Raw genomic sequence first — 223,881 nt, forward strand, 5'->3', positions numbered from 1 at the left:
ACTGTCTTAATGATTGTACCTTCGCGGTGAGTCCTTCAGCTTTGTTGTTCTTCAAGATTGTCTTAGCTACTCCCAGCTCTCTGTGTTTCTATACAAATTTCAGAATCAGCTTGTTGATCTCCCATCCCCCGTAAAACAGATTTTAAATTTGCTGGGATTTTGACTGGGATTGCAGTGAATCTATAGATCAATTTGGGAAGAACTGACAACCTAACAATGTTGCATTTCTCTCAGATTTTCTATGTTCACAGTTGCATCATTTATGAATGATGATGCTGTTACTTTTTTTATTTGTTTTTGAGATGGAGTTTTGCTCTTGTTTCCCAGGCTGGAGTGCAGTGGCGCAATCTCGGCTCACCGCAACCCCCGCCTCCCGAGTTCAAGCGACTCTCCTGCCTCAGTCTCCCCAGTAGCTGTGATTACATGCATACACCACCACACTCAACTAATTTTTTGTATTTTTCATAGAGATGGGTTTTCTCCATGTTGGTGAGGCTGGTCTCGAACTCCCGACCTCAGGTGATCTGTCTGCCTCGGCCTCCCAAAGTGCTGGGATTACAGGCATAGCCACCGCCCCGGCCGCTGTTAATTTTTTTCCTTCCTAATGGTTATGCCATTTGTTCTTTGTACTGGTTGACTTCACTGGCCAAGTCCTCCAGTATCTTGTTGATTGAAAGAATGAGAGTCATCATTCTGGTCTCGTTTGCAGCCTTGGAGGGAATGCTTGCAGTTAGTCACCACTAATTTTGCTTCTGTGTGTTCGCTGTACATTTTATCCGATAAAGAGGTTTGCTTTTGTTTCTAGTTTGCCAAGAGTTTTGTCATGAATAGGTAGGTTACCTGCCTGTCATTAATTTTGGGTTTTTTTTTTTTTTTTTTTTTTGAGGCAGAAGCTTGCTCTGTCACCCAGTCTGTAGTGCAATGGGCAACATGGTGAAACCCAATCTCTAAAGTACTAAAACTTTAGCTGGGCATGGTGGCACGTGCTTGTAGCCCCAATTACTTGGGAGGCTAAAGTGGGAGGATTGCTTGACCCTGGGAAGCCAAGGATGCAGTAAGCCAAGACCGTGCCACTGTACTCCAGTTTTGGAGACAGAACAAGTACTAGTCTAAAAAAAAAAAACAACAACACTGGGCGCGGTGGCTCACGCCTGTAATCCTGGCACTTTGGGGGGTTGAGGTGGGCAGATGACGAGATCGAGAGATCAAAACCATCCTGGGCAACATGGTGAAACCCCGTCTTTATTAAAAAATACAAAAATTAGCTGGGCGTGGTAGCACATGCTTGTAGTCCCAGCTACTCGGGAGGCTGAGGTAGGAGAATTGCTTGAACCCAGGAGTCGGAGGTTGTAGTCAGCCAACATCACACCACTGGACTCCAACCTGGTGCCTGGTGCCTGGCGACAGAGCAAGACTCAGTCTCAAACAAAACAAAACAAAACAAAACAAAACTTGGAAGTCACTACTCTCATTATTACAATTTTTAAAAAATGGACAAACTAAAAATTGATGACTTTTCTTGCAGTTGAAACTTTTCTTGAAGTTCTCTGAGGTTTCTTGGACCCATCAGACAACTGAGTTTGCAAGACAAAGCTCCACCCGAAGTCGGGAGAGACAGGAGAGCCTGGAGAATCCCAGTGACATCTGCAGACCCGGAGCAGAAGTCACCGGAGCCCTAACTGGAAACACAGATGGGAACTTGGAGGATTCGCCAGAGCCGAGTGTGGGCTGGCACCAGAGGGTCTGACCCTAGGGTCTTCAGTCTAGGGGGTGCCCCACACTTTCATGGGTTTCCCTCCAGGAATCCCACTTGATTCTAAGAAAGATCCCGAGGGCTCTGGCTGGGGTGGGGTGGGGGTAGAGAATCCTTGTGAAACACTCAAAGCCTTCTAGCCAAGGCCCCATTCCTGGGGGGATAGCTTTGCCACAGCCTATCCCAGGTGCGGGAAGGGAATTCTCCTTCTAGCCCGCTCCCTTCCCAGACAACAAGCACAGTGCTTAGAAGCCAAGCTGCAGGGAATTAGGTCGGGAAGGAACCTGAGCCATAGAAGGGAGTAAGTGGCAGGGGGAAAGTGACATCCTTGCAGGGATACTTGTGAATGTCACATCCCCAAGATGCAGGCCAGGCGACAGGGCTGGCGACAGAATGTTCCCCGTCTCCCACACCTCACCACACCCACAGCCTGCAGTACAATCATGGGAGTCACAGGCAACAGAGCTCAAGGCTCAGACCTTCCAAAGTCAGGAGGGAGACAACAATGAGGACACCGGGAGGCGTGGAGCTTCTGGCACCTGCAGCCGCAGCAAACACCAAACACTGTCCAGCTCCTAGAAAGAGTGAAGTACAGCCTTGGTCAGGGGTGGTGGCTCAAGCCTGTTATCCCTGCACTTTGGGGTCCAAGGTGGGTGGTCACTTGAGCCCAGGAGTTCGAGGCCAGCCTGGACAACATGGCAAAACCCCATTTCTACAAAAACTACAAAAATAATTAGTTGAGCTTGGTGGTACGTGCCTGTAGTACCCGCTACTCGGGAGGTTGAGGTAGGAGGATCACCTGAGTGTGGGAGTTAGAGGCTGCAGTGAGCCTTGATCTTGCCACTGTACCCCAGGCTGGGCAACACAGCAAGACCCTAACTGAAAAAAATTAAATAAATAAATGATGAAATATACCCAGTCGGGCATAGTGGCTAACACCTGTAATCTCAGCACTTTGGGAGGCTGAGGCGGGTGGATCACGAAGTCAAGATATCAAGACCATCCTGGCCAACATGGTGATACCCCGTCTCCATTAAAAATAGAAAAAATTAGCTGGGCGTGGTGGTGTGTGCCTGTAGTCCCAGCTACTCAGGAGGCTGAGGAAGGAGGATTGCTTGAACCCAGGAAACGTAAGTTGCAATGAGCTGAGATCACACCACTGCACTCCAGCCTGGGCGACAAGAGTGAAACTTCGTCTCAAAAACAAACAAACAAACAAAAAAAAACATGGTTTGAAACCCTTCCTCCCCCATAAAAATCTTCAGCTGTGAAAGTGCAGTTCCCTTCTGCATGGTGAGGGGCACAGAGCTGGGTGTGGTGAGCTGGTGTCTCTAAGCAGTCCCTCTAAGAGAGCTCTGGGGAACAAAAGGACATTCTATCCAGCTAGAGAACAAGAATGAGAGGGTTTTTCCCTTGAAATTCCATAGAAAGCAGCAGTTCGAGGCTGCAGTGGGCTATGATGGCATCACTGCACACCAGCCTTTGTGACAGAGTGAGACCCTGTCTCAAAAACAAAATGAAACAAAGCAAAACCTTGCCAGGCATGGTGGCTCATGCCTGTAATCCCAGTACTTTGGGAAGGTAAAGCAGAAAGATCACTTAAGACAAGGAGTTTGAGACCAGCCTGTGTAAAACAGGGAGTCCCCAACACTACAGAAATAACTTTAAAAATGAGCCAGGTGTGGTGGCATGTAGCTGTGGTTACAGCTCTTCGGGAGGCTGAGATTTGAGGAAGGCTTGTGCCTGGGAGGTCAAGGCTGCACTGAGCTGTGATTACACCCACTGCACTCTAGCCTGGGCGACAGGGCAAGACCTTGTCTTAAAAAAAAAGAAAAGAGGGCAGGCACGCTGGCTCTCACCTGTAATCCCAGCACTTTGGGAGGCTGAGGCAGGTGGTTCACCTGAGGTCAGGTTTTTGAGACCAGCCTGGCCAACATGGTGAAACTTCATCTCTACTAAAAATAGAAAAAATTAGCCAGGTGTGGCCATGCCTGTAATCCCAGCTACTCAGGAGGCTGAGGCAGGTGAATTGCTTGAACCCAGGAGGCAGAGGTTGCAGCTAGCAGAGATTGTCCCATTGCACTCCAGACTGGGCGACAGAGTGAGACTCCATCTCAAAAAAAAGAAAAAGAAAGGACAACATAGTGCCCGTAGTTGATAATACCATATTTTACACTAAAACATTTGAGAGAGCGGATCTCAAGTGTTCTTACCCATGATTCCCCCCCACCAGCCCTGGCACACACATGGGAGCAGGAGGAAGCTTTTGGAGGTGATGAATATGTTTATTACTGTGATTGTTGTGAGGGTTTCAGGATGTAAGCTTATATATTCATTACACCTCAATAAAGCTATTTTAGAAATAAAAATTAGAGCCAGACGTGGTGGCTCACACCTGTAATTCCAGCACTTTGGGAGGCCAAGGTGTGTGGATCACCTGAGGTCAGGAGTTCAAGACCAGCCTGGCCAACATGGCCTCTGCTGGAGGCAAAAGCTGGGGAAAGCTGAGGCCTTGGCTGCTAGGAAGGGTAGGGAATGGAGGGTCTTCAGCTGACCCAACCCACTGCAGCAGGTCCCTCTGGCTCCAATCTGGGGTCAGAAAACGTGCCGGCTGTTCTTGTCTACTCAGGGGGAGCATTTATGACTGGGCTTCAGCGTCTCTTCCCACATCCTCACTGGGCCCCCAGGTTCTGAGGATCTGGGCTGCCCTGGCCTGTTGGCACTTTCCAGAGTTGCCATCCACTTTGCTGGGATGCAGAAGCTCCTTTCTGCCACCCAGGAGATGCAGGCAAGGCCAGAGGCCTCACTGTCCTTCCCCAACCTGTCCACACCATGGTAGCTTCATCTTCCCTGTCATTCATTCATGGGCTGAACATTTGCTGTAAAGCCATTTGGGCAGGAGCCCTCAGAGACAGCTGTCCAGAGAGGCCTCAGAGCTGCCAGGGTGACGGAAGAGAAGCTCTGGCCCACCAGGGTACGCCGCCTAGAAGGTGGTCTGAGAAGGCAAGAACTGTGTCTGCCCTGGTCACCTGGTGCCCCCAGAGCCTTGTATGGGACCTAGTACGCAGTAGGTGCTCAATAAATATTTGTTGAACAAAGCTATGATTTCCCCCGAGGCAGGAGATGGTATGAATGGCAGCAGGTGGCCTAGGGAAGCAGCAACCAGGGCACAGCACCCTGACCCCGACCCCCATCTGCTCTGGGGGCAATGCAGGGAGGATGTCCCGGTGGAACTGACTGCAAAGTTCTGGAAGGCAGGAGGCCAAGGGAGGTCGTGGAGGAAGGGCTCAGTGGGAAGGAGCTCCTGCAGAAGAGGAGAAGGTTGTGAATGGGTCGGGGAGGGCTCCTTCTAGCTGCCCCTAGACTTACAGGAGGGGCAGGCAGCAGAGAAGGGTGAGCTGGAGGCCGGAGGGGCCAAGGAAGACCGACAGGGGCAGCGCGCTGCCTCTGGGACCCCAGCGGGCCTGCCCTCTTCATCCTCCCCCTACCCCTGCTTTCCCCAGGACTCCTTTTGCCCCCACACTCCAGTCTCTCTGTCTGAAGTACCCTGTTCCTCCCTCTTGGTGGTTCAGCTCTTGAAAGCCTCTCCAGGCCTCGGGTTCCCTCGGAAGCCCTGCCTCTCCCGCTCGCTTCCTTCATCTCCGCGTCTCCGCCTCAGCCTTTCATCTGCTCCCTCCACCTCGGCCTCGCTTTGCCTCAGTCTCCACCCCCGCCCCGTCTCGCCCCCTCTGCCTCCAGAAGCCTGCGCCTCTGTCTCTACCACCGCCCCAACTCCTAGGGTCCCCGGCGTCTTTTCCGTCGTTCCCGCTGCCTTGATGGGCCAGAGCTGTGGCGCTGGCATCGCGGGCCTGGGGACCAGGATGCGGGCGACGGAGGGGGGTTCCGGCAGGTGCAGGGAAGGGGCTTCCCCACCCGGGGCGCCCGGGGAGACTCTCGTGCCAGTCGCCTGCCGGTCTGGGCGCCGGCTTCGCGCCTACGCGCTGGACTTGGGAGCCCCGGGGCTCTCCTTTGTCTCTCCCGAGCCTCGAAAGCTAATTAATTAGATTGGGCGGGAGAGGGGTGGGGTGGGAGAGGGGGCCGACGTCCCCATTCACTGCACCGCGGCCGCCACTCAGCCGGCAGCCCCGCGCAGGCCCGGCCGGCCCCGAGTCACGTCTGTTGAAACCGTTTCTTCGGCCTCGCTCCCACACGCCTCGGCAGCCCGCCTCGCCTTCGTACACGCCGGCGGGGGCGCCGTGGAGCCTTGAACCGTCCTACGGGATGGGGTGGAGGGCGGGGAGCGAAGCGGGCCCCACGCAGGGAAGGAATTTCCTGGGCCACTGCGATAAGGGGGACGAGAAAGATTGAGGCTCAGAAAGCCAGAGAGAGACGTGCGAGGAAGAGGAGAGGGGCCGGAGCCGCAGGGAAAGGGGAGCGCGGGGCAAGGAGGAAGAGCAGGAGAAAGGGAGAAGAGAGAAGGGAATGGGGGCGCACGAAGGCAGCGGGCGGAGGAGGGGAGCGGACGGGAACGTGCGCGCGAGGAAAGCCAAGCCGGACCACCGCGCGGGCAGGGGACGGTCGCTGAGGGGCTGTGCCGAGAAGTCGGGGGGAGGCTGGACCGCGGGCCGCGGGACTCCTGGACAGCGCGAGGCGGCGCGGGGACTCCACTCCCTCTGAGGGGCTGGGGCGAGGGGGCTGGGGGGAGCGGTTGGGGGTCTGGGCGCGGCGCGGCAGCATTCTTCGCCTTTTCTTCCTCCGGCTCATTCCGGCCGATCGATACCTGCGCGGGACCTGCCCCCGCCGCTAATATCTTTTTAATGAGTTCGCCAGGCTTAAAGCGAGCGCGATCTGCCCTCCAGGGTGGATTTTCCCCCGGCAGATGTTTCGGGAGGAGGAGGCGCTCCGAGCTCCTGGGAGGGGGGACAAATCTCTCCCACCGAGGGGCGAGAGCAGGAGACTTTCTTCTAAAGTTCAAAAGAAAGACGGGCTTTCACTCGGCCCCCAAAAAATGTATTTCTCGGCGGACAATGGGCTTCTTTCTGCGTCTCTGAGGGCCGGCCGGGCGGGAGAGGCGGGGACCAGTGCGCTTTGGCTCTGCCTGACCTACTCGCACCCCCCACACACACCCAGGCCGGGGCCCCCGAGCAAGGACGCAGGAGCCGCGAACTCAGACGCCCCTCCGAGCATCCCCATTAAGCGCGCTGTCTGGACCTGGCCGTCCCGGAGCTGAGCCCCGGCGCACCGGCGAGAACCAAAGTGTCCTGCGGGCTGGGGCGCGGGGCCGGGGAGCCCTGGGCTGTCCCACGCGCCCCTGGTCTCGCAGGTGCCTCAGCCGGGCCGAAGGGGCGCGCTCTGGTGCCTCGAGGGGAGGCCGGAGGAATCTCCGGGCTTGGGCCAAGGCATCCTTCCCCTCGGCGCTCTGCCCTGCGCTGGGCAACAAGTAGAAATTAGCCGGCCCCGAGCGGTTGCCCGGCTCTGAGCCTGTCTTGCCCGCTCGGGCCTGGCCACCCCTCCGGGTCGCCCCCTGCCCGTCTCCTCCACTCCCCCTTAAGTGTCCCTCTATGGGGCTGTCGGCGTGCCGCGGCAGCCTGCTCGCCACTCTCGTGGGCTCCGGGGAAGGGGGCACCCGGGCGGCGAGGTGACCTCCGAAGAGCCGCGGCAGATTGATTCGTTCCGCCCGGAGCCGGGGCCGCGTGAATAGGGGCCCGGGCGGCGGCGGCAGCGGCGGCGACGGGGATAAAGATGTTCTCCCTGAAAGGGGGAGGGGGCGCGGAGCGGGAAGCGGGGCCATTCACTCCTGGCCCGGCCTCTGGGGAAGCCGCGCCGAAGAAAGGGGGCCGGGGCCTATTCAAGTCCTACGAGCCGCCCACAATGGCCCGATATACTGGGGGCCTCTCTATTAACGCCCATGAATATTAAAGAGATCGCCAAGAGGCGGCCAGCGGGCGAGGGGGGCGGCAGTGTCCGCGAGCTCCGGGCCGGCCGAGGGGAGGGAGCTTTGGCGCGAGCACATTCCGCGCCTGGGCCCCGTGGAAAATGACAAAACGACACGGGTCATCCGCTGGGAAAGCTCGGAATGTTTCTTCTCGAAATCTCCTCGGGGGAAGATGCCAGCACAGGGTCTTGTTCCCCGTTTCAACGCACCTTGATTCCGGGCGCTACCTACAGGCTCCCTTTTCGCGGGGCGGGGATCCGGGTGGGTTTGCGGCTAGACCAGAAGCACAAAAAGTGAGCACAGTAGAGACCTGGACGCACCAGCTGGGAGGCTGTTCTGGGCCCCGCTTCTGCCCCGCTCCCAGCAGGGCTCCCCGGGTTTGCGGGTCCGGAGGAGAGGAATGGGATTCCCTGGCAGCAGTCCGAGCCCTTGGTCACTGCGCCAGCGGAATCCAAACTTCTCACTCTAAGCCGGGGTCCAGGACTCAAATGCTGCACCCTAGCACAGAGGAAGCACAGACCTAAGGGCTTCCCGCAGTGGGACGTGGCCCTGGAGAGGGCCAAATCCTCGGGACTGTCGCGGGAAAGTGATCTGACCCAAAGTGAGACCAAGCAAGAAACAGTTCACAAAGTCTAACCCAAACCATTGCACAGATAGGGACACTGAGGCCCAGAAAGGAAAGGGGCAGTCCACACGTCACTCAGCAGTCCTCATCCCTCTTTGATCTCCTGGATAAAATGAGGGAGCTTTCGGGGCTTAGGATCTGCTGCAGCGCATGGCTCCTGGCAGCGCTCCCCGACGACATCTCCTCGGCTCTCAGCACTTTCTCCTCTCCACCTAGGTCTTGCTAGAAGCCAAGGAGTAGGCGCCGGTGAGGCTCCCCTGCAGGAGCCATCGGACTCCATACGCCCCCTCAGACTCCAGCCCTAGCCAGGGAGCCGAAGTAAACCTCGGGCTGCGTCGGAAAAGGTGTGGAGGTTTCGGGGACCCTAGCCCATCTCCCTCCTCAGCAGCGCTGCCCTCTGCTGGCGCCCTGCCCAACGGTCCTGCCTTCTGCAGGGTGCGCCCTGCCCTGGGCGCCAGCCTCAGGCGGACCCGGGCGCCGGGGCTGAAGGCCAGCTACCACCGTCTTCCTCCTCCCTTTGCGTCCCAGTGGGGACGGGGGATGCCGGAGACTACTGGCAGGAGCTGGGGACCAGGGGTCTGGAGTCTGACCGTCCGGGGTGAGGTCCTCTTAGTCAGGGAACGCCCGGGTGGTGGAGGGGCCTCTTTGTCTAGAGGCGTTCGGACAGGGTTTCGCTTACGGAAGGTCAGCTCGCTGCCCTTCCACCCAAGTCCCCCGCGCTGCGGGAAAGGTCTGAGGAATCCACACCGTACAGCGGAGACTACCCCGCGAGCCTGACCCACGCCGCGAGGGTCCAAGCACCTCCCTTAGCGGCATCTGAAATTGCAGCCTCGCGGGGTGGGGGGGAGCCAGAAGTGCGGCAGGTAGGGAGGTGTCCCGAGCTCTCTCACCAGATGTGTAAGGTTTGGGGTCTGAGGCTTGAGGCTGACCTGGGGGGCGGCGAAGCCTGCAGGAAGCGGGGGCCTTCCGCCAGAGAGAAGGAACCGCTGGGCTCCGAGGTGCCTCGAAACCGCCGCAAAGCAAGTCTACTCTTGGCGTGATGTGCAAGAGGAAAGGAGAGACTAGAGAGGCAGAAGAGAAAGAACCGGGAGGCAAGAAGGAATGGGCGCTGCAACGCCGAGGGCTTCCCCAGGCTGCTGCTCGGCCAGGAGCCCCGAGGCCGAGCCCGCACCACGGCCTGTCCCGGAGCCGCCCGCAGTTTCGGAGGGACTTCGCTCTCAGGCACGCCTGCTCCCACCTAGAAAGGGGTCTGGGGACCCCTTTCAATCCCCCTATGTCCCGTAGGAAATTCTTTTCCCAGCGACAGGCTGCCGGTGCGATTCCGGTCCTCCCATCTCGAACTCCGACCTGGCCCCGCAAGGGCCCGGAGCCTGGCCGCCCACGAAGCTGTTTCAGGCTTGGACCAGCCTCAGCCCCGACGGCGGCTGTGGCCCCGCCTCGGCAGACCCCTGAGCCCGCGGAGGAGCTTCGTAACCGGCTGCGCACAGCCAGCGAGTTGGCGCGGCCCCTTTGAAGCGAAGCGCCGGCTTCGGCAGAGCGGTCTGCGCAGGGGATCCGCGTGGCCACCGGGGCTGCGCGCGAGCTTGGGGCTACTGTGGCGGCCGGGGAAGTGCAGAGCCGCGGAGGGAAGAGGACGTGGGCCCGGGCCAGGGAGGGAGGGCCTTGCAGGGCTGGACCAGCCGGCAGGAGCAGTAGAGGAAAGGTGCACCCCGGGGCTGGGCCAGGCCGGTGAGAGTGCTTCAGGCCTAAAGGGAGCGCGGGGCCCGAAGCTAGGCGTCCCCTCTAGTCCACCCCGCTCCCTGGAGTCCTGGCGAGCCTCGCTGCCCCTCTCCCCTGCTCGGTCCCCTCCTCTCCTCACAGCCCACAGAGTCTCCCTCCCTGCCCCGCGCTTCCCACGGGGAGAGAAGAAAAAACAGGAGGGGGAAGGAAGGACCAGGGAGGGGAGGGAGGAGTGGAGGGGGACTGTTCGGAGCGGTCCGCGCGCCCCCGCCCCTCGCGCTCTTGCGACGAAGCTCCTCGAGCCCGGCCGGGTACAAGTCTGTCCTCCGACGTCAGGGGGTCATTAATAACCAATTAGGAGGGTCACTGCGGCTCCTATAAAGGCGCTGAGATTTTGCCAAGGGGAAGACGGCCCCGGCCGGGTGTGAGAGAGGCTAGTGCGCGTCTGAGAGCCCCTCGCTACCGCTTTCCGGCAACCACCCGCCTCTCTCCCACCCCGCACCCCCCGCACCCGCCTCCACCTCCACCCGCGTCTCTCCACCCTCTGCGCCGCCTCTGCCATCTCTGCAGATTTCCCCATCTCTCTTCCTCTCTGCCTGTCTCCTCCTTGTTCACTTTCCACCAGCCGCCCCCTCACCTCCCGCTCCCTCCTGTGTCCTCCTCCTCCTCTCCGTCCTCCCCCTGCTCCTGTTCCTTCTTCGCAGCCCTCTCCTCTCGCTCCTTGGGCTCCCCTCTCGCCCGCCCACCTTCCCCGTCAGCCGGGCCGTCCTCCGGCGCCGGGGAGCCCCGGGCCGCCCATGATGGGCTCCGTGCTCCCGGCTGAGGCCCTGGTACTCAAGACGGGGCTGAAGGCGCCGGGGCTGGCGCTGGCCGAGGTCATCACCTCCGACATCCTGCACAGCTTCCTGTACGGCCGCTGGCGCAACGTGCTCGGGGAGCAGCTCTTCGAGGACAAGAGCCACCACGCCAGCCCCAAGACGGCCTTCACCGCCGAGGTGCTCGCGCAGTCCTTCTCGGGCGGTGAGTCCAGCCGTCGGGGCCTGGCGCCACCCCTCCTCCCGGCAACCCTTATTCCGGTCCTGGCGGTGCACGCGAGACGCGGTTGGGATACACGGCCCCACTGCTCCTCGCTCCAACTTGGGCGCTCCCGGCGCTCCGTGCACCTCAGTTTCCCTGTGGGTGAAGCCTAGGCGCGAGCCGCCAAGCAGAGGTGGGTCGCAGAGCAGCTCCGCAGCCCACAAGGCTCAAGGACAGATCCCGGCGACCCCGTCGCCCCCGCCGGCCCCTCCCTTCCGCTCCCGCGCTGGAGCTGGCGGGTTCCCGGCATTTAAAGCCTTACTAGGCGTGTAATAGCAGTTGACTCAAAAAGAAGGGGTTTTAAATTCATTTAGTTAACTTGGGCTTGACCCGCGAAAGTTCCCACTTAAACCAAGAACTTTAAAAGGCAGCCGGGGCTGGGGAGGGGGCGGAGGGCGGGCAGGCCAGGAGAAAAAGCCGCGGGGAGAGCGAGGGAGAGAAAGAGAGAGCGAGAAAAGTTTCTTTTCTTTAAGATGTCTCAAGTTCTTATTCCTCATTCATCAACCCGCAAACAATATCTTTTCCCGGCTCTGGCTTATCTGCGCGTCGCCCTCTTTTCCCCCTTTACGATTTCTGTTCCTCTCTTAATTTACCGTGAAGACTAATTCCACTTCCATTCACGCTATGTCAACCATCTAATCCCCCCTTTTTGTAAGGGGAATTCCTCGGCCCCTTTTAAACAAGTCCCCTCCGCATTGAGCTACAATTTACTGCTACAGCATTCTTCCAGGGCTAATGAATTTAGAATTAGCAATTTCTTTCGAATGGAGCCGAGTGAATGCGATCACTTTAACAGCGTGACAAATTGCCCGCCGCGCCGCAATGGACACCGTTTAACCCCCCCTTTCAGCCGACCCGCTCGCCGGGTATTTTCCCAGGTAGCTTAGAGGGGAACCTTGTAAGACATGGAGGCCGCCCCTGTGCGCTTCGCAGCTCCCAGCCTGGCCGCAGAGGCCCGAGAGGGGAACCCTCGGGGGGCTGAGTGCCTCCGAGGCTCCTCCCAGTCCAGAGAGGACATCGGGGTTTGTCTGAGCCCGGGCGCTGCCCTCCCTGGCACCCCAGGGCCTGGGAGAAGAGAGGGACTCGGAGCGCCCGGGGTCACACAGCGAGCGCGGAGCCTGGCCAGCTGCTGCCAACTGCTGTTTCTTTGGCACCTCCAATGCCGTCCAGCCCGAGGTCTGTCCCCAGCGCTGACCACGTCCGGGTTCCTCTGCCAGTACCCAGAGCTCGGACGCACAGTGGGCTTCCGGAACCCGGCTAGGCGAAAGAGCCTCGGGTTGGCCTTCACCTCCTTTCGGGACTTGGCCTCAGTTTCCTCGTGCCTAAAACCGCTCACTGCCGTTGGCTCACTAATTCTTAAAAACTTTTCCGGGGCAGAGGACGGAAGAAGTTGTGAATGTTTTGAAGATTCGTGGAGAGACTAAAACCCGCTTTTAAAAATGATCCCCAACGCACCACTGGCTTTCCAGGGCACTGAGGGTCCCCGGGTTGCAAACAGAGGAGAGGTCGTTGAGCCTCCGCGCATCCGACTGCCCCCAACACCCGGGTGACCTCTCTGGATTTGGGGCCGACTTGGGGTTGGCCGGTCTGGGCAGGACCGAAGCCTGGGTCCCTGCGGGGAAGGAAGAGCCAGGCCTGGCTGCCTCCGGCTCTGACTGGTTTTCCTGCCTCCGCCGCCGCAGAGGTGCAGAAGCTGTCCAGCCTGGTGCTCCCAGCGGAGGTGATCATTGCGCAGAGCTCCATCCCTGGCGAGGGTCTCGGCATCTTCTCCAAGACGTGGATCAAGGCGGGCACCGAGATGGGCCCCTTCACCGGCCGGGTGATCGCCCCAGAGCATGTGGACATCTGCAAGAACAACAACCTCATGTGGGAGGTAGGCGCGGGCTGGAGCCGAGGGGCGGGGCGGGGGGCGCTGGCTCAGGGTGGGACCCGGGCTTCCGGTCGTCGCCACTTCCACCCGAGATGGGAGCAGCAGGCACTCCTGGCCTGGACAACCCCCTGAGCCGGGACTCTAAGCCGCCCGAACCTGGAGCTCACGCCGAACCTGGAGCTCACCCCGACTCTAGGCTCCCCCCAACACCTTGCCGCCTCAGAAGGCAGGGGAATATCCGACCCTCCTTCCTCCAGGACACCCGGGCAGAGCAGGAATGTTGTTGGCTCCACTTCGCAGATGAGGGTACTGAGACCCAGAGCAGCTAGGTCACTTATCCAGGGTCCCCACCGCCCTCCCTCCAGGTGACCTCCCAGCCCCTTACATTCTTTCCCTGGCCGGGGAAGCAGCGCCAGGAAAGCAGCTCAAGGCCAGTCCTGGCCTGGGGGTGAGGTAGGGCTGGAAAGGATGCCTAGTGAAGGCAGAATGACATGCACAATGACTGCGGCTGAGCTGCCATTGAGTCAGCTTCTGTGTCCCCAGCTTGAGTCACGGATGACTTCAGCAGCCCATGCCTTATTATTCCCATTTTATAGAGGGAAACCTCAGCTCCAAGAGGCTTCCATCTTATGCCTTCCCACCCCTCACTGTGACAGGTGCCAGGGAGGGCCTCACTGTACTTCCTCCTACCTTGCAGGGTGGGAAACCCACTGAGGCCAGACTGGTGCAACCCCTTCCTAGTCCCATTCCCTCACCCGCTTCTCCCAACCAGCCCCCTCCTGGCAGACCCTGAAGAAGCCCAACTGGATAGAACTGGGGAATGACCCAGAGGCCTCTCCTGACCTCATTTCTCCCTCCTCTGGAGGCCTGGGCCACTAAAAAACTACCTTTTCCAGTTGCTGGGTCAGGAAGTTGGGGTCCAGTTTGACTTCTGAGTGGCCTTGGCAGCTCCCATGAAGGGGTTTAGACCAAGCTAGAGTGCCACAGCGAGCCAGTCCTCCCTCCTGGGGCTCTGGTGCCCTCCCTCTCTGAGGCCCTGGCTGATGTTCTCAGTGCCATGGGGAGCACCTCTGCATCTCCTAAAATTGCTCAGGGCCACTTTGGGCAGTGACACCTTGGAGACTCTTTTCTTCTGAGGGCAGGGAGGACATGGCAACAGGAGCATGGATCTTGGTCAGCCCACCGTGCCCTGGAGACTGACCCCCTGTGGGCCACTTCCAGATGGCTAGCCTCAGGCAAGTCCCTGCGCCTCTCCGGCCTTCCTTTCCATGACTGGAAAACGAAGCTTTATCCACTTCCCGGGGCTGCTGTGAGGATGGAGAGTGTGTGTGTGCGTGTGCGTGTGTGTGTGCGTGCCTGGAAGATCGTACATGTGGCATAGCCCTGCCTTACCTGATCCTTGATCCATTTGTGCCCAGGTGTTCAATGAGGATGGAACGGTGCGCTACTTCATCGATGCCAGCCAGGAGGACCACCGGAGCTGGATGACCTATATCAAGTGTGCACGTAACGAGCAGGAGCAGAACCTGGAGGTGGTCCAGATCGGCACCAGCATCTTCTACAAGGCCATCGAGGTGTGTGTGTGCACCGTTGTGCAGGGACCAACCAGCAAACCTGGCGGGGGGAGGTGTGCAGGGCAGTGGCATCCAAGAACCACAGCAGACAGTGGGGACCTGACACTGGCCTAGCCAGCCTTACTCAGGCCATGCGGCTGCGGCAGACAGCTGGTCTCCAGACACCCTGCTCTCCAGTGTGTGACCTCCATTCGAAGTTTTCTGCTGCAGATCAGAAAGGATGGAACTCTCAACTTGATGCCATTGGGAACGTCACAAGCATCTCAATAGTGAGATCCCTGGAGGTTGGCTGGGGGGGGGGTCCCAAGGTTCAGGGGTCAGAGAGACACAGAGAAGCAAGATGGGGAGAGGCAGCCCAGGGAATGCATTGGTGGGGAGGCAGGGCGTGTGTCTGCCACCGTTTAGCTGTCTGAGGTCCCTCATTCTGCATGTACGAGCACCAGTGGCTTATGGCTCATGAGTCAAGTCTCAGCGATGGCTCCCTGTGTGTCGGGCTTTCAGATAATAGATAAGCAGTATGGCCTTTAATCCCCACGGACCCCCAGAGGAGGATTTTGTGATTATTTACAGTTTATAGGCCAGAAAAGCAGGTCTCCTTCAGTGACAGCAGACCTGGGAATTTTGCAGGACATCTGGGGAGATTGTTAGCACTAATAGCTGTGCTTTCTGAGCCTTCTCGTAGGAGACAGGGCCAGATAACAGGCTGGACGCACTGGCTCACGCTTGTAATCTCAGCACTTTGGGAGGCCGAGGTGGGTGAACTCCTGAGGTTAGGAGTTCAAGACCAGTCTGGCCAACACAGTGAGACTTTGTTTCTACTAAAAATACAGAAATAAGCTGGGCGTGGTGACAGGACCTATAATCTCAGCTACTCTGGAGGCCCAGGCCCAGGACAGAGGTGGCTTCAACACAGGAGGCAGAGGTTGCAGTGAGCTGAGATTGTGCCACTGTACTCCAGCCTGGGTGACACAGTGAGACTCTATCACAAAAAAAAAAGGATAACAGACAGATAAATATCACTTCCCATGGTGTGGCAGGGGTGAGGCTGAGCCAAGAAGGTTCAGAGGAGAATAGGAAGAGGAGGGCTTCCTGGCAGGGCAGTGCTTGGGCAGAGGCAGGAAAGCTCCAGGTGTCTGCGCAGCGGCTGAGGGTGCAAACCAAGCAGAGAGCTGGTCGCCAGGCAGCTGGTCCCACATGGGGACCCGCCCTGGATAGTGTCCCTTGGCAGGAAATCTGGCCCAGGAGTAGAGGGAAGCCACCCACCAGCTGGTGGGAACAGGCTGGTGGCAAATGCTGTGTGGAGGTGGTCAGGCTCTTCCTATCACACTTCTCTGCTCTCCGCGGGGTGGGGCTGGGGCTTGGTGGAGTTCTTCAGATGTTCCGTAGGAGCAGAGAACGACTGACCTTTAGTCCATGTTCCATTTTCTCCCCGGGACTCAGATCCTGAAGCTCTTTCTAAGACCCCGGGGGGCGCCAAGGCCTAGTAGCTTCTGGGACGGGTTCCTTTGGTTGTCCCTGAATAATAAGGCCCCAGGGACTGTCCCAGAGGTGACAGCAGGGGTCCTAGCCTGGGTCCCAGCTGAGGGGGGTGCTTGGATGAGCAGGAGGTGGAGGATAGAAACAGGTGAGTGGTTCCTGGATTGGGCTTCAAGTGAGGTAGGATGGCCATGGGGCAGGGTGCAGAGAGGACTGAAGGTGGCCCAGGCCCACGACAGAGATGGCTCCTGTGACCATCCGGCTGTGCCACCACATTCTAGAATTGACTTCCAGTGTAGTTGAGCCCCACACCTAACAGAATGCACCCTCCCAGATCCTCACCTCACCACCCTCTGTCACACACATCTTCACCCGCATACCCTCCTTCCAACCATCCTTATACAGATGCAATGGAGGACTCCCACTCCCCTCACCCCCCTACACACACTCGTGGGAACACAAGAGACAGACCAACATCATTTTGGCAAGAGGGCTCCAGGCTGGGGCAGACGTGGGGGCCTGAGTCTCATCTGTCTGTGCAGGTCACACCAGTTAGAAGCCAAACAAACTCAGGAAATATGAATAGATATTTAGAAATTCAGTCCAAGGGCAAGGAGCTGAAGAATATCTTCAGGGAAGCATCTGAGTTTATAGGATAAGGAAAAATGGTCATCTACATTCTATCAGGAATTTACGTTGAAAAAAGAGGATCAGGCAGGGACGGTGGCTCACTCCTGTAATCCCAACAGTTTGGGAGGCTGAGGGGGACAAATCGCCTGAGGTCAAGAGTTGGAGACCAGCCTGGCCAACATGGTAAAATCCTGTCTCTACTAAAAATACAAAAATTAACCAAGCATGGTGGCAGGTGCCTGTAATCCCAGCTACTTGGGAGGCTGAGGCAGGAGAATTGCTTGAACCTGGGAGTTGGAGGTTGTAGTGAGCTGAGATCAGCACCATTGTACTCCGGTCTGAGTGACAAAGTGAGACTCCATCTCAACAACAATAATAATAAAAAAAAGAGGATCAGGACGCACTCACACACAATATCATATATGTGATACAGATAGGTCCACTGATTTAGCTATCAGTGCTTTCCCTTCTAAGAAGGGACTGTTTGCATGAAGGACGAGAAAGCAAAATGCCACACATTTTACTTTTAAAGTAAATTTGGATACATTTTTTTTGGCAACCATTTCGTCAAAATGTCAGATTTCACTTACGGGATAAATTCCACCCTCGAGATGAGGCTGAAGCCCAGTGCTCATGCAGCCCTTCTGGACTAGACCAGAAGACACTGCTGCTCCCCAGGCCACTCCCAGGATGCCTCAGGAATCAGTCGGCTGTTTGTTCTGTGCGTGTGGGTGAGTTAACCAAGGACAGTGACCTCTACGGTGATGTTTTCTTGAACTTACTGCCACTCAGAACCGCTATTCATATTTCATAACAATAACCCATTACTTGCCAAAAATAGGAAGGAACTTTTTTTTTTTTTTTTTTTTGAGACGGGGTTTCGCTCTTGTTACCCAGGCTGGAGTGCAATGGCGTGATCTCAGCTCACCGCAACCTCCGCCTCCTAGGTTCAGGCAATTCTCCTGCCTCAGCCTCCTGAGTAGCTGGGATTACAGGCACGTGCCACCGTGCCCAGCTAATTTTTTGTATTTTAGGTAGAGACGGGGTTTCATCATGTTGACCAGGATGGTCTCGATCTCTTGACCTCGTGATCCACCCGCCTCGGCCTCCCAAAGTGCTGGGATTACAGGCGTGAGCCACCACACCCGGCCCAGGAAGGAACATCTTTATTCAACAAGCAGAATATACTACTGCTGTTCTAAAACTTTTCATAAATACAGAATAACAGCCCTCTCAACAGAGACGAAGGCAACGGGGCTTTAGAGCCCAGGCAGTGAGTGGAGGGTCCTCAGCAGGGTGTGCATCTGGCCAGATCCACTGAAGTGATCCCTGGGGAACCTCCTGGCTTACTCCAGTCACAGAATGTACTATAACCTCAGGTGCCCAAAATGACAGTTCTAGAAAGTGTCTAGCACATGGCGAGTGGCCACTAAATGAAGGAATAAAGGGGCTTAGCAACATTTTTTTTCCTTTGAGACAGAGTCTTACTCTGTTGTCCAGGCTGGGGTGCAGTGGTGCAATCTTGGCTCACCACAACCTCTGCCTCCCGGGTTCAAGCAATTCTCTTGCCTCCCAAGCAGCTGGGATTACAGGCTCCACACCAGGCTAATTTTTGTATTTTTAGTAGATTTCCCCATGTTGACCAGGCCGGTCTCGAACTCCTGACCTCAAATGATCCACCCACCTCGGCCTCCCAAAGTGCTGGGATTACAGGTGTGAGCCGCTGCACCTGGGCAGCAACTTTTAAAAAATAGAATCTGCTCAGCCCTTGGTGTGCTGCTATTACTATCCCCATTTTTACAATGGTAAAATTAAAATGTTCAGGGAGATTACGGGAGGTTGTTGAGCTGTGATTGAAACCCAGGCTCGTCTGACCCCAGAGCCGGAGTGCTGAATCACATGCCATGTGGCCTCCCTGGCCAATATCTGTTTGCTGGAACTCTATTAATTGGTGTGTCGGGACATCTGTGGTACAATGGAAATTGATGTTTGTCCAGATGACATTGAGATCCTTTTACACTGGGGCTGCGGCTCCCTGGAGAAGGGGAGGGTATTTGCAGTCTCCAGGGAGCGTGTTCAGTGGGAGGACATAAATTTACAGCAGGAAAACAAGCCAAAAATTCTGTCATTTCCAATTTATAATAAAAATTCAGAAAGTGGGGCGGGACAGGCCTTCTGGGCTCATACGGATGGTTGAGAAGCACGTTGAGAGGGTATGTCTGTTTGTCAACAAAAGACTCAGGCACTGGTATTCCAGAGTTTTGCCGATGTAGATTTTGTGGTACAGGACTCAGTTCCTTTGGGAATTGCTTTGTTTGTTTTGTGTTCTAAGCCTATTCCTGCTCCCCAGAAAAGTGACAGACCAGCTGATCTTGCTTCTCCGAGCCCCAGCAGAGAGCCTGGCCAGCCAGGCCAGGCCCGAGTCTCAGCAGTAAAGAGTCAGTGCTGCTGAGGGGGCCTACAGACCACAGTGGCTGTTCTTTGCATCTGGGCCGTCGGCTGGTGGGACCCTGGCAGCCTCTGCACGGTCAGCCCAGGGTTCCAGGGGAAAAGCTGTGGGTTCCAGGGAAGAAGCTGCAGGTTCCAGGTTTTCCTGGGCTTGATAGTAGAAGTTTGTTGATGGAGGGTACCTGTGAGCAGGCAGACACCAGAGGCCTGGGCAGGGGACACTGAAGGGCAGAGAGACACTCCCAGTTCCCCTGCCTCTGGGCAGGTGAGGCTGTCTCCCTACTGCTGCTGGCTTCTAGCTGGCTGGAAATATACATCATTCTCAATTCCAGTAGGCTTTTGTTTTTTTCTTTTGGAGACAATTTTGTTCTGTCTCCCAGGCTGCAGTATTCAGCTCACCACAACCTCCACCTCCTGAGTTCAAGCAATTAAGCGATTCTCGTGCCTCAGTCACATGAATAGATGTGAGTACAGGCATGCGCCACCACTCCCAGCTAATTTTTTTTTCTTTCTTTCTTTTTTCTTTAATTAGTAAAATGAATTTTAGTACATTAAAAGCATTCTAGGCCGGGTGGCTCACACTTGTAATCCCAGCACCATGGGAGGCTGAGGTGGGTGGATCATGTGGTCAGGAGTTCGAGACCAGCCTGGCTAAGATGGTGAAACCCGTCTTTACAAAAAATAAAAATAAATTTTAAAAAATACAAAAAAACCCCACATTCTTAGTAAATAACTCACCCTTATACTATAATAGTCCCCATCAGAGCTCTTATTTTATTTTATTTATTTATTGAGATGGAGTTTAGCTCTGTTGCCCAGGCTGGAGTGCAGTGGCACAATCTCGGCTTACTGCAACCTACTCCTTCTGGGTACAAGTGATTCTCCTGCCTCAGCTTCCTGAGTAGCCAGGATTACAGGTGTGCACCACTATGCCTGGCTCATTTTCTATTTTTAGTAGAGACAGGGTTTCACATGTTGGCCAGGCTAGTCTTGAACTCCTGACCTCAAGTGATCCACCTGTCTCAGCCTTCCAAAGTGCTGGGATTATAGACACGAGCCACGGCACCTAGCAAAACTCCTTTTTTTTCTCTTTTCCCAAGATGGAGTCTTGCTCTGTCACCCAGGCTGGAGTGCAGTGGCTCAATCTCAGCTCACTGCAACCTCCGCCTTCCAGGTTCAGGCAGTTCTCTTGCCTCAGCTTCCTGAGCAGGTGGAATTACAGGCACATGCCACCACGCCTGGCTAATTTTTGTATTTCTAGTAGAGATGCGGTTTCACCATGTTGGCCAAGCTGGTCTCAGACTTCCGACCTAAAGTGATCTGCCCGCCTTGTCCTCCCAAAATGCTGGGATTACAGGCATGAGCCACCGAGCCCTGCCTACTGTTATATATTTATTTGATATTTAATAATAGTTATTTTTAATTAAAATTAAAAGGCTAGTGTTGGCTTAGTATTTAATGACCCCTCAGACCTGCAGCCTGGAGGTAGAGTTCAGCTGGGGCTCCCTCCCATCTTTGCTGGAGGAGTTGGCTTCTCTTCTGGGGAGATGGGGCTGGGAACTGGGAGTACCTTCATGGGGCTGGTGTCATTGGAGTATTCGGGCCTAGCCTGTGCTCTTGCTGGACACTGAAGGCAGAACCCCAGGTCACGCTGGGCTTCCACGGTTCCAGTGGCCTCTGCCACGCTGCTTGATCAGTGAGTATTCGTGCAGGGACTTGGATGTGCCAGAAACCGCCGCCAGCTTCTCTGAGACACAGGCGAGCTCCAGGAAAATAATCGCTGGCGCTTCCATGTCTGGACTGTGCAAAGAGCTTTATGCATATGGCTCTGCTGCACCCCAAAAACCACTTAGTGAGGCCATGGCAGTGTGAGAAAACAGGCCCTGCGATGTGAGGGAACTTGCCCAAGGTCACTCGCTCAGCAGATGGGGAGCCCTGGCGGACCCCCACATGTCTGACTCCAGACTGGGCGGGAACCCTCTGCAGGGCATGTTCAATAGTCTGGGGGAGGATGCTGATTGCTTTGAAGGAACCATGACATGAGCATGTCTGGTTTCAGCCAAGACTTGAAGCCAAGGATTGGCACAATGTTGGAGGTGACTTACAACCAAGAGTCTTAGAGTTGGGGGCACCTCAGGGACCATATTCCTTGACCCCGTCATTTGAGGAGCACAGAAAAGCAAAGTGAGTTGCCTAAGGTCACACAGGGACCTGGTGAGAGAGGGCTCATCTGAACCATCTGATAGACTTACTTCCTTCACAGTTAATTTATGTGAAATATTTCAGTTCCATCGTCTGCATTTCTGGGAGGTCCACAAAACCTCTTCCTTCCATCCCAGTGAGGTCTGGCAAAAAAGTAAAATTTTTAAAACTGTAAAAAACAAACAAACAAACAAAAACCACCCGAATCAGAACCTCTTTCTTCTCTGCCCCTTTCCAGCTGAGGCCTCCACCTCTGACCTGCTGGCCTCCTGGACAGCGGCTATGACTGTGAATGAGGAGAGAGGGCACCAGGACTCTCGCTGTGGTGCCAGATTCTAATCTGTTCATTTTCTTGGAGGCACCATCTAACTTTCTGTGGCTTCTGGGACTGCACTTGGTGTCTCCATGCTGGCTTCTTGTCACTTACTTACCCTGAGGCTCACCATGATGCCCTGTGAACCATGGGAGGATGTGGAAATGCATGTGGTGATTCTAGGTGGAATCTCAGGAGGATGACCGTCACCTAGGCCCCCTCCCACCTGCTGTCCTCATCCCTTTTCTTTCTACCTCCCTCCCCTCTTCCCTTTTTTTTTTTTTTTTTTCTTGAGACAAGGTCTTGCTCTGTCACCCAGGCTGGAGTGTAATGGTGCAATCTCAGCTCACTGCAACCTCTGCCTCCTGGGATCAAGCAATTCTGCCTCAGCCTCCCAAGTAGCTGGGACTATAGGCATATGCCATCACGCCTGGCTATTTTTTCTTTTTTTGTAGAGACGGGGTTTTGCTATGTTGCCCAGGCTAGTCTCAAACTCCTGGCCTCAAGGAATTGCCCACCTTGGCCTCCCAAAGTGCTGGGATTACAGGCATGAGCCACTGCGCCCGACATCCACTTCCCCCTTTTCAGGGGTGAGCAGAGCTTGCTGCTATGCTCTGAGGGTCTTCCAGGCTCTGACAGAGGAAGGAAGATGCGGTGAACCAGAGTTCTGAGTGCTGGCTCTGCAGGCTGAACCAGACAGAAGCAGAGGGGCCCTTCTCTCCAACCACAGAAGCCAGTGTGGGGTTCTGCTTTGGCATGGTTTCAGACAACTCTATATTTGCTTTTTTTTTTTTTTTTTGAGACAGAGTCTCACTCTGTTGCCCAGGCTGGAGTGCAATGGCACAATCTTGGCTCACAGCAACAACCTCCACATCCCAGATTCAAGCAAATATCCTGCCTTAGTCTCCCAAGTAGCTGGGATTACAGGCATGCGCCACCATGCCCGGCAAGTTTTTTGTATTGTTAGTAGGGACAGGGTTTCATCATGCTGGCCAGGCTGGTCTCCAGCCATCTAACCTCAGGTGATCCACCCACCTCAGGCTCCCAAAGTGCTGGGATTATAGGCATGAGTCACCACACCTGCCTGGGTTTCAGACACCTCTAGATGGAATTCCATGTGATCTTTTGTGCTTCAATTAAAAAAGGAACCACCAGGGAAACAAACCAGCTGTTGCCTGGGAGTGTCTGGGTTTTTCCGGGCACATCAGATAGTGGCCCCCCGGGTCAGGTGCCAAGGCCAGCACTTCTGGGATCCAGGCCTCGGGAGAGTGACAGGTGTCCCCTCTCTCATATGCCCTGCCTGGCTAGGGCCTGGAGCTTCCCCACTTGGGAAGGGTAAGTGGCTTCCATGAGAGGCCTGGCAGGCCCCTTGGGATGTCCTGGAGTGTGTGGTGTTTATGATCAGTGCCACCCCAGGAGCAGGACCCTTATGGCTCCCTGGATCGCCACCGCAAAACCCTCTGACTAACATCCTTTGCCATGATTCTGAGGCAGGTCCTCCCCCAGAGCAGCAGAGCCCCAACACCATTTGTGAGGTTCTCTGTCATCGACCTAGGACGTGGTGAACAGGACTCTGTGTGAAACAGTGCACGCCATCATTTCCTGGGGTAGAGGTGTTCATCTATCCAAATGCTGCTTTTTAGCATCTGCCACATGCATGGAGACACTCAGAGCCCTGTGCTTGGTCAGGAAGTACCTGTGATGTGGGCTGCCGATGGGAGCTATGGATAAGAGATGTTTCCCGAACATTATCCCCGCAGCGGGTAGCCAAGTACCCTAGGGTGTCCCACAGCCCACGCTCCTTGAAAACATCTGGCTCAGCCCTGCAGCCCCGGGGGCTGGCTGACTCTAGTTCCCCTGCGTAAGAATTGAAAAGTCTTCTAGTTTTCCATCTTCCATTACTTCTGCTTGCTGCAAGGCGTCCATTCTGGTGTTGTCAGCTTGGAAGCCCTCCTGTGGCTGCAGCTTGGACAGAGATGGCAAGAGGGCCTGGGCAGGGAGAGGAGAGTAGAGCAGCTTGACATCCCCAGGGCCTTTCGTTTTTGTGCAGCTTGCCGGGACGGCTCAGTGGAAATGGGCCTGTGTGGCTTTCTGGGGGCTGAGACTGGGTCCAGATATCATGGCTGTGAAGGGTTGCTCAGAGATCCCCGACTCTCACTTCCCGGCTGCCGCCTCCCTGACCTCCTCTTGCCCCCTTCCCTGCAGATGATCCCACCGGACCAGGAGCTGCTGGTGTGGTATGGAAACTCACACAACACCTTCCTGGGGATCCCTGGTGTGCCCGGGCTAGAGGAGGACCAGAAAAAGAACAAGCATGGTAGGTTTTCCCCATGGGGCCACTGAAACACAAACCCATGGAGAGGGGAGCCCAGGGAGGCCAGAGAGAGAGAAGGAGAGAGGCAGGGAAGCTCCCGGCCTCCAGGGACCTTGGTTTAATGTCTGGCAGCGTTGAGCGGCTAAGACATACAGGTCCAAGGAGGCTGATGCCACTGGAGCTGCCGCATGGGCCAGGCAAGGGTGGAAGATGGTCCTCCTGCTTCTTGGCCAGAAGAGACTGGGGAGTACATGGGGGAGACCAGAGAGGCAATGAGGTGTGGCAGGAGAAGAAAGGAGTTGGGCAGCAGGAGCCTGGACTGAGTCCTAGTTCTGCTCTGCAGTCTTGGAAATGCTCTGTGCTTTAGTTTCCTCATCTGTAAAGGGAAGGTGCTGGGCAAGATCATCTCTAGTTCCCTTCCGGCTCTGTATATTTCCTTGCCTTGTCACTGATGTCCAGTGCAGGGCCTGGCACAGAGTAGATGCTCAGTGTAAGCCTTTAGAAGGAAGGCAGGACAGAATGTGCCTGTGTGTGTGCTGGGGGACACTGCCCATCACAGCAGAGACCATTTGCTCAATACCTATTTCTTGCCAAGAATTGGGCTAAGCCGGGTGTTGTGGCTCACACCTGTAATCCTAGCACTTTGGGAGGCTGAGGCGGGTGGATCACGAGGTCAAGAGATCAAGACCATTGTGGCCAACATGGTGAAACCCTGTTTCTACTAAAAATACAAAAATTAGCTGGGCGTGGTGGTACACACCTGTAATCCCAGCTACTCGGGAGGCTGAGGCAGAACTGCTTTAACTTGGGAGGGAGAGGTTGCAGGGAGCTGAGATTGCACCATTGCACTCCAGCCTGGAGCCTGGCAACAGAGCAAGATTCTGTCTTAAAAAAAAAAAAAGAAGAAGAAGAATTGGGCTAAATCTTTGGCAGATATCATCCCACTAGGTCTTCCTAAAACCTCTGTAAAAAAAATTTTTTTTTTGAGATGAAGTTTCACTCTGCCACTCAGGCTGGAGTGCAGTGGTGCAGTCTTGGCTTGCTGCAACCTCTGCCTCCCAAGCTAAAGCGGTTCTCCTGCCTCAGCCTCCAGAGTAGCTCAGATTACAGGCGCCCACCATCACACCCAGCCAATTTTTGTGTTTTTAGTAGAGATGGGGTTTTGCTATGTTGGCCAAGCTGGTCGAGAACTCCTGACCTCAAGCGATCTGCCCAACTTGGCCTCCTAAAGTGCTGAGATTACCTGTGTGAGCCACTGCACCTGGTCTGTGAACTTTTATTATCCATCTTTTTATTTATTTTTGAGACAGGGTCTCTGTCTGTCACCCAGGCTGGCAGTGGCATGATCTTGGTTCACTGCAGCCTCAAACTGTCCTCCCACTTCAGCCTCCCAGGTAGCTGAGACCACAGTCGTGTGTCACCACACCTGGCTAATTTTTAAAATTTGTTGTAGAGATGGGGTCTCGCCATGTTGTCCAGCTGGTCTGGAATCATAGGATCAAATGATCTCCTGCCTCTGCCTCCCAAAGTACTGGGATTATAGGCATGAAGCACCGTGGTCAGTGGTTCTTATTTTTGACGGATGAACCTGAGGCTGGTGAGCTACCGTTTATTAAGCCCTTGCTCTGCAGCTAATGTTTTACAAACATTAATTTCTCTAGGCCGGGCATAGTGGCTCATGCCTGTAATCCCAGCACTTTGGGAGGCAGAGACAGGAGGATTACTTGAGCCCAGGAGTGCCAGATCAGCCTAGGCAACATGGCAAGACCCTATCTCTACAAAAAAATTTAAAAATTAGCCAGGTGTAATGGCCCGAGTCTGTGGTCCCAGCTACTTGGGAGGCTGAAGTGGGAGGATCGCTTGAACCCGGGAGATCGAGGCTGCAGTGAGCCGAGATGGCACCACTGCACTCCAGCCTGGATGACGGAGCTAGACACTGGCCAAAAAAAAAAAAACAAAAAAAAAAAAACGTTTTCACTGATTCTTACCAGGCTTATGAGGGCGATGTTAATATTACCTCCATTTCAGGAAGGAGAAAACCAAGGCGCAGTTCCCTGGTACAGAGTAGACACTCAGTAAATGTTTGTGGGATGAGTTAATGAAAGGTTTGTGGGCGGGGGCCATCATAATTGCCTGCTCCAGTCCAGGCACCCTTCAGACACCCGCTAAGGCAGGTCGGGTGCTTAGCGCAGAGACTTTCCATCGACGTCCTTTCTTATCCTCTCGGGCAACCGTGGGCCCGCCCGGAGAGGCAGCGCTAGGTTTCCACTTTACAGATGAGAAAGCTGAGGTTTAGCGAGGCTAAGTCAAGTCCCCGAGGTCTCGCATCGCGATTGGGAGTCCAACTCCTATTCGACCCCCTAGGGGACCCTTCGCTGTCCCTCCCGTCCGTCTGCCACCTTCCAAGCAACAGGGCCCGGGCGGGGGACATTGGTGGCCTGGGCCGCGGGGTGCCGGTTCTAACGGGGCTGCTCTCTCCCGTTCCCCGTCTCCCTTCCCCCGCCCGGCCACGCGGCCAGAGGACTTCCATCCGGCGGACTCGGCGGCGGGCCCCGCAGGCCGCATGCGCTGCGTCATCTGCCACCGCGGCTTCAACTCGCGCAGCAACCTGCGCTCGCACATGCGCATCCACACGCTGGACAAGCCCTTCGTGTGCCGCTTCTGCAACCGCCGCTTCAGCCAGTCGTCCACGCTGCGCAACCACGTGCGCCTGCACACGGGCGAGCGCCCCTATAAGTGCCAGGTGTGCCAGAGCGCCTACTCGCAGCTGGCGGGCCTACGCGCACACCAGAAGAGCGCGCGCCACCGGCCACCCAGCGCCGCGCTGCAGGCGCACTCGCCCGCGCTGCCCGCCCCGCACGCGCACGCGCCCGCGCTCGCCGCCGCCGCCGCGCACCACCTGCCGGCCATGGTTCTGTGAGCGCGCCCGCGCCCCCGCCCGGCCCCGCGCGCCCCTCGCCCTCCGCCCAGATCCCCTGCCCTGCTGGGGGTGCTCCCCGGAAGTGGCCCCCAGGCACCCCCGCCTCGCCCCATCTCGCAGATGAGGGCGCTGAGCGCGGCGTCCCTCCCTAGGCCGCGCAGCTGGTGCGGCTGCTAGGCCGCCTCCTCTGGGAGGGGGTCCTCCTGCCCGACCTCCGCCCGGAGTTCCCCTCCTGCTGTAGAGCCGGGCGCCTAGACTGGCATCCCTCTCGTGGGTGGCAGGAGAGCGGACTTAGAGCCCCCCAGGGCCCCTCAGCAGAGGAAGGGGAGTTCCGACCTCCGCCAGCGAGAGTCCGGTGCTTCGGAATGGAGGGAGGGCGACCTCCTCGTCAGGGTGCGGCCTGGTTCGGGGGTTGGGGGGGGCGCCATCTCCTTTTCCGTCCCCTGGGACTGGTGTCCTGAAGTGTCGGGAGACCTGACGCAGCCTGGACAGGCGCGGGCTACTGGGGTCCATCGGAAGCCAGAAGAGACCCGGAGAGATCTGCATCTTCAGGGTCCCTCTCTCCTTTAGGCCACCTTACCCCAAACCTGGCTCCTGGGGAATGGATGAACAAGGAGTTCTTTGCAGTGCGCCAGGCAGGTAGAGAGTAAAGGCACAACGGAAAACCTCTGTAGGACCCCGAGCAAGACCCTGCACCACTTTGGGCCTCAGTTTCCCCATCTGTAAAATGAGAGAGTTGGACCAATGCCCCCTCCCCTTCAGTTGTGACATCATGCCTGGGGAAGGCGAAAGTTTCCCCCAGCCCCTTCCAACACACACACTCCAGCGAGAGGAGAGCAAGACTGGAACCGCTGCCCTGGAGGTTATGGTGGCTTCTGTGGCCTAGAAGCGTTTCCAAGGTGTGCCCAGTCCCAGGACTTCCGCCCCGTCTGCCCACACTTCCTTGGTCCGTGTCCGTTTCCCCAAACTCCGGCCGTGCGCGCCCTCTGGTGTCACCTCTCACACCTTGCAGTCATTTACCAGGATTCCCGTGGGGCGTTTTGTAAAATAAAGAAACTATAATATTAATGAAAAGTTTAAAATGTATAGAGTTTTCAAGAAACTGTGTTCTACTTCCAGAAAAATGGTCACTTTAACCTTGTAAATATTTATCTAAAATGATATTTACAAACTGTGATATAATATTATTTGATTGTATATGTACAACTGTAAATACATTTGTACCTCTCTTGTATTCTAAAATAAAATTACTTGGAGCATTTATCATTTAGCACCTGAATGGGTGGACACTTTTGTCTGCATGAAGGAAAAATAGCAAGTGCCTAGAAGCGGCCGGGCATGCCTGGTTGGGATCAAGCCTGTAATCCCAACACTTTGGGAGGCCAAGGCCAGCGAATTACCTTCAGCAACAGTGGGAGACCTTATCTCTTTAAAAAAAATTGTTTTGGGGCCGGGCGCGGTGGCTCACGCCTATAATCCTAGCACTTTGGGAGGCCGAGGTGGGTGGATCACCTGAGGTCAGGAGTTCAAGACCAGCTTGGCCATCATGGTGAAACCCCATCTTAAAAAAAAAAAAAATTGTTTTGGCTGCGAGCGGTGCCTCACACAGGCGGCTCACCTGAGGGCAGGAGCTCGGGGCCAGCCTGATCAACACGAGAAACCCTATCTCTACTAAAAATACAAAATTAGCCAGGCTTGGTGGCGGGTGCCTGCAATCCCAACTTCTTAGGAGGCTGAGGCAAGAGAATCGCTTGAACTTGGGAGGTGGAGTTTTCGGTAAGCCAATATCCTGCCATTGCACTCTGCAGCCAGGCAACAGAGCAAGACGAAAGAAAGAGAGAGAGAGAAAGAAAGAGAAAAGAAGTTCGTAGAAGCTGGAAGGGGCTGGTAAGAGTTGTTCCACTTACTGGGGTGTACAGGAAAATTCTGTCTGTCACAACTGGTATTTTAGATCACAGTGAGATGGGCCACAGTGCAAAGCAACTGGAAATCTTGAAAGGGGCTGGGCAGACTTGGCACGGTGGCTCACACGTGTAATCCCAGCACTTTGGGAGGACGAGGCGGTAGATCACGAGGTCAGGAGTTTGAGACCAGCCTGACCAACATGGGAAACCCCATCTCTAATAAAAATACAAAAATTAGCTGAGTGTAGTGGTGCACACCTGTAATCCCAGCTACTCAGGAGGCTGAGGAAGGAGAATCGCTTGAACCCAGGAAGCAGAGGTTGCAGTGAGCCGAGATCAGGACACTGCACTCCAGCCTGGGCAACAGAGTGAGACTCTGTCTCAAAAAAAAAAGAAAGGGGCTGGGCAGATTTCTCCTGGTTTCCAGCTGGCTCAAAAATCAGTGCCTTATTTTGTAACTTCCCCCAAATAATTATTTTTTCATTTTAATGGGCATCTCCAAGGAGTTCAAGCAGCCAGTGGGAAACGGCCAAGATGGCCACCAAGTGCCCTCCCAATGCCTAGACTCTCCAAACGTTCTGGGCACCCATTTCCAGACCCTCTTGAAGAAGACCAAGGAGCAGGAAGGCCTCAAGTTAAAGCCAGAGGGCTTCATGGTTCCTATAGGGCCAGACTTGCTTCTTCTTTCCAAGAAAGAGGTGCATGCAGGGGAGAGTGAGTTCACACCTGTGCTCCAGCATGCACCAGACACAAGGGTGTCATCTTCCAACCCACTGGGTGTGTTGCTTCCTGGCATCCCACACGCACAACTCTGCATCTTCGTTTGTTTGTTTTTGAGATGGAAACTCACTCCCTTACCCAGGCTGCAGTACAATGGTGCAATCTCGGCTCACTGCAACCTCCAACTCCCAGGTTCAAGCGATTCTCCTGCCTCAGCCTCCGAAGTAGCTGGGATTACAGGTGTGCAACACTGTACCCAGCTAATTTTTCTATTTTTGGTAGAAATGGGGTTTCACCATGTTGGACAGGCTGGTCTCAAACTCCTGACCTTGTGATCCACCTGCCTCAGCCTCCCAAAACACTGGGATTACAGGCAACTCTGTGTCTTCATCTGGCACATGTGTGCATACATGCACACCGGCAGACACTTGGGAATTCACACTTGGACACACAGGCCAGCCCCATTTGAAACTTCAGGTGTGCACTCCCAAAGACCCCTCCTCCCGATACTTTGAGGAATTTGTCTGGCACCCTGGAAATAGGGACACAGGCAGTGTTGGACACCTGATGAGTTCGCTGGCAGGCCCCACCTGGGGTTCACTCCCTCAGGCCAGTGAGGGAAGTCACCCTTGGCTCTCCTCCCACTGGAACCTTGCTTGTCCTTTGACACCCCACCGTTAGGCTCCCGATGCCTCTGGTGCCCCTGCATTTTCCCCTCCTACGCAGCCCCCACCCAGGCCTCTACATTCCTTTGACCAAAGCGTATCTGTCCTGAGTCCCCCTGCCTTGGATGCCAGTGGGTGAAGTGGGATTAAACTCCCTCCTGCCTACATGTTGAGACTCTCAGGAAGTAACTCTGGTTCCTGAAGTAGGGCCTGCCAGAATCAGACCTCAGAGAAGTCAGTGAGGACCTCGAACAAAAATCTCAGTAGTTCTTCATAGGTCATTCTGCTCTGTGAAGTCTCAGCTAGGATTCCAGGGTCCACATCCGAGGCTCCAGAACCCACCTGGTGGCAGCTGGCTGTAACTGCAGACCGAGGTGTCTGGTTTGCCCACAGATCTGTTTCCACAGAAGTGTGCTGCCCCGGGTGCCAGGGCCTGGGATAGCAGGGTGAACAGATGTAACCTGTGGTTTGCACACTGGAGGGAGGCATAATGCTGAAAAGCCTAACCTCTTACTTTTTGCTTTTCCAGCAGAGGCCTGAGTCCCTTTTCCTGAGAATTTAGCCCCCCGCACTCCCCAGTCAGACATGCAAACACAGCCATGGCAGTTTCTGTGGGCCAGCCCTGGGCTTGGGGCTTTATTTATTTATTTATTTATTTATTTTGAGATGGAGTTTCGCTGTTGTTGCACAGGCTGGAGTGCAATGACTCACTGCAACCTCCGCCTCCGGGTTCAAGTGATTCTCCTGCCTCAGCCTTCCAAGTAGCTGGGATTACAGGCATTTGCCATCATGCCCAGCTAATTTTTTGTAATTTTAGTAGGGATATGGTTTCACCATGTTGACCAGGCTGGTCTTGATCTCTTGATCTGCCCGCCTCAGCCTCCCAAAGTGCTGGGATTACAGGCGTGAGCCACCACACCCGGCCAAGGGAGGCTTTGTTAATACAAGCATGGCTTTGGTGGGTGAGAAGGGCAGCAGATGCTTCTACCACTCACCCCCCTGGGCAGCCCCGGGAGGACATCTAAGGCAGCTGCTCGCACTCCCTTACCACAGCCCTTTCTGATGCCCACTGTTCTTGAATCTCTTGAAGTAGAGGAACAGATATCCTGATTTTCCAGCTTCCCTCCTGCCTTGCAGGTGGCCTGCTGGGATGTGTGTCTGTGGGTGAGCAGGGGAAGTTCTGGATGGAGGCAGGTCAGCTGTCATGCACCGCTCTTTCTCCACAACATCATTGTCTCGAGATAGTCAGACTTACCTGTCAGCTCAGGGCTTGAAAGGCAAGTGTTTCAAGAGAACCAGGAGGAAGTTGAATGGTCTATTCTGATCTTGCTTTGGAAGTCACAGAGAGGCATTTCTGACATATGCTGTCCAGCAAAGCTGTCACAAGCCCATCCTGTGGCAGGAGAGGATGCATAGACCCCACTTTTTTTGTTTTGTTTTGGTTGTTTTGTTTGATACAGAGTTCTGCTCTGTTGCTCAGGCTGGAGTGCAATGCTGCAGTCTCGGCTCATTGCAACCTCTGCCTCCCAGGTTCAAGCCGTTCTCCTGCCTCAGCCTTGCAAGTAGCTGGGTTTACAGGCACCTGCCACCATGCCCAATTAATTTTGTATTTTTAATAGAGACAGGGTTTCACCATATTGGTCAGGCTGGTCTCAAACTCCTGACCTCAAGTGATCCACCTGCCTCAGCCTCCCAAAGTGCTGGGATTACAGGCATGAGCCACAGTGCCTGGCCAGGCCCCACTTCTTGATAGAAGAAGTATGAAAATATTCAGGGACATGCTTAACATAACTATAGACATTGACGCTGTTTCTAATACTTTCAGAAGTAATGCTTGATGAGCAGCCTTAGGCTGAAATCTGTGTGTACATCTCTGCTTAGAAAGTTTATGTAGTTAGGCTGGGCATGGTGGCTCACTTTGGGAGGCTGAGGCAGGTGGAGCACGAGGTCAGGAGTTCAAGACCAGCCTGACTAACATGGTGAAAACCCGTCTCGACTAAAAATATAAAAATTAGCTGGGCATGGTGACACATGCCTGTAATCCCAGCTATTCTGGAGTCTGAGGCAGGAGAATCATTGAACCCATGAGACAGAGGTTGCAGTGAGCTGAGATCCTGCCATTGCACTCCAGCCTGAGCAACAGGAGAGTCCATCTCAAAAGAAAAATAAAAAAGAAAGTTTATGCAGTTGGCTAGGTGCAGTGGCTCACGCTTATAATCCCCGCACTTTGGGAGGCACGGGTGGGCAGATAACTTGAGGCCAGGATTTCAACACTAGCCTGGCCAACATAGGGAAACCCTGTATCTACTAAAAATATAAAAATTAACTGGGTGTGGTGGCAAGGGCCTGTAATCCCAGCCACTTGGGAGGCTGAGGCATGAGAATCACTTGAGCCCGGGAGGCAGAGGTTGCAGTTAGCCAAAATCACACCGTGGCACTCCAGCCTGGGCAACACAGCAAGACTCCGTCTCAAAAACAAAAACAGAAAAAAGTGTATGCAGTTATTGCAACATTTTGATGGAACACAGGTTGGAGCCAGTAAGTGGATGAGGAATGGGCCAAGAGTTTTGGGCTGCAGAGTCCCGGCTGCCCCTGTTTTCATGTTTTTCAGGATTTCCTTGCTGGTTACTTTCACCTGGAGTTCACTTGTTCCATTGGGTCTGTGGTTCAAATGAGCCTCATTTCAAGGCTCATTCAAATGCTACCTCTGTCAGGTGGGCTTTTCTGTCTGTCCTCCCTCTCCCTTCCCCATCCTTGAACATCTTAACACCTTGATGACTGGGGCTTCAAATGATCCAGCTCTGTGACCCCACAGCAAATGCCTGTTGAAGAAGTTTATCCGGCCAGGTGCAGTGGCTCACGCCTGTAATCCCAGCACTTTGGGAGGCTGAGGCGGGCAGATCATGAGGTTAGATCAAGACCATCCTAGCCACCACGGTGAAAACCCGTCTCTACTAAAAATACAAAAAAATTAGCTGGGCTACTCGGGAGGCTGAGGCAGGAGAATCGCTTGAACCAGGGAGTTGGAGGTTGCAGTGAGCCAACATCACACCACTGCACTCCAACCTGTCGACAAAGTGAGACTCCAATGCAAAAAAAAAAAAGAAAAAGAAAAAGTTTATTTATCAATTCAACAGAGATTTACTGAGAGCTGTCCTTTCTTTCTTCTTTCCTTCTTTCGTTCTTTCGCTCTGTCACTCAGGCTGGAGTACAGCGGCATAATCTCGGCTCACTGCAACCTCCACCTCCCAGGTTCAAGCGATTCTCCTGTCTCAGCCTCCCCAGTAGCTGAGATTACAGGCACCCACCACCACACCCGTCTAATTTTTGTACTTTTAGTAGAGATGGGGTTTCAGCATGTTGGCCAGGTTGGTCTTGAACTCCTGACTTCAAGTGATCCACCTGCCTCAGCCTCCCAAAGTGCTGGGATTACAGGTGTGAGTCATTGAGCCTGGCCCAGAGCTGTTTTAAGGGTCCTAAAAATCTGTCTTAATCAAGTATTGTAAGGTATGCTGACATTGAAGAAAGATCTTTCTTCTAGAAACAAGAGGCAGGGCACGCTGTGCAGAGCTGCTCCAGAAAGCACCGGTTGGTCAGGAGGCAGAAGGAAGGAGGGGAAAACGTGAGAGCTTTTATTGTGGTTTCCATGGGGAGGAATGGGTGAGGCAAGGTAAGCTGGCTGAGGATTGGTTGGTTTGAATAATTGCAGGAGGTGCCGGGGTAGAAGGGTTTTCCCTCCTTGTCTGGTGCCTGGCCTTGGGATGATCGGGGCAGCTGGATACTGGCCCTGAGTAAGAGCACCTAATGAAGGAGGCATGTGTGGGTATGGGCTGTGGATTGGGTGCTGTGCATTTGCAAGGCACCTCCTGGGTGAATTGTTCACTCTCTCCAGGAACCGGTTAACCCTGGATGGGGCAGTCCCTCTGGAAAGAGCAAGGCCCCAAGATACCAAAACATCTGAGTACAAAAAAGCAAAGGCATGGTTAATACAAAGGCTTACTATATATCAGGCATAGTTCTAGGAACTGGGCAGTGAACAAAATGGACAGTCTGGGTATTTGTGGACTTCATAGCCTGTGGGAAGATAGGCTATGAGCAGACAAGCACATCTGTATTTTGTAAATATAGCGTATTTTTTCAACAAATATTTTATGGCTGTCCTGTGTGCCAGGCCTGGTTCTAAGCATTGATATATGATTAACAGAACAGATAAAGTCCCTGTTTTCAGCACACACATGTTCTAGTGGAGGGAGACTGCAATGAATGAACCAAAAAAAAAAAAAAAAAAAAAAGAAAGAAAAGAAAATTCAAGGCTGGGCGTGGTGGCTCTCACCTGTAATCCCAGCACTTTAGGGAGGCTGAGGCGGGCAGACCACTTGAGGTTAGGAGTTCGAGACCAGCCTGGTCAACATGGTGAAAACCCATCTCTCCTAAAAATACAAAAATTAGCTGGGCATGGTGGCAGGTGCCTGTAATCCCAGCTACTCTAGGAGGCTGAGGCAGGAGAATCACTTGAACCCAGGAGGCAGAGGTTGCAATGAGCCAATATGGCACCACTGCACTCCAGCATGGGTGACAAGAGCAAGGTTCTGGTTCAAAAAAAAGGAAGGAAGGAAGGAAAAGAAAATTCAGTGACAAGAAGTATAACAGGATCAAGGGCTAAAAAAAAGGACTAGAGGGTTGTTCCAGATAAGGTGATCAGGGAAGTCTTCTCTGAGGAGGTGATGTTTGAGCAAGATGTGAGTGAGGAGAAGGAGCCAGCCACACAAAAACCTGGGAGAAGAGAATTCATGCAGAAAGAGACCCGAGTGAAAAGCCCTGGAGTGATGATGAGCTTGGTGCTGAAGCCGTCTGGTCCTGAGGCAGGAGAAAAGAGTCTGGAGGCAGGGAACATAAGGCTAATTTATGCTGACTTTCTATAACTAAATTAAAAGGAAAACCCCAACTTTCCACGTCCAAGTAACAAAAGAACCAGAGGCTACTCCCTTTGTGGTCCCCACTTTTCTATGTGGCCATTGAAAAACTGAAAGTACCTCTGATTGGTCCCTTCCCACAACCCATCAGGCTGGTTGGGGGCCAAGTCTTCATCTGCATAGGAGTATAACTTTCTTTTTTCTTTTTTTTATCCAGGTACCTTCTCTGTCACCCTGTTAGTAGGCTGAAAGGAGAGCAAGGTACAAGTAGGGAGTATAACTTTCTAACTTAACTTCAGCCTCTGAATGATCACTTTCCACAACCAATCAGACATTTGCATAGGGTATAACTTGTAACTTCACTTTGGCCTCTGATTGGTCACTTTCCACAACCAATCAGACTGATCACAGGCCATTCCTTCATTTACATAGGATGTACACCAAATAACCAATGGGAAACCTTTATACGGTATTTATATATTTATTTATTTATTTATTTATTTATTTATTTTTTTTTTTTTTTTTTTTAATTTTTTTTTTTTTTGCCAATCAGTTTGAGCTTATGAGGTTGCTCAGGTTAGCCTTGAACTGATGACCTCACCTTCGTGAGCGCCATGAGCTCCGGCGGGAGCCACCTTGGACCCCTATTTATTTATTATTTTAAACAAGGAGTTTAGTTTTATTTTCTCTGTGCATCTGCAAAATACTCAGAACCAACATAAAAAAGTAATCTTCCTGTGGGAAAAGTTACATTAAAAAGGGGAATGGGGTGGGGTGCTGAAAGAGATTAGTGCCTTAGCCCCAAGGAGCTACAGCATCTCTGACTGGTCCAAGGAATTGAAAAGGTATTGGGAAGATGTAACAGGAGGAAGGAAAATGTGAATTTACTGAGGGAGAGGGCCCCGAAGCGGGCCTTGAGGGAGAACTGGTGGCCGGGAAGTGGGTCTGGGTGGAGGGAGAGGCCCCCGCTGGTAGCCATAGGGTGGGGGCCGTGGAGGGCCAGTGTATCCATGGAGGGGCATCAGTGGAGGAGGTCCACGCATACCATGTGGAGGCATAGGACCTGGGTGACCCATGGGAGATCCAAATGGAGGCCCTCGGGGCGGCATGCCCATTGGAGGAGGTCCAGGATGAGGCATTCCAGGTGGTGGTCAGGGCGGTGGCTGCCCCCCAGAGCCTGGGGGTCCAGCATGGGGATGTCTTAAGCCATGAGGGCCATGGTGTGCCAGCTGCATCTGAGACATCCCTGGATGGGGCATCCCACCTGGTGGGAATGGATGAGGATGTGAGTGTCCATGACCAGGATGTCCTGCCCCTGGGGTTCCTGCCAATGGGGGGCCATGTTCTGCAGCCCCAGGCGGCATAGGTGGTGGGGGCATGGCTGGGGGTATCCCAGGTGGGAGGGCTCCAGGAGGCAGCACTGGGGTTGGGAAGGAGCCAGGAGGAGGCATGCCTGGTGGAGGAAGCCCAGACCCCAGTGATGATACCACAGGATTGGGGGCAGAGGGTGGAGGAGGTGCATCTGCAAATAGCTGATGAGGGCGGTCAGCCTGGGAGAGTGGGTTCTGAGCTGCCAAAAGTCGTTCGGCTGCTGAGCCATGGCGCTCACCCTTGGAGTCCTTCTTGAAGGCATAAGATACAGTGATAGGGCGGTTACAGAGGTACTGCCCATTCATGGCTTCAATTGCTGCATCCGAAGCATCAAATGAAGCAAAATTAATAAAGGCATAACCTTTGGAGTTGCCTGTGTCAGGGTCCTGCATAATCTTAGGGGTTTGTAAGATGGCCCCAAAGGCGCTGAAAGTATCATAAAGCAACTTCTCATCAATCTCAGGGTCCAGGTTGCCAATGAAAATGTTGGCTCCTACATCCAGGTTTTTGTTGTGAGCTGATGCCTTGTTCACCGTATTGGCTTCCCATAGAGTTTGATCATGTTCATGATTTTAATGACATAGTCTGCATCTTCCTCACTCAAGAATTCCACAAAGCCATAGCCTGGGTGCTGGCCAGTGACTCTCTCCTTTGGCATGTGAGTGTTGACTACTGGTCCAGCCTGGAGAAACAGTTCCCACAGCAGCGGTTCACTAACCTTCTCATCCAGGCCCCCGACGTACACAGTGGCATCCTGGTTCCGCTCTGAGATCGGCCCGGCAGCCATGGCGAAGGAGCTCCCGCCGTCTCCTATATGGTATTTAAACCCCAGAAACTTCCGTAAGGAGGCGTTTGAGCTCCTTTGTTTGGGCTGTTCTCACCCTGTGGAGTGTACTTTCGTTTTTCAATAAATCTCTGCTTTTGTCACTTTATTCTTTCCTTGCTTTGCCTGTGTGTTTTGACCAAGACACCAAGAACCTGGGCACCCTCCACTGGTAACAGTCTGGCTGCAGCATAGTGAGTAATGCAGTGGGTTAGGACGAGAGTGAGGTCAGAGACAGGTAGGAGTCAAGAAGTGTGGAGCAGGGAAGTGATTTAATCTGCTTTCAAAGCTCCCTCTGGCTGCTGTGTGGAGATTGGATGGTAGGAAGGACAAACGTAGAATTAGGAAGACAAGCTAGGAAGTTATCTCCCTGGTAAGAGATGCCATTGATCAGCCTGGGGTGGTGGCTTTGGAGATGCACAGATGTGGGGGCATCAGTGAATCTTAGAATTTGTCTGCCACTGAAATTACATAGGGAGTTAAAACAGGCACGGACTTCTGGACCTTACCTTTGCAGAGCCTTGTGAAAGGAAAATAAATCTTGGGGCACCACAGTCACTAACCTAAAGGGACAAGTCAAGCTGGGAACTGCTTAGGGAAACCTGCCTCCCATTCTATTCAGTTACCCCTCTGCTCACTGAGATAAATGCGTACCTGCTTGCCTCCTTCAGAGACACTAATCAGAAACTCAAAATAATGCAACCTTTTGTTTCTTATCTACCTATGACCTGGAAGCCCCTTTCCAGCTTTGAGTTGCCCGCCTTTCCAGACCGAACCAATGTTCATCTCACATATGTTGAGTGATGCCTCATGTCTCCCTAAAATGTTGTAACATCAAACTGTGCTCTGACCACCTTGGCACATGTCGTCAGCACCTCCTCGGGTTGTGTCGCAGGCCTACATCTTCAATATTGGCAAAATAAACTTTCTACATTAACTGAGATCTGTCACAGATATTCAGGGTTTACAGCCTCAATGCCTAAGGAATCTACACCTTTTTTTTTTTTTTTTTCTCCTGAGATGGAGTCTCACTCTGTCACCCAGGCTGGAGTAGTGATATGATCTCAGCTCACTGCAACCTCCACCTCCCAGGTTCAAGTGATTCTCCTGCCTCAGCCTCCCGAGTAGCTGGGCCTACAGGCACACACCACCACGCCCAACTAATTTTTTATTTTTAGTAGAGATGGGGTTTCACCACATTGGCCAACCTGGTCTCAAACTCCTGACCTCAGGTGATCTGCCTGCCTCAGCCTCCCAAAGTGCTGAGATTACAGGTGTGAGCCACCGCACCTGGCCTGGAATCTATACTTTTAACAAGCCCTCTGGGATATGCCGCTCTGTCTCTGGGTGCCCACTTGTCTACTGGTGGTAAAGGGGTAAGTGTGGCCGGGCTCGGTGGCTCTTGCCGGTAATCCCAGCACTTTGGGAGGCCAAGGTGGGCGGATCACTTGCATTCAGGAGCTTGAGATCAGGTTGGGCAACATGGTGAAACCTCATCTCTACGAAACAGATACAAAAAATTAGCTGAGCCTGGTGGCACATGCCTGTAGTCCGAGCTATTCAAGATGCTGAAGTGGTAGGATCACCTGAGTCCAGGAGGTTGAGGCTGCAGTAAGCCATAATCATGTCACTGTACTCCAGCCTGGCTGATAGAGTAAGGCCGTATCTTAAAAAAAAAAAGGGGGGGTAGGGATGGGTAAGGGGAAGTCTGGTGTCTTGGATTCTAGTCCCAGCAATGGGTCTGTTTGTGGGGGCTCAGTGGCCCCAAGTGATCATCAGGGATAGCAATGCCTGCCTCTAAGTTGCACTGAAAGTGAGGAATAAATAACAGCGTTTGTGAAGCAGTCGGGTTACGTTTGGTAAATAGTGCAGGCTCACAGGCAGTTGGAACGCACATCGGCCTTGCAGCTATCTGCTAATGTGAATTCCAGTCCTATTGGGGCCTCAATTTCCTCCTCCATAAACTGGTATCCGTAATGCAACCTTGTGACAGGCTCCATAAATGTGAATGTTGTGAGAATGTGCAGGGTAAAGGCAACGTCTGTCTCTCGGGATGAACTTGAATGGTGTCAGGCCTACACTCTCCTACCACTGGGCCTGGCTCCCCGGCTGCTGGGGCTATGCCGGCTCAAAGTACACCATTGCCCTCTTATGGCCGAGGAAGGACAGGGCGGTGGGGCTGGTCTCTAGCGCCTTCCACCAGGCACTGCGGAGGGCGAGGGTCTGGCAGCCCAATTACAGGGCCTGTGGGCACTAGCATTCATGTCATCTACTGCCTGGCAGGGTTGGCAGGATTTTTTTTTTTTGAGACGGAATCTTGCTCTAATGCCCAGGCTGTAGTGAAGTGAGGGGTGATCTCGGATCACTGCAACCTCAGCCTCCTAAGTTCAAGCAATTCTCCTGCCTCAGCCTCCAGAGTAGCTGGGATTACAGGTGCATGCCACCATGCCCGGCTAATTTTTGTATTTTTTGTAGAGACAGGTTTCACTATGTTGGTCAGGCTGGTCTGGAACTCTCGATCTTGTGATCTGCCCGCTTCGACCTCCCAAAGTACTGGGATTACAGACATGAGCCACTGCACCCGGCCCAGGGCTGGCTTTCTTAAGTGTGGTTGTGAGCCTTAAGTGAAAGAAATGTTGACCCTTTGGAGATTGATAAAACAATTGGCTCAATGGATCTTTCTTCAGGAGGTGGACTTGGTTTACCTGCTTTACTGACCACAGCTGATGCAAATTATTTCATTTAACCCTCTTTAGAGTCCCCGTGCATGGGGAATTATCTTCCCCAATTAGTTTCTTGTGAATGCTGCAAACCATGCAGGGCAAGAAGAGCGAGAGGATAGTGGGGGAGGGGGAGAAGGGGCGAGGGGTACGTTCCTATCAAAACGGAGCCGCAGCTGGGCGCGGTGGCTCACACCTGTAATCCCAGCACTTTGGGAGGCTGATGCGGAAGGATCACGAGGTCAGGGGTTTGAGACCAGCCTGACACACATCGTGAAACCCAGTCTCTACTTAAAAAATACAAAAATTAGCCCAGCGGTGTGGCATGCACCTGTAATCCCAGCTGCTTGGGAGGCTGAGGAAGGAGAATTGCTTGAACCTGGGAGGCAGAGGTTGCGGTGAGCCAAGAGCGCGCCTCTACACTCCAGCATGGGTGACAGAGCAAGATTCCGTCTCAAAATAAAATAAATAAAACGGAGCAGCAGAAAAATCCACAGAGACATCCGTCTATTCCCCGCTGAATCCTTAGAACAGCGCCTGGCACACAGAGAGCGCTCAATTTGCTGTATGACTAAATGCAAGCCAAGATCTTTGTATTATGTGCGCACTTGCCTTCCCTACCAGATATACTGGCTTGCAAGTATACTGTTTTCTTAGACGATTTTTTACTTTTTTTCCAGAAGAAATATTGGCATAAATTAGCTCGCTCAAAGGAGTCTTTATGAAAAGACAGAACCAAGTGAGAAGCATCTGGAGCCCGGTTTGGGGGCTATAGATGATGCTGCTGAGCCAGCATCCACGGGGCGGCAGGGACGTAGAATACTGGGACTACTAGGAATGGTGTGGAAAGGGGCTCTTCTTTCTGTTCAAATAGTGTTTCTGTAGATCCCATCTCTTCATCTTCCTGAGCTCTCTCTTACAAAATATCGGATTTCAGCAGCTTAGAATTGGACAGAAACTCAGAATTCCGTTTTTCAATTATTTCTAACCCTGGTAAACAATAAATGGGATGATAAGTACAAGAGAGTTTTGGTGGCCGGGCGCGGTGGCTCACTCCTGTAATCCAAGCACTTTGGAGGCCAAGGTGGGCGGATCACCTGAGGTCGGGAATTCAAGACCAGCCTGACCAACATGGTGAAAGCCTATCTTTAAAAAAAACAAGAGTTTTGGTAAAAAGTCAAACGACGTGAGATTTTATTATTCCAAGGGTGCTCCCTTACCAATAGTAAACATGGCAGCTCGGTTCCCTTCCCTTCGTGTTCGCCTTATGGTTGCCAATTGTAAACATGGCCTCCAGGTCGTGAGTTCTCATTGGTCGCTGCACCGAGTCCCCGCCCTTCCCCGCCCCTCAGGACGCGGCCGGGAGTTGCGGAGCCGGATATTGCGGCTCCTGGCTGAGCTGCGTCTGCGCAACTCTTTGGCGCCAAGATGGCGATGGAGATGAGGCTTCCAGTGGCTCGCAAGCCTCTTAGCGAGAGACTGGGCCGCGACACTAAGAAACATCTAGTGGTTCCGGGGGACACAATCACTACGGACACGGGATTCATGCGGTACGTGGAGACTTGGGGGAGTCTAGGCTTCAGAGAGCGCTTCAGGGCTCTCTGCACGTGGCCCACGCCTCGTATCCCTGAGTGTCCATAACTCACCGCAGGACCCACGGGACATCGCCTGAGCATCCTACTCGCCTCGCTTCCGAGCCTCGTGCTTCTTACCCCCGGCATCTTGTGTGTCCCCGTCTGCATTCGTTTCAGCTCCTGACCTCCGGTGGCTGTGACTTTTGGGTTTTCTGCCCGAAGTCCAAATCTTTGAGGCTTCCTTGTAGGAGACCTGGAAAACTGGAGAGGGTTAGGAGCAGGCTGTCTTTCCAGTTTTCAGCTGTCTGAGGGGACGGTGAGCGTTCTTGACTTGGTCTCCTTCTCTTCAGTTTAGAATCCTTAATTGTTCGAGCTTAGGGCAAACCGTTACATTGCGCTGCCTGCACCCATTTACACACAGTTTGAAGCTAAGGGGTGCAGTACAGTGCGTTGTAGTTAAGAGGGCAGGCTCTTGAGTCAGATAATTGGGGTTACTTCCAGTCCTGCTACCATCGCATTTATTAGCGGCATTGCCTCTGCCCTGGCCAGTTTCCTCTTCTGTAAGATAATAATAACAACAGTATGATACGGTAATGAGGAGTAAATGAGATCATTACGTAAGAAAAGAAGTATAACCAGCCATTACATCATCATCATAGTTAACACTAGTGGTATTTCAAACTTTTATTTTTTTGTACCTGTATATATACAAGGGGCACAACATTCATAGCATTGCCCTTTAACCTGTTAGTTTAAGGTTAGTGGATCCTAGAAGATCTCCCCCCCACCCCCGCTTTTTGAGAGGAAGTCTGGCCTTGTCTCCCAAGCTGGAATGTAGTGGTGCTGTCTGGGCTCACTGCAACCTCTGCCTCCCGGGTTGAAGCGGTTCTCCTGCCTGAGCCTCCTAAGTAGCTGGGATTACAGGTACCTGCCACCACGCCCGACTGATTTTTGTATTTTTAGTAGTGATGGGGTTTCACCGTGTTAGCCAGGCTGGTCTCGAACTCCTGACTGCAAGTGATCCACCCGCCTTGGCCTCCCAAAGTGCTGGGATTACAGGTGTGGGCCATCATGCCCAGCCCCTAGGAAATCTTTGGATTCATTCTTTGATTAATGCTTTCAACATATGTTTACATTTTGTGCAGTTGGGATATAACAGCAGAGTGAAAAATCTCTGTCCTGGTGGAGTGCTAACAGGCAGAGATAGACAATAAGTGCAACGAATAAGTTATTCAGAACATTAGGCAGTCAATGCAATGGGGGAAAAGTGGAGCAGGGTAAATGGAATGTGGTGGGAAGATGGTGGGAGGGTGGCAACCTGGTTGGGGGGGGGGCTGTTTTCAGTGGCCTAGTCCAAGTGGGCCTGCTGGAGAGAGTGCCATCTGAGCAGACCTGAGTGAGAGGAGTGACCTCCAAGTAGATGTCTGAACAAGGAGCACGAAGGCAGAGGGAGCAGCCAGCCCAAAAGCCAGCCTTCACAGGGGCAGCCTGTTAGCTTTGAGGAACACCTTGTTCTTGAAGAGAGAGCACCGCAAGTTACCCTGGGATCCTTTCTTTGTGTCTTTGCCTTGCGTCAGGGGCCATGGAACGTACATGGGAGAGGAGAAACTCATTGCGTCTGTTGCCGGCTCTGTGGAGAGAGTAAACAAGTTGATCTGTGTGAAAGCTTTGAAAACCAGGTGAGAACAAAAGGTGTGTATTCCCTTTCTTGTGGCATCCAGGTTGTATGACCAGGCTCTTTCTGCCTCCCCTTATCCCCCACCCTACCTCTGCCTGCCGCATCCTGCTGTAAGTCTTCGGTTTTGACCATGACTATAGGTGGGTGGTGCAGAGCAGCGCAGGCTTCAGAGGTATCCCCATGTTATGTCATCTCTCCAAGCCTTGGTTACGTCCTCTGAAAGTGACTATATAGTATGGCCTACTTCATAGGATTTTTTCTTTTTTTTTGAGAGGGAATCTCGCTGTGTCATCTAGGCTGGAGCTCAGTGGCACCATCTGCTCACCGCAACCTCCACTTCCCAAGTTTAAGCAATTCTGCTGCCTCAGCCTCCCAAGTAGCTGAGATTACAGGTGCTCGCCACCACGCCTGGCTAATTTTTTTATGTTTTTAGTAGAGACAGGGTTTCACTATCTTAGCCAGGCTGGTCTCAAACTGCTGACCTCAGGTGATTCACCCCACCTTGGCCTCCCAAAGTGCTGGGATTACAGGCATGAGCCACTGCTCCTGGCTTAGGATTTTTTAGAATTCAGTGAGATGGTGCATGTATTTAGCACAGGGCCTGATACTTAGAAGCATTTAATAAAGGTTAGCCCCAGAAAGCAAGACAGTAGGGTTGGAACAGAGTGAGTGAAGCGGAAAGTAGGGGCAGATGCAGGCTGAGAGCTGAGGTGGGTGGACATGCGCCTGCCTTCTTTGCCACTGTAAGCATTTTGGCTTTTATTTTGCATGATCTGGGAAGCCACTCGTAGGGGTGGAGCAGAGGAGAGACTTGATCTGGACTTCAGCTCACTCTGGCTACTGATGGGAGATTGAAGGGGGATAGGGCAAGCTTAGGGAGATGGATTGGGGACCATACTCGTGATCTGAAGCGGTGGTGGCTTGGACTAAATTGGTAGCAGTGGAAGGTGGAGGAGCGATTTTATTTTCTGAGTGTTTTTTTAAATCATGAAAAGGTGTTGGGTTTTTGTATTCTTTGGGCTTCACTGTACATAGGACCTAGTCATCTGTGAATGGAAATAATTTTTTATTTCTTCCTTTCCAATCTGGATGCCTTTTATTTCCTGCATATATATTTTTTTCTTTTTCTTTCTCATATGTTTTGTTTTTTCTTTCTTTCTTTTCTTTTCTTTTTTTTTTGAGATGGAGTTTTACTCTTGTTTCCCAGGATGGAGCACAATGGCACCATCTAGGCTCACTGCAACCTCCGTCTTTCGGGTTCAGGTAATTCTCCTGCCTCAGCCTCCAGAATAGCTGGGATTACTGGCATGCACCACCAAGCCTGGCTAATTTTGTATTTTTAGTAGAAACGGGGTTTCACCATGTTGGTCAGGCTGATCTTGTACTCCTGACCTCAGGTGATCTGCCCGGCTTGGCCTCCCAAAGTGCTGGGATTAACACGTGTGAGCCACTGCGCCTGGCCTCCTGCATATGTTTTAAGGGTGGAGTCAGTAGGATTTGCTATTGGACTTGTCCTGGATCCTGTGTGAGAGAGAGAAGAATCAAGGAACTCTCCAAGGTTTTTGGCCTGAGCAACTGAGGGAATGGAGTCCCTGTTAACTGAGAAGGGGATAACTCATCTCCTATTTTGGTTTGCTATGGCAGACTGGAGGGGGCTTAGTTTGGCACTTGATACATTTGAAAATGCCTATTAGTTACCTAAATGTCAGGGTTGGATAGCTAGCAGTTGAGTAGGATTTGGAATTCAGGAGTGTGGCACAGTCATCAGTGGTGTTTTAAAGGTATGAGGTTGAGTGGCTGAAAAGTGAAGAGATCTAAGGACTTAGTCTCAGCACCAAGTACATCTCATTAGAATCGTGGATGAGAAATCAGCAAAGGGGCTGGAGAGGAGCAGGCAGCCAGTGAGTGGGGAGACAGTGAGCAGACTCTTGGGGTTGGCGTCCTGGCTCAGATTTCCTTTCTCTTCCTTTGGCTGGTGCAGAACTCATCCACGTGCTGCCGGAAAATAGTCCATGTTTTTCATTGTTGCGTAATTGAACAAAATAGGGTTTTTAGGCTAAATGAACTACTTGGATAGTGATATGTTTAAGGATAGTAATTGGAGACTATACATGGAGGAGTGCTTGAAGTTAGCAATTTCTGAAAATAAGGCCAGACAATATAGTTACTTGAATTTGCTGAATCTGGTGCCTGTTCAAGGCTCTCATCCTGTTTAACTGACGTCTCAAATGGTGTGTGGTCTTATAAGAAAGTCTGCTCACGGATGGATGAATGTCTTGTGTTTTATCTTTCAGATACATTGGTGAAGTAGGAGACATTGTAGTGGGAAGAATCACAGAGGTAAAGTCGATATCAGATTGGTTTCTACAAAGTCAGGTCAGGCTGGTGATTTAATAAACGGGACAGTCATTCCACATGTAGTTACATGAAAAAGGCGTTCATTGCATTTGGCTATTGTGTGACCTCCGATGTAAATATGTGGCTTGTTCGGTTTGGGATTACTGGTGACGTAGGATGTGAGCTCCTGTCCCTGGAGCATGTGTCCAGGTGTGGACCTTGGCTTATAGGTTCAACAGAAGAGGTGGAAGGTGGAGACCAACTCCAGGCTGGATTCGGTCTTGCTGCTCTCGTCCATGAACCTTCCTGGAGGAGAGCTGGTAAGGGCTTCAGCTGGGGCCATGGACTAGGGCTCCGTGGGCTGGGGGGAGCTGTGGGACCCTTTGTTCCACCAGAAGAGTTTGCTGTACGGTGAGGTTGCCCCTTCGACCCCTGTTTGTCTGCTGTGAAGTTTGCTGCCTGGATGTGTATGTAGACTTTTCACCTTGCCCAGGTCTCCCAATATAGAAAGCAGTTGGTATATGGTAGGATGAGAAACATCCATGGGGTGAGATCCCAACAGAGTTGGGGAGAGAAGCTCTTAGATCCTTGGAATAATTTTCCTTTTCTGGACATACCAGCTTTGCACAATGAAGATGTTCCTTGAATAGTTGTCTTTACATTAGTTTTTTGTGAATTGAAAGGCATTTGGTTATTCTAGACAGCCACAGCAACTAAGCCACAGCCTTTTGTAAAATACCATGGTTCACCTTTATCTTCAGTCCAGCATGTATTTACAGAGGCTTACTGTGCCACGCTCTGTGTGGAATGCCAAGCACGGTTGATATAAGATATCTTATAAGATATAAGATAACTGATCCACCTGGCAGTGGAAGAATACATAAGCGTGTGGTTATGCAAAAGGAGTGGTTAATTTCAGTGAGAGAAGCTCATAGGCAAGACAGGCATTGGAGTTGATCCTGGAAGGATGGAGAGACTCGAAATGACTAGTTCAAGGAATCTGAGATAAAGGGAAATGTTTGAGCGCAGGTATATCCAAGCAGGAGTCAGTCTAGTCCTGCTGGACCACAGAGAGCTGTGGTGGGAGATGAGTGTGGAAATGTTGAGAAGGGAGCAAAAGAGGAAGAGAAGAGGAGCTGTGAAAAAGTCTCTTGAGATGGAAAGCCTTGATTATCACTCTGGTTTCCTCAGCGGCTTGGATATACTACTCTTGCCATAGATCTCAGTGCTTGAATATTGTGGTTGGCCTCACAAATCTCAAAAGGAAGTGAAAGAGGAAGAAGTGATGGCGACCTTTCTGAGGATCTGGCTTAATTAATGTCATTTCTTTGTGTATTTCAGAGGAGAAGATCTGCAGAAGATGAGCTTGCAATGAGAGGTTTCCTACAAGAAGGCGACCTTATCAGTGTATCCTGCACTTTGCGCTCCGGCCTCTTGATGCTTTTCTGTGAGGCTAGGCAATGGGCCTTCCACTGTCTCTGACAGAGGAGCCATGTCATCCTTGGAGGGATCCGAGTCTTAGACCAAGTGTCGGGCTCTGCTGCCTCCTTTCTCAGCCTCCTTAACTCAGGCTGACTCCTCAGCTCTTGTTCAGACCAGCTGCTAAGTCTTTCCTTTGGGTCTTGTAACTCACGATGGCCCGTGCTTTAAGCCAGGCTTTTGTTAATGATGTTAACTTTTATCCTAGGGAGTGGAAAAGGTGTTGTTCACATCAAGGTATTAATGGCAGGCCGGGTGTGGTGGCTTATGCCTGTAATCCCAGTGCTTTGGACGGCCAAGGAGGGAGGATTGCCTGAACCTAGGAGTTCAAGACCAGCCTGGGCAACATAGCAAGACCCCCATGTCTACACAAAAATAAATTAGCCGGACGTGGTGGCATGTGCCTGTAGTCCTAGCTATTCAGGAGGCTGGGTCCAGAGGGTTGCTTGAGCCCAGGAGCTCAGGGCTGCAGTGGGCTATAATCACACCACTGCATTCCAGCCTGGGTGACAGCAATACTGTCTCTTTTATTTTTATTTATTTATTTATTTATTTATTTTGAGACAGAGTCTAGCTCTGTTGCCCATCATGGCTCACTGCAACCTCCGCCTCCTGGGTTCAAGTAATTCTCCTGTCTCAGCCTTTCAAGTAGCTGGGATTACAGGTGTGTACAATGCTTAGCTAATTTTGGTATTTTTAGTAGAGATGGGGTTTCACCATGTTGGCCAGGCTGCTTTTGAACTCCTGACAGGTGATCTGTCTGCCTTGGCCTCCCAAAGTGCTGGGATTATAGGCATGAGCCACCACACCCGGCCTTTGTCTCTTGTTTTTTTTTTTGAGATGGAGTTTCACTCTTGTTACCCAGGCTGGAGTGTAATGGCGCAATCTCGGCTCACCGCAACCTCCGCCTCCTAGGTTCAGTCAATTCTCCTGCCTCAGCCTCCTGAGTAGCTGGGATTACAGGCACCTGCCACCAAGCCCAGCTAATTTTTTTGTATTTTTAGTAGAGACGAGGTTTCACCATGTTGACCAGGATGGTCTCCATCTCTTGACCTCGTGATCCACCCGCCTCGGCCTCCCATAGTACTGGGATTACAGGCTTGAGCCACCGTGCCCGGCCTGTCTCTGTTTCTTTTTAAAAAAGGTATTCATGAAAACTAAGGGGAGAGGTAACGTCACAGTGATATTCTCTGGGTCTGTCTAAGATTGTTGAGCTGGACCATTGCAGATGGGAGGAAAAGATGGAGGTGTGGGGCCAAGGAGCAGAGGCTGCTGGGGACAGGACAGTGTGGCCGGGGCTGCTGTGTTCCTTTATCACCCTGGCCAGGCTGAGGTCCAGGCAGTGTTCTCTGACGGAGCTGTCTCTCTGCACACGAGGAGCCTGAAATATGGAAAAGTAAGTCAGGCTTTTGATGTTCCTGTTTGCTGACCAAGACTCCAAGGCTATTTCTGAATCCCCATAGCTCTCTGGAATTCTGGCCTAAAGAGACCCAGTAGCTAAGCATTAATAGAGGCTGGCATCCCACAAACTGATCGTGTTCCTTGAACATAACAGCAGGGAGGTCAGGGTGCACAGGGTGATGGGTCAGTAGCCTTGTAAAGGACAAGTTTTTTTTTTTTTTGGACAAGTTTTATCCTTTTTCTCCAAGTAGACTGATTCTTCTAGCAGAAGAGCCCCTCCAGCTGTGGGCTGGGAGGCTCAGCTGTCTCTCTTCCTCCAGGGGGTGCTGCAGCTCAGCACTGGGGCTGGGGCTGAGGCCATCCTGGGAACAAACGGAGGCTGGGCCTGATGAAACAGGCCTTAGACAAACGTCCAGTCAGTACAGTGGATGTTATTGCTGGCAAAGCTTGCTCTGTCATCTGAGCCTCTAAATGGAATTTCACTGCTTTTCTTGTATGAGGTTGCATTATTGAAGCTATTTATTACTGTAAGGAGAGCATACTTCCTAAAACAAATGAGGATTTACTAGTCTCTTAGCTTTATCTGGGTGAATGTTTTTGTTTTCTGAGTGGAACAAAAACCTCTTCCCTTAATGGAGTGGCTGCAGCCGGTCACGTTCATGTACATGGAGTAGGTGGAGGACTGCTGCAGTATGCTGACTTTCACAGCCCTGGGTCCTACGGGCTCTCCCTGGCAGGACGTGGACTTGGAGCTGGCCTGCCAGGACCAGACATGGATTTGAACCCAGCTCCACCCATCTCCTCTCCTACCCAGAGGCGCACATCTCACAGGCATGATGAGTGTTTGGGGTACAGGTGTAAGCTAGAGTCATGGAACAATGCAGTGCCCCTGGGCCAGTAGGACGCTCAAGCTCACTTCCTCATTGGCTTCCACTTCTCTAATGTCTGGCACATGAGCTCTGGCTTAGAGTGCAAGGAAGGCTGCAAAGGGAAATGACAGAGAAGAGATTGAAAGGCACCTTCTGTTGGGATGTGTGAATAACCTGTGAGTCCTGAAGTGTTCTCTGCAAGAATGTGTACTCTCTCTGTGTGCGTAGGCGACAATTTCAGGCAGAAACGACACCATGTGGAATATACTTAGGGTGTGTATTCTGTAGTCTCCTTGTCATTCATCCCGCTGATCCTGCGGTGACCTAGCTTTGCAATGTGTTTCTTTAGCTAGGTCAGGGGGTTTTGGTCCAGGTTTCCCCCTCCCTGGTGAAACGGCAGAAGACCCACTTTCATGACTTGCCGTGTGGTGCCTCAGTGATTCTGGGCAACAATGGCTTCATCTGGATTTACCCAACACCTGAGCACAAAGAAGAGGAAGCAGGGGGCTTCGCGGCAAACCTAGAGGTGAGCAAACCTTGGCCGCCGTCGGTGGGAGGGGAGGCTTGGTCTTGGCTATGTTTTTGTGGCCGGCAGAGTTGCTTGTTTTTGACTATGTTATTGCTGTAGGCTGAGTCACTTTGACTTTCCATCAAGGTGTATTTCCATCAAGGTGAGTTCATCTAAAAGGATGAACTCAGTGAATGGTTTCAACTTTGTTGGCAGAGATGGTGAAGTTGCAAGGTAATAGCCAGAGAGCCTCTGAAGAAGTGAAGAAGCCTTTTTTTTTTTTTTTGAGACGGACTCTCGCTTTGTCCCCTAGGCTGGGGTGCAATGGCACAATCTCAGCTCACTGAAGCCTCTGCCTCCAGGTTCAAGTGATTCTCCTCCTTCAGCCTTCTGAGTAGCTGGGATTACAGGCATGCACCACCATGCTTGGCTAATTTTTGTATTTTTAGTAGAGATAGGGTTTCACCATGTTGGTCAGGCTGGTCCCAAACTCCTGACCTTGTGATCTGCCCACCTCGGCCTCTCGAAGTGCTGGGATTACAGGGGTGAGTCACTGCACACGGTCCCATTCTTTTTAATCTCCCTTGGACTTAACCGGTGGTTGGTGTGGAGTTCCAGAGTGATGTGGGAGTCATCAGTGATTTATTTGTGATTTTCTTTGGCTGGTCACTTGTTTAGGTCCTGTCTATATTTCCCTTTCCTCCTCTTCTGCATCCCCTTATAGCCTGTCTCTCTTGCTGATCGGGAGGTGATTTCCCGGCTTCGGAACTGCATTGTCTCGCTGGTAACTCAAAGGATGATGCTGTACGACACCAGCATCCTGTACTGCTATGAAGCATCCCTTCCACACCAGGTATTCTCCCCAGGGCTTTTTGCTTCTTCACTGATCAGCAAGCTGCTCTGTTGTTTACTCAGAGACAATCTGCACATCTCCCCCATACTTTCCCAATATCCATATCCCAATATCCGGTATGGACTGGCCTGGAAACAGCCTTAATGAGTGTCTGCTAGATCTTTCGCTGAGACACTTGCAATCTTCTCAATGTCTAGTGTCAATCTAAGGATTTGGTCGGGGATGGAGGTGTCAGGTGGGACTAGTTTATGAGAGCAGCCCTCATCCCACATTTCAGCCATCTCTTAGATGAATGTCAGAATATTTTTGTTCTTGTCGGCTGTATCTCAAAATCTTGCTGGTTTATTAGGCTGCTTCTAGCAGATCATATCTTGTAACGCTTAGTCTCTGAGACATGAAAGGGATACAGAAGGTTTATGTCAACGGCTTAATGTATGTTTGGATTGGCTTGGTGGTCTGTTGATGGGTGGATTCTTTTCTGAACAAATGCCTTTTCCTTTTTTCAGATCAAAGACATCTTAAAGCCAGAAATAATGGAGGAGATTGTGATGGAGACACGCCAGAGGCTTTTAGAGCAGGAGGGATAAGGAGGTGCTCCAGAAGGACAGGACTGTGGACCTTGCAGGAGTGAAGACGGTGATGTGTGGTCCCCATATGTGGCTCTGCGAAGACTTGAGAGGTCATCACTTTGTCTGCATTGACAGCCCTGTGGCTGCCTCCAGCTTGCAGGCCTGCTTTCTCCTGTCCTGACGCCAACCCTGGGTGGCAGGTGAACAATGCTCCCTTGGTTAGCTGGCTGAGTCCCAGCATTAGGGGCTAGTTTTAGGTCTTCCATAGTGCACAGTGTTCCAGCCGAATGGACTCCCATCCTGGATAATATGGGGAATCCTTTGTCTTCCACTCACGTCATTTGCAAGGCACAGTGCCCCATAAAATTGCCCCAGTAGAAACATGGCATCCCTGACCCCTAGATGGTCTGTTTTGGTTTCCATTCCTATATCCTTTAAATGACTGAGAATGCAGTTGGAAGAATAAAGTTAACCAAGCAGGCCAGCCGCAGTGGCTCACGCCTGTGATCCTGACACTTCGGGAAGCCGAGGCAGGTGGATCACGAGGTCAGGAGTTTTGAGACCAGCCTGGCCAAAATGGTGAAACTCCGTCTCTAATAAAAATACAATATTTAGCCAGGTGTGGTGGTGGGTAACTGTATTCCCAGCTACCCAGGAGGCTGAGGCAGGAGAATTGCTTGAACCCTGGAGGCGGAGGTTGCAGAGCCGAGATCGTGCAACTGTACAACCTGGGCAACAGAGCGAGACTCTGTCTCAAAAAAAAAAAAAAAAAAAAAAAAAAAAAAAAAAACAAAAACAAAACCAAGCAGCCTTTGCTTCATTGGAATCTGATTTTCTGTTGCATATTCCTTCTGGCCATAGATGCAATTATGTCTACACCAGGCTGCCTTCATCTGTCCTGCTTGGAGGTTTCCTTCTAAGATGCTGAATTATTCATGATAATAGAGTGAATTGTTCTGGGACCATGTACTCTGATAAACATGAAGAAAATAAAATAAGAAAAATGGAGACTGGAAAAAGGAAAGCTGTTTTCCTCCTGTAACTGAAGTAGTGGTGTATTAATTTATGGATAATTCAGGGTTAAAAGATAAAAAGACGTAAGTTCTACTGAAGAATGTGAGAATTCCTGTGCATTTTTTTTTTTTTCTGATGACTATCTAAAAATGGTGCCCTGATTAGGCTTAGGGGAACTTCTTTTTTTTTTTGAGTTGGAGTCTTGCTCTGTCACCCAGGCTGGAGTGCAGTGGTGCGATCTCGGCTCACTGCAGCCTCTGCCTCCCGGGCTCCAGTGATTCTCCTGCCTCAGCCTCCTGTGTAGCTAGGTTACCGCACTTGGCTAATTTTTGTATTTTTAGTAGAGACAGTGTTTCACCATGTTGGTCAGGCTGGTCTCAAATTCCTGATGTCATGAATCGCCCACCTCAGCCTCCCAGAGTTCTAGGATTACAGGCATGAGCCACCTTGCCTGGCCTGGGGGAATGTTTTTTAAAAGGGTACTATGTGCCTGTAATCCCAGCATTTTGGGAAGCGGAGGTGGGCAAATCGCCTGAGGTCAGGAGTTAAAGACCAGCCTGGCCAACATGGTGAAAACCCATCTCTATTAAAAATACAAAAAAATTAGGCAGGTGTGGTGGTAAGCACCTGTAATCCCAGCTACTCAGGAGGCTAAGGCAGAGAATTCTTTGAACCCAGGAGGCGGAGGTTGCAGTGAGCCAAGATTGCACCACTGCACTCCGGCCTGGGCAACAGAGCAAGACTCTGTCTCAAAAAAAAAAAAAATAAAACAACTCGGCTCTTGGTATGTTTTTTTTTTTTTTTGGAGACAGTTTCACTCTTGTTACCCAGGCTGGAGTGCAATGGTGAGATCTTGGCTCACCGTAACCTCCGCCTCCTGGGTTCAGACAATTCTCCTGCCTCAGCCTCCTGAGTAGCTTGGGATTACAGGCACGTGCCACCATGCCCAGCTAATTTTTTTGTATTTTTAGTAGAGACGGGGTTTCACCATGTTGACCAGGATGGTCTTGATCTCTTGACCTAGGGATCCACCCGCCTCGGCCTCCCAAAGTGCTGGGATTACAGGCGTGAGCCACCGCGTCCGGCCCGGGATGTTTTTTAAATAACAACACAGTGAACAACTTCTTACCTCACTTTTCTGAGACAGGGTCTTACTCTGTCACCCAGGCTGGAGTGGTGGCATGATTACAGCTTAGTGGAGCTTCTGCCTCCTAGGCTCAAGTGAACCTATCAGCCTCACGAGTAGCTGGGTACACAGGCATGTGACACCACCATACCTGACTTTTTTTTTTTTTTTTTTTGAGACAGAGTCTTGCTCTGTCGCCAGGCTGGAGTGCAGTGGCGCAGTCTTGGCTCACTGCAGCCTCTGCCTCCTGGTCTCAAGTGACTCTTCCAGCTCAGCCTCCTGAGTAGCTGGTACCACAGGCGCGTGCCACTATGCCCGGCTAATTTCTGCATTTTTAGTAGAGACGAGGTTTCACCATGCCCAGGATGGTCTCGATCTCTTGACCTCATTATCCGCCTGCCTCGGCCTCCCAAAGTGCTGGGATTACAGATGTGAGCCACTGTTCTGGCACCTGACTTTTTTTTTTTTTCAGGCAGGCTTTTTTTTCTTTCTCTGTCAGCCAGGCTGGACTATAGTGGTATAGTTATGGCTCAACTTCCTGGGCTCAAGCAGTCCTCCATCTTCAGCCTCCTGAGTAGCTGGGACTAGAGGTGCTGAGCTACCACATGCAGCTAATTGTGTTGTGTTTTGGTAGAGATGAAGTCTGACTGTTGCCCAGGCTAGTCTTGAACTCCTGAGCTCACACAACCCTTGTGGGGAATTTGCAGACAATTGAATATTCTGTAGGCTGTGCTGCAGCTTTAGATGGATTGGCCTGTCGTGTGTTTGAGAAGGTTAGCCAGGCTCCATACCTCTTGAGAGAAGGGAATGGCAAAGAGTGGAAGTCTGAGTCAAGTTTGTTTATTTTGTTTTGTTTTGTTTTAATTTAAGAGACAGGGTAAAAAAAAAAAACAAAAAACAAAAACAGATTCTACTCATGACAAAAAAAAAAAAGAGAGAGACAGGATTTCACCATATTGGCCAGGCTGGTCTCGAACTCCTGACCTTGTGATCCACCCGCCTCAGCCTCCCAAAGTCCTGGGACTATAGGCATGAGCCACCGTACCCCGCCTGGTTTTGTTTTTTTCTGAGACAAGGTCTCTCTCTAGTCCCCAGCCTGGAGTACACTGGCGTGATCATGGCTCACTACAGACTTGGGCTCAAGCAATCTTCAAGCTACCTGAGTAGCTGAGTTTGGTTTTTACCAGGGCCATGTGTCAGCTTATTTACTCTCACTTGGTGTTTCCCAAGCTGCCAGCCTCTGCTGTTCATCTAGTATCTGCTGACTGGTGATTGCCTACTAAGTGGAAATAATATAAAGGTCTTATCTAAAAGCAGTTTTTGGTGATTATCTCCTAACAGTGGCCCGCTAGAGGGCGCTGTCGTTTAGTGTAATTCTGGTAGGTTTTTGTTCTGTTTTGTTTTTTTAAATGGAATAAACAGAAATCTTTACATGGGTATTGAATCCCTTTAGCAACTTGGTGGGTTGCTTCAACTTAATCACTCTTAATGGAAACATGAACTTGAATGAATTTATTCAATATTTGACAATATTAATTGTTTTTTTTTTTGAGACAGAGTCTTTCTCTGTCCCCAAGGCTGGAATGTAGTGACACGATGTCAGCTTACTGCAACCTCTGCCTCCCAGGTTCAAGCGATTTTCCTGCCTCAGCCTCCCAAGTAGCTGGGACTACAGGCGCACACCACCACGCCACCCAGATAATCTATATTTTCAGTAGAGACGGGGTTTCGCCATGTTGGCCAGGCTGGTCTCAAACTCCTGACCTCAGGTGATCTGCCTGCCTCAGCCTCCCAAAGTGCTGGGATTACAGGCATGAGCCACTTCACCCAGCCAAGCAATATTTATTTTGCCAGGCTTTGAATTCTAGTTTTTAAGTCTTTAAAAGTATCATTCAGGGCCATGTGTACTCAGGACCTCTTGAAACTGAGCCTTTGTTTCTTTAAAAAGTATCTTTCTACAGTATTATACAGGGATTTAAAAAGTACAGTGCATCAGGTAGGCACGGTGGCTCACGCCTGTAATCCCAGCACTTGGGCCAAGGCAGGCGGATCACCTGAGGTTGGGAGACTAGCCTGGCTAACATGAAACCTTGTCTCTACGAAATATACAAAATTAGCTGGAAGAGGTGGCACATGCCTGTAATGCTAGCTACTAGGGAGGCTGAGGTAGGAGAATAGCTTGAACCCCAGAGGCGGAGGTTACAGTGAGCCGGGATTGCACTGCTGAACTCTAGCCTGGGTGACAGAGAAAGACTCCATCTCCAAAAAAAAGGTATAGCACGTCTCTAGAAAAAAAATATTAGAGTCTGGGCTTGGGGCTCACCTAAAACAAGAAAATAGCAAAGTGGAAAACTAGGGATAGGCCTTCAGATCAAGTGCAGTTGACCTCTGCTGTGACTCCCGGAAAGCATAGTATCAATCTTTGTGGAAAACCAAACAAGGTCTAGTTTGACCCTCATAAACTCTGTCTCTCCCCCCCCCAAAAAAAAGGTGTGGTGGTATGCGCCTGTAGTCTAAGCTACTTGGGAGGCTGGGGCAGAGGATCACCAGAGCCCAGCACGTTGAGGCCGCAGTGAACTGAGATTATGCCACTGCACTCCAGCCTGGCTGACAGAGTAAGGCCCTGTCTTAAAAAACAAGGCCAAGGGCAGTGGCTCATGCCTGTAATCCCAGCACTTTGGGAGGTCAAGGTGAGCGGATCACCTGAGGTTAGGAGTTTGAGACCAGCTCGGCAAAGACGGTGAAACCCCATCTCTACTAAAAATACACAAATTAGTCGGGCGTGGTAGTGGGTGCTTGTAATCCCTGCTACTCAGGAGGCTGAGGCATGAGGATCGCTTGAACCCGGGAGGCAGAGGTTGCAATGAGCCGAGATCACGCCACTGCACTCCAGCCTGGGCGTCAGAGTGAGACTGTGTCTCAAAAAAGAAAAACCAAATCAAACAAAAAACCCAAAAGCCTTGTGAAGTAAGCTATGACCTCTAGTTACAGGTGAAGAAATGAACTCAGACCAGCTTGGCCAACATGGTGAAACCCCGTCTCTACAAAAATGCAGAAATTAGCCAGGTGTGTGGCATGTGCCTGTAGTTCCAGCTACTTGGGAGGCTGAGGCAGGAGACTCGCTTCAACCTGGGAGGTGGAGGTTGCAGTGAGCAGAGATTGTGCTACTGCACTCCAGCCTGGGCCACAGAGCAAGACTCTGCCTCTAAATAAGTAAATAATAAAGATTAGGGTAAGTAAAGGGGAACAAGGTCATTGACAGTTGAAAAATGACACCTTAGATCAGAACTAGGATTGTCAGCCAGGTAAGTTTGTAAGAGAACAGAGCCAAACCAAATCAGGTCAGAATTGATCGGGTCCAGTTCTAAATCGCTACAGTTTTTCATGTTTGTCATTCAGTACCTTGCAAGTAACTAATTCCTTTTGAAACCAGTATCAAAAGTAAGTGGCATGTTTCAATGCAGCAGAAATATTTCTAAAGTACTTAATAGCTGAATATACAACATTCTTGCTGCTGTTCCTCAGATACCAGTAGCAACTTCTGAAAAATCAGTGGTCTCAGAGCAACAGGTTTTTGAGACTGAATGGTACAGTGGGAACCATGGATTTTGGAGCAAGGTCAGCCTGGGCTGAAATTGTGACTATCACATAATTGGCCAAGTGCCTTTGGGTAGGGAGGTCATATCTCTGAACCTGTTTCCCCATCTGTATTATGGGGAATAGTATTACATGCCTCACTGGGCTACAGTGAGGATTACATGAGATAATGTAGTTTATGGAAAGTGCTAACAGTGCTGGGTATAAAGTAGGCCTGATAAGTGGATCCATTCTTAAAAAATGGGATCTTGGGCAGGGTGCAGTGGCTCACGCCTGTAATCCCAGCATTTTGGGAGGTCAGGAGTTCGGGACCAGCCTGGCAAAGATGGAGAAACTCCGTCTCTACTAAAAATACAAAAATTAGACACTCGTGGTGGTGCATGTTTGTAATCCCAGCTACTTGGGAGGCTGAGGTAGGAGAATCGCTTGAACCCGGGAGGTGAAGGTTGCAGTGAGCCAAGATCCGGTTACTGCACTCCAGCCTGGGCAACAAGAGCGAAACTCCATCTGAAAAAAGAAAAGGAAAGAAGAAAGAAGTGGGATCCCGGTTAGGTGCACTGCTCTGCAGACGTGGAAAGCCAACAGGGGACCAAGATGCTTTTTAGGCGTAAAACATGAATTATGTCAGGTGTGGCTTTGGTACGTCTAGGTCATTGGTTCTGTAGACTTGCTAAACCCAACCATCTGGGCATTTTCTTGGCGAACAGAGGATGTTTTCATGTGAACACGTGTTCACCTGTGACATGTTTATAATCTTAAAGGTTCCTTCCGAGGCAAACATCTGACAGCGCCTGGCAAACTCTCCCAACAAATGCCGTTTCTGTAATGAGTAAGCCTCCTAATACCCAAATAAATAGTTGAATTCGTTAGCAACATGTCGGATGTTTTCCCTATTTCTGTATACTTCTTCGCTTGTTCTAATATTTATGCCTTCTGGAGGGTGAAGGGGTTGAGAGGCGCCAAAAACCTTGGTTTCTAGGAGCGAACCAAATTTTCTCCCTTAGAGACTGAAGGAAGTCATCAACTCCGGTTCTAGGAAAATCCAATCCGTAGTTTTTCCCTCGCTTTGGCTCTTCCCGGTCTCACTACTCGCGCCGGGCAGACGCGAGGCCGAGGAGAGTCCACCGGGTCCCAGGAGGGCGGGGCGGCCGAGGCCCCGCTGTCGGGGCGGGTGCCAGGAGTCTCGGTGCGATCAGACTCACGAGGGCGCCGTGGGACCACAACTCCCGGTATGCATCGCGGACTGCGCCAAACTCGGTTGGCTGGGAGATCCGCCCCTACTGCCCTCACTGGCCAATAGGACGGAGGAGAGAGTCCTGACCCGGATTCTCGGGGCCCAATGGCAGTACAGTGAAGGCGAGTGCTTCCTTACCACTCACCTTGCGCTCAGAGAAGCCACATTTAAAAGGTCGTGCGGGGCTGGGCTCTTGCAGACAAGGGAAGCAGAGCCGGGAGGAGCGGCGACGTGCCGGGAAAGCGGCGCCGGGGACATCCCGGTCCCCGCGAGGCGGGCTCCGGACGTCGCCGGGGGCGGGGCCGAGGGCGGGGCCTGGCCTCGTTGTGGAGCGGCTCGTAATCCATCATGGCGGCCGCGGGGGTTGGTGTGTGTTCCTGAGCAGCGCTGGAGCCGGAGCCGGTTCCCGGGTCCTGCGACTGAGGAGCCCCTTCGCTGTCCACGGCCCCTATCGGCGGGGGGCGTCTGAGTCCCTCGACAGAGCTCGGGGGATGTGACTGCCTGGGGGCGGTGGTGGTGTCAGTGTCCGGGGCCGGGGGAGGAGGTGTCTCAGGCAGAGACCCCCGGGCTTGGGGCAGCTGAGGCGGCCGGGCCTCCTCTACACGGCGCCCGCCTTCCGCTGTTGGGGCCTCGAGAGTCCTTCGTGCCTTACAGCCCCGCCCCGGCTCTGGGACACTGGGGGATGGTCTGTTTCCCCCAGCTTGGGACACCCCATTTTCCGAGGCTTGGAAGAGCGTCGCCCCGGAGTAAGCCGCCCGTGCCGCGCCCCGGCAGCTTCCCTTAGCCCCGAGCCGCCCCTTGCTCCTGATCCCGGCCCCAAGTTTGGCCACGGAGCTTCCCATTCAAATCCCTCCCCTACTGTCAAGGGGTCTCCCCTTCCCCCAAGGTGGCTCCCGCGAGCCTCTAATGCCCTGACTTCTTCCAATGTCACCTACAGCCCCCTTAGTCTCAGCTCAGCCAGAAACTTTAATGCAAAGGAAAAGTCTGGATTGGTTCCATAGGCCTTTTAAAAAGAGGACTTAAAAGTTGCTGGCAATGCATTCCTTTTCGTCAGAGTCGAGGGCAAACTAGCTGAAATCTGGGTGACCCGTGTCCTTTTCCGGCGAGCAGAGCAGAGAAGCGAGAGCGGCTGCTAGTTCGGCAGGAAATTTGTTGGAAGATGAAGAAGCTAAGATAGGGGGTTGGTGACTTCCACAGGAAAAGTTCTGGAGCAGGGGCCAAAGACGATCAGCGTTTCCTTTATATGTGGGAATTGAAATGACTAGCATTACTGACTTTTCAGCATCCCCTGTGAATATTTCTGTTTAGATTTTTCTTCTTTAAAAGAAAAAAATCCAGCCCGTAAAAAAAAAATCAAGAAACTTTTGGGTAACACTGCAATTACGTTACTTCAAATTGATAACTTCGAAAATAATTGGAACTCCTGTTTGCAAGTGTCAACCTAAAAAACGTGCTTCCTTTTATAATGGAAGATGCCTTTCTGTGATTGACTTCAATTGCTGACTTGTGAAGAAGAAGCGAATGTGAAATCCCACGTATATGCCATCATTTCCCTCTATGCTTGCTGACCGTTCTGGAAGATCTTGAACCCTCTTCTGGAAAGGGGTACCTAGTATTACTTTATGGGGCAGCAGCCTGGAAAAGTTCTTGGGGACCAAAGAAGGCCAAGTTTGCCTGCCCTGCATTTTATCAAAGGAGCAGGGAGGAAGGAGTCCTCGAGGCATGGGGGCCCACACTGTAATGTTTTTGTGGAACATGGTGAGTGCTTTTCCAAATTTCTGCTCGTGGTTTTTTCTTATGCATTCCTCTTAGGCTTTCAGGGAACTTTCGAACAACAGTACTTGGGACAGTTTCTTCCAGTTCTACTTAATAATTTTGTCACTGTGGTTATCTCTTAAGTTTCTGGTGGAACTTTGTATAAGAAAAAGTTACTTATGGCTTTATTCAAAATCTATTTGAGTTGCTTGTGTTCTGCCTGATTCCTTTTGGAATTCACTGCTGACCTTGGACAAGCCATGCCGCAGTTTCCTGAGGCGGTTGGACTTAAGTTGGGTCTTAGGATCCATGGTTTTGTGATTCTGCTGTAACCGGAGTCATGGACTCTTTACTGCTTTGTCTACAGGGAGCTTTTATCATATTCTCAAAGTGGTTTGTGTTTCTGAGAAGGTTAAGAATCATGGATACTGGTTGACAAGAGTATCCTTGACCTTTTCCATCATAAGTTGGACTTGAAAATATTCACTTTGGAGCCATGTGGGAAAAATCAAGTGGGGAAAGCAGCCTTCCTTGTGAATTTTAGATACACAGCTTCTGTCTTACGTTCCATGAGGAGCATTCCCTTCCTCGCTGATCAAGCTTTCATCCTCTCTCCTCCTGTTTAGAATGACATTTGGGCCAAGAAAGGTTATCTTTGACATTTTTATGAACGTATTTGGCATTTGAGTGCTGACAGTACGTTTTATGTTGTTGATGTCTAGTAATTCTGTGTGAAGGTAAAGCTGAGGGTCAGCTTACAGTGATATCTATGGGTTACTGTTTGCACTGTTGCAGCCTGACAGTTTTCAGATTGTGTCCTTTCTGTTAAAAAATCAAATGAGCCCACCTATCCTGTAAGCAAACGTATGAAGTTGTGCAAGTGGTGTATGCTTTGAAATTCATTCAGAAATACCTCTTAACCATAGGTGACTGCAATCAACAGAGGTTTCTGTTGGATGAACTTGCATTTGACAGTTGAAGTTTTACTTTCTTGCAGGAAAATATTACTTCATCTAAATAAATGTGGGTGCTTGGATTTTACTTTGCTTTAAAACATTAGTTCTATTTTAGCTTTGTTTTCAGGCCAGCAAATATGGTCATGTGTTAGGTTATGATGCCTCCCAAATTCAGGATTTAAAAAGTAAATTATTTACATTTTAAGTAGATACGATGTGCAACTTACATAGTGAAAATTGGTACAGACTTTTTGGAGAGCTTTGGCAGAACTTAACAGAATTCGAAATGTATGTGCCGATGACCTAGTAATCTCATTTCTAGGAAACTAGTATAGAAAGCAGTGTACTTCCCTACGTGACCCTCATATCTCTTCAGGGGTTCAGAGGCTAAAACTATTTTCATATTAATAGAGTACTAAGATCTTGTCTCTTTTTCTGTGTTGACATTTGCACTAATGGTGCAAAAGCAAAATAAGTATCTTAGCATGAATCGGGGTTGTGAAACTACACAACCTGCAAATCTCAGTTACAATACTAGCTGTATTTGTAGTCATTGCATTCTTCATGACGTGCACTCACAGTTTAAAAATATATGGATATTGGCTGGGCGCGGTGGTGGCTCATGCCTGTAATCCTAGCACTTTGGGAGGCTGAGGTGGGTGGATCACCTAAGGTCAGGAGTTCAAGACCAGCCTGGCCATCATGGTGAAACCCCATCTTTAAAAAATATATATGTGTGTGTGTGTGTATCCACTTTTCACTGAAAAATATCTTTTTTTTTTTGAATCAGAGTTTCACTGTGTTACCCAGGCTGGAGTGCAGTGTCGTGATCTCAGCTCACTGTAATTTTCTCTTCCTGGGTTCCAGTGATTCTCCTGCCTCAACCTCCCAAGTAGCTGGGACAACAGGCACACACCACTGACGCCCTGCTAATTTCTGTATTTTTTAGTAGAGACCGGGTTTCTTTTTTTTTTTTTTTTCTGAGAGAGTTTCGCTCTTGCTGCCCAGGCTGGCATGCAGTGGCACGATCTCAGCTCACTGAAACCTCTGCCTCCCAGGTTCAAGTGATTCTCCTGCCTCAGCCTCCCGAGTAGCTGGGACTACAGGGGCCTGCCACTATGCTCAGCTAATTTTTGTATTTTTAGTAGAGACTGGGTTTCACTATGTTGGCCAGGCTGATCTCAAACTCCTGACCTTGTGATCTGCCTGCCTTGGCCCCTCAAAGTGTTGGGATTACAGGCATGAGCCACTGCACCTGGTCAGATTTCACTGGAAAATACCTTGATGCAGCAGCAGAAATATATTAAATTTTGACCCTTGTGTATGTCTTTTTTTTTTTTTTTTTTTTTTGAGATGGAGTTTTCTTCTTGTTGCCCAGCCTGGAGCACAGTGGTGCGATCTAGGCTCACTCTGCCTTCCAGGTTCAAGTGAGGCATTGCAATGACATTGCTTCACCCTCCCAAGTAGCTGGGATTACAGGCATGTGCCACCATGCCCGGCTAATTTTGCATTTTTAGTAGAGTCGGGATTTCTTGATGTTGGTCAGGCTGGTCTCAAACTCCTGACCTCAGATCATCCTCCCATCTCGGCCTCCCAAGGTGCTGGGACTACAGGCATGAGCCACTGTGCTGTGTATGTCTTCTTAATATTCTGTGGGTTAAAAAGGGAGGTATACATCAAGCACTTCTACCGTGTACTAAAGTATAATGGTTATCTCTAGGAAAAGCACGTGGGTGATTGGGTTGCAAACTGAACTAGCCACTTTTTTCACGGACTACCATTTTTACTTGAAACTGTGACTGACAAACATGGTTATTCAAACTAAAAGTGTATGCGGAAATCTTTCAAAGAAAACAACAGGTAGTATTTGTTGCCAATGATGAAATTTTAACTTTCCAGTGAAAATTAGGATTTTGGAGAAAAACTTTTTTTTTTCTTCAGGACAGAGTTTCGCTCTTGTTGCCCAGGCTTGAGTGCAGTGGTGCAGTATCAGCTCACTGCAACCTCCGCCTCCTGGGTTCAAGTGATTCTCCTGCCTCAGCTTCCCAGGTAGCTGGGATTACAGGCTCACATCACCATGCCCAGCTAATGGAGAATTTTTATATGCCACTGAGCTAGAGATTGGTGGTAATATTTACAGAGGCCATATTTTAATATCTTATAAAGAAATAGATTATTTGGAAGTTCTACATAAATCAGTAAACCAATTTTTCTTTTTTGTTTGTTTTTGAGACAGTCTTGCTATGTCACCTAGGCTGGAGTGTAGCGGTGTGATCTTGGCGTACTGCAGCCTCTGTCTCCCAGGTTCAAGCAATTCTCATGCCTCAGCCTCCCAAGTAGCTAGGATTACAGGCATGCAGCGTCACATGTGACTAATTTTTGTATTTTTAGTGGAGATGGAGTTTTACCATGTTAGCCAGGCTGGTCTCAAACTCCTGACCTCAAATGATCTGACCACCTTAGCTTCCCAAAATGCTGGGATTACAGGTGTGAGCCACTGTGCCCAGCCAAACCAGTATTTTCTAAATGATCAATGCATGATATAAAATTATACACAGGTTAAAGATCCATTCAAAGTGCAAAATGGAGCCCAGGCGCGATGGCTCACACCTGTAATCCCAACAGTTTGGGAGGCTGAGGTGGGTGGATCACCTGAGGTCACGAGTTCGAAACCAGCCTGGTAAAATGCTGTTTCTACAAAAAACACAAAAATTAGCTGGTAAATTAGCTGGCCAACATGGTAAAACCCCATTTCTACAAAAAAATACAAAAATTAGCTGGGCATGGTGGCATATGTCTGTAATCCCACCTACTCGGGAGGCTGAGGCATAAGAATCACTTGAACCCAGGAGGCAGAGTTGCAGTGAGCCTAGATCCTGCCACTGCACTCCAGCCTGGATGACACAGAGTGAGGCTCCATCTAAAAAAAAATGCAAAATGGACAAACAGATTTTAATGTAACAGAATACAGTTCATTGAGGCCAGATGTGGTGTCTCCCGCCTGTAATCCTAGTATTTAGGGGACTGGGGTGGGAGAATTGCTTGAGGCCAGGAGTTGGAGACCAGCCTGGGCAACAGAGTGAGATCTTACCTCTCCAAAAATTTTAAAATTAGTTGAGCTCCCATTGGAGCCACGGAGTTGAGGCTGCAATGAACCATGAACACACCACCGCACTCCAGTTTGGTCAATAGAGGGAGACCCTGTCTCTGGGGGGAAAAAAAAGAAGATAGTTCATTGGTAGGGTTTCAGATTCTACATGGCAGCCAGCCTTTGAGAAACTCTTGGCTGGGTACAGTGGCTCACGCCTGTAATCTCAGCACTTTAGGAGGCTGAGGCAGGTGGATCATTTGGGGTCAGGAGTTTGAGACCAGCCTGGCCAACATGATGAAACGCTGTCTCTACTAAAAAAGCAAAAATTAGCCAGGAGTGGTGGCATGCACCTGTAGCCCCATCTACTTGGGAGGCTGAGGCAGGGAAGTCCCTTGAGCCCAGGAGGCGGAGGTTGTGACCTGAGATCGTGCCACTGCACTTCAGCCTGGGTGACAGAGCGAGACTTTGTCTCAAAAAAAAACGAAACTACCATTTACCATGTTTTGATGTAGCATCAAAGAACAATACCTACAGTTATCTAGAAAGTCTGTTTTCGGGGGAGAAAGCAGTTATTTTCCAGTAAAAAAATATTTGTTTTTAAATGAATAATTATTTAAATTTCAGTTTTCATTTCTAATGTGGTAACTTTTGTGGAGATAACCTACACAAACTAAGGCTCTTTGGGGCCTTTGATGATTTTCAAGAGTGTGACAAGGGTCTGAGGTTAAAAAGTTTGAGGCCAGGCACTATAGTTCATGCCTGTAATTGCACACTTTGGGAAGCCAAGGCAGGTGGCTCACTTGAGCCCAGGAGTTCAAGATTAGCCTGGGCAACATATGGAAAACCTGTCTCTACAAAAAAAAAAAAAAAGAAGAAGAAGGCCAGGCGTGGTGTCATGCCTATGTTCCCAGCTGCTTAAGAGGCTGAGGTTCACTTGAGCTTGGGAGGTCAGCGCCTCAGTGAGCCATGATCACCCCACTGCACTCCAGCCTGGGTGACAGAGCAAGACCCCGTCTCAAAAAAAGTTTGAGAACCGTTGCTATAGAAAGTCTATCAAGAAGGCACATAGGGATTTTTGTTGCTATCATACTCTACAGTACTAACATTGAATGAAGTTTGTGTTATGGTAAGTAGAAAAAAAGCAATTTAAAAATCATTCTTACTGGTATGGCCCCATTTTTGTAAAACAAAAGTATCTATTTATTTGTGTATGTGCAGAAAAAAAGTATGGAAGGATTTTAGACTGAAATTGTTATCTCTAGGGACTTGAGCTCTAGATGGAATAGGAGAAAACTTTCTCTTTTTGCTTTATGTGATGTTCCAAGTGTCTTTTTACAACAAACTTGGGTCATCTTATAATACAAAAAATATGAAGATTTAAAAATCAAATTGACAACAGCCCAGTTCGTTACTTTTTGGAGATACCTTTTTATGAAAGAATTTGCTTAAGTTGTGTATGAAGACAAACCAATTTTTTTGGACCCTGGCTCTTCTTTTTCTAAAGGAATGCCATGATATTTTGTGTTATAGATAATTTGTGATATTCCATAAGCTCATCTTTCTAGAGTTGGTTAATATCCATGTACATTAGATTGAAAAACTTGAATTCAGAAATATACAGTGTTGGATCAGTCATAGATCTGGAACCCAAGAATAGTGTTGATTGTTAGTGGTGGTGAATCTGAAAGAGTGGGCAGATGGCAACTTTTTGCCGGAATCATTCAGGGTCAAAGGGCTAGTCATATCTAGAAGGGATAAAAAGGAAACCATGTTATTAAATATTTCATGCACCGTATGTTCCTTTCAAATTTCAGAGGCTTGACGAAGAAAATTCACTTTTGGGAGAGTTGGTAAAACAATTGAAAGCATTTAGTAGTCAAGTTTTTCCTTAGTGTTTCCTTCTTTCTTTAACAAACATTTATTTTATTGAACACAGACTATGCCAGGTAGTGTTCTAGTTGCTGATGATACATTTGTGAACAAAAAAAAATATTTCTGCCCTCGAGAATTGCTTGAACCCAGGAGGCGGAGATTGCAGTGAGCCAAGTTCGCCCCTCTGTGCTACAGCCTGGGCAACAGTGAGAGATTCTGTCTCAAAAAAAAAAAAAAAAATCCCTGCCCTGGAGAATTGCTTGAACCCAGGAGGCAGAGATTGCAGTGAGCCAAGTTCGCGCCACTGTACTACAGCCTGGGCAACAGTGAGAGACTCTGTCTCAAAAAAAAAAAAAAAAAATCCCTGCTCTCCTAGAACTTAACATTCTAGTGGGAAGAGACACACCATAAATAAGCTAAGTAAATAAAATATGAATCTATTAGTGATATGTGCTGAGGAGAAGAATAACGTAGAGAAAGGGGACAGGGAATGGGGTAGGAGGTGTAATTTTAGTTAGGGCAGCTAGAGAGGCCTGACTGATGGGTGGTGTTTGATTAAAGACCTGAAGGAGGGGCTAGGTGTGGGGGCTCATGCCTCCCTTTTGGGAGGCCGAGGTAGGTGGGTGGATCATGAGGTCAGGAGATTGAGACCATCCTGGCCATGGTGAAACCCTGTCTCTACTAAAATACAAAAAATAATAGCCTTGTGTGGTGGCAAGTGCCTGTAGTCCCAGCTACTCAGGAGGCTGAGGCAGGGGAATCGCTTGAACCCAGGAAACAGAGGTTGCAGTGAGCTGAGATCGCACCACTATACTCTAGCCTGGCAACAAAGCAAGACTCCGTCTCAAAAAAAAAAAAAAAACCTGAAGGAGGAAGGTGAGCAGCAAGCCCTGTTGAAATAAGTGAAAGCGGCTGGGCACAGTGAGTCACGCCTGTAATCCCAGCACTTTGGGAGGCTGAGGCAGGTAGATCATCTGAGGTTGAGAGTTCGAAACCAGCCTGACCAACATGGAGAAACCCTGTCTTTACTAAAAATGCAAATAAATAAATAAATAAGCCAGGCATGGTGGCACATTCCTATAATTCCAGCTACTTGGGAGGCTGAGGCAGGAGAATTGTTAGAACCCGGGAGGCAGAGGTGGCGGTGAGCCAAGATTGTGCCATTGCAGTCCAGCCCGAGCAACAAGAACGAAACTCTTGTCTCAAAAAAAAAAAAAAAAAAACAGAAAGAAAAGAAGAAATATGTGAAAGCATTTCAGGCCAAGGGAACCAGGATGCAGAGACCTGAGGCAGAGCTTGCTAGTTTCAAGGAGCAGCCTAGAGGCTACTGCGCTAGAGCAGAGCAAAAGGAGAGATGCAGGAGGTAAAATGGAGGGGGTGGGAAGAGAATGGCTGAAGGAGAGGGTGGCTTCTTTGGCCATTTCAAGGATTTTGATTTTGATTTGTGTAGGAAGACCTTGGAGAATTTTCCAAGGGGACTCTACGATCTGTTTTATGTTTTAATAGTAAATAGAATCTCTCCGGCTGCTATGATCTGAAGAACAAGGGAGCAGAGTTTCCACATGGGGGTTGCTTGCACGGAGCCAGATGAGAATGTTGATGTTTGGACAAAGGTGGTGGCACTGAGTGGAGGGTCAGAGCCAATAAGATTTTCTCTCAGATTAGATGTGGGATATGGGGCCAAATGTGACTCCTAGGTTTTTGAACTGAGTAACTGGAAGAATGGAGTTGCCTTATATTGAAATGTAGAATAGAGGAACTGGTGGTGGGGGGCGTACAGGGGAATGAGGATCCGGAGCTCCTTTTGGGGTGTGCTGTATTTGAGATGCTTGTTAGGCATCCAGCTGGATGTGTCAAATTGGCAGTTGGTACACCGAGCTTGAATTCAGGGAAGCACTCCAGGCTGGGGAGTCAAGCTGCCAGATAGATGGAATATGGGAATAGACAAGGTTATCAAGGGAGAAGTCTCTATATATGTGTCTTTCACATGTGTAAGGTAGCATTCCTTAATGAAATTAAGACTTTACATTTTTATTAATTTAATTTAATTTAATTTATTTATTTTGAGATGGAGTCTTGCTCTGTCACCCAGGCTGGAGTACAGTGCTTCGATCTCAGCTCACTGCAACCATCGCCTCCCAGGTTCAAGCAATTCTCGTGTATCAGCTTCCCGAGTAGCTGGGATTACAGGCGCACACCACCACACCCGGTTAATTTTTGTATTTTTAGCAGAGACAGGGTTTTGCCATGTTGGCCAGGCTGGTTTTGAACTCCTGACGTCAGGTGATCCACCTGCCTTGGCCTCCCAAAATGCTGGGATTACCGGCATGAGCCTCCGCGCCTGGCCAGACTTTTACATTTTTATGTAGTTTGAATTTTTCTTTTCTTTTTTTTTTTGAGACGGAGTTTCGCTCTTGTTATCCAGGCTGGAGTGCAATGGCGTGATCTCGGCTCACCACAACCTCTGCCTCCTGGGTTCAGGCAATTCTCCTGCCTCAGCCTCCTGAGTAGCTGGGATTACAGGCATGCGCCACCATGCCCAGCTAATTTTTTGTATCTTTAGTAGAGACGAGGTTTCACCATGTTGACCAGGATGGTCTCGATATCTTGACCTCGTGATCCACCCGCCTCGGCTTCCCAAAGTGCTGGGATTACAGGCCTGAGCCACCACGCCCGGCCTAGTTTGAATTTTTTGTAGGGGGAAGGTGACATTTACATTTTGCATGGGAATTATTTTAACTCTTCTTTAATTTTTTTTTTTTTTTTTCTTTTTGAGATAGTCTCACTGTGTGGCCAAGGTTGGCATGCAGTGGCACAGTCCTGGCTCACTGTAACCTATGCCTCCCAGGATCAAGCGATTCTCCTGCCTCAGCCTCTTGAGTGACCAGGACTACAGGTGTGTGCCACTGTGCCTGGCTATTTTTTGTATTTTTAGTAGAGATAGGGTTTCACCATTTGGCCAGGCTGGTCTCGAACTCCTGATCTCAAGTGATCTGCCCGCCTTGGCCTCCCAAAGTGCTGCAATTACAGCCATGAGCCACTGTGCCCAGCCTTCTTAAAGTTTTAAATCCTGTTTCTCTAGATTTTGTTTTTCTACTAAGTCAAAAAGTTGCAGATAAAAAAATTGCACACATTTTTTTTCTTAATTTTCTTAGTAGTGAATTATTTATTTATTATTTTATTTTTGTTTGTTTGTTTGTTAAGACGGAGTCTTGCTCTGTTGCCCAGGCTGGAGTGTAGTGACATGATCCCAGCTCACTGCAACCACCATGCCCAGTCAATTAAAAAATATTTTTCTTTCTTTTTTTTTTTTTTTTTTTTGTTTGAGACAAAGTCTCTCACTATCACCCAGCCTGGAGTGCACTGTGATGATCCCGGCTTACTGCAGCCTCAACCCTGTCAACTCAAGCAGTCCTCCTGCCTTAACCTTGCAAAGTGCTGGGACTACAAGGTATGAGCCACTGTACCTGGCCTTGTAATGCTTTTCTAGCTAATGTTTAAAAAAATTGAAGCTGTGAGGGTTTATTTGTTACTTTTTCCCCTTCCTCTTTTTTTTCTGGAGACAGAGTCTTGCTCTGTCACCCAGGCTGGAGTGCAGTTGCGTGATCTTTGCTCACTGCAACTTCCACCTCCTGGGTTCAAGTGATTCTCCTGCCTTAGCCTCCCCAGTAGTTGGGATTACAGGCACATGCCACCACACCTGGCCAATTTTTGTATTTTTAGTAGAGATTGGGTTTTACCATGTGCAGCTATTTATAAAAATTAGTTGCTCATGGTGGTTCACACCTATAATCTCAATCTCCTGGCTTCAAGTGATCCTCCCGTCTTGGCCTCCCAAAGTGTTGGGATTATAGGCGTGAGCCACTGCACCAAGCCTACTTTGGGTTTAATTTGTTCTTTTTTTCTAGCTTCTTAAATTAGAAATTTAGATAATTCCAAATCTTTCTTGTCCAACATAAGCATTTAAAACTGTGTATTTCCTTCTAAACACTGTGTTAGCTCCATCACGTAACTTTTCATGTGTTATTATCAAAGTGTTTGATTTCCAAATATTTGGGAATTCTAAATATCTTGGTTTCTAATTTAATTTTTTTTGTGGTCAGAGAACATCCTCTGTAAAATTTCAGTCTTCTGACATTTACTGAGAATAATTTTAGGGCCCAGCATATAACCTGTCTTTGTGAATATTCCATTTGTACTTGGAAAGAATATGTGTTGTCAGGTGTAGTTTTCTATAAATCAAATTGTTTCATACTCTTATTTAAAATCTTCTATATTTTTTTTATTTTCGACTTATTTCATCTATAGCTTTGTTGAGGTTTTTTGGGGGGCAGTATCTCTTCTTACTGAGAGAGTGATGCTGCAGACCAGCTATAGTAATAGATCTGATTATTTTTTCCTTTAATTCTATCACTTTGTTTAGTCTTAAAAGCATTTATTAGAAAACAGGAAAGACTGAAAAACAATAAGAGAACTAGGCATGGGCCGGGCGCAGTGGCTCACGCCTGTAACCCCAGCACTTTGGGAGGCCGAGGCGGGTGGATCACGAGGTCAAGAGATCGAGACCATCCTGGTCAACATGGTGAAACCCCGTCTCTACTAAAAATTACAAAAAATTAGCTGGGCACGGTGGCGCATGCCTGTAATCCCAGCCACTCAGGAGGCTGAGGCAGGAGAATTGCCTGAACCCAGGGGGCGGAGGTTGCGGTGAGCCGAGATTGCGCCATTGCACTCCAGCCTGGGTAACAAGAGCGAAACTCCGTCTCAAAAAAAAAAAAAAAAAAAAAAAAATTGGCTGGGCACGGTGGCGCATGCCTCTAATCCCAGCTACTCAGGAGGCTGAGGCAGGAGAATTGCCTGAACCCAGGAGGCGGAGGTTGCGGTGAGCCGAAATCGCGCCATTGCACTCCAGACTGGGTAACAAGAGCAAAACTCCGTCTCAAAAAAAAAGAACTAGGCATGTAACTCAAGAAGCCAGAATACCAAAGCAATCCCACAGTACACAGAGGAGAATAATAAAAACAAATTAAGAATAGAAATGATCAATAAAACCAAAAGCTAACTTTGAAAAATACTATTGATCTAGGCACACTTCTGGTAAGACTCGTGAAGAAAAAGAAAAGGCACAATATTTAGAAAAAGAACAATATTTAGAATGAAAATGTAACTATAAATATTCTCTCAGTTTTTGTCTCTTTTTTTTTGTTTGTTTATTTTTTGGAGACAGGATCTCACTCTGTCACCCAGGCTGAATTGGAGTGCAGTAGCAATCATAGCTCACTGCAACCTCCATCTCCCAGACTCAAGCTGTTCTCCTACCTCAGCCTCCCGTGTAGCTGGGACTCTACGCATGTGCCACCATGTCTGGCTGATTTTTGTTTTTTTGTTAGAGATGGAGTTTCACCATGTTACTCAGGCTGGTCTTGAACACCTGAGCTCTAGCAATCTGCCCTCCTAGGCCTCCAAAATTGCTGGGATTACAGGTGTGAGGCACTGTGCCTGGCTGGTTCTTTTTTTATAGTTTGCATTGTTCTGCTGAGATTCACTGTTTTTTCATTCGTTAGGTCTATCTTTTCCTCTAAATCTTAGAAGGTATTTGTAAAAAGATAGTGCCTGCTAATTTAAATGTCTGGGTCATCTTGGGGTCTGTTTTTATTGATTGCTTTTTCTGTCCATTATGAGTCAGATTTTCCTGCATTTTAAAAATTCCCTCCTCCCCTTTCCTGCATTTTTGCATGTTAAATAATTTTGATTATATGCCAGACATGTGGGTGTTATATTATAGGGATTCTGGATCTTGTTGTTTTTCTTTAAAGAAGTTTTCATTTTGTTTTGACAAGTAGTTAGGTTACTGTAGTTACTTAAATTACTGTGAGTTACTGGTTGTTAAGTTAGTTTGACCCTGCCAAGTTTGCTTTTATGCTTTGTTAGTATGGATTTATCCTTGGTCCAGACACATGGCCCTTACAATAGAGGGTACTCTTTAGACTTAATTCTTGACGTATTTGGGGGGTCTAAAGAAAATGACAGAGGTGCTTAGCAAAGTCTCTCCACCCTGGATGAACTAGCACTTGAATGTCTTCCAGCACTGTGAAACTTCTGTGTCTGTGCAGTTCTCAGCCTCATCGCCTCTGCTGTCTGCTAAACTTTACCGAGTCTAGAAGCCATGGACCCATAGGATGCCTCCCACCATCTTCTGTCTACCTCTGTTCTATTACCCCTGCCCTGCCCTCATCTTCTCTCAGATTTCTTGCCCTACAAATTCTACCTGCCTCAGCATCCTCAAATCCAAACCTTTGCTTCCTCAGTTCACGGAGATGGCTGCTGTCAGTTTAGATTCCATCTCCCTGCACTGTGGTTGAGAAGGTGTCCCAGGCAGGGAGTTGGAGGCAACATGCAACTTACCTTATGTTTTTCTCTTCCTTCAAGGGTCGCAGCCCTGCCTTGCCTGTTGTCTAATGCCTGAAAACAATTGTCTCAATATTTTATTCAGCCTTACAGTTGCTTAGGACAAAAGGATGTCTAATACCACTTTTACCGCATTATGGACAGAAGCAGAAGTTCAGTTCTGCATATTCTGTTTTTTTGTTTGTTTGTTTTTTCATACGGAGCCTCACTGTCGCCCAGGCTGGAGTACAGTGGCACAGCTTCGGCTCATTGCAACCTCTACCTTCTGGATTCAAACGATTCTGCCTCAGCCTTCCATGTAGTTGGGATTACAGATGTGCGCCACCACACCTGGCTAAGTTTTGCATTTTTAGTAGAGATGGGGTTTCACCATGTTGGTCAGGCTGGTCTTGAACTCCCGACCTCAGGTGATCCACCTGCCTTAGCTCCCAAAGTGCTGGGACAATTCTGCATATTCTGACCTGTGCAATATAATATTTTTGTAGTTCGGCTTCTTTCACTCAACATATGGAGCATTCACTTATGTTGCTGCGAATATCAGTAGTTTGTTCATTTCATTATTTAGATTTCTGTTGTATTATAAATTAAGGAATTTATTTGCCCATGCTATTATCAATAGATTATTTTTAGTTTTAGCTATTTATAATAATGCTGCTATGAACATTCTTGTATATGTCTATATTCCTAGAAGTGGAATTGTTGAGTCACATGTCATAGGCGTATTCAGCTTTATATAGATATTGCCAAGCAGCTTTCCAAAGTCATTGTATTGCTTTAGCTCCTATCAATAGTATAGGAGAGTTCCAGTTGATTTACTTTCTTGTCAAAACCTTGATATTGTAAGTCTTTTGTTTTATTATTAATTTTTATTTTATTTTATTTTATTGAGAAAGGGTCTCACTGTGTCTCCCAGGCTGGAGTGTGGTGTCACGAACATGGCTCATTGCCTCCTGAAAAGAGTGATTCTCCTTCTTCAGCCTCCTGAGTAGCATGGACCACAGATGTACACCATAAGGCTCAGCTAATTTTTTAGATTTTTGTGAAGATGAGGTCTGGCCATGTTGTACAGGGTGAGCTCAAAATCCTGACTTCAATTGATCCTCCTGCCTCTGCCTCCCAAAGTGCTGGGATTACAAGTGTGAGCCACCATGCCTGGCCTTGTCAGACTTTATTTTTTTTTTTAGATGGAGTCTTGCTCTATCATCCAGGCTGGAGTGCAGCGGTGTTGCTCACCGCAACCTCCACATCCTGTGTTCAAGCGATTCTTCTACCTCAGCCTCCTGAGTAGCTGGGACTATAGGCATGCACCACAATACCGGACTAATTTTTTTTGTATATTTAGTAGACGGGGTTTTACCATGTTGGTCAGGCTGTTTTTGAACTGCTGACCTCAAATGATCTGCCCACCTCAGCCTCCCAAAGTGCTGAAATTACAGGTGTGAGCCACTGCCCCCAGCCCGGCCAGACTAAATGTTAGCCTTGCAGGTGACTGTGCAGTAGTATCTCCCAGCTTTAATTTGCTCTTCTTCAATGACTCATGAGGTTAAGCACCTTTTCATATGTTTACTGGCCATTTGGAATATATTATACCTGTGTATTTCTTGCCAGTTCACCTCTTTTGCCCATTTTTCTTTTCTTTTTTTTTTTCTTTGAGACAGAGTCTCACTTTGTTACCAGGCTGGAGTACAGTGGAGTACTCTCGGCTTACTGCAACCTCTGCCTCCTGGGTTCAAGCAATTCTCCTGCCTCAGCCTTTCGAGTAGCTAGGGCTACAGGCGTGTGCCACTATGCCCAGCTGACTTTTGTATTTCTAGTGGAGACAGGGTTTCACCATGTTGGCCAGGATGGTCTCTATCTCTTGACCTTGTGATGCACCAGCCTCAGCCTCCCAAAGTGCTGGGATTACAGGTGTGCACCACCACGCCCAGCCCCATTTTTCTATTTATGTTTACTCTTTATTGATTTGTAGGAATTATTTATGTATTCTCTCTCTCTCTCTCTTTTGTTTTTCTTTGTTTGAAGCAGAATCTCATTCTGTCACCCAGGCTGGAGTGCAGTGGCACAGTCTCGACTCACTCCAGCCTTGACCTCCTGAGCTCAAGAGATCCTCCAGCTTCATCCTCCTGTGTAGCTGGGACTATAGGTGTGCACCACCACTTCTGGTTAATTTTGTTATTTTTTGTAGAGTTGGGGTTTTACCATGTTGTCCAGGTCGATCTCGAACTTATGAGCTCAAGCCATCCGCCCACCTTGGCCTCCCAAAATGCTGGGATTACAGGCGTGAGCCACTGTGCCTAGCCTGTGTACTCTCAATACAGGTCATTTGTTGAGTATATTTATGATGACTATCTTCTTAAACTTTCTGGTTCACCTTTTCACTCTATTTATTTATATAATTACAGTCATTGTGCTTTTTTACTCTCTTTCTCTCTCTTTTTTTTTTTTTTTGGAGACAGAGTCTCCCTTTGTCACCCAGACCCCAGGCTAGAGTGCAGTGGTCTGATCTCGGCTCACTGCAACCTCCGCTTCCCAGGTTCAAGTGATTCTCCTGCCTCAGCCTCCCGAATAGCTGGGATTACAGGTGCCCACGAGCACGCCCAGCTAGTTTTTGTATTTTTTTTTTTTTTAAGAACAAAGAGAAAGAAAAAGAGGGAAAAAGAGGAAAAAAAGAGGGAAAAAGAAATATTACTTCATTCCTAAAATGGGTATCAATAATGGCCGATCAATATTTTGTGTGTTTTAAGTGGATAATATATATTTTGTGTGTTTAAAATGGAGAGCTCTATTGAGTTTATTTGTTCTGCATCTGAGTTCAAGTCCTGGATATCGTTATCAATTTTCTGTCTCGTTGAATCTAAATCTCATTATGGGTCTTATGTATCTGGGTGTTAAGATCTCTTATTATTACATTAATCCTTTTACCCTTGTATCCTTGTAGCTTTGAAATCTATTTTGTTAATTGTGAGAATTGCAACTCCTGCTGTTTATTTATTTATTTTTGCTCTCCATTTAATTGGTAAGTTTTTTTCCAACCCTTTATTTTGAGTCTTTGTATATCTTTAGATATACGGTTAGATTTTGTCTGTATCTTTTGATTGGGGGATTTAGTCGATTGAAATTTAGGGTTACTGCCATTTGATATTAACTGGCTGTTTTATCCTTTCGTTGATGTAAATTCTTCTTTATGTTAATGCTCTTTACTTTTTGGTGTATTTTTAGAAAGGCTCATACTGGTTGTTCCTTTCTATGTATAATGCTTCTTTTAGAAGTTCTTGTAAAGCAGGCCTGGTGGTAATAAAATCTCTGAGTACTTGCTTGTTCCTAAAAGATTTTATTTTTCCTTCAATTGTAAAGCTTAAATTGGCAGGATATGAAATTCTGGGGTGAAAGTTCTGTTCTTTAAGTATATTGAATATTGGCCCCCACTCTCTTCTAGCTTGTAGGGTTTCCGCTGAGAGATCTGCTATAAGCCTAATAGGCTTCCCTTTATGGGTAACCTGATCTTTCCCTCTGGCTGCCCTTAATATTTTCTCCTTCATTTCGATCCTGGTGAAACTAACGATTATGTGCCTTGGGGTTGGTCTTCTTGAGGAATATCTTTGTGGTGTTCTCTGTATTGCCTGGGGTTGAATAGTGTCCTGCTTTGCTAAATTAGGAAAATTTTCCTGGATAATATCCTGAAGAATATTTTCCAGCTTGAATTCATCCTCTCCATCACATTCAGGTACACCAATCAAACATATATTAGGTCTTTTCACATAGTCCCATATTTCTTGAAGACTTTGCTCATTCCTTTTGATCCTTTTTTCTCTATTCTTGTCTTGTCGTTTTATTTCATTAAATTGGTCTTCGACCTCTGATATCCTTTCTTCTGCTTGATCCATTCGGCTATTTAAGCTTGTACATATTTCACTAAGTTCTCATGTTGTATTTTTCAACTCCGTAAGTTCATTTGTATTCCTCTCTATATTGTCTATTCTTTTCATCATTTCATCGAACCTTTTTTCAAAGTTCTCAGTTTCTTTATATTGGGTTAGAACAAGTTCCTTTAACTCCCAGAAGTTTCTTATCATCCACCTTTTAAAGCCTACTTCAGATAATGGAACACAGTCTTTTTCCATCAGGACTTGTTCTGCTGCTGATGAGTCCTTTTCCATCAGGGCTTGTTCGGTTGCTGATGAGTCCTTTTCCATCAGGGCTTGTTCCGTTGCTGATGGGTTCTGATTTTGGGTATACTCGGCCTTCTTAGGCTGTTTTTTTCCCTTCATTGTAGATGAACCGCCTTTCTAATTAGGTTTCTGAGTCGATGTCCGATTTATTGATTCCCAGTGCTGGGATCCGAGCAACCCACTGTGGCGACCTAAATAGCAGTGATAAAACTGATGGTGCTCTTCTGCCCGGGAATCTCTGGTCTGGCTTCCCTCTTGAGTCCGCAACAAGCGGCTCTGACTTCCCGGAGTTCCAAACTCCGGACAGTAGGGGTAGCAGTCCCGTTGGCTCTGCATGAAGAGCTGCTGCGCCGAGGCGCCGGCAAAACTGCTGCGGCGGCCACAAGAGTTGCGCTGGCGACCCGTGGGGCTCCTCCACTGGGAATCGGCTGATCCGTGAGTGACGAAAATTCGTCTAAAAGTGTGGCGTTGTCTCGTTCTCTGAGCTTTCACTGGGAGCTACAATCCGGAGCTGTTAGTGATCGGCCATCTTTGATCGGTCTCCAGTTTTTGTATTTTTAGTAGAGACAGAGTTTCACCATGTTGGCCAGGCTGGTCTTCAACTCCTGATCTCAGGTGATCCACCCACCTTGGCCTCCCAAATTGCTGGGATTACAGGCCTGAGCCACCACTCCTGGCTGCTTTTTCACTCTCTTAATGGGGTCTTTGATAAACCTTAATTTTGACTTAGTCTAATTTAATCTTTTCTGGTTAGTACTTTTTTTGTGGTCTGTGTAAGAAATCTTTGTCTACCCTAAGATCACAAAGAAGTTTCACTCTTTTACCTCTCATGTTTGTAGTTTGCCTGGAATTGTTTTTTCTGTGTAGAGGTGAAGGTTCATTATTTTCCCTCATATTGACCTAGCTCTTTAATTGAAAAGAACATCTGCTGCTGTGTAAATCAGGTATCCATATATATGTGGATCTGCTGGGGAACTCCCTCCCGTTAACTTGTTGCCTTTGTCCTTGCAGCAGTATTACACTGTGTTACTGTAGCTTTAAAATAAATCTTAATGCCTGGAGAATAAGGCCTCCAGTTTTGTTCTTCAAGATTGTCTTGGCTTGCTCCTTCGTATTTCTGTACACATTCTAGAGTGGGTTTTATCAACTTCCATACCCAAAAAGAAATACCCATAAGGATTTTCTCCTCTATGCTAAATCTGTAGGTTACTTTGATCCTAGAAATGAATAATAGAATGTAAATCATTCTTACTGATGAAAGAAACCCATTTCAGGAGACTTTTTTTCTGTAAATGATGAAGGTTAAATGATTCCTGTCAATTGTTTCAAATTTTCGACTTTTAAAATACTTTCTACTTCTTTGCAATTCGCCTTTCTCTCTTTTTTTTCTTTCCAATTGTATTTTTCCTTGACACTCAGTATTTGTCCCTTGATAGTGGAGACCATGTTTCTCCATTTTCATGGATCAAATAGTATAATTTTTTTACAGACTAGACGCTTAGCGGATGTGCAGTTGAATCTACTTGAGGCTTTGGCAGGTTCAGGCATTGAACAAGTACTCAGTGCCTGTTCTGTATCAGGTAATGTGTCAGTCTGCGGTAATAGAGCTGGGAACAACATAGCCCACAAAAGGCTCTTTGTGTCTAATTTACATTCCTGAGGGCCACCATTGGCCATCTGCTTGTGAGAATGGCTATGGCCCTGAATAAACAGTGTGGAGTGGGTCCAGGGAACCGGTGGAGGAAAGGGGGCATTTACTCAACCTGATCATCTTTGTTAAGCAGTGGAGAGGCCCCTGGTGGAGCCAGCATTGCGTGTCATCCTTGCGCAGGGGCCATGCTGATCTTCTCTGTATCCTTCCAATTTTAGCATGTGTGCTGCCCAAGGGAGCACAGTAGCCTTTCTTTTCATCTTTTTTACATCAGTGTCTGCTTGTGGACTCTCACGGAATCTGGTGGACTCATTTTCTCTGTGTATTTAATTTTTCTCCTGGAAATGACTACCAGGAGTGTGACTTGTTCAAGTGTCCCTAGGTTAATTGGTGTTAGCGTTGGTAGGGATGAAATTGAGAAATCTTAAAAAGCAGAGAATTCCTTCAGATTTCATTCTAGAGAGGCAGAAAACAGGAAATAGAATTGCTAAATAGAGAAGGGGAGTGGTGTTTAATAGCAATATTTGTATGAGAATAAGAGGATGGGGCCATAATCTGAGGTTGCCTGTTTTGGTTGTTCTTTGGCTTAGTTAGGTCTTGGGTTGGTTTACTTCCTGTTCAAATTGTGAGTTACTAGGGGCTGAATTTATAGTAATATCTAAACTGATTGGAACCTTCACTTGAATAGAAGTTAGTTTTGGCATGTTCACTTTTAAGAGAAAGAAAGAGAGGCAGCCAACCCAGTATCAAGAGTTTAGTCAAACAATTCCAGATTTGCCCTGGTAGTGAATAGATTCAGCATAAATGTTTGTACTTTCTGCTTCTTCAGTATCATATAGTAATTTATTATTTTGTTTTGTTTTGGGTTTTGTTTTTTTTTTGAGATAGAGTTACACTCTGTCGCCCAGGCTGGAGTGTAGTGGTGCAATCTTGGCTCACTACAACCTCTGCTGCCCAAGTTCAAACAATTCTCCTGCCTCAGCCTCCTGAGTAACTAGGATTACAGGCACCTGACACCATGCCCAGCCAATTTTTTTTTTGTATTTTTAGTAGAGGCAGGGTTTCACCATCTTGGCCAGGGTGGTCTTGAACTCCTGACCTTGTGATCCACCTGCCTCGGCCTCCCAAAGTGCTGGGATTACTGGTGTGAGCCACCACACGCAGTCCCATTAATTTAGTGTTTTATTGATGATTCTGCAGCATCTTAGCCTCTAAAGAGTATCTCCTGAGGATGCGTAAAGTTAAAAAAAGTTTTTTTAATTGAAGCAGGGTCTCACTCTTGCTCAGGATGGTCTTAAACTCCTGGGCTCAGGTGATCCTCCTGCCTCCACCTCCCAGGTAGCTGGGAGTAAAGGTGTGCACCACTGAGCCTGCCTCTAAAGCAGTTTCATATACTTTTTTGGGAGGTCTGTGGTATAGGTAGGATGGGCATTATTCCTTTCTTTCAGTAGGAAAACTTAGACTTCAGGGTAGTAGTGTTTTTAGGGTTACATTGCTGATTAGTTATAGAGCTGTGGTTGAAATCAAGTGTCTTTTGACAGCTTGAGTGTTTTTTTTCTCTTGGAAACGTTGCTTTTTGAAGATAGACTAATGCATTTTGAAAACATTTACATCATTGAAATGAGTGGGGTCTAGGTTTAGAATTAACAGATTTTTAATTTTTTCAGAATTTTGAGGTATGTTTTTGATACTCTCGAATATTGTCATTCTTTCTTTCTTTCTTTCTTTTTTTTTTTGAGACAAGGTCTCACTCCATCACCCAGGCACAATCTTGGCTTACCACAATCTGCCTCCTGGGTTCAAATGATTCTCCTGTCTCAGCCTCCCAAGTAGCTGAGGTCACAGGTGTGTGCCACCAAGCCTGGCTAATTTTTGTATTTTTAGTAGAGAGAGTTTAGCCATACTGGCTAGGTTGGTCTTGAACTCCTGGCCTTAAGTGATCTACCTGCTTCAGCCTCCCAAAGTGCTGCGATTACAGGTATGAGCCACTGTGTCCAGCCTCTATTGAATATTCTTACCCTTTGATAGTTAGGTGTTTTGGAATGGTGGTGTGTACCAAACGTCCTTATGTATCCTTATGTATGATTTATAAATTTATGCTGCTATGAAATTTTATAACTATAAAGTTATTTATAATTTTTAAATGTATACTTTTTTGTATAAAATATTTTTACAAGCTTTGTGGCAGTTTTAAGATTTATTCTAAAATTAAATTGAACCCTTTTTTTTTTTTTTTTGGAGATACAGCCTTGCTCTGTTGCCCAGACTGGAGTGCAATGGCACGATTTTGGCTTACTGCAACCTCTGCCTCTTAGGTTCAAGTGATTCTCTTGCTTCAGCCTTTCAAGTAGCTGGGATTATAGGTACCCGCCACCATGTCCGGCTAATTTTTTTATTTTTAGTAGAGATGGGGTTTCACCATGTTAGGCAAGCTGGTCTTGAACTCCTGACCTCAGGTGATCTGCCCGCCTTGGCTTCCCAAAGTGCTGGGATCACAGGCATGAGCCACCATGCCTGGCCTAAATTGAACACTTTTGAATAGATAATACATTTTCTAATTTAAACTATAAAACTACAGTACAAACGTGTATTTTCAGAAGCTTGCTTGCACCTCTGCTACTCTATCCTTTTCCTTCTCCTACTCCTCTAGAAGCCTTTTTTTTTTGTAGTTTTAAAAAATCCTTTCAGTGTTCTTTTTTGCAAATACAACCAAATATATATCTATTACACAAAAGATAGCATATGATATATGCTGTTCTGTACCTGATTTTTTGTTTTTCGCTTAATAGATCTTCAGGATCTCCCCTTATTGGATTATGGATATCTTCCTTCTTTTTTGGCTGCATTGAATTCCACTATATTGGAAGTATCATTGGTTTTCCAACCAGTTGGTTCTGGATATTTTTAGTGTTTCCAGTCTTCAGCTATTATAAACAGTGCTTCAGGGCTTCAGGGATAAACTTAGAGCTGTAGGAGAGATTCCTAAAAGTCGGGCACTGGGCTAAAGGGTACATGCTTTTGCCATTTCTGTTAGTAGATGGATTCTACTTAGCAGATATCTACTAATTGATGTATGTCTGTGTATATGTCTGTGTGTGTGTGTATATATATGCACACACACACACACACACATATATATATATAATTTTTTTTTTGACAGGGTCTGGCTCTGTTACATAGGCTGGAGTGCAGTGGCATGATCTCAGCTCACTGCAGCCTCAGTCCTCCGGGCTCAAATGATATTCCCGCCTCAGCCTTTCTAGTAACTGGAACAATACATGTGCACCACTATGCCTGGCTGTTTTTTGTAATTTTTGTAGAGATGGTGTTCTGCCACATTGCCCAGGCTGGTCTTAAACTCCTGGATTCAAGTGCCTCCTCAGCCTTCCAGAGTGCTGGAATTATAGGCATGAGCCACCACACCTGGCCTGTATTAATATAGGGTAATAGAGATCTGTATTGGTGGATATTTCCTAACTTTATTCCATAGACGTTATTCTAGTTTACACTCCCACCACCCACTGGTAATACAGAGGGTGCCTTCATCCCCAAAGCCTAGCTAAGAGAGTATATGGTTAAATTTTGGGACTTTTACCAATCTGATACTTAAAAAATAGTATTTTAGTATGGTTTTAAATGGTAGCTGTCGTGTGAGTGAAGTTGAATGGTTTTCTTTCGTTCTTTTGAGATTAAGTTTCACTCTTATTGCCCTGGCTAGAATGCAATGGTGCAATCTTGGCTCATTGCAACCTCGACCTCCCAGGTTCAAGCGATTCTCCTGTATCAGCCTCCCGAGTAGCTGGGATTACAGGCATGTGCCACCACATGCTGGCCAATTTTTGTATTTCTAGTAGAGACAGGGTTTCACCATGTTGACCAGGCTGGTCTGGAACTTTGGACCTTGCGATCTGCCTGCCTTGGCCTCCCAAAGTGCTAGGAGGCATAAGCCACTATGCCCAGCCACCTGGACATGTTTGAAGAACCCAGTACCTTAGGTTTATGGAGCTTTTATGTTTGGTCCAGACTACATTTCAGGGAAGCCACAAAGCAGAGTTTAAAGCCTTTTGAGCAGTGAGCTGGTTGTAGGTGTTAACAGGGCTGAGACTAGTAAAAAAAAGTCATGTTGAGGCATCCGCTCATTTCCACAGTTCCAGTGTCTTCCTTGACATCTGCTTGTGCCCACTGTTTGCCCCCTTTGCCTATGTGTTAAAACTGCCTCTGTCTCAGAACAGTGTCCTTTTTTTTTTTGTCACCCAGGCCAGAGTGTAGAGTGGCATGATCTCAGCTCACCGCAACCTCTGTCTCCTGGGTTCAGGGTATTCTCCTGCCTCAGCCTCCTGAGTAGCTGGGTTACAGGCGTGTGCCACCACTCCTGACTAATTTTGGCATTTTTAGTAGAGATGGGGTTTCACCATACTGGCCAGGCTGGTCTCGAACTCGTGACCTCATGATCCACCCGCCTTGGCCTTCCAAAGTGCTGGGATGACAGGCATGAGCCACTGCAGTGTATCTTGAGGAATGATGGTCTATTAAGAGGAAAACCAAAAGATAAGACCTAAGGCAAACGAAATCTTAGTCTCAATGCAAAGATACAATCAGAACATTGCCTAAGGGGGAAAGAAATGTTATGATAGTGTTTGTATTTTAATTGCCTTTCCTTCTTTAGACCAATAGTAATAACAGGTGACTTGGGTTGAATGCTTACTAAGTTCCAGGCAGTGGTCAAATAACTTTTAATATTTAATACTCAGAACAGCAAGGGAGAAACGAAAACTAAGAACTTACTAGCACATCCAGACTGTGTATTTCTTGAAAAGCTCATTAGAGGTGGTTGCTGGAATGTTTGTGTGTGTGAACAAGAACACACAAAAATGTGAAAACATGATATGAGTGATGGTAACATAGCAGGTCTCCAAATAATGGCCTTTCCTTCAGTGTCATTTCATTATGTTGATGGGAACAAAAAATCAGTTTCCTACTGGAGGAACTATATGTAGTTTACACATTCTCCCGTGTCCTTGTGGAACTTAACTCTTGTTTATATCAACCTGCTGATTGATCGACCAATCATGGAAAATTGGTTTTGTTATATGTCATTTTGCTCAAAGTCCCAGTTTCCAAGAACCTATCGACAACATTAAGTGAGAACTTACTGTAGTTACTCCCTCCTCATTCAAAACAAAATTATTGTTTAGTGGATATAAGGAGAAAAATTGTTTTCCCTCAGATGTATCCTTCTGTGTGATATGTGTCTTTTTCTTTTGAGACAGGATCTTGCTCTCTTGCCCAACCTGGATTGCAGTGGCGTGATCAACTCACTGCAACCTTCGCCTCCCTGGTCCAAATGATTCTTCTCCTGCCTCAGCCTCCTGAGTAGCTGGGATTGAGGCACGCGCCACCATGCCCAGCTAATTTTTTTGTTTTTTTTTTGTTTTTTTTTTTTTTGTTTTTTTTAGTAGAGACGTGGTTTTAACATGTTGGCCAGGCTGTTCTCACCCTCCTGACCTCAAGTGATCCACCTTCCTCTGCCTGCCAAAGTGCTGTGATACAGGCATGAGACACTGCCTGGCCTGGTATGTGTCTTTTTAGGAAAGAAGTGCTTATGTTGTTAGTGGTACGCTGCCTTCGTAGCTCTGTGTTACCTTGGCTGAGACATGATGTGATATTTAGTTAGTATCCTCTTCGGCACTGTCTTATTCATGATCATTGTCAATCTAAATGCATAGTGTTTCCTAATTTTTTTTTGAAGGCTTTTAAAAAAAGTTTAATTGAGATATGGTTACAATGGAGAAAAGCCTTCAGGAAATATAAAAACATTTTGAAAAATAGCTTTTTTATTTGTTATAAGAACAACATACATTTTGTAAATTATTCAGTCAGGGAAAATTGATTCAGAAAGCCATTTGAAATTCAGTCAGCATGATCAATGATCATTTGAATAGGATTAACCCCTAAATCTTCTAGTCAAAGTAAGGAAGATGTAGGTGCCCTAAGAACATTTATCAGGGTGCATTTGGGTTATATTGCCTCCACTTCAGGAAATCTTAATTGTTGCATGGATTTTATAAGTTGATCAAACCATGGTATGACTTCTGTGGGTGCTGGTAAGTCCACATCATTGCTTTGTAATAATCTATAATCATGCCTGGGTGCAGTGGCTCACGCTGGAATTTCAATACTTTGGGAGGCTGAAGTGAGAAGATTGCTCGAGCGCAGGAGTTTGAAACCAGCCTCTAACATAGGAGACTCCAACGTAGGGAGACCCCATCGCTACAGAAAATAAAAAATAACAATAAAAGATGGGTAATAACAATGTTAAAGTAAATCAGAAGAGTTGGTAAGTTATGATCCTTGAATTGAAGTTTTTTGTTTAAATTGGCTTGCAGAGGAGTTTCAAATAAATTAATAATGAATTCTATAAGTAATATTATGTTAATATTAATTGTTATTTTAATGAGGTTACTGCCCTGCATGCAACTTTCACTGAAGTGGGAAGATTTCACACTGACTCAGTGGACAATTAGCAATGTTCAGATTCACCATTTACTGAGAGATTCACACACATACAATCAATCAAGTAAATATTCACAATGTGGTTATTAAAGGCAGTAATTAGGGGGATAGTGAACCACAGGGGTGGCTCAGAAGGCCCGTGCAATGAGGGCCCTTCAAGTGGGTTGGAAGCTCCTTGGATACTGGTTAGCGGGGAGTGGCTGTTCCTTTCCCAGAGAGCCCTTGGATAGCAATTGCCATGTTAGCGGGAGGCCTCAGAGTTCCCATGGGCAAAAACTCCAAAGGCGCCCCAGACATCATCAGCTCCTTGCTGTGTGTGTGGTTGTCCACTGGTCTGTCCATTATCATGGTCTCAGTCAGCTCTTGGCTCCATTTGCTATTGGTCATGGTACTATGCCACAGCCGGTGTTGCTGTCTCACCACCTTATTCTGTTACACATATTGTTTGTTTTTCTTTTGAGACAAGGTCTTGGTCTGTCATCCAGGCAGGATTGCACTGGCACGATCATGGCTCACTCAGCCTCGAAAGGTCTCACTATGTTGAACTCCTGGTGGTCTCAAGGGGTCCTCCCACGTCGGCCTTACACGTGTTGGAATTACAGGTGTGAGCCACTGCAGCTGACCTTTGCTTATCACTGAGAAGTAAACGGCTGCACTGTGGGCTTAATACCACTTAACACGAGTGACTCCATATTGAGACAGTACGATCACAAATTATTATATATTGGTGAACAGCCACAGGTACATAGGCTAAGGAGCAACATCCTTGCTCCTGGGATATCCCTTAGTCAAAGGGCTGGAAGGGTCCTGGAGGTTTGCCACTCCTCCATGTTGAGGTACAAAGTTCCTAGGCTAAGGGATCGGCTGCATTGTTATGTGTAAGTGCTATTCATGGGGTTGCCTGGCACCCACAGATGCCACAGCAGACGCATGGTCGAGGGAGAGGAGCAGGAATGCCAGTTACCATGTTGAAGTAACAGTTACCGCACTGGAATGCTAGTTACCATGTTGAAGTAACAGTTACCACACTGGTATACCGGTTACCATGCCAGAGTGACTGTTTTGACCAAGGTCTTGGTTTTGGGTTGTATGGCAGAGGCGAGACCATGCCTGTCCTCAGGCATTTCCAATCTAGCATAGAGAAAAATAGGAGCAAGGTAACAACAATGTACTGAAAAGGAAATTGGATGAGGGCTTAGGAAAATGGGTAAAGTGAGCTGGTTGGGGTTGGGTGAGTGTCACATCTTCCTGTCCCTGAACAGATCAGTGCTGTGGTGGCTGTGGTGCCTCTGCCCCAGACCTTCTTAGACAGGGCCTCGGTGCCCTTTACAGACCAGTTGTGAAGAGAAAGGAACCTAGCCATGTGACCTTTTGCCCTATAGACCTAGTCCCTTGTTGTGGTGCGAGGCTCAGTCCTCAGCCCACTGATCTCATGTGTGTTCTCTGGTTACCCCTGGTTTTGGCTGAACTTGAAGGAGGGCCATTTGTGAGAAATGTTGGTACCTTTTGCCACTTTTGTGCTCTAGCTGTGGTGGGTGCCATTTTGGGGATTATGCTCAGCAGTGAGTCACATGAGATGCACACATAGCTTTTCAGTGATTAATCTGGTACAATGCCCTTATGGCATATTTCTAAGATGTACCGATGATGACTGCAGTTAAAGCTTCTTCTCTCCTGATTAGAAATTGAGACCCATTTCAACAAAATCACTTCCATCTCTACTGAAATGCATTGGGAAAACTGGAGGCCATTACTAGATTTACAGACGATGGGCTATACTTAAGCCATCTTAGCCAGACACCAGGTTTTGTCATATATTCCCTACCTGTTATGGCTGCCATTTGAGGGCTTTCTCAGTGCTAGGCACTATGTAGGGTTCTTGACATACTTTTTTAAAGTTACCAAATAATGCTAGAGTCTTTATTCTCAAGTGCAAATCTAAGTTCAGGGTTCAGTAGCTTAAAACCCTTTGGTGGTTCCCATTATATAGAGTAACAATCTTCATTTTTAAAAAAGATCATATACCCTTATTAGAATTTTGTAAGCAAACAAATATGCGTGTATCATATATATGTTTATATGTATAGCAGATGTATATACATAGTATGTGCTATTAAGATTCTTTGTATATTATAAAGCATAAAATGAAAAAGAAGAAGGTGAAACAAATTGCATTGTAAATATTTAAAACTTTTAAAAATGTGTTAACTGGTACAAATATTTTTGTTTCTAAAAAGTTATTAATGAGCAATATGCCTGAATTCGCTTTTTAACATCTTGGTTTGACATTTGCCATACAGCTATTTTAACATCTTACACTAAAGTTTATTCCTTTTCATTTTTTGGGTTTTACTCTGTTGCTCAGGGTGGAGTACAGTGGTGCGATTTTGGCTGACTGCAACCTCCACCTCCCAGGCTTAAGTGATCCTCCCACCTCAGCCTCCTACATAGCTGGGACTCCAGGTGCACATCACTTTGCCCAACTAATTTTTAAATACTTTTGAGACCCTGTCTCAAGAAAGAAAAATCAAGTCTTCCTCAGTCTTCTTTTTTTTGGTGAGATGGAGTGTCTTTTTGTCACCCAGGCTGGAGTGCAGTGGCACAATCTCAGCTCACTGCCTCCTGTGTTCAAGTGATTATTTTGTTTCAGCCTTCTGAGTAACTGGGATTACAAGCATGCACTACTACACTGGCTAATTTTTGTATTTTTTCTAGTAGAGGCGGTTTCACCATGTTGGCCAGGCCGGTCTTGAACTCCTGACCTCAGGCAGTCCACCCATCTCGGCCTCCCAAAGTGCCGTGATTACAGGCATGAGCCACCATGCCCAGCCCCAGTCTTCCTCTTATAGGGAGACTTGTGATTACATGTAGGCCCACTATGATAATGGAGGATAATGCCCCCATTTCAAGGTTCTTAATCAGGTCTCCAAAGACCCTTTTCTCCTGTATAGGGTAACACTCATAAGTTCCAGTAATTAGGACAGACATATCTTTTAGAGGTCCATTTTTTTAGCCTACTATAATTGGCTAAAGACCTAGGAATGGGTCACTAGGTTATATGGTGAGTATGTGTTTATGTGTTTAATTTCATGAGAAACTGCCAAACTGTTTTGCAGAGTGGCAGTCACTTCATGTTCCTACCGGCACCCTCGAACACCAGAATTCCTGGTAGCCTCGGCAGAACTGGCTATTGTCAGTATTTTTTATTTTAGCCATTCTAGTGAGTATCTCATCATGGTTTTGTTTTCCCTGAGAGCTAATGAGGTTGAGCATCTTTTAGTTTTCCTTCTATTAACTGCATAAGTATGAGGAATAAGAATGTGAATGAATCCTAACTAAAGGGAAGAAGAACACTGCTGTCTTACAACAGACTCCTGCCTTGTCATTATACAGTATGGTACAATAATACATTACACATCTCGTTGAGTCCATCTTGTCTGTTAAATTTCTTTATAAAATTTGTTGAGTTGATGACATGCTTGACTTTAGTATAAGAAGTGACTGTTATATTGCTTTTTATTTTCTTTTTCTGAGACAGAGTCTCCCTGTGTCACCCAAGCTGGAGTGCAGTGGTTCGATCTTGGCTCACTGCAGTCTCCACTTACTGGGTTCAAGTGCTCCTCCCACCCCATTCTCCTGAATAGCTGGGACTATAGGCATGAACCACCATGGCTGGCTAATTTTTAATAGTTTTTTTGTAGAGATGGGGTCACACTGTATTGCCCAGGCTGGTCTAGAACTCCTGGCCTCAAGTGATCTTACAGCCTTGGCCTCTCAAAGTATTGGGACTATAGGCATGAGTCACTGTGCCCAGCTTATATAGTTTTTTGTTTTTGAGACACGGTCTCACTCTGTCGCCCAGACTGGAGTGCAGTGGCATGATCTCGGCTCACTGCAACCTCCGCCTACCAGGCTCAAGTGATTATGCCGCAGCCTCCCAAGTGACTGGGATTACAGGCGTACGCCACCTGGCTAATTGTTGTATTTTTAGTAGACACAGGGTTTCACCGTGTGGCTAAGCAGGTCTCAAATTCCTGACCTCAAATGATCCACTAACTTGGCCTTCTAGAGTGCTGGGATTACAGGCATGAGCCACTGTACTTGGCCTCTATATAGGTTTTAATAAATAATAAAGACTCTAAATTATGCTTATTTACTACCAAATAATCTTTTTAAATGAAAAATTTGTTATCCCTCCCAGCCGTCAGCCACAACCCCAAGTGTGAAACAGTCATATCCATTTGCTGCTATTAGGCTGTGGTTCACACTGGTTTAGTATTGCTGTAGATCACTTTTAGGGACATTTAATGATTTTTTATATTACATCTTGAGCACTAACCATTTATTTTCTCTTGAAGCAGTGGTTTATAGTAATACATTGTGCTCAATTCTTTTTTGGTTCTTTATCAAGTTGAACACAGTGGCTTCTGTTGCTTGAGTTCTTGTAGAGTTATGAGGGGAAATTAATGCTGGTGACCAGTATTTAAGAATTAAAAACGTCCGTTCAGAAAGGCAATGCAGAGTAGAATAATGAACTGATACTATAAATGACATATCTTGACACTGGGGGTTTAGTATAAATAAATAGGTATTAGGTTACAATCTCTGGAAATTGAAAAGCTATTATTTACCCTAAAAATGGTCATAGCTCAGAAAACAGAATTATATGGCATTTCCTTGCTAACCTGCCAGAGCCTACCTGCTCCAAAGATTATAGGGCTAAAGCCTGGTCCACTAAATTGTTGTCAGTCACATGGGCCTTAGAGTATGTTGACTTGATCAAACATTTACTATTTATAAAATTTGTGGCTGGGCATGGTGGCTCATGCCTGTAATCCCAGCACTTTGGGAGGCCGAGGTGGGTCAAGGTCAGGAAATCAAGACCATCCTGGCTAACACAGTGAAACCCCGTCTCTACTAAGAATACAAAAATTAGCTGGGCATGGTGGCATGCGCCTGTAGTCCCAGCTACTTGGGAGGCTGAGGCAGGAGAATCGCTTGAACCTGGGAGGTGGAGGTTGTAGTGAGTTGAGTTAAGGACACTGCACTCCAGCCTGGGTGACGGAGAAAAACTCCATCTCAAAAAAAAAAAAAAATTTGCTTCTAGCTTATATCCTGACACTTAAAGCCAAGTGATCTTGTAGAAGTCACTTAGCTAATGAGGTAAAACTGAGTCCTTTCTCCATCTGTTGAATGAGGATGATGATAGACTCTTTCTTTGTTCTCTCCCATGGTGGGGGTATGAGATCAGGATAAGCTGATATCCGTGAAAGAGCTTTGGATACTATAAAGTGCTTTAGGAATGTATGGGATTATTTTATGAAAGTGTTGATTAATCTTCATAATTTTAGATACAAGATCTCTATTCCAATGCTAATGCTTATGGAAGATCTTTTCACTTTCTTAGAAAATATTGCCAAGGCCAGGCGCAGTGACTCATACCTGTAATCCCAGCACTTTGGGTGGCTGAGGTAGGATGATCACTTGAGCCTAGGAGTTTGAGGCCACCCTGGGCAACATGGCAAGGCTCCATCTCTACAAAAATTGAAGAAAAAAAATTATCCAGGTGTGGTGGTGAACGCCTGTGGTTCCAGCTACTTGGGAGGATAAAGAGGGAAGATCACTTCAGCCCAGGAGGTTGAGGCTGCAGTGAGCTATGATTGTCACACTCCACTCCAGCCTGGACAACAAAGTGAGACCCTGACTCAATAAATAAATTTTATATATATATATATCTCCAAGTATAATTATATACTTAGAGGTCAGTTTAATCACGGATTTCTCAATTTATTTCTTCTAATTTTTGTCAGTAAAACAGTAGGGATAAATTAAAGAGGAGGAAAGAAAAATCCTTCCTTCTTTCCTTCCTTCCTTCCTTCCTTCCTTCCTTCCATCCTTCCTCCCTCCCTCCCTCCCTCCCTCCCTCCCTCCCTCCCTCACTCTCTCCCTCCCTCTCTTCCTCCCTCCCTCCCTCCCCTTTTTATCTTATTTTATTATTTTTTTTAAGTGATTTATTTAGAGAGAAAGGAGAAGGAGAGAGAAACTGCTAACTCTCACACTGAGTGAGAGAAAGAAAAGCCACTCTCACACTGAGTGAGAAGGGTTCCCAGAGGGGGAAAACCAGAGAAGGAAAGCTCCTCTCACACTGAGTGAGAGAATCTAGAAAGATGGAATCCGGGAGAGGAAAGCAGCATTCACACTGAGTGGTAGGGAATTGAGAGAGATGGAGTTTAGGAGAGGAAAAGCAGCTTCCACAAGAGAGTGTTTGTGGAAGGGGACCCAAACATGGAGTCCCTTTTTTTTGGGGACAGAATCTTACTGTGTCACCCAGGCTAGAGTGCAATGGCATGATCTCAGCTCACTGCAACCTCCCATCCTGGGTTCAAATGATTCTCAGGCCTCAGCCTCTTGAATAGCTGGGATTACAGACATGAGCACCCGACCTTACATGGTTCTTTTTCTTTCTTTCTTTCTTTCTTTTTGAGATGGAGTCTTGCTCTGTCACCCAGGGTGGAGTGGAATGGTGTGATCTCAGCTTACTGCAACCTCTGCCTCCCAGGTTCAAGTGATTCTCTTGCCTCAGCCTCCCAAGTAGCTGGGATTACAGGTGCTCGCCACTATACCCAGCTAATTTTTTGTACTTTTAGTAGAGACGGGGTTTCATCATGTTAGTGAGGCTGGTCTTGAACTCCTGACCTCAGGTGATCCACCCTCCCAAAGTGCTGGAATTATAGGTGTGAGCCACCACGCCAGGCCTACATGGTTCTTTTTTTTTTTGAAAATGGAGTTTTGCTCTTGTTGCCCAGGCTGGAGTGCAATGGCACGATCTTGGCTCACTGCAACCTTCCCCTCCCAGATTTAAGCGATTCTCCTGCCTCAGCCTCCCTAGTAGCTGGGATTACAGGCATGTGCCACCATGCCCAGCTAGTTTTGTATTTTTAGATGGGGTTTATCCATGTTGGTCAGGCTGGTCTTGAACTCCTGACCTCAGGTGATCCACTCACCTCAGCCTCCCAAAGTGCTGGGATTACAGGTGTGAGCCACCTTTTCTTTTTGTATTCAGCTTTTCTGGTAGGATTGGGGTAGTTTTAACAGAGTGTTGATAGGATAGTAAAGAAATCTTTCCTTTTGTGGAAAATGTGCAAAACATTGTCATAATGTTTAAGAATACATAAATTTTATTTTGTACATGTCTTATGTCCTATGGAAACTTGCTGTTTTTATTCATCTTTTTTTTTTTTTGAGATGGAATCTCGCTCTGTTGCCCAGGCTGGAGTACAGTGGTGCAATCTTGGCTCACTGCAACCTCTGCCTCCCAGGTTCAAGTGATTCTCCTGCCTCAACCTCCCAAGTAGCTGGGACCACAGGCACATGCCTCCACACCTGGCTAAAGTTATGTATTAGTAGAGACAGGGTTTCTACTAATACAAATTCCGTGCTGGCCAGGCTTTTCTTGTCTCCTGACCTCAGGTGATCCGATCCTCCTGCCTTGACCTCCCAAAGTGCTGGGATTACAGGCGTGAGCCACTGTGCCCAACTATTCAGCATTGTTTTAAAGACTTCCCTGTGTTGACACATGTAGACCTAGGTCCTCATTTTAATTGCTATGTAGTATTGTGTTATGTGATGAAACCATAATTTGTCCATTCTCCTATTTATAGCCAATAATGTGTCGACTTTTTCCACCTTGACAAACAGTGCAGCAGTGAATGTCCTTTTATGTTTTTCTTTGTGTTTGTGTGGGATTTTCTCTAGGGTGATGGATTAGGCAGGATAGGATAGGCTTTCCTGTAGTAATAAACAGCCCCCAAATCCCAGTTGTTTAACCACAAAGTGTATCTCTTGTGGGGTGTGGTTGTAGGGATGCTCTGCCATGTAGTCTCTCAAGGACCCAGACTGCTGGAGCTCACACTGTCTTGTGGCTGCACAACTGAAGTATGCAGCCTCCTTGCTGTCAACTCAGGGCAAGCAAGCGGGGAAAAGTGCATGTGGACTGACTCCCTCTGTTCAGGAAAAGGAAGGAGTACCAGTAATTGGTTAGCACTAGTAATGCCTACTGAAGATGGACACCTAGAAGTGCTGGCCTAGACTGTTTAATACTGCGTATGTAACTCACTGCCTGGAACTGTTCCATAAGCCCCTAGACAGAATGGCAACCAGTTCTTCCCCAGATTCGTTAATTTGAAAAATTTGAATTTGGGAGCCTTTAGTCTTAAATTCTAAATTGTTGTGTATCAAGGACCTAAAAAAATAATAAAACAAAGTGAAGGCTAGAATATTCTGTCTTAGGATTTGTAATTCAGTACAACTGCTACTTACATTTAAAAATCTAGAACAGAGATTTTCTGTTGTCCTGGGTTCGGTTACAGATAGATGAACCTACTATTTTTAATTGGAAGGGGTTGATGATAGAGTATTGTATAGCTAACAGTTATGGGGAGGGCTGAAAAAGCAGGTTCTTGTTTGGGCTTCATGAGTGATTCCCAGACAGAACCACCTCACAGACCTGGGCTACTGAGGAAGCTTCAGCCTCTTCAGGAATTGGGAAGGTGTCAGCTATAGAATCTCTGCCACAGTCAAGGCCTTTCTGCTCTTGGCTCCAGAGCCAGTTTATGGTCAGCCAGCAAAATTAATGCCCTGCACTCTGCTCCTAACACCCACAATGCCAGTGCCTAGACACAGGACCGCTCGTTCCACCTCAGAAAACCAAATGATTCCCAGCTGGGCTTGCCCACAGCAACAGATGTGTGCTGGTCCTCTCATCTGCATTCCAAATCCAGTGTGATTGTATCCAACTTGCAGACCCCAAATCACATTTAAACTCTAGCTGCAGGGGAGCTGGTGATGTGGCTTTAAGATGTTCAGCCTCTGCCCTATAGGAAGGGACACTGGAAGGAGGAGGATGGAATGGCTACAGAGTATCCATCCACCATACTCACTCCAAGTTCTTAACCTGATATGGAGATGTATGGGTATAATTTAGGGAGTCTTTGACCCCTATAATTTTATGCATACTCGGGAATGTGCACAAGAACATTTTTCTTTTTTTTTTTTTTGCCAATCAGTTTGAGCTTATGAGGTTGTTCAGGTTAGCCTTGAACTGATGACCTCGCCTTCGCGAGCGCCATGACCTCCAGCGGGAGCCACTTTGGACCCCAAGAACATTTTTCTTTCATTAGATTCTCAAAGGGGACAATGACCCAACAGAGGCTAAGCACCATTAACCAGGTAAGTTAAGTAATTAAGCACCCAGATTCTGAAGGCAGGCAGACCTAGATGTGAATCCTGTCTCTGCTTCTTAGCTGTTGTGATTCTGGCATGTTATTTTACTTCTGTAAGCCTTAATTTTCTCATCTTTAAAATAGGGTCCTGAGGATACTTTCATGGAGGTTTCATGGGACCAGCATCCTACTGGGAACTGTAACTCCTGCTGCCCACCAAATATCTATAATATCTTTGGCTTGGCACTCAAGGTCATCTCTGAAGTAGCCCAAACATGCTTTCTTGCCCTACTGCAGGGTTGCTATGAGGGTGAAGTATAGAATGCATGTATGATAAATGCCTGGCCCCCACAAACAACCAGTAAGTAGTCCTGTCTTCCCAAAGCTGGTGGTTGCATTGTGTATTCATTCATTCCTCAGAAAAAAATGGCTAACATGAAAATGATGGTTTGCTGCTGCCATGTCTGTTAAGAATACCTTTGGTGGCTGGGTGCGGTGGTGGCTCACACCTGTAATCTCAGCACTTTGGGAGGCTGAGGCAGACAGATCACTTGAGGTCAGGAGTCCAAGACCAGCCATGGCCAACATGGTGAAACACCGTCCCTACTAAAAATACAAAAAATTTAGCTGAGTGTGGTGGTGAGCACCTGTAATCCCAGCTACTAGGGAGGCTGAGACTGGAGAATCACTTGAATCCAGGAAGCTGAGGTTGCAGTGAGCCAAGATCGTGCCACTGTACTCCAGACTGGGTTACAAAGCAAGACTTAGTTTCAAAACAAAAAACACCCTCTAATAACTCCTACTTTTGCAGAAGAAGTGAACTGGGCTGTCATTTCCTCTGTTCCCACAGCTATTGCTGTGCTATTTATCACAGTGGTGTTTACTGTCTTGTATTTGCCTCTGTTCATCTCCTTTTTTTTTTTTTTTTTTTTTTTTTTTGAGATGGAGTCTTGCTCTCTTACCCAGGCTGGAGTGCAGTGGTGTGATCTTGGCTCATTGCAACCTCCACCTCCTGGTTTCAAGCGATTCTCCTGCCTCAGCCTCCCAAGTATCTGGGACTACACAGGCACGTGCCACCACACCTGGCTAATTTTGTATTTTTAGTAGAGATGGGATTTCACCATGTTGGCCCAGCTGATCTCGAACTCCTGACCTCAAGTGATCTACATGCCTCGACCTCCCAAAGTGCTGGATTACAGGTTGGAGCCACGGTGTCTGGCCTCATCTCCTCTTAAATATCTTTAGAGCAAAGATTATGTCATAACCCTGGCACGTAGTAAAGTGCCTAATTACATAGTAGATTTTTAGTAAATGTTTGTTAAATGTGTGAATGGATAATGAATAAAGAAACCGGTTAATGTTGTTAGCTTGGAGGAGAGAAACCTAGGGGCAGATAGGTTTGCTGTTTGAAAATACTTAGACTGTGATGTAAAGGGGAGTTGGTCTCACCCTATACTGCTTTAGAAGGCACAATTGGGAGTTGTGGATGGAAGTCACAAAATAAGGCACATTTGGCCTCAGTATGAAAAGAGCTTTCAGATAATGAGAGAATCAAATAATGGGGTTGTGTCTTGGAAGCCAGTGATTATTGGTCATTGGAGGTATTAAAGGAGAGGCAAGATAGGAAGATATAGATGGGGTTTGAATGCTGTGTGGGGCTTCTCAGCACTCTTCCTTTTCTTAGTGCTTTTAACAAGCAGACTAGGGAATATTAAGGATCGGCCTTAATATAATAATAGAGAGATTATTGTCTTGCTCAGGGAGAGAAGATATATTCAGGTGGGAAAGGGCAAAGGGTATTAGGAATGGCTTGGCTGGGATATTCAGGGGAATATGTCGAGTGAGGCAGGAAAGCATGTTTGGGCTACTTCAAAGATGACCTTGAGTACCAAGCCAAAGGTTTTGGAGATATTTGGTGGGCACTGGGCATTATAGATACCCAGCAAGATCTTGGCACCATGAAAGTGCCACAAGTGTCTTGAGCACCTAGAACAGTACTTGGCACATAGCAGATCTTCAGTAAATAGTTGCTGAAGGAATTTGTTAGAATATCAGAGCTATGATTTAAGAAAATTACCCTGTAATGTGCATTTAGGTTGTAAGTGGAAAGGAGTACCCTTCAGTAGGATGGAGGGAGAGCCTGAAGAAAGGTAGAAGCCACCAGTAGGCATCTTAGATGCGGGGTTGGTCAGAGGGGTGAGAGGTAAAAATGATTCCATGACAGTGAGTCTGTTGACTAGAAATGGGAGTGACATTCATAGAGCAGGGCAGTTCCTTGTAGTTCCTTCTTGTGCAGAAGATGAGGCTTTGGGTTGCGGACCCGCTTCAGTAATAGTATTGGCCTAACGGTCTCTGTGCACTCTGTCCCGCTCAGTGGTTTCTGCATATGTGTTGCTCACCTAACACACTGCATGTTCATGGTTCTCATGTGACTTGAAAATCTAGGTCTCTGGAAAGAATTAATTGTAATGATCAGAACGATTGCCTGGTAGGATGTATTTCCTTTGAGTTCAGCAAGACACGCCACCTCACATGGTGTTCCTGTTCATTCATAAGGCTGTCATAGTGTACAAATTAGGATACCCTTTGGACCAGTTCTCCTATGTTTTCCATCTTGGAAAAACCAGAACTGTGTTTTCTTGAGCAAATGACCTTGCCACCGGCCCTGAAGCTCCTTTTCCTGGGTTTGTGGGCGTTGGTGGAGTCCTGGTAGTCTGCCACTCTTCCTGGCCTCCAGAGATCAGGGCTGTGACCTTCTATCTGCAGATGCCAGTTCTAGCTGCGAGGTTGATGACCGAGGAAGACGAGCACACGGCTCAGGGCCTGTCTTCCAAGGGCTTCACTGTGTAGCAGCAGCGCTTTGTAGTCTCAGAGTTGAGTTTTTGTCAAAACACAGAGAAGATTTCACTTCTCATTTGTTAAAAATTACTTGATAGCATAGTAGATGGCTTCTTATATAAGCCACTTAGTGTTATTTCAGAGGAAGCAAGTCCATGAGAGAAGGGGCAACCACTTTTCTCATAGAGAAGAATAGGTTTATAAACGAAAAGATCAACAAATACAAATGCTGTGGTATTTATACTGATTTAGAAAGGCAGTTGAGTTTGGGAGGCTATGTTTTTTCATTTCCTCTTTCTCCTTGGCATTTGAAGGACCTGGTCTAGCAGGAGCTTTCCCATTGATTCTCCTGGAGAGAGCTGCCTCTCCGGCTTTCTCCATTTGTTTGGAAGTGTTGTTTTTTTTTGTCAAAGGAAAGGTTGCCACTTCATTTGTTCAGATCTCCCACACACTGTTGCAGCAATCTTTAGATTTCAAATTGGCTAATTCAGTGAGTTACTTAATTTGTCACAACTTTTAAAATATTTTGAGTCTTTGAATACAGCAAAATTGGTGCCCTTTTTCAGCTATTTTTTGGCATTGCTATGTTCCAAGCCATTGAGATCTGTTTTTTACGCTGACATTTTCTCTTCCCCTTTGGGATTCTCCTCACTGTGTTTAAGGCAACTCGATAGCATTTTGCCAAAAAAGAAAAGTTAGGGCTAGTGTAAGTTGAGGGGAAGGGGATGTTTCTGTTGCTGCTGCTTGCTGAGTTATCTTTAGGTATCTAAAAGACACTTATAACACAGGACCAGCCTGACACTGGCCTTTGCAGCATCAGCCTTGATTGACTGTGCTCTAATAGGATGCCTGATCTATATCCACTTTAACTTGGCTATAAGAAGGTTTTGGAAAATGTATGGAATGTTTGAAAAGAAAATGGAAACAAAGCTCCTTTTTGCCTGGCGCTTATGGTTGGAATTTGGGCATTTAGAATCCTTCAAGCCCTCAGCTTGAACAGAACTGGACTCCCCTTAGGGCACTGCCTGTCATCTTCGCTATACAGCTGTGCTCCAGAGCAGAGAGCCGATGGAAAGGGGAGCCGAGACCATTTCATTCTGTAGAATTCCCTTCCGTCCCTCTGTGAGAAGGCAGTTTGGGCCCTTTTAGAAGTTTACTTTGTAAGTGAAGAACTTGAGGCTGGCTGTGTTTGTATTCTCAGAACTCGGTGAGAATGAGGTACTTTAGGCTCTAAGATCAGCACCATCAGCCAATCAGGAAGAGCTCCTCTGACTCCTGGAGGAGTAAGCCAGATGGGGAGAAGCATACAAGTCCTATTTTCATATTGAAAACCTAAATTGGCCAGGCACAGTGGTTCATGCCTGTAATCCCAGCACTTTGGGAGGCCAAGGCAGGAGGATTGTTCAGGCCCAGGAGTTCGAGACCAGCCTGGGCAACGTGGTGAAACCCACTCTCTGCAAAAATTAACTGGAGCATGGTAGCGCATGCTTGTAGTCCCAGCCATGAGGGAGGCTGAGATGGGAGGATCGCTTAAGCCTGGGAAGCAGAGGTTGCAGATAACCAAGATTGCACCATTGCTCTCCAAGCCTTTTGTTTGTTTGTTTGTCTCAAATAAAAAGAAAACCAAAATTGTACTTGAAAGACTGGAGAAAGCTGGTAAAGATGTTGAGAAAGTGAAGAAGCAATGGCCCCTCCAGGCACACCCTGGTGCTGTCCCTTCTTTTCTCCCCCGTTCTCTTAGCTATAAAATGGGGCTTATAATAATCCCTTCCTTGAAAAGATGTTAACAGTACTTAGATGATTGCTAACTTATATCAAGTACTTACTCAGACCCAGGTATCATACTGAGTGCTTGACATATATTATCTCTATTGTGTTTTGCAGAATGGCTGAGATATTTTTTTCTTTTGAGACAGAGTCTTGCTCTGTTGCCCAGGCAGGAGTGCAATGGTGCGATCTCAGCTTATTGCAACCTCCACCTTCCAGGTTCAAGTGATTCTCCTGCCTCAGCCTCCCGTGTAGCTGGGATTACAGGCATGTGCCACCCTGCCCAGCTAATTTTTGTATTTTTGCCATGTTGACCAGGCTGGTCTTGAACTCCTGACCTCCAGTGATCCACCTGCCTTGGCCTCCCAAAGTGCTGGGATTACAGGTGTGAGCCACCGCACCCGACCACAGGCGGCTAAGATTTTGGGCTCAGGAATCAAGCAGAACTGGAATAGAGTACTGACTGTCCTTACTAGTGGTGAGACTAGCTCTTTTTTCAACCAAAAACAGACCTATTTCACTGGGTTTGGGAGGCTAAGAGAAGGCATTGTCTCATTCATCAGAGTACAGAGGGAACTGATGAGATGTCTTCTGAAGGTTCTCCAGGGCTCTGGAAGACTGGGAGCCACTGTACAACTTTCAGACTTGTGTGCAGCAAGGGAGAGTGTTTCCCAGGATATCAGCCATTTGTTGTAATAATTATTGAGTGTATGTTGTGCCTAGGATTTCCCCTAGAGGTTTGCACGCAATCTCTCTTAATCTTCTAGTAGTAAGGCAGGGCCAGTGGAGCAAAAGTAACTGCAGTTTCAGACGGTGAATTTTAAATCATTATAACTAGGCTTAAACATATCTTTATTAATCAAAATAGGGAAGCATTATAATCAACACATTTTTGCCAATGAGAAGTAAGTTTGTTTATTCCTGTAGTGTAAAGATCTGTGATTTGGGATTTGACAGACTCTTGGAAAGCATTTTCTGCATGGGATTCAAGATCCTTGAAGAAGTGGTAGTTGGTTGGCGAGAGGTCAGGTGACTACAGCAGATGAGGTGAAACTTCATAGCCCAATTTGTTCAACTTTTTTTTTTTGAGTTGGAGTCTTGCTCTGTCGCTCAGGCTGGAATGCAGTGGCACAATCTGGGCTCACTGCAACCTCCACGTCCAAGGTTCAAGTGATTCTCCTGCCTCAGCTTCCAAGTAGTTGGGATTACAGGCGTGCTCCACCACACCCGGCTAATTTTTGTATTTTTAGTAAAGATCAAGTTTCGCCATGTTGGCCAGGCTGGTCTTGAACTCATGACCTCAGGTGATCTGCCTAGCTCAGCCTCCCAAAGTGTTGGGATTACAGGCGTGAGCCACTGCACCTGACCCCGATTCATTCTTTTGACGTATTGCGTGGAGAAGAATCGGGCCCTTTCTATTGTTGACGAATCCTGGCTGCAGGTGTTGCAGTTTTCTGTGCATCTCATTGATTTGCTGAGTGTGCTTCTCAGATATACTGGTTTTGCCAGGATTCAGAAAGCTGTGGTGGATCAGACAGGCAGCAGACCACCAAACAGCGACCATGACCATTTTTTGATACTAGTTTGGCTTTGGGACGTGTTTTGGAACTTCTTTTGGTCTGACCACTGAGCTGGTCATTGCTGGTCGTATAAAATACAGTTTTCGTCGCACATCACAATCTGATTGAGAAGGGGTTTGTTGCGTAGAATAAGAGAAGATGACACTTCAAAATGACTATCAGTTTTTTTTTATTTTCGCTCAGCTGATGAGGCACCCACTTACTGAGCATTTTCTTTCTTTCTTTCTTTTTTTTAAAAGATGGGGTTTCACCATAATGGCCAGGCTGGTCTTGAACTCCTGACCTCAGGTGATCCACTCACCTCGGCCTCCCAAAATGCTAGGATTACAGGTGTGAGCCACAGCGCTCAGCCTGAGCGTTTTCAACTTTACAGTTTGCTTCAAATGCCAAACGGTGGGAGAGTGGTCAACATTGAGTTCTTTGGCAACTTCTCTTGTAGCTGTAAGAGGATTCACCTTCTGTGATTGCTCTCAATTGTTCATTGTCAGCTTCCGATGGCCGGTCATTGCACCTCATCTTCAAGGCTCTCCTCTCCTTTGTAAAACTTCTTGAACCACCACAGGCACTGTACGTTTTATTAGCAGCTCCTTGGCCAAATGTGTTGTTGATACCGTGAGTTGTCTCAATTGCTTTACTTTTAGGTTTACTTCCTCTCCTTTTTATGGCCATTCACAGTGTTTGGCATACAATTCACATCCCATCATTGACTTCCAGGTGGGAGACTGGCATCTCTCTTTTCTCATGTTAAGTTCTTAGTCTGTAAACCTGCCAGTCCCTCCCTGAAGCCTCCCATGGTCTTTTCTCTCTCCCTTGTGAAGGAAAGGTCCCTGTTTTGAAGCATTATTCAGAGCAGAAGGACAAAATCAAGACAAGCTAAAAAACCCCTGTTTTAATGAACTTCTCTTTTAATTTTTTCAGAAGTCATTATTAAGCATCAGAAGCCCTTGGCTGTCATCAAACAATGAGTGCAGTATTTCTTCTCCGTGCCACACGTGGTGCCACTCCACTGCTACTGTGTGATCAGAACACTCACATTTATAGGAACATTACTTCTCTGAAGTAATTTGAATCTTCATTTAGTAGACTAACCATTTCTTCAAATTTTGTTTTTTAATATACAGGAAAGTTACAGGTTTTTTTCTCTTTTATTCAACAAATAAAAGTGATTTTATATTTATCTCGTTACAAAATAAATAAGTGCTCATTATTTAAAAAGAAAATTCACAAGTACAGAAAGAGATGCTGAAGAAGGTAACAGTCTCCTACAGCCCCACCCCCTGGAGATAACCGCCTTGTGGTAACATTTCAGATTTATTTCTCTGCCATAGCCACTCTTGTCTGATGAAGAAGGGTTCGTAGTAGATACAGTGTTTTTGTTCATTTGCCTTTAAAATATATATATTATAAACATTCTTTTGTGCCATTGAATATACAACATGGTAATGTTTAATTTTGTGTGGTGTGCATGTATGTGCACTTTCGGAAAACTTGTATATAGTGACTTTCAAACTGTGTATTTACAATGAAAAAATAACAGTTGTTGGGTGTGTAGAGTGTGCAGGGTTTCTCTGAGCACTTTACGGGGGTGTCTCATCGAGTCCATCACTTCCTGTAGGCTTGTGCAATAGCCACCTTACAATACTCCTGCTTTCGGTCTGCCTCCTCTGCAACTTCTTCATATGAAAACCTGAATAATCTATCAGGAATGCAAATGAGATCATGTTGCTGCTCTGCCCAAAACCTTCCAAATAGCTTCTCCTTCCATGTCCAAAAAAAACCCCAAACCCATAACCAAGATCTGGCCTAGGTCCCAGTCCCGCTTCAGGTATCGTTGTTGGCCCGTCTTTCCGTTTCTTCGGCCTGGCATTGGTTTCAGCCTCAGGGCCTTTGCACTTCTTTCTGCTTTCCCTACGCTGGGACATTTAGATGGTTGGGTATTTTTTTTTTTTTTTGGTTTGTTTGTTTTTCATTTCAAGTCCTAGTTCAAATTGAATTCAAGTAAAGTGACCCCATAATACATGTTCATTGTGGAACAAAATTTAAATTTAGCAAAGAATAGAGCATGTCACTCATGACTCCCCCATCCACTCAACATTTTTGTGATTTTTTTTTTCATTTTTTTTCATTTATTCTCTTAACACAGTGCCTACAGTATGCCAGGTATATTATACTGGTGTTAGATTGGGCTATAATATTAAAAAGGACCATCGTGGTTCTTGCCCTTGAGGTCTGTTAGAGCATTATGCCTTCTGTGGAGGAGGCTACATGGTGTAATGTTTAAAAACTCACACTCTGAAGCTAGGCTAGGAGAGTAGAAAAATCCCCTGGAAAGTTCTACCCCTTTCCAGTTGTGTGGCGGTTTCTTATACTCTGAGCTCCACCAGTATTAGTTACTTATTTCTACATAACAAATTATTTCAAAATATAGTGGCTTAAAACAACACATACATATTATTTCACAGTGTCTGTGGGTCAGTAATTCAGAAGTGGCTTAGCTGAGTGGTTCTAGCTCGTGGTCTCTCATGAGATTGTAGTCAGGATGTCAGCTGGAACTGCAGTCATCTGAAGGCTCAGCTGGGGCTGGCGGACCTGCCTTCAAGGTGACTCACTCACAGGGCTGCTGAGCAGTGCTGGTGTTTGACAGGAGGCCACAGTTCCTTGCCACATGGACCTCTCTACAGTCTTCTTGAGTGTCCTCATAACATGTCAGCAGCTTTTTCCAGAGCAAGCAATCCAAGAGATCACAAGACAGAAGCCATGTGTCTTTATAACCACAGATACCACCCTGTTGTTCTATAGTATCCTGTTGGTTCCCCAGTCTACCCTATTTGGTGAGGGAAGGTGTTCACTCAGCAGGAGTGCTGGGAATCAGTGGGGGCATTTTTGAGGCTGGCCACTGACTGTCTGTAAAATGAGCATCATAATGGTACCTGCACTGCTACCACCCTCTGCCAGCACAAGGGGAACATGAACCTAACATAATGGGGGCAGGAACGGGACAGAAGGGCCTTCCCAGAGGAGGAGACACTTAGGCAGAGACTGGGCCGCTGAGTGGGCGTTCGGGAGGTGAGGACGTTCCAGGCTGAGGAGTGGTGTATGGGAAGGTCCTGAGTGGGAAGGCACTCCCTGAGGTAGCGCATGGCTGGAGGGGACAGCAAGGCAGGCCAGGGTCAGGAAGGCCAGGACACACACTCATCACTGTGCCCTTGAGGGAGATCTTTCTTCTCTAGGAAGATAGCTGAGCTTACCCCAGAAACCAGAGGAGAAAATAGGAGCCGAGTTTCCTGGGATGTGTCTCTTCTGCAAAGTGAGGTTTGTGTGTAGGAGGCATCTGTCTGGAGCTCTGCAGGTTTTATTTCATTATTGCTGGAGGGAACTAACTGTGCTCGTTTTGGCTGGGACTGAACTGTATTATAGCTGACCCTTTCCCATGTTCAAAGTTCCCTCTTCCATTAGGAGGGCTGTGCTTTGTGCTGCTTCTTGTAACAATGTGTTTAGCTTTTTTAGCAGCATCAAATTCTCCTTCTGATGAATGCATCCAGTAAACCTGGACACCTGTACAGATTTCTTTTTCCTGGTGGCATTGTGTTTTCTTTTTCTTTTTGATTTTTTGAAATGGAGTCCTCCTCTGTCACCCAGACTGGAGTGCAGTGTCGTGATCTTGGCTCACTGCAACCTCCGACTCCCAGGTTCAAGAGATTCTCTTGCCTCAACCTCCCAAGCAGCTGGGATTATAGGCAGCCACCACCACACCTGGCTAATTTTTTCGTATTTTTAGTAGAGATGGGGTTTCACCATATTTGCCAGGCTGATCTCGAACTCCTGACCTCAGGTGATCTGCCTGCCTGGCCTCCTAAAAGTGCTGGTGTTTACAGGCATGAGCCACTGCACCTGGTCTGTTTTCTTTTGCTTCTTATGTGTAAGGTTGTGTTTTGGGTCCCTGACACCTTGAGTTTGAATAAATACTATCATTTAAGAGGATGCAAGTAATAGGCCATTTGTGGGAGCTCATGCTTTTAATCCCAGCACTTTGGGAGATCAAGGCAGGTGGATCACAAGGTCAGGAGTTCAAGACCAGCCTGGCCAATATGGTGAAACCCCACCTCTACTAAAAGTACAAAAATTATCTGGGTGTGGTGGCAGGTGCCTGTAGTCCCAGCTACTTGGGAGGCTGAGGCAGGAGAATCACTTGGATCAGGTAGGTGGAGGTTGCCGTGAGCCAAGATCGCACCACTGCGCTCCAGCCTGGGTGACAGAGGATACAAGTAGAATTTGTAGTGTGCTGATTAAACAAGTCCCTCCAAAGACAAGTTCCTCTACCCTTCTCTTTTTGGGCAGAGTTGATCATTTTCAGAATTCATCATTTTATCAAGATTTTTTTTTTTTTTTGAGACAGAATCTTGTTCCTTCACCCTGGCTGGAATGCAATGGCACGATCTTGGCTCACTACAACCTCTGCCTCCTGGGTTCAAGCAATTCTCCTGCCTCAGGCTCCCAAGTAGCTAGGATTACAGGCACGTGCCAGCATGCCCGGCTAATTTTTGTATTTTTAGTGGAGATGGGTTTTCTCCACGTTGGCCAGGCTGGTCTCAAACTCCTGACCTCAAGTGAACTGCCTGTGTCAGCCTCCCAAAGTGCTGGGGTTACAGGCTTGAGCCACCGCGCCTGGCTAGTCAAGATTATTTTTTATTGTTAAATATGAATAACATGCTTTCCTCCAGACTTTTAGGACTTCCTGAAATTATATGCAGACATTTGTGCAGTCTCATGTTTGGTTGTTGGTTTTGGGTTTGCTATTTTTGGGCAAGGAGGTTCATATCCTTCATTAGCTTCTCAAAGTGGCTCGTTAGAGGTGCAAGGGGTGGCTTTCATTTGTTTATGACAGTGCTACAGCCAGCAACTTGGGAGACACCTGGGTGCTGCTCCCCACTTTAAAAAGGGTTGCTAGCAGGATGGAAATCATGTCTACGTGGAAATCCATGCAGTGTTGGATATGCCACGATTCATTTCCGTAAGCCTCCAACACTTCAGTTGTTTGTAGTTTTTCTCCCAGAATCTTCATGATCCATTTTTGTACATTCTTATGGCCTTAGGATAAACTCCTAGAAGTGGAATTTCTACATTGAAAGAATAGAAACTTTTTTTTTTTTAAAATAGAGACAGAGTCTTGCTCTGTTACCTAGGCTGGAGTGCAGTGGCATGATCTCAGCTCACTGCAACCTCTGCCTCCTGGGTTCAAGCAATTCTCCTTCCTCTGCCTCCTGTGTAGCTGGGATTACAGGCATCTGCCACCACACCTGGCTAATTTTTGTATATTTAGTAGAGACAGGGTTTCACCATGTTGGCCATGCTGGTCTCGAACTCCTGACCTTGTGATCCACCCACCTCGGCCTCCCAAAGTGCTGGGATTACAGGCATGAACCACCATGCCTGGCCAAGAATAGAAACTTTTAAAGGTCTTTGATACATATTGCCAGTTGCCCTTCTGGGAGGTAACTGGGAACGTCAGTGTACCTCTCTGTTAACAGTGATGGATCAGTATTCATTTCTCTTATAAGGGAGGAAATGAAAGTCATTTGGTGGCGTAGAGGCACAATTAGACCTGACAGCTTTTGTGTTTCTCTTCTGTCCTGTAGGCCCCGCAGTTCCCTTTACTGCTTTCTTCTTTATGCCACAGATTTAATGCTTTAACGAATGTTGAAGTGTTTGAAAGTGACTATGAATCTAATGGGGCATAATAGGCAGGTTTTCTTAATCCTGGCAATGACCAAACAAATCGCTTATCTCTGGTGGGTTGGTGGAAAAACAGTTTGTCAGCAGAATTTGGTAAAGAAACAGTCACAAGAGCAGGGTGTTGGTCTCATATTTGAGTGCTTCCCTGAGGAAAGAAAAGGGAAGAATTGGGTGAATTCATCAGACCGTATTTGGCAGATTGGTCGTGGGTGCAGGTCATCGCCCACGACCCGTTTCCCAGGCTTGCAGAGAAACTGCTGCTCAGGAGCTTGTGACTGTGAGTGCCCCGGGCCATGGCATGCGTTGGTGCACTCTGAAGAATGCAGCCATGGCACTCAGACACATACCAAACAGCCTTGGTCCCCAGTCCCCCTGCCAGCCTGCTCAGGGATGACTGGAGCTTGGACAGCGGGTCTTGCCAGGCAGGACAGATGCCTTACTGTCGGCTTAGGGAGAGATCCGTGATTGCAGATAGACTTCTGAGTAGGCCCTGAGGAAAGAGTGGTAAACATGCAGTGAAGGGCAGCCCCACCAAGGGTGGCTTCTGATGGGCAGTTCGAGGGTGCATGTGCTGGATGGATGTGGCTCATTGGGATACACATGAGTGTGCCCAGTGAGCACATGTTAGAAACATGGTGAAGTGTAGGCACTTGCAGGGGCCTTTTCTTTTGAGTTAGTAGGTTCCCACCAAACCTGGTCTTGTCTGTTTTTGATGCCTTAGGACTTGGAGAGAAGGGCACAGCCTGTGACCACAGCATCATCTCCCCAGGGACAGTACCCCTCTAGCTTTCATCCTTGACTCCTACCTTGCCCTCTCTTTCTTGCCTGATACAGCAACAAGTGCCCAGAATAACTCTCACACCCACTGCTCTGCTGTCAGGGCTACCACCCCAGCCCCACCCTGCCTTGTTCTGGCTCTGATCTGAAAGACTTCCCAGACTCCTATTGACATCTGGGTCTGCCCTCCTTCCACTAGCAGAGAGACTCTGCCTCAGAAACTTACATCAGATCTTTTCACTACCCAGTTTCCTGTCCCTTGGTGGGTACCCATCTCGGTTAGAGTAATATTTAACTTCTCTCCACAGCCTGCATGGTCTGGGCCTGGTTTCCCTCTCGAATTTCCCTCCTGTCACTCCCTTTGTTTACTGCCAGTGCTTTTTCCTGTTAGGGCTCCTTGGGTGTCCTTCACTCAGCTTCTGGTGCCTGGCTCTTCCAGACTCATGCAGGCCCAGCTCACATGACATCTTTCCGGAAAGACCTTGCCTGAGGGCCAGTCCAGAGTCCCCACACCAGCATCAGCTCTTTGTCTCCATCCCCTTTTCATTTCTTTGCAGCTCATGCCATCTGAAATCACCTCAGTCAATTATTTATTTTTTGAGAACAAAGTTTCACTCTTGTTATCCAGGCTGGAGTGCAATGGCACCATCTCAGCTCACTGCAACCTCCACCTCCCGGGCTCAAGCAATTCTCCTGCCTCAGCCTCCATAGTAGCTGGGATTACAGGTGCCCGGCACCACACCTGGCTAATTTTTTGTATTTTTCGTAGAGATGGGGTTTCACTATGTTGGCCAGGCTGGTCTCAAACTCCTGACCTCAGGCAGTCCACCCACCTCGGCCTCCCAAAGTGCTAGGATTACAGACATGAGCCACTGTGCCTGGCTCTCATTCAATTATTGATAGATTTGTTTGGAATGCTAAGAGTCCCTTAGCGATCCCATTCTTCTAAAGGCTCACATGGCCTCAGAATGCCATGTGACAGTGGAGAGTCTGATTTCTTTATTTTTTTTTGGAGATGGAGTCTCACTCTGTTGTCCAGGTTGGAGTGCAATGGCACATTCTCAGCTCACTATAACCTCTGCCTCCTGAGTTCAAGTGATTCTCCTGCCTCAACTTCCTGAGTAACTGGGATTATAGGTGCCTGCCGCCACGCCTGGCTGATTTTTGTATTTTTTAATAGAGATGGGGTTTCACCATGTTGGCCAGGCTGGTCTCAAGCTCCTCACCTCAGGTGATCCACCTGCTTGGCCTCCCAAAATGCTGGGATTACAAGTGTGAGCCACCACGCCTGGCCTGACCTCCTGTTTGAATACCAAGTTAGAGTTCTGGAAGAGCTGCAGGTTGTATGAGAAGGGAACACGTTTGATTCCTCAGAGCAGCCACAGGCCAGCTCTCCAAAGTGCACGTGTGCATGTGTGTGCACTCACACACATGTATACACACATTCACAAATAAGGCATCTCTTTTAAACAGAAATAGCCACCTGCATTTGAGAAAATAAAGTTTCATGCAGCTCCTGACATGTTAAACTCAATCATCAAGATTTAGACTGTTGGGAATTGTACACAACAGATGACTTGGTGTAATTAACATGGAAATTGCAAGGAAAAAATATGAAGTGGAACCTATGGATTTAAAAATTAGGAAATTTTAAGATTTCCATAGTAATTTTTTAAAACCAATATATTTTACTCCCAAAACCTTGCATTTTCATATTGTAGCTATCTGATGGAGCGTGGCTGCTGCTCTCTTAAGCAGCATCACCCAAGTGGGAGAGCCCCCTTGCCCCGCCCCGTACATTCCTTCTATGTGTACAACCTCCTGAGCCCTGTAAGCATTAGAGCTTGCAGCCTCCTCTTTTTCTGTTTCCTTCTTGATGGGAAGACTGGCAGCAGCATTTACTTGGTTGCCACATGTGTGAATTTGTAAAGTAATTCATGCTTTGCTGGGTTTGTAACTTCATGGGATACATGATATGCACTGGCATTTAGCAGCAAGTCAGAGCTTATGGAAGACTTTCACTGGCAAGAGCAGAGTCCCCCCAGGATAGAACCAGTGATGGCTGGCTGTGTATTCTCAGTCTTATGGAGGTGGAAGTGAGGCAGCACCAAGGAACAGAAACAGGAAGCTTCCCCTGATGACCACCCTGCCCCCAGCTAGGCTGACTGGCCTCCTGCAGTTCCCCAGAGCCCTTGCATCAACCTGGGCTTGCGCTGAACAGGGGGGGTTGGTGCTTGTTACAGCCGGTGAAGAAGAAAGGTAGTCAGTTATATGATGGCCAAGACTCTGTCTGACCCTGTGTGCTGTAGTATTCCTGACATGGAATAGTCTTTGTTGAAGGAACAAATTAGTACATTTTCACAAGCCTTGGAGGACCTATCCATAATAGGCCCATTCTATAGGGTCTTTGTGAGAATTAAATTAAAACCTCTATGATAAACTTATCCAAGTACAATTGGAAATAAATGTTTGTTAATTGGAAACTGCTAAATAATTGTGGCTGTCATTCTGTACAGCACTCTGTGGCTGTTACAGAGATAGAGGTAGTTTTATGTGGATTGATGTGTTCAATGTGCTCGATGGAAACAGAAGGGTAATATGGTCCTATTTATACTACAGAGAAAAATTGGGTCTGTAAATGTGTTGAGAAAAGTCTGTCAATACTGGTTATTTTTTGAGAGTGGAATGAATGGGGTGGGTATGGCATGGATATGTGAGAGGGAATTTTTCATTCTGTATTTCACATATGTCTGTAATTGGCACAGAAAAGCAGTAAACCTAAAGAAACAGAATAGTGGCTTGTTATATAGTTAGATCAATAAATTATAAGTATTATAAAAGGTAGTTATAAAGTCAGCAAGGGCCAAAGGTCTAACTAGAGTAGGTCAGTTATAGAGAGAAACAATTTAATCAGTTGCTGTTTAACTTTTATGGAATCCAACTTCCTTAGCTTTAATTTGGAGAGCGAAACTATGGCCCTAGTCTTGGTTTTGTTTTGTTTTTTTGAGACGGAGTTTCGCTGTTGTCCAGGCTGAAGTGCAGTGGCGCAATCTTGGCTCACTGTAACTTCTACCTCCTGGGTTCAAGCAGTTCTCCTGCCTTAGCCTCTCAAATAGCTGTGATTATAGGCATGGCTAATTTTGTATTTCTTTTTTTAAAGTAGAGATGGGGTTTTACCACTTTGGCCAGGCTGGTCTCAAACTCCTGACCTCAGGTAATCTACTCTCCTCAGCCTCCCGAGGTGCTGGGATTACAGGTGTGAGCCACTGCGCCTAGCCCCTAGTCTTTTATTGTACTGGAATTTATTATTTTTAAATCAAGTTTACTGAGGTATAATTTACATATTGTAATATTCCCCGTCTTTAGTATACAGTTCTATGGACTTTGACAAATGCATACACTTGTGAAATTGCCACCACTTTCGAGATATAGAACAGTTCTATTGCCCCCTAGAATTCCCTTAGGTGGCGGCCCCTTTGTAGTCATCCTTTCACTCTTCTCCCAGCTCCTGGCAACCTCTGACCTGTTTTTTTGTCCCTGTAGTTTTGCCTTTTCCAGAATGTCACATCAATGGAATCATACACTATGAAGCCTTTGAGTCTGGCATCTTTCATTCGGCATAATGGGTGAGGAGTCAGCCACATTGCTGCATGTTCTCCGTAGCTCCTTCTTTTGCATCTCTGAGTAGTATTCTCTCGTATGGCTGTACCACAGTTTGTTTATCCATTCACCAGCTGAAGGACAGTGCTCCAGGGTCGTAGAACACAGAATTCTGGCTTTATCTTTATTTCTACTAGTTGAGCCTCTCTCTCTCTCTCTCTCTCTTTTTTTTTTAAGCCCTAGAAGATTATCAAGATTTGTAAGTCTAGGTATGGTGGTTTATGCCTGTAATCCCAGTGCCTTGTGAGGCCAAGGTGGGAGGATCACGTGAAGCCAGGAGTTCAAGACCAGCTTGGGCAATGTAGTAAGACCCCATCTCTACAAAAAAATTTAAAAATTAGCCAGGTATGGTGGTGCATGCCTGTAGTCCCAACTCCTCAAGAGGCTGAGGCAGGAGGATCGCCTGAGCCCAGGAGTTTGAAGCGGTAGTGAGCTGTGACTCCACTACTGCCCTCCAGCCTAGGCCACAGCGTGAGCCCTTGTCTCAAAAACATGTTTAAAAGATTTACAATATAGTCTTTTCAGAATCTCCGTAGGAAAGGAGCAAGACTAAATACAAATTATTTGGAGGTTTCAAACTTTTAATTCTTTGACACATATAGTGCTTACTGTGTGCCAGGCACTGTTCTAAATATTGCTTTCAAATATTTGAAAGTGCTTCGAACAGTTACAGCACATAGTAAATACTGTATATGTTTGTTAAGTAAATAAAAATTTAAGTTTTCAAATAATTTGTATTTCACATAGAAGAGAAGAGGTGCCAGATAACGTAAACAGTCAGGACACCACAGTTTAGACCTAATACTATCACATTCCCAGCCTACCTCTAACCCTAGTCCCTTGGTGAATTATTGACTCTGGGTCTTACTAACATATGAAATGAGGGTCATAATCTGAATCCTCCTGAAGGAACAGATAATATCTCAACTCTAATACTTGAACTCTAAAGTTTGGTCAGTATAAAATTAATGTTTTAAAATGTGGCTATATCTGTTTATTTTACATTGTATTGGGGCTGGATAATTTGTTTCTTCCTTTTTATAAGTATATAACATCCTATTGGGATCTGTATGAAAAGTGTACTAAAAACATTCACCACATGGTGGTGCTCCCTTAAAAAAACAAACTAATATAGGCATGGAGTTGATTAGGGGCAGCTAGAGTCCCTGCATGTATGTGTGTATGTGTATATTTAGAGATGGGGGCCTCACTATGTTGCCCAGGCTGAACTTGAGCTCTTGGCCTCAAGTGATCCTCCCACCTCAGCCTTCTAAGTAGAATGCCAGTTTATATTCTGCATTTGTGCTTTAAGTTTTTTTAGGGAAGTAAGGTCCTGTCATTTTATTAGCTTGATAACTTAGACAGATGCCAGGGTATTGGAACGTTTGTTCTGTCTTAGGTACTATGACATATTCATGTACATTAACTGATGTTATGCTTTTCAAATGTTCCAGATATCTTCACTCAGAAGTTTATGTGCTTGACAGAAAGAGAAAAAATACATCCATAAGGAAAATATTATAGATATTTCTCCTTCAAAAGCTGGTGTTTTTATCTGTTTATTCATTTTTAACCTGGTGTGTTCTTAAGTCATACTGGGATAGCAATATACAGCCTAAGACAAGCTGCAGAATATTTTCCTTTGTCAAGTGACTTTTTTTTTTTTTTTGAGACAGAGTTTCACTCAACCTCCTCCTCCTGGGCTCAAGTAATCTTCCCACCTCATCCTCATGAGTAGCTGGGAATTCAGGCACGTGCCACCATGCCCATCTAATTTTTTTATTTTTGGTAGAGATGGGGTTTCGCCATGTTGGCCAGGCTGGTCTCAAACTCCTGGCCTCAAGTGATCCACTGGCCTCAGCCTCCCAAAGTGCTGGGATTACAGGCATGAGCCACCAGCCCAGCCAAAAGTTAGTGTTTTTTATTTTTCTCAGAAAGATGGGCAAAAGTTAGGGTTTTTAAAAAAATGCTTCTGGCTGGGCACGGTGGCTCACGCCTGTAATCCCAGCACTTTAGGAGGCCAAGTTGGGTGGATCACGAGGTCAGGAGTTCAAGACCAGCCTGACCATGATGGTGAAACCCTGTCTCTACTAAAAATACAAAAATTAGCCAGGCATGGTGGCAGGCACCTGTAATCCTAGCTACTCGGGAGGCTGAGGCAGAGAATTGATTGAACCTGGTAGGCGGAGGTTGCAGTGAGCTGAGATCACGCCACTGCACTCCAGCCTGGGCAACAGAGCAAGACTCTGTCTCAAAAAAAAAAAAAAAAAAAAAATTCTTCCACCTGGAACTGCCTTAGGGAGAACAATGTTAACATTTTAGTTGTGTTTCTCTTGAAGCACAGTATCCCTGCCTTTTAGATTTGAAATGGATACTGCTAAGCAGTTGTTGTGACTGGCTGAATTTCAGTCATTTACATCAGAATACTGGTCTGGTCAGCCCACCTGCATCTTTGGTAGAGAGATACCACCCAAACCTACTAGTTTCCCTTAAGGATTTTCATTCCTGCGTAGGCTCATGAATTCATTTGCCAAGTATTTACTCTTTGTCCACATGAGTACAAGGCATTGAGCTTGTGCTATTGTAGATTCACAGATGGTCATGAGTTTCAGGAATTGAATAGAGAAGATGAAACACTGACATACTGGATTCCAATGCAAGGCCTTACTGGGTTTGCATTAGTAATACATGTATGAAGAATTATAGCGGTTGAGGAAAGAGACATCTCCTCACTAGGGTGATTGGTCAGGGAGAAAGATGGGAGTGGTTTTTGGTGGGAGAAGATGAGGAGACAGGGGATCTGGGCATATGAAGAGGCCTGGGGTACTGAGGTGGAATTTCATCATTCCTCAAATCCATCGAAAAGATGAAAAGGTACAGGCAGAAGACACAGAATCTGGCCAGAGGGACTGTCCTGAGCAAGGGCGTGGGAAGAGGAAAACACAGGGGTACAGGAATTAGGTGAGGATCCAACTCTGAATGCTTGCCCGATGGGCTGCACTGTCAAAGGATTTTGAGTGAGATGGGGGCAAACATGATGGATGAACTTTAGGGACAATTTAGCATTGTTTTCAAACACAGGTATGAAGGAGACTTTTGCTGGTGATGGGACAGATTAACTGTCCTGAAAACTGACCTGGCAAAAATATTTAGAATGATCCCTAAAGTATAACAAACATCTTTTTAGTGAGAATAGCTGAACTTGCAAGAAAAAAGGTACATCCCCAAGGCCTAGAAAATAAAAGATGAGCTGAAAATAAGAGAGACAAGCCAAAATTATAAATGTCTTGGCATCATTTGCTAATTTCAGTAACCAAGATGCTTTTTACCCCCAGCGTTTTGTTTTCGTTGCTGTTGTTTTGAAATAGGGTCTTGCTGTATCTATCGTTGAGGCTGGAGTGCAGTGGTGCAATCATGGCTCACTGAAGCATTATGTTCTGGTCAAGTGATCCTCCCACCTCAGCCTCCTGAATAGCTGGCACTGCAAGTGTGAGCCACCATGCCTGGCTAACGTTTTTGTTTTGTTTTGTTTTGTTTTTTGTAGAGATGGGGTTTTGCCATTTTGCCCAGGCTGATCTTAAACTCCTGGGCTGGAGTCATCCTCCTGTTTCAGCCTCCCAAAGTGCTGGGATTACAGATGTGAGCCACTGTGCCCAGCTCCCCAGTAGTTTTATTGAGGTGTAATTGACATAAAAGAAACCGCACATATTTAAAGTCTACAATTTGATGAACTATAACATATGTATACGCCAACAAAACAATCACCATAATTAAGATACTGAAAATGCCCATCATCCTCCAAAGTTTTCTTATGATTCTTTATCATTCTTCCCTGATTTACCTCCTTCCATTGCCAGTCCAACACTTACCGGTTTTCTGTTGCCATAATTAGTTTTCGTTTATATAAAATCCTAGAAAACACAGCCATATACTGTGTACTCTTCTCTGCCTGACATAATTATCCTGAGACTCATCCATGTTGTATGAAACAATAATTTGTTTCTTTTAATGCTGAGTACTGTTCATTGTGTGGTGTCCATAACTTGTTTATCTATTCATCTGTTGATGGACATTTGTTTCCCTTTTTGGGCTATTACAAATAAAGCTGCTAGAACATATGTGGACAAATTTTATTTTATTTTATTTTTTGCCTTTTTCCTGCAGTACGAACAAACCTTTGTGTGGACATTTGCTTTCTTTTCCCTTTGGTAAATAGGAGCAGAATGGCTGGTCAAATGGTAGATGTCTGTGACACTTGAGTCTTAAAGGCTGTTTGGGGAACAGGAGACAAAATCTTGGGCCTATGGTAAACAGGGAGTTGGAATTCGGACCACCCTATAAAGTTAAGATCATTGATTGGCTATACTTTTAGCAAAATGATAGACTAGAAAAAATAAGCCATTGGCAGAATATTTAAAAAAGAAACTTGCCAGGCACTGTGTCTGACGTCTGTAATCCTTAGCACTTTGGAAGGCTGAGGTGGGCAGATTGTCTGAGCTTAGGAGTTCAAGACCTGACTGAGCAACATGGCAAAACCTCATCTCTTAAAAAAAAATGTAGCACCTCCCCCACCAAGTAGCCAGGACTACAGGTGGTGTGCACCTGTAATCCTGGCTACTTGGGGGGTGAGGTGGGCTTAGGCTGGAGGATCGCTTGAACCCAGGAGGTTGAAGCTGAAGCTGAGATTACACCACTGCACTCCATCTTGTGTGACAAAGTGAGACCCTATCTCAACATAAAAAGGAAGGAAGGAGGTCAGAAAGGAGGAACGAAGGAGGAAGCGAGGAAGGAAAGAAAACAAAGAAAGAAAAAGGAACTTGTCTGACTTGGTCTCCACTTTGAGTGAAAGGGTACAAAAATCTCCCCAGATAATTTTTATTCTAGGTGTGCCTCGTTTTGAACTTTGTTTGAATTTACCTGACCCCTATAGTTTGTGAAATTCCAAGAAGAGACATATTTTAGAGAGATCCTAGGTTGCTAGAGTTCCTAGCTAGCTGGTAGAAGTCAGTACATATCCTCTTATACTATATCTATCTTTATCTCAGCCTCAGCATGGGATTCCCAAAGATAAAGCTTCTCCAAACATGATCTCACAATCCAAAACTAAGAACATGGGAAAAGAAACAGTCTTGCATCACAGAGCAGGAAAATGAACAGTGGAACTACAGTACTTTATGGCTTTAGATATAAAAATGATCAGATTCAGAATATAGAATACTGGTTTAAAAACATTTAAGGAAAAAAAATTTGACCAGGCACAGTGGCTCACGCCTGTAATCCCAGCACTTTGGGAGGTGGAGGCAGGTGGATCACAAGGTCTGGAGTTTGAGACCAGCCCAGCCAACATGGTGAAACCTCATCTCTACTAAAGATACAAACCATTAGGTGGATGTGGTGGCAGAGATACCTGTAATCCCAGCTACTTGGAAGGCTGAGGCAGGAGAATCAATCGCTTGAACCCAGGAGACGGAGGTTGTGGTGAGACGAGATTGTGCCATTACATTCCAGCCTGGGCAACAGAGCAAGACTCCTTCTCAAAAATTTAAAAAAAAAAAAAAAATGTAAAATAGAAAACAAGTAAGGACTAAAATCCTATGAAGAAAAATCAAAGAATTGAAAAAGAAATAAAAACTACAATCAGTGAAATTAAAACTTCAATGGATGTGTTTAACAAGTTAGACACAACTGAAGAGAGATTTATAAACTGAGGGGTAAAGCTGAAGAAATTATCCAAAAGGCAGCATAGAGAGACAGAAGTCCAAAATATAAGCCTATAAGGAGAGAGAAAAGAAGACAATAGAGATAACAGATGAGAGGCAGTATTTGAAAAGATATTGATAAAAAAAATTCCAAGAATAGTGAAAAACAAGAATCTTTAGATTCAGGAATCAGAGCAAATTCCACGTGGAGTTAAAAAAAAAAAAAAGCCATATTCAAATATAAGGATAGTAGAACACCAAAGACAAAAAGAAGATCTTAAAAGCAATCAGGGAGAAACTGATGACCTCCCAAGGAACCCTATTAAACTAAAAGGAGACTTCTCTACAGCAACGAAGGAAACCAGAAAGAAAACAGTGGAGTAGTATCTTAATAGCACTGAGAGAAAAATTTTTGTCAACCTAGAAGTTTAAACTTAGCTAAGATATAATTTAGTAATGAGAACATGATAATGACATTTTCAGATAAACAAAAACTTGATTCCTCCAGCACACTCTCACAAAGCGACTTTTATACTTCTAAAAAAGAGAAAATGATCTGAAAAAGAAGAATGTCTACAATGCAAGAAAGAATAGTGAGGAAAAAAAGTGGAATGAGTGGAGAATTAGTCATGTGGTAACTTTAGAGTCCTGAGTCCTGTTAATATTCTATCCTCTGTGAATTCAATTAAGTGAGCTTCAAGTTCACCTAAGAAGCTGTGGTGAGGCCAGGTATGATGGCTCACGCCTATAATCCCAGCACTTTGGGAGGCTGAAGTGGGTAGATCACCTCAGGTCAAGAGTTCGAGACCAGCCTGGCCAACATGGCAAAACCCCATCTCTACCAAAAATACAAAAATTAGCCAGACATGGTGGCATGCACCTGTAGTCCCAGCTACTTGGGAGGCTGAGGCAGGAGAATCACCTGAGCCTGGGAGGCAGATGTTGCAGTTAGCCTAGATTGTGCCACTGCACTCCAGCCTGGGTGACAAAATAAGACTCTGTCTCAAGCAAAAAAAAAAAGAAAAGAAAAAAAAGCTGTGGTGACGCTTTTCTTGAGGTCTTTGGGGACTGCCTGTTGGTGGACAGGCTCGTGTGAAGTTGGTAGCCCTGGAGGAGCTGGGGGGAGTTGCAGGGGTAGTGCAGACAAGCTACAGATAGTCATGAGGGGGGTGTTCTTTAAAAGGAGCTCTTTATTCTTCTTTTGGTTTTATTTTGAGATGGATTCTCGCTGTGTTGCTCAGCCTAGTCCCAAACTCCTGGGCTCAAGCGATCCTTCTGTTGAGGCCTCCCCAGAGTGCTGGGGATACAGGTGTGAGCCCCTGCACCTGGCCTCTTTACTCTTACTAATTTAACGTTGGTCTTCCTAGTTCTTTGTCTTTCTTCTGGATTTTGGGAGATTCCTTGAGTATTTTTCATTTATTTCCCATTAATTTTTTATTTTGGCAGTCATACTTTTTAGCTACCACAGCTCATTCTTCTTTTAAAAATCCTTTTCCTAGTACCATGTTCTTGATTTCTGGGCATATAATTTTTATGGGTCTCTCTGAAGATATGAGTTACGGCTTTTTTATTTTTGTATTCTCTCCAGTTTCCTAAATTATCTGTTTCCTTCAGAGTTATCTAATCTGCTCATCTTGGTCTTTTTCTGTGATGCTCTAGAGTTTCCTCAATAGTCTGGTAATCCCGATTGTCCATTCATGCTTAAGAATGTGGGAATGGAAGGGTTGTTGGGAGTTCTGTGTGTGTGGGTGGGGTTGTCCATTGGCTGGTTTCAGTATTGGACTAGTGAGCAGGGGAATCAAGGAACCCTCTCACGGCTTTGTGTTGGGACACTGAAACACTGCATTGTACTTTCCAGACTTCCTTTATGTGCTTAGAGAAGATCCCTCCTTGCTAGGGGTGAGGAGGTGGAGAAGTGGGTCAGGCGTGTGTCTTGGCTGGCTGCCGTTTCATATACAGATTTATAATCCCCCGATTTCCCCCGCCCTCTGTGTCTCACTCCCTTCCTCTGCTCCACTTGCCATCTTCATGTTTGGGGTTCTTCGGGGCGGATGGGCTTGCTCCTCACCTGTGATTCCTCTGCTCTCCTTTGCCGAGCAATGCTTACCCATTCATTTTCAGATCCCCCAAATTTGTAAAATATCTTACATGATGACGGCTTCTTTCTGTTCTCACCATTGTTGTGGTTTATACCTTTTTTACTCCTTTGCTGTAATTTAAAGGGGTCACAGGCAGAAGGGGGATGAGCGCATGTGCTCAGTCCACCATCTTGACCCGGAACCCCAGAGCCATCGTTTCAATTCCTTTGATATTAGGTATTCCTGCAGGTAGAGAAACCACAGGCCATTAAGCCAAATGTATTTCAACCCTTAGAGATTATCTATAACTTGTTTAGAATTGTTTAAAAGGCCTTTTATGTTTTGCAAATTTTTCATTTTCTCCTTGAAAGTGAAAACATTTGTGGCAAATAGGAAAGAAAAACTTTCAAGTTAATTGAGAATTAGGATAGGTGTGATTTAAATATTATTAGATGTTGATAAGAACTATGGCTTAAAAAAAAATGTCGTCTTAGAATCAGTTTCTAATTACTTGTTCGCAGAAGAGTCCTGCAGCTGTGAGGTGATCACAGCCTTTGGCCTAAGCTGCTGCCACGTGAGTGAAAGCCAATCTGGAGTCACAGAGTGGCAGTGACTGCACCGGAGATGTGTGTGCCATTTGTTAAGATGATTCGAATGGTAGTTATGGCAACGAAGATCCACAGAGGGAGAAAGAGATACTGGAAACGCAGCAGCACAGTTTAGTAACAGTCATCTTTCATGATGGCAAGGTTGTTTACTATAAAAATTCCATCCTTCTTGCCTCTGTGCTGCCCCCCACCATTTTTCTTCTTGACATTAGAGCTTGCTGATTTATGGCATAACACAGTACATTTCACTTCTGAAACAAAGTCTGTAAAGTCTTGAGATACATTAAAGTCCTTTTTCCCCGGTGCTAAGGACCGCATACTGTTTAGCCCTCTCTACATTTAGCCCTCTTATGCTTGAGGAGGGGGAGGTTATACATTTGTAGAGGGAAGGGGATTGGTAGTGGTAGTTTGGTGGTGAAATGCCTTGACTAAACAAACAAGGCTGCTCCAGAAACAGACACACAGCAAACATATATGCCATATAAGTAACCTGTTACGTGAGGAGTTACTTTGGGTTTAAAACAAATGTCATACTCTTGATGCTTTTAGGTAGCTATTATCTTGGTAAGGATTAGACAGAAATATGGTGAAGTTGCATCTGATTTTGAGGGATCCTGCTGGCAAGCCTGACAGTCAGCTTGATTACTAGAGGTTTGATTAATTACAGCTGCTTTGCCATTGTATTACTAGAGCCACTCTGCCTCAAGGTACCATGGATGCCTTTTATAATTTGAATGTTCTTAAAAAGAACACTGTGTGAAAGTGAGCAGCCCTAATGTGAACCACTTCAAAAAAAAACCACAACAACAACAAACACATTTTCCTCTGGCTGTTGGCTGTTTTAGGGAGGAAGCCATATGGTGAACCAGGTGATGCTGAAGTTATATGGATCCAGGCCATGCAGATATAGCCACGTTTACTTTGTGACATTGGGCTGATCTTGGAGTTGTCTGGAGCTGACCCATCTCCGGATGAAAACTTGCAACTTTCATTTTTGGATAGTGCTCACCTCATATCTGAATTTGTACTTGCTATTTCTAGGTGAATTGTCCCCTTCCTCCTCCCACTTCCCTCATCTCCCTCTCTCCTCTGGCTGGCCAACACCAGGAAGGAAGAGTTTTCTTTTATTTAGATAAAAAGTTGACAGGAGGGAGCTACAATGTTTGGGATACTCAGCACTGGAGACATCTGGGCTGGAATTCTTGTTTCCATTCTTTTCTTACCATATGACCAAGTAAGTCCAAGAAAGTAGATTGGACTCTGAGTGGGCAGTAAAGGTGGAAATGTGGTCCTGAAGAGGATGGGCAAATTAAGAAGATTATTTTCAGATGGTCAAATTGTTTTACCCATTGAAGAAGGTGATCAGACCCTAATGAAATTGAAGATAAGGAGAATGTTCCCATCTCCTGCCTGGTGATAGCGACTCTGCAAATGGGTGCCTGACTGGTCTGTTGGCTCCGAAGCCAGCCTTTGCTGGATATAGTCAGTCTGTTTTGAAGTTGTGCAGAGAACCTCACTTGCGTCATTCTGAAGATGCAGTGAGTCAATGCAGTCCCAAGAGAGCAGTAATGGCCCCAAACAGAAACTTGGAATGAAAAATAGCCATGGATTTAAAGACATAGCACTTTTTTCCTATGACTTCATTTGGTAATAGTAAGATTAATTCACAGAAAACGCTCCTTTAATGTCGGACATTAAACGCATGTGGATTTTTTTTTCTTTGCTTTTCCCATTTAGCCTTTAAAACAGGATATGCAGTAGGGTGATTGATTTGGAAGGGCACTGTTTCAACAACTCTCCACCTCTCACTTGCCCTGTGTGGCTTCTCCATCCCCACCCTCATGCACGTACGCACTCCTTAGCTGCTTTTGGACTTCTCCAGCAATTTCAGAATAGTTTTAATTGAACATTCTTGACCCTCAGTTGTGTTGACATGCATTTGGATTTTCAGTGGGGAAGAATTGCCAGAGAAGAAACTTCCTCTAATTTCAACCATTGGCCATATTTATATATGCAGTTACAGCTTGACTTTTAAATTGATAATCTTTTAATAGAATTACAGATAACATCTTCCTATAACAAACACCAAGGGGATAATCCACATTCCTACTTGAAAATATGTCTTTTATATTAGCAGATTTGCCAGCTGCGTTATTATCTATTAGTGTGTACTAAAAGTATATTATTTTGACTTATTTTGAGATTAGATAATTCCCAATGGAATTTTCCCCTTAACCATCTAAATCTGTATTGCTTCTTTCCCCTTTAGTCTCCTAAACAGTGAGGCTTCTGGGCAGGAAATGAAAGAAGAGGAGGAGGTAATATAGAATAATGTGCAGTGGCTTTTTTTTAATTTATATTTTTTATTTCTGAGCAAGTTAAGCCTGGAGAAATGCAGTGGCTTTCAAGCATTGTGACCTGTGTGAGGAATACATATTCCGTTATGACTTAGCATTCACATATGCACACATACATATATGTATACATATCACATACACAAATATGCATATATGTACATATACAGCTGAAGAAGGTCTGTGGATTAGTGCTTTTCCTTATTGTGGAGCACAGTGATATTTTCTTTCTTTCTTTTCTTTTTGAGACAGAATCTCTCTCTGTTGCCCAGGCTGGAGTGCAGTAACACGATCTCGGCTCACTGCAACCTCCGCCTTCTGGGTTCAATCAATTCTCCTATCTCAGCCTCCCAAGTAGCTGGGAGTACAGGCATGTGTTACCATGCCCAGCTAACTTTTTTGTATTTTTAATAGAGACAGGGTTTTGCTATGTTGGCCACGCTGGTCTCGAACTTATGACCTCAAGTGATCTACCCGCCTCAGCCTCCCAGAGTGCTGGGATTACAGGTGTGAGCCACTGTGCCTGGCCAATATTTTCTATTTTATTTCATTTTGAAAAATGTAGGCTGTGACTCAGTATGGATCTCATGACTAAGAATGGATCCTGACCCAAGTTTAAAGAGACTGGTGGGGTAAAGAGCGTGGGCTCCAAAGTTTGTCTACCCAGTTTTAAATCCTGGCTTTCCCCTTAACTTGGGTGGGATCATACCATCAACCGTGTTACCAATCTGAAGCTTTGGCTCCCATGCCTGTGAGATGTGAATGTTGATAACAGACACCTACCTCATAGGATTAATGAGAAGATGCCAGGATACAATGCACTGAAGGTCTTAGCATGCCTGCACAGAGCCCCAGCAACTGTTAATTGCCGCCGCTGCTGCTGCTGCCACCGCCATGGTGGTGACTGTCCTTACTAAGATGCTGCAGCTAGATTGGTTTCTTGGGAAGTTGTGGAATTCTGTTCCCTGAGGATGTTGAGAAGGACAGATTGTACTTACCAAGAGCATTTATTGTTGCTTTATTTTCTTAAACATTTCTAATGAAAATCGTCAAGTCTATAAAGTTGAAAGAACAGTGCAAAGAACCACCTATATGTCCATCACCTAGATTCGTCAACACTTAACACTTGCTATCTCTGTTTACATAGAAACATTTCCTTTTTACTAGTCTGCCTGGAAGTTGGCTATAGACTCATTAGCCAAGAACAAGAACACTCTCTTACACCATCACACCGTTGCCACACTTAAGAAAATCGGCATTGATCCAGTGTCATTGTTCGATGTACCATCCATATTCACAATCTTCCAGGTATCGGTAATATTTTAAATATAACCCATTCGCTGGTCGCGGTGGTTCATGCCTGTAATCCCAGCAATTTGGGAGGCCAAGGTGGGTGGATCACGAGGTCAGGGGTTCGAGACCAGCCTGACCAACGTGGTGAAACCCGTCTCTACTAAAAATACAAAAATTAGCTGGGCGTGGTGGTACACACCTGTAATCCCAGCTACTCAGGAGGCTGAGGCAGGAGAATTGCTTGAACCTTGGCAGTGAGCTGAGATTGTGCCCCTGCACTCCAGCCTGGGTGACAGAGTGAGACTCCATCGCAAAAAAAAAAAAAATGACCTATTCAATGACTTTAAGATGGATTAGATGGCCTGTGGAGTTACTCATGGAGCTGAAGACTTCTGTGAAATAAAAACCAACCACCCAGTATTAAGTTTAACTCTCTTGTGGAATATTAAATCAACTGTGTGTTGTGAACTCTCGAGAGCTGTTGAGATGGAAGCTGTGGTTGTTTACGCTTTGTTAGCTTGGACAGTTAGCTTGGCAGTAATCACAACAGCTTTAGGGAGTGCATCCTTTGCCAGTTCATAAAGATGTATTCTGATAATGGGGGACCAAAAGGATATATCCTGATATGCAAAGTAGTAGAGCAATAGATTTCATTTGGATTTGAATGTAAGTGGCTGTGAATTAGAAATATTTGTTGGAATTAGAAGGTGTCTAGGTAGGAATTTAAGGTTTCCCCTCAGATGGAGAATGACAAGGCTGTATTCTAAGGACAGAATTTAAGGTGAACACTATGGAAATTTGTGCAGGTGTGTTTTTAAGAAAACATACACAAGGTAAGGAAATTCAAGCAACGAAAAAAAGGCATTCAGTAAACAATAAGTCCCATCTTGCTAGTTTCTTCTGTATTTCTTCAGGGCTACTTTAATTGATTCTAAAATTATTTCTCAGCTTTAAAAAAAATCTCTAAAATCAGGGTATATCTTAAAAGCAATAGAATGCTCCGGTTTAATTGGCACATGATTTAGTGATACATAAAATAAAGGCACCTCTTGCGTGGCATCTTCAATTTGAAGAAGTAATAATATTCTGGCCAGACTCAGTGGCGCACGCCTGTAATCCCAGCACTTTGAGAGGCCGAGGCAGGTGGATCACGAGATCAGTTCAAGACCAGCCTGGCCAACATGGTGAAACCCCATCTCTACTAAAATACAAAAATTAACTGAGCATGGTGGTGCGTGCTTGTAATCCCAGCTAGTCGGGAGGCTGAGGCAAGAGAGTTGCTTGAACTAGGACCCGGGAGGCAGAGGTTGCAGTGAGTTGAGATTACGCCACTGCACGCCAGTCTGGGCTACAGAGCGAGACTCCGTCTCAAAAAAAAAAAAAAAAAAAAAAGAAGAAGTATAATATTCTATGAATATACAAATTTCTGGGTTTTTTTGTCCCCTGAACTCCTGCCCTTTTTAAGACATATAGTAATATAGTGGGGTTATAGGTTTATATACTACTACTTAGCTGTGCAGAGAAATTACAGTATTAAAAAAAAATCACCAATCTGTCTTCTTCCTAAGTCATCATCTAGAAATGGGGAGAAGCAAAGAATGGTGTTTTGGCTAGTTAATAAGGTCTTATATTCTTTTGGTTTAAGCAGTATCTTTTGGGTAAATTCTGGTTTTTTTTTTCACATATCCTGCCGTCCCCATTAAAAACCAGCATTTGGTCTTGGGGGATTGTGAGATCTTGTGGCAGCAAGGGAGGCCTTTGCCTATGCTTGCTTGCCTTAGCTCACCTAGTCTGGTCTGATCTGGTCCCTGGGCCTTTTGCAGGTATCCCCTGAGGTGTGTGGTGATCTTGCATTTTTTTCTTTTGTCTCCATCAGGGCCAAGGAACTGTCTTTGCTTCCTTTTGGTACATTCACCCGGTGGCAGATGTCATGGCTCTCAGAAAAAGCTACAGGAGTCTGAGCGTGCTAACACTCAGCTCTTTCCTCTGCCTTACCAGGCCATGCAACATCACCATTTTATTCTGTAGCCATCCATATTGGGAAGGGTGGAAGGTTGCATCTGCAAGGTGGTCTTCTCCTAGAGTTTCAATTAGGAAGTGGGGCAATAGCCCCAGTACCTTCCCCTCAACCTGACGATCAGTCTGCCCTCCCTCCACCTATGCTAGTTTTCAGTCTCTTGCTTGTTATCTCAAAATCCATTCTTCTTTGCCATGTTTCATGACATGGGAACTGGACTCTGTCAACGGTTTTCCTTTGCCAGCTGGCAAGATGTTAGGCTTTGTCAACAGAGTGCTGGAGAGACACTGCAAGGCCATGGTAGGAGGAGGGCATCCTTTCCTGTGCTAATTTTCATTGGTGAGTGAGTATCAGTGGACTGGTGTGCAAGACACCCCAGAAATACATAGCAGCCATCATAGACAGCCCACTGGGTGGTACCATGGATCATCTCCAACTACACATACCCTTCAGGGAGTTTCTCCACCACGTGGTGGGCTGCTGCCCTGGGCCAGCTCTGGATCACGCCCTGTGACAAGCATGTTTGCCACCACAGGCTGTGTTCCTGTGGAGCTATGCCATCTCTGAATAGTCTGAATCTCAGCTTTGGGTTTGGAGGAGGCTCTCCTAAGTTCTTAGTTCCTCCCTCTTCACTCTTCCTTGGCTCTAAGTAGTAGACACTTTGCTCATTTGCTACTTCTGTACCCCTGAGTCCTCTTTTATCCCTCTGTTATTTGTTAAAAATCTTGGCCGGGTGTGGTGCCTCACGTCAGTAATCGCAGCACTTCGGGAGGTCAAGGCAGGTGGATCACTTGAGGTCAGGAGTTTGAGACCAACCTGGCCAACATAGTGAAACCCGCCTCTACTAAAAATACAAAAATTAGCAGGGCATGGTAGTGCATGCCTGTAATCCCCCTACTCGGGAGGCTGAGGCACGAGAATTGCTTGAACCTGGAAGGTGGTGGCTGCAGTGATCCAAAATTGTGTCACTGTACTCCAGTCTTGGCTACAGAGCAAGACTCTGTCTCAAAAAAAAAAAAAAAAAATCTCCTGTGGGACTTTAACCTGTGGAAGTGATTGCATGATGGCACAGAAAGACTAATGCCAATAAAATAAAATTTGTATTACATTTCCAAGAGGGGAGCATGCCATGCCACACCACACAGCCATGTGGGGAGGCACCATCCACAGGAGCAGAAAGGAGCTGGGGGAAAGCCCAGTCCAGGGTCTTTGTTGGGCTTCTGTGGGAAAGGCCAGACAGAGCCAGGGAAACAGCTTAGGATTGGCTATTTTTGATAATTCTGGGGGCCCTGGGGCATAGGGCCTTCCCTGATTGTCTGGTTCCTAGCTCTGTGTGATTTAGGGTAGGAGAAATATTGGCTTTGTGTGTGAGGATTAGATAAGGAGGTGGTTCAGAGTATGGGCTCTGGGTGGCAGGGGAGACAGAAAACAGCATTGGCTGTGAGTTTGACCTTGTGATTAAACTAATGGATGCCAAATAGATGAATACAGAATCTACGAAAACACAGAACACTCTTTTAGCAGTATCTACTTTTTGTTAACAATTCTTTTATTAAATTTTCCCTATTGAAATGACTGACGTGGTTTCTGTCTCCTGACTGGTACATTACTCTTTTCCCTGGAATTCACGGGCAGGGAAGTGATGATACATGTTTGACTGTTTGCCTCCTCTTCGTTCTCTGATGTGTGAGGGAAGGGCTAGACCCTTCTACATCTTTCTGTCTGGATGAAGCTCTGATGTTGTCATTTCCTCCTCCTTCCCTAATGTAGTAACCATCTCTGTCAACCTGTCATAGAAGGTCATTTAAGTGACTTTGCCAACACATAAACAGTACTGCAGTGAAGATATACCACACTTTGAAATTGGTTATTAGGTTTAAATAATAACCAATTTAAACTGTTTAAACAGTTTAAACTAATTTAAACTAATAACTTATGATATAGTAACTTAATAAGTGAAAAAAATCTTGGACCAATAAGGATGGAAGAGAAGTGTAGGAATAACTGGTCAGAATTAAAAGGACTAAATCACGACTTTTATTTCTTTTTGTATTTTTGAAGCTCTGATCTTGGTCCGGGTCATCATGCCTTTTTGTTGAATTGATCTCTTTATCATTATCTGCTCTTTCTCCTCATCCTCAGCAGTATTCCTTGCTCTGAGTCTACTTTGTCTGATAGGCACTTCAGCCTTCTTCTGATCATGCTTGCATAATACACCTTTTCCCATCCTTTTACTTGTAGCCGGCCTGTGCCATTGCCCTAGTGGTGAACTGCTGTTGCTCTTTACTTGGAGCTGGGCCCATGGTAAGGGTGGTGACTTTCTTGGTTCTCTTAGTCCTGACTTCATCTTAGGCAGGTACTATGTGCCTGGACTTCAGGGTAGGGCTTTCTTAGCATTGCATGCGTCCACCTTCCATGCCACCTGGACTCTGCCTTATATGTGTGTGTCTGTGTATGTGTGGTGGGGGCTCTTATGTAAGAGAGAATTTCCCATGTTCCCCCCAACCCCCACCCGAAGCTGACTTTTGCATTCTATCAATGCAGAATCCAGCAGACGATGATATTTGCTGGTACCTCACCCCAGGAGCAGTAGATCTTTGCCTGGGTCCTGGGGATAGGGTAGGTTTCTTGCCCTCCCTCCAGTGGATTAAGGTTTTTGCATTAGGTCTGAGAGAGGGGTTCAGGAAGTAGGCAGGATTTTACCCAAGTTCAGTACTGAGGGGTGCTCTCTGCAGTCTCGTGCTCAGCTCCCAGTTGTCCTCACGAGCACCTGGGAGTGGCCCTTGGAAAAGGGCTTACAAGTAAGTTCAGCCAGGAATACTAGTGTTACAGTAGCCCATGCTCAGCTTTATAAGAATTCATTACAATTGAAGCTGTTTTCCTGTCACCTGTTTACATGGCAGCCTTTTCTTCCTCCTGTGCTCTGTGAAGGGTCACAAGGTTTGCATGTCACATTTCTCCTTGGAGGGATTTGTCACTTGTTAGAATTCAGTTCACCTGATTGCCTTTTGGCCTCAGATCTCTGATTAGCTCAATAAAAGTTATGATTTTGTTGATTATCTGGCCTCTTCTTTTTGTTGGGTTGAAAGTAATGTTCTCTTATGGCTTTCTGTATCTTAAGCAAGGATACAGAGCGCTATTTATTCACCTGTCCCTCAGCAGAATTATGTAAGTAAAATAGAATTTAGGTTCCTCACAGATCCATGCAGTTTGCTAATACAAATACTGTTTATAGTTTCTTTGTTTCCACATCTACCATTGGTTTACATTTGAGTACCCCTTTTTTACTTTGTATTTTGAAATAGTTTCAAACTTACAGAAAATTTACAAGAATAGTATAGAGAATTCCTACATTTCCTTTACTTAGTTAGATTCATCAATTTTTAACATATTGCCACTTTACATTTGCTTTATCATTTCTCCCCTTCTATATGTGTATGGGTGTAAAATTTGTTTTTCTGAATCATTTGGGAGTAGTTTACAATATTTTGCCCTTTTATTCCTTAATACTTCAAGTGTATTTTGTAAGAACAAGCAATGATCTTCTCTTATGTAACTACAGTATAATTATTAACTTTCAGAAATTTACCATTGATAGAATATTTTTATTTAACCTAAAATCCATATTCCAGTTTCCTCAATTCTCCCAGTAATGCTCTTTCTAGCACTTATCCCCTCAGCTGTAGGCTCCAGTCCAGGATCATGGGTTGCATTAATCTGTCATGATCTTTAATATCCTGTAACCTGGAACAGTTCCTCAGTCTTTCTGTCTTGCATGACATTGGTATTTTTCAGGAACATGGAGCAGTTATTGTATAGAATGTTTTTCAGTTTTGGCTTGAACATTTCAGTTTTGGTTTGTTTGATGTTTCGTTATTATTGAAGTGACATTTCTGTTTTAGGATATTACAGTAATGCTGTATCTTTCTCATGGTATTACATCCAGTTGGATGCCTTGTCTTTGTGCCTGTCATTAGTGATATTAATTTTGATTATTTAGTCAAGGTACTGTCTGGTTCCTTCATTGGATAGTTGCTAGTTTTCCTCTTGCGTTTGTTTTTTTGTTTTTTTCCCTAACTTTTTCTCCCTGTGGCCAGGCACGGTGGCTCACGCCTGTAATCCCAACTCTTTGGGAGGCTGAGGCTGGAAGATCACGAGGTCAGGAGATTGAGACCATCCTGGCTAACATGGTGAAACCCCGTCTCTACTAAAAATACAAAAAATTAGCCAGGTGTGATGGTGGGTGCCTATAGTCCCAGCTACTTGGAAGGTTGAGGCAGGAGGAGAATTGCTTGAACCAGGGAAGCAGAGGTTGCAGTGAGCTGAGATCTCGCCACTGCACTCCAGCCTGGATGACAGAGTGAGACTCCATCTTAAAAAAACAACAACAACAAAAAAAACCTTTTTCTCCCTGTGATTTCCTGAAACCTCTAAAAAGCATCTGTGGGGAGACATTTTGTGACCATATAATTAATCTGCTCCTTATAAAACATAAAATACATGCCTTGGGTTTTCGTAGAGTAGAGAAAGGGATCGATCAGTGATTCAGGACCATTTCTTGTAAAGCTTCTACAGAGAGGGTATACCATCAGAGAGAAAATGTACTGGGGAGAAGCACTTTACACTGTTTCAACCAGCAAGGAATATTTCTGTCTCAGCTTTCACTTTGAGTGGAGGGCAAAGAAAAAGAATCACATGAGAACTTGTAGCTGCTGACCAGCTGCTCCCACATGGGTTTAGAAACTGGTTTTACACTATTTATGTGACCTCCAATAGCTGCAAGTTGGAAATCTTGATTTAAAGTGGACCTGAGTTTTTACTGTCTCTGAGTGCTTGACAAAAGCAAGTTTAAGTCTTCCCTAACTCAAAGTTCCAATAGATCATTGCAGCCAATACGAACAGTATGAACCAAAAGAGACACATACACACACACACACACACACACACACACATACACAGAAACAAAATATCATGAACAAGAGTCAGTAGAAACAATAGTAACAACCTGTCATAATTTCAGATATTGGAAATAGTGAATGTAGACTGTAAGTTAATTTAGTACCTTTGGGGAAGCAAGGGAAGGAAATGAAAATATAAGTAAAGAAAGAGATACCATCAAAAACAACCAGGCAATTTATTTTTAAAAAATCAAATATAATGTTCAGAAGTGAAAAGCATCATCATTTAGATAAAAAAAATTATGGACTGGTTAAATATTAGAATAGAAACAGCAGAAATGAGAATTAGTGAAGTAGAAGGTAAGTTTGAAGAAATAACACAGGCTGAAGCTTATAGAAACAAAGGGATGTAAAACATGAGAGGTTCAGAGATTCCGTGAGAAGATCCAACTTATGTCTAATTGGAGTTCCAGAAGAAGCTTCTACAGAGAGTGGCAAAGAGATAATATTGAAACAGATGATGAGTGAGAATCTTCATAATTGATGAACAACAGGCCTTTGTCTGTCATTTGTGGAGGTAGCACAACAGTTTAAATGGAGGCCCACAGTCCATGTCTAAATATTTAAAAGTTACAAATGTGACACACTGTGAAATAAAATATGTCTATACTTCTACCTTGACAAATATGTCTCTGTGATAATCTAGAAGATGAGGTTTACATTTAGAGTTCTTGAACTCCACAGAGCTCTGTGCTGACACGTAGCAGCACAGAGTGAGCCAGACCTTCGCCTGTGGCCCAGCCCTTTTGTCTTTTTCCCCCCAGCTTTCTCCATGCTGTGAGGGGCCTCATGCATACATGTGAAGATACTTAGTGTGCATATCTAAGCTCTGTTCACACTCCTCATAAGCATGCTTCTAGGTGGCACCTCTGGCCTATGCTCACATGCTGGTGCATTCTGCTTTCTTTTATTTTTTATTTATCTATTTTTTTAAAGGCAGGGTTTTATTCTGTTGCCAAGGCTGGAGTACAGTGGCCTGATCATAGCTCATTATAGCCTTGAACTTCTGGACTCATGCAATTCTCCTGAGTAACTGGGACTGCTAATTATCATGCCTAGCTATTTTTATTTTTATTTTTTGTAGCTTTCAAACCCAGCCTGGTCTCACTGTGTTGCCCAGGCTTGGTTTGAACACCTGGCCTCAAGCAGTCTTTCTGTCTCACCTCCCAAAGTGCTAGGATTACAGGCATGAGCCACTGTGCCTACCCAGCATTCTGCTTTCATAATAGACCCGTGGAAAAGCCCCATGCAAAACCCTGAATGTGGCATAGATTCAATTAAGTAGGGAATTCCTGGATCGTGGATACCTAGAATATGATGTCAGACTCAGGATGGGTGCATGTCCTTGGATCTTCAGACCCCTTGCCCTATGGGGAGAGGCGGAGTCTTTTAAATTATAGAATCTAGGGTAGGGGCCTTGCTTGGAGTAGGTTCTAAGAGTGGTAATGAGAGACAAAAATTATCTGGTTCAGGAAGCCCATCAAATTCCAAAGCAGCAAAGAAAGAAAGGAAAGAAATTCATGTCTAACCATATCAGTAAACCTGTGAAACTAGAATATTAAAACCAGAAAAGATTCTTAAAAATATCAAGAGAGAAAAGACAGATAATTTACAAAGGAACCACAATTAGTATGCCAGGGGGCTTTTGTATACCAAGAGTGGAACTCCTGAAGCAGTGTTTTCAAAGTTGGCAATGAAAATCTAATTATCACACAATCTAGAATTGTGTAGCCATAAAACAGTTTTTAAAGAATAAGAATGAAATGAAATAAAGACATTAGATAAGTGAAAACAAAAAGAATTTACTACCGAGAATTCATCACCGTGATGGTTAGTATTACGTTTCAACTTAATTGGGTTGAAGGATTGTTTCTGGGTGTGTCTGTGAGGGTGTTGCCAGAGGAGACTGACATTTGAGTTGGTGGACTAGGAGAGGAAGACCCACCCTCAGTGTGGGTGGGCACCACCCAATTGGTTGCCAGTGCATCTAGAACAAAGCAGGCAGAAGAATGTGGGATAAGCTTGCTTGCTTGCTGAGTCTCCTGGCTTCCTTCCTTCTCCCATTTTGGATGCTTCCTCCCACTCCTCCTGCCCTTCAACATAAGACTCCAGGTTCTAAGGCCTTTGGACTCGGGCTTGTACCAGTGGCTTGCCAGGGGCTCTTGGGCCTTTGGCCACAGACTAATGGCCACACTGTTGGCTTCTCTGGATTTTAGGCCTTCGGACTTCGACTGAGCTACTACCAGCTTCTCTCTTCCCTGGCTTGCAGACCGCCTATATTGGGATTTTTTACCTTGTAATCATGTGAGTCAGTTCTCCCAAATAAACTCCCTTTCATATATACATATATCCTATTTGTTCTGTCCCTTTGCTGAACCCTAATACCATCACTAAAGGACATCCTTGAGAAGGGAAATGACACCAAGAAGGAAGATTTAAAATTTAAGAAGCCATTAAGTTGATCCAGAGAGAAGCATTTACTTGCTTGAAGATCACACTTGATTCAGAACCAAGCCTAGACTTAAACCCAGATAGCATGCAAGAAAGAAATCAAGTTAACAGGGCCAGGCACGGTGGCTCACGCCTGTAATCCCAGCACTTTGGGAGGCCGAGGTGGGTAGACCAAGACCAGCCTGGCCAACATGGTAAAACCCTGTCTCTGTTCAATACAAAAATTAGAAGCATGGTGGCGCGTGCCTGTAGTCCCAGATACTCAGGAGGCTGAGGCAGGAGAAATGCTTGAACCCGGGAGGCAGAGGTTGCAGGGAGCCAAGATTACACTACTGCACTCCAGCCTGGCAACAGAGCAAGATTCCATCTCAAAAAAAAAAAAGAAAGAAAGAAATCAAGTGAGCAACAGAATTATGTTTTCACCCAGGAAGCAGATACCGGGTCCCCTTGGGCTCACTTTGGGAGAAGGCTTACATTTTTGCCAGGATATACCAGGACTACTTAGGTTGAGTCTTACAGCCTCCAGGACTTTACTCTAAGCTTCCCATTGCTAATATGTCATTTTTCCTTTTTCTTGCCACTGAGTTGTTTGCTCAACTGGAGGATTTTACTTTCTGCCCTTCAGGTGGTCACATGGTAGCTCCCATGATAACGTAAGTAAGTCTCAGCAGTGTTGACAGGGACAGGGTGACTTTAATTTCATTCCTTCTCTTTTCTTTTTTTTTTGAGACGGAGTTTCGCTCTTGTTACCCAGGCTGGAGTGCAATGGCGCGATCTTGGCTCACCGCAACCTCTGCCTCCTGGGTTCAGGCAATTCTCCTGCCTCGGCCTCCTGAGTAGCTGGGATTACAGGCACGTGCCACTGTGCCCAGCTAATTTTTTGTATTTTTAATAGAGACAGGGTTTCACCATATTGACCAGGATGGTCTCGATCTCTTGACCTCATGATCCACCCGCCTTGGCCTCCCAAAGTGCTGGGACTACAGGCGTGAGCCACTGCGCCTGGCCTCCTCCTCTTCTTGATGCTTTTTTTTTTCCTTCCTGTTCTGCCCCTAGTGGTTCTATGAGTCCTTCAGTTCTCCCCATTTCTCCATGACACACCAGGAGCCATGTCAGATGTGATTTCTGACCTGGGGCCCCGAATGGCACATGGAGAGGAAGTACTGAACTGGGGTTGGGTATAAGAGGGCTTAAGATGCGTGAAAAATGTTGAGTAGGGTATTTCAAGAGATAGTTGAAATAATATAATACCTTTTGTTTATGTCACTGTACTTGGCAAATTTGATCATATGACATCTCATTTGATGTCTTTGAGATGACAGATCGTGTCCCTTCTCTAGTGCTAAGATCCTCAGAGAGGTTAAGTGACTTGCCAGTGACCACTAAGTTAGAAAGTGGCAGAGCCCCAGAACTACCCTTGCGGCTGCTTTCTAGTTTCTAATGAGATGCTTTTTCCCTAACACCATCACTAACACCATCTTGTCTCTATGAAGTGATGGCTTCCTAAATGCCACTAAAGGATAATACTTTTTATTTTTGAGATGGAGTTTCACTCTTGTCACCCAGGACGGAGTGCTATGGCGTGATCTTGGCTCACTGCAATGTCTGGCTCCGAGGTTCCAGTGATTCTCCTGCCTCAGCCTCCTGAGTAGCTGGGATTACAGGCACCCACCACCATGCCCAGATAATTTTTGTATTTTTAGTATAGACAGGGTTTCATCATGTTGGCCAGGCTGGTTACGAACTCCCGACCTTAGGTGATGTGATACGCCTTCCTCAGCCTCCCAAAGTGCTGGGATTATAGGCCTGAGCCACCGTGCCTGGCCAAGGGTAATACTTTTCAATCAGCCAATAAGATTCACATGGAATTTGCTTATTTTTAGTATTCCTGTCAGTATTGATGGATTTCTTTAAAAGTTTTTTCCATAAATCTATTTGCCCCCCACCTCCTCAACTCCTCCAGCATCTGCCCCCTTTCTTCCTTATACATATTGTGAAGTCTAACTTGGGCCTCAATCATCATCAGTTTTAAATTAGTGGTATCCATACTAACCAGGATTTCCTGTAATTGGAACATTCTTCACACTTTTGGTATTTGCTGATTCTGCCCTCTCCATGCATTTTAGAAGTTTCAGACTGTTTCTTCTGAGAAATAACTAGAGTTGGTGCAAGCTGTGTTGCACATTTTGATTGCAATTTTAGTAATGAGTGTTGCTTGCTTTTTAACAGAGGCAGGTAAACCAAGTTATTGAGTGCAGTTTCAAACCCAAGCCACCACTGTCCCATAGATCAGGGGTCCCCAGCCCCCAGGCCACGTCTGTGGCCTGTTAGGAACCAAGCCTTATAGTGGAAGGTGAGCGGCACATGAGCAAGTGAAGCTTCGTCTGTATTTACAGCCACTCCCCATCTGGCTCATTGCTGCCTGAGCTCCGCCTCCTGTCGGATTTTCATAGGAGCATGAAACCTATTGTGAACAGTGTGTGTGAGGGATCCAGGTTGTGTGCTCCTTATTAGATGAGAATCTAATGCCTGATGCTCTGTCATTGTCTCTTATCACTCCCATCTGGGACTGTCTAGTTGTAGGAGAACAAGCCCAGGACTCCCACTGATTCTACATTATGGTGAGTTGTATAGTTATTATATATTACTATATATATATATATATATATATATATATATATATATATATATATATAAATAAAGTGCACAATAAATGTAATCCACTTGAATCATCACAGAACCATTTCCCCACCCCCCCACCCCCAGTCTGTGGAAAAATCGTCTTCCACAAAAGCAGTTCCTGGTGCCAAAAAGGTTGGGGACTGTTGCCATTGACTCATGTGACACATTGCTATCTTGTTGTGTTAGACATTGCAAGCTGCAACTTTGTAACTGCCTGTAGGTAGGTCATTATTTATTTATTTATTTACCTGTGAGCCCACATCCATAAAATTAGCAGAATATGTCATAGTCAAGAGACTTTGATTTATGAACCAGCTGATTTAGTTTACTCACAAGCTTTGGAAGAATCTTTTTTTAAAGGCCAAGTTTAAGACACCTTAGACCATAGAAATATGTGTATTTCCTGGCCTGTTCGATCATTTGAAGGCCAGATTTTATCAAAACAAATGAATCACTGTTTTTCCTTCCTTCATCATTCTTTAATTGGTTTCCAAAATAAAATGATTAGTGGCTGCGTTTCTCAACTGCATTGTTTTCATTACAGTCTTACTGGCTGTATTGGGTGGTACATTGGGAAATGCTTTCATAACTGGTGATCACTGTTGACTGGGTTACATGACTTCATAGAGGCCCAGATTCGTTACCCCGAGAAAGTCTTTGAAGGAGCAAGCTCTTTCTTATACTTTTGTTACTAAGTTAGGGAAAAATATTTTAAATAATGGAATCTTAGTTGCAATGTAGGTTTTACTTTTCTTGTGATTTATGTTTGTTTTTAGATATGACAAAGGTGTGCATTTTAGAGTTCCTCTTCCCCCAGGAACAAGGGATTCACTTGACTTTTTTTTTTTTTGAGACAGAGTTTCGCTCTTGTTACCCAGGCTGGAGTGCAATGGCGCAATCTCGGCTCACTGCAACCTCCGCCTCCTGGGTTCAGGCAATTCTCCTGCCTCAGCCTCCAGAGTAGCTGGGATTACAGGCACGCGCCACCATGCCCAGCTAATTTTTTGTATTTTTAGTAGAGACAGGGTTTTACCATGTTGACTAGGATGGTCTCGATCTCTTGACCTCGTGATCCACCCGCCTCGGCCTCCCAAAGTGCTGGGATTACAGGTGTGAGCCACCATGCCCGGCTCACTTGGCTTTCAAATAGAGAATATGCTGAGTATTTCTGACTGCAGGTTTCTTTTTTCTGGTACTCTCAAAAGTGCGCCGTAAATACCAGTGAGTCCCTTCCCGTTTCTTCAGCACTGCTTGGTGTGAGTGGCATGGAGGCATAAAGCTGGCTGGCCTAGTTAGTGTGACCTAAGTGGTTTCTTGTGAGCATCCACTTGCTCTACAGTTGGGCCTTTTTTCCATTGGTGAACTGCTCCTTACCTTGCGGTCCCGTAGCTAGTTTGCTACTGAGTATTTCCCTTATAAAACAGGAAGGAACATTACCCTGATATTATGAAGTGTGTGGTTTTAGAATTCCACTTCAGATGGCACTGACCTTTCCTTAATACAGCTGGTTTCACTTAATACCTTTTGTTTAAACAAAGTGTGTTCCTGGAAGTGGTTTCAGAATAGTCTGTTCCTCTTGTAGCTGTTCCTTTGCTCTTAATTTTTAAAGTGTTTTGCTGACAGTATCATACATCCTTGCACAACAGATAAGAAACTTCTGTTTGAAGTCATCACACTTATGAATTACACTCTGTCCAGATATGATATATTGATGACTGTATTCAGTAGCTTAAATATATATATATTTTTTAAGAGATGGGGTTTCACCATCTTGGCCAGGCTGGTCTTGAACTCCTGACCTCATGATCCACCCATCTCGGCCTTCCAAAGTACTGGGATTACAGGTGTGAGCTACTGTGCCCAGCCTAGTAGCTTAAAGATTTAAGTGATCGCTTTATTTTGCAAAACTGACCAAATTATTTTGTTGCTTAGGTAACTCCCCTTTAAGGAGCTCTGATGTCTAGCAATCTCAATGACAAAACAAATAAAATAGAGAATGAGTGTTTTTCACTTTGTAAACATGAACAATTCTTAACAAAAAAGCCAGAGCTGGACTAATTAAACAATCAATATGTTTTAAAGTGGAATATATACCTGAATGGAACTTTAGAAAGACTGAAAAAAAAGATAAATAAATAAAGTGGGATAGACATATCTTTTTAGGTGTGATACCAAAATATTTAAACTTTAAGAAAGACTGGATAGAAATACAAAATAAGATATTAATAGTCCTGCTCTGACTTTTCTAAAACAGGTTTATATTACTTTATTTTAAAATGTTTATGAACGTACCTTTTAAAAATAGGGATTTATAGGCTGGGTATGGTGTCTCATGCCTATAATCCTAGCACTTTGGGAGGCCAAGGCTGTTGGATCACCTGAGGTCAGAAGTTCGAAACCAGCCTGGCTAACATTGTGAAACTCCATCTCTACTAAAAATACAAAATTAGCCAGGCATGGTGGCACATGCCTGTAATCGCAGCTACTGGGGGGTGCTGAGGCTGGGGAATTGCTTGAACCTGGGAAATACAGGTTGCAGTGAGCTGAGATCGTGCCACTGCACTCCAGCCTGGGTGACAGAGTGAGACGCCATCTCCAAAAAAAAAAAAAATAGGGATTTATAAAACATATATGCAACTCATTAAGAACTTTTTTTCTGGGCACCATGGCTCATACCTGTAATGCCAGCACTTTGGGGGGTTGAGGCCAGTGGATCGCGAGGTCAGGTATTCAAGACCAGCCTGGCCAAGATGGTGAAACCCTGTCTCTACTAAAACTACAAAAATTAGCCAGGCACGGTGGCAGCTATCTGTAATTCCAGCTACTCAGGAGGCTGAGGTGGGAGAATCGCTTGAACTCAGGAGACAGATATTGTAGTGAACCAAGATCACGCCACTGCACTCCAGCCTGGGCGACTGAGACACTGTCTCAAAAAAACAAAAAAGAATTTTTTGAATAAACTTTAGTTTTGTTATATTCTATCATAGAATTAGTTCTTGTCTTTGGAGAACTTACTAACAGGATACTTTTTTGTTGTTGTTTGTTTTTGTTTTTGAGACAAGTACTCGCTCTGTCACCCAGGCTGGAGTGCAGTGGCATGGTCTCAGCTCACTGCAACCTCTGCCTCCCAGGTTCAAGCAGTTCTCATGTCTCAGCCTCCTCAGTAGCTGGGACTACAGGCATGTGCCACCACATTTAGCTAACTTTTATATTTTTAGTAGAGACAGGGTTTTGCCATGTTAACCAGGCTGGTCTTGAACTCCTAGCCTCAGGTGCTCTGCCCTCCTCAGCCTCCCAAAGTGCTGGGATTACAGGTATGAGCCACCAGGCCTGGCTTCTGTATGTAAGTATTAGGTGGTGACTCCATACAAAATATTTAACAACTTGCTGGTTAACATTTAAATCTTTGTTGCCAAGACCTTTTCTGTGTTTTACAGTGATTCCAAACATGTTCCATATAGGAATAGTTTGCCAAATAGAAGAACATGGGATAATCTTCTTCTCCCATGGCTGATGTGTTGTGATTCCAGGTGTACATTTCTGTTTCCAATAACATGGACCCATTCTCAAGGTTAAGCAATGCATCAAGAGACGGCACCACGTGCCTTTTCATTTTTTTCCTCTCTTTATCTCCCCTTCCCCTCCTTGATTTAATTTCTTCAGCAGGTCAGAATCTATACAGCTTCCAAAAGAAATAGTAGTCGTTGGCAAAGATTAGTTTTTAATTCTTCTTCTGTTAAATACTTTTTGATTGAAATTGTTTTCATTACAAAGATAACATTTGCTTATTGAAAAACAAAATAAGAAAATTTTCTTTTTTTTAATTACTCACTCACTATTAAGTTTGTTGAATATTCTCTCATAGCTTTTTCTCCTGGCCTTTTGAGTGTTTGAGACATGTCTCTCTGCCTTGCAGTTTGGCAACATTCTATCCCACACCCATATATGAAAGTGAAAGCTCTGCTTCTCCGACTACGGTTTAATTTACTTTGTGGACATTATTAATAAAAGGCAGAGAAAGACATTGGACCATAATAAGTGTGGGACTTAGCAAAGCCGTATTACTGATTGTTATTAGGTATTGCTTGCAGTGGAATCTAACATATTCCTGTAAAGTTATTCTGACTATCAAGATAGTGAAAGTGCAGAGGAGGCATGCCATGAGATTGAGTGGTATTTTCCTGCATGCTTTTTCTGCTTCTTGAAAATCCTGCAGCACTTTGCCATGGTTTCTTATCTGGATGAAATAAGGCAACTATGCCTTAGTATTCCTGCCATGCCTTTGTATGCTATACTTGGCTTTGTTCTCCAGGCCTCTTCCCACAGTAGCAATGGATTCTTTTTCTCTCTCTCTTTTTTTTTTTTGAGATGGAGTTTGGCTCTTGTTTCCCTGGCCGGAGTGCAGTGGTGTGATTTCAGCTCACTGCAACTTCCACCTCCCAGATTCAAGCGATTTTCCTGCCTCAGCCTCCCAAGTAGCTGGGATTACAGGCATGTGCCACCATGCCTGGCTAATTGTATTTTTAGTAGAGATGAGGTTTCTCCATGTTGGTCAGGCTGGCCTCAAACTCCCAACCTCAGGTGATCTGCCTGCATTGGCCTCCCAAAGTGCTGAGATTACAGGCATGAGCCACTGTACCTGCCCAGCCTCAATTATAATTTTTAAAATTTTTGCAGATGCAGATTTATATAAATTGGCAAGCCAGTTCTCATTATCAAATTAACTGGTCAAAAAAAAGAAACCAGCTTAACTGGTCAAATATAGATTTACTTTCTGTCAGTAAAATTTTAAGCATGTTAACCTGGTATAGCTGTGAGCACCCATGGCCCAGTCAAGTTGGCACATATTCTAGGGTTAAACATCACAAAAATTAACCCTAGAATAAATGCTACTCTGGTCCTTCTTAGCAAAGCTTATGAATAAGACCAAAAAGATCAAACCATTTTAAAAAAAAAAGCTGAAGAATACTTTTTAGAGTTCCAAAACTATCCAGGACCCAGTGTGGTAAATTGCACAATGTTTGCCAGCCATTCCAGAATTACTAGGTATGAGCAGAAGTAGTAAAAATACAACCAATAACTGACCAGAAATGAGACAGATGATATAAGTAGGATATTACAGACATTAAAATAGTCATTCTAATTGTATTCCATGTGTTCAAGAAGCTAGAGAAAAGATTGACTGTTAAGTAAAGACATAAAAGATGATTGCTGGGTGTGGTGGCTCACACCTGTAATCCCAGCACTTTGGGAGGCCAAGGCAGGTGAATCACCTGAGTTCAGAAGATTGAGACCAGCCTGGCCAACATGGTGAAAACCCATCTCTACTAAAAATACAAAAATTAGCTGGGTGTGGTAGTGCACACCTGTAATCCCAACTACATGGGAGGCTGAGGCAGGAGAATCACTTCAACACGGGAGGCGGAGGTTGCAGTAAGCCAAGATTGTACGACTGCACTCCACCCTGGGTGACAGAGCAAGACTCCATCTCCAAAAACAAAAAGAAAAAATAATGAATGAACTTATTAAGATGAAAAATATACTGAATGAAGACTGTCAGAATAAACATTGCACAAGTAAAGACTTGTGATTTTGAAGAAATTTTTATCCATAGAAACTATCTAAAATGAAACAGATAAAAAAGAAACCCTGAAAAAACACATGAACACCACATAAAGTGAGAGACAACATCAAGTAGCCAAATGTTTGTAGAATTGGAGTCCCTGAAGGAAGGGAGGGCATGAGGGATCAAAAAAAAAAAAAAAGAAAAAGAAAAAAATGGCTGAAAAATTTCCAAGTGTAATAAAAGCAGTAAACACACAGATCCAAGAATCTCAAGGAACTGCAAGCACAGGAAACATGAAGAAAAACTATATACTAAAGCACATTCTAAGCAAATTTCTTAAAACCATGGTTTAAATTGGCCAAAGAGATGAGATACATGACATACCTAAGACCTAAGTTCAAGATGACACCAGATTTCTTATTGGAAACAGCGTAAGCCAGGTAACAGTGGAACAATATCTTTAAAGCAAAGAAAGAAAACAGTTGTCTACCTAGAATTCTTTTCTCAGTGAAAATACCTTTCAAAAATGGAGGCAAAATAAGGTCTCTTCCAGACATTAAAAAAGGAAGAATTTATTACCAACAGATATTCAGTACAAGAAATATCAAAGGATGTAATTAAAGCAGAAGGAAAATGATACCTGGTAGAAAACTGGAGCTGCAGGGAGTCCAAGGCTGCAGTGAGCTGTGATCGCACCATCTGATTCCAACCTGGGTGACAGAGTGAGACTCTCTGTCTAAATAAATAAAAGAAAAGCGGAGCAATAAAAAGAAATGAAGACAATGCAGAGTTTAACTGTGGGTAAATACATAAGATATTTTTTCTTTTTGTTTCAGCCTCTTATTAAAAGATATGTCTTAAAGGTAATTTACACATTGTAGCATTTGTAACTTACATAGAAGTAAAGTTTGTGACAACAATAGCACAAAGACTGGGGGTGGGAGAACGAGTATACTCTCCTAAGCTTTTTACACTACATGTGAAGTTGTATAATGTCAATTGAAGGTAGACTGTGATAAGTTAAAGATACATATGATAAACTCTGTAGTAGCAGAGTTATAGCTAATACTTGTCTATAAAAAGTTGTGATAAAAATCTTTAAATAATCCAAAAGATGTCAGGAAAAAAGAAAAAAAAAGAAAACAGGAAAAGCAAACAGATGGGACAATAAGAAGCAAAAAGCAAGATGGCAGGTTAAAATTCCTATCAATAGTTAATTCATCATTAAGCGCTGGGCAGAGTGGCTCATGTCTGTAATCCCAGCACTTTGGGAGGTGCGTTAGGAGGATCATTTGAAGCCAGGAGTTGGAGACCAGTCTTGGAAGCCAAGTGAGACCCCGTTTATATCAAAAAAATTTGTTTTTAATTAGCCAGGTATGATGGCTTAGTTCCACTCAGGAGGCTGTGGTGGGAGGATCACTTGAGCCTAGGAGTTTGAGGCTGCAGTGAGCTATGATGACAACCACTGCACTCCAGCCTAGGTGACAGCAAGACTCCATCTTAAAAAAAAAAAATCCTCATTAAAAGCAGAGATTGTGAGATTGAATAAATAAGCAAGTCCCATTTATATGCTGTCTATGATTATTCTTTGAATATAAAAATACAAATATGTTTAAAGCAAAAGAGTAGAAAAAGATGTTAATATGTTAACATTAATGAAAAGAAAACCTTAGTGGCGTATTAAGCAAACTATATTTTAAAATGAAATGTCACCAAGGATAAAGGAGAATTATTTCATAATAATAAAGGGATAAATTCATCAAGACATAACCTTAAATATTTATGCATGTATTAACAGATTCAAAATACAGACTCTTTGAGGATAAATAAACAAGTCTATAATTATAGTTGAAGGATTTAACAACTATCTCAAAAACTGATAAAATAAGTGGATAAAAAAAATCGAGGATAGAGAAGGTTTGGACAGTATAATCAACTGACTTGATTTAATTGATGTTCAGTAAAACATTTTGCCCCTAAACAGCAGAATACACATTCTTTTCAAGTACATATGGAACTATTCCCAAGGCAAATAATTTTCTGGGCCATTTAAAAAGCCTCAGTAGGCTGGGCATGGTGGCTCACACCTGTAATCCCAGCACTTTGGGAGGCCAAGGCAGGTGGATCACCTAAGGTCAGGAGTTCAAGACCAGCCTGGCCAACATGGTGAAGCACTGTCTCTACTAAAAATAGAAAAAAATTAGCTGGGTGTGGTAGTGGGTGCCTGTCCCAGCTACTCAGGAGGCTGAGGCAGGAGAATTGCTTGAACCCGGGAGGGGGAGGTTGCAGTGTGTCTCTCCAGCCTAGGCAACAGTGAGACCCCGTCTTGAAGAAAAAAAAATAGCCTCAGTAAATGTAAGCTGATTCAATTTGTAGAAATTATGATCTCTGGCCACATAGAATTAAATGAGGAATTAATAACAAAGGTATGTGGAAGATCTTTCAAAAATTTGGAAAATAACATAGTTTTAAATAAATCATGGGTCAAAGAAAAAAATCAAAAGTGAAGTTAGTATCTGGAACTGAATGAAGGTGAAAGTGCCACATAAAATTTGTGGGATGGAGCCAAAGGGAAATTTATATAGTACAGATGGTCCCTGACTTATGACGTCTCAACTTACATTTTTCAATTTTCTGATGGGTTTTTCAGGATGTAACCACATTTTAAGTTGAGCGTTTGTATTAGAAAAGAACAGAGGTCCCAAATCAATGACATTGGAGTCCCACTTTAAGAAATTACAGAGACGTTCTTCGCCGAGAGTCCCCGCGGCTTCCTGTTCAACTGCTTGGACGGAACCGGCGCTCCTCCCCACCCCGGCTGGCCGCCCACAGCCAGCTCTCTTGTCACCTCCACTCCGCGCCCTCCGACCGCCCCAAGGCCCCTGCCGCCTTTCTAGCGTCACGCAGCCACCGCCGCCACAACCGCATCTTCTTCGCAGGTGCCCCACAACTACTACCAGGACTCAGAGCCTGCAATCAACCGCCAGATCAACCTGGAGCTCTAGGTCTCCTATGTTTACCAGTCCATGTCTTACTACTTTGACCCGATGATGTGGCTTTCAAGAACTTTGTCAGGTATTTTCTTCACCTATCTCATGAGGAGAGGGAACACGCAGAGAAATTGATGAAGCTGCAGAACCAACGAGGTGGCTGCATCTTCCTTCGGGATATCTAGAAACCAGACCATGATGACTGGGAGAGCAGGCTGAGAGCGATGGAGTGTGCATTACATTTGGAAAAAAATGTGAATCAGTCACTACTGGAACTGTGCAAACTGGCCACTGACAAAAATGACCCTCATTTGTGTGACTTCATTGAGACACAGTACCTGAATGAGCAGGTGAAATCCATCAAAGAATTGGGTGACCACTTGACCAACTTGGGCAAGATGGGAGCACCCCAATCTAGCTTGGCAGAATATCTCTTTGACAAGCACACCCTGGGAGACAGTGATAATGAAAGCTAAGCCTTAGGCTAATTTCCCCATAGCCACGGGGTGACTTCCCTGGTCACCAAGGCAGTGCATGCATATTGGGGTTTCCTTTACCCTTTCTATAAGTTGTACCAAAACATCCACTTAAGTTCTCTGTACCATTTCTTCAAATAAAGAAATTTGGTACCCCCCGCAAAAAAAAGAAGACATTAGAAAAAAAATGACCAGTGAAATGTCAATTAAGCAGAAGAAAAAGCCAGTGTGGAAATCAAGGAAACAGAAAAACAGTATAGCAATCATGAAACCAAAAACTAGTTATTTGAGAGAACAATAAAACTAATAAACTTCTACCCAGACTGATCGGGGAAAAAAGGGAAGACAATAATGGTAATATCAGGAATGAAAGAGATGGCATCATACAGATTCTAAATATATTTAAAGTGTAATAAATGAATATTGATCAGTAATCTAAAAGAAACACATTCCTTGACTGACAGACTATCAAAATTCAGTCAAGAAGTAACCATCTAGGCTGGGTGCGGTGGTTCACGCCTGTAATCCTAGCACTTTGGGAAGCCGAGGCAGGCGGATCACAAGGTCAAGAGATCAAGACCATCCTGGCCAATATGGTGAAACCCCATCTCTGCTAAAAATACATAAATTAGCCGGGCGTGGTGGCACTTGCCTGTGGTCCCAGCTACTCGGGAGGCTGAGGCAGAAGAATCACTTGAACCCAGGAGACAGAGGTTGCAGTGAGCTGAGATTATGCCACTGCACTCCAGCCTGGCAACAGAATAAGACTGTGTCTCAAAAAAAAAAAAAAAAGTAACCATTTAAATAGCCCTAAATCTGTTAAAGATACTGAGTTTGTAGTTAAAAACCTTCTCACAAGGAAAACTCTAGGCCTGGATTGCTCCATGGGTGAATTCTACCGAAGATTTAAGGAAGAAATAATATTAATTCTGTACAACCTTTCCAGAAAATAGAAAAGGAGATAATGAACACTTCCTATCTCATTCCACGAAGTCAATGTGATACCAAAACCAGACAAAGACGTTACAGGAACAGAAAACTAGACCAACATCCCTCATGGCTCTGAAAATTTTAGCAAACCCAGTTTAGCAAATCAATAACACATCCCTGTGATCATCTCAATAGATGCAGAAAATGCATTTGGCAAAATCTGATGTCCGTTTCTGATAGGCAAATTAGGAATGGAAGGGAATTTTCTCAACCTGATGAAGGGCATCTATGAACAACCTTCAACTTATATCATACTTCATGATAAAAGATTAAATGCTTTTCACCCCTAATATCAGAAGCGAGGAAAGGATGTCAGCCTCACTACTTCTACACAGCATTGTACTAGAGGTTCCAGTGTGTCCAGTACGGCTAGAATAAAAGACATCCAGATTAAAAAGGGAAAAGCGAAGTTGTCTTCATGCTCAGATGACATGATTGCCTATGTAAAAGATCTGATGAAATCTACAAAAAAGCTACTACAACTGATAAGTGAATTTAGCAAGCTGCAAGATGTAAATCGAATATGCCAAAAGCAGTTGTATTTGTATATATCAGCAACAAACAACTGGAAATCGAATTCAGAGTAACATTTATAGTAGCATAAGAAATACTTAAGGATAAATCTGGCAACAGGTGTGTGAGTCTGTCATAATGAAGACTACAGAATATCATGGAGAGGGATTAGAAGGCCTACATTAATGAAGAGATCACTAAATTTATGGATTGGACAACTCTAAATGTCACTTCTCTCACAAATAATTTATAGAAGCAACATGCTCCAATAAAAATCCCAGCAGATTTTTAGTAGAAATAAATCAGCTCATTCTAAAATGCATGTGCAACAAAGGATCTAGGGTAGCCAAAATAAGCTACTCTGCCTGACTTAAAGTCTTACTATAAATTAAAATAATCAGACAGGCCTGGCACGGTGGCTCACACCTGTAATCCCAGCACTTTGGGAGACTGAGGCAGGTGGATCGCCTGAGGTCAGGAGTTCCAAACCAGCCTGGCCAACATGGCAAAACCCCATCTCTACTAAAAGTACAAAAATTAGCTTGGCATGCATGGTAGCACACCCCTGTAATCCCAGCTACTCGGGAGGCTGAGGCAGGAGAATCACTTAAACCTGGGAGGTGGAGGTTGCAGTGAGCTGAGATCACGCCACTGCACTCCAGCCTGGGTGACAGAGTGAGACTCTCTCAATATAAATAAATAAAATAAAAATAAGAAATGAAACTCCATGTTTTGTCTCCAGATCTGATATAATCACTTCTTCCTTTGTTCAGTTCAAGGTAGCTTCATGTTTCTGCTTCCCCAGGCCAATAACTTTGAGATCTCTGACTCTTCTTTTCCTCTCAAACCCTGCACCAATCTTTCAGGTAACTACAACTTCAGAATCTATCCAGGTTGTATCCACCTTATTTAAAATTAGACAACCTCTGCTTGTCCGCAAGCCACTGTCATCTCTCACTTGGATGATTTCATTAGCTTCCTGGCTAGGGTCCCTGCTTCTGCTGGTGTTAGTCTCTTCTCCCTACAGCAGCCAGAATAATCATTTTAAATGTCATATGTCTGTCTCACCTCAGCTGCAAACCTTCCAGTGCCTTCCCAGCTCCTGGGGAGTTACCCAGTCCCCCCACCCACTGTGCCCTCTGACTTACCTCCTTTTACACTCTTTGTTGCTGACTGTTCCTTCGACATTGGCCTCTTTGCTGTTGCTTGAATGATCCCCAATCATCCTCCCTGCCCCAGGGCCTTTGCACTTGCTGTTCTCTGCCAGGAAGGCGCTTCCTCCATAGTTCACTCTTCACCTCCTTTGGGTCTTTGCTCAGGTGTCATCTTCAGTGATGGCTCTTCTGATCACCTTTTTTAATTTTAATTTTAATTTTTTTTTTGGAGGAAGGCAGGAAGGGAGGGAAGGAGGAAGGGAAGGAAGAAACGAAGGGAGGAAGGGGGGAGGGAGGGAGGGAGGGAGGGAGAGAGGGAGGGAAGGGAAGGAAGGAAATCAAGCCATGCCGACCTGGATCTAGAGGTTTACAAGTTGATTTCTTTTTTTTTTTTTTCTTTTTTTGAGAGAAGGAAAGAAAAAAAATAGTAAAGGAGAGGAAGAAAGAGGAAGAGAAAGAGGGAGGGTGAACGGAAATATTGCTTTATTCTGAAAAAAAATGGGTATTAATAACAGCCAATCAATGTTTCTTTTTTTTTTTTCAATGTTTCATATACACCTATTGAGTAGGTGTGATGTGGTTATTGACAAGAATGTATATTTTGTGTATTTGAAGTGGAGAGCTCTATAAATATTAAGTTTACTTGTTCTGGATCTGAGTTCGAGTCCTTGATATCCTTATTAATTTTCTGTCTCATTGAATCTAAGTCTCTATATATCTGGGTGTTAGGATCGTTAGCTCTTGTTGTTGCATTGATTCTTTTACCACTATATCTTTGTTGCTTTAAAATCTATTTTATCCGATACGAGAATTGCAACTCCTGCTTTTTATTTATTTATTTATTTATTTATTTTTGCTCTCCATTTGGTTGGTACATCTTTCTCCATCCCTTTGTTTTGGGTCTTTGTGTATCCTTGCATGTGAAACAGGTCTGGATGTAACATGCCCTTGGGTTTTGGCTGTGTCTTTTGATTGGGGGATTTAGTCGATTTAAATTTAGGGTTACTGCCATTTGATGTTAACTGGCTGTTTTATCCATTGGTTGATGTAAATTCTTCTTTATGTTGGTGCTCTTTACTTTTTGGTATATTTTTAGTAAGGCTAATACTGGTTGTTTCTTTCTGTGTGTAATGCTTCTTTCAGAAGCTCTTGTAAAGCAGGCCTGGTGGTAATAAAATCTCTGAGTACTTGCTTGTTCATAAAAGATTTTATTTTTCCTTCAGTTGTGAAGCTTAGTTTGGCTGGATATGAAATTCTGGGCTGAAGGTTCTGTTCTTTGAGGATGTTGAATATTGGCCCCCACTCTCTTCTGGCTTGTAGAGTTTCTGCCGAGAGATCTGCTGTAAGTCTGATAGGCTTGCCTTTGTGGGTAACCTGATCTTTCTCTTGGCTGCCCTTAGTATTTTCTCCTTCGTTTCAACCCTGGTGAATCTAACGATTATGTGCCTTGGGGTTGCTCTTCTTGAGGAGTATCTTTGTGGTGTTCTCTGTATTACCTGGGGTTGAATATTGACCTGCTTTGCTAGTTTAGGAAAATTTTCCTGAATAATATCCTGAAGGGTATTTTCCAGCTTGGATTCATTCTCTCCGTCGCATTCAGGTACACCTATCAAATGTAAATTTGGTCTTTTCACATAGTCCCACATTTCTTGGAGACTTTGCTCATTCCTTTTGATCCTTTTTTCTCTAATCTCGTCTTCTCATTTTATTTCATCAAGTTGGACTTTGACCTCTGATATCCTTTCTTCTGCTTGAACAATTTGAGTGTTTAAACCAGTGCATACTTCTCGGAGTTCCTGTATTGTATTCTTCAATTCCATTAATTCACTTATATTCCTCTCTAAGTTGTCTATTCTCAATAGGATTTCGTCAAACCTTTTCTCAAAGTTCTTAGTTTCTTTATGTTGGGCTTCTTAGTCGTTAAAATGACTTGGATCGTTTTAACTCAGAGGTTTCTTATTATCCATTTCCTGAAGCGTGATTCTGTTATTGGGATGCGCTCGTTCTCCATCAAGCCTTGTTCCATTGTTGATGTGGAACTGTGATCATCTTTAGAGGGAGAGGCGTTCTGATTTTGAGTATTCTCAGCCTTTTTACGCTGGTTTCTTCCCACCATTGTAAATTTATCCTCCTGTTGTCTTTGAAATTACCTACTTTCAGATTAGGTCTCTTGAGTGGACGTCCAAGTTGTTAGTTCCCAGGGCCAGAACAGCGGCGTTAAGACTGATGGTGCTTTTCTGCCCAGGAGTCTCCTGTCTGGCTTCCTTCTTATGTCAGTAATAGGCGACTTTGCCTTCCCGGGGCTCCAAACCTTGGTCAGAAGGGGAACCAGTCTCGTTTACTGTGCTCCGAGAGCTGCCGCGCCGAGGTGCCGTCACAACCACTGCGCTGGCCTCAGGAGTTGTGCTGGGGACCCGTGTGGGTCCTCCAAACCTCGGTCAGAAGGGGAGCCGGCCCTGTTTACTCTGCTCCGAGAGCTGCTGCGCCGAGGTGCTGGCGAAACCACTGCGCCGGCCACAAGAGTCGCACTGGCGACCCATGTGGCTCCTCCACTGGGAATCTTCTGCTCCGTGAGCGACCAGAATTTGTCTGAAAGTATGGCATCCTCTAGTTCTCTGCGCTTTCACTGAGAGCTGCAATCCCGAGATGTTAGCGATTGGCCGTCTTGGATCGTTCCCTAATTTTTATTTTTTAATTAAAAATTTTTTTTTTTAGAGATGGGATCTCGCTATGTTGCCCAGACTTATCTCAAACTCCTGGACTCAGATGATCCTCCTGCCTTGGCCTCCCAAAGTGCTGGAATTACATGTGTGAGCCACCGCACCCAGCCCCTGATCACCTTATTTAAAATTAGAGCTCCCAGCCCCCAACCCCAGCATCCCCGTTCCTCTGAACCTGTTTTATTCTCCCTAGCAGTTGTTACCTTCTTACAGAGCTCATAATTAAATAGTTCTTTTTGTTATCTGACTTCCCCCACTAGAATGTGAGCTCTGGAAGGGCAGGAACTTTTTGCCTGTATTTTACTTGTCATACCCTAGAGCCTAAGATAGTACCTATTTCTTAGTAAGTACTTGGTAAGTGTTTGTGGAACACTTTGTTTATTTCTTGCGGTAGTGCAGTGTCGCGATCTCAGCCCACTGCAACCCGTGCCATCCAGGTTCAAGCAATTCTCCTGCCTCAGCCTCCCGAGTAGCTGGGACTATAGGCATGCACCACCATGTCCGGCTACTTTTGTATTTTTAGTGAAGACCGGGCTTCACCATGTTGGCCAGGCTGGTCATGAACTCCCAGCCTCAAGTGATCCGCTTGCCTCTGCCTCCCAAAGTTCTGGGATTACAGGCATGAGCCAACATGCCTGGTCATGTTTATTTCTTAGTGACACTTTTGCAGCTTTTCTCTCAAGTCTTTCCCTCTAAAGTGATGTATTCTCAGCTTGGCCTGTAATTTGGTTCCCAGGAGTGTTTAATTAAACCCATGGGGATACATGAGGGGCATTCCTCTCCTGTGTGAGAGGGAGCGGGTGATTTTGAAAGCAGCATCAGGAAAGGAGAACTGGCAGGGATGTGCACAGGAGGATCAGTTTTAGAGAAGCTTATGGATGACATTGAGGATCTGAAAGTTGTTTCCTTCTTTTTTTTTTTTTTTTTCTTGAGACGGAGTTTCGCTTTTGTTACCCAGGCTGGAGTGCAATGGTGCGATCTCGGCTCACTGCAGCCTCTGCCTCCTGGGTTCAGGCAATTCTCCTGCCTCAGCCTCCTGAGTAGCTGGGATTACAGGCACGCGCCACCATGCCCAGCTAATTTTTTGTATTTTTAGTAGAGACGGGGTTTCACCATGTTGACCAAGATGGTCTCGATCTCTTGACCTCGTGATCTACCCGCCTTGGCCTCCCAAAGTGCTGGGATTACAGGCTTGAGCCACCGCGCCTGGCCTTGTTTCCTTCTTTAAAAAGATACCTGCATACTTCTGGAAATGTTTTGTGTACTCCCATCTAGTCCTAAATATATCCCATTTTGAAGGCCAACCTGGAGTTTAACTTAATCATGGACACTTTTGTTATTTAAACAGTGATACAGTGACACCACACACACGCGCGTGCGCGCACACGGAAAAATACATGTATATGACATATATTTTCTTATATATATAAAACAGTAAATGGATTTTTAGTTTTGACAGATGTTGAATATTGCCAAATGCCCCTTATGGGGCTTCTTGTTAATAGGAAGTCGGAAGTGCAGACACTAACAGGCTTAGCAGCTAGTATTTCCTCGGTGAGGTGCAGCCAAGCAGAGTCAGAGGCAGTTTTGTCATCTTCGGTAGGCGAAAGCTGCGGTGTTAATTGAATGGTGCTCTTAGTCCTTAGGACACTTGCACTCACCCTCTGTGTGCAACTTACTGGCAGGAGGGTGAACACCCAGGGCTCTGGGCACTGTTTTTCCTGAAGTTTTCCTGTTCGTTTGTTCTGGAAGCGATGAGATACAAGCCAGGTTTCCGAGTTACAGCCAGCCCGGGCTGACTGTTCAGTTTCTTCATATGACTTGCTAGAGATCTGCCCCTTGTCCTTGTCACAAAGGGCTCCCAAATCCCTTTTGCAAAATGTTGCTTGATTATGGATATAAGGGGAAGTCAGTCTGGTGTCTGCAGATGATCAGACTTTTTTTAGTCAACAAATTGTTCAGTGGTCATTTTCTGAAAGCCCTTGACAAGAAGAAACTGAGGAAAATTTACCTGGACCTTACATCAGGTGACAGACTCAGAGCCAGGATAGCTCAGAGCAGCTATCTGGCTCAGCCTCTGTTTTGCGGATGAGTGAGGCCAGAGTGAGGATATGCCTTACCTAGACTCGAAGAACTTACTGGAACCCACAACCCTGCCCTCCTGCACGACTTCTCTCTATCACCCACAGCTGCCTCTGCATGGCTACCAGTGCTCTCCCAGACAGGTGAAAAGAGGTTTATATTAGAGAAGGACACATGTAGCATGGATTTCTACCACTCTGGGTGACAGTGGATTAAGCTACTTGTTAGTGCTGTTTTCTGGTCTGTATCCCACTTTGAGTCTCTTATAGGGCAGAAATAATCAAGAGGGAAAGACTGGGCATGGTGGCCCATGCCCCGTAATCCCAGCACTTTGGGAGAATGAGGTGGGAAGTTCACTTGAGGCCAGGAGTTCGAGACCAGCCAAGTCAACGTGGCAAAACCGTCTCTACTAAAACTAGAAAAATTCATTGGGCACAATGGTGCACACCTGTAGTCACAGCTACTTGGGAGGCTGAGGCAGGAGAATCAGTTGAATCAGGGAGGCGGTGGTTGCAGAACCCTTTTCATCTTGCAGAATTTAGCTCTATACCGATTAAACAATAACCCTCCATTTCCCCTTCCCCAGCTCCTGGCAGCCACCATTCTGCCTCCTGTCCCTATGAATTTCACTACCCTTAGTACCTTATATAAGTAGAATTATACGTATTTGTCTTTTTGTGACTGTCTGATTTCACTTACCATAATGTCCTCAAGGTCTTTCACGTTGTAGCATATGTCAGAATGTCCTTCCTTTTAAGGCTGACTGATAAAGGGATTTACTTCTGTAATTTTTCTCTTTTGTTTTCTGTATGCCTTACAGCCTTCTGATCTCTCATTTCCTGCATTACTGTCTTTTTCTGTGTAGATGATTTTTTTGTAGTAAAACATTTAAGTTCCTTTCTTATTTTCTTTTGTATATATTTTATAGCTATTTCTTTGTGGTTACCATGGTACTGTGGTTTCAGTGTGTCCCCCAAAGCTCATGTGTTGGAAACTTGATCTCTAATGTGGTGGTGTTGGGAGGTGGGGCCCAATAGGAAGTGTTTAGGTTATGGGGCACCACCATTATGCATGGATTAATGCTGTGGGTCTGTTACTGTAGGAACAGGTTCTTTATCAAAGGATGAATTTGGGCTCACACCTCTAATCCTAGCACTTGGGGAGTGCAGTGGCTCACACCTTTAATCCTAGCACTTTGGGAGGCCGAGGCAGGCAGATCACTTGAGGCCAGGAGTTTAAGACCAGGCTGGGTGAAACCATGTCTCTACAGAAAATACAAAAATTAGCCAGGTCTGGTGGCACATGCCTGTAGTCCCAGCTGCTTAGGAGGCTGAGGCAGTGAGAGGATTGCTTGAGCCCAGGAGGTGGAGGTTGCAGTGAGTCAGGATTGAGCCATTGCACTCCAGCCTGGGCAACAGAGTGAGACCCTGTCTGAAAAACAAAAAGCAAAAGAGGATGAATTTGGCCTCCTTTTCTGTGTCTCTTACCCTCTTTGCCCTCCTACCATGGATGATGAACCCTTGCCAGATGCAGGCTCTTTGTCTAGGACTTCCCAGCCTCCAGAACTGTGAAAAATAAATTTCTGCTCATTATAAATTATCCAGTGTGTGGCTTTTTGTCATGGCAGCACAGAACACTAAGAAAATTAGCTCCAAGAAGTTGGGCTGTTGCTATAACAAATACCTGGAAATGTATTAGTGGCTTTGGAACTGGGTAATGAGCAGAGGCTGGAAGAATTTGGAGGAGCAGGCTTGAAAAGGCCTGTATTATTCTGAACTGCGCATTGAGAGTGATTCTGGTGAGAGCTCAGAAGAAGAGAACTGTAGGGAACTATGGAACTTCCTAGTGATCACCTCATTGGTAGTGACTATAATGTTGATAGAAGTATAGACAGTAAAGGCCATTCTGATGAGGTCCCAGATTGAAATGATGAATATATTATTGGAAGTTGGCTAAAGGCCATCCTTGTTATATGTAAAGACTCGAAGAACTTGGGTAAATTGTATCCATGCCCAAGGGCTTTATGGAAGGCAGAATTTAAAAGTGATGAGCTAGGATATCTGGCAGAAGAAATTAATAAGCCAAATATTAAAGGTGCTATGTGGCTTCTTTTAACTGCTTACAGTAAAATGAGAGAGAAGAGAAATGATTTAAAGACAGAATTTATAATTTATAAGGGAAGCAAAACATAAAGATTTGGAAAATTCACAGCCTAGCCAAGTAAAGAATAGCAACAACAAAAAAAAACCATTCAAGGGTGTGGCCAAGTGACCCTTTGATAGAGGAATTCTCATGTCTAGAAAGAGTCCAGGTGCCATACGTCAAGACAATGGGAGACCCACAGAAGCCATTTCAAAGATCTGTGAGAAAGCCTCAAGAAGAATGGCCCTAGGCACCGTGGGAAATCAGCATCTGCTGTCCTATGCCGCCTCAGGTCTCTGCCCACCACATTCTGGCCCAGTGGCCCTCAGCCACCCAGCCATGGCTCAAGCAGGCCCAGGTGCAGCTCATGCTGCTGTTCTGGAGGGTGCAAGTGGCAAGCCTAGGAGGCATCTATGTGGTGCCAACTCTGCAGGTGCACAGAGTGCCTGGACTGGCAGTCTCCACTGAGTCAAAGGCTGTATCAGATATCGTGGGGACCCAAGCAGACATAAGCCACAGGGCAGGGCCATCACAGAGCGCTCCCACTACGGCAATGCCTAGTGGAGCTGCAGGGCTGGGGCCGCTGCAACAGACCCCAGAACTGTAGCACCACCAGTGGCAGCCCCAGCCTGGGTCAGCTACAGGCACAGGACTCTAGTACGTAAGAGCTGCGGCATGCCCTGAGCCCAACAAAGCCATGGGGGCAGGGCTGCTGGAAACCTTGGCCTTCCTCCCCACTAGTGTGCTCAGAAGGTGGAAGCATAGAATCAAAAAGATGATTCTCTAACTTAATGCTGTTTGCCCTGTTGGGTTTTGGACTTACTTGAGACCAGCTACCCGTTTCTTCTTGCCTATTTCTCCCTTTTGCAATGGGAATGCCTATCCTATGCCTGTCCCACTATTGTGTTTCGGAAATAGATAGCTTGCTTCGTTTCACGGGCTCGTGACTGGAGGGAATTTGCCTGAGGATGAAGTGTGCTTTGAGTCTCACCCAGATCTGATTTAGATGAAACTCTGGAATGTTCGGTTGATGCTGGCACAAGTTAAGACTTTTGGGGCTATTAGGATGAAAGGAATGATGCAACTCCAGAGCTCCACAATAGTTCTGTCATTCAGATTCTGCCGGTGCAAACTGTCATTTAGGTGGGGAGCTTTCTATTCTGGTGCTTCCTATTCCGCCACTTGCCGAGAATCCTTTCCCTAGGAAAATACTGGGTTGGTTGGTTGGTTGGTTTTGTTTGTTTGTTTTTTGAGACGGACATTTCCTTTTGCAATGGGAATGTCTATCCTATGCCTGTCCCACTATTGTTTGGTTGATGCTGGAACAAGTTAAGACTTTTGGGCTATTAGGATGAAAGGAATGATGCAACTCCAGAGCTCTTTTTGCCTAGGCTGGGGTGCAATGGCACAATCTTGGCTCACTGCAACCTCCACCTCCCAGGTTCAAGTGATTCTCCTACCTTAGCCACTCGTGTAACTGGGCACACCACCATGCCCGGCTAATTTTTGTATTTTTAGTAGAGACGGGGTTTCGCCATGTTGGTCAGGCTGGTCTTGAACTCCTAATCTCAGGTGATCTGCCCACCTCGGCCTCCTAAAGTGCTGGGATTACAGGCCTGAGCCACTGCGCCCAGCCTCCATTCCTTTTGTTGTCAGTCATTGTCCCCTAGCCCTGACAACTGCTGCTCACTTTCCTGTCCTTAGAATTTTGCTTATTACAGAATGTTGTATAAGTAGAATTACAAAGTTTCTAAACTTTTGAGTCGTAATGCATTAAGATCCATGTGTGTCATTTCATGAAATCATGGGTTCATTCCCTTCTCTTGCTGAGTAGTGTTCCATTGTACAGTGTTCCCCGTGTATTATTCATCCATCCACTGAGGGACATTTGAGTTGTTTCCAGTTTTTGGTGATTATGAATAAAGCCGCTGTAAGCATTTGCATACAGGTTTTGGTGTGGACATAAGTTTTCATTTTTCTTTGGTAAATAATTAGGAGTACCATTGCTAGGTCATATGTTAAGTATATGCTTAACTTATGAGACTCTGCCACACTATTTTACAAAGTGAGGGTACTGTTTTGCATCACTACCAGCAGTTCCCACCACATTCATTCACACCAGTTGCTCCATTTGGTCTTTGTTATGTGACTTGTCTCCATTCTGTTTTTGTTTTCGTTTTTTGTTTTTTTGAGACAGAGTCTTACTCTGTTGCCCAGGCTGGAGTGTGGTGGCGTGATCTCGGCTCACTGCAACCTCCACCTCCCAGGTTCAAGGGATTCTCCTTTCTTAGCCTCCTGAGTAGCTGGAATTACAGGTTCACACCACTATGCCTGGCTAATTTTTTATTTTTAGTAGAGACGGGGTTTCACCATGTTGGCGGGTGAACACCTGACCTTGTGATCCACCTGCCTCAGCCTCCCAAAGTGCTGGGATTACAGGCGTGAGCCACCACACCCGGCTGTCTACATTCTCTTAACAGTATCTTTAGAAGAGCAGAAGTTTTTTATTTTGATGAAATTCAGTTTATCTGGCCAGGCTGGGTGGTTCACCCTTGTAATCCCAGCACTTTGGAAGACTGAGGAGGGTGGACCACTTGAGGCCAAAAGTTTGAGACTAGATTGGCCAACATAGAAAAACCTCATCTGTACTAAAAATATGAAAATTAGCTGGGCATGGAGGCGCATGCTACTTGGGAGGCTAAGGCAGGAGAATTGCTTGAACCCAGGAGGCAGAGGTTGCAGTGAGCTGAGATCCTGCTGCTGCACTCCAGCCTGGGCAATAGAGAGAAACTCCATTAAAAAAAAAACAAAAAAAAGTCAGTTTATCAGTGATTTCTCTTAAGGTTCATGTATTTGGTATTTGTAGCTAAGGAATCTTCGTCTAACTCAAGTTTACAAAGATTATTTTTTCTTTTTTTTTTTTCTGGAAGTTTTATAAGTTTTAATTTAACTTTTACACTTGTAACTCATTTCACATTAAATGGTGTATGTGGTGCCAGGTGTTGCTCGAGAGTCATCATTTTGCATAGGGATTTCGGATGTTCTAGCACCATTTGTTCAACAGACTAGCCTTTTTTCCATTAAATTGCCCTTTCACCTTTGTGGAAAATCAATTCAGCACATATGTATGGGTCACTTACATGTTTTTAATTGATTTCTAAATTCTGAAAGGAAAGTGATAAAAAGGAAGATTCTTCAACTATGTCTGCCTTTCTGAGTTCTCCCCCAGGAACCCTTTCCTAACACCTGCAGGCTGAATTAACCACTTCTGGACCCCTGTAGCTATTGTGCATATATTTATTACTGAGTTTTTCTGGCCTTTGCGGTTCTTTCAGTATCTGATTCTCCCTCTCCCCCAGCCCCTTTCTCAAGACTGTGCATCCTTGGAGGTCAGAAATTGCCTCATCCCTTTTTGTCATTTTCATCGCAGCTGGCTCTATAATGTTTGTTGAATGAAAGGGCCATTCCCAAATCTCCGATGAGTCAAGCATTTTAGGAGAGCTAAACCACCAGCCAAATGAGACCAGGAAGTGAAGAAAAATACCTACTTTTTTTTTTAAAGCAGGAACTATTTCTGATTCTACTTTGGTGTGACTTCTGCGTCTCCAGGTGTCCCTGCTATGGCCATGTTAGGCCAGGTGTGTTTTGATCATTGGTGGACTCTCAGCTTCAGAGGATGCCTGGCTTCTCTATACCCTGTCTTTGGTCACTTCTGCTTGTTGGACTTTAGTCACTGCAGCTCACAAGTTTCAAACTCATGAAATATTTATTATTAATTAATTCCAATATTTAATTGATTGCTTCTCTTTCTCAGCACTTGGGAGATATAATGTTTACTACCTAGAAATTTTCCTACAGATTTTGAATTCTTAACATTTTGATATTAACTGATTTACCATGATACTTGGTTTCCATGAGAGATGTAACAGTTGGGACTATACTGCCCATAAGATGCGGGTGGGGTCATGGTATGTATTTGGGAACTCTACAAATGGCAGCCCTTTGTGCCTTTGCAAAGGCTGCAGGTGAGAAAGCTGTCATTACTTGTGATGGTGTCCACGTGCTTCCTGTGAATGGGAGATGTGTTTCTGTGCCTCACCATCTTCACTGTACTGGATCTCTGGCTTTCTCAGGTGTCTTTATTTGAGTCAACCTGCATTCCATCTCCCCGCTCCCACCTAGTCTTGATCATCTCATTTGTGTATATAACAACCTTCCCCTCACACACACTTCTTTGCAGAAGTTTTGTTGTGCTGGGCGTCAGGAAGAGAGGCATTGAAGTTGGGTGGAATCATTTCAGGCTGACTGTCCAGATGTGGCTCTCATTAGAAGCATTGGTAAATAAGCTGAAAACCAGCAACACATATAGCACAGTCTTTCTGTGTTTGCAGCTTGGAACTGAGCAGCCCTCACTGGGTGCATTTCTAAGCCTTTGTCCTGTTACTTGTATGACATCCACTTAGGGAACAGTATCAAGGCTGAGTGCAATGGCTCACGCCTATAATCCCAACACTTTGGGAGGCCAAGGTGGGCCATCACCTTCGGTCAAGAGTTCAAGACCAGCCTGGCCAACATGGTGAAACCCCACCTCTACTAAAAATACAAAAATTAACGGGGCACGGTGGCATGCATCTGTAATCTCAGAAGGTACTCAGAAGGCTGAGGCAGGAGAATGAATTGCTTGAATGCGGGAGGCGGAGGTTGCGGTGAGCTGAGATTGTGCCACTGCACTTCAGCCTGGGTGACAAGAGCGAAACTCTATCTCAAAAAAAAAAAAAAAAAAAAAACAAAAGCCAGCACGGTGGCTCATGCCTGTAATCCCAGCACTTTGGGCGGCCGAGGTGGGCATATCACAAGGTCACGAGTTCTATACCATCCTGGCCAACATGGTGAAACCACATCTCTACTAAAAATACAAAATTTAGCTGGATGTGGTGCTGCATGCCTGTAATCCCAGCTACTCCAGAGGCTGAGGCAGGAGAATCGCTTGAAGTTGGGAGGCGGAAGTTGCAGTGAGCTGAGAGTGCGCCATTGTACTCCAGACTGGGCGACAGAGCGAGACTCTGTCTCAAAAAGAACAAAAAAAGAAAAAGGTGTCAAAATCATATATCATATTGCTTTTTCCTCTTTTCTATTAGCAGTTTTGCTGAAGTGTAATTTATATGCCATAAAATTTACCACTTTAATGTTCAATTCAGTAATTTCTACTAAATTTATAGAGTGTGCACCATAACCACAATCCAGTTTTAGAACATTTCCAGCATCCCCAAAAGATCCCTTTGTCCTTTTGCAGTCATTCCCGCCCTCACCTCCAGCCCAGGCAACCACTCATTTGCTTTTTCTATAAATCTGTCTTTTCTCTATGTTTCATGTAAATGAAGTTTTATACAATATATGACCTTTTGTGGCTGTATTTTTCTCAGCATGCTTTTGAGGTTGATCTGTATTATAGCACGTCTCAGTACTTTGTTCCTTTTTATCGCTGAATATTATTCCATTGTTTGGATATACATTTTCTTTATTCATTCACTAGTTGGTAGACATTTGGATTGTTTCCAGTTCTGGTCGTTATGAACAATGCTGCTATATATATTCACGTGTAAGTCTTTGTGTGGATATATGTTTTCAGGTCTCTAGGGTAGATTTCTAGAAGTAGAATTGCTGAGTTTTTTTTTTTTACGGAGTGTCACACTGTCACCCAGGCTGGAATGCAATGGTGCAATCTTGGCTGACTGCAACCTTCACCTCCCGAGTTCATGTGATTCTTTCTCCTGCCTCAGCCTCCCGAGTAGCTGGGATTACAAGAGCGCACCACCATACCTGGCTTAATTTTTCTTTTTTTAGTAAAGATGTGGTTTCACTATGTTGGCCAGACTGGTCTCAAACTCCTGACCTCATGATCTACCCACTTCAGCCTCCCAAAGTGCTGGGATTGTAGGCGTGAGCCACTGCGCCCAGCCGAGTCTTTCTTTTCTTTTCTTTTTTTGTGCCACCACACCCGGCTAATTTTATATTTGTAGTAAAGACGGTTTTCACCATGTTGGTCAGGCTGGTCTCAAACTTTTGACCTCAGATGATCCACCCGCCTTGGCCTCTCACTGTTGTGATTACAGGCGTGAGCCACTGCGCCTGGCTGAACTGTTCTTATGGTAAGTTTATGTTTACCTTTATAAGAAACTGCCACACTATTTCCTAAAGTGACTACCATTTTCATTCCCACCAGCAATGTGTGAGTGTTCCTTTCTTTCTCTCTCTTTCTCTCTTTTCTCTCTCTCTCTCTCTCTCTCTCTCTCTCTCTCTCTTTCTTTCTTTCTGTTTCACTCTTGTTGCCTAGGCTGGAGTGCAATGGTGCGATCTCCACTCACTGGAACCTCTGCCTTGTGGGTTCAAGCAATTCTCCTGCCTCAGCCATTCTCCTGCCTCAGCCTCCTGAGTAGCTGGGATTACAGGCATGTGCCACCACACCCGGTTAATTTTTTGTATTGTTAGTAGAGATGGGGTTCCTCCAGGCTGGTCTCAAATTCCCAACCTCAGGTGATCTGCCCACCTTGGCCTCCCAAAGTGCTGGGGTTACAGGTATGAGCCACCGTGACTGGCATGAGTGTTCCAGTTTCTCCACGTCTTGCCAATAGTTGGTTCTGTCTGCCCACCTACCCCACGTCACCCTCCTTTTTTTTTTGAGACAGGGTCTTGCTGTGTTAGTTCAGGCTGGCCTCAAACTCCCGGGCTCAAGTGATTCTCCCACCTCAGCCTCGCTAGTAGCTGGGACTGTAGGTACTCACAGTGCACCAGGGGTTGCCTGTCTCTTGATTGTAGCTATTGGAATGGGTGTGAAGTGGCTTCTCGTTGTTATTTTAGTTTCCATTTCTCGAATGACCAATGATGCTGAATGCCTTTTTATGTGCCCGTTAGGCATTTGTATTTCATCTTTGGTAAGCTGTCAGTTCAAATCTTTTGCCTATTTTTTAATTAAGTTTGTGTGCTGTCTTCTTATTGAGTGGTTAGAGTTCTCTGTATTGTGGGTACAAGTTCTTTATCAGGTATATGATAGCACATGTGAACTTTTATCTTCCTTACACCAGTGCGAGTATATAGAAAGGAAAAGTTAATCATAATAATACTTATTATTTGAGTGTTTTTAGGACCTGGACACTGGGCTGTGTGTTTCACAGGGATGATTTGGGTCCCTTTAATTTTGCAAAGTTTCTAGGACTGTTTTCAAGCACCTGCCCTTCTATTAACAGTTTTCAATGGAGAAAGAAAACAAATGATTGATTTGGGGAATTCTTAGGTTTATGCGAGTTAGAACTGACCTTTTAATGTTATTACCATAAGGACTAAATGGCTGTTAGAGACCCCAAATAGGAGCAGTCCAAACAAGTGAGATGCTTGTCTCTGTAACAGGCTGACAGTCACAGTCCTGGATGGACTTGATGGCTCTTCAGGGTCAGACAACTCCTGTCCCGTTACTCTGTAAGGCACTGCTTCTGCCTGAGGATCCAAAATGCCCGTGCCAGCTGCCATGGCCCCTCACAGGCATTGGATGCCAGAAAGAGGAAAGGGAGTGTGTGCCTGTTGCTTTGAAGAATGTGACGCACGTTTTCCCACATACCATCACTTAGTCGTGTGGCAGTGCCTGGCCACAAGAGAGGCTGGGAAATGGAGTCTGTTCTGGGGTGATGTGTCCCATCTACAACTGAAGGGTGAAGGCCTAAAAGTTAGGGGTTGAAGACAAGAGAAAAAAACAGATATTGAGGGCCAGTGTTGGGCTTGCATGATCCTGTGTGGGGTTCCAGTTCATTTTCATCAAAGAAAGTCTAGTTGATATGCAATTGCTGGCCTAAGCGTTATTGAAGAGTTAATTTTACTGTTGTTTTAGAATTACACCAGAACATTTGTTGTATGAAATAACTATAAATACGACTGATATTGCCTCGCATATTGCAGTTCTCTCCAGAGACACAGGAATCAATAGGGTCTAGCTATCAGAATAGATATCCTAAATGTGTATGTTTTGAAGAGATTGATTATGAGGTATTGGCTCATGAGATGATGGAGCCCAAGAAGTCCCACAGTCTGCTATCTGCCAAATAGAGACCCAGGAAAGCTGCTGGTGTAGTTTCGAAGGCCTGAAAGCTGAGCGCCAGTGATGTGGATTTATCTGAGTCTGAAGTCTGAGAACTGGGAGTGCTGAAGGCAAGAGAAGATCCATGTTCCAGCTCAAGCAGTCAGGCAGAGGGAGGGGAAATCCAGCCTTGGTTTTTCTGCCGTTTTGTTTTATTCAGGCCCTCAGCGGACTGGAGGATGCCGGCAAAAGTGGGGAAGGCCATCTCCTTAGGCAGTTCACAATTCCAATGCTAATCTCTTCTAGAAACACCCTCACAGACACGCCTGGAAATAATGTTTAATATCTGGGCATCCCGGGGGCCTGGTCAAGCTGACACACACAGTTTTTCACCACCACACTTAGGGAAGGTGAAAATAACTCAGACATTAAATTCGATTTTGGTGTTGCTGTAAAGAATATAGATCTTATGCACCAGCTGGTGGGAGGGTGGCAAACACGGAGGACAGCTTTTACCTGGTTGCCTTTGGAAGCAAAACTCTGCTTTGCTGATTTGTTTTCAGGTGGCTGCATGGCCACTGACCTAGCCCCTTCCTGCCATCCCCACAGTGCCACTTAGTGAAGTTTCTCTAAGAGAAACTTCAGTTAATATGTGATATTCATATTATCTGATATTCATATTCATATGAAGATCTTCAGTTAATATGTGATTCTGGATTAATATGCCACATCTGTCCCTTTAAGGAAGAAAGAGCATTTCTGTTTAGAGATCCCATGGCTCCTTTAAGGACAACAGGCATTTCTAACAGGGAGAGGGAAGAAATCTCCTGGTTCCATTTGTCCTTTGTGTGTGTTGAAAACCTTGACAGCAAAACAAATTGGTACTGAATGGTTTGAAGAAATAAACATTAACTCCCCTTTAGTATTTCATTTCTAGGGTTTCAAGCCTTGGTAACAATTACCAAGAACTCTGCTTTCATGGGGTACAGCTCTAGGCTGCTGACAGGATCTTAATACCGGAGGAGCCTGTACTTTTATAGCCAATTCCAACTGTCCCAGAGATAACTTGGATAAACATCATCTCCTCCACGTACCTCCTAATCCCTGCTGGGTTTTACTCTGTGGGGAGGTTTAGACAACTTGTTTTCTTTCCCTTTTAGCCCTTCTCTCTACACTCCCCTCCAGCTGCCTTCTTCCCCCACCCCCAAATGTAATGTGATCTCCTAGGCCTGGTCTGCTGCTTTCGCAGATTCTTTTAGTCTTAGAGAAAGGGAGGAAAAAATTAACCATTGGTTTACCAATTGAAAGTTAACAAAACTTGAAACAAAAGGAGCTTGGCAATAACCAGGGCTTGGACTTTTATCTTTTATCTGTTGCTCCTACTTGGCTGAGTTTACCTCATTATAAATCATATCACACAAATAATCATTTGAACGCTTTAAGATTTTCACAGCGCTATTTTTGATTGCAACAAAGCTATAACATTACTATTTTTGATTTGTTTTATAGATATCTTCATCTTTCTTCAGTACTCAGATTAAAAGCAAACAAGACTTACAGGGATTTAAAATAAAATTATTTGGCATTTATTTAAAAAGTTAAAAGGATAGAGACATCTGATGAAAACGGCAAAATCTCTTTAGTTGAATTCAAGCACTTAGAGTTTAATATATCCCAAACCATTTTTGCTTTATAATATTTGTGGGTTTTTTTTTTTTTTTTTGGAGCTGGAATTTCACTCTTGTCACCCAGGCTGGAGTGCAATGACACAATCTCAGCTCACCACAACCTCCGTCTCCCAAGTTCAAGCAATTCTCCTGCCTCAGCCAGAATTACAGACACGCGCCCCCACGTTCAGCTAATTTTGTGTTTTTAGTAGTGATGGGGTTTCTCCCTGTTGGTCAGGCTGGTCTCGAACTCCCGACCTCAGGTGATCCACCCTCCTCGGCTTCCCAAAGTACTGGGATTACAGGTGTGAGCCACTGTGCCTGGCAATATTTCTGTTTATATTTAAACCTTAGGTACAGTATTGTAATTGGATTTAAGAATTTAGAGTTTCATTGTTTCTTCACCACCAGCAAATTTAAGATTTCAAACCTATAGTTCGTAACAAATTTTAGTTTTTCAGCCTACTAGTTTAGTTTTTCAGTCCTAAAACTTGTCTGTCAGCTCTTAATCATGGGTACCTAGTAGGTGTCATGTAATGGGAAAAGGATTTAAAGAGGGCGTTTGAAGATAGAGTTTTTTCTTGCTCTGCCACTAACTTGGTATGTGACCTAGTGGCAAGTTATATAACCTATCTATGTCACAGTTGTCTGAAATGCAATCTGGGCTAAATAGATTCTTAAAATGACAATAAAAAGATTTAATTATTTACTCATTTATTTATTTTTTGAGACAGAGTCAGTGCAATCTCAGTTCACTGCAACCTCCACCTCCTGGGCTCAGGCGCTTCTCCTGACTGAGCCTCCTGAGTAGCTGGGATTATAGGCGCACGCCACCATGCCCCCAGCGATTTTTGTATATTTTGTAGAGATGGGGTTTCACTGTGTTGCCCAGGCTGGTCTCAAACTCCTGAGCTCAAATGATCTACCCCCCTGGGCCTCCCAGAGTGCAGGGATTACAGACATGAGCCACCACGCCTGGCCAAAGTATTTTGTTTGTTTGTTTGTTTTTGAGGTGGAATCTCCATCTGTCCCCAGTCTGGATCTTGGCTCACTGAAACCTGTGTGCCACCACTCCCCGTTCCATTCAAGTGATTCTCTTGCCTCAGCCTACTGAGTAGCTGGAATTACAGGCGCGTGCCACTGTGCCTAGCTAATTTTTGTATTTTTAGTAAAGACAGGGTTTCACCACGTTGGCCAGGCTGGTCTCGAACTCCTGACCTCAGGTGATCTGCCTGCCTCAGCCTCCCAAAGTATTGGGATTACAGGCGTGGACCACTGAGCCTGGTCCCCTTTTTCTTTTCTTTCTTTCTTTTTTTTTTTTTAAGTAAAGATGTATAAAGCCTAAAGGAGCCCAAAGGGGACAGTAAGGGATAAGAAAGGCCAAGAGGGAGGTAATAGATTTAGCAGAACCAAGGATGCCAAAACCTAACTTCTTCTGAGAGAGACCTTGATTAAGAGTGAGCTGGTTTGCCTGTAAGAAACTGGGGAAAGCTCAGAAATTAGGCATATTAGTACCACAGAAAGCAGGGGAGTGAGGCCTGAAGCTGAAATCAAGGGCATCAATTGAAAGCCTGTAAAAGGAGGGTTTGGATTCTTCAAACCCCTCTCCAACCCTATATATAGTCAGATGACCACCTCTCCTTCCCACCTACAGGAAGGCATTATATTGAGAAATGCCCTGTAGAGGCTTTGGACTCAGGGGCCTGACCTCCCCCAGCCTGGGTCCAGGTAGGCCATTGACTGAAAATAGTGGAGTGGGCAAGAACAGATTTTTTGAGACAGAGTCTTGCTCTGTTGTCAGGCTGGAGTGCAATGGCGCAATCTCTGCACACTGCAACCTCCGCCTCCAGGGTTCAAGTGATTCTTCTGTCTTAGCCTCTCTAGTAGCCAGGACTACAGGCCTGCGCCACCACGCCCAACTAATATTTTGTATTTTAGTAGGGATGGAGTTTCACTGTGTTAGCCAGGATGGTCTCAATCTCCTGACCTCATGATCCACTCACCTTGGCCTCCCAAAGTGCTGGGATTCCAGTTGTGAGCCACCGCACCTAGCAAGAATGAATTGTTTAATATTAAAAACATTATATCCCAAATTTAAAATTCAACAGAGGATGTGGAAAATTGTCTCAGAGTGTATTGGGTTGGTACAAAAGTAATTGGGGCTTTTGCCATTCTAATGACAAAAACTGTGATTACTTTTGCACTAACCCCATAGAACATAAAGACATGGACTATTGAGAGAACTATAAGAGAGAATACAGAAGAAAATTAGAAACTCTTGGGAGGCCAAGACGGGACAATCACTTAAACCCGAAAGGTAGAAGTTGCAGTGAGTCGAGACCATGCCATTGCACTCCAGCCTGGGCAACGAGAACGAAACTGTCTCAAAAAAAAAGAAAAGAAAATTAGAAACTCAATTCCAGGGCTTTAATATCCTTTTTGTAGGAATTCCAGAAACAGAACTGAGAAAAAATAATGATAATAATGAAGAAATAAATGGAGGAGAAGAGAAGTTGAATGTAAGGAAAAAATTCAGTTTAGCGAAGTGAGTATTTTCCAAAGCTGAATAACATAAATCTCTGAATTTATAAGTGTCCAGAATGATATATGAAGGAGACTCGTATCATTGTGAAAGTTCAGAACACCAAGAATGTTAGAAGATCCTGAAAGCTTCCAAAGAGAAAAAAGGAGAAAAAAGCAAGTCATTTTAAGGGGTCAGGAAGCAGAATGGGACTGCATCTCTAAACAATACTGGAAATTAGATAGTAGTAGATAAATACCTTCAAAATTCATTTGGGAAAATTATTTTCAACCTAGAATTCTATAGCCAGACAAATTGTCAGGGTAGAAGAAAGGTATTTTTTTTAGACACGTACCCTCCCACCCCACCTCTGTGAAGCTACTGAATGATGAATTCCAGTAAAATGAAGAAGTAAGTCAATAAATAGAACTGAGAATATTTGAAATGTTTTAGTGATTGAAAAAAATATCACTAGGTGTTAGAAAGATCTTTGAAGTAGGCCGGGCGTGGTGGCTCAAGCCTGTAATCCCAGCACTTTGGGAGGCCGAGGCGGGTGGATCACGAGGTCAAGAGACCAAGGTGATCCTGGTCAACATAGTGAAACCCCGTCTCTACTCAAAATACAAAAAATTAGCTGGGCATGGTGGTGCGCACCTGTAATCCTAGCTACTCAGGAGGCTGAGGCAGGAGAATTGCCTGAACCCAGGAGGCAGAGGTTGCGGTGAGCTGAGATCGCGCCATTGCACTCCAGCCTGGGTAACAAGAGCAAAACTCCGTCTCAAAAAAAAAAAAAGATCTTTGAAGTATTTAAGGGAAATTAGTAATAGGTATATAGAAGACTATGAGCCAGGAGCAGTGGCTCACACCTATAATCCCAGCACTTTGGGAGGCTAAGGTGGGTAGATCACAAAGTCAGGAGTTCAAGACCAGCCTGGCCCATATATATGGTGAAACCCTGTATCTATGAAAAATATTAAAAAATTAGATGGGCATGGTGGCACACACCTGTAGTCCCAGCTGCTCGGGAGGCTAAGGCAGGGGAATCGCTTGAACCCAGGAGGCAGAGGTTGCAGTGAGCCAAGATCACGCCACTGCACTCCAGCCTGGGTGACAGAGTAAGACTCCATCTCAAAAAATAAATAAATAAATACATAAATAAAGACAGATTAATTAAATGAAAACAAGATAATATCTTTAGGATAAACAAAATTGTATAATAAAGGAAATATTCATAGTATATTATTGGCTAAGCAGTGAATGATATTTATATCATCCTAGTAATGTAAACACTGACTATTGATTTATGCTCCAAATTGTGATTCTGTTATTTTGGGGGGTTATGGATGTGATAATATAAAACCCCTGTCATAAGTTAATAGATAATGGATAAAGCTAATGAATTCAGAAACAGCAAGATGATGTTATTAGCTAAAAATCTGGAGGAGGCTGTCTCTGGGGAAACAGAAAAGGGAATGGGATTGCTGTTTTCTATTACCAGATTTTTACAAGACTATTTTTAGCCTTTTTACAAGACTTTAAGTACTGTTTGAGTTTTAACCATGTTATCTATATTACTTTGATTAAAACGAAAAATTAATTTTAAAGAATGAGCATACTAATACTATTAGTTTTCTTCTTCTAGAGAAAAATGTTTGACAGTTAGGTTTAGACTTGTTAATTATAAAAATATAGGAAAGTCTTACTGTAATGAGATTTTCTAGAAAGCGGATTTACTCTAAGGCAGTTCAGATTTGGTCCCCAGCTGAGAATTATAGCCTGGAAATACCAAGAGGACTAACAGAAAAATCAGTGTCATTTGAAGGATATTCATATGTGCAGCCTGTGCACGAAATCTGGGGTCTGCATTAGGCCCCCATTCAAGATTTGGGGGTGTGGAGTTTGTGTTTTGCTGAAGCTGTGGTTGCAAACCTTTGCTATAGGATTAAAGGTAGGGCTCTCCTGTGACATTTGAACCTTTGTTGCTACTCCTGCCTCACAGCTAGTGTTTCTTTCTTCATAAAATAGAGTTCCTTGTCCCTTGGAAAACCTCCAGACTGTGCTCCCTGGAATCATGTTCACATAGCATGTTTGTTAATTTGAGCCCTTGACTGAGTCGCAGAAAGATGTAGGCAGGAACACAGACCTGATGCAGGAATAGTCTTCTTTTGGAAATAACAATAGCTGCTGTTTATTGAGCACCTTCTGTGCTTTGGGCAGTCTCCGTTCATTACTCCCGATCGCCATCATAACCCTGTGAGATAACTGCTCTTGTGACCACCTCCCATTTTTTCAGATGAGAGAATTGAGGCTCTGAGAGGTGAAGTCCTTGCTCATGGCACCACAGTGAGTGGTAGATCTGAGACTCAGCACTAGCCTTTGTGACACGTAACTCGTGACCAGCAGGTAGTCCTACCCGACTGAAAAATCGTGAGACTTAAAGGGACATATGTGTCTCCATACAGTGGCAAAAATTGATATGATGGAAATGACCTTTTAAGCTATCTTATCCTTTAGTTGGACAGAGACTGAACCCACAGAGCTAGAGGACCTGGCAGGCTCACTGGACAATGTTTGCTGAATCAGAGAAGTGGGCTTTGTGGTATTTGCATGTGAAATAGTATGTACACACCTCAAGATCTTTGTTGTTCCCCCTAAAGCTACTGGCTGGGTTAGAAACACTGAAGGGGTCAGCCAGACCTGGGGTCATCTGCTCCTCGGGTCCCAAGCCAGGCCTCCTGTCAGGTTCATCTGTCTCTGTTCCACCTGCACTCACACCCAGTCTTGCTGCTGGGAGGTGGAGCGTCCACATCCTGAATCTGGCCTTCTTCCCTGGACCCACTTCTGTGGTGGGTACTGCCCAACTTTTTCTTAATAGGACTAAATTCCAAATTAAAAAAAAACATCAGCCTCTCTCCTCTAATCATCCAAGAAGAGCCCTCTTTTAGTAACTTGTTCTAGAGTTGCGCATATCTTAAATTCAGAAATTTGTTTTCAGATTTTAGAAATATCCACTACTATTTGTTCTATTCCCAGTGAAAACAAGAAGCAACTCTTCTCTCTTCCAAAACAGTGAATTTTTCTTTTTCTTCTCCTATTTTTTTTTTTTTTTTGGGAAATGAGTCTTGCTCTGTTGCCCAGGCTGGAGTGCAGTGGCATGATCTCAGCTCACTGCAACCTCCGCCTCCCAGTTTCAAGTGATTCTCGTGCCTCAACCTCCTGAGAAGCTGGGATTACAGGTGCCTGCTACCACTCCTGACTAATTTTTGTATTTTTAGTAGAGATGGAGTTTCACCATGTTGGCCAGGCTGGTCTCCAAAGCGTGACCTCAGGTGATCCACCCACCTCACACTCCCAAAGTGCTGGGATTACAGGCGTGAGCCACCATGCCCGGCCAAATTTGGCAGTTTTTTCAGTATTCATTGCCGCTAATTCAGTGTTTTGTTAGATCTGTGGATGTATGGCTTTATAATTAAGTTAAAAAGATTTGGGTGTAGTTTATAAGTATTACTCATTTTAAGAGGATTTAAGAGGATAAGATCATTTTAGACTCAAGAGCAGAATGTTAGTAATAATAATTAGCTTTTAAAATAAACTTATATACCAATATAAAGTACAGCACAAGGCAAACAAATATCTGGGCCTGTATTAACAGATGGTATTCAAGGATATGGTTAGAATTTCCAAAATGCCTAATAATGTGTAATTCTTGGCATTAAGTTGCCAATTTGAATATAGCCCTTTAATCTGAAATGCTATATAATGACAGACTTTATTATAGTCTGATCCAAGGCCCTTGAGCTTTCCAAAAGGTCCACAAAACAGAGAGATACTGTGTTTTTTCGCTTGTTCGTATTGGTGGCACCCTTTTGAGTGTGATTTTTGGCATTACGTATAGAGGCTGAAAGATTCAAGGCAACACTAAACACATCAGCATTCACCACATGCAAGCTGTCCAGCAGAATGACAGTGCCTCCCAGAACCTAGAAAGCATCCAGAGTCACTGCACCCACCCCTTGGTGCCCTATAGTCCTGCATCTCCAGATGATGGGATTTGCAAACTTCCCTGATGGTGCCCTCTTGGATGCTCATGAGGCCTGTTCTGGTACCATGACTCTAGCAGTAGGTCCATTCAATCCCAGTAAAAATACATGTTTTATGTTGACCAGAATTTGGCAGGACGCGTGTGAAAAGTTAATGACATCCGGGCCGAGAACCCCATAATATACACTAGTCACATCCAGTCCAATTTGGAGTTTTTATGTGCTGTTTTTGGCAGACCTAAGTGAAGATCTTATTACTTAGCCATTCCTGATGTATTGAAGATACCCAGGTTTTTGTCATTATAGGATAGGCTAGAAAGTAGCCAGGGTCTTATAACCAAGGCTTTCTCTGAAACATGTAATGACAATGCTAGTTATTTGACCAAAGATATTCAATTCTTTAATCTGCTTGGAATTTATTCTTGGTGTGAAGGGCAGTGTCATCCACTGGTCAGGAGCCTGATCCTGGAGCCGGGCAGACCTGGGCTGAGTCCATCTCCCCTGTTTCCAGGCAAGGTGCTTGACTTCTCTGAGCATCCGTGGGTTTGTTTTGTTTTGTTTTGTTTTAACCTGAAGAATGGTGATAATCTGTTTTCTCAGTCATTGTGCAGATGTAGTACAGTACTGAAGGTAACATGGTATATAGGAAGAGCTCATGTCAGCTCTTACTCTTCATGGCTAGAAGATGTGGACTGCAGTTTTGTGACCTAACACCATTTATGAAATAAATTCCTTTTCCTCTTACCTGATTTTTACTGGATTATTTGGTGCCATTGGGTTCCTTATTGTTTCCCTCTGACCTGGATTTCTGGGTCTCTGCCAGTAACACGATTGTGATTGTTGCTACTTTATAACATTGTATGTGGTCAGTCCAAACGAGTTAAAAAGATAAGAATGAATGGATTTTAGACAGTGGTCCGTCCCCCCCGCCACCCCTCCCGTGGCCAAAGGAAGGGGAAACATTCTCTGTTGAAGTAAATGAATTGGGGAAGAGGCTCAGACCCTGCCTCTGAAAATTCTCACTGGGGGAACTAAGTCCTCTCACTCTGAACTCACACCTGCCTGTTCGCAGCCTGACCTCACATCCTGGTCTGGATGTGCGGCCTGACCCGATCGCGCGTCCATGTGGTTGTCCTGTGGGTGCCAGCTCTGTTTCTCCCCAGACACCTACTGCCTCAGCCTTAGTCACAGGATGCGCACTGAGTAGAAATGAGACCAGTTAGTATTGGTAACTGCAGAGGAATCTGCATTTTCACCAGCGTTCTCCGGACATCGGGTTTGCCTGACACCGGCGCACGGGGAAACTCGCTAGAAACAGTGCAGGTTGGGGACGCCCCAGGCCGCGGTGGAGTCGCGCGCTGCTTCTAAAGTGGAGGAGAGCAGGCCTGCGCCCTCTCCCTGCCCCGGGGGCTGGGGCTGCGCTTCCAGGTGAAGAAAGACTTCGGCGGGCCGCGCGCGGCCTTCATCCTACGAGGATCTCCATTGGCCCGGCTTGGCTCAGGAAAACGGCGGTGGCTGTGGGCCAGGCTCGGCCTTGGGAACGCGGGGGCCCCTGGGCGCGGGCGCGGGCGCGGGCGCGGGCGCGCGCGGCCAGGAAGGGGTTAAGGCGCAGGCGGGGGCGGGGCGGGGGCGGGCCTGGCGGGCGTCCTCTCTGGGCCCTTTGTTAACGGGAGCGTCCCGGCGAGGCGGAGACGCGGCCGTGGTCATGGGCGGGCGTGGGCGCGCAGGGCGGTGGTGAGGGCGGCCTGGCGGGGCCGGGGGCGCCCGGGGAGGGGCGCGCGGGCCGAGCTGGGCCTGAAACGGGCCCGCGCGGACTGGGCTGGGAAAGGGGCGCCGGCCCCCGACGTCGCCGGCGCGGGAAAATGTTGGAGATCTGCCTGAAGCTGGTGGGCTGCAAATCCAAGAAGGGGCTGTCCTCGTCCTCCAGCTGTTACCTGGAAGGTAAGCCCGGGCAGCGCGGGTTGGGTTGAGTAGCCGCGCGCCCCCCGCCACCGCTGGGCCCTTCATAGGCCTCGCCGCCCGCGTGCTCCCGCCCGCGCCCTCCCTGGATCTCCCCTTCTCCCCCTCCCGCCTTCTCTCTTCTCCTTCTCCTTCTCTCCTTCTCTTCTTTACTTTCTCTCTTTCTCGCGATGGCCCCTAGGTGCCGCCGGCGGATGTGGCTCCCAGCCCCGGCGCCAGCCCTGGGAGAGCCACGCTGGATGGTGACGGCGGCGTCCCGGGGCCCCACACCGTGGGCTCCACCGAAAAAGTTTGAGAAAGCGAACTCACAGGCCTTAACGTTCCTGGGAGCGCACGTTGTGGAATCCACCGTTAATTGGGACTGTGTGTCAAAACGATCGACCGGTGTTTGTGAAAACATGCCATTTCCATTAAGCATCGCGTACAGAGGGAACACCACTCTACCATTTATGGATACAGAATTTCAAGTGATCTTTCCATCTCCCCCACCCCCATCTTATCTGCAGACCACGAAGAAGTTTTTAGGAATTCGCTGTCTTTTCAGCGGAAGGGAGAGAGATCACAGCCAATTTAAGAAGGCATTTCGGTGGAGTCCCCCAGAGTACTAAGGTGTCATGTTCGGTTCCTTCAGTGAAGCTCAGGCCAGGAGGGCTTCACTTTTGCGTTCTTTCTACCTACTCTCTTTCTCTAATTACATCTATTTTATTTTATTTTTCTTTCTTGTTGTTGTCTTTAGTTTTCTAAATGGAAAAAAGTAAGTTGAGGATTATGGGTCTTCACTTTCGTAGCTTCTAGGTGGGTATGAAATTGATCTGATTTGAGACTGGTGCTTCCAGACCATTGCCTTCAGCAGAAAGGCTGTCTGTGCTTCAGAGATGTAGTGGTACTTCTCTTGTTTTCATTTAAGACAATGTAAGAGTAGAAATGTGAAGCTCACTTTAGATCAAGTAGGATTTCTGCTAGAATGCCATGTTTTTCCTTTTTAAAAAAGCAGGAGAAATAGAGGCCTCATTAATTTTCTAGCCTATTTTTCTTTCCTTTCCTGTCCTTGTGACTCTACCTTGAAAGCCTGCTTGGAGTCACAGATGTAGCTCAAACCGTAACACTAGTCATGTAGGTGAGACATGTTTGCCCTTCTTGCCACAGGTTGTGTGTTTCACTCGTCTTCTCTCTCTCTGGGATTCCAGGGGGCTGATTGCCCCAGTGAAGGCTCCTCTAGGTTGAGTGGGCTCACAGAGCCTATGGAGGGTGGAGATGGTTTATTTGTCCCTAAAAGTTGACGTCTGAGCAGTCCAAATAATCTTCAGTTAACACATTGCTTATTTTTTCCAAGTTGCTCAAAATTCTGAGCACATTCTCATTTTCATCTGTAACGAGTTAGTGTTGGGCATCATCATCTCCACTTTGCAGATGGGTGCCTAAGGCGGGGATGAATGGACTTTTGTAACTGCAGAGCTGGAGCGAAGTTTAGGTCACGGCTTTGCTACAGCATTGTTTTGTTTTCCTGGGAGTAAACTGGAGATTTAGTATGGACCTGGCTGGTTTAATTATTGTTTTGGGAAAAAGTCTAAAACATCTTATTCCAGCATGTCTTGAAATGAATTACAATGTTGACTCTCAAGCCTCAAAAAAAATAAATAAATAAAATAAATAAGTTCTAGTGCAGCAGACTGTGTTGGGTTAAGGCTTCATGTAGGAAGATGTCACTCTAGGAATTCTTTCTTAGTTTTCTTCTTTTTGTTGTTACATTTAATTAGGGAAAGTAAATGGAATCATCATTTTGCAGTTGATAGAATTTAACAAGCTTCAGTGATCGTCTCTTAGAGCACGGGAAGTGCTGTTTGTCTCTTGGGAAAAATAGTTCCCAACATCTGGATAAGTAATCTAGGCTTTCCACTTTTACTGACAGCCAAAATCAGTCAATCAGTGTTTATTTACCCCCACTCAGGGTCCTAGGCATCCCATGTCAGGGAGAAAATCGAATGAGATCAGGTTTTTTAATGTTCCATCAAAGAAGCTTCTACCATAAACGTGGTTTGATGGTGCATGCTACCTGCTACTCAGCCTAGCTGTCAGAGCAACATCGCCCAACATGAAGATGGCTAACAATTATTAAATGCTTACTGTGTGCCAAATACTGTTTCATTACTCTAGATGAGCAAATATACTTATCTTTCATGACAGTCCTATGACTATTTCCATTTTATAGATGCGGAAACTGAGTCACCAAAAGGTTAGGTAACTTGTCTAGGGTCACAGAGCCAGTGAGTGGGGTAAAGAGATTTGAATTCAGGCTATCTGGCTCAGGAGAGCCCACTTTTAGCTACTTGATGTTCTACTGATTGTGACAGTTTGTCTCTTTTGGAATTCACTGTGGCTTTTTAAATGGTATCTTCAGAAACTCCTCCAATTAATCCCTGAAATATAAGGGTAGTCTCTTTTTCTCTTCTAGAAACCTGATCCTGGCAAAATGATTAGCTTTAGCAGTAGGATTAAATTTTTTCAAATTATGTAAAAATACCTGTATGCAAGAAATCCTAAGTCTTTACTGAAAAGTAATTCTCTCTCTTATTCAGTTTCTCCACCTAGAAGCAATCAGCCTGGAGTTTTATGTGTGTCCTTCTAGAATACTGTGTGCACATATAAGCATTTATAACATGTGAATTTTGCTCTCCAGCTTTTCGTGAATATGCATGTGTATGGCAGTATCTATTCACCAGGACCACATTTAGCTTTGCAACCTTTGGTCTACTTTGAACACTGAATTTTCTGACTATTTCTTTTCTCTGGAGACGTCAAAGGAAAAACATGAACACTAGCCTTTTGAAATCAGGATTTTCTTTTCATTTTATTGTTATTTGTTCATGTGTTTGTATTTACATCCATTGCGCATGAATATTGTACATGAATGTGCCAGTTGTTGTACTGTAGCATCAAAAACTAATGTCTGTGAACTGAACTCTTCTTGAACTTTTTTGTTTTTGTTGTTGTTGCTGCTGTTGTTGGAGATGCAACATTGTTCTGTCGCCAAGGCTGGACTGCATGGCCCAGCCATGGCTCACTGCAGCTGTGAACTACTGGGCTCAAGGAATCTTCCCACTTCAGCTTCCCAAGTATCTGGGGCTGCAAGGATATTCTACCTGGCTAATGAAAAAAAAATTTTTTGTAGAGGCAGGATCTCACTATTTTTACTAGTTTGTCCAGGCCGGTGTTGAACTACTGGCCTCAAGTGATCCTCCCACCTTGGCCTCCCCAAAGTGCTGGGATTACAAGCATGAGCCACTGCACTCAGCCTGAACTTTCGAAATTTATTTTAAGAGCCCACATTTAAGTACTTCTTTTCAGCAGCTAACTTTCCAGCGGATGCTTCATGTGGTGCCAGCCATACAGATTCACTTTTTGAACTTGAGCTTTGGAGAAGCTTATGCTTGCTTTCTGCTCTCTCCTGAGGTCATTAGATAATTCCCTTGTTCAGCAACAAAGAAAGGGAGACTCCTTCTGTTACCTAATAAAAGGCCAGTCCAGCCATTTCATTTTGGGTGACATTAACATTGTTGACCATTTAAGATGTCACAGGCCCTGGCGCTGAGCACATCATGTACAGCCTCACTTAATTTTCACACCAGTGCTCTGAGGTTTCTAGAGAAGAGGAAGGGCCCCAGTTTAATCTAGTACTTTTAGATGGCAGTACTTTTGAGTTTGGAGGTAGAAGATCGCAGTTTTCCTCTGACCTGTCTGAGCTTCTGTGTTTTTACGTCTAAGACAGAGAGACCATCCTCTGTTCAGCCCCCCTTAGAGGATGTTTTGAGGGCCTATAAGATGATTGAAGGAAAGCTCTGAAACCGATAGAGTTAAATGTATGTTTGTATTCCGTTGATACAAGATTACTCTGAGATGCCCTTAAGTCCAGGCCGGTTTATGGCCCCCATGTGTTCCTAGGGTCCTATTCTCTAGTGCAGGCAGGCAGCTCCCGAGCCAGCCCGCCTGGACCCAGATGCCAGCTGTGCTCTTGGCTGGTCGTGTGCATTCACTGAGGCTCACTGTACCTTGGTGTTCCCACTTCTAAAATAAGGCCCATAGTAATCCCTACCTCACTGAGTTGCTGAGAGACTTTGTATAAATTGTTTAGCAGAGAGCCTGGCACAGAACAGAAGCCTAGCAGAATAATAAACTGTTGTTATCTTAAATATTTAGCAGCCTAAAGTGATGGTTTTACTGGTTTGTCTTATGATAGAAGTGATGATAGAATTGAGCTCATCCCCCCATAGTTTTTCTTGTTAATGAAGCAGTTTGTTTCTAAGTTTGTTTTGATGCATATAATTGATATTTCCTTTCCGTGATTTTTGGCTGAAAAATATCTTCTCTTCCTCTCACCCTCTGTTATTCCCATAGTCAATATTTTAATTGTGCAAGAGAAATTTCCCATTGGCTTCATGGTTGGCATTTTATTTCTCTTGTCCAGAGACAATATTTCCACAGCCTCAAACGTGAAAACTGAAAATCTGGTGCTACTTATCACCTTGTAAAATAAAGTCATTGTAATTCTGCCAGTATAATCACTGATCTGAATTAAAAGCAGAAAAAAAAATCAGTGGACAGCTTTTTTAAATATATAAGAACTAAAGATCAAATGGGACGTTGGAAGACTTGAACTTTTCCTCCATAATGGTGGAACTTAATTAAACACACAGAAGAACAATTTATGAAATAAATTCATAGGTTTGTTTGTTCTTTTTTAAATGTCAACTTTTAAAACTGTCTCTCTTTTTTTAATTTCAAAAAATAGAGATGGGTCTCACTATGTTGCCCAGTCTGGTCTCAAACTCCTGGGCTCAAGCAGTCCTCCCACCTCAGCCTCCTAAAGTGACAGGCATGAGCCACTGCACCCAGCTTAAAACTGTCTCAAAAGTAGATAGCTTAGTGAACTCCCACGTACTTATTATGTGCCTTTAACAATTATCAGCTTATGGTCAGTCTTGTTTTCTTACACAGTGAAGTTACAGTTTCAAAGCTGTTAGGAAGAATAGCTTGCTAATTATAATTACTTAGTTTTGATAGTGTAACTTTGTCCCCAGACGAGTAGAACTGTTACTGTCTACAACAGGGGTGTCTAATCTTAGCTTCCCTGGGCCACATTAGAAGAATTGTCTTGGGCCATGTAAAATACACTAAGGACAGCTGATGAGCTAAGGAAACAAACAAAAAAATCCCACAAAAATCTCATGATGTTTTTAAGAAAGTTTGCAAATTTGTGGTAGGCCACATTCAAAGCCATCCTGGGCCACATGCAGCCCATGGGCCATGGGTTGGACAAGCTTGCTCTAGAAATTTGTTTTCAGACTGGGCATGTGGCTCACACCTGTAATCCCAGCACTTTGGGAGGCCGAGGCGGTTGGATCACCTGAGGTCAAGAGTTTGAGATCAGCATGGCCAACTTGGTGAAACCCTGTCTCTACTGAAAATATAAAAAAATGAGCCGGGTGTAGTGGTGCGCGCCTGTAATCCCAGCCACTCTGGAGGCTGAGGCGGGAGAATCGCTTGAAACCAGGAGGCGAGGTTGCAGTGAGCTGAGATCTCACCATTGAGCTCCAGCCTGGACAATAAGAGCAAAAACTCCATCTCAAAAAAAAAAAAGAAAGAAAAAAATTGGTTTTCAAATCCTTCTTTCTTAACCATGTTACACCATAAATATTTTGTTATACTGCTTGTGTTGAGTACTGGTGATAGGGAAGACAGGGAGAAACAGGTGGGAAGGGTAGAGAGAGGGAGGGAAGGAGGGGAGACAGAAGTGGGAGAGAGAGACAGACTGAGACTGAGACAGGAAAGGGTAAACGAAGCTGGGAGGGAAGGAAGACTGAGAGAAAGGGGCAAAGAGGAAGAGGATGGCCAGTGGGGCTGAGGTGGACGGTACAGAGAGAGAAGGCGCAAGAGCAAGAGAAGCACAGGAGACGTTAGATGATGGACAGGCAGCTGAGGTATGGATGGGTAGCTGGAGGGAGAGACCATCGGTAACTTCACCTCTCTCCGCTTCTGTGTCCTGCCCTCTCAAATGCCTTAATAATAGAGTCTACCTAATAAGGCTATAGGGAGCAAGTGCAGATGAAGTGCTGGCACTCGGTTCAGGATCAGTAAGTATTAGCTATTCTATCACGTTCCGTTGCATAAACTTTAACCTCATTACACTTAAATTCTCTATAGAAAGGTGGTCTTTATCTATCTTACAAGCCCTCAAATTTAGATAATAGTGTTATACATTGAAAACCTTAAAATTATATTTAAAGACAGGCCAATGAATAGAATTAGGCATTGATTTTTGGAGCCAAAATACCGTGGAGGTGGGAGGGTCATGTTCAGTTACCCAGATTAGCAGTAAAAACTCTAAGGCTAACAAGACTTTCTGGGGAAGTTGCCTGTCATTGGGTAGCCCAGTGATTCTGGTGTCAGCTGACCCAGCATTCCATGAAGACATGTTAAAGAAGGGGAAATGTGAAATGAATGCGTTCAAACCATCCATGGTTGGCAGCAGAAGGGGAGGCTTTTCAGTCTGTTGCAAATGGCCTGCAACAATAAGAATTTGTGCCTTTGTGGGTATTAGCAGGCTGACTGGACAGAGTGGATCTGCGGCCAGTGCAGAGATTCCCAGAACCTTTCAGGAAGGTGTCCTGGGATTTCACTACGGTATCTATTAGGAATCTGTAACAAATCCTGTTTCTTTTGAAAGCACAGAGAACTGTGTTTTTACATTGCACCTTTAGGATTTGGGCCATGGTTTTTATATCATTCAAAACAAATCATTGCGTTCCCTAGGCTTTTATATAGATTTTCCTGGTCAGGTTGCATTTATTTTTCATCTTTTCTATCTGTCATTATTGCTGTTTTTATTACAGGTTAACAGAATATTAAACTGCACTTTTCAGTGCCTTGTTGCTAAAGACAGACAAGTGCAGGGTGTTCTGCATCTGAGCTCACCCAGCAGTGCTGTGCGTGTCCCGTTGCACTGAGCAGGCTCAGAGGCTCTGAGATGCAAGGACTTGGTCTCCAGCCCACAGGAGTTTACATTGTTGTGGTGACAGCCATAAGAGAAGGTGCAGTTGTTCTGCAGTGAGCTTCCCAGTGTCAGGTGTCACAGCTGGCCTCCATGCAGAAATCCTCTGCATGCAGGATGCAGTGAGCCCTCCTAACAGCCCAGCTAGGTTGATCCCATGCCATTGTTGCCCTACTGTGCAGTTGAGAAACTGAGGCTCAGAAACAAGCATCTTAAGACATGCTGGTGCTGAAATCTGAACAAGGCCTGTCCACCCAGAGCCCATGCTTACTGTACTGCAGGGGACATGTGAACAGATTGCTTGCTGGGTGATAGATGCAGGGTGATAATAGAGACAGATACCAGGTACTCAGATGGATTAAAGGAGAAGCAGCCTGTTGTGGGCCAGCTGATGGGGAGGAGGAAGGACCAATTAGAGAAGGTTTACGGGAGGTAGGGAGGCCAGGAAAAGCAGAAGAAGCTGAGGAGCAGGAACTCCAGGGAGAATAAATGGCACTTGTCACAGTGCAGTCAGGAGAGGCAGCAACAGGAGGCCTGGGGGCACTGAAAGGTGTTTGAGGAGGCTGGAAGGGAAAGCGGGGTAGAGAGCCAGATGCTCCCAGACTCAGCACTGAAGGGCCTGGTTTGCCTTCTTCAGGAGCTCAGACTTTTACTGTAGCGGTGAAAGGAATAACAACCCCAAGCATTTTCTGAGGGCCTGTGCATGCCTAGGGCCTCAAAACCATGTACCATGTTAGCTGCAAACTGCCAGCTACCCTGCAAGGCACATCATCATCCCAGCATTGCCCCCAGTGACACTGCCAATAAGTGGTAGCTGACCATGGGCAGGCAGGACCACCTCCCAAACCCATGCTCTCTTCTGTCTCTTGGCCGGCATCCATCTAGAGGGGATTTGAAGCAAGAGTGACCTGGTTAGGTCTGCATTTGAGAAATGCCCTGATAGTAGGAAGTGGAGGTGGAATGGCCTAAGGGAGACCCAGCCAGGGGTGTGGTAGAGCATGGAAAGGACAGAAGCGATGAGAGATTGAGGCAGAAGAGCGCCAAGATGCAGGGTGGGAACTGACAGCGGATAACCCCCAGCCTCGGTTCTGACATGGCCGCGAATGGCAGGTGAATGGTCTTGAAGAGAGTGATGTCTCTATTTATGAGGGTCTTCCTACTCCGTTTTCAGTGGTTAGTGACTTTTTCACCAGAGATTCTTAGAAAGTGATAGAATTTTTTTTTTTTGGTTGAGAGAGAGGGACAGGGACTGTGTATCTTCAGAAAGTTTAATATTTGAGGCCGAGACAGGCAAATCATTTGAGATCAGGAGTTCAAGACCAGCCTGGCCAACATAGAGAAACCCCATCTCTACTTAAAATACAAAAGTTAGTTGGGCATGGTGGTGCGCACCTGCAGTCCCAGCTACTTGGGAGGCTGAGGCAGGAGAATCACTTGAACCCGGGAGGTGGAGGTTGCAGTGAGCCAAGATTGCATCACCACACTCCAGCCTGGGCAACAGGGCCAGACTCTATGTACCCCCCCCCATCTCCGACAAAAAAAAAAAAAAAAGAGAGAAAGAGAAAGAAATGTTAAGATTTGGACTGTTGATAGGGATAGAAGTTAGGATAGAGAATAAATTTGTCTGGCTAAGGCATTGTCATGTAAAAGATTTCAGGGGAAATATTTAAACCTTGGACTCATTTAAATAACTTTATTTTTAAAGGAGGTTTCTCTAGAAACTCATTTAATCTACTGTCTATAATGTCTATAAGTGGAAAGTAATAAAACTGCATTTATTTTAAAAGAAAGTTGCATAATTTGGATTTCTCACTAATTTATCCCAGTCTCCCTTTTAGGCTTTTCCTGTCAGAATGCTGGGGTCTTACTGAGTCAGTTCCTTAGTGCAGGAGCTGTTAACCAGGAAGACACTGGGAGTCTGGGATAGAATTCAAGGACTCCATGTCCTCTGATAGGAAAAAACAAAACCTTATTTCACTAATCTCTCACTAAAATTTAGCATTTCATTTTTTTAAGAAGATAGGTAACAAATCACGGGAGTACTACAGTGCTCGTGACTGTCTCCGGTAGAAGCCAGGTATTTCTTTTTTTTTTTTTTTTTTTTTTTTTTTTTTTTTTTTTGGTGGGGAGGCAGAGTTTCACTCTTGTCACGCAGGCTGGAATACAGTGGCGTGATCTTGGCTCACTGCAAACTCTGCCTCCCAGGTTGAAGCAATTCTCCTGCCTCAGTCTCCCAAGTAGCTGGGATTGCAGGTGCCTGCCACCAAGCCTGGCTAATTTTTGTATCTTTGGTAGAGACAGGGTTTCGCATGTTGGCCAGGCTGGTCTGGAACCCCTGACCTCAGGTAATCTGCCTGCCTCAGCCTCCCAAAGTGCTGCGATTACAGGCGTGTGCCACCATGCCTGGCCAGAAACCAGGTGTTTCATATCAGGTAACAGTTGTGGTTATTATTCACACCACTACTTTGCCATCATTACCACTGGATCTTGTTATTTAATGTGCGAATAAAGAAACATCTATTTAATGCATTAATAAGAGCTGTATTACAAATTCTTTAAAGGGTTTTGAGGACTGTTTCAAAAAGTCTTTTAAGGACTGTTTTCCTTTGCAATCCTCTGTATTTTATTTTTGTATTTAAAAACTTTATTGTAGGCCGGGTGCGGTGGCTCATGCCTGTAATCCCAGCACTTTGGGAGGCCGAGGCGGGTGGATCTCGAGGTCAAGAGATCGAGACCATCCTGGTCAACATGGTGAAACCCCGTCTCTACTAAAAATACAAAAAATTAGCTGGGCATGGTGGCGCGTGCCTGTAATCGCAGCTACTCAGGAGGCTGAGGCAGGAGAATTGCCTGAACCCAGGAGGCGGAGGTTGCGGTGAGCCGAGATCGCGCCATTGCACTCCAGCCTGGGTAACGAGCGAAACTCCGTCTCAAAAAAAAAAACTTTATTGTGAGGAGTCCCTAGGCATTGCTTGCTCTCAGGGGGATCCGTAGCACAAGACCTTAGTGGCCTTGGTGTGGCAGGCTGGCCATGGGTCCCTGGTGAATCCTCCTTCCCTAGTGAGGGACTGTCTTATTGAGGGTTCCCTTCCTCATCCCAGTGAGCTCATCCCCTCAACTCCTGGCTCTCCGTGTCTGTCTGTGCTCTTTGACTTATATATTCATCCACAGGGCTGGGCACAGTGGCTCACATCTGTAATCCCAGCACTTTGGGAGGCTGAGGCGGGTGGATCCCCTGAGATTAGGAGTTCAAGACCAGCCTGGTCAACATGGTGAAACCCCATCTCTACTAAAAATATAAAAAATTAGCCGGGCATGGTGGTGGATGCCTGTAATCCCAGCTACTCAGGAGGCTGAGGCAGAAGAATCACTTGAACCCTGATTTATGTAATGGAGGTTGCAGTGAGCCAAGATTGCACCATTGTATTCCAGCCTGGGCAACAAGGCTGCCTTGTTGAAACTGTCTCAAAAACAAAAAATTCATCCACAGGACAGCACTGGCCTTCCATTAGACTTTTGCTGTTGAGTCTGTAAGTTTCCAGGAGCTTTGTTTCTCCCACGAGGAGCAGGGGCTACTGCTCGTTCTTTACGTCTTTCACCCACTGTCCTGCCCCTCCCTGCACCCTAGCAGCTGACAGTGTTTTGGGGTCTGAAGATAACACAGAGGCTGTGTTCAGTTAAACATATGTCTGTGTGTGTCTGTTTTAATAATTTTAACTGCTCTAGGTGAAGGTGTAAATTACAAAATAAAGGACCATGTAGAGATGGATAAAATGACTTTCATCAAGCTCAAGATGTGGGAAATAATACTTTTCCTCTAAGCTCATATTATGAAAAGTTGTGTGAGACTGTTATAAAATAACTTGAGAATAGTCTGAGCATGATCTCATCCTTTGGAACGGAGTATGAAATAAAACACGAAGCCTCTTTTTAGAAAGATCTGTTTTATAGATTTTTAAATTACAGAGATTCCTTGAACTGGAGGATAATAGTGAAGGACCCACAAAGGAAATATGAATAAAGCAACACGAGTTTACAAAATTGAATGTGAGCAAAATGAAAGGGAATGTTTGTCACGTCTGACATGCTCCGTCCTCTTGTCGCCCCCCCACCACACACACACACACACACACACACACACACACACTCAGAGTCTCTCTCTGAACCGTCTCAAGAACCTTCTGGAGAGCCCGCAGTGTGGACAGTAATGAATGCTGCATAGCTGGCCGCCTTGCACTCTACTGGGAACTGTGATGTTGGGCACAAGTGCCAACAGAAAGGTGGGAAGCTTCCCGGGGATGTTTTTCCTGGAGGTAAAGTCCCCCCTTGGGCTGTGAACTGGCCGGTGCTGGGTCTCATGGGCATTTCCCTTCTCTGACTGTTCGCCAGTGTCCGGCGCAGCACCAGCAGCCCCTGGAAGTCTAGGCCAGATAGGCCATGTCCGAGAATCTTTTGTAAACATTTTTCATCAGTGACTCACAGCTTTGAGAAAGGATTATTTTTATATAAAACGATCTTTCAATTGTAAAGACCCAAACCATTTTCTTAGAATACTGTCTAAACAAGTTAATCATGCACAGATACAGTGAATTTTGTGGCCTGGTTCTTATAAATTTTCCAAATAATACTCTCATAGCCAGAGCCAGAGCTTCTTAGAGGTTTGGAGGCATGTTTTAGATGTCACTGTTCTTGTTGCTCAGCTAGCTAATTAGTGACTTTTCCTGAGTTTAGTTGGTGAGTGGAAGCCTTTTTGTTAACATTATGACAAAATGACAATATGGTTTTAAGCAGAGTGAGAGGCACTTTTGAAGATCCAGATCTCGAATCTATTTAAAATATGACTCAGAAAGGAGGCTGCAGAAAATGTTTACTAAAAAAATTTAAGAATAATAGCAGATGCTAAACTTTATTTCCCAAGACAATAGCCAAAAGATCTGCTGGAAGAACAGAAGGAGGGAACTATTTGGGACATCTTTTTTTTGAATGAAGCCTTTGGGCTTCTTTGGGGGATCTCACTTCCTGACAGAGGGATGGGTGGAAAGTTCATGTCTTAAGCAAGAAAAATTTAAGTACATTCTGCAGCTTTGGCCTTGTAAGCTGTGATCGTTTTTAAGGTTGACGAGCATAGTTCACTATGAAGTGAAGCAAGTAACTTGGCATTTACACGTTGTGAGTCAATTTTGACATCAGCCTGGATTGGGAATTGACTGGAAGGTTTTGGTGTTGGACTGTGGCTACACTTCAGTGTCTCGGTCCAGAGGCATGCATGAGCAATACTTCCCTTTGGGCTTTGGCCATTAATTTGTGGAATAGAGCAAGAACTGGAGAGGAAAGTCGAGAGACTGCCTTGGATTGCCTGATGTCCTGTTGAATCAAAAAGCAGTGGGAGGCCCTTTCCTTCCTAACAAAGGCCTCATCCTCTTGCATAACATTCCCAGCATCTGTCGACATGTTCGGGACTGTCCCACTTTAACCCACACTTCAAGTTGATGGTCACCTCTGGGTGGGTATCTGCATTCTGCTTATTCCAGGTGTTTTCCAGGACACTTCCCCGATTATGTAACTTTGATCAAATCCAGATGTGGCAGAATGTTTGATAGAAGAGGTAAAATGGCATTTGAGAAGAAAAGCATTTCTGTATTCATGACTTTGGTTTAATTTCCTGTGTGGGCCTGGTCTGCCAAAGTTGTTGCTCATGACCATGAGGTTGATGCACCAGAGAGGCACACAAGTGCCTTTTCAGGATAGCCTGAGGGGACCCTCCCTCCCCAGCGTGCTTTTTCATGTTAAATTATCAATTATGTAAGTTTAGGGCCAGGCACAATGGCTCACGCCTATAATCCCAGCACTTTGGGAGGCTTAGGCGAGCAGATCACTTGAGGCCAGGAGTTCAAGACCAGCCTGGCCAACATGGCAAAACCCCGACTCTACTAACAATACCAAAAAAAAAAAAAAATTAGCCAGGCGTGGTGGCTCATGCCTGTAATCCCAGCTACTAGGGAGGCTGAAGCAGGAGAATCGCTTGAACCTGGGAGGCAGAGGTAGTAGTGAGCCGAGATCGCACTACTGCACTCCAGTCTGGGTGACGGAATGAGACTCCATCTCACTTGAACCTGGGAGGCAGAGGTAGTAGTGAGCCGAGATCGCACCACTGCACTCCAGTCTGGGTGACGGAATGAGACTCCATCTTGCTAGAACCTGGGAGACAGAGGTAGTAGTGAGCCGAGATCGCACCACTGCACTCCAGACTGGGTGATGGAATGAGACTCCATCTCAAAACAAAACAAAGAAGTTTCAGTTGGCTTCTATTAATGTTTTTCTAGTTTTTTTTTTTTCATTATTTTTTGGTAATAAAAGCAGTCTACATTCATTGTGAGAAATATACAGTAATATAAAAAAGTATAAAGAAAACTTAAGGCCAGGCATGGTGGCTCATGCCTATAATCCTAGAACTTTGAGAGGATGATGCGGGCGGATCACCTGAGGTCAGGAGTTTGAGACCAGCCTGGCCAATGTGGTAAAACCCCATCTCTATTAAAAATGCAAAAAAAATTAGCTGGGCATGGTGGTGGGCACCTGTAATCCCAGATACTCAGGAGGCTGAGGCAGGAGAATCTCATGAACCCAGAAGGTGGAGGTTGCAGTGAGCTGAGATCTCGCCATTGCACTCCCGCCTGGGCAACGAGAGCAAGACTCTGTCTCAAGGGAAAAAAAAAAAGTAAATTTAAAACATTTATAATCCCACCACCCTGAGTTAACTACTGTTCACAGTTTGGTGAAATTCCTGGTCTTTTTTCAGTTTTTTTCATAATTGGAACCATGCCTGTTATACTGGACTGTAATATAAACACTTAATATATTATTGTGAGTATATTCTCAAATTTAAATATTTTTCCAAAAATATCTTGAGTGGCTTTTAAAATATATTCTATTTTATGGGTGCAGCATAAACTAACTTATCCTGTGTTGATAGATATTTTGTACTTGCCTTTTTCTGTGCTGTTATTTAAAATTAGTATATAGAAATCATTGTGTTGATCGCTTAGGATAAATTCCTAGAGGTAAATCGGATGTTAAATTCTTTATAGACTTTTGGTTCATATTCCAGTTGCCCTCAATATATATATATCTACTATCAGCATTGTGTGAGAGTGCCCATATCTCCAAAATCTTACCCACACTGGCTGTCAGTGTCTAAAAGATGTATCTGCAAATTTGGCAAGGAAGTTGCATTTCTTTGATTACTATCAAGAGTTCACATACTTTCCATGTTTAATGGTAATTTTTTTTTTAAGATGGAGTCTCACTCTGTTGCCCAGGCTGGAGTGCAGTGGCGTGACCTTGGCTCACTTGCAACCTCCGTCTCCCAGGTTCAGGTGATTCTCCTGCCTCAACTCCTGAGCAGCTGGGATTTCAGGCGTGTACCACCATGCTCGGCTAATTTTTGTGTTGTTATTGTTGTTGTTGTTCGAGACAGAGTCTTGCTCTGTTTCCAAAGCTGTAGTTCAGTGTCGTGAGCTTGGCTCACTGCTACCTCTGCCTCCCAGGTTCAAGTGTTTCTCCTGCTTTAGCCTCCCAAGTAGCTAGGATCATAAGCACGTACCACCACACCTGGCTAATTTTTGTATTCTTAGTAGATACGGGGTTTTGTCTTGTTGGCCAGGGTGATCTCGAACTCTTGACCTTGTGATATGCCTGCCTTGGCCTCCCAAATTGCTGGGATTACAGGCATGAACCACCACACCTGGCCTAATTTTTGTATTTTTATTAGAGACTGGGTTTCACCAAGGTCAAACTCCTGACCTCAAGTAATCTCCGGCCTTGGCCTCCCAAAGTGCTAGGATTACAGGTATGAGCCACCATGCCCGGCCTTTAATGGTAATTTAAATTTTTTTGTTAATTTCTTATTCATGGCTTTGCCTATTTTTTTGCATAGTGGAGGGATTTTGCTTTTTCTTGTTGATATGTGAAGTCCTTATATGTCAAGAATGCTCTGCCTGACAGTTTTTCTTAATGTAATGGCAATGGAAGCTCTTAACTGGCTTCCACTCGACCGACTTGCTGAATTGACCAGCACTCTTCACTTCCTTATAAAACATGCCTCCCTTGTCCCCATGCCCCATGGCACACGGGATAGGGCAGCCATACTGCCACCGTCTGCTGCTGCACATGCTCCTGTCCACGAGAGCCAGTTGTGTTTATTCCAGATATATCTGTTGTTGCAATTACTTGGTTAATATGAAGCCAATGAAATGCAAGTGTGAAAAGAGAATTGTTTCTAGGAAAATTAAGATTGTTTCTAGGAAAATTAGAAAGACTCAGCAAAGGAAGGTAACTTGTAAAAATTACTACAGAATTCAGTGTAAGACAGCTATAAATTATTGGAATGGATTACAGAAATTTAGAAAGCTTTGGCGGTGGGAATGCTTGGTGGAATAGCTCTAAGTTTTCCCTCTGTCTGTAGGAAACTGAAGCTGGAAGTGAGATGATACATTCATTATAGGTAGGCCTTATAGAAGAAAACGTCAAGCTCTGATCACATGTCCGCATTTCATTTTGTTTATTTATTTTTTGAAATGGAGTCTTACTCTGTTGCCCAGGCTGGAATGCAGTGGTGTGATCTCAGCTCACTATAACTTCTGCCTCCTGGGTTCAGGCAATTCTCATGCCTGAGTGTCCTGAGTAGGGGGGACTACAGGTATGCACCACCTCATCCAGCTATTTTTTGTATTTTTAGTAGAGACAGGGTTTTGCCATGTTTGCCAGTCTGGTCTCAAACTCCTGACCTCAGATGATCTGCCCTCCTTGGCCTCCAAAGTGCTGGGATTACAGGTGTGAGCCACTGTGCCCAGACCACATACCCACATTTCAAAAGACAGTGTTTGGCCCTATGGTCAAGACTGCCACACCAATGTATTCTAGGTAGGGGTGGGGATCACATATTTTAATAAAATTGATAATCCCTAATAGTGATGGCCCTACATGTACTTCTAGAGCCAGCGTAAATACTCGGGAAAGGGGCCTAACATGTCACTAAGCTTCTTCCACACTCTAGGAGATGGCAGTGTTACAAGACCCCGTTTCTTGAAATTATCTTTGCCCTCACCATTCAGAAAAATTACCAGATGTCGTAATAAGGTGATTTGGGACTTTCAGGGAAACAGTTCCTGAAGGTTGACTTCAATTAGTACAGAAGCTAGACTTGAAGACCTTTATTATTTATATTCTGTTGGTTTATCCCAAAGAGATATTTTAGAGCATCCATTTCTGAAAGTTCTCTGGTCATGTTTCCAGAAGTTTAGCCTAGTCTCTCAGGTGGGGTTTTTTTTTTTTTTTTTTTTAAAGAGAATTCAGAATCAGGCCCACCCTTGATCCGGTATTATTACCCAAGAAAGGATGCTCGGGGATCCTCTGAATAAATCCATAAAGAAGGAAAACTAAAACATAATTTTGTTATCATTTGTGTTTGGCTCAAGCATCTGGTAGATTTTTCAATTCTTTTCAAATTAGGATTTCCCTCTCTCTCTTTTTTTTTCTTTTCTTTTTTCTTTCTTTTTTTTTTGACATGGAGTCTCACTCCATTGCCCAGGGTGGAATGCAGTGGGGTGATCTCAGTTCACTGCAGCCTCCACCTCCCAGGTTCAACTGATTCTTCTGCCTCAGCCTCCCAGGTAGTTGGGATTACAGGCATACACCACCATGCCCAGCTAATTTTTTTTTTTTTTTTTTTTTGAGACAGAGTCTTGCTTTTGTCACCCAGGCTGGAATGCCATGGCAAGACCTCGGCTCACTGCACCCTCTACCTCCGGGGTTCAAATGATTCTCCTGCCTCTACCTCCTAAGTATCTGGGATTACAGGTGCCCACCATCACACCAGGCTAATTTTTATATTTTTAGTAGAGTAGAGACAGGGTTTTGCCATGTTGGCCAGGCTGATCTCGAACTCCTGACATCAGGTGATCCACCTTCCTTGGCCTCCCAAAGTGCTGGGATTACAGGCATGAGCCACTGAGCCCAGCCTAATTTTTATATTTTTAGTGGAGACGGAGTTTGGCCACATTGTTAGCCAGGCTGATCTTGAACTCTTGACCTCAGGTGATCCACCTGCCTTGGCTTCTCAAAGTGCTGGGATTACAGACGGGAGCCACCATGCCTGGCCTTTCTTTTTAAGATCATAAAAATTACCAAACATCATAGTGACATAATTTGGGATTTACTCTTTCACAGAAACATCTCCTAAAGGATTACTTCAGTTAGTGATTTCTATTTTTATGGGTTTTTAAATTTTTTTTATTTTTTATTTTTTGAGATTGAGTCAAGTCCGTCTCCCAGGCTAGAGTGCAGTGACGAGATCTCAGCTTGCTGCAACCTCTGCCTCCTGGGCTGAAGTGATTCTCCTGCCTCCGCCTCCTGAGTAGCTGGGACTGCAGGCACCCCACCACCACTCTTGGTTAGCTTTTTGTATTTTAATAGCGATGGGGTTTCACCATGTTGCCCAGCGTGGTCTCGAACTCCTGAGCTCAGGCAATCTGCCCGCCTTGGCCTCCCAAAGTTCTAGGATTTCAGGTGTGAGCCACCGTGCCCAGCCCAGCTAGTGATTTTTACATTGTAATTCCTTAAATGAGTATTTTGGATTTCACTCCACAGTGTTCCTCAACTGTAAGATCTACTTGAGGTGATTTGATTTTCTGGTTTGCAAGAACCTGTCTACACCTTGTGTTTATCACAAAGAAATTCTGGAGAATTTGAGCACTGTTAAAAAAAAAAAAAAAGATAAGAAACTTTAGGAACAAATAATAACGTGTTTGACCCTGTAATGAATAATATTCACACATTTTGTTAATTTTAAAAGCTGTTGATTAATTTCCAACTTGTAGCATCTGTTTTAGACAAAACGTGGACGACTTTAGTAACAGATTTTTCTATTCTGTAATAATAATTTCCACAAGGTAAAAAAAAAATGTAAAGAAGATCATATTTGAGGATGGCTATGGAGGCAGGAAAGCTGGAAGGAAGGGTGAGATGTTAATAGCCTTGTCATGTGAAGTAAGTCCTTGAGAGACGTTGTCCTAGCTGGAAGAACAAGCAGTCTAGGTGTGTGTCCAGTGATCTAGCTGATATTTAGAGAGGCGGGGGTGATCACCAAAAAAACAGTTCTGCCTCTGGGAGCAGACAGGACTGGGATAGCAAGTATTTGGTCTTTCATTTTAAGCCCTTCTGTACTATTTGATTTTTCTTTTTTTTCTTTTTTTCCTTTTTTTTTTTTTTTTTTTTTTTTTTTGAGATGGCATCTCGCCCTGTCGCCCAAGCTGGAGTGCAGTGGTGCAACTCCACTTCCCAGCTTGCTGCAACCTCCACCTCCCACGTTCAGGTGATCCTCCTGCCTTAGCATCCCAAGTAGCAGGGATTACAGGCATGTACCACCATGCTCAGCTAATTTTTTATTTTTAGTGGAGTTAGCGTTTCATCATGTTGGTCAGGCTGATCTCAAACTCCTGACCTCATGATCTTCCCACCTTGGCCTCCCAAACTGCTAGGATTACAGGCGTGAGCCACCGAGCCTAGCCTCTTTTTTTGGAAACAGAGTTTCTCCTCACCCACACTGGAGTGCAATGACGTGAGCTCTGCTCACCACAACCTCCACCTCCTGGGTTCAAGCGATTCTTCTGCTTCAGCTTCCGGAGTATCTGGGACTATAGGTGTGTACCACCATGCCTGGCTAATGTTTTCTTTTTTTTTTTTGAGACGGAGTTTCGCTCTTGTTACCCAGGCTGGAGTGCAATGGCGCGATCTCAGCTCACCGCAACCTCTGCCTCCTGGGGTCAAGCAGTTCTCCTGCCTCAGCCTCCTGAGTAGCTGGGATTACAGGCACGCGCCACCATGCCCAGCTAATTTTTCGTATTTTTAGTAGAGACGGGGTTTCACCATGTTGACCAGGATGGTCTCGATCTCTTGACCTCGTGATCCACCCGCCTCAGCCTCCCAAAGTGCTGGGATTACAGGCTTGAGCCACCGCGCCCGGCTGCCTGGCTAATTTTTGTATGTTTAATGGAGGCAGGGTTTCATCATCTTGGTCAAATTGGGCTTGAACTCCTGACCCCACACCCACCTCGGCCTCCCAAAGTGCTGGGATTATGGGTGTGAACCACTGTGCCCGGCTAAAGCAGGGAACTTGCGCTGCATATTTGAAGCAAAAGGCAAAGACGTATGTGGATCGGCTGTTTTCATTTGACTAAACTCATATTGAATGAATGAATTTTAGAAGCTCCATCTATTTGGGAACAATAATTACCACCTTGTAATGAAAATACTTGATGTTTTTTACAAGATTTAGTAATGGAAGAGTTTTTAAAAATTCACCTTAATAGTAATAGTATGTATTGATGTTAAGAAATGAAATAAATTAGGAATGTATAATGTTGGAAACAACCTTTTTTTTGCTTCTGAGATTAAAACTATTTTTTCTTCCTAATTTTCTCTTCCTTTTTCTTTTTTTTGTTCCCCCCTTTCTCTTCCAGAAGCCCTTCAGAGGCCAGTAGCATCGGACTTTGAGCCTCAGGGTCTGAGTGAAGCCGCTCGTTGGAACTCCAAGGAAAACCTTCTCGCTGGACCCAGTGAAAATGACCCCAACCTTTTTGTTGCACTGTATGATTTTGTGGCCAGTGGAGATAACACTCTAAGCATAACTAAAGGTAAAAGGGTTGTGGGCAGCTAGTGGTGGTTGTAGGAGACAGAGATCGGGGAACTGAGGCTTGACCTGCCACCCTCTGCTCGTTGAGGAGCCACTTTGAAGTCTGGAATGCAGGGACGTCCAAAACAACCAGCGCATGTTTCTGTGGGAGTCGCCTCTCCTTAGAGGAGTTCTTGTACAATAGCCCCGAGCAAAAACACAACTTGCCCTAATTTTTATACTGAAAAGAACAGCTGGACCAAATACTGAAAGTAGTTTTTCCCCTAAGAAAACCCATTATTTCCCTAAAACGGTGTCTTATATTAGGAACAGAGCACTTGGATAAACATAATTGATTTATAAAAACTGAGGCTGTATAGTTACCTATCTATTCAGTACAAACAGGAAACTTCAGATATAAACATGTATTCTTACACACTTGTAAATGCATATATTCATGTGGACTTGTTAAAATGAAATTGTTATTTAAGAACTTGGGTATTTTTAGTAATTATACAAGAATTAATGAAAAAAATAATGAAGCTGGTTTCCAAAGCTGATGTGTCTGATTTGGTTCCTTTCCTCTAAGGTGAAAAGCTCCGTGTCTTAGGCTATAATCACAATGGGGAATGGTGTGAAGCCCAAACCAAAAATGGCCAAGGCTGGGTGCCAAGCAACTACATCACGCCAGTCAACAGTCTGGAGAAGCACTCCTGGTACCATGGACCTGTGTCCCGCAATGCCGCTGAGTATCTGCTGAGCAGTGGGATCAATGGCAGCTTCTTGGTGCGGGAAAGTGAGAGCAGTCCTGGCCAGAGGTCCATCTCACTGAGATACGAAGGGAGGGTGTACCATTACAGGATCAACACTGCTTCTGATGGCAAGGTAGGGGACCCCTGGCAGGGGGGCTGATGGGCCCAGGGCACGGGCAGTGGTAGCTGGTCCTTGGCCAGGTGAACCCCGAGGTCCTGCTGTCGGGTTAATAAGTTATTGCAAGAAAGCTCAGCCAAGAAGATGTTTAAAGAAGCTTTCAAGTAAACAGTAAGAGTCATTCCGTTAGCCTCATGAAGACCCTTTATTGAGGATCAGTTCTGTGAGATTACAAGCTCTTGGGCCTGGTATGATTCTCTTATTGTTTTGCTAGAGTTTTGTTGTTAGCAAGTTACTTAAAATAGGAGGAATATCTGTTGGGTTTTGAACACATTTTTTACAATAAGTTTCATTCTTTTAAAAATACGTTTTACAATGATAGTAATCATCCTCAATGAGAAAAATTAAAATAATAGTTAAACTTCCTTAAAGTGAAAGACCACTTTAATAGCACCTCTCCACAGAAGCCTGGCATATGGCCTTCTTCCTATGGATGACTGCATTCATGGAGAAGTGTGTGCCCATACATGCATACACATATGCAGTTATTCATGAAAACCCAGATCAAGCTCATAGCTTTCCATACCCAAAGTGTAGTGTTTTAAGGGAGTTGGTGTATATGATTCTGTGGTCTCCATATAAAGAGTCCTTAAGAGTCCATAAAGAGAAGGGAGGAGTGAATATTTACTGAGGTATTGCTATAATACCTGCATTTTTGCATTAAAGAAAGGGAGACATGAAGAGATCTTGCCTGAGATCACATGGTGAGTCATTGATGGAACAGGCTTGCATCCCACAGTCTACTCTACTGCACCAGGCTGGAGTTGAGGTACAGTGTAGACAGGTGGGTTAAGGTGGTCCAGATGGTGTTTTTTTGTTTTATTTTTGTTTTTTTTTTGAGACAGGGTCTTGTTCTGTCACCCAAGTTGGAGTACAGTGGTGTGATCTTGGTTCACTGCAACCTCTGCTTCCCAGGCTTAAGTCATCCTCCCACCTTAGCCTCCTGAGAATTAGGGACCACAGGCGTGCACCACCATACCCAACTATTTGATTGTTTATTTTGAGATGGAGTTTTGCTCTTGTTGCCCGGGCTGGAGTGCACTGGCGCAGTCTCAGCTCACTGCAACCTCCACCTCCTGTGTTCAAGCATTTCTCCTCCCTCAGCCTCCCAAGTAGTTAGGATTACAGGCATGCACCACCACACCCTGCTAATTTTATATTTTTAGTAGAGACACGGTTTCACCATGTTGGTCAGGCTGATCTCCAGCTCCTTGACCTCAGGTAATCCGCCTGCCTCAGCCTCCCAAAGTGCTGTGATAACAGGTATGAGCCATCGTACCTGGCCATTTTTGTAGTTTCAGTAGAGACAGAGTCTCACCATGTTGCCCAGGCTGGTATCAAACTCCTGAGCTTGATCTGCCCTTTTCGGCCTCCCAAAATGCTGGGCTTAAAGGCATGAGACACTATGCCCAGCCTATATTTTTTTAATACTAGGTAATGCATCCATATGGTTAAAAAAAAATCAAAAGAACAAAATGAATTACAGTGAAAAGTAATTGTCTCCTGATTCACCTTTTCTGCCCAGAGGCAAGCACTGTTACCAGTTCCTTCCAGAGTTACCTGGACATAGACGGTTTATAGATGTTTATATTCAAAAAGGCACACAAATGATGTGTGCTCCAGGCTGTCCTGCATTGTGCTTCTCCCATGTGATAATACACCTTCCAGATTGTTTTATGGCAACAGGTTTAGAGCTGCCTCATTCATACCAGTGACTGCGTACCATGGATGGACTGTCACTTATTTCAGTGGTTCCCCTGCTGGTTGACTTTTAGGTTGTTTTCAGTCTTTTATTATTATAAATAAGGCTGATATGAGGTTGCTTTCAAGCTTTTTAAAACGTCTGGGTTCACTGTAAGAAAAATTCATTTTACATCACCACCCAGACCTCACAATATAACAGAAGTTTCATGAAGTCTTACCTGCCTTCACTGTATGTAACGTGCTCTGACTATTTTTGTGTGTGAGATGGAGTCTCACACTGTTGCCCAAGCTGGAGTGCAATGGCGTGATCGTGGCTCACTGCAACCTCTGCCTCCCAGGTTCATGCAATCCTCCTGCCTCAGCCTCCCAAGTAGCCGGGATTACAGGTGCACACCACTACACCTGGCTAATGTTTTGTATTTTTAGTAGAGATGGAGTTTCACTATGTTGGCCAGATTAGTCTTGAACTCCTGACCTCATGATCTGCCCACCTCAGCTTCCCAAAGTGCTGGGATTACAGGTGTGAACCACTGCGCTCAGCCTGATATTTTGTATTTCATTCTGTTCTATTTCATTTTTTTTTTTTAACTCTAGTTGTAAGCCACTAAACCAGCAGAGCCTGTTGTCCACATGTGACCAGACATGGGCCTGTCAACTTGCTTTTAGGGTTATTCTTATCCTGGAGGTGGAGCTACGCCCTTCCATTCTGAAGGATGTACTGCAAGGCAGTGGGCCCTTTGAAGGAGCCTTCAGACCGCAAGGGTACCTTTCTGGTGAATCAGAGCACCAGAGTGTACCGTCCATGGGGGGTGATTTTCTGGAGCAAACAGCTTGCTTCCCATCTGTGCTATTTATCCAAGTCATGCTGCACCAAGATAATCACTTGAGGTTTGTACCGAACAGGATAATGGTTTCTTTTCCCTAGAGCTGTTTAATCAGCAACCTTGGAACAGATGCAGGCAGGCATGATCTAGTGTGACAGCTCATTAGCTAGGGGTTGGTCTAAAATACCGTTCAAAGGGGCAGGGAAAGGCCTGCATATGGTATACGTGATTTGCAGAATTTGAGATTCATCCAAAGGGGGAGAATCTGCCTAAGATGCCTCTGTCTAAAAGCTAGTATGTGCCAGGTGAGTTTGTTTCATTCCAGGTAGAGCACAGGGAGCTCATCTGACCACACAGTGTCCCCCATTGGGCAACGCATCACACTTTCCTTGGCATCTTGCCTCCTTTCTCCCTCCCTGGCAAAAAGTCTCCCATCAGCTCTCTGGGGACTCCAGAGCCCACAGCATCATCCAGAAGACAATCTGAAGAGGTTCCTTCTTGTGAGGGCCACACTCGACGGTGATGTGTTGGGTGGGATCATATCGCTGGAATGAGGGAACATCATTAGAGGGAGCTCCCACTGCTGTGTGTTTGTGACCCTGTGGCTCGGTGCTGAAAAATGCTGCTCACGTAGCAGAACCATGATGAAATCCTTTTTGTATTTCTTTCTTTTTTTTGAGATGGAATTTTGCTCTTGTTGCCAGGCTGGAAGTACAATGGCATGATCTTAGCTCACTGCAACCTCTGTCTCCTGGGTTCAAGCAATTCTCCTGCCTCAGCCTCCCAAGTAGCTGGGACTACAAGCATGCGCCACCACACCTGGCTAATTTTTGTATTTTTAGCAGAGACGGGGTCTCACCATGTTAGCTAAACTGGTCTCGAACTCCTGACCTCAGGTGATTCACCCACCTCGGCCTCCCAAAGTGGTGAGATTACAGGCGTGAACCACCATGCCCAGCCCCTTTTTTGGATTTCTGAGGGGAAAATTTAAGACTGGTAGGAGGAACAGGCTGGGGTTAAATAAGTTTAGTTCTTATTTTTAAATTAGCTAATCTTTAGAAAACAACTGAATTTAGAAGATTCTTCTGTGAGGCCCCAGAGGATTTCTTTCTGCCTCCACCCTCTTGGCTCTTACTTACCTCTCTTCTAGTGTTGTGAGCTTTCAGCAGCCCTTGTGGCTCATCAGTCAGCCCAGGACCACCAGCTCAAGGTCCAGAGTTGGGGACTGCAGGTCTTGAGCTGGACTCTTGAAGGGACCAATGCTGAACTGAGCCATTGCCATTTCCTGGGAGCCTTGACTGTCTCAGAAATCTCTGGATAGCCTGGGATTTGCCTCTCATTTTTCTGATACTTTCCCAAAGTTGTAACCCTCTTTTGACTTAGCAGAACTGAAGATTGATTTTTCTTCACTGCCTCCTGCCTGAAGTTCTTAGTTCTGAATGTTTATGTCCACACCTCATTGAATTCTGTGAGATGCCGCTGTCATATTCCTCAATTCCTTCTAGGCCTTAATAGAGTCTTTTCTTTCTTGAAAGAAATTTGCCCAGTTGACATTTATTTTCATGGTTTGCTGAAGGGACAGATCCAGGGCACGAAACTTGAGCAGAGTGGCAGGAAGGGACCATTTGCACAGCCTCTTGGATGTTTAGGCTTTACTCGCCCTGACCTTGGCTCAGCAGGCACATGTGCCCTGGTGGAGGAGCTTGGACCGTTCTTGTGTACTTGGGGCTTGCCCTCCTGCTGTGTGTGAGCAGCTCTCGGGGGAACTCGCTTCCTGGCTGAGCAACCTGTAAACATTATGTCTGAGGTGGGACCCTTGGGTCTAAGGGCCCAAGGCAGCCAAGTTCTAAGCTCCGTGGGTTAGGCCTGTCAGAAGAAAGAGTCTTTTTCTTTTGTTTGAGACAGAGTCTTGCATTGTTGCCCAGGCTGGAGTGCAGTGGCACAGTCTTGGCTCACTGCAACCTCTGCCTCCCGAGTTCAAGTGATTCTCCTGCCTCAGCTCCTGAGTAGCTGAGACTACAAGTGCCCGCCACTGTGCCCGGCTTTTGTACTTTCAGTAGAGATGGGGTTTCACCATGTTGGCCAGGCTGGTTTCAAACGCCTGACCTCATGATCTGCCTGCCTCGGCCTCTCAAAGTGCTGGGATTACAGGTGTGAGCCACTGCGCCCTGCAAAACGGTGTTCTAAGAGTTTCTTTGACAAATCCTATCCTTCAGGTTCATGCATGATTAGGGAGAGGCAGCAGCCCTGGCTGAGCACCTGAGTGTTGTTAATGGAACCAGGTGCATAACATAATGACATGCCATTCATGACACTAACTTGACTTTCTTCCCTGAACATGCCATGAATTCCTGATGATCACACAGTTCCCCAGCAAATGCTGCTCAAAAACTAGAACTAATCAGAAGGAAACGTCGGCCTTGACTGTTAATGGGACATGGGGAAGACTGCTGTGAACCAAATATGCCATGCATTTGAGGGAGGATGGTTTTAATATTTAGTAAGTGTCAGTGTGTAAGTTTTATGTTGAAAAATGAACTAAGTCACAAGGTCTGTAAATTTAATTATTGAAAAGGATAAAGTTGGGACTTTCAGTGAAACCGCCTGCAACTGAAATCTCTCACGCAGTAGCCTATGGGGTAATCACATGAGCCCAAGAACAAATTCTGCCATAAACTAGGACTTAGGGGAGCCATTAGCATTCCATGCTGGAGTGAAGGGACCTGATCCACCAGTTGGGAAGCACTCCTTTGAGGCCTGTGTGCTTCCTGCTCGGAAGGGAGAGAGAGATAATGAGACTTGCTCCCAGGTGCCCTGCCCTGGGGCCAGCAGGCCACACGGGCTCTGTGACCTGGTACCATGCCACTGATTTCCAAGGTGGGAGTGGTGCTCTGATTCCAGGAATGTCTTCTTGGAATGGCTTTTCTCACTTCTCTAGACTCCTTGGTAGGGAACATACCATCTGCTGAGCTAACCGAGAAGAGGGGTGGGAGCACTTGCCACCTGCAGTGAAGTCATTAGACAGTTGACAGCCTTCCGGAGGGGCAGGGAATTGGGGCTGACCCCACATTGCACTCAGTTTTCCTTGTGTACAGCACTTGTGCTGGTGACTAGCACTGAAGAGAGTGAGTGAACGTCACTGTGTGGGTGTGAAGCTAACGGCAGCCTCAGCGGGGCCGACTTCCGCTCCCCGAAGCATTGCTGTGTGTGCCTTCGTGGGTCTGAGCATGACTCATGGCATGTCCCTAGAGCAATTCACTCAGAGGCTTCTCTTCAGAGCTCTCAAGAATCAAATCCGGACCACCACATCCTGAAAAGTCCTGCCATTCAGAGCCCCTGTCTTGCAGAGGGCCAGTGTTCCCAGGCCACACCCCTTATACCAGGAGCAAGTTCCCCAGAGTGGAACAATCTTTCTGGACAAGTTTTGCCTTTATTAGAATTTTATTTTAGTAAGATTGTTACCAAAAGATTGTAACCCCAAAGCGTGTGCCTTTGGCTTGCCTGAGTTTTAGGAATGCGCTTGTGTTCTCTCCCCAAGCAAAACGAAAGAGAAACCTCCGTGTTGAAAAATCCTTTTTACCTTCTTGAGAGTTGTCGATGGGACTGACTTGTATATTTTGTTGGTACCTTCTTTTAAATATATTTTTCTTATTTACTATTACAGACCTATAGTAGTGGTGCCTGATGTAACCCACAGCCAAAGGCCTTGGCCCTGCTGTGTGTATTTCAGGCTGCTGCTGCCCTTTTATTTCATCCTCAAAGAGACACTCGCAGCAAGAACCCTCTTCTTTTTTTTAAGTAATAACATATTACAGTTATAGTCGAAGCCTGACCCTGTTCCCTTTTCTCCCTCTTGTCCCAAGCATCACCATTATCCCAAATGTGTTTCTTCTTCCCACATCTTTGCAGTTTGGGCAAGTCTTCTGGATGCCCAGTCGTGTTTTTAAGTCATCTTTCCACCTTCAGTGATGGTTGGCTGCCCTGAGCAAGCCAATAGATTCAGTTATGTGCCTGGGGTCCAGATATTTTGTGTGGATTTTAATGTGGAATTGTTTTTGGTAAGGAAGCATTCCCTTGTCACACCAATGAGAAGAAAACAGGTAGCTGGCGCCCCCTGTTGCTTTCTGCCAGCCTGCTCTTTCTCCTTCCTCTCCATCTCTGTTGTGTCCAGATGTGAACTCTGCATGCCAAGTTTGCCCTCAGGTCCCCACCTGCTGTGGCTCTTACCCGGGGACCACATGATCTTGTGTTGTAAATCCTTCCTTTTGCTTCCTCGTGTTGGATGTATTTAGTAGTTTTCATCTTCTAATCACTATTTCATTCTAGGTTTATTCCTTTTAAATTAAAAATTAAATAAATTCTTTATTTTTTCCTACCAGCAAATACCAAGTTCTACTGTGTGCTAATTTGATCAACAGTTATTTATTGAGTACTTACTACATGTTGATTTCCTGTTCCCAACATCAGAATGAAAACAGCTTAGGGCTCTGCTTTCATGAAGCTTCCCTGCTATTAGGTCAAGACAGACAGTAATTAAGCAGATAAACAGGAAATTATGAGCTAGTGGAGGGTCCACTGTCGAGAAGTAAGACAGGTGGTAGGACCACCAGTGCCGGGTGATGACTCTAGATTGGGTGATTGGAGACTTCACGGACATTTAAACTGGCCTTGGAACGAGAAGTGAGAACTGGGCACGGAAGATGAGGGGGTGGGAGATTTCAGGCAGAGGGAGCGGCAGCAGGTACAGAGGCCCTGGGACCTTTTATTGTGTCTTTCTGCTTGAGCAAGTAAGTTATAGCACACAGAGAAAGACAGCAGTAGCGGTTTTCTAAACACTCAGTCCTGTATGGGGAACCGCTTATCTGAGGTTTTGCTGTGCAGTGAATTAAGGCTCAGCCAAACTGGCTCACATGAGCCCTTTGAGCTGGCCTGTCTCTGTGGGCTGAAGCTGTTCCCTCTTTCCCTTAGCTCTACGTCTCCTCCGAGAGCCGCTTCAACACCCTGGCCGAGTTGGTTCATCATCACTCAACAGTGGCCGACGGGCTCATCACCACGCTCCATTATCCGGCCCCCAAGCGCAACAAGCCCACTGTCTACGGCGTGTCCCCCAACTACGACAAGTGGGAGATGGAGCGCACCGACATCACCATGAAGCACAAGCTGGGCGGGGGCCAGTATGGGGAGGTGTATGAGGGCGTGTGGAAGAAGTACAGTCTGACAGTGGCCGTGAAGACCTTGAAGGTAGGCCGGGACCGCCGGGGCACCCAGGGTACGTAGGGTGAGGCGTCTGCGGGCAGCAGCTGATGCCCCTGCCCAGAAACCTGCCTTCCACCTGCCATCTGAGGGCTTCATTGGTGCCAAGGAATTGAGTTTTCGGTCTTAGGTCATCCTTGTTTCTTCGTAGGAGTGGAATCATTCTTATAGTCCCAGTGTGTTTCCACACGTGGTGAGAGCTGACAAGCTTGGAGGGGTTTTGGTGTAAAAGATGAGTCATTTGGAGAAGTTTTCTCATTCTGTGGCAAGGTTCTCTTAAAGCTGTGGATTTCCATTCTGTTCGTTCAGCATGGAGATCACTTCCTATGGAGAGTTAAGGAGGAGAAAAGGATCTCTGAGTTTTGAAAGAAGATGTAACCGAAATGCGTTTGACTCGTGTGTGAATTTTGTTGGCTGATTTGGAAGGCATCACCAGTGGGTTCCAATTCTGCAGCTGCCCAGACTCCTGCAGACAGAGATGGAAAGGCCCCAGCTAGAAAGGCGTCAGGGAAACTCGCTTTTTACCAGCTCAGATACAGTCCGTTCTTTCTTGTTAACTGTAACTTTCACCCTCTCCACTAATGAATAGTGTTTGTAGTTTCCAGGCAGGCTTTTTCTTCTTTTGAAGTTCTTTGAAATCCTTAGGGTGCCAAGGGAAGGAAATTTTCATCTTCAGCCCTCCGTGTTCTTCAAAATGTGATCTGGGCTTTTCCCTGTGGCGAGGGTGTCCCCTAGTGTTGACTTACATTATCTCCACTTGTTTTAAATGAACTTTGATTACATTGACCTTTGCACAGAAATCAAGAGAGGGAGCCCCTTTTTGTAGCTATTAGGAAAAAACTGAAACATCCACCTCTGGGAAAAATAGAACTTAGTTTGTGCATGTGTCTCAGAAATCAGGTGCACACATTGAGACTGCTGCGGCTACATGCCTGCCTTTTAGGGATTCTGACTTACCTGATGCCTTCACTCAAAGGCATAGTGAAATGGGAAGTATGATCTCTGGCTGGTACAAAGCAGCTGCCTTAAAGTATCACATTCTTTAGTCCTAGAAACCAAAGGTGGTTTCCTGATGCTGTTATTCGACACACCTGTCTTTGGGGCAGGACTGGCACTGGGGTGGGGACATGTTTTTGGGTCACCTTAAGGACCCTGGATATTTCTCAGATAGGACTTTTTCTTTCTTTCTTTTCTTTTCTTTTCTTTTCTCTTCTCTTCTCTTCTCTTCTCTTCTCTTCTCTTCTCTTCTCTTCTCTTCTCTTCTCTTCTTTTTCTTTTCTTTTCTTTTCTTTTCTTTTCTTTTCTTTTCTTTTTTTTTTTTGATGCAGTCTTACTCTTGCCCAGGCTGGAGTGCAGTGGCATGATCTCAGCTCAGTACAACCTCGGCCTCCCAGGTTTAAGTGCTTCTCCTGCCTCAGCCTCACAAGTAGCTGAGATTACAGGCACCTGCCATCAAGCCCAGCTAATTTTTATATTTTTAGTAGAGATGGGGTTTCACTATGTTGGCCAGGCTGGTCTCAAAACTCCTGACCTTAAGTGATCTGCATACCTTGGCCTCCCAGAGTGCTAGGATTATAGGTCTGAGCCACCACACCTGGTCCTGGACTTTTTTCTTTTCTTTTTTTTTTTTATGGAGACGGAGTCTGGCTCTGTTACTCAGTCTAGAGTGCAGGGGTGTGATCTTGGCTCACCACAACCTCTGCCTCCCAGGTTCAAGTGATTCTCCTGCCTCAGCCTCCCGAGTAGGTGGGACTACATGCGCACACCATTATGCTCAGCTAATTTTTGTATTTTTAGTAGAGACAGGGATTACTATGTTGGCCTGGCTGGTCTCGAACTCCTGATATCATAATCCTCCTGCCTCAGCCTCCCAAAGTTCTGAGATTACAAGTGTGAGCCACCGTACCCAGCAGACTTTTTCTTAATTGAATAAATATCAGGTTCCTCAGTTTGACAGTTCCTGGGCTCAACAGTGGGATTAGAAAATGAATGGGACAGAGTTCTTCACCTGAGGCATGGGGTGGTCCAGGTAGTAGGAGCAAGAAGGATTGCAGCACAGCAATCCTCGGGACACCACCAGGGGGCGAACGAAGGAGGGACTGGGGAGCTGTGTGTAGTGGGCTGCGGTGGATAAGCATGGCTTGGCCGAGGGGCAGGAGCTGGGGGGGTAAGGAGAGGCACAGTGGTGAGTCACGGTGGCCTTGAGGCCTGGCTAAGGAGCTAGGATTTTATGGAGGCAACGGGGAGCCAGCGATTGAGAGATTTGATGCACAGGAATAACACGATCTGATTTCAGCTTCTCAGAGATTGTTACCTTAGAGAGCACCAGGACTCAGTGCAGGTGTCTTGTAAATACAGCAGTCCCCTACAAATGTGGGTCGCCTGTGGCTTGGCGATACCAGATTTTTATACCTCTAGCCACACTTTTACACATGTGCAGTTTAGTTCACTATCCTCAAATGAAAGAACTGAAAGAACAAAGCAGCCATTGCCCAGCGTCCCACAGACTGTGAGTGTAGGGCCGGGGCTGTGCAGGTGCCCCAGCTCCTTTCGTTGCACAGGGTTGAAGACCAGACCGAAGAAATGGGGCCTTGACCAGCCCAGTAAACTGGAAAAGGCCTGGACTTCACCACACTTTACCAGCATTTGTAAAACGAGGATTAAAAGCACAAAATACACTAGATTTCAACCAGTAAAGACTTGTCTGAAAACTTCAGAGATCAAGTTGTGCAACTCGACATTTGAGGAAACGCTGCTTCAGTAGGTGATGCTGTGGCATTATTTTCTGCACAGCTGAAGGAGGAGATTCCGGAGGAGAGAAACCTACTGGAGACCAGTGTGGTTTGAGGGGTGGGTTCCTTACATCATTGAATCTGAATGGGTGCCTTTCAGGATGTGCTTTACTAGCACTGTGTTACTCCGCTTTTAACTATACTTTAATAATTTTTCCCAAGAGCCTAATTCACTTATGATCTCACAGTTGGTAAAGAATCACAGGATATTGTTGCATGGATTTCTGTGGGCAGTCACCCAGAGTGGTATGTAATTAGGGAAAAGGCAGTATGTTAACTGAAAATATGATACTAAGCAGCTGCTAAATAAATTAGCCCTCCTTCCTCCTGGCCGTGTGCAAAAACATCCCTGCAGTATGTTGCCTTTTTGCCAAATAAGATTAGTGCCAATATTGGGCATTCACCCTTGCTATAGAAGCTGAGATTGCCAGGCATGGTGGCTTACACCTGTAATCCCAGCACTTTGGGAGGCCAAGGCCAGTGGATTGCTTGAGTCCAGGAGTTCAAGACCAGCCTGGGTAACATGGTGAAATTCGCCTCTACAAAAAATACCAAAAAATTAGCCAAACGCGGTGGTGCGTCTGTAGTCCTAGCTGCTTAGGAGGCTGATATGGGAGGATTACCTGAGCCCAGGAGGTTGAGGCTGCAGTGAGCTGTAATCACACACTGCACTCCTGCCTGCGGAATGGAGTGAGACGCTGTCTCCCAAAAAACACATACACACATAAACAGCTGAAATTCTTGCGTGGATTCTAAATGATGGCAGTGGCTAACATTCGGCTTTCACCGTGCCCTTGCTGTGTGCCTGGCAGAGGTCCCCGTGCTTGTTACACACCATATCCCATTGATTCTTCCAGGCTGAGCATCCCAAACCCCAAAATTCCCAAATCCTAAATGCTCCTAAATCCGAAGCTTTTTGAGCACCACCATGCAGCTCAGAGGAAATGCATATTGGAATGTTTCAGATGTTGGATTTTCAAATTTGGGAAGCTCATCTGGTACTACATAATGCAGACACTCCACAATCTGAGAATATCTGAGCTCTGGAGCACTTCTAGTCCCAAGCATTCAGTTAGGGGACATTCACCCTGTATCAGTGTTTTAATGCTGAGAAAATGGAAGCAGAGAGAGGTTTAGTGACTGGCCTGGCGTCACACAGCCAGGAGTGGCAGCATCAGGATTTGAGCCTGAGCACTCAGCTCCACAGCTCAGCTCTTCTTTTTTTAAATTGAAACCAGATTCTTATTTCTCAAACACCATAAAAATTTACATAAGCCATTGTTATGCCTTTAAAAAAAAATTAACTTTTCCCCCACCCTCCTATTCGCTTCCTTTACTGGTTGTGGCTGCGAGCTACCTTCCTCTTCAAAACCCTTGAAAAATCCTTGCAGCCTCGCCCAAGTATCCTTCCCTCAGCCGATTCTGGGTGTCTCAGCTTGCACCCATCCAGCCAGCCCATTTCCTATTGCTGGCCTCTCCAAGGGCAGAGCCAGAGTCCTCCGTTGCCAGCAGGGGGAGCAAGGGTCTACTTTTAACCACGACTCCTTAGTGAACAAGTAAAGCAGTCTTGGGTCATGTACTTTCCAGGCAGAAGGAAGAGGGAAAAAAGGAGGACACTAGGCTGACCCTGGCATATGGGAAACTGGAATTACAGCAAAGGCCCATTGATTGGGAACTTCACCCTTGAATTTTGACAGTCTCGGGCAGGACATAGTCTTACTATCTGTGTTTTAGGAAGGACGTGGTTAAGAAAACCAACAGTCAAGTACAAGAAGCTCTAATTTTTGGAGGTATGAGAACACGGTCTCACTGTGTTTCCCAGCTGGCCTCAAAAACTCCTGTCTCAAGCAGTCCTCCCACCTCAGCCTCCTGAGTAGCAGGGATCACAGGCTTGTGCCACTGTGCCCAGCTAAGAGGCTGCAGTTTTTAAATGAGCTGTATTCAAAGTTTGGACAGCAGTGTTTTTGTTTTTCTTTTTCTAAGAATCAGTTCTCTAAGTAATAGACTTTGGAAAAGACCGCTGTTGATCTGGCTGTGGCATTGAGATTGACTCATGAGCTAACTGAGAGATTTACTACTTAAACAGTGGAAAATAATGTACAGGATATATTTTTTCCAATAGGTACTATATGCACACAGTGCCCTCCCACCCTCGAGTTCTGTGTCTGTCCTGAGTCCACATGCGTGAACATGGGACAGCATCCTGTAGACACTGCTCTCTGCCTTCTGTTGTCCACATAATGTGTCCTCATCAATATACATAAGGTTGTCTTGGTTTTGTGTGGATATATTTTTAACATGTACCAGCTTTCAGTGGGCCATTGTCTTATTGCCAATATTTGGCTGTTACAAACAGCAGCACAGGGATTATCCTCATTTGTATATATGTGAGAGTCTCCCTGTGGGTCAGCTTCTCAGAACTTCTGCATCAGGGACCATGAGCATTTACGCCTTTGACCATACTGCCAAAGTGCCTTCCAAGGAGTCTGTGTCATCAGTTTGCACTCCCCTGTGGTGCTGGGAGAGTACCTGTTGACTCCACCTAGCACAGTGTGTTTCAGTTTTATTTTCTTTCTCCCAGGAAATGGGTGTTATTTGGGGAACTTCAGAAAGAGTCCAAGAAGGAAGGGCAGTCGTATACTTGGTAGCTGTACGCAGTGGCTCCCTGGCAGCACAGGGTGGGCCACACACAGGGAGAGTGGCCGTGCAGCTCAGAGCCTACTGTTGCCAGGCTGTACTTGCTCCTGCAGGATAGGCAGGCGATCCCCCTGGGCCTCCCAAAGTACTGGGATTACAGGCGTGAGCCACCACACTCAGCTGGCTATTGTTAATAGTTAAAATAATAAATTCAACTGCCGGGCGCAGTGGCTCACACCTGTAATCCTAGCACTTTAGGAGGCTGAGGCGGGCGGATCACCTGAGGTCGGAAGTTTGAGACTCGCCTGACCAACATGGAGAAACCCTGTCTCTACTAAAAATACAAAATTAGCCAAGCATGGTGGTGCATGCCTGTAGTCCCAGCTACTCAGGAGGCTGAGGCAGGAGAATCACTTGAACCCAGAAGGTGGAGGTTGTGGTGACCCAAGATCACACCACTGCACTCCAGCCTGGGCACCAAGAGCAAAACTCCGTCTCGGAAAAAAATTAAAAAAAAAAAAAAAAAAAATTGAACTAGGTCTGATTCCAGCAGGGGGAGACAAATTCACACTGATTTTTCTGTAAGAAAAAGAAGGAATTATTTATACTTTGCTCCCGTGTGTTTGTGTGTATATGAGAGAGAAAAGAGAGACAGATGAGAAGAGTGCTGCCTTTGAAAGCCATGTTCCTTTTGCATGCACATGCCTCTCAAGATTATAACATGGGTCTGTTAGAAGAGGGTCAGTAGCCATAAAAGCAAATGACATTTATGAAATGGTTTCATTGTGTGTGGTTTATTACGTGGTCTTCAAAAAAGAGAAACCCCACTTATTTAGAAAACTTCCTTTGAGAGCTACTTTTTAACCATACTGTTGATCAGGCAAGATTCTGGAGGCCCCAGTCCTGTACGTGAGCAGCATTGAATCCCTGGATGCTGGCAGGCTTTCACTGTCCAGCCTTTGACATTAGCGTGTCACCCTGGTAAATCAGAGCACTCCATGCCAAAAACAGCATGGTCTGCTGAGCACGTTAAGGAGCAGAGAGGACTCAGAAGAATTAAACGGCCAGTGGGGTGGTGGCAGGGGTGAGCTCTTTCCCCCTCGGACAGCTTGGCACAGTGACTACCAACGAGGTTTAATTGACATTAAGAGCAGCTCACCATTTTTAAAGAGCAATAAATTGTTTCCAAGTTTCAGTCTCATGGAGCCCTGAGCTAAGAGATAATGGGCTGACACATAGCCTCATTGGTCATGCTTCACTTGTAAACAGGACGGGCCAAAGGAAGAATACTGTAAGTAAAGGTTGGCCCGTCCTCTAGAAGCCTCCCCTGCAGCAGTGGGGGGAACCGGGGCAGCCACAGCAAGCAGGACTGTCAGGATGCTGTCTCCCAAAGGGGGCGGAACATATAAAGTTTCACATTTAACAGAAAGTTGATGAAGCCTTCCTCTTTGAGGAGCCTAGTTTTTAAGGCGTTCACTCCCTGTTCCCTGCACAGTTTCTCTCCAAACTCTGTAAGCTTGGAGGCATCTCATTTCCTTCTTTGGCCTTTGTAGCCAGGTTCTTGCAGCAAACAGACCATATCATTTAACACCCACCTACTTCTTTTTTTGATGGCTGGTTCAGTAGACAGTAGCGTTTTTTTTGTCAAAAGGAGGCCAGGGTCAAGGCTCTGTATGATGGGGCTGTCCCCAGGGCTTCAGTGCCACGGCACTTCAGACTTGAGCCCAGACTGAAAAGATGCGAGGACCTGTAGAAGTCACAGCCTGTCTGTGCTGGGCCCAAGCTCTATCTTTTTCTCCCCCTTGGCATTTAGATGCTGTGGACTTGTTAAAATGTGACATGTACTGATGATCCTTGTGAATTCGTTGTTAGGGGAGCTGCTGGTGAGGATTATTTTAGACTGAGTAGACCTGATTGTTTTAGATTGACTAAAAATCAATTATTTTAGATTGACCTGACAGACAGTGATGACTGCTTCATTAAGAGCCACGACCACGTGCCAGGGCAGTTCAGCATCCTCTTTGCTACCAGACTTTGAGACATCGCTCTTCTTTGTGATGCAGTATCTCTTTCTTGTCACCGGGGTCTCTTCCCCTACGCGAGGTACATTTCAGACTCTTCAGGTGATGTTTATGCTGAGTATGTTAGCACCCCTTGGAAACCAGGTTCCCTGGGGAAAGGGTGCCACCTTTGTGGTGTTTGCCCATGTAGCTCTCCTGCACCACCGTGAACTCCAAGAGGTGGGGAAACACGTGTGGCCTGCCTAGTAGGCACCAGAAGCAGGTTGCTGCACATGCAAGCCAGCTTTGCCCTGTCGCTCTGGGGGAGAATTCAAAAGTTTGCTCCCAAAGGGGAAGGTTCTTTGTGTCATCAGGCTGCTGGTCAGCTGTTACGGAACCGTCTGTAACAATGTGACCATCACAAGAGGCATCCCAGGATGAGCGTGCGTTGAAGCTCCATTTTGTATTAACCATTCAATTCATACTTACCCACTTAAAAGCACTTGCTGAAATAATTTCACCCTCATTTTTTCTTTCTGCAGGAGGACACCATGGAGGTGGAAGAGTTCTTGAAAGAAGCTGCAGTCATGAAAGAGATCAAACACCCTAACCTGGTCCAGCTCCTTGGTGAGTAGGCCTGGGGCTCTATAGAGAGGGTCTCGCACCACACCTGCAGGGTGACACAGGCGCTGGGGAAGACGCACGGGCGGCTCACTGCATGAAGCCTAATTGGAGCATTTGTGCTCTACCAGTACTCAGCCGTTGGTCAGATGAGGCCGGTGTGGGATGGGCACATGTGCAAATGTAATAAGAGAGAGAAAATGTGATTATTTTAAGTGGATACGTAAGAGCAAATGCAAATCTGCAATTAGTTTCTGAAGCTTGAGAATTTTCAAGAGTTTTCTCACTGAAGTGATTCTGTAAGTAGACATAACCATTTGGTGGTAAACTGACGGTGGTGAAGGTCATTTGGGTGGGGCCAGGTCTGCTTCTGAACTCTGTGGCAGCCTCTTCCTGTGTGAATTCAAGTTCCCTGGCTTGAGAAGAAGAAAGGAGCCTGGCCATGTCCCTCCCATGTGAGTACAGTCCCGGAACACCGGTGCTTGGGACCATGTTAGAAGCTGGGCCCAGGTCTCAGGAGCAGAGTCAGAATCCTTCAGAAGGCTTTTTCTTTAGACCGTTGTTTGTTCAGTGGGAGGGGAGCCACGTGCTGAAGTCCTCAGTGTCTTGTTGGCAGGGGTCTGTACCCGGGAGCCCCCGTTCTATATCATCACCGAGTTTATGACCTATGGGAACCTGCTGGACTACCTGAGGGAGTGCAACCGGCAGGAGGTGAATGCCGTGGTGCTGCTGTACATGGCCACTCAGATCTCATCAGCCATGGAGTACCTGGAGAAGAAGAACTTCATCCACAGGTAGGGGCCTGGCCAGGCAGCCTGCGCCTTGGAGCCGTGGGGCCTGGAGCTAGGAGCCGGGAGCCAGGCAGCCTTTACAAAAAGCCCCAGCCTAGGAGGTCTCAGGGCACAGCTTCTAACCTCAGTGCTGGCAACACGTTGGACTTTGGAACAAAGGCAAACACTAGGCCCCTGGCAAAGCCAGCTTCGGGTATGGGTCCAGGGCTGAATTCAGCCAGGCCTAGACTCTGGACCGGTGGAACAGTTAATCCCTGGCGTGAGAAATATTTCATTTTTGAACCATTTTGGGCTAAGTGGAATATTAAATGAAGTTCATAAAAGGTGTCCTTCCTAATCATCACAGCTCCCTCTGAAATAGAGTGCTCATTGTTCCTCCAGGGCCAGCATCCATCAGTAATAACCTCTCCCTGGGAGTCGCTGGCATTGCTTTTACACAAACACATGGTAACAGCCACTACTTGGGTTTTGTTTTTTAGTGTGTGTGTGTGTGTGTGTGTCGGGGGGGCTGGTTTCCCTGCTTTCTCTTTATTATCTTTTTATTCTCCACTTAACTTGCTGTCCTCTGGTTCAGGGATGTTTCCACAGTTGTCAGAATTGTGTATATGGAGGTCTAGGTCTAAATTAAGCCTCTTTGCTGTTTTAAACCCTCAAGTGTTTTGACCTTCAAATGTGCCACAATTATCTTAGTCTTCGAATTCTTTGCTGGTGGAAATGGCTTCCTAGCAAAGCAACGACTGTGCAGGACAGAGCTGATGGGCTTTGCCGGCGTCTTTTATATGAGATGTTCTCCACGCCACCACTATGACCTTTCCTACCCAATTAGCTCAAATATGAAACCTCTACGTGTGATTTCATAGCAAGGAATGAGGGTAGCATGTGTGAAATGCTGGCGGCTCCTTGTAAGACAGATTTTCTATGCTCCACGAGAGCCGGAGCCGTACTCCTGGCTTTCAGGAAAGTGAACCCTCTGATGCTGCAAATTGAGATTGCTTGACTTCTGGTTTGCCTTGCACGGCTGGGTCTGTTCCTTCTTCATTCAAGCGAACTTAAAATGCTTTACCAAAATCCTCTTAGGCACAACTCTTCTGTATTTGATTTCACTCTCGTTGCTGATGATCAGGCTATCTCATGCAGCCATCGCCTCAAGCTGCTGCCTCCTCTCATTCCCCTCTTCCCATTTGCCTCGTGATTTCATGGTTAACGTTCATGAACCAATGATCAGACTCCTACCTCCCTGGCAGAACCAGGAAGCAAGAGGAAGCAGATTATTCAGGAGAGAGTTTTTAGGATACGTTTGAGTAAGCGTCAGGAAGAAAGGAGGAAGTAGGAAGCACAGTCTGGGTAAAGAATGCCATGGGCTTTGTTTTATTTTGTCCCATCAAGTCTGGATAGGACAAGTGGAAATGCACACTGATAGAAGTTTCTTGCAGTCAAGGGCTGTTTGTCTCTGTGCCTGGCATAGAGTAGCGTTACACACTTACTATTGCCGGCACATCAATCAAAGCACTTAGCATATTAATTAATTATACTCACAGCAACCCTAAGAGGTGGGTGCCGTTATTATCGTCTTCATTTTACGGATGATGTAACTGAGTCCCAAGGTAATTAACTTACTCCAGATCACGGGGCCAGGGAGCCCGCTCCCAGCATCAGCCTCTCCCCATGTTGAGATCTCAGGGTATGTTTGCCGAGAGGCTGGCGCTGTACTAATTGCCATTAACTTCCAGGGCACGGGACTCAATCTTCCCATTGTCAGCATTGCACCTTTGTTCAGCAGTGGTGGATTTGTGAAGTGAGAAAGTTGGCCAAGAGCTCTCATGGGTCAACATTTTCCTTTCTCAGAGATCTTGCTGCCCGAAACTGCCTGGTAGGGGAGAACCACTTGGTGAAGGTGGCAGATTTTGGCCTGAGCAGGTTGATGACAGGGGACACCTACACTGCCCATGCCGGAGCCAAATTCCCAATCAAATGGACTGCACCTGAGAGCCTGGCCTACAACAAGTTCTCCATCAAGTCTGATGTCTGGGGTAAGGGCTACTGCTGTGCTGGAATGGTCCTTCCTGGCTACAGGAGGCTTTTTTTTTTTTTCCTTCTTTTTCTGCCAATTTCTTTTTCTCTTCCCTTTTCTTCATTTCTTTTCTTTTTTTTTTGAGATGGAGTCACACTCCAGCTCAGGCTGGAGTGCAGTGGTATAGTCTCGGCTCACTGCAACCTCTGCCTCCTGGGTTTAAGTGATTCTCCTGCCTCAGCATCTCGAGTAACTGAGATTATAGGCACTTGCCACGCCTGCCTTTTTCGGTATTTTTAGTAGAGATGGGTGTTCACCATGTTGGCCAAGCTTGTCTAGAACTCCTGACCTCAGGTGATCCACCTGCCTTGGTCGCCCGAAGTGTTGGGATTACAGGTGTGAGCCACCGTGCCCAGTCACCCTTTTCTTTTTTTTTCTAACAGTGTATTTGGCCTGAGGTCCCAATACGGTACATAGTATATGTGCTGATCTGTCTGTGAAGTCTCTTCTATAAGCCCCCTCTTCATGTCTTTATTTCCCTTGCTGTTTATTTATTGAAGAAACTGTCATTTGTTCCTCAGAGTTTCTTATGTTCTGGGTTTTGCTCATTGTCACCTGTGGTGTGACTTAATATGTTCCTCTGGCTTCAGTATTCCTAGTAAAGGGTGGTTGGATCTGGATGGCCTCATCACATTAAGGTTTGACTGTTTTGTTTTGTTTTTTTTTAAGTAGGAGTGGATCTGAGGAGATGGTATGCCCTTCCATCAGTAGATAGAGAATGCTTGATTTTCTATCATTTTTTTGTGGAGGTGGGGATTTGGTAATTTTTAGCAGTTACTGATACACAGTGCCTAGATCCAGTAGTTTACTAGGAGTTACCAGACAGGAATTCTCTAATTCTGTCTTCCCAGTCATTTATTAGTGGAGTACTTGTATGAGGAGAAACGGTTCCTCATCTGTTTGGTTACTCAGTGGTACAGTTCATATAGGAAGAGCAGGATCAATTCTTTTTTTTTTTTTTTTTTTTTTAAAAAGATGGGGTTTCACCATGTTGGTCAGGCTTGTCTTGAACTCCCGATCTTAGGTGATCCGCCCACCTTGGCCTCCAAAGTGCTTGGATTACAGGCATGAGCCACCACGCCCAGCCCAATTCTTGCTTCTTTGCTTTTATTTACCAGTTTTTAAAATAACGAGTTAGTTTTTTTTTTTTTTTTTTTTAAAGACAGAGCCTTGCTCTGTCACCTAGAGTACGGTGGTGCAATCTCAGCTCACTGCAACTTCTACCTCCCGGGTTCAAGCAATTTTTCTGCCTCAGTCTCCCAAGTAGCTGGGATTACAGATGCCTGCCACCACACCTGGCTATTGTTTTTTTTTTTTAGTAGAGATGGGGTTTCATCATGTTACACAGCCTTTGAAACAATGTTCCAGGAATCCAGTAACTCCTGAGCTCAGGCAATCTGCCCACCTTGGCCTCCCAAAGTGCTGGGATTACAGGCATGAGCCACCATGCCGTGCCACAAGTGAGTTTTTTAATACCCTTCAGTGGTGGCCAAATAGTTTTTTGTTGTCGTTTGTCATTCATGGTGTTATTATGAACTCTCACATGTATATATATTTGATGCGTTTCAATCCACTGCAGTTATTTTCCCTGTTGATATTCAGCTTGTCTCATCTTTGGCCAGTGGGAACTTCACATCAGCTCCTAGTCATTTTGATGTTACCCTTGTAGTTTTCCATGACATCCGTGCCCTCAAATGACAAGATATTCCAGGTTCATTCTGTGCCCCAGGCCTGAATCACCCGTTTCTCCAAGGAATCCTGTCCTTTAATGGGAAATGGAATTTCAGGCCATAATCTGGGATTTCAAAACTTTCAAAGATTTCATAAGATTTTTATAACATGTTTAGAGTTAGAAGGGGCTTTGGAGATAGTCCTGTGCACCCAGAAATAGTGGTGGCCAGTTAGTCACAGAGCTGGTTGGTCACAGAGCTGTGAGTTAACATGGCCAGCTGACTTCCAGCGCCAGGTTCCTTCTTCCACATATCCCAGAAAGTTGGTCACATTACCTGAAAGACCCCACAGGGTCTGATAACTCATCATCTGCCCTCCTCCAGCATGTTTGTCTGTGGGGTGAGTTTACTGAAAGTCTTGTTCTGCCCTGGTCTTTTTTTGAGACGGAGTCTCACTCTGTCACCCAGGCTGGAGTGCAGTGGTAGGATCTTGGCTCACTGCAACCTCCACCTCCTGGGTTCAAGGGATTCTCCTGCCTCAGCCTCCCAAATAGCTGGGACCACAGGCGGTACACCGTCACACCTGGCTAATTTTTGTATTTTTAGTAGAGAAGAGGGTTCGTCATGTTGGCCAGGCTGGTCTTGAACTCCTGATCTCAAATGATCCTCCCACCTCGGCCTCCCAAAGTGCTAGTCATTTGAGGGCACGGATGTCATGGAAAACTACAAGGGTAACGTCAAAATGACTAGGAGCTGATGTGAAGTTCCCACAGGCATGAGCCACTGTGCCTGCCTTGTCCTGGTCTCCTGATGATAAAGAGCCTGGGCTGCTGCTGGGGCGGTCCCTTCTGAGTCTGCTGCAGAGGTCACTGATTTTAAATGCAGTGTAATGCTATACATCTTGAACAACATTTCTCTTTGGGTTTTCTTTCAGCATTTGGAGTATTGCTTTGGGAAATTGCTACCTATGGCATGTCCCCTTACCCAGGAATTGACCTGTCCCAGGTGTATGAGCTGCTGGAGAAGGATTACCGCATGGAGCGCCCAGAAGGCTGCCCAGAGAAGGTCTATGAACTCATGCGAGCATGTGAGCTTTCCTCAGCCCATTCGCACAAGTGTATGTGGGCATTGCAGGAATTCCAACTGTGCAGGAGCGTGCACACAAAGTTAAAAGTCTTTCCATTAGTTCTCTCCATTCCAGTTCTTCAGAAGCAGTTACTACAGCCATTTGATACGTATTTTTTCAGTTTCTTCAGGGCCTCTATTGACCTTTATTTGATAGATAGTATATGTGTAACTTGTCTTTTAAAGCAAAAATGGTGTTGATGAATACCAAACCTGGGTTTATTCCTAAATACAGATTTCCAGGCCCTACCTTCAGAACTTCTGCTACAGTAGCTAAGCATGCAAGGTGATTGTGTGTGTGTGTGTGTGTGTGTGTGTGTGTGTGTGTGATGGAGTTTTGCTCTTGTTGTCCAGGCCAGGTGTAATGGTGCGAGCCCGGCTTACTGCAACCTTCACCTCCGGGTTCAAGTGATTCTCCTGCCCCAGCCTTCCAAGTAGCTGGGATTACCAGGCATATAACACCATGCCCAGCTATTTTTTTTTTGTATTTTTAGTAGAGACGGGATTTCATCATGTTGGCCAGGCTGGTCTTGAACTCCTGACCATGTGTTCCACCCACCTCTGCCTCCCAAAGTGTTGGGATTAAAGGTGTGAGCTGCCGCGCCTGGCCTTTGGCTGGTATTTCTAAAAGTTGAGCTGTTGGTTCAAAGAACTGTGTGGATTTTAAGTTTTGATAAATCTTACCAAACCGTTAAAAAAAGTTGTACCAGTATCTCCTCCGGTCAGATGCGTATGGGAGTGGCTGTCTGTGGTCCCAGCACTAGGCTTTGTCAGCCTGTTAAGTCCTCATGTAGTCTCATTTTCATGAGAATTTCTTTACTTCAGACCTTGATAACCATGAAGAACGAATGTTGGGCTTAGTCATTTTCTATACCTACTAGAGTGAGGCTGGGAAAAATGTATTTGTAAATGTAGTTCTTGCTGTCACCATCTCTCTGGGGTTTTACAATCCATAATCCTGCCAGCATCTATTGTCTTTTCATATTCTTAATGTCTATAATAGGACATGATGGCATTTGTCATTTTAACTTGGTGCAGCAAAAGATGGTTAGCAGGATTGGAATGCTGCTTTCATTCTAGACTTTTCCTTGAGAACTGCTGGCCCTGTATTGCTAGCCGGACCTCATGGATGGTCTGACTTGGGTTTCATCTGGCCAGGTTGGCAGTGGAATCCCTCTGACCGGCCCTCCTTTGCTGAAATCCACCAAGCCTTTGAAACAATGTTCCAGGAATCCAGTATCTCTGATGGTAAAGTACCCATCCTGGGGTCACTGCAGTGGGGTGAAAGGGCGGATGTGTGGGACTACAGCCTGGGTCATTGAGTTCACTTCCTGGTGGAAGTTCACAGACCAGCCTGTCCTCTGAGACCAGAAAGCTGGGCAGAGGTCTGGAGTGTTGCTCTCTTGTCTACTGCAGCCCTGCAATTCTGAGAAATGCTAAGGGCTATTTCTCCGGCATCTAGGTGCCTTTTCTTTAGTTGTGTGCAGATGAGCACTGTTATCTTACAAAGAAAGAGAACCACCATACCAAGCCGACACCAGTAGTGATGGGTGCTGGATTTTTGTTTCTGTACCTGTGTGATTCTTAGAAGTGGAAAAGGAGCTGGGGAAACAAGGCATCCGTGGGGCTGCGAGCACCTTGCTGCAGGCCCCAGAGCTGCCCACCAAGACGAGGACCTCCAGGAGAGCTGCGGAGCACAGAGACGCCGCCGACGTGCCTGAGGTGCATCACTCCAAGGGCCAGGGAGAGAGTGGTATGTCCCCTCACTCCCCTGCTGCTCTTCCCCTCCCTGCTAGAGGCTGCATTCGGGCCAGCATAGGCCAACGGGAAGCAATGAATGGAGCCCGCACAGAAGGGCAGGCACAGCCTCTGTCAACGGTTCAATTTCGGAAGGAGAAAGGTTCTTCTCTCCCCACCTGCCTCCTGTCCCCTTCCTCTGGGAGTCACCGAGGAGTATAGGCTCCAGCAGTGGGTTCCATCCCATAGGCAGAGGTGCTTCTGAAGCCCACCAGGGAGCTGCCCATCTCTCACCTGTTACCCACGGCAATTGTGGTTGCTCTGTCAGAGCAGATGCAACAACAGTAAGCACCAGGCTGCCTGACAAACAGCTCAGGGCGAAGGCACTGATGTGACAGTCTCGCTGCAGCCAGGCAGAACCAAGACATGCCCGTGGACAGAGCTGGTGTCCTGGTGGTCTCTGGGAAGAGCATCTTTCTGGTGCGATTCCCTAGGCAAGCAAGGGAGTCAGCTCAGGAGGGGTCTCGAGACACTAGCAAAATTAATACTTGCCAACATTCATATAGTGTGCCTACAGGCCAGGCTCTGTTCTTTGTTGACCCCAGAACCAGCAGTCCGGGTTCTACTGCAGACCAGCTGAACAAAAGCATTGAGGGGTGTATTAGTCTGTTATCACGCTGCTAATAAAGGTATACCTGAGACTGGGTAATTTCTAAATGTAAGAGCTTTAGTTGACTGACAGTTCCACATGGCTGGGAGGCCTCACAATCATGGCTGAAGGCGACTGAGGAGCAGTCACATCCTACTTGGCGGCAGGCAAGAGCGCGTGTGCAGGGCAGCTCCCCTTTATAAAACCATCAGATCTCATGAGACTTACTACCACGAGAACGTTGTGGCAGAAACCACCCCCATGATTCATTTATCTCCACCTGACCCCTCCCTTGACACGTGGAGATTATTACAATTCAACGTGAGATTTGGGTGGGGACACAGCCAAGCCATATTGGGGGCGGGTGGTCTAGGCCAGCCATCTGGGATTGTAGAGGATCCTGGGGATGGCAGTGGTGGACTCCATTCTAATGATCACAGACTGGATGCCTGTGAAGGGATGGGACAATGCCCCGCTTTATGGAGATTTATGGTGGGATGTTTACTGACAGCAGAATCTATAGACCTGAGTTTTCTTTATCATGTACTCATATTAGTGTAAAAAAAAAAAAAAGCTGAATGTGCAGCCCACATAATATATATGGCATGTAAAGTACATATGTCCACTACCGTAGGAGTATAGCATGTATATTAGATACCAGAATGCACATTTAAAAGGCTTTCATGCTAAATGAGTCCAAATTAACAATAGTTCCTGCCCCGCTGGGTTATCTTGCTCCCACACTTGGAGGTTATGGCATATAGACTCTCCAGAATCTTCCACCGTTCCTCCTCCTGTTTTTTTTCCCGGTTTCAGGGGGCTAAGCAGTAGGGAGGAAAGGCCTCTGTGGGAACGCTGTGCTTATTATGAGCCCAGTGATCAGTAGTCATGTTCATTTATGCCCGTCAGTTTCATCTGAGGGGTATTTTGATAGTGATCTCTTGGTGAGCCGAGTGTGTCAATTAACTGCTCAGCATTGAAACCAAGCAGTGCATAATTCATTGCTATTTCACTCTCCTGGCTTCCTTCCACTGGATTAAAGTTTTGGGAGGGCCTCGGCATTCCCTGATAACCTCTGTGCTGCCTTGGATTCTGATAAATGCATACTGGTACCTCTGTTCTGAGTTACAAGTGCCAACAGAAACCCTCTTCTTGCAGCTGACCTTTAAGGGAGAATTCTGTCATTCACTAGCAGGAGCTTGGCAACAACAAAATGATTTTTTTTTTTTTTTTTTTTTGAGACGAAGTCTGATTCTGTCTCCAGGCTGGAGTGCAGTGACATGATCTCAGCCCACTGCAACCTCCGCCTCCCAGGTTCAAATGATTCTCTTGCCTCACTCAGCCTTGCGAGTAGTTGGGAGTAAAGGCACGTGCCATCACTCCAGGCTAATTTTTTTTTTCTTTCAAATGAGTTGGTTTAATTTCAGGTGATACAAAGTTTAGGTTAGAATAAGGACCAAAGAGGAGATGAGGTTTCACCATGTTGGCCAGGATGGTCTTGATCTCTTGACCTCATGATCTGCCCACCTCAGCCTCCCAAAGTGCTAGGGTTGTAGGCATGAGCCACTACACCCAGCCCACCAGAAATATTTCTTATGAACTATGATTGGTATGTAAAGAGTGCCCATTTAAAAATTGTCAGAGGTCATTCTTTCTTGTTTCCTGTGCATAATGGCCCATTGTCCCTTCCCCACTGTGGAACCAGGCACCTTATTCCCAGAGCTCCTCATAGGCCTCTCAGCTAGGTGACTGGCAGGAAAGCCACAGGTTTTGACCCTTCGCTTGGCCTTGTCATCGTTTTCACTCACCAGAGTGGTGTGGGTGTGGGCTGCTGCCTTAAAGTAAACCAGTGCAGGGATGAAGAGGCCAGGGCCATCTAGCTATCCAGATTTTTGTTCCCATTTTCAGGGAAAGAGACTTTTTTCTTTTTTTGAGCTGGAGTCTCGCCTTGTTCCCCAGGCTGGAGTTAAGTGGTGTGATCTCCACTTACTGCAGCCTCCGCCTCCCCGGTTCAAGCGATTCTCCTGCCTCAGCCTCACAAGTAGCTGGGATTACAGGTGTGCACTACCACACCTGGCTAATTTTGTGTTTTTAGTAGAGACAGGGTTTCTCCATGTTGGTCAGGCTGGTCTCAAACTCCTGACCTCAGGTGATCCACCCACCTCAACTTCCCAATCTCATACCTACTGGGATTGCATCTGGCTCAAAGCCTTTCCTGATGACAATCCTAACAGCAGTGATGGCTTTACTGAGAGGAGCGTGACATGTGCTTCACCTTTGCGATGTCATCTGCATTCTGACAACAACGCTGTAGCGCGGTTACGAGTGAGCAAGCTGAGGACAGGTGGAGAGAAGGGGCTGGCCTGGCCTCATGGACTGTGGACATCAGAGCCGGTTATCAGACCCAGGCCTGTCTGAGCCCTGATGCTCAGGTGTTCCTCTAGGGAGCATGGGATGGGGCAGCCCCAGCCTGGGTCACTGGAGCCTCGGTCTCGAGTTTTCAGCTCTTCCCCTTGCATTTCAGATCCTCTGGACCACGAGCTTGCCGTGTCTCCATTGCTCCCTCGAAAAGAGCGAGGTCCCCCAGAGGGTGGCCTGAATGAAGATGAGCGCCTTCTCCCCAAAGACAAAAAGACCAACTTGTTCAGCGCCTTGATCAAGAAGAAGAAGAAGACAGCACCAACACCCCCCAAACGCAGCAGTTCCTTCCGGGAGATGGACGGCCAGCCGGAGCGCAGAGGGGCCGGCGAGGAAGAGGGCCGGGACATCAGCAACGGGGCGCTGGCTCTTACCCCCTTGGACACAGCTGACCCAGCCAAGTCCCCAAAGCCTAGCAACGGGGCTGGGGTCCCCAACGGAGCCCTCCGGGAGTCTGGGGGCTCAGGCTTCCGCTCTCCCCACCTGTGGAAGAAGTCCAGCACGCTGACCAGCAGCCGCCTAGCCACTGGAGAGGAGGATGGCGGCAGCAGCTCCAGCAAGCGCTTCCTGCGCTCCTGCTCCGCCTCCTGCGTGCCCCATGGGGCCAAGGACACAGAGTGGAGGTCAGTCACACTGCCTCGGGACTTGCAGTCCACTGGAAGACAGTTTGACTCGTCCACATTTGGAGGGCACAAAAGTGAGAAGCCGGCTCTGCCTCGGAAGAGGGCAGGGGAGAACAGGCCTGACCAGGTGACCCGAGGCACAGTGACGCCCCCACCCAGGCTGGTGAAAAAGAATGAGGAAGCTGCTGATGAGGTCTTCAAAGACATCATGGAGTCTAGCCCAGGCTCCAGCCCGCCCAGCCTGACTCCAAAACTCCTCCGTCGGCAGGCCATGATGGCCCCTGCCTCGGGCCTCCCCAACAAGGAAGAAGCTGGGAAGGGCGGTGCCTTAGGGACCCCTGCTGTAGCTGAGCCAGTGCCCCCCACCAGCAAAGCGGGCTCAGGTGTACCAGCAGGCACCAGCAAGGGTCCCACCGAGGAGTCCAGAGTGAGGAGGCACAAGCACTCCTCTGAGTCACCAGGCAGGGACAAGGGGAAATTGTCCAGGCTCAAACCTGCCCCGCCGCCCCCACCAGCAGCCTCTGCAGGGAAGGCTGGAGGAAAGCCCTCACAGAGCCCGAGCCAGGAGGCGGCCGGGGAGGCAGGCCTGGGAGCAAAGACAAAAGCCACAAGTCTGGCTGATGCTGTGAACAGTGACGCTGCCAAGCCCAGCCAGCTGGGAGAGGGCTTCAAAAAGCCAGTACTCCCAGCCACTCCAAAGCCACAGTCCACCAAGCCATCGGGGACCCCCGTCAGCCCAGCCCCCATTCCCTCCACGTTGCCATCAGCATCCTCGGCCCTGGCTGGGGACCAGCCATCTTCCACTGCCTTCATCCCTCTCATATCAACCCGCGTGTCTCTTCGGAAAACCCGCCAGCCTCCAGAGCGGATCGCCAGCGGCACCATCACCAAGGGCGTGGTCCTGGACAGCACCGAGGCGCTGTGCCTCGCCATCTCTAGGAACTCTGAGCAGATGGCCAGCCACAGCGCGGTCCTGGAGGCCGGCAAAAACCTCTACACGTTCTGCGTGAGCTACGTGGATTCCATCCAGCAAATGAGGAACAAGTTTGCCTTCCGAGAGGCCATCAACAAACTGGAGAATAATCTCCGGGAGCTTCAGATCTGCCCGGCGACAGCAGGCAGTGGTCCGGCAGCCACTCAGGACTTCAGCAAGCTCCTCAGTTCAGTGAAGGAAATCAGCGACATAGTGCAGAGGTAGCAGCAGCCAGGTGTTTGGTGTCAGGCCCACCAGAGCTGCCTGCGGGTCCACCCGTACCTGTGACAGTGGCTGACAAGGGACCAGTGAGTCAGCACCTTGGCCCTGGAGCTCTATGCCAGGCAGAGCCCAGGGCCCTGTGGAGTCCAGCTCTACTACCTACATTTGCACCGACTGCCCTCCTGCACCTTCCTCCTCCCTGCCCGGGCACCCTGCTCCGTCTCTGTCCTCGAGTTTTATCTGTGGAGTTCCCGCTCCGTGGACTACAGTTGGCATGCTGGGGCCCGCCAGCCTCGCTCCTGCTTAGCGCTCCAGGCTCTCCAGGCCAGGTGGGAATGGCTGATTTGGAGTGTCCTTTTCGTTTTCTCCCTGGAGCCCCTCTTCCCCTGGCTGGGCCTTTTCCTTCCACTTCTCCAAGAACGGAAGCCTGACTGAGGCCTGTGCATCAGGCCCTCTGCCTGCACTTCCTGGCCTTGCCCCTCCTGTGCTGAAGACATGCTTCAAGAACCACATTTCGGGAAAAGCACACACGGCCATGCACATGGCTGGTCACTCTGCCCTCTGCTGCTGCCCGGGGCGGGATGCGCTCAACACTTCCTCACGTGCAGGACGGCTCTTGATTTGGGTGGAAATCGGTGCTAAAGCCAACCAGCCTTTTGGGTCCTGGGCAGGTGGGAGCTGAAAAGGATGGAGGCACCAGCCGTGTCCTTTTTGTCTGTCCTCTCCACATCCCTGGAGCCCAGCTCTTGCTCTCTCGTGACGTGCACTGTGAATCCTGGCAAGAAAGCTTGAGTCTCAAGGGTCCAGGTCACTGTTACTGCCAACATCCCTCCCCAGCAGAAGGGAGGCAGTGGTAGTTGGGTGAACAGCTGGTGCCAGATAGCCCCAGACTGGGCCAGGAAGGTCTGCAGGGGCCCAGAGTGAACCTTCCTTTCACACATCTGGGTGCCCTGAAAGGGCCAATCCCCTTCCTGCTCCTCTAACATAAGGGAGATTCTTACAAGGCCCATTCCTTTGGAACAAGACAGTCTTCACTTTTCTGAGTTCTTGAAGCATTTCAAATCCCTGCCTCTGTGTAGCCACTCTGAGAGAACAGAGCTGCCACCGGGCACTTGCACACACGCAGGAGGAAAGGCCCTGACCAGTCCCGGCCGCACTCTTGAACTGGGCGAGTATCTTATTTAATTACCATGAGTGACATAGCCTCATGTTCTATGGGGTTCATCAGGGAGTGTTAGGAAAACCACAAATGAAGCCCCTGAAGGCATCGAGTGTTTCACAGAGCACGCCTGGCATCTTCTCCCCGAGGCTGCCCCAGGCTGGAGCCCAGGTATGGGGGCTGTGACTCTGGGCAGGGACCTGGGGTCTCCTGGACCTTGACAGAGCAGCTAACTCCAAGAGCAGTGGGCAGGTGGCTGCGCCCCGGTCTCCACAATGGGAGAACCAGGAGGAGCCGCCTTCCCGCCCCTGTGCTGCCTCGTGCCGCCAGCCTCACACGGGCCCTAGCTTTATGCTCGTCACCTAAACTTGGACTTTATTTTTCTGGTAGAAATGGTTTTCTCTGGATCGTTTTATGCGGTTCTTACAGCACATCACCTCTTTGCCCCCAACGGCTGTGACCCAGCCCAAGGGAGGCATTAGTCACCGACAGCGGCCTTGAAGACAAAGCAAAGCACCCACCCAGGTCCCCCAACCGCCTGTTTCTGTGAGGTACTGGTCCCTTTTTTTTGTTAACGTGATGTGCCACTATATTGTACCCATATCTCTCAGTATGCATCTTTTATAGACGGTCTTTTATCAGTGGCGCGTGCACAGCGCCCACCCTGCTCCCTCGGACGTGTGCAGTGGTTCCTCTGCGTCTCTTGGTCTAGTGCATTTTGTTTCTGTATATGATTCTCTGTGTTTTTTTTGAACCCAAATCTCTCCTCTGTAGTATTTTTTAAATAAATCAGTGTTTACAACATTAGAATCCTTGGCAGATTGCTTCGGCCTGTGATCCTGCCCTGTTGTTCTGAGCCTGTGTGTGTGGGGGCCGGGATGCAGTGGGTTCTGGTGTCCCAATGGGGCTGGAGCCGGTGGCAGGTCTCACAGAGCAACGGTGGCAGGTTGGCCCCAGCTGCCCCAACCCCCTGCGGCCTGGGAGCCCACAACCATTTTTCAGGCACTTGTCCTACTATGCTTGGACGCTTCCTGTACCCTTGGCACTTACCTGCCAGCAGCCCAGCCCTGCCCGAATCACTGGGCATGGGCTGTGCCACCAGCCTGAGGCTGGCTAAGGGCAAATCCCTCCCCACGTGTGCCTGTTCCCTCTCTACGTTTCCACCCTATGCCCCCAGGCGCCCCTCACTCACCTGTTTTTCTCATGCCAGGTGTCTTAGATCTTTGTGTGGACGAGGAGGAGCGGTGGTGTGCTGGCCTTCGGAGCCTGGGAAGGCCATCCCAGACTGAGCCCCACCGCCCTTCCCCAGCTCAGTCCCCACCGAGCTCACAGCTTGGAAAGGGGCATCTGGGAAGTGAGCAGCGCCCTCGGATAATGATACTCATCAGGCCAGCAGGCTTGTCAGGGGTGCAGACCCTGCTCAGCAGAGCATGTGAAGATCACGGCTCATTGAAGCTCCTCCCAGGAGACCTGGAGCAAGACATGCTGTGCAGGTGGGGCTGGTGGTGCCCACCGTAGGGCGCTCAGAGCAAGTGGCTACCAGCAGTGCCAGGCACCAGATTCTCCCCCTCTTGTTTCACAGGGACAAAAACAGTCGGGCCCCCGAGTTCCTTGCCGGTTGAACCATAGCTGTCCACCAGACCTATCAAGTCTGGGGCTTTTCAGGGGTGTCCTCTGAATGGCTGCTCCCACATCTGAACAAAGACATGGGACAACTCTGGTGACATCCACAGCTGGCGGCTGCTTCCTCCCGTCAGATGTGGACTGTCACGCCGCCCTCCTAGCACTTAGTGCCGAGGCTTCGTGTCCAGAGTCAGCTCCTGCATATGAGGCCAGTCGGCCGCACTGGGCCAGCGTGGAGGAAGATGCCTCTCATCTCCTGAATGAGGATCTTGGATGGGTGTCTGTCCATTTCTGTCAGTTGAGCTTATAAAACTTAGTTTGGTCTAGCCATTCTAAGAGAGTGGTTTCCTAACCTTCTCTAGGTCACAGAACCTCCTGAGAACCTAATGAAAACTGTGGATCCCAGCCCCAGAAAAATGCACCTCTTTGCACACACCTAGCACTTTCCAGCTCATTTCCAGTCCCGCCTTTGAGGTCCTAAACCAGGGAATACCCATGGGCCAAGCCCAGCAAAGGGGCTGGCAGCTATTATTACAAAACACCAGCCTAAGGTATCACATTTTCTTGAAAGGCCAGGCAAGGTGGCTCATGCTTGTAATCCCAACACTTTGGGAGGCTGAGGAGGGCAGATTGCTTGAGCCCTTGAGTTCAAGACAAGCCTGGGCAATGTAGTGAGACACCATCTCTACAAGAAAATATAAAAACTAGCTGGGTATGGTGGGAGGATCACTTGAGCCCAGAATGTGGAGGTTGCAGTGATCGTGCCACTGGACTCTAGCTGGGACAACAGAGTGAAATCCTGTCTTTAAAAAAAATTTTTTTTTCTTTTGAGACCGAGTTTCACTCTTGTTGCCCAGGCTGGAATGCATTGGGATGATCTCCGATCACTGCAACCTCTGCCTCCCAAGTTCAAGTGATTCTCCTGCCTCAGCCTTCTGAGTAGCTGGGATTACAGGCACGCGCCACCACACCTGGTTAATTTTTGTATTTTTAATAGAGATGGGGTTTCGCCATGTTGGCCAGGCTGGTCTCAAACTCCTGACGTCAAGTGATCTGCCCACCTCAGCCTCTCAAGGTGCTGGGATTACAGGAATTTTTTTCTTAAAAAAAAAAAATTCAAGGCCGGGTGCGGTGGCTC

General features: G+C 46.3%; 4 protein-coding genes, 1 long non-coding RNA gene and 2 pseudogenes across 9 annotated transcripts; 4 read left to right on the plus strand and 3 right to left on the minus strand.

The window, feature by feature from the left end:
• The first annotated feature begins 6,480 nt into the window (after positions 1-6,480).
• PRDM12 (PR/SET domain 12) lies at positions 6,481-28,101 on the plus strand. Its single transcript, XM_002743399.7, has 5 exons — positions 6,481-11,031; positions 12,771-12,961; positions 14,377-14,532; positions 23,807-23,918; positions 26,435-28,101. Exons 1-5 carry the CDS (start codon positions 10,809-10,811, stop codon positions 26,833-26,835), a joined length of 1,083 nt encoding a protein of 360 aa, XP_002743445.2. The 5' UTR covers positions 6,481-10,808; the 3' UTR covers positions 26,836-28,101.
• Positions 28,102-35,551: 7,450 nt separating this feature from the next.
• Positions 35,552-37,210, minus strand: LOC100397457 (splicing factor 3B subunit 4 pseudogene; annotated as a pseudogene).
• Positions 37,211-41,370: 4,160 nt separating this feature from the next.
• EXOSC2 (exosome component 2) lies at positions 41,371-52,238 on the plus strand. Of its 3 annotated transcripts, none has more exons than XM_009004266.6 (9): positions 41,371-41,841; positions 43,103-43,204; positions 45,498-45,543; positions 45,771-45,860; positions 46,882-46,947; positions 48,347-48,415; positions 49,639-49,815; positions 50,522-50,650; positions 51,157-52,238. In XM_009004266.6, the coding sequence occupies exons 2-9, from the start codon at positions 43,119-43,121 to the stop codon at positions 51,235-51,237; spliced, it is 744 nt and encodes a 247-aa protein (XP_009002514.1). In that variant the 5' UTR covers positions 41,371-41,841; positions 43,103-43,118; the 3' UTR covers positions 51,238-52,238. The 3 variants fall into 3 exon arrangements, with proteins under 3 accessions (XP_009002514.1, XP_002743446.1, XP_035116442.1); XM_002743400.6 differs by having other exon boundaries at positions 41,371-41,501; XM_035260551.3 differs by lacking the exon at positions 48,347-48,415 and having other exon boundaries at positions 41,371-41,501; positions 49,648-49,815.
• Positions 52,239-58,530: 6,292 nt separating this feature from the next.
• LOC144576897 (uncharacterized) lies at positions 58,531-59,213 on the plus strand. The gene has a single exon (XM_078329682.1). The coding sequence runs from the start codon at positions 59,115-59,117 to the stop codon at positions 59,211-59,213; it is 99 nt and encodes a 32-aa protein (XP_078185808.1). The 5' UTR covers positions 58,531-59,114.
• On the plus strand, positions 58,531-221,927 carry ABL1 (ABL proto-oncogene 1, non-receptor tyrosine kinase). 2 transcript variants are annotated; one of them, XM_002743402.7, is made up of 11 exons: positions 58,531-59,948; positions 190,770-190,943; positions 191,511-191,806; positions 199,348-199,620; positions 207,604-207,688; positions 208,299-208,476; positions 210,319-210,503; positions 213,149-213,301; positions 214,498-214,587; positions 214,928-215,092; positions 218,250-221,927. In XM_002743402.7, exons 1-11 carry the CDS (start codon positions 59,813-59,815, stop codon positions 219,962-219,964), a joined length of 3,450 nt encoding a protein of 1,149 aa, XP_002743448.1. In that variant the 5' UTR covers positions 58,531-59,812; the 3' UTR covers positions 219,965-221,927. The 2 variants fall into 2 exon arrangements, with proteins under 2 accessions (XP_002743448.1, XP_035116465.1); XM_035260574.3 differs by lacking the exon at positions 58,531-59,948 and adding an exon at positions 170,935-171,188.
• On the minus strand, positions 78,251-78,334 carry LOC118148280 (U6 spliceosomal RNA; annotated as a pseudogene).
• Positions 168,860-171,499, minus strand: LOC118144948 (uncharacterized). Of its 2 annotated transcripts, none has more exons than XR_013519611.1 (5): positions 171,360-171,499; positions 171,125-171,181; positions 170,306-170,446; positions 169,993-170,090; positions 168,860-169,817 (listed from the first exon to the last, which is right to left on the minus strand). It is a non-coding gene; the product is annotated as an uncharacterized LOC118144948 (long non-coding RNA). The 2 variants fall into 2 exon arrangements; XR_004729916.3 differs by having other exon boundaries at positions 168,864-169,817; positions 169,993-170,093.
• Positions 221,928-223,881: the final 1,954 nt, after the last annotated feature.

The sequence above is a fragment of the Callithrix jacchus genome, chromosome 1, assembly GCF_049354715.1.
Source record: "Callithrix jacchus isolate 240 chromosome 1, calJac240_pri, whole genome shotgun sequence".
Lineage (NCBI taxonomy): Eukaryota > Metazoa > Chordata > Mammalia > Primates > Cebidae > Callithrix > Callithrix jacchus.

Excerpts from the sequence above, each read along its gene's own strand:
- ABL1 (XM_002743402.7), top strand. The coding sequence starts at position 59,813 with ATGGGGCAGCAGCCTGGAAAAGTTCTTGGGGACCAAAGAAGGCCAAGT. Across the intron at positions 199,621-207,603 it reads TGGCCGTGAAGACCTTGAAG|GAGGACACCATGGAGGTGGA; the intron begins GTAGGCCGGGAC and ends TTCTTTCTGCAG. Across the intron at positions 210,504-213,148 it reads CATCAAGTCTGATGTCTGGG|CATTTGGAGTATTGCTTTGG; the intron begins GTAAGGGCTACT and ends GTTTTCTTTCAG.
- PRDM12 (XM_002743399.7), top strand. The coding sequence starts at position 10,809 with ATGATGGGCTCCGTGCTCCCGGCTGAGGCCCTGGTACTCAAGACGGGG. Across the intron at positions 14,533-23,806 it reads TCTTCTACAAGGCCATCGAG|ATGATCCCACCGGACCAGGA; the intron begins GTGTGTGTGTGC and ends CCTTCCCTGCAG. Across the intron at positions 23,919-26,434 it reads CCAGAAAAAGAACAAGCATG|AGGACTTCCATCCGGCGGAC; the intron begins GTAGGTTTTCCC and ends CCACGCGGCCAG.
- EXOSC2 (XM_002743400.6), top strand. The coding sequence starts at position 41,380 with ATGGCGATGGAGATGAGGCTTCCAGTGGCTCGCAAGCCTCTTAGCGAG. Across the intron at positions 46,948-48,346 it reads AAGAAGGCGACCTTATCAGT|GCTGAGGTCCAGGCAGTGTT; the intron begins GTATCCTGCACT and ends CACCCTGGCCAG. Across the intron at positions 49,816-50,521 it reads GCTTCGCGGCAAACCTAGAG|CCTGTCTCTCTTGCTGATCG; the intron begins GTGAGCAAACCT and ends ATCCCCTTATAG.
- LOC144576897 (XM_078329682.1), top strand. The coding sequence starts at position 59,115 with ATGTCACCTACAGCCCCCTTAGTCTCAGCTCAGCCAGAAACTTTAATG.